The sequence below is a fragment of the Saccopteryx bilineata genome, chromosome 1, assembly GCF_036850765.1.
Source record: "Saccopteryx bilineata isolate mSacBil1 chromosome 1, mSacBil1_pri_phased_curated, whole genome shotgun sequence".
In the NCBI taxonomy this organism is placed as follows: Eukaryota; Metazoa; Chordata; class Mammalia; order Chiroptera; family Emballonuridae; genus Saccopteryx; species Saccopteryx bilineata.
The window spans coordinates 103662348-103950705 of NC_089490.1; the positions used below are offsets into that span (position 1 = coordinate 103662348).

Below are 288358 nucleotides of genomic sequence, written 5' to 3' on the forward strand. Positions count from 1 at the left end.
TTTGTTACAAAGGCATGACCCACTGGTTACAAGAATCTCAGCTAATTCAGGCTAAGTTAATTTTGAGAAATATGTATAGGATTTCACTTTAGTCGAATAGAAATAAATTAATTTGTCTCACATTCAATCACTCATTCAGTTGTCTCTTTAACACTAAGTCCCATTTCTGTGGTAGGTAATGGTTTAGATTCTGGGGAAAACCTTTACCCCAACTTCCCAGAGTTTACAGTCTAGTAGTGAATAAGATAAAAGCATACTTATTCAAAACCTCACTTTCACAGGCTGATAAACCTCCAGTCTTTACCAGTTAACAAGCTGTAGAAAGTAAGCTCGTTCTTTGTGTTCGTACCCAGTTTACTCATGGATCTGTCAAGAATCACCCAAAGCTTCAGACACATCCACAGCACTGGACGGTGTCTTCTAGAAGTGGGGTTGTCCAGTGCTTCCCTCTAAAGGTGCACTTTACATTTCCTATGATTTTGTTTAAGAAATGAACTTAGAGAAAGCAAATCAAGTCAGTTTTGTAGCTTGCAAGGGAGTATTGCATAAATTCTCTGGTTAAAAAAAAAAAGGGCCCTGGCCGGTTGGCTCAACGGTAGAGCGTCGGCCTAGCGTGCGGAGGACCCGGGGTTCGATTCCCGGCCAGGGCACATAGGAGAAGCGCCCATTTGCTTCTTCACCCCTCCGCCGCGCCTTCCTCTCTGTCTTTCTCTTCCCCTCCTGCAGCCAAGGCTCCATTGGAGCAAAGATGGCCCGGGCGCTGGGGATGGCTCTGTGGCCTCTGCCCCAGGCGCTAGAGTGGCTCTGGTCGCAACATGGCAACGCCCAGGATGGGCAGAGCATTGCCCCCTGGTGGGCAGAGCGGTGCCCCTGGTGGGCGTGCCGGGTGGATCCCGGTCGGGCGCATGCGGAAGTCTGTCTGACTGTCTCTCCCTGTTTCCAGCTTCAGAAAAATGCAAAAAAAAAAAAAAAAAAAAAAGGACACGATGGAGGATAGAGTACCAATCTGTACATCAAACTTGATCTCTTTGGCTTTTCAAAAGATACTGGGATTTAGATTAACATGACTGGTGGTGAACTGAATGTTTGTGTCTCCACCCTCAGTGTCCCTTACCCTCACCAAGTTCATATGTTTAAGGCCTAACCCCCAATGGGATAGTATTGGAGACGGGGTCTTGGGAGATAATTAGGGTTAAAACGAGTCATGAGGGTGGGGCTTTATGGTGGCATTACTGCCGTCATAGGGAGAGACACCAGAGCTCTCTCTCTCTCTCTCCCATGTGAAGACACAGCGAGAAGGTGGCCATCTACAAGACCGGAAGTGGACCCTCACAAGTAACGGAATAAGTTGTTACTTTGATATTGGACTTCCAGTTTTCAGAACTATGAGAATAAATTTCTGTTGTTTAAGCCACCCGGTTTATGGTATTTTTTGTTGTGGCAGCCTGAGCTAAGCCACGACCTGAGAAAGATGTCAGGGATTTGTATAAAACCATGGAAATTTGTATAAAAACTTCTCTCTTATTATTCCCAAGGAGGGCTCTTCAGCCCCGGGCTGGCTCGCATTGTTGCCTGCACACAGTTTGATCTTTCTTGCTTTTGGTATGCATTCCAACTTGTGCTAGTTTCTTTACCCACAATGCCCTCCCCAAATCTGCCACTCCTGGTTCAGAGGCTCATTTCTAAGAAAACTTTTGTGATCAGTCCCTAGTCCATTTCCAAAAAAAAAAACAACCCCAAAATAAAAACAACCTTTCATTTTAAAGTTTGTTTCACTATACACTTGTTTACATCTTTCTCTATTGTGTCCTTTAGTTCGCTTAAGGATGTAGGTCATATCTCCTCAACTAGACCTTGAGCAGCTTTAAGACAAGCTCAGGGTAAGATTTTTCAAGTCTTTTGTGTCCTCCATCAGCCCTTTTAGAGTGCTGTACAAATAAGATGGGAATAAAACTTACTGAATGAAAATTGAACTTGATGCTGAGAGCCAACAAATGTTCTAAGGCAAATTAATCAAGTAATGCAAGGAAGTGCAATGCAGCTCTGGCTCCAGGGCCTGCGGGCCGGGGTGGGAGACAGCCGTTCCAGATAAGTGAATTTAATAGATGACTGAGGAGTTATTCTTTTAAACACAAAGAGTTTTAATTTTCTTGGATGGAAACATTTCCAATATATGATATTAATCACCTCTGCCTTTTAAAATAGTGCAGTGTAAACCTCACCCAGCTTGACCAGGGGTTGTCACTAAAAACAGCCTTGTGCTATCACACTGAGAAGCCCCCGGGCCCAGAGAGGTATGCAGAACTGTTTGTCCCTATTCTAAATGGCAGCAGATTGCTGTGTTTCCACTGTTGTTTTGTTTTTTTCGCTTTTCTGAGTCCTCCTTCGCTCCTGGACTGTCAGTTGCATGGTTGCCTGTATTACCAACTATACCATTTCTCCCCATTCCTAATTTTCTGCTTCTCATCTGAAATGAGTTTGGAAGTCAAATGCCCAAGGTCACTGTGGTGGTTGCCATGATTATTACTGTTAGACATGTGTGTAAACTGAGAGCAAAGGGCTCTGCGTGAGGGCTTGCCAGGGTCTCCATGGCTAAAGTGTGTAAGAGACAAACACCTATATGTTGTTGTGAGCTCCCAGGATCAGCGGCTCTAAAGAGTTTTTAATTTACTTACTATTCCTACTCTATGGGTCTGAAAATTAGAATTTTTGGAAATACTTTTTTTCAAATAAGTTAGGGATTCAGTCACATGTTGTACAAGAAATCACTCACTGAGTGCTGACAAAGCCACATGCTAGGTGCTGTAGGTTGGCCCTCGGAAACGGAGGCTCTCTGTCTGGCTTGCTCACTGTGTTCTGTATCACAGCAGCACATAAGTAAGTGCTCAATAAACACATGTGGAATTAGTGAGATGAACCTTATCATCTGAGCAGAGGTAAGGTATTGACACACATATACACCAAAACAAGCTTACAATGTAAATTGTAGTAAGGGTCATAACAGAAATACAAATAAAGTATGTACAAAGACCAAAAGGTTATTTCTGCTAGAAAATCCAGACGGAGTCCATGGAACTTGTCGTCATTTTGACTGAGACTTGAAGGATGGGGTTACAATTCAACCAGCAAGAAGGGAAGTAAGAAGGGAGAAGAACGCAGCAAAGAACAGATGCTACAATGGGCAGGGTGTATTTGGAAGACAGTTAGTTCATTTTGGCTGGAGTACATGTAGCAGAGTAGGAGGACATCACATTATAGCATTATACTGGGGTCAGAGCCTTCAGTGTCAGGCTAAAGAATTTGGACCTTGTTTAATAGGTGATGAGGAGGAACTGAAGGTTTTTGAGCTGGGAAGGGACATACTTAGAGCTGCATTTTAGAAATCCTGGTAGATGTTAGAATTTAGGAGGTGAAGGGAAACAGGATGGAGGTGATTCCAAGGGTATGGGTGAGAGGCAACACGGGCCTGAACTAGGATGTTGGCAGTGGGGGTAGCAGACAGGGAATGATTGTCAGAGGTGCTGCATAGGTAGAATAAACAGATATGGCAATTTACTTGTTGCCAGGAGTGACAGAGGTCACAGTGTGTATAACTCCAAGTAATTACCTTTCTAGAGCTCAATCAGTCAAAAAGAACAGGTTTAAAGAGATGGTAATGTGGCCATGGCTGGGTTGCGCACTGGATAGAGTGTCATTCCAGTGCACTGAGGTCATGGGTTAGATTCCTGGTCAGGGCACATATGAGAAGCAATCAATGAGTGCACAACTAAATAAACAACTAAGTGGAACGGCTTCTCTTTCTCTCTCCCTTCCCCCCTGTTTTTCTCCCTCCCTCCCTCCTTCCCTCCCTCCTTCCCTCCCTCTCTCCTTCCCCCTTTTCTTTCTTTCTTTCTTTCTTTCTTTCTTTCTTTCTTTCTTTCTTTCTTTCTTTCTTTCTTTCTCTCTCTCTTTCTCTCTCTCTCTTCTTCCTCCCTCCCTCCTTCCCTCCTCCCTCGCTTCCTCCCTCCTTTCCTCCTCCCTCGCTTCCTCCCTCCTTTCCTCCCTCCCTCCCTCCCTCCTTTCCTTCCTTCCTTCCTTCCTTCCTTCCTTCCTTCCTTCCTTCCTTCCTTCCTTCCTTCCTTCCTTCCTTCCTTCCTTTTCCTCCTCTCTCTCTCAAATCAATAGGAAAAGAAAAAGAGACAGCAATGCATTTGACTTGGGATATGCTGAGATGTGAGTGTGCATTATTGATAGCTCTGCTATAAAAAAGCATGAATGGGAACTTGCCCTGAGAAACACTAAAAGGGACAAACAAGTACAAAATGAGTGCGTATGTGGACTCAGCTCACAGAAAGCAGTCAAAGGGCTCACATCTCATTTTTAGTCCCTTCTTGACATGACTATATCAAATAGTGTTCAGTCTTCTTTTCAAGTAGCTTTCAAGGGCAGCTTAAAGAAAACCACCGGCTTCTACTTGTTTCCCCTGAGAGAGTACTCTGAAGAAGACTGGGATATCAAGCTATGTGAAGGCCGAGCATTACTGGAATTACACATGGTTCTCTCTAAAACAGGACAGCGAGTGAGCAAGAAAATGGACAAACTGAGAAAACACCCCTCAGACAAAAGATAGATCTCAGCAACATCTCCCATCAGAAACAAAGGTTTTTTCACATTAGCAGGCAGCTCCTCCATAAAATACATAGGGGAGCCAGGATATTAACTTGGATTTTATAGAATGGATGAGCAGGATTTTGACATGTAAACAAGAGAAAAAGGTACATTCTAGGAAAAGGAAACTGTACATAAACCCGGCATGGAAGAATGACATGGCAAGAAACCACTTGGCTGGAGCGCGTGTGGAGAGAGTATGGGGACGAGACCATAGAATTAAGGAACTAGACAGAGATGTAATTTGGCGGATGGTTGGGGCCAGGTGGGATGGGCCTTACGTGCAACAGGAAAGGTTTGTGCTTGATGAGCAGTGGGAGCCATCTCAGGGGTCCACTGGGAAAGTAGGACAATCAGGTCTGTTGGAGCAGAGGCTCTGGTGGCTATGGAGGATGGCTTGAGAACTGTGGAATGGAGGCAGAGACGAGAATACTGAGGAAGTGCTGCTGAAAGCAAACGAGGCCATGAACTAAGGGAGCGCTCAGCCTGTGGCAGGTGCTGAGTGTGTGCTGGCTGGCAGGCCGTTAGGGTTGACATTGTTTTTGGCTCATCAGAATTGCTTGAACTTCCTCTTGGATTCAAAATAGCTTTAGCAGTAGGTTGCCGGGCCAGAGGCCCTGAAATGCAAAGGGTTCTAGAAAATTAGTACTACAGCCAGAGTTCCAGATTCATCATTGCCTGGGAGTGCAATGTTAATACAGCAGACACAGGGAAGCAAAATGCCACCGGGGTCTGGCGGGCCTGCTTCCTTAGAGCATGCCGAGCGCCCTGGGCGTAATCATTCTGGAAAGGGACAAGTAAGATCCTGCGGAGCCGATGGAGCTCCTAAGAGGTCCAAGCGAGAACTGTAAGAATTCTTTATTGAAGAGACTATATTTATTTATTTTTTAATATAGTGACTATGTACTACTCTATAGGACTGCTCTGTCCACCGTGGTAGACACTAACCACATTTGGCTACTGAGCATTTGAAATGTGACCAGTCCAAATTCAGATTTGCCAAGAGTATAAAATACAGGGTTGCAAATAAAAAATAAAAAAGGAAAGAAAGAAAGAAAAGAAAAAAAATACAAGATTGCAAAACCCTAGCCCAGGCTAGATGGCTCAGGAGACAAAGTATCGACCCCTGAGCCAGAGATGGTGGGTTTGACCCCTGGTCAGAACACATATGAAAAGCAATCAGTGAGTACTCAACTAAATGAAACAACAAAGTGAAAAAAAAGTTGATGCTTCTCTCTTTTTCTCTCCCTTCCCCCACCCTCATATCAACAGAAAAATTAAAAGAAAAAAAGATTTCAAAGCCTTAATGAGAAAAAGAATGTAAAATATTTCATTAAATGTTTGTATTGGCTATATATTAAAATAATAATATTTTAGACTTAGATTAAATGTATTTTTTTAAGAGAGAGAGGGATAGAAATGAGAAGCATCCAACTCATAGTTGCATTACTTTAGTTGTTCACTGATTGCTTCTCATTCGTGCCTTGACCAGCGGCTCTGGTTGAGCCAGCAATCTTTGGGCTCAAGCCAGTGACCACGGGATCATATTGGTGATCCCATACACAAGCCATTAACCCACCTCTTAAGGTGGTGACCCTGAGCTCAAGCTGGATGATCCCATGCTCAAGCCAGATAAGCCTGTGCTCATGCTAGCAACCTTGGGGTTTTGAACCTGGGACCTCAGTGTCCCAGGTCAAGGCTCTATCCACTGCGTCACCACTGATCATGCTAAATTAAATGTATTATTAAAATAAATTTATTTTTAAAATTTGGCTACTAGAAAATTTAAAATAATTTATGTAGCTTATGTCATCATTCTATTGGACAGAACTACTATGAAAAAGGTCAGTGTTATTTTCTATTACAAAAATAAAATAGTTTTCCCTTCTCTGATTTTTTGTACCTTTTCCTTGTAGGGAAGCTACCAACATGTGCACTAAGAACAAATTCAAAATGTAACAAATAGGTTAATGCATTCTTGTCTACTGTTCAGAATTGTTTATCTGCCTTTCACTGTTTCCATGGAGATTAGTGCAACTGCAGGCTTATTCTTTACAGTTCACACATTACAGAAATTATTAAATATAACTTTTTTTTTTTTTTTTGTATTTTTCTGAAGCTGGAAATGGGGAGAGACAGTCAGACAGACTCCCGCATGCGCCCGACCGGGATCCACCTGGCATGCCCACCAGGGGCGACGCTCTGCCCACCAGAGGGCGATGCTCTGCCCCTCCGGGGCGTCGCTCTGCCGCGACCAGAGCCACTCTAGTGCCTGGGGCAGAGGCCAAGGAGCCATCCCCAGCACCCGGGCCATCCTTGCTCCAATGGAGCCTTGGCTGCGGGAGGGGAAGAGAGAGACAGAGAGGAAGGAGGGGGTGGGGGTGGAGAAGCAAATGGGCGCTTCTCCTATGTGCCCTGGCCGGGAATCGAACCCGGGTCCCCCGCGCGCCAGGCCGACGCTCTACCGCTGAGCCAACCGGCCAGGGCTAAATATAACATTTTAAATGGTTTATTATTTGGGGTCATTAAAAAACAAAGATGAGAGGCCAAAAGGTCTCATGTTAACCTTTTTATCAAGGCAAAAGGTAGTCTGATACGTTTAAATAGACTCAGCCTTTCTAAAGAAGAGGTTATTGCAAAATACTCCTTGCCCGCAAAATGTTTGGAGCCAATACCTCTATGAAGAGTACTTGAATACGCACTTTGCATTCACACTGGTGAACAGCAAGTAACTGTTCAAAAAGGATGTTCCTGGATTCACTGCAGGGCATCCTTGTTTTCTTGTGGAAATTGTAACATTTTATCCTAATACTGACCTATAGCCTAATTTGCCCTAATTTTGCAGAGTCTTCCTGCTCCACACCAACAACCCCCACGATTCCACAAATTTGGTGTGTGATACCCTTTAACAAAATGAGAAAGGAACCCAAGGATCCCCCCAAATGGAACTGATTGTAAGATAAAAATAAACTGAAGGAAGGCTCTAAGACAGGGGTCCCCAAACTTTTCACACAGGGGGCCAGTTCACTGTCCCTCAGACCGTTGGAGGGCCGGACTATAAAAAAAACTATGAACAAATCCCTATGCACACTGCACATATCTTATTTTAAAGTAAAAAACAAAACAGAAACAAATACAATATTTAAAATAAAGAACAAGTAAATTTAAATCAACAAACTGATCAGTATTTCAATGGGAACTATGTTCCTCTTACTGACCACCAATGAAATAGGTGCCCCTTCCAGAAGTGTGGCGGGGGCCAGATAAATGGCCTCAGGGGGCCGCATGTGGCCCGCAGGCCGTAGTTTGGGACCCCTGCTCTAAGACATCATTTATTTTACTGGTTTGTAAGGTTCTTTGCATTTGAAATAAGTAGGTTTGCTTTAATTGAAAGAAATCTCTTAAAAAAATTTTTATTTGTTGATTTTAGAGAGAGAAACATTAATTTGTTCTTCCACTTATTTAAACATTTCATTGGTTGATTCTTTTTTTTTAAATTAATTAATTTATTTTTACAGTGACAGAGAGAGAGACAGATAGGGACAGACAGACAGGAACGGAGAGAGATGAGAAGCATCAATCATAAGTTTTTCGTTGCAACACCTTAGTTGCTCATTGATTGCTCTTACACATGCCTTGACCGCGGGCCTTCAGCAGACCAAGTAACCCCTTGCTTGAGGTGAGCCTTGTTCAAACCAGATGAGCCCGCGCTCAAGCTGGCGACCACGGGCCTTGAACCTGGGTTCACCACATCCCAGTCCGACACTCCATCCACTGCGCCACCACCTGGTCAGGCCATTGGTTGATTCTTGTATGTGCCCTGACTGGGGATCGAACCCGCAAACTTGACATATTGGCACAAAGTTCCAACTGAGTTACCCTGCCAGGAAAACAGCAGCCTCTAGAAAAAGGAAAAAGAAAAAGAAAAAAAAAGCAAAACCTTAGCCACTGTCTTTGAAGTGCAAGTGAGCAAAAAATTTTTTTTCCAAAAGTTAAGTGATGACTATGAAATCCAAAGGAGAGAATTACAACCTGAGGCATGCCTGTCACATGGAGCGTCTGCTGTGCTTCAAAGCAGTTGGCAGCAGTTTAACTATGTATATAGACAGTCTGATAGTACTCAGCAGACAGTGAACCTTTTGGATAGAACAAGCAGTTCTTAAATACCTGTCACCAGCGTTATATAGCAGAGCAAGATGGAACTGAAAGATTCTCACGTCAAGCCCTTTAATATCCGTACAACAAAAATGACTTCATCCATGCAATTAGTGAACAAGCTGTTCCCACTTGTCTAATAGCTCCAGGAGGAGAAACTTTATTTTGACTTTCATTTGTCCCAATTTTCCTGCGTACTGAATGTTGCAACCTTCTGCCAACCAAAATCTCTTGGCCTAACAATTATATACAGCCCACACTGAAAAACTCTTTCCTGAAATTATTAGGACAAATAAAAGGAGGGAGAAATAAATCAAACTCAGCCCTCTGTTACATCCCCTTCTGCACCTCAGAAGGTCTGTGGTCAAAATGTGTCAGCGCTTCTTCATCCATAAAGTCAAACTAAATTTCTGTTTCATAAATTAACTTTACCAAGTTGTGTTTTGAGACAACTATCATTGCTTTATTTTCCTGTTTGGGCCGTGTATTCCATAGTTTAAGGCAATATTTTACTTACAGGAAAGAATCTCTCAAAGGTCTCTTTCTTCCCCGTTCAGTTTCAATTGTTTGAAGGGAGAAGGAGGAAGAAAGTCATGCATTTCTACAGTTGTATGGGTACCATGAGGTTCTCAGTGTATGTGGGAAACACACTGTGACTAGAGCATGTCATCTAGAAAATTTTCAAGTATTAACATATTAATATCATGCCTGAGAAAAATCAGAAAATGAATTTTGTGTCTTCATTTTGACTCAAGGGTGAGCCCAAATAGGCAGACCCATTGATCTTCTTCATCAACATCTGAAAAAAAATGCAGTATCCCCAAACCTTTTCAAACACACCATTACCCCAGGCCTTATCTGTCTTGTTAGTAATAAGACTTAGGCATCTGGGGACTGTCAGTAAAGTTGCTTAAGTGATGCAACTTCGTCTAGGACTTACGGATCCAGACTCATTACTCCAAAGTGAAAAAAACAGATGTAGAATTAGAGCAGCGAGTGGGGAAAGGCTCCCTTTGAATGCAGTAGCAATAAGCCATTTAATGCTGTGGCCTAGCAGGGGGCACTCTGACCCTACACCATATTTCATTTTAATGTGAGGAGAATGTGTTACCGAAACAAATCATTTTTACTTCAAAAGGCGTTTTCATTTAATTCCACTTCCGATTTGCAAAACATGAGAAAAAGGGTTTTCTGCCCTTTTTTTTTTAGTGCTAATACATGTAGTTCCACACTTATCACATCATTCCATTTTTCAAAAGGCAAATGTGCCAATATTGACAAAAGAACACCAGCTGTAGGGATGATGGGAGAAACCCAAATGCCCACTATGGCGAATGCACTTACAAGCTTTGAAATGTATTCACTTCATCCTTCTAAAAGAGGATTTCACTTAGGAGATGATTTCACTCACGACGGTTTTTAGCACGTAGCCTGGTAGCCTAGAAGTGACAAAATTAATTCTAATACTAGCAATTTCTTATTCTTTCTAGGTTTCAGGTCATAAATTGTAGAGCTAGACCAGGGCCAGGATGAATGATTTTGGCTGATGAGGTATATGAAGCATTTCCTCTGAGGAAACTTTAATTTGGGTCATAGGATTAGATCACTGTTTGATGGGTACACACTGAGCGGGAGATTCCGCTCATGAAGTTATCAGTAGACTAAGTCAATGAGAGACACCTTCAGTTCATGTAGGTTTTAAGATTTTTTTTCCTCCTAAATGTTTTAGAAATGATATGGATAAAAACCATGCAAAAGGAAACCCAAAAAATAAATAGTGAGCTACAGGGACAACACCCAGCAGCCTAACTTATGCATAATTGGAATTCCAGAAGATGAGGAGATGCAAGTTGAGACAGAAAAAAATATTTAAAGAAACAATGGCTGAAATTTTTATTTATTCAACAAAATACTTAAAAAGTATCTGCTGTGCACTGGAGCTGGGAATATGATGGTAAGAAGTACAGATGCCCTCCCAGAGCAGGAAAGTCAAATAGCTACTATGTAAAAAGCAATGGTGCTACCTGCATTTGTTGATGGTAGCTGCTCCTTCCCACTGGAACCAATCTTTGATGTTGGCTTCCATGAAACCATCCTTTTTAGGTTCTACTCTCCTCCTCATTCTGACCATGTTTTAGTACCCTTTGTATTAGCCTGCTTTTCCTCCACCTGTCCCAGTAGTAGTGTGTCTCCCCCCTGCCCCCACTCCCCAGGTTACTTCCTTGGCTTTCTTCCCAAGCTATATCTTAAGTTTCCTTCATGAGCTCATCTATGTCCATGGTTTCATCTATCGACTATGGGCTAGTACTTCCAAATTCATATCTTTAGCCCAGATTTCCCCCCTAAATTCCAGACGTGCACTATCTACTGAACAGATTCACTTGGGCGTCCAAAGTGCTCCAAAGTAAACAAGTTTTTTTTTGGACAAAGACAGAGAGAGAGTCAGAGAGACGGATAGGTAGGGACAGACAGACAGGAAGGGAGAGAGATGAGAAGCATCAATTCTTCGTTGCGGCACCTTAGTTATTCATCGATTGCTTTCTCATATGTGCCTTGACAGTGGGGGGGGGGGAGCTACAGCAGAGCGAATGACCCCTTGCTCAAGCCAGCAACCTTGGGCTCAAGCTGGCGAGCTTTACCCAAACCAGATAACCCGCACTCAAGCTGATGACCTCGGGATTTTGAACCTGGGTCCTTCATGTCCCAATCTGATGCTCTATCCACTGCGCCACCGCCTGGTCAGGCAGTAAACAAGTCTTTTTTTTTTTTTTTTTTTAATAGAGACTGAGAGAGAATCAGAGAGAGGGATAAATAGGGACAGACAGACAGGAATGGAGAGAGATGAGAAGCATCAATTATTAGTTTTTCGTTGCGACACTTTAGCTGTTCACTGATTGCTTTCTCATATGTGCCTTGACCGTGGGCCTTCAGCAGACTGAATAACCCCTTGCTTGAGCCAGCGACCTTGGGTCCAAGCTGGTGAGCCTTGCTCAAACCAGATGAGCCTGCACTCAAGCTGGCAACCTCAGGGTCTCAAACCTGGGTCCTCAGTCCGATGCTCTATCCACTGCGCCACTGCCTGGTCAGGCAGTAAACAAGTCTTTAATGGTACCCTAATCCTGTTATTTACCCTAATCCTGTTCTCTTCAGCACTCTTTAATTTAGTAAATGGTACCCAGTCATCATAGCCTTAAACTTTGGCATCATCCTTGACTTCTCTCTCTTTCTAACCTCTCCCCTTCTAAGTTGGTCACCAAATCTTGCTGATTTGCTCCTAGGCATTTCTCAGGTGGGTCTCTTCTCTATCCTTACAGCCCATTTATTTCTTTCAATCAGGTCCATGCAGCAAAAAGTGATCTTTCTGAAGTAGAATCCAATTGCTACTTTCATATTTGCCTTTTCCATAGACTTCCAGATAAAACTCAAGCTCCCCACCATGCTCCATAATGCCCCAACCTGACAGCCTCAACTCTCATCTTAAATTACTCCATTCTCAAGATGCCCTCTAGCGTCTCATAGATCATGGTATTTGCACATGCTATGCCTCCTGGATCTTGCCCCTCCTTCCTAATGACTCTGTGACATTCTTTAACAATCAGATCAGAAAGTGCCATATCTAAAAAGCTTCCCTGATATTCACCTTCTCTAAGCTGAGTTTAGATGCCCCTCCTCAGTACATTTATAAAATATTTCATATATATTATTTTGAAACACTCATCTTGATTTTTAAAAAGTGTTTGTCTTTCCCATTACTGGATTGGGAATATCTCCCTACTCTCCCTGATATTTATCCTCCTTCCTTGCTTAATTTTTCTTCAAGCACTTATCACTATTTGGCACACAATATATTTTACTTATTTGTCTCTCTCCCCCATTAAGAATGTAAGCTATATGAAGGTGGGGACTTTTGTCTGTTTTGTTCATTGCAATATTCTTGACACCTAGAACAGTACCTGACACATAAACAAATCAATCTTTGTCCTGAGCACTTATAGCAATATCTAGCACAGGGGTCCCCAAACTATGGCCCAAGGGCCACATGCGGCCCCCTGAGGCCACTTATTGGGCCCCCACCACACTTATGGAAAGGGCAACTCTTTCATTGGTGGTCAGTGAGAGGAGCATAGTTCCCATTGAAATACTGGTCAGTTTGTTGATTTAAATTTACTTGTTCTTTATTTTAAATATTGTATTCGTTCCCATTTTGTTTTTTTACTTTAAAATAAGATATGTGCAGTGTGCATAGTGATTTGTTCATAGTTTTTTTTTTTTAGTCCGGCCCTCCAATGGTCTGATGGACAGTGAACTGGCCCCCTGTGTAAAAAGTTTGGGGACCCCTGATCTAGCACATGGTATTTTTGGTTGTTCAACTCTACTGCAACGTTGTTCACTCATCTGTCTCCCCTTCTAAGGAAGATCTTAATTCCCTAATTAGGTTCTGACATGATTTTTAATAGCTTAAAAAATAAATGGTGGTAAAAATATATGATATATAAAACCTAACACTTTAACTATTTTATAGTGTACAGTTCAGTGGCATTATGTACACTCACATTGTTGTGCAAGCACCACCAATATCCTTCTCCAGAACTTTTTCATTTTCCTCAACTGAAACTGTCTGTACTCATTAAACCTTAAGCCCCCATTCCCCTCTTCCCAGCCAGTGGTAACTACCATTCTACTTTCTATATCTATGAATTTGACTACTCGAGATACATCATACAAGTAGAATCATACAATATTTGTCTCTTTGTGTCTGGCTTATTTATCACAGTCTCTTCAAGGCTCATCCATGTTGTAGCATTATCAAAATTTTCTCACCTTTTGAGGCTAATATCTCATTGTATGTATGTAATACATTTTGTTTATCCATTCATTCATGGATGGCATTTAAGTTGTTTCTACCTTTGGACTATTATGAATCATGCTGTTTGAGCCTACTGTTATTTCTTTGGGTACTGTATTTCCCCATGTATAAGATGCACCTTAATTTTGGGGCCCTAAATTTGAAAAAAAAAAGTATTACATAAAGTTACTGAACTCAAATTTTATTCATCATAAAATTCATACAAGTCCTCATCATTGTCAAAACTCTCATCCATTAGCTTGACCTCTTCTGTGTCTGATGACGATTCACTGTCTTCATATATTGCCTCGTCCTCAGTTTCATCTATGGCATTTGAAATGCCACACTTTTTAAATGACTTGACAATGATCTCAATCTTGATATTATCCCAGGATCTTTTCACCCAGGTACAAACTTCTCTTATAGTTGGTTTCTTCACTCTTACTGCTGGTGTCAAATTGTCCCCAGAAGACTTCATCCATTGGTTCCATTCATCTCTCATGGCAACTTTGAAGGGTTTGTTAATGCTGACATCAAGTGGTTGGGGCTGGGATGTCAAGCCTCCAGGTATGACGGCAAGTTCTGATTTTTGCCCTGTAGCAATCTTGTGTTTTTTTGTTGTGTGCCCTGACTGATCAAGCACCAATAGGACAGGTTTGCGTAAGGGCCCACCTGGTCTCATTCTCCAAACTGTCTCAAACTAAATCTTCATTCCATCCTGATCTATCCAACCCTTGCCATGAATGTGGACAATCACTCCTTGAGGAATGTTTTCTTTTGGCATTGTTTTGCATTTGAAAATCAGCATAGGAGGCAGCTTGGTTTTGTCATCATACCAAGCTAGAACAACTGTATAATGGCTCTTTTCATATCCACTTGTTTTCACAATTACAGTTTTCACCCCCTTCTTATCAACAGTTCTGTTACTTGGGATATCAAATTGAGGGGGGACTTTGTCCATATTTGCAGTTTATCCAAACTCAAACTGATGTGTCTTCTGACATTGAATGACAAAATGATGAAATTTAAGGACCTTCTTCTCATAGCTTTCAGGCATCTTTTGGGCAAGTCTGGTCCATTCTGTTTCATGAACCTGAAGCAACAATTGTGTTCTCCTTTGAAATCAGTAACTTTTTTTTCATCAGCAATTTTTCTTACCTCATGCTGAACCATCTTTATGGACACAGGAATTCCAATTGCCCTTTGCTCTTCAATCCATATCTTCAATTTTCTCTCTAAATCAGGCCATTTTGCTGACTTGCCTCTCATGGCCTTCTTCTGCCGTGGTGTTTTCAGTAGGGTTTCTTCTTCCTGTAGCCAGTCTCAGATTGATTTCTCAGTTGGAGGAGAAATCAAACTTACATTCAGCAGCATGACTTTCACTCACTTTTGCAAACTGGATCACTTTTAACTTGAATTCAGCAGGGTACAAAAAAATCTTTTCTGAGCCATTTCTGGCAAAATGTAACCTACTGTAATACTGGTAACAAGTGCAAAACAATGAGCACAAAGACAACAAGCACAAAAAAATCAGGAAATGCAAGTAAAATAATCTACAACACTGAGCACAAAAACAAGCATGAAAAAGTGAGAAATGCAAGTTAAAAAAAAAAAAACTACAGCCACTGTATAAGATGCACCCAGTTTTTAGACCCCAAATTTTTTGAAAAAGGGTGTGTCTTATGCATGGGGAAATATGGCATATATACCAGAACTGGAACTACTAGATCATAGGGTAATTCTGTGCTTCTTTTTAGGAACTGCTGTACTGTTTCCCATAGCTGCCACATAATTTTACATTCCCATCAGTAAGTACAAGGGTTCCAAGTTCTCCAATCCTCATCAACACTTGAACATTGCTTTTCTTTGTTTCATAAAAGCCATCCTAATTGGTATGAGGTAGTACATGACCATAATTTTGATTTCTACTTCCCTAATGATTAGTGATGTTGGGTATATTTTCATGTGCTTATTGGCCATTTGTATATCTTCTTTGGAGAAATACCCATTCAAGTCCAGTGCCCAATTTTATTTTTATTGAATTTATTGGGGTGACATTGGTTAATAAAATTATATGGGGTTCAGGTGTACAATTCTATAATACATCAACTATATATTGTATTCTGTGTTCAACACCCCAAGTCAAATCTCCTTGCATCACCACTGTGCCCTTTTTTTTTTTTCTGTATTTTTCTGAAGCTGGAAACGGGGAGAGACAGTCAGACAGACTCCCGTATGCGCCCGACCGGGATCCACCCGACACGCCCACCAGGGGCGACGCTCTGCCCCTCGGGGCATCGCTCTGCCTCGACCAGAGCCACTCTAGCGCCTGGGGCAGAGGCCCAGGAGCCATCCCCAGCGCCCGGGCCATCTTTGCTCCAATGGAGCCTTGGCTGTGGGAGGGGAAGAGAGAGACATGAGAGGAAAGGGGGAAGGTGGAGAAGCAAATGGGCGCTTCTCCTATGTGCCCTGGCCGGGAATCGAACCCGGGTACCCGGCACGCCAGGCCGAGGCTCTACCGCTGAGCCAACCGGCCAGGGCTGTGCCCATTTTTTAATCAGGTTAGTTGTTTTATTGAGTTCTAGGATCAACAGTTTGATTATATATTTATACTTGATGCTTGGTTTGGCTGGATATAAAAACTTAGCTCACATTTTCTTTCTTTGGGTATATTAAATATGTTATGCTATTGTCTTTCAGCATGAACTATCACTATCAAAAAGTTTAATGACAATAAAATGTTATTTCATTTAGAAGTGACAGGTTTTTGTCTCTTTTCTTTTGACTAGATGTCCAAAGGATTTTTTTTTCCCAATAGGCTTAATAAAATGTCTTGTTAGTAGCTGTTCTGGATTTACTTTTTAGATATACAGTCATCCCTCACCATATCGTGGTTCACTTTTCGTGGTCTCACTGTATTGCGGATTTTAAAATTGTATATATCTAATTTTGTATCATGAATTTTTCACTTTATCTCAGGATTTTGCAATATATGAGTATTTTTATATATTTATTATTTTAATTATTTTTGTGGTAAAATAAGCATGGGAAAGGTTAATAACAGTGTGGGAAAGGTTTATAAGAGTGTAGGGAGGGTTTATAAAGCCTTAAATATATATAAGTAATAAAATAAACATAAGGTCGCTGCTTCACGGATTTTCGCCTATCACGGGGAGGAAGTCCTGGAACCTAACTCCTATGATAGTCGAGGGACCACTGTGTACTGTGCCTTCTCAATATATAGGTTCTTATTTATTTCTTGAGGGACCACTGTGTACTGTGCCTTCTCAATATATAGGTTTTTATTTTTTTCTTTTTATTAAGTGAGAGGTGGGGAGGAAGAGACAGATTCCTGCATGCTACCCAACTGAGATCCACTCGGCAGGCCCTTACCAGATGATGCTCTGCCTGGCTGGGCCACATTTCCGTTGCTTGGCAACTGAGCTATTTTAGCACCTGAGGCTAAGGCCGTGGAGCCATCCTCAGCACCCAGGGCCAACTTTGCTCAAACCATTTGAGCCATGGCTGTGGGAGAGGAAGAGAGAAACGGGGATGGGCATGGGGAAGCAGATGGTTGTTTTTCCTGTGTGCCCTGACTGGGAATCAAACCAGGGACGTCCACTCGCCACACTCTACCACTGAGCCAACTAGCCAGAGCCAATATATAGTTTTAACATGCAATCTTTTTATTTTTGGCAAGTTTTTTTGAATTACTTTCTGTATTTTGTTACATTGTATGGTTTGTTTTTCCTTACAGACTCCTATTATGTGTATAGAATCTTCAGTTTTATTTATACATATAAACTTTTCCTCAAATCCTCCACATTTTTCCAAGTGCTTGGTATAGACAGCCTTCCAAATTTTAGCCATTCTAATAGGTGTGTACTAGTATCTGGTTGTGGTTTTAATTTGTATTTTTTAAATAACTAATGATGCTGTAATCTTTTTGTATGTTTGTCACCTGCATACCTTTTTGAAGTATTTGATCAAATCTTTTGCTCATCTTTTTAAGTTATGTTTTTTATTATTGTTTTGAGAGTTCTTTATATATTTCTGAGTTAAGTCCTTTATCAGATGTATAATTTGCACACATTTTCTCCCAATGGTGTGTCTATTAATTCTCTTAATGCTATCATTTGAAGATAAGTTTTTAATGTTGTGTTCTATTTTATTAATTTGATTTTTATGGATCATGTTCTGGTATTGCATTTAAGAAATCTTTGCCTAATCTAAGGTCATAAAAATTTTTTCCTATGTTCTTTTTCTAGAATTTTTGTAGTCTTAGGTTTTACATTTTTAGGTTTATGGAACATTTTAAGTTAATTTTGTATAATGTTCAAGGTATGGATTAAGGTTCATTTTTTAATATATGAATATCTGATTGTTTTATCACAATTTGTTGAAATATTGCCCTTTTCCCACTAACCTGCCTTTCCCTTTTTGTTGAAAATTAACACCAATTATATCTTGGTTTAATACTCTCCATTCTGTTCCATTGATATATTTGTCTATTTTTACCCTAATATCATACTTTAATTACTGTAGTTTACAATAACTCTTGAAATCAAGTAGTTGTAGTCCTTCAACTTTGTTCTTTTTCAAAGTTGTTTTGGCTATTCTAGCTAGTCTTCTTGAATTTTCATATGAATTTTAGAATCAGATGGTCATCTAGAAAAAGAAAGTCTTTCAGAATGTTTATTGGATTGCGTTTAATCTATATAAAAATTTGACAAGACTTGAGAAGGATAACTAATGGTAAGTTTCAGCTGAGAGAGAAAATAAGGCCCTTGATTTGGGAAGAAATAGCTCATTTATGAAAAGAATTTTAGAAATTGGCTAACAAGTTGGTGACTTTAGTGGCCATCCTTTTAACCTTATCAACAAAAAAGGTAAAAGTGGATGTTTTTGAAAAGTCATCTAGGCACCTTTGCAGTAATTGTTCAAGAACTGTAGTTTAAGTTCTTCATGAATCCTGGAAATCAAGCTTGTTTTTGTGAAGAACTTGATCAGAAACAAAAGTTTTACTAAACATTATGATGTCTGGGCACTCTTCAAGAGCACATGGACACAATTTATTCTCTAACAGGAGCCATGTTCTGGTTCAGATATAAAAGTTTCACAGAAAAACTCTGTGGGGTATGTGTAAAAGAAAACATTTAAAAATTGTATTATAATTGCAACAGACTATAAAGATATAGATTTAGTCATTGTTTATCCTTTGGACATTCTTGGAAGATTTTTAAAACTAAAAATTTTAATAAAAAAGTTCTGGAAATTTTGAGGGTGGATTACCATCCAACTTGTCTTTATATCCAAGATGAAAATTATACATTTTAAACGAAAGTAAGTTCAGGTCAATGTGGTATTTTAGAAGCAGCACTGTCTGTAGCCGATGATTATGGTGGTGCCCTAGACAGTGGTCGGCAAACTCATTAGTCAACAGAGCCAAATATCAACAGTACAACGATCGAAATTTCTTTTGAGAGCCAAATTTTTTAAACTTAAATGTACCTAAGGGTAGGTACATCCCTTACCGAGGTAGCGCCTGCACGTGGTATTTTGTGGAAGAGCCACACTCAAAGGGCCAAAGAGCGCATGTGGCTCGCGAGCCGTGCTTTGCCAACCAGGGCCCTAGGACATACCCTCTGGGCCCACCTTGGGTTGCAGCCATGGCTGTTGTAGGTTTGCACTCAATCTCAGACTCACCTTTTGGTGATGGCAACCTATCTCAAGTAAGTGCCCCATTTCCCTTTGTGGCAAAGGGTCCTTTCCAAGGCTGTGGTAGCCCTGTAGGCCCATGTGGAAGTACACTGCAGAAATGTAGAGGATGCTTGACCTGTGGTGGCGCAGTGGATAAAGCGTCAACCTGGAAATGCTGAGGTCGCCGGTTCGAAACCCTGGACTTGCCTGGTCAAAGCACATATGGGAGTTGGTGCTTACAGCTCCTCCCCCCTTCTCTCTGTCTCTCTCCTCTCTCTCTCTCTCCCTCTCCTCTCTAAAATGAATAAATAAAAAATTTAGTGGTGGCGCAGTGGATAAAGCATCGACCTGGAAATGCTGAGGTTGCTGGTTCGAAATCCTGGGCTTGCCTGGTCAGGGCACATATGGGAGTTGATGCTTCCAGCTCCTCCCCCCCTTCTCTCTCTCTGTCTCTCCCTCTCCTCTCTAAAATGAATAAATAATAATAATAAAAAAAAGAAATGTAGAGGAGTAGTGTCTGTAACAATGGGTCCAGGGCTAGTGGACAGATGATCCAGTCCCCAGCCCTTCTGGGAAGCATGAGTTCATTTCTGGTGTGGTGCTGGCTCTGGAACGGAGTCCCAAGCTCCCTAATGGTAATCTTGATCATATACCCTTCCTTACAGTGTATTTTCTCCCCTATCTTATTTTTCCTGTTCTCTCACTCCTGCTTCCTGGGATTAATTCACATATAAACTACTTGCTCCCAAGCATTTATCTCAAGGTTTGTTTCAGAAGGAATATAAACAAAGGACTTTGGTAGGAGAATGTCCCCTTAGGATGGGGTCTTAGAACTGGATCACTTGCCTTATTGCTAGGGTAGGCAGAATGCTGGTAATCCTGGTGTGTATTACAGTTCCTCAGAATCTCTCCTGTGGTGGACTGGGATGAGAGGCAGTGGGTTATCCAGAAGCTACATCACTGGCACGGTTTGGGGTTAAAGAACTGTGGAACTGGCTAGTTCACATCAGTTAATTGCCTTGAAAAAATAAAGTAAAAGGCTCAGATCAGCCAACCATCATCTTAGGGCACACTGAAAATGGAAAGGCTGCCGTGGCAATGTTTAGAGAGACCATTACCTCCTCAGCCGTAGGACAGCTATGGTGAAAATCAGTCCCAGGGTTTACCCGTAATGGTGGCAGGGCAGCAAAGACGTAATATGCAGCCTCCATAACACTTTTTTTCGTTGTCATTATTCCCTGAACAGCACAGTATAAAAACTATTTACACAGCATTGACATTGTATTAGGAATTATAAGTAATCTAGATATTATTTAAAGTATACGGAGAGATGTGTATAGGTTATTTGCAAATATTACATCATTATATAAGGAACTTGAGCATCCATAGATTTTGGTCTCCATGGGGGTTCCTGGAACCAATCCCCCACAGATACCAAGGGTCAACTGTATTTTAGAAAATTTCTAGCCTGTGTGAAAATAATTATTCATGAAGAAGTATTTGCAAAGTAAGGTGAGGACATTTTAAACCTGTGCAAATTAAATGTATTTTTTCTGTTCAGGCAATTAAAGAACTGATGACAATGACACTTGCTCACTCTGAACTACACTGAAATTCAATTTAATTTCTATCTGATAATAACTATAAGAATACCTAACTTTGATAGTATATGATATAATGGCCAAGTGGTGAAAAGCTCTATAAGCTAATAAACACTACCAATAAGTTCCATATTCATATTATGTGTGATTTATAAGCTTTAAATTGTCACAGGAAATTTCAATCCAGTATCATTTTCTGCCAGAAATTTCAACAATTTGATACAAATGCACATATTTTTCATGTTAAAATATTCACAAAAACAGAATAATTTACTTAGCCAAATTCACATTTATTTTTTGCATTGAGTCTACTTTCGATCAGTAACCTCACATTGACTTTATATTAAATGCTCATTGCATCCCTTCAATATTCCATCCTCGTATTTGTAGCACTAAGTGAACATTTTAGGCTATTTTACTTTTCAGTTCAGGGCCCTGTATTTTGGTACTGCCAGGTTATAAATGCTTTATTTTTATTATTATGTTAACACAGAGGAAGCTTGGTGGTGGATATTTGGCTTTATGACGTAATCATTAAGAGTTCAAGTTCAGGCTCTCTTTCTGATAGAATGTAAATGTACACTGACACATGTATATGTAATCATCATCAAAACTAAACTTAGTCACTAAAAGAAGATTCACTATCTGAACTTTCTTCTGTATTTTTTTCACCGCCATCAGGCACTGGAGCATCTGGCCTCCTGAAAGAGAAGAAAAATATTTTTAATGGTTTTTCCAGTTGAAAAAAGGCACTTACTAACTGTAACTTAGGTTCATTTTAGAATATTGCTGCTAATAAATCTGCCAAGTCTGCATCCTGAACTGAGAGCGCCCTCCCTCCCCACCGCAGTGGCATGGGGATTACGTGCTATTCCTGTACAGGCTGTGGCACTGTCTTCTCTTGCCAGTCCTCACAGAGTATGCTACTTGAGCACTTTATGATTCTCGTTACCATGGAGATCTCACTACAGACAGAGATGTGATCTGGGAGCTGGCATGACAAGCGCTACACCCATGTAGCCTCCTAGTGTCCTGTGGGACAGAGAAAGAGAGGCCAGCAATGGAAAGAAAAGGAAAATCTCCATGTTCAGGAAATCTGCAGGGAGAAATCCTTAAAATAAAAGACAGCTCAAGAATGACTATTAAGAAACACTGGGCCTGACCAGGTGGTGGCACAGTAGATAGAGCAACAGACTGGGATGCAGAGGACCCAGGTTCGAAACCCTGAGGTTGCCAGCTTGAGCACGGGCTCATTTGGTTTGAGCAAGGCTCACCAGCTTGGACCCAAGGTCACTGGCTTGAGCAAGGGGTCACTCGGTCTGCTGTAGCCCCATGGTCAAGGCACATATGAGAAAGCAATCAATGAACAACTAAGGTGCCGCAACAGAGTTGACGCTTCTGATCTCTCTCCCTTCCTGCCGGTCTGTCCCTATCTGTCCTTCTCCCTGTCTCTCTGTCACAAAAAAAGAAATAAAGAAAAAGAAAGAAAGAAAGAAAGAGAAAGAAAAAGAAAGAAAGAAAGAAAACACTGGTAAATATGGAAATTTTGTGGAAGCAAAGGCTCTTATTTGTCAAATGTTTTCACTTATCTCTTTTATCTTCAGAGAATAAAAATAAAAAGTATTAGCTGATAAAATTAGTGTCTCAAAGATTCCCTAGGCATAAGGAGATATGAGAATGGTTAAACTCTAATTTTGCATGGCTGTGTTAAAATAAACCAATATAAAACTTTAATACTGTCATTAAAACAGTCAACTACAGTGTGTTTGTCAGTAAATCATTCATCAATAAGGCAGCACTATCACTCAGCCTCTATTCACTTTTACCAAGATAGTAAATTAAGTGAGTACATTATACTTCTGGGGAAACTGAGAGGAAAAGGAAGAATATAGCTGCTCGGTCTTAATAATTAAAAATTACCAGACTTATTTCTCTCTCAAGTTCCTTGATACTGATTAAAGATTGAGAACACCACCAACAAATAAAACTCTTCTTTGCCAGATGTGTAACCACTAGTACTAAAATAAGAAAAGGTATAGTTTGTTGTTTACTTTTAGTTATAAAAAATTACATATGAGTTTTGGCATATATGTGTGTGTGTGTGTTTCTGTGTATTTTTTATTTTTTTATTTTTCTGAAGTGAGAAGCGGGGAGGCAGAGAGACAGACTCCCACATGCACTCAACCAAGATCCACTCAGCATGCCCACTAAGGGGCGGATGCTCTGCCCATCTGGGGCACTGCTCCGTTCCAATCGGAGCCATTCTAGCACCAGAGGTGGAGGCCATGGAGCCATCCTCAAAGCCCGGGCCAACTTTGCTCCAGTGGAACCTTGGCTGTGGGAAGGGAAGAGAGAGAGAGAAAGAGAGAAAGGAGAGGGAGTAGGGTAGAGAAGCAGATGGGTGCTTCTCCTGTGTGCCCTAGCCGGGAATTAAACCCAGGACATCCACATGCCAGGCCAACACTCTACCACTGAGCCAAGCGCCATGGCCTTGGCTTATATTTTTAATACAATATTGGACACACTACAAAAGAGAAAAAAATGCTGGCATTGCTTCCTAGTTGTCACATATAAACCCATTCACTCTGCTGCATGATTTTAGATTATGTCTATGAGGAGGTCACATGCACTCAATCCAGTACAACTTTAAAGCTGGTGTTTCACCTGCCTAACATACAAACATAGGACCACAGTCTTCATCACTAATTGTAGCAAGAACTCTAGAAGTAGTGAGCATTATACCAGGTACATTTTCCACAGTAAATTTCCTCTTCGCTATATAATTGATTTCTTATTGTCTTCACTTTGTTAAAAAAAATAAAAAGTAGAGCTCAGTGGTAGAGCATTGGCACAGCATGTGGAAGTCTCAGGTTTTGTTTTGTTTTTGTTTTGGGGGGTTTTTGGTTTTTTATTTTTTAGAGGAAATGAATATCTTTTTTTTTTTTTTTCTGTATTTTTCTGAAGCCGGAAATGGGGAGAGACAGTCAGACAGACTCCCGCATGCGCCCGACCGGGATCCACCTGGCACACCCACCAGGGGGCGATGCTCTGCCCCTCCGGGGCGTCGCTCTGTTGCGACCAGAGCCACTCTAGAGCCTGGGGCAGAGGCCGAGGAGCCATCCCCAGCGCCCGGGCGATCTTTGCTCCAGTGGAGCCTCGGCTGTGGGAGGGGAAGAGAGAGACAGAGAGGAAGGAGAGGGGGAGGGGTGGAGAAGCAGATGGGTGCTTCTCCTGTGTGCCCTGGCCGGGAATCGAACCCGGGACTTCTGCACGCCAGCCCGATGCTCTACCACTGAGCCAACCGGCCAGGGCCTGAACATCTTTATTTAACAATATTTGTACTTGAAAAACCAAAAGACTTAGTTTTTCTTTTAATTACAAAAAGTAAAAAAAAGAATAAGGCTGTCAGGAAGAAAATAGATATATAAAATTCAATTGCCATATTTTAAAATAATATCTGATTAAGAAATATGCTAAAAATATTTCATTTATAATAACAAAAACAATGAAATGTTCTGAGATAACTTTAACAATAAATGTGCAAGAGTTGTATGAATAAACTATGAAATGTTATCAGTCACAAAATGAAAAATAGCAGCAAGCCCAAATATGTAAAAATGTAAAAAGGCTTTCCATGTTTTTGGATAAAAATGTATCAGTACTATTCTCCCAATGTAAATCTCTAAATGTAGCTTGATCTCAATAAAAATATCAATATAATCATCCCTTGCCATATCACAGTTCACTTTTCACAGTCTCACTGTATTGTGGATTTTTATTTATTTATTTTTTAAATTAATTTATTTAGGAAATCTCGGGTTTGATTCTCAGTCAGGGCACAGAGGAAAAGTGACCATCTGCTTCTCTATCCCTCCCCCTCTCTCTATCTCTGTCTTCTCTCTCTTTCTTCCCCTCCTGCAGCCATAGTTTGAATAGTTTGAACAAAGTTGGCCCCAGGCGCTGAGGATGGCTCCATAGCCTTGCCTCAGGTGCTAAAATAGCTCAGTTGCCAATCAATGGAGCAGGTGCCCACACAGTCAGAGCACTGCTTGGTAGAGGGCTTGCCAGGTGGATACCAGTCAGGGTGCATGTGGGAGTCTGTCTCTAACTCCCTACCTCTCACTTAAAAAAATAAAATAAAAAATAAAAGAAAACGTTGCCAGAGGGAATTATTTGAATATTATATCAAACCCTGGCAGGCTGGCTCAGTGGTAGAGTATCAGCCAGTCATGTGGATGTCCCCAGTTTGATTCCTGGTCAGGGCACACAGGAGAAGCACACATCTTCTCTCTACCTCCCCCCCCCCCCAGCTTTTCTCTTTCTCTCTTCCCCTTCTGCAGCATGGCTTGACTGGAGTGAGTTAGCCCCGGGTACTGAGGATGGCTCCATGGCCTCCATGTCAGGTGCTAAGAGTTCATTTGCTGAGCAACAGAGCAATGTCCCAGATGAGCAGAGCACTGACCCCTAGTGGGCTTGCCAGGTAGTTACTGGTCAGGGTGCATGTGAGAGTCTGTCTCCCCTCCTCTCACTGAATTAAAAAAAATACCATATAGAAATTATATTAGTATCTATGGGAACTCAAACAAATAAAACAATATACACAACTCCCCTAAAATAAATGCTACTTAAGGGTAAAAGCAGCTGAAGCCTAGAAGAGAGTGAAACTATAAAATTAATGAATTTATGTATGAAACCACTTTTTGATAGATCTAATGTTGCATAGCATGGTGGTTATGAACAAAGACTGGAGACATACTGATGGGGTTCAAATCCCAGCCTTGCTACTTACTAGGTGGGCAACTTTGGGGAAGAGGTTTAACTACTATGTACCTAACTAACTGACTTGTCCTAATGATTAAAATAATTACTAAATGCAGGCCCTGGCTGGTTGGCTCAGCGGTAGAGTGTTGGCCCAGCATGTGGAAGTCCCAGGTTCGATTCCCGGCCAGGACACACAGGAGAAGCACCCATCTGCTTCTCCACCCTTTCCCCTCTCCTTCCTCTCTGTCTCTCTCTTCCCCTCCTGCAGCTGAGGCTCCACTGGAGCAAAGTTAGCCCTGGTGCTGAGGATGGCTCCATAGCTTCTGCCTTAAACACTAGAATGGCTCTGATTGCAGTGGAGCAATGCCCCAGAGGGGCCGAGCATCGCCCCTTGGTGGGAATGTTGGGTGGATGTCAGTAGGGCGCAAGAGGGAGTCTGTCTGCCTCCCCTTGCTTCTCACTTGGGAAAAATACAAAATAAAATTACTAAATGTAAATTAGATTAAATAATATCTGGTGTATAATAAGTATATTAAATATTATTTTTTATTATTCTTATATAATTATTATTATTCTCATCATTGTCATGTACTTATCTTTGCCAAGAACTGTGTTAGGTGCTGGTGAAGCAGAGATAAGTAACAAACAGTTCCTGCCCTGAAAAAGGTGATATTTTAGTTGGGGAGATAGCAAACAAATTACTGTAACATAGTGAGATACACACAAATACAGCTGTATAAGCTACACGTGGGAAAAGAAAGAGTAGTTCACTCTACTAGGGCTGGCCTGCAAAGACTCCAGAGCGATCAAGACACTTGTGAGGGGGTTTGTGAGGTGAGTAGGAGTTTGGCGGAAACAAAAAATGTGGGAATAAGTGGGGATGAGGTTCAAAATAAAGAAAATGGGAATGGTCTGATGCTGCATCTAGAACCTGTAAGTCATTTATTTGGTAGGCAGAGTGTAAGGCAGATTGCAGTGCCAAAGTAGATGAGATTGGATCATTTGGCAGGAATAATAGGTGAAAGAAGAGGAAAAATTATGTAAAATACAAGTTTTCACTTAAATCGCACAACTAAGTTTGGGATTCTTACACAGTCACTTATTTTACATTAACATTGTTACGTAACCATCACCACCATCTTCAAAATGTGCACATCTTGCAACACTGAAACTCTATACACATTAAATAATAACTCCCCATCCCCTTTTCCCTCCAGCCTTGAGCAACCATTAGTCTACTTTGTCTTTATACTTGACTATTTTTTAAAAAAGATTTTATTTGTTGATTTTACAGGAGGGGGAGTATGATTAGTATTAACCCATAGTTGCTTCGCTCTAGCTTTCACTGGTTGCTTGTCATATGTGCCTTGACTGGGCAAGCACAGGGTTTTGAATCGGCGACCTCAGCATTCCAGGTCGATACTTTATTCCAGGGGTTGGGAACCTATGGCTCGCAAGCCAGATGTGGCTCTTTTGATGGCTGCATCTGACTCGCAGACAAATCTTTAATAAAAAAATAACGTTAAAAATATAAAACATTCTCATGTATTACAATCCATTCATTTCCTACCGCTCATGTTCATGGTTGCGGGTGGCTGGAGCCAATCACAGTTGTCCTCCGGGATAACACCAAATTTTTATTGGATAATGCATAATGTACACAGGTCATTTTATGGCTCTCACGAAATTACATTTTAAAATATGTGGCATTCATGGCTCTCTTGGCCAAAAAGCTTCCCTACCCCTGCTCTATATCCTACAGCAATAAAGATACTAATTATTACATAATAATAAAAGCCTTAGTTCTGGGAAATAAATGTAAATACAGAAAAGGATATATAAGAAATGTTTTTCCTTTTTCTTTCCCCTGGCATGAAAATCTAGGCATTGGTTGAAAGAATTTATAAGGTTATGATTTATCTAGTCTATATTTCTGAATACAAAACTAAAACAGCTTAGCCTCAAAATTTTCCCTTTTCTTTCTTTTTCACCTCTTTTGAGTATGATGGTGACAAAGGTACTCTTTCACACATCTTTTTATTTCAGTGGCATTGGTAACTAATTTTTACAAGCTTAATGGGACTAATTTTTGGTTATATAGAATTATGGTTATTTTCAAAACTTTGGATTTTTAAAAATAATAGTCACTTAGAAGTAGCAAACAAATATTGTTTTATTGGAAATTATCAGACATTTTCTTCAGTTTCACAGACTTCCCAAAATTCAGTGATAGTTTATTTTCTAGGAAAATAAGCAGGTTCTCTTCTCTTTTAGCGTGTAAACTGTTTGTTTACAATGATGTACTTTTAGCTACTGAAATGATATACATAATCCAATAATAATGTCCTTTCTTATAAGAACTGATTTTTTTTTTTAATGACAGAGACAGAGAGGGGGACAGACAGACAGGAAGAGATAGAGATGAGAAGCATCAATTCTTCACTGTGGCATCTTTGTTGCTCATTGATTGCTTTCTCAAATGTGCCTTGATCGGGGGCTACAGCAGAGCCAGTAACCTTGGGCTCAAGCCAGCGACCTTGGGCTTCAAGCCAGTGACCTTTGGGCTCAAGCCAGTGACCATGAGGTCATGTTTATGATCCCATGCTCAAGCCAGCGCCCCTGCACTCAAGCTGGTGAGCCCACACTCAATCCGGATAAGCCTGTGCTCAAGCCAGCCACCTTGGGGTTTTGAATCTGGGTCCTCTGCCATCAGAATTTATTTCTATATTAACCTCAGCTTTGCTCTTTGCTCAGTACAGACAGATCTAGACTATTCCTTCTACTAGTTATATGAGCCTGTCTTACTATCAAAGGCTAATAAAAAAAAAGTGTATTTATATTTTAATAGAAAAAATAAAACAGAACAATCTTTTACTGAAAGTTCTTGGCTGAGGCTTAATATGTACCTAAGATTCCAAATAAAAAGTACAGTCCTCACTTGGGTGGCACATTTTCTTCTTCTTCACCAACTGAGACCTTTCTTCCAAAGTGACGCTCCTTAACTTTAAGTAAACATGATTCCCAACGTGTCAGAATTCCTCTTTAATAAGGCAGTTCATTCTACTTAACATATCTAGCTACATGGAGTTGGAGCTGATTTGCTAGTAGTAGTGGTGACAGGTTATAGTGAGTCACCCCCACTCCAACCAGTTCCCCTTGTGACCAATGGACCAATGAGGTAATGGGTCAGAATTCCAGCTCCAGGCTGTGGTTGAGGAGCTTTCGTGTAAGACAACGTTAATGTTTTAACTGTTACTGGAATTCTACCCTAAAACTTGGCACCACTTTGCAACCAAATGTTTCTTAACATTTATAGACAATGACATGCCCTCAAACTTGCTAAGTGAGATCTATCAAAGAAGCATTGGGGGTACTGGGAGTTCTGCCCTGGGTAGTCATCCATGGACTTCTCAGGGTGCTGATACCTAAATGGAATCTTGAAGAACAAGAAATTAGCCAGGCCAGTAAGATGGGATGGAAGCTCCTTGAAGAAAGAAAACATTCAAAGACACTAAAAAGGGAAGAAGAAAATGATACATTCAGAGAAGTGCAGTAGTTTGCGACAGCTGCATGACAGGTGTGTCTGGAAGAGTGGCGAGAAATGAAGTGTGAGAGAGAATCTGGGTCTTATGATAAAAGCATTTACGTGCAGTTCTATTATATGCAATTCTAATATGACTCCATGTTGAAGGCAGTGGAGAATACAGCAAGATTTGAAGCAAGAATGAAGTATGAAGAGAAACACTCTGGCTCTAGGGACAGATTAAGAGAGAAGAAGGAAACCAATCAGGAGCTATTACAACAATTCAGGTGAGAAATGATGAGGGTTTGAACTAGACAGAAATGAGCATGGAGGCATGTGGTCAGATGTAAGGGATATTACAAATGAAATAATCATAGTAACTGACATAGTAAGGGCAGGGAAGAGGGTACAATCAAGGACGACTTTCAGGTTGCTAGTGTACGTAGCTGGTTAAGTAAAGGATTATGAAGCAGGTTTATTCTGGGCAAGGGATGAAATGAAGCCAACACGAGATAAAGTGATTGGATATCCAGCATATGCCGATACTTATAGGGGTGTTAGTTTTCTATCTATTACATTTTCTCTGGAGAAAAAACTCTGCATTTTAAAGGTCATTTTAGCTTTCTGTTATTATAGAAGTCTACTGTGAATTTCCAGAAGCAAAAAGAAAAAAAAGGCCATAGTCAATGTTAAATATATTTATAACATATATTACAGTGAGTACCAAAATGCATTGGACCCATATGTTCAATCCACATTAAAATATATGTCACAAACCATCTGCTTTTAAAGTCTGTGTCAGAAAGAAGTTTCAGAACAAATGTCAAATATCCCAGAGATGCTTTCATTTAAATTACCAATCTATGCCATTGTACTTCAACTGTTTGATACTTGGATATATACTAAATGTAGATACAAGTTGGAGAGCTGTTCTTGCAGACTTTAAAAAAATTCTTAAATTTCATATTTTGGAAGATAAACATCACAAGAAGATTTTTATGGTGTTTCACCTCCAACATGAACACATTTTCTTGAAGGGCTGAGAGCCAAGAAAAATTCTGAAGTCGTATAGGGCTAGTAGAGTCCGAATGCCTGGATACCATAACTAAACCCATGAGGGTAAACTAAACCCCATGCTGGAAAGGCTCTTTACAAGTATCCAGATATTTACAAAATAGAATTTTTCTGACTAATCCATTAAAATATATATTTATCCAGGATGAGCTATGTAGCCAGATTTACTTGGATGGAGTAAATTATTGTCAACTTTCTGAGCCACAAAATGTTAAGCATTTATCAAAACATATTTTATAAAACTCATAAAAACTGATATCTAGCTCCATAATAATGATTAAAGTGGACTTAGAGTGATTTTACCCTATTCCTTTCTCAATCTAACTCAACTTAGATCTTGGTAGAGTAAATTTCTTATATACTAAGGTCAGTTTGTTGATTTAAATTTACTTGTTCTTTATTTTAAATATTGTATTTGTTCCTGTTTTGTTTTTTTACTTTAAAATAAGATATGTGCAGTGTGCATAGGGATTTGTTCATAGTTTTTTTTATACTCCGGCCCTCCAATGGTCTGAGGGACAGTGAACTGGCCCCCTGTGTAAAAAGTTTGGGGACCCCTGTACTAAGGTATTAATTGAAAATGTGGTAGGTAACACTTGAAAAAAGAAAAGAAAAGAAAAAGTAGCATGGAGAGAAACCCTATAAAAAACATATAAAAGTGGTTCCCTCCACTGTATAAGAAAAATGCAGAGTTTGAAATCCTTTAATTATAAACTGATAAATTCAACATATTGGCAGTAATATCATTAAATTAGAAGAATTACTTACTCAAGAAGATCTGGGTCTAGTCCTTCTGACATCATTTTGTTTCTTATTGCCATTACTGGAACACCCTAAGCAAAGGACACAATATAATAATTCAATTATTAATGCCTCCTTCATAAAAACAGGAAAATAGACCAAAGAAAAAGAATTGAGAGCCCAGAAATAAAATCCAAGCACATAGTCAACTAATATTTGACAAGGGAACCATTAATACTCAATAGAGAAAAGATAGTTTCTTCAATCAATGATGCTTGAAGAATTTGAATATTTGCATGTAAAAGAATGAAACTAGTTTTGTTTTTTTTTTTTGTATTTTTCTGAAGCTGGAAACGGGGAGAGACAGTCAGACAGATTCCCGCATGCGCCCGACCGGGATCCACCCGGCACACCCACCAGGGGCGCCGCTCTGCCCACCAGGGGGCGATGCTCTGCCCCTCCGGGGCGTCGCTCTGCCGCGACCAGAGCCACTCTAGCGCCTGGGGCAGAGGCCAAGGAGCCATCCCCAGCGCCCGGGCCATCTTTGCTCCAATGGAGCCTTGGCTGCGGGAGGGGAAGAGAGAGAGAGGAAGGAGGGCGGGGGGGGGGGGGGGTGGAGAAGCAAATGGGCACTTCTCCTATGTGCCCTGGCCGGGAATCAAACCCGGGTCCCCCGCACGCCAGGCCGACGCTCTACCGCTGAGCCAGCCGGCCAGGGCACAAAAATTAACTTGAAATGAATTAAGACTGAAATCTAAGACCTGAAACCATGAAACTCCTAGAAGGAAACATAGGAAAAAAGTTCCTTGACATGTATCTTGGTAATAATTTTATGGAAATCACACCTAAAGCACAAGCAATAAAATAAAAAACAAGTGGGACATTAAACTTAAAAGGTTCTCCACAGCGAAACAAGCCATCAACAAGTGAAAAGACAACCCATAGAATGGAAAAAATATTTGCAAACCATATATCTGATAAAGAGTTAATATTCAAAATATTAATATATAAGGAATGCCTAAAATTCAATAGCAAGAAAAATAATCCAATTTGAAAATGGGCAAATGATCTGAACATTTTCCCAAAGATATACAAATGTTTAGCAGTTGCATGAAAAAATGCTCAACTTTACTGGTCATTAGAGAAATAGAAACCACAATGAGGTTTTATCTTGCACCTTTTAAAATGGCTGTCCTCAAAAAGACAAGAGATAACAAATGCTGGAGTAGATGAGGAGAAAAGGGAAGCCTTGTACACTGTTGGTAACACTGTAAATTGGTATAGCTATTATAGAAAACAGCATGGAGGTCCCTTAAAAAATTAAAAATAGAACTACCATATGATCCAGTAACTAAATTGAACAGATATCTGTACCCTCGTGTTGACAGCAGCATTATTTATAAGAGCCTAGACATGAAAACAATTTAAATGGCCCTTGATGGATGAATGGATAAAGAAGTTCTGAGCTATAAATATATATTTATAAATATAGATGGACATTTATAGATATTTATCTCTATACAGATATACAGTGTGTCCGTAAAGTCATGGTGCACTTTTGACTGGTCACAGGAAGGCAACAAAAGACAACAAAAGACGATAGAAATGTGAAATCTGCACCAAATAAAAGGAAAACTCTCCCAGTTTCATACCTATTCATTGCAGTTTGATGTGGGCTCACGCACAGATTTTTTAGGGCTCCTTAGGTAGCTATCCTGTATAGCCTCTACAGATTTGTCACTGACTGATGGCCTACCAGAACGGGGTTTCTCCACCAAACTGCCGGTTTCCTTCAACTGCTTATCCCACCAAGTAATGTTATTCCTATGTGGTGGCGCTTCTTTATAAACACGCCGATATTCAAGTTGCACTTTGGTCACAGATTCGAATTTAGCGAGCCACAGAACACACTGAACTTTCCTCTGTACCGTCCTCATCTTGAATGGCATGGCAGTGGGCTGCTCCGCTGTATACACAGTGTTATGTCATCATCTGCGCATGCGCACATGCTGCCACATCATCCTACAGAAACTGGGAGGGTTTTCCTTTTATTTGGTGCAGATTTCACATTTCTATCGTCTTTTGTTGCTTTCCTGTGACCGGTCAAAAGTGTACCATGACTTTACAAACACACTGTATTTTATTTAGCCATAAAAAATGAGAAAGCCCTACTGTTTGTGACAATATAGAAAGATTTTTAAAGTATTATGCTAACAGAAATAAGTCAGATAGAGTAAGACAATACTGTATAATCTAACATATACAGAATTTATTTATTTATATTTTATTTTTTTACAGAGACAGAGAGAGAGTCAGAGAGAGAGATAGACAGATAGGAACGGAGAGAGATGAGAAGCATCGATCATCAGTTTTTCATTGCGCATCGCAACACCTTAATTGTTCATTGATTGCTTTCTCATGTGCCTTGACCGTGGGCCTTCAGCAGACCAAGTAACCCCTTGCTCGAGCCAGCGACCTTGGGTCCAAGCTGGTGAGCTTTTGCTCAAGCCAGATGAGCCCGCGCTCAAGCTGGTGACCTCGGGGTCTCGAACCTGGGTCCTCCACATCCCAGTCCGATGCTCTATCCATTGCGCCACCGTCCGGTCAGGCTATATATAGAATTTAAACAAAGCAAATCATACTAAACTCACAGAAAAAGATCATATTTGTGCTTCTCAGAGATGGAGAGGGTATGTTGGAGAAAAATGATCAAAAGGTACAAACTTCCAGGTCAAAATATATAAATAAGTACTAGAGATGTAACATGCAGCATGAGTTAACACTGCTTTTGATATATAGGGTAAGTATTAAGAGAGTAGATCCTAAGTGTTCTTACCACGAGGAGAAATATTTTTGTTTTCTTTTTATTGAATCTATATGAGATGATGAATATTAACCAAATCTATTGTGGTAATCATTTTATAATATGTGTGAATCAAACCATCATGCTGCACACTTTAAACTTATACAGTGTTACATTTCAATTAGTTCTCAAGAAAACTGAAAAAAATTTAAAAATAGAAGCTAAAAAATGTCTCCTTCATATATCTCCACATACCATCTAAAACAAGAACTTTTAGAGGGCTCATTAATTAAAATAGCTCATATTTTGCTTTTATATTACTATGTGCATAGCACCTGAATAATCTAACAAAGTACACATTTTAACTGACCTAACAGATTCAGTGTTATTCAACCTTCATAAGCCAAAATTAAGTATTTGTGCTTATCTGTGACTAATTTTGCTGTACAGAGAAGCCGGCTATCATATTCTTACTCTTCTTAAAGCACCAAAAGAAAAAAAAACATAGATAACTTAAGTGACACTTAAAACTATGAATAAATTTCTTCTCAAATAAAGGTTTCAGAGCTTTGTACTCTTAAGAATAGCTGTGCTAATGTTCCCTTCATAAGGAAATGGTCCAATTCCATTTAGACACATTATGCATAAAAGTCAAACAGAATTTAATAACTCTGCTGCAACTATATTATATAGCTTCCCTACACTAATACCAACACCAATGATAATTAGTGAAGTGTAGAGAATGATAATTCTAGAGGTGTATAATCATACAACATTGAAAATATGTGAATTTCAAAGTTTAGGATAAGAACATCAAAACAGAAGGAAAGGCTATGTCAGAAATACAAATTTACTTGAAAAGGGAACTAACTTGATAAATAAACATTTATTGAAGACTTGACTTGCATACTCTTTCTTCCCTTTGCGATTGCATGGCTCTCTCAAGTCACTAGCTGGTTGTGACATTCAGGTTTGAATCTAAGGCACAGAGGAGGCCCCTTAAGAGCTCAGATGCTCCGTCCAATTTCTCAAAGGCAACCCAGCTAAGTTTCCCCTGCATTCCTCTGCAGTTGCCCTTGCTCTCGGTGATCTTACAGGGTGGTGAGGAGTAAATTTATGGTGGTTAGCAGTAGAATTTTGATATCAAAATCCCACATACCTCAATGTTTAACTTCACTATGGCAGCACAGTGCTTTATGCTAAGAAAATAAAGAAACAATCAGCCCCTGCCCTCAGGGAGTAGTCTAATACAGGGGTTAAACAGATGATCACAATACAATCATGGCATTTATAACAGAGGCTTGTATAACGGGCAATGTTAGACCCAGCAAAGGATTTGCTGTGGTGCCTTGAAGATCGGATAGGAGTTTATTTAAAATGAAAATCACAAAGACTTAGAAATAAGCACAGATCTTTACAGTCTATCATACATAAGCTTGTCTCAAACCTGTTTTTAAGAACAAATATATACTTGTCCAGATATCTCCCTCCTTCAAAATGCTGATTTTATTTTACATTTCACGCAATAAAATCTGTGTTTAAGTCAAAGCAATCATATACTATATACGAGTCAAATGAATTATAAATACAATAATGAAATCTTCAAAGTTAAGGACCATATACCTGTCACAAAAATGTTACAGATCTTGCAAATTAAGGTTAGATTATTGTTAGCTATAATCCTCATTTTACAAATATGAAAATATGTTAAACATTTAATTCTTTACTTTTTAAAAAATGTCCAGAAAAGATGCCTTCTATAACCATAATGTCTTATTGTGGCTGTGGAGGAGGAAAATCCCAAGTTCTCCATGGCTTGCTAGGTTACAGGGGCACGGGAGCCAAGGCTTGCTTTCAGATTGACAGCTGTCATTTGTTGGCCCATTGATACATTTATCTTCATAACTGCTATGTTCAATTTTATAAATTAGTAAAATTTAATCTACTAAGACTTGGATAACAATGGACATCTAAATGCATCATATATATTAGATGTATAAAAATAAACAGCACCATCACAAAACGCTCTTCAAAACCATACTCCTGGAAGTAATACTGTCCCATGGGGACAATCTTTAAGGTATTCTGAAAAATGACAAAGATGGTAGAATATAAAACCCTGGACTTCTCGTTAGCTTATGAAGTTTAAGGACAAATGAAAGATGGGAAGAAAAGCGGTTGCCTGGGGGCATTCCATGTTAACAGAATAAAGCAAGCACAAGATTAAAACTTGCACCACTACTAAAATATATTACCTGGAACTAAGAATTGAGAGAAAGATTTTTAAATAAAATGTACTTAATAATAAAATTTATATAATAGTAGAGGAAAAGATGACTACTTGAATGACAAGGTTGGGAATTTTATTTGATAATTAGATGCCATTTAACTATTTAGTATAACAGGGAAAGCCAGACGTTTGAAACAGTTCATTAAAAAAAAACTTATGTGCTAAGCAGAAATGGGAAAAAGAGCAGTTCACATCATACTCCTTTACAAAGACCTCCCAGTTTCTTTCTTTTTTTTTTTTTTCTGAAGCTGGAAACGGGGAGAGACAGTCAGACGGACTCCCGCATGCGTCCTACCGGGATCCACCCGGCACGCCCACCAGGGGCCACGCTCTGCCCAGCTCTGCCCACCACGGGGCAATGCTCTGCCCCTCCGGGGCGTCGCGCTGCCGCGACCAGAGCCACTCTAGCGCCTGGGGCAGAGGCCAAGGAGCCATCCCCAGCGCCGGGGCCATCTTTGCTCCAATGGAGCCTTGGCTGCGGGAGGGGAAGAGAGAGACAGAGAGGAAAGGGGGGGGGGGGGTGGAGAAGCAAATGGGCGCTTCTCCTATGTGCCCTGGCCGGGAATCGAACCCGTGTCCGCCGCACGCCAGGCCGACGCTCTACTGCTGAGCCAACCGGCCAGGGCCCCATTTTCTTTTAATAATTGTTTGATGTAATATGGTCTTTCTACAAACTCAACTATATGATTTATTTATTATTCTTTAGCATAATCCACAGGATATCATTGGAAAGGTTATACAAAGTTCAAGAAAACAGGAGGGAGAAGAAATGAGTTTGAAGAAAAAACATTTCCTAAAACACAGAAAAGAAAGCCCTGGCTGGATAGCTCAGTTGGTTAGAATGTTGTACTGACGCACAGAGGTTGCTGGTTCAATCCCCAGTCAGAGCACATACAGGAGCAGCTCGATGTTTCTGTCTCTGTCTCTCTTTGTCCCTCCTTCTAAACATTAAAATTAAAAAATATATACAGCAAAAAAAGAGTGTGTAAGGGAATAGTGGTAAGTGGGAAGGGAACAAGAGGGAACAGGGAAGTTGGTGGAATTAACTAAGCTCTCTATTTTAACATTAGTTTCAAGGGATTGGTTATATAGTATAAGAATAATAGAAGTCTAAATCTGTAAGCTCCACATTTTACCCTTAGTCTCCCAAAGCTGATTCCAGCAAAAGAATATTACCAAAATTTACTGAATCTTCAGTCATTTCTGTATATGAATATAGAATAGATAAAAGAAAATACATATAATTTATAATATCTTACCCTATTAGAGACTTTACCATTATCATCAGTTTAATATAAATATCATAAAGTTTGATACAAAAATAATTTGGCCTGTTACAAAAGATGTATTTCAAAGGGATTTTCTGCTGTTTCCAGTGATATTGCTTAGAAAACTTGTTTTGCTATATTCATCCTTAGAGGTTAAGGAATAGTCTGGTTTGTTAAACATCAAAAAGAAGTGTCTAATTTCTGATCTCCAAGAGACAAGGCTACTGGTGGTCTAAAGAGAACACAAGAGACCTCAAAACTAAAGTCTACTGAACTGCGGATTATTTCTGGCAAGTGGTAATGGCAGTTTGTCCAACATAAGTAACAAAGAGGAGGGAGGGCAGCCATAAGTCTGACGTTCCCAAACATCACGTCTGTGTTTGTGTCACTGGAGAACGTGTGTAAAGAAGCCATAGTAATGAAATTATTATGGCAACACTAATAGTTAAATACTAGTTTCTCATATCACAAAAACTGTTTGGAGGTTATAGGACTGCCAATATTTACATTTATTTGTTACTGTGCTAATGAAATCCAAGCTACTAAATTACTTTATAAACCACATTGAAATTTTCCTAAAGTTTTAGATTAGAAGGGGAAAACCCTCTTAAGTCAATCTAATAGAGATGATTTTCCTTTTTTAAAATAACAAAATAATGCTCCTTATATTTGTTTTTCTTAGTTTATGAGCTTGAATCACAACTCAGTTATGAAAGATGGAAAATATGAAGTTTATGAATGTTTTCCCTACTAGGTCAACAATAAAGAAAAGATCTATTAAGTTATAGGTGAATAGTACTTTTTTATTTTCAAGAAGAAGGAGGAGTAGAAATTGAAAAGATGCTACGGGTTGGAAAAAGGCAGGCAATCCTCCAACTAGGCACCTTTTACTCAAATTTTAACTTAATAAAATTAACTCAGCATTTCTTTGCCTTTTGCTTTATAATAATGCTCTCTTTAAAATATCTATACTGCATTTTGTGAAATATATTAGTAGGGTGCTATATTTAGGATAAAATTTTCAGATGAAATAGTAGATATAAAAGAATGTTTATTGAACAAACCATAACACAAAAGCAAGTGTATACTTAATAATCTTTTCTTCTTCTAGAAGTTGTCTGTGAACAGATACAGAGTGAATTGAAATAAATCTCTTAATTACTGTAGAATGAATAACTATCTAAAAAAATAAAGCTTTATATTTTGTTCATTCATTGTTTCTCGTGTGTGCCATGGGTGAGGGGCTCCAGCTGAGTCAGTGACCCCTTGCTCAAGCAAGCGACCCTGGGCTCAAAGTCAGTGACTTTGGCCTTCAAGCCAGCGACCATGAGATCATTTTGATGATTCCATGCTCAAGCTGGCAAGCCTGTGCTCAAGCAGGATGAGCCCATGCTCAAGTTGGCGACCTTGGGGTTTTGAACCTGGGACCTCAGCATCCCAGGTCAATGCTATATAAACTGTGCTACCACCGGTCAGGCAAGAAGTTTTATTTCTAATATTCTAATATTTATAATGACTACAGATTTAGAAAAATAATACTCTAAAATTATCTCAGATACTGTAGCTTCAAAGAGTCATTACTTTGAACCTAAATATGTGGACAAAAAGCAGCTCTCAAATCTTGACTGGTACTATTGTTCAGTGGTTTCTGTGGAGCTAACAATAAATAATTCCTTTTTCAATGATTATTTCAACAGATCAGTTTCATAGGGAGAAATTATTCTTCACTAACTGTGCATCAGATATCTTTAAAGATGAAGTAACAAATCACATGATAAAATGAATACAAATTATACCAGCCATGACCAGGGATATCAGAGGTAGATAAGGCAGTTACTGTTACTTTAGTCATAAAATAAATACAATTAGCAGTTCCATCTGTGCCTTTTAGGCATGGAAACTAAGAAGGTTGACCTAAATGCCTATCAGAAAAACCTTTAGCTTGACCTGTGGTGATGCAGTTTATAAAGAGACAATCTGGAATGGTAAGATTGCTGGTTCGAGGCCCTGGGCTTGCCCTGTGAAGGCACATATGACAATCAATGAACAACTAAAGTGAAGCAACTATGGATTGATACTTCTTGACCCTTCCCTCTGTAAAAATCAATAAATAAAATCTTAAACAAAAAAGAAAAGAAAACCTTTAAAAATCATTTAAAAAAGTTAGGGATTTATTGTTATGAGACTCAAAATACAGCTGCATCAATTTCCCCATGTGATTGATTTTTTCCCTGGATATTCTTGTAACATGATAAAGAGTATATGTTAATGACCAAAAAAGTGCATTGTGTGGTCTTTGCATTTTGCAGCTACTCAAGTTTTTTTAAAAAATTCAGACTAATTAGGTCCTATGGAAGACCCATATTCCTCCGTATAATATGAAAACAATATTTAAAATTTAAAGACCTGCTTTGATAGTCTAATTAATGCCATAACTCCACTATAAGTACTTCAGCTACATTATAGCTTTGTTAAGCCTCATTTCACTGAAATATTTGTGGTTGGAAACATGTATTGGCTCTGGCCAGCTGGCTCAGTGGACAGAGCATCGACCCGGCGTATGCATGTCCTGGGTTCAATTCCTGGTCAGGGCACACAAGAGAAACAACCATCTGCTTCTCTCCCTCTTCCCCTCCTGAGCCAGTGGCTTGACTGGTTCAAGTGTCCGCCCTGGGTGCTAGAAATAGCTCAGCTGGTCCAAATGTGTCAGCCTCAAGAGCTAAAAATCACTTGATTGATTTGAGCATCAGCCCTAGACAGGGGTTGTTGGGAGGATCCCAGTCAGGGAGCATGAGGGAGTCTGTCTCACTATCTCCCCTCCTCTCACTTAAAAAAGTAAAATGAAAAACAGAACATGTATTAATTAGAATTTTCTCATTTAATTATACATTTACTTTTTTAGGAATAACTTTAAAAGAATTTTAATAGCAAAACATTTTGGAATGCACTACTTGACTTGAAAATGAAATAAATTCAGATGGTCTCTTTTAAGTTTGAGAAACTCATTACTAATATGTACCTATTCAAGAAGATTTAAAGAACTATCTCCAAATATGGCAATAAAAGATAAGAACAATGGAATTCTCAGTAATTAATTATAAAGGTAATTCTACTGATTGAAACCAAAGAATATTCACTTTTGAACTAATATTTCAATAGTGACAATGTGTTTGAATTGGTGCATTGTGAATTAGTCATTCAATGTCCTTAGAGATGCAGAGGTACCTATTTAAAGAGAGATGACTAGAATCTAGCATTCTGTGTGGCTGAGGAACCACATAAAGAGGCCTGAATCTGATATTAATGCGTCATCAGTGCGTGGTCTAACCAAATAACTGAATAAAAGTCAATTGTGAACTTGGACTAGAAAAAGAACTAGAAAAGTTGGGATGTTGTATTATTATATTATGAAAACTCTAGTGAGTTGTACTTAGGTTTGGAGGTATTTATTTAAATTGTAGTATTAAGATAAAAACAAAAGCTGTAAACATCTTTAGGCAGAGCAATATAGAATTTTCATTCATTTTTTCCCAATAAAATATTTTAAAATCTATTTTATTTCCTTTCAAAACATACAATCAACCTACTAGCATTTTCTTCAAATTATAAAATAATCCTTACCAAAATATTAATTTACAAATGAAGCTGTTATATCTTAAATTGTTGGGATCTATTCAAAGTACATTATCTTCCATAACAGGAGTGTCCACCCCATCATGAACTTTTACCTGAGATGCTTGCCCAGAAATGGTACTAAAAATGTCCTCCTCAAGCTGACAGTCTCTAACACCTCTAAGATACGTCATTCCCACCTGAAATGAGTCCACGTCCTTATTATAGCTCATTTGCTCCTCTACTCTTTATTTTCTTTCATTAATTAACCTCAATCTTAGACAAATTTATATTTAAGATGAGATTCACTTTATTAAGAATAAATGTAAGTAACTATGTAGTTAATTTACATTTCTATTATTTCCTCCTCACCAATCTGGAAAACTTTTATGTGAAGTACCTTATTTCTGGCAGAGGTGGTCAGTAGAAAAGAAAGAAGAGCACTGCGAAATCAAGAGTTGGGTTACTAAAACATTGTAATTTGATCAGAGTAAAGTAATTATACTACACATTACAGAAAACCATAAAAACTGTCACTGTTAGTGTGTATTTTCAAAAGCTTCCTTATGAACCCTAACAGAAGGTTCCTTTTGTCACAATTTCTAAAGTTAAGAGCTAAGAAGTCATTTAAAGGAGTGGAATGAAAAGCACAATCCAAAGATTATTTTGCATTCTCATTAATGTTTTTACTTACTCTCCTCTTTTAAAATTTAAATTCACTTTCAATTATCTGATATATTATTAAAAACAAAGAATTCAAGTGTACAGGAGCCAAAGATCCTTCTATGATTCTAATGAAGACTGACATTTGTGTATACCAACTTGTTGGTATGTGACAATTCTTTTTCTTTTTTATTGAATTTATTGGGGTGACTGGTTAATAAAATTATATAGGTTTCAGGTGTACAGTTCTGTAATACATCATCTGCATATTGTACTTTGTGTTCACACCCCAGATGAAGTCTCCTTCCATCACCCTTTACCCCTCCCATATCCTCTTTACTTCCCCACACCCCAGTTCCGCTGGTAATCCCCATTCTGTTGTCCGTTTCTTTACTTAGTCTCTTCATCTTTTCCACCCAGTCTCATGCCCCCTCCCTCTGACAGATGTAAGTTTGTTATCTATGAATGTGTTTCTATTTTGTTAGTTTGTTAGATTTCACATACAGGTAAAATCATATGGTATTCGTCTTTCTCTGCCTGACTTACTCATTTAGAATTATATATGCTCTTGGTCCATCCATGCTTTTGCTAAAAGTAAGGTTTCCTTCTTTTTACAGCTGAATATTATTCCATTGTGTAAATGTGGCATAGCTTTTTATTCACTCCTCTACTGATGGACACCTGGACTGCTTCTAAATCTTGGCTATGGTAAATAACACTGCATTCAACATAGGGGGGCATTTATTTTTTGCAATTAGTGTTTCAGATGTTTTGGCTATATTCCCAGGAGAGAAATCGCTGGGTCATAAGGCAGTTTCAGCTTTAATTTCTTTTCTTTTTTTTCCTGAAGTTGGAAACGGGGAGGCAGTCAGACAGACTCCCGCATGCGCCCGACCAGGATCCACCCGGCACGCCCACCAGGGGGCGATGCTCTGCCCATCTGGGGTGTTGCTCTGTTGCAACCAGAGCCATTCTAGCGCCTGAGGCAGAGTCCACAAAGCCATCCTCAGCAACTGGGCCAACTTTGCTCCAAATGGAGCCTTGGCTGCGGGGGGGGGGAAGAGAGAGACAGAGAGGAAGGAGAGGGGGAAGGGTGGAGCAGATGGGCACTTTTCCTGTGTGCCCTGGCCGGGAATCGAACCTGGGACTCCTGCACGCCAGGCCGACGCTCTACCACTGAGCCAACCGGCCAGGGCAATGTCCAAGATCTTACTGCCTATTTTTTCATCTAAGATTTTTTTTTTTGTATTTTTCTGAAGTTGGAAACGGGGAGGCAGTCAGACAGACTCCCGCATGCGCCCGACCGGGATCCACTCGGCATGCCCACCAGGGGGTGATGCTCTGCCCATCTGGGGCGTCGCTCTGCCGCAATCAGAGCCATTCTAGCGCCTGAAGCAGAGGCCACAGAGCCATCCTCAGCGCCTGGGCAAACTTTGTTCCAATGGAGCCTTGGCTGCGGGAGAGGAAGAGAGAGATAAAGAGGAAGGAGAGGGGGAGGGGTGGAGAAGCAGATGGGCGCTTATCCTGTGTGTCCTGGCCGGGAATCGAACCCGGGACTCCTGCATGCCAGGCTGACGCTCTACCACTGAGCTAACCGGCCAGGGTCATCTAAGATTTTTATGATTTCAAGTTTGTCTTTAATCCACTTTGACTTTATTCTGATGTATGAAGGTAGTCTAGTTTCATTTTTTTGTGTGTGTATCTGTCCAATATTCCCAATACCATTTATTGAAAAGACTTTCTTTACCCCATTGTATGTTCTTGCCTCCTTTGTCAAATATTAGTTGACTATATGGTGTGGATTTATTTCTGGGCTCTCTATTCTGTTCCATTGATCTAGGTGTCTGTTTTTATGCCAGTACCATGCTGTTTTGATTACTATTGCCTTGTAGTATAGTTTGATTATCAGGTAATGGGATTCCTCCCACTTTGTGTTTTTTGTTTTGTTTTGTTTTGTTTTACAGAGACAGAGTCAGAGAGAGGGACAGACAGGCAGGAACGGAAAGATGAGAAGCATCAATCATTAGTTTTTCGTTGCACATTGCGACACCTTAGTTGTTCATTGATTGCTTTCTTACATGTGCCTTGACTGTGGGCCTTCAGCAGACCGAGTAACCCCTTGCTCGAGCCAGAGACCTTGGTTCCAAGCTGGTGAGCTTTGCTCAAACTAGATGATTCTGCGCTCAAACTGGCAACCTCGGGGTCTCGAATCTGGGTCATCCACGCATCCCAGTCTGATGCTCTATCCACTGTGCCACCGCCTGGTCAGGCCAACTTTGTTCTTCTTTCTCTAGGTTACTATGGCTATTTGTGGTCCCATTTTGGAATTATTTGTTCAAGTTCTGTGAAATACACCATTGGTATCTTGATAAGAATTGTTGTGAATGTATAGGTTGCTTTGGGTAGTAAAAACATTTTAATGATGTTAATTCTTCTTATCCATGAACCCAGTATATGCTTCCATTTGTATGTATCTTCTTCAGTTTCTTTCTTCAGGGTCTTATAATTTTCTGAGTCCAAGTCCTAGGTATTTTATTTTTTTGAAGCAATTGTGAATAGGATTGTTTTTGTTTTGTTTGGTTTGGTTTCCCTTTCTGGTAGATCATTAGTGGTGTATAATAATGCAACTGATTTCTGGATATTTATTTTGTAACCTGCTATTTTACTGAATTCATTTCTAGTAGTTTTTTTTATGGAATCATTAGGGTTCTCTATATACAGTATCATGGGTATATGACAATTGTTCAACTATAACTGAGAATTCCAAACCGTCCTGAATGAGATTCACAGTTCAAAATATATTTTTTCCAGAAACTATGAGCACCATAAAAAAAATTGTTAAGATTAAATAACTAGTTCCTGGAACCAAATTATTCACAAATAATTATTCACATGAACACTTTCATGGTAACTGAATGCCACCTGATGATAACTATAATTAAAATTATGTGATACCAGTATGAAATATTCTGATCTGTATTGTCATGGCAACAGAGGTAGGAATAGGTAAGACTCAAGGCAGGCACATACAATATTACCCAGTGGATACTGACAACCATCTAACTTAGTAGTACCTGCTGACTACATGTTTTTCCTTCGGTGTTCTAACTTCATCACACACCAGAAAAGAAATTTAAAACCTGAACTTAGTAATAGCATTCTTTACTGCTCTCTAATGAACATATGGTGTATTAGAAAACTAAAGTAGACATTGGATCATTTACAACAAAATGGTGGGATCTTGATAACATTATACGGAGTGAAATAAGTAAATCAGAAAAAACCAAGAACTAAATGATTCCATACATTGGTGGGACATAAAAACGAGACTAAGAGACATGGACGAAAGTGTGGTGGTTACCAGGGGTGGGGGGAGGGAGGACGCGGGAGGGAAGAAGGGAGAGGGGAAGGGGGATGGGGAGGGGCACAAAGAAAACTAGATAAAGGGTGACGGAGGACAATCTGACTCTGGGCGATAGGTATGCAACATAACTGAATGACAAGATAACCTGGACATGTTTTCTTTGAATATATGTACCCTGATTTATTGATGTCACCCCATTAACATTAATAAAAATTTATTTAAAAAAAAAGAAAAATAAAGTAGCAAGGAATAAACAAAAGGGCAAATATATCACTTAAAATAAATACACTGGTTCTGAGCTCCCTAACTTTCAAGACAATATGGGAAGGGTTCAAAGGCAGCTAGAAACTGAAAAATCACAGCCTATAAAACTGGTATAATTCTTCATACATGGTCCACTCAGAAAGTAGCTCATTGATTTGAGAAGACGAGTAAATAATTTTGGTAAGTTTTGCCACAAATACTAGGAAAATACCTGTTTCTAGATTCTCCCTCAGGCCATGGCAGAGCATAGGTGACACCTCAGGGTCTCCCAACTGGTGGCAACTGTCAAAGTTTCTTAGGAGAAATCTCTGTCTACCCCTTCTTGCATTCAATATAAGACAGAATGTCGAGGAGGGAGGATAACTGTGGTCACTTCAGCTCCATTTATCTCAATTCAAAGTTACTACTCATATAGTGTATCATGCTGCTTAAGCTTTCCTTCTTTCTTTTAGCTGTGATCAAATGGACCTGGCTGACCACTTAGTTAATGGGAAGAAAAAAGTATTTTCCCTTTTCAATTTTCAAAGTTGGCTAAATTATGCAATTAATTAAACAGGCAAATGTTCATTTGCATCTTTTCTTTATCTACATTCATATGTGTGAGAAATCATTTTACACACTGATTTTATCTTCAACGTGAAACATCATAAAAATTTGTCCCCCCTCCCCAACCTGTATGTACCTAAAAAATACTGACCTTGATACTGATTAGTAAATTTATGGTATTATAAAGCACAGAAACCACATATTAATATTATAATACCTACAGAGTTAAAAGCAATACAAAAAAGAAGTAACCACATAATTGTTAAACTGAATCCATACCAGTGTTTTCTATCACTATAACTATACTGCTCACAAAAATTAGGGGATCAGGGAATGTGCAGATACTCCAGTACTTTCAGCTTTTTTTTTTTTTTAACTTTTTTTTCCTTTCTTTTTTTTACAGAGAGAGAGAGAGATCAGAGAGAGGTATAGACAGGGACAGACAGACAGGAATGGAGAGATGAGAAGCATCAATCATTAGTTTTTCATTGCGCTTTGCAACACCTTAATTGTTCATTGATTGCTTTCTCATATGTGCCTTGACTGCGGGCCTTCAGCAGACTGAGTAACCCCTGGCTTGAGCCAGCGACACTGGGCTCAAGCTGGTGAGCTTTTGCTCAAACCAGATGAGCCCGCGCTCAAGCTGGCGACCTCTGGGTCTCGAACCTGGGTCTTCCGTATCCCAGTCCGACGCTCTATCCACTGTGCCACTGCCTGGTCAAGCTCTTTCAGCTTTTTGTATAGTGCATTTTCACCAATGAAATAAGTTTGTTTTGCATCTCATTTGCATAATCGAACAACTTTCTTTGACTTGTCAATTGCTTTTCTGATGTTCTTAATAAAAAAAAATCAAATTTTTTTATTGCTTCATAATCATTTTGACATATCCCCTATTTTCTGTGACCAGTATATATATGAATATATATATATATATTTGACTACACTGTTGATCAGTGATGAGGAATTTACTCTGGAGCTCTCTAAACAATGGAAAGTCACACTGAGGTCATATCCCAAACAAGGTTTCTTACCCTTTCATTGCTCTTACAAAAACTATATCTTACCTAAAGTGCACTCTACTTCATGTTTGACTAGTTTTACAAGGTCCAAGGTACTTAACTTCTTGGTGAACATCTTTAATAATCAGCTGGAGATTCTTCATCCTTAGGTAATGGAAGTAACAATTCCCCAGGCCAACATCCACTGCTGGCAACAGATGCATCAGAACCACCAGAACCAAGGAGATTATTCAATTTACATTATAAGCCAGCCAAAGAAAATAGAGCTTGAAAAAAGCCTAAGTGTCTGAAGAGACTGCTTTGGCAAATTTGGTTTAAAAAAATACAAGTCATTAGCTTCTTAATGTGGAAGTCGGACTTTCCCAATGCACAATTTATTACTGGCAAAAGGATTCTGCCAGTAAAAGGGGGAGACTGTTGGAAAAGTGATCTATGTACACAATTCCAGTTAAGTTATAAAAGCAATATGTACTTCAGTAAAGCTTAGGCTGCACTATTATGACAACAAACATTAAATCAGAATCAATTATCTGCCACATTTGGAACACAACAGTATTACTCACTGAAAAATCTTGTGTAAAACTTGCTTAAAAAGGAAAAAGAATCAGAAAAAGCCAGCAGGTGTTCCAGGAACATTCATTAATAATGAGATCCAAATCTGAGGATCAATTAAATAGATCATAAATCTAGAGAGAACTTCAGATTTCATTTTAAGTATGAAGAAACTGAAGCCTTAAAAGGTGACATGACCTGAACATGGTCACACAGGACTGTATGACAGGGCTAAGAAACTATATCATGTTGCATCTCAGAAGTACAGAGTAAAGGTCTGGGTGTACTCTTAGGCATTCAGATGTCTTACAAAAACAAGTCCTTTCTGGAACTGTAATCATTCTTACATGTCACTGAGGGTAGTAATCCAGTAGTGACAGAAAAAGGTATGGGGACCAGAAAGCGAGGTACTGTTTATTTCTCCATGAACCAGTACTTGTGACATTTGAAAAATTCTGCTCGCTTATGTTAAAAGGTATTTCTATTAATCAAGCAGTTTTAACTACCTAGGCTCTAAAATTAAATTGCAGGTTCTGTGACAAGTGAGGCAAAGCCAATATGAGAGCAGGACATTCCAGGAGACAGCTAGGCCCAGGAAAAGGCAGACTTTGTGGCCGCTTAGGAAAACGGCAATGACATTACAGGTCATTGATACTCAGGAGGCCTGAAAGTTTTCAAACTCTGTATTTGTAATTTGTAGGATTTTGTATGTCTTCCTGTCTGAAGTAAGTGATCACTACATGGGTGGTCAGCAAACTTATTTTACAGAAGGCTTGAGAACCATTTGTCTGCTCTCTGTCTTACTAGAGAGAATAAAATGATTCTCAATTATAATTCAGGAAGGAAGCAAGTGAAGAGATCATGCTATCTTTCCTTTTGTTAAAATAAACAATCCCCTATCCAGAACGTAAGCTTCTAAAATTCAGCTTTGGTAATATGTCATGTATACAATGGGTGATAAACTACTCAACACCATACAACTCATTTGATAAGTTATGCTGATATTGGTCTTTGTCTACATTAATAACCAAATTTTGAGCAGTGGGTACACTAGAGAAACCTTAGTTGCCTTCTAAGGTCAAGAAAAATTGAGTATTTTAATAAAAATCTATCATCTTTTTTGGGAAAGTGAAACACTTTTCAGTATTAATAAGGCTATTTGTAATGAAGTTACCCTTTAGAATTAACTGGGATCAGGTTCCTCCTTATAGGAAGCATTCACATGTGTTTTTCTTTCCCTTTGAACCCTGTTTGTTCTCAGTCACACTCAAGGAATTGAACCACCTTAGCAGAATGAACAACTTATTTGGAGACTAACACAGAAAACAGGAAGGCATTTCACCATCCTGAAGTATAGGAATACAAAGCTATCTAGATTCTTCCCATGTCAATGGCACAAATGAAAGAATTCAATGATACACATTGTAATGGGTCTCTACTGACTCTTCTCTGAGGTATTCCCTAAAGCAGGGTGATAATGTATGTCATCTGTTCTTGTAGTCAGTCACAGTTCTGTGAAGATATGAAGATATGAATATAGAAAACACTCATACTAGTTGTGCAGATGCTGCTAAAGACCAGTATTTTTGGTGATGACTTATAACACTAGACCAATTATACTCCTGGAAAAATGCTAGGTGGTTCAGAACCAAAAGACTATGCATAGCAAAATCCACAAGATGATCAAGGGGATTTAAACTAAAATCAAAGGGTAAAAAAATCCTCGGAGCAAAAATCTGAATAGACATTTTTCCAAGGATGATATACCAGATGTCAACAGGCATATGAAAAGATGTTCAATATCATTTATTATTAGGGAAATGCAAATCTAAACCACAATGAGATATCACCTCACACCTGTTAGAATTGCTATTACCAAAAAGATAAGAAATAAGTGTAGGGAGGATGTTGAGAAAGGGGACCCTCAAACACCGTTGGTGGGATTGTAAACTGGTACAGCCACTATAGAAAACAGCATGGAGATTCCTTGAAAATTAAGACTAGAACTACCATTCCTTTCTGGGTATTTATTCAAAAGAATATAAAAACACAAACTTGAAAAAATATATATGTATTCCTATGTTCATTACTCCTATGCAGCATTACTTATAATAGCCAATATTTGGAAACAAGCTAAGTGTCTGATGGATGAATGGAAAAGATGTGGTATATATAAACAATGAAATACTATTCAGTCACAAAGAAGAAAATATTGCCATTTGTGATAACATGGAAAGATCTTAAGGGTATAATGCTAAGTGAAATAAGTTGGATAGAAAAGGACAAAAATCATATGATTTCATTTATATGTGGGTAAGGGGTGTGAGGGCAGGAAAATGCATGGATGGTAATGATGGACACTAGACTTTAGGGGTGAGCACAAAATAGAGTATAGATACTGAATTATAATGTACACTTGAAATTTATATATGTTATCTCAATAAAAATTAATCTTAAAAATCCTCAATTAATGATAAGAGAAAAAAAGTCAGTGGAAAAACTAGCAGGTAATTATTAAAAGGAGAGATAAAAAGAAATAGAGCCTGACCAGGCAGTGGCACAGTGAATAGAGCATCGGACTGGGACACAGAGGACCCAGGTTCAAAACTCCGAGGTCGCCAGCTTGAGCGCAGGCTCATCTGGTTTGAGCAAAGGCTCACCACCTTGAGTCCAAGGTCGCTGGCTTGAGCAAGGGGTCACTCACTCTGCTGTAGCCCCCAGGTTAAAGCACATATGAGAAAGCAATCAATGAACAACTAAGGTGCCACAACAAAGAATTGATGCCTCTCATCTCTCTCCCTTCTTGTCTGTCACAAAAAAAAAAAGAAAATTAGTCCAATAGTCTAAAATGAGAGAGAGAAAGAGAGAGACAGTATTTGCATAGAACAAACAGCAAATTTCAAAATAAGTAAACCTCAGGAATCATTAACACTTAATGCGATGAAATTAACAAATGGGAATTAGCATTTGAAAGACACATCTTACAATGTTTTATAATGGAATGTGAAAGATACCTATAAATCAATACATATTCAGATACGTGTATGGAAATTCTTGAACATGGAACAAAGAAACTGCTAAAAGAGGCCAAAAAAAGTCAGTAATTGTATTATCAGATGGAGCATTCTTTTTGGCCACCTGATCAGATGCAGGATTTAGATGACATTTTCTGAAACATGTTGTAAATAAACACAAAAACAAAATACAGACATGATGTAATGACACCTTCATTTTGCCCAAATCATAGCATTTGATAAATCCATATATGCTAAAAATGTTATCCTTTAACAGATAAAGGAAGCATTAGGGGAACAGATTTAACTATTTCATACTTACATTTGAACAAAGACACAGAACTGAATGGTGATGCAGTGATAGGAACCCTGGTAGTGATCATGCCCAGGAAAGACTATCAAGGACATTGTCAAACATGTAGCCTACCTTTGTGGTTGGACATTTTGAGTCACTCATGATATACTTGGGAAACATGATACATGGTGGATTTATAGATGGCTCAACCAGAGTAACAACTGGCTGATTCATTTCAACCATGAGGTATTCATTTCAACTACTTGGTCTATTCTTGGTTTGGTCCTACAAAACATTCTGGATCAATAACTTGAAGAAATGGGAGCTCTTCTATACATTTCCAGGTGACACAAAGCTAGGAGGGAGAGTTAATATGAAGGATAATATAGTCCAGTCAGTAAATATTGAGTGAGCACCTTTCTGAGCATGGTGTCAAAGTGAATAAAAAGATGAATCAAAACACAGTTCTTCCTCTCATGGTTTTCTTTTCAATAGAGACAAAATATGTGTAAAAAAATCACTGAACAAAGTATAGAGTAATAAGTTTCATAAAAATATCAAAAATTTGGTTAGATAGGTCAATGATGGAAGATATTACTTAAGTTTTGCATGTTGGTGGGTTCAGAATCTGGGAGGATTTAGTGCAAGTGTTCACAGGAAAATGTCAGATGAGTAGAATCTTGGCATGTAGTAATTAGGAGAAAGGGAATGAATCTAGATTCAGAGGTGGAAAAGCATGGAACTCATATCGGGAAGGACTTGTGGTTTGGTATGAGGAATGGAATTCAGGACAGGGAGCAGGAGAAAACAAAAGTTGGGTAATAGATTCTGGGATCCAGGCTGGCACAATAAACTAAAACCAATAAAATTAAATTTAACTTGGATGAGCTTGCAGTTTTAAGATGGCAGTATAAAGATGTTGTTCCCCTTTTCTTCTTGAAAATCATCCCCAAACAGTCAAGCCTAAACTCCAATTTTAATGACAAAGAGGCATATAGGAACCACAATAATGTGGAGGTCAAAAGCAGATAAAAGAAATTGGGCCCTAACTGGTTGGCTCAGTGGTAGAGCATCAGCCTGGTGTGCAGGAGTCCTGGGTTCGATTCCTGGCCAGGGCACACAGGAGAAGCGCCCATCTGCTTCTCCACCCCTCCCCCTCTCCTTCCTCTCTGTCTCTCTCTCCCCCTCCACAGCTGAGGCTCCATTGGAGCAAAGTTTGCCCAGGTACTGAGGATGGCTCCGTGGCCTCTGCCTCAGGCATTGGAATGGCTCTGGTTGCGGCAGAGCGGCACCCCAGATGGGCAGAGCATCGCCCCCTGGTGGGCAGGCCGGGTAGATCCTGGTGGGGCGCATGCGGGAGTCTGTCTGACTGCCTCCCCGTTTCCAACTTCAGGAAAAAAAAAAAAAAGAAAGAAAAAAAAAAAAGAAAAGAAATTGATTGATGACTTAGCAGACAGGCAAGTCCATGTGCCTGAAGAGGGAGATACCACAAAGAAGTGGCACTTCCAGAGCCCTGGAGTTAGAAATACAGACCGAAGGAAGAGGGGAGGTGAAGGACTGAAATCAGAAAAATTGGGCTAAAAACAGGAAAAGCCAGAGGCAGAAAAAACTAAACCCTTGTTCATACTCAGTGACACCAAGCAAAATGAATGAGCTGAAGTAAAGTATTTCTACAGAATTTTTAAAACTAAAATAATCATTTATTCTTTCTTAAATGTTTCTAAATAAGACTTCTTTTAATGATGTTATAATATAGGTTGAAATATTTTTAAACAGTTCTTAACCAGAAGGGCTTTTTTTTTTCTTTCCAGAAATACATATGCTGTAGCTCAAAATCCCAACTTCAGCGATTTTAATTTAGTGAGTAGGGACCAGGAACTTGTATTTTGACAAAACTTATCAATTTAAAAACCACTGAGGCAGTGTAAGAAAGAAATATGTCACCAAAGCCTATCAAAAGGTAAACAGCATAGAGAAAAATACAGACATTTTCATTCACTGGGAAATATGGCATGTCAAGTATTGTTCTAGGAACTGGGAATAGTACAGTATAATCCCCTATGGAGTGTCTATTCCAGTAGAGGGAAATGCACAAACACAGTATATCTGATATGTAGTAGTTTACATATTACTGGAAGGTTATAAGAAGAAAAATAGAGAAGGTAAGGGGTAAGAGGTGTGATGCCAGAGGGAAGGTAATGTACCAGTAAAGGTTTGAGGAAGGGGAGGAGTACAGCATGAAGCGAATAGCTGATGCAGACCTTGAGAGAGGAGACTGTACACATATTTATTCAAGGGACATCAAGAAGGACAGTAGAGGTGGAACACAGTGAGCAAACATAGGACATCAAAAAAAGTAACAGGGAAAGCTAAATTATATAGGATCTCATGGGCCTATGAAGGACTTTGGCTTTTACTCCTAGTAAGATTATAAACCATGTGAATAGATAAATGAATATTTAAAGAGTAATTTAAATATATGTGCATATACATATATATCAGTGGTCCCCAACCCCTGGGCCGCAGACTGGTACAGGTCCGTGGGCCATTTGGTACCAGTCCACAGAGAAAGAATAAATAACTTACATTATTTCCATTTTATTTATATTTAAGTCTGAACGATGTTTTATTTTTTAAAAATGACCTGATTCCCTCTGTTACATCCGTCTAAGACTCACTCTTGACGCTTGTCTTGGTCATGTGATACATTTATCCGTCCCACCCTAAAGGCCAGTCTGTGAAAATATTTTCTGACATTAAACTGGTCCATGGCCCAAAAAAGGTTGGGGACCACTGATATATATGATATATATAATTCTGAAAAGCAATGAAGTTGGTCTAAAATTAATAACAAAAATAATTTCAAGTGGTTTTGGAAACCTTAGCTGGCTAAATAAATCTAGACAATACCTAATATAGTACCTTAAGGTAAGTGTTTAATAAATATTTGTAGCATAAATGAACCTGGATTTATACAGAAAAGGAAAGAGTTTTTTTTTTAAGTTCTTAGAAAATCAGAGGTAAAGCTTCAAGAGTATAACAGTTAATCCTAAGATATAGTCTGTCTTTCTTTTTAAGATTTTATTTATTGATTTAAGAGATAGGAGAAAGAGGGAGAGAAAGAGGAGATTGAGAGGAGCAGGAAGCCTGAAATCATAGTTGCTTCTTGCATGTGCCTTGCCCGGACAAGCCCAGGGTTTTGAACTGGCGACCTCAGCATTTCAGGTCAACACTTTATCCACTGCGCCACCACAAGTCAGGCAAGATATAATCTTTTATCAAAGAAGTCAGGACAATCTCAGAGAAATCATCTGGTTTATTTTTCTGTTTCATACTTTAGTTAGGTAAGAAGAGGCTAAATGAAAAGGCTTCCAGAGTCACTCTGAAACCTTTCCTTTGTTTGTTTGAAAGAGTCAAACACAGTTTTGAACAGTCCATATTTTAAGCTTAGCTTAAGCTTTCTTTCCTAAGTTCTAGCTTTTGAAACTTATTTATCATTATTGATATCAAACCACCCTACTTTATTCTCTTAATAACAGAGCTTCATACATTTCCATCCTAAAGTCTGGCTTAGTTTTTTCTAGGGACTACATTGAGCCCAGGGTTCTGAGTGTCAACAATTAGAAGGCTGAAAATGACCAACCCACAGATTCTGACAGCTGGGGAAAGCAAAAGAACATTCTCCTTCCCACTGTCACCGCTGTAGCTTCTAAATGAGACACTCTGCTCATTCTGGTTGTCAGATACTATTTGTTTTGGTGATAAAGAATGCCATGGACAGCAAAATAAAACTGCTCTTTTTTAGTATTAGTACTTCCTTTGCCTGATAATGAAATGGTACAAAAACATTACATTTTTAATGAACAGAAAAAATGATGGACAGCTAGCTCCTTCATCCACTGCGATAGAACTTTCTACAGAAATGAAATGAGCTTTTGCTGTTATAGATAATTGCAGCTATTTCTGGTGTCATATACCATGTAATAATTTCCTAGAAAAAATATAAATTCTAAAATCATATGATAAATTAAAATCATTACCTTACATGGTCAAGAGATTCATGCTCTTTTCTATAAACCAAACCATTAACAGATAAGAGTCAAATAATAATATACAAAAAAATTATTTGTGCTAGCATATAGGAATTAAGTAAGCTAAAGCCTTATGAGTAGTCCACTTTCATTCCTTTATTAATATATCCAAGATTGGCAATGATAACACTGCGTAAAGCAAAAATATTTATATAAATATACATTAAACTGTTAGTCTGAAGAATAAGATCAATTTTAATTAGAAAAAGTTGACTTTTGGTTACTTTTTTTTCAGGGAATTAATTGAACATAAGAGAGAAGTAAGTGAGAGAGTAGAAAACTTGGTCACTCGGTTTAGCAGTTGTTTAGATTGAAAAATAACAATGAAACCTCCAGGGTTAAAAATTTCAAATGAGGCTGCTAGACAGAGAAGACAGACCAAATTAGCTTACCACTTGAACCATTTTGAGATATCTGGCATATCTTGGATCCTTGGCTACAGTTAAGATATTTTCTGCTGTTACTTCACTTTCCTGTGGTCCAGAGTCTCGTAAATTGTTCTGCTGTAGAGAGTATTGCGTGTAAATCTTTAGACAATTCATAAAAGGGGTCCATCATGTTACTTAAGAGGGATGTTTCTTTTTATAATTCTAAAGCAATCAATATCAGAAAAAAATTATCTTTCTAAATTAACTACCAATAATATAATTATTAGATATATGTTTCGATATATTTACAAGTGTTTAAATATGATTTCAGAGGAAGCTGCACTTATTAACATTACAGTGTTTCTTAAAAATGCAAATATATTAAAAAAATAATAAATACAAAATAAAAAATGTAAATATATTTATGGAATTAAAAAATATTAGAATTCTGCTTTACTTGTCTCTAGGGTTCAGATGAAAAAGAAGAGTTATAGGTATACATATTATTTCAATAAACTTCTAATAAAGCTAATAAAACTATTTGATTTGTCTTATCTATTGTTGTCTCCATTTCCATGTCTGTAATGGACAATAAATCGATTTTCTAGCTACCTATTACCTAAACAATCGCATTCCTCATATACTAAATAATCTTTTTCTAAGTGGATATGGTTATTCTAATATCTCAGAAAGCCATGCCTAGAGAATCTGTAGAAGAAAAACCTCCTTTTCAGACAAAATTATCTGGTTTTATATATTTCAGCTACTGATGGAGCTATTAACAATAGTATTATTCTCCACAGAGTGGTTAAGGTTAAAGACTCAATACTACTTACAGTGAAGAATACTGGGGAGTGGCCTTTTAGATAAAAAGCTTTTATCATACAGTCAGTGCTCAAAATAACTGAAACTTGTTCATACCGAAACTGAGCCCTCACTTAAGTGTAAAGCTAGGACTGTCTCTACACAGCTCCTGGTTTTTCTATTAACCTGAAAGTTTAGAGTTAGTTCACTTTTGGAAATTTTCACTCATTCTCTGTATATTAGCATTAAAAGAAATTTCCTTAACAGGATAAAATCATCTTTATGTCTATGTATCTATGCTGAAATGCAGGCAAATTGAGAAACATCTTTAAGTATTCACAGTTTTTAAAGTATGAATGTGAATTATATATTAAGTTCTTCTTCTTACAAATCTGTCAAAAACTCTAAAGCAAATAAAACATCCAAAACCCCTTCAAGTTTCTACTGTTTTATATATAACACCATTTAGTTCACAAAAAGGAGTGTGTATGTATGTGTATATATATTCATAAATAAAATAAATAAAAGAAGTCCAAAACATTTCATTAAATAAAAAATTCAAACAAGACCCAAGTATGTTTTTAAAAAACATGAATAGTTAGCTCATACAATAGTACAACAGACTAAATGATAATTACATACAGGCACTCAGCATTTCAAAACAGCCGTTAACTTTTGCCTAATAATCAAAACTTCAACAAGGTTTAATTAAGTCAGGTCTTACACCTTCACTATTTGAATAACCCAATAAATTCTCTATCATATCTCTCAACTGTCCTTCATTTCATTCTCAGTCTGCACAATTGGATGTTCTATAAGCATGAAATCTGAACCATGAAATTAAAGTTGCAGAAAAATCAGTATGCAAACCTTGGATCTTTTGACTCATGTATAGAGATCACAATGATTGGATAATTAAGAAAAAGTGCATAATTTTCCTTTATCTGATACGTGAGTTGCCTGTAATGCCAATAAGAATTCTATATTAAGCAACACTTAAGTCCATTTGAAAATATACCAATTAATAACAATGGAGTAGAAATAAGTTGATTTGAATATTAAGAACATGACAATTATTTCATTAAACTAGTCAATACATAATTTTTTCAAATTTTTAAACTCAGGAAGCCAACAGAACTTCATAAATCTTCCAAATAAATTAATATAAAATTTTAAAATAAAAATGCCAACATATCAGGTTATGCTGAATTTTAGAAAATGTAGCTGTGATTATTCATAATCAGTGTTTTGATACCTTAAATAGGCAGAACAAATACAACTGCATAAGCTTTAAAAGACATATTAGAGATGGCAGTCAGAATAACACCTGGAAAAATGAATATTCAGTTATAAAGATCTTACTTAAACATTTATAGAAACATACGAGAGCAAGTATCTACTCTATTAGGTAGAGTAAAAACTCTTAATATTTTTTACATGTCTTTATTTTTTACAAGTCTATAAAAAGGGTGGTCCACATTTAATTGAAAGGTCCTTGCAAAGTTAAACTCTTCGACAACATCTGGACTTCCTCTTGTATATTATATATTCCAGTGGCCATCATAATGGAATTTCTTATATTACAATGGATGCTAAATTTTCTTGTATCTAATTGTTAAGTATATTATCATCTTATTTATTCCAGAAATCTACACTATATCTAAATATATGGCTCTTCCTACAGTGCCTCATACCATATGGGCTCAATATGTTTAATGAATTCAACACAGGTGTTGGAGGCAGTCTGGTATAGCAGGTAAGAGCCATGACTTTTGTCACCAGATTGCCTGAGCTAAAATTCCAGCTTTTACCACTTCCTGCTTGATGCTTAGCAAGTTAGTTATCCTCTGTGTACCTTATTTGCACATCTGTAAAGTAGAAATAATCACAGAGTATTTACTTTGCAGGGTTGTTTTAAAGATTGAGTTAATTTATGGAAAGCACTTAGAAGTGTGCCTGGCTCACAGTAAGCACCCTTTACATGTTAGTCACTGTCATCATGGTCAACACAATAATGATCTAAAAAATACCCTGTGAAAAGCACCTCCAGGTAAACTGCAGAATTCCATATGGCTAAGAAGTATACTTGTTCAGTAGTAGTGGAGACCACCATTTTAGTGATGATTTTATTTTGAATTTAAAACCTCAATGAGATGCACTAGAAATTATTCTCAATTTTTATTTCTTGAAATAAAAAGTAATATAAAATTTAAACTTATACAGAGAATAAGTGGACATTAAGGCATAAGAACCAAATGTAAAGCATGACCCTTACTAGGTTGCAGATTTAATCAAATCAAATCCCAAAACAAACTTTTTAGACAACTGGTATTTCTTAGATCAGTAGCCCTCAAATTTCAATAACCTACCAATCACCTAGGGATCCTGTTAAATTGTAGATTCTGATTCCGTAAGTCTGAGATGAAGCCTGAGATTTCTAACAGGCCCACAGAGGATGGCCATGCTGTTGGTCCATGGAGCATACTCCGAGTAGCATAAGGTTAGATAATACCAGGGAATTACTGTCAATTACGGTGGAGGAGAAAGGCACTGTATTATACAAGAAAATGTTAGAACTTTCCAGGAATGCTCCAGGAATTATACAGAGTGAAATGACATGGTGCCTGGGATTCACTACAGCAAGTGATAAAAAAGAGACGAAGGCAATGGCTTCAAAATCTTAACTCATAAGTCTGGGCAATGGGCATTTGGATAGTCATTGTACTATTCTATTTTTGTGTATGTTTGAAAGTTTTTATAATAAAACATTTAAAAAGTACATTTCTTTTAAGAACTTAGAAAAAATTTCTATAGTGAACATGAATAATTATATTCAAGAGTTTTCCTAGTCCTGTATAGATCAAGTTGCTTTTTTATAGGCAAAGAAAATATTAACTTTAGGAAGCCCTTCAAAATAACAAAACAAAACAGCTAATTTTTTTTTTCGAACTTCATTTTCTATCTTAAGGCTTTTAAATGTTAGTATTCAAAGTTTTATATTTTTATTTTACTTCTTCCATCAAATCTGCTGCTTAGGTATATTTGGTTCAACCAGACGATGTGCTCATGTTTCTTGGAACTTAAATAATTACCTGTGATTGTTCTGAAGTGGTTTCAGAATGTGGTTCATTTGTGATACCAGTGACACTCACAGGAGACACTTCAACCGTGACATCATCGAGGCCTGGGATAGATGACAACTGAGAAATGAAAATTAATGTTGATATATGAGGCTAATATTAGGTGCTTAAACACAGTAAATTTCCAGGTTTATTATTTGTTTTTTAAGAGAGAGAGATAGGAAGAGAGAGAGATGAGAAGCATCAACTTGTAGTTGTGGCACTTTAGTTGTTCACTGATTGCTTTTCATACATGCCTTGACTGGAGCTGGGGCAAGGGGTGGGGGGCTCAACTTGGCAAGCCTGCACTCAGCTGGATGAGCTCAAGCTCAAGCCAGTGACCTTGTGGTTTCAAACCTGGGTCCTCAGTGTCCCAGGTTGACACTCTTTATCTACTGTGCCACCACCAGTCAGGCTCTAGGTGTGTGTTTTAAATAGCTCTTTTTTGTTTTTATACCTAAAGAAACAAGTTTATAAAATCTCAATTGGTGTTTAAAATTCCCCATTCAGCAGCCTGACCTGTGGTGGCGCAGTGGATAAAGCGTCAACCTAGAAATGCTGAGGTCGCCGGTTCGAAACCCTGGGCTTGCCTGGTCAAGGCACATATGGGAGTTGATGCTTCCAGCTCCTCCCCACCTTCTCTCTCTGTCTCTCTCTCCTCTCTGTCTCCCTCTCTGTCTCTCTCTCTCCCTTTCTCTCTCCTCTCTAAAATGAATAAATAAAATTAAAAAAAATTAAAAAAAAAATTCCCCATTCCATAAACTATTTTAAAAGGAAAAGGCATTCACAAACAAAATATTTTTGAACAATTTCTTACAAGTCTAATTTATCTTATAACCATTCTTTTCCAGGAACTACTCTGAAAATATAAGAAATCCTAGTGTAAGGAATGAGAGCATGGGCTTTGGAGTCAAAGTGCCTTGTATAAATAAACTATGTGACCTTGTATAAATCTCTGTAGGCCTCAATTTTCTCACCTTACTGGGGATAAAAAAAACTTTCCTCATAAAGATGTAAAAAGATTATTAACTAAACATTGTTTGTAAAAAAAAAAAATGCTTTGTTGCACATTTTAAGTTTCAATTATTTGAGAAATGACAAAACTCATCTTTACATTTTAATGCCTAACAACTCACTCTCTTTTTCTTTAAACAATTATTGCAGAACATTACTAATATGTGTTATTTTCATGCATAAAAGATGGCATGCTGTCACTAGTTAAGCATTTCACATTGAAAGTGCAAGGTCCGCGCAAACCATCTCTTCTGATTTCATCTTGATGTCAATGATATATATTTGTCAGATATTTGGCTAATTTCGGAGATTAACTCTATGATTATAGAAATAATTAAAGTCAACTTGTCCATATAGTAACTTAACTTGTGACCTTGGACTTTTAACTCAAGAATTTCCCAAACATTAAAACAAGACACATAATCATAACAAAGAATGAAAAAAAAGTGGTAATAAGATCTGAAGCAACGATATTCATTGAGAACTGGTGACTGATGAGAGTATTTAGCACAGTGGCTATGGCCCAAATAGTTTCAAATGGGTATGGCTGCTAGAATGTCTTGAATATGTTCAAGGCCAAGTATTCTAAATTTTCCAAATTAGAGAATGTTCTGAGAGAAATATATGGCTGAAGTCTACAAGAAGATGTAGAAAGTACAAACTAGACATTCTGATCATTATGGTAAAGATTTTAACCATTTTATTTCTCCAGATTAATTCTGATAAAGGACAAAGTCACAAAAATATACTAGTGTCTCCATTACTTTATAAAAAGAAGAAAACCCCCTGCCTGACCAGGTGGTAGCGCAGTGGATAGAGCATCAGACTGCGATGCGGAGGACCCAGGTTCGAGACCCCGAGGTTGCCAGCTTGAGCGCTGGCTCATCTGGCTTGAGCCAAAAAAAAGCTCACCAGCTTGGACCCAAGGTCGCTGGCTCGAGCACGGGGTCACTCGGTCTGCAGTAGCCCCCTGGTCAAGGCACATATGAGAAAGCAATCAATGAACAACTAAGGAGCCACAACAAAGAATTGATGTTTCTCATCTCTCTCCCTTCCTGTCTGTCTGTTCCTATCTGTCCCTTTCTCTGACTCTTTCTCTCTGCCACACACACAAAAAAAGAAAACCCTCACAAAATCTGCAAGCTTTCAAATCAAAACACCCTTCTATTTTGCTAGTTATTGTTTGTAATTTCTGACATCAAAATGGGTATTCTACATTAGTACTTAATCTACTGAAAATAGAAAATAGGTGATATTTTCTCCAAATTTTGCTCTGGAGACATCTCAGGTTCTATAATTTTTACTGTTATCAAATGATTACTATTAAGATAACTGAAAAACTTCTATCAAATGAAGGAAACTATAAATAGCTCAATTTGTTAACATGTTACAGTACGCTCTTGACTAGTATAATGAAAGAAATCTCAATCCATGTGTACATTTAAACAAACTCAGGTTCAAAATGAGTAGTTTTTCTTTTATTAATTATACTGAATTTTAAAAAAATACAAATAAAAGTACTATATGGCCTTGGGATACAGGAGCTAAATTAAATTCATTTCCAAATACAATTAAAGTTAAGTAAAACTGAGAAAGTTGATAAGTGTACATCAGAGTTTATAGTATAAATTATACGGAAATACAAACCTTTGCATCTAAAATATTGAGAGTTGTTTCAATTTGTTGGATACGTAGAGAAAGGTTTGCCAGCTTCTGGAAAAAAAAGATTATAAACAAAAGAATGAAGGCTGAGGATGACAAAGGGCAGATTTGAAAATAAAAACTATGGTTTAAGTATTTGTTATTTTGTAATACACTACTCTCTTATTTACATGAGTAGGAATAGGAATTCAAGTGTTCTATTATTTTCATGAGTTTCGCAGTTGTTTTATAAAACTGTATTCACAGATATGAAATTACCTTTTCAGCCTCATCCAACTCATTATCAAAGTCATAATCAATATTGGAATCAGATTGTAAACTCCTCTCAGGACAGAGTATTCGTTCACTGATATACCCCAGTGCCCAGAATAGTACTTGATACTTAAAAGGAGCCTAATAATTATTTGTTGATGAATGAAGAAATTCTTTATAGAAAACAAGAATAAAAATTAACACAAGACAGCCTGGAATAATATTTGCCTTTATAAATTATTTAAACACTAAATACAATTAGTCCTAAATTCAAACATTTTAAGTTTGAAAAGTAAAAGGAGATGAAATTGAAAGGTGACCAGTTCATGTTGGAAAGAATTAAAACAAAGAAAAAAAAGCAGAGTTCTAAATAAGCAAAAGGAATCAATCCACCATCAAGACCCCAGATAAACTAGAACCGAAGGGCTTACCATGCTCTAGTTGCTCTGTACAATTAAATTATCTATCTATCTATCTATATATCTATCTATCTATCTATCATCTATTGCCACACAATAGTAACATCATAAAATATGATCCATAAGATCATTTATTTAAAGCTCCCTAATCCTAAACATTTAGTGACACGGTTGGCTAATTCACTAGTTGACAGATAATGCAGCATTTTGACTGCTTTCTGGGATATTATCAAGATCTTAACTCACAGGCAGATGTTAACACCCCTCACAAAATAGTCATTTTGCCCACATTTAGAAAGAGAAAAAATATGAAAGCCACCACAGAGTACTTAGTGTTTCTTCACTAGACACTTATTTTTTAGATGAGCATCTTGATATCTACAAAGATATAATTTAGAACGAAAACATCAGAATCTAGTTATAATGGCATTCAAAGCTAAGTTTAGCTTTGATTTCTGAGATTTGTTCATAGAAAGCTTTTATATAAATGTAATACAGGTTTATAAAACCTACAGATAGTCTTCTCCAAATTATAGATTCTTTCCTGAAAAACATGAAAATTAAATTTTGGCCAATCTAACCAATCTTTTCATTCACTAGAGAAGTTTCCTAATTGCAGAAATCCTACAGCAAATTAATCTGTAAGCTGAATAATAATTTCTAACTTAATTTTTTAATTTTTTTAAAAAGTGATGAGACAGAAAGACACAGAAAGGGAGAGAGATGAGAAGCATCAGTAGTTGCAGCATTTTAAATTATTCACTGATTGCTTCTCATATATGCCTTGACTGAGGGGCTCCCTTATTCAAGCCAGTGACCATGAGATCATGCTGATGATCCCACACTCAAGCCGGTGACCCCATGCTCAAGCTGGTGCACCTGTGCTCAAACCAAATGAGCCTGCACTCAAGCCGGTAACCTTGGGGTTTCGAACTTGGGATCGCATCGTCCCAGGTCAATGCTCTCCACGGTGCCACCACCAGTCAGGCTATTTCTAACTTACTTTAAAATGCATACATTGGTTTGATGAAAGTAAATGAACACAAAAAAGAAACAAAAAGATGAATTAAAAATTAACTTTTAATATATTTATTATATGTATTTTAAGCAATAATCATCACTGTAAACATGAGCATTTACTTTAAATATCATTTGAAATCTCACACCAAATGTATGAAGTAGAAACTATTATTCTTACAATTTTCAAGCTTAGAAAACTAAGTCTTCAAAACAAGTAAAATATTCTGAACTCAAATACTGCAACTCCAGACACTATTTTTTTTTTTTTTTTTTTTTTTTTTTTTTTTTACAGAGGCAGAGATAGACAGGGACAGACAGACAGGAACAGAGAGAGATGAGAAGCATCAATCATCAGTTTCTCGTTGCGCATTGCGACTTCTTAGTTGTTCATTGATTGCTTTCTCACATGTGCCTTGACCGTGGGCCTTCAGCAGACCGAGTAACCCTTTGCTGGAGCCAGCGACCTTGGGTCCAAGCTGGCGAGCTCTTTGCTCAAGCCAGATGAGCCCGCGCGCGACCTCGGAGTCTCGAACCTGGGTATTTCCGCATCCCAGTCCGACGCTCTATCCACTGCGCCACCGCCCGGTCAGGCCAGACACTATTTTTGAAAGACTTTTACACTCTTAAAACATGACTCTGTGGTTGATGGTATGTCAATGTGGATTGTTTGTAACATCAATTTTACCAAACGTACCCTGGAGGGAGGGGGGAGAGAATGTGGATATTAGAAAAGATTGTGTTATGGGTGTCCCGGGTTGGATTCCTGGCCAGGGCACACAGGAAAAGTGCCCATCTGCTTCTCCACCCCTCCCCCTCTCCTTCCTCTCTGTCTCTCTCTTCTCCTCCGGCAGCCAAGGCTCCAATGGAGCAAAGCTGGCCAGGGCGCTGAGGATGGCTCCATGGCCTCCGCCTCAGGTTCCAGAATCACTATGGTTGCAAAAGAGAATTGCCCCCAAGGTGGGCAGAGCATTGCCCCCTGGTAGGCTTGCTAGGTGGATCCCAGTTGGGCAGGAGTTTGTCTCTCTGCCTTCCTGCTTCTCACTTCAGAAAAAAAAAAAAAAAAAAAAAAAAAAAAAAAAAAAAAAGGAAAGATTGTGTGCGTGGAGGCTGGGGGTCAGGGAGTACAGAGGAACTTAGTGCTTTCTGCTTAGTGTTGATGAACCTAAAACTTCTTTAAAAAACAAAGCTTAATTTAAAAAAGATGGAAATTCCCATGTATTTCATAGATACAATTTTTGTTAGTCAAAGCTAATAGATGATCAATTGTTTTCTTTTTTTTTTGGATCAATTGTTTTCTTACTAAGATGAAGATACTACTCTGCTATATACTGGAAATCAAATTTTTCCAATCAAATTTCCTAAAACAGATGCTGTTTATCTGGAATTATTTAAAAAATTGGTATTACATTTTTTTTCAGAGTTACATCATAAAACTAAATTGTTCTGCAATTAGTACTCAGTGATTCATACCGGATACACTAAGGATCAAAATACAAGACTTAGTAAATAGGAAATAAGAACGAAAATATTTATTTGGAAAAATTACTTGTTGATAAAGAAGATTAAAGAGGCTTGGACAAAAATGTTAAAGAGTCGGCCCTCCATATCTGCAGTTTCTGTATCCTAAGATTCAACCAACCACAAATCAAAAACATTAAGGGAAGAACAGTTATACCATTATTGACATTTACCAAGTAGTTAGTATTATAATGGTTGTGTCTATACTAAATATGTACTGACTTTTTTCTTGCCATTATTCCCTAAACAATAAAGTATAACAACTAGTTACATAACATTTACATTGTGTTAGGTATTTTAAGTAATCTAGAGTTTAAAGCATACAGGAGGATATGTGTAGGTTACGTGCAAATACAATACCACTTTATACATGGGACTTGAGCATCCCCAGATGATATCTCTGTAGGTCCTGAAACCAACCACACATAGATACTGAGGGATGACTGTACTCTCTAGAGCAGCTGTTCTCAACCTGTGGGTCGCGATCCCCGCAGGGGTCGAACGACCAAAACACAGGGGTCACCTAAAGCCATCGGAAAGATCTGAAACCAACCAAATATGGATACTGAGGGATAACTGTACTCTCTAGAGCAGCGGTTCTTTAGGCGACCCCTGTGTTTTGGTTGTTCAATCCCCACCGGGGTTGCGACCCACAGGTTGAGAACCACTGCTCTAGAGCAATAATACTCAATTTTTTTGGATGCATTTGTGTGGTATATCAATCTTTGGCTTTTGCACTCATTTTACCTACTCTCATCTACTTTATCAAAACCCCATCAAAGTGAAATGACCTTTTATTTAAAAATAAAACAAGATTAGGCCCTGGCCAGTTGGCTCAGTGGTAGAGCGTCGACCTGGCGTACAGAAGTCCCGGGTTCGATTCCCGGCCAGGGCACACAGGAGAAGCGCCCATCTGCTTCTCCACCCCTCCCCCTCTCCTTCCTTTCTGTCTCTCTCTTCCCCTCCCGCAGCGAGGCTCCATTGGAGCAAAGATGGCCTGGGCGCTGGGGATGGCTCCTTGGCCTCTGCCCCAGGCGCTAGAGTGGCTCTGGTCGTGACAGAGCGACGCCCCGGAGGGGCAGAGCATTGCCCCCTGATGGGCAGAGCGTCGTCCCCTGGTGGGCATGCCGGGTGGATCCCGGTCGGGTACATGCGGGAATCTGTCTGACTGTCTCTCCCCGTTTCCAGCTTCAGAAAAATACAAAAAATAAATAAATAAATAAATAAAAATAAAACAAGATTAAATTGACCAGGCAGTGGCACAGTGGACAGACCATCAGCCTGGGATGCTGAGGACCCAGGGTCGAAACCTGAGGTTGCCAGCTTGAGCTCGGGCTCGCCAGCTTGAGTGTGAGGTTGCCGGCCTGAGTGTGAGATCCTAGACATGATCCCATGGTCGCTAGCTTGAGACCCAAAGTCACTAGCTTGAAGCCCAAGGTTGTTGGCTTGAGTCCAAGGTCGCTTGCTCAAGCAAGGGGTCACTCAGCCCTCTGGTTAAGGCATATATGAGAAAGTAATCAATGAACAACTAAGATGTCACAGTGAAGAATTGGTGCTTCTCATCTCTCTCCCTTCCAGCCTGTCTGTCCCTGTCTGTCCCTCCCTCTCTCTGTTACTAAAAAATAATAATAATAAAACAAGATTACATAAATGATTTATTCATGCAAGACATGAAGACACTGATCTGTCGATATATTTTAACATAATAATATACCTAAACATCCTCGCTATCTAACCTAATAAAACCATAATTGTGAACTACAGTAGTCCCTCCTTATCTGCAGTTATAGTTACTCATGATCAATCATGGTCTGAATATATTCAACATAAAATTCCAGAAACAAACAACTCATAAATTTTGAGTAACGTGGTGAAACCTAGTGCCATCCTTCCCAGGATGTGAACTGTTCCTCTGCCCAGGGTACCCATGCTGGGTATGCTACTTGCCCACTAGTCGATTAGTGGCTGTCTTGCTTCTAACATTGATTATCACACTATCTTAGAGCTTGGGTTCAAGTCATCCTTATTTTATTTAAAATGGCTCCTAAGGCCTGACCTGTGGTGGCACAGTGGATAAAGCGTCAACCTGGAAATGCTGAGGTCGCCGGTTCAAAACCCTGGGCTTGCCTGGTCAAGGCACATATGGGAGTTGATGCTTCCTGCTTCTCCCCCTTCTCTCTCTCTCTCTCCTCTCTCTCCTTTCTAAAATGAATAAAAAATAAAAAAACAAAAAAAATAAATAAATAAAATGGCTCCTAAGTGTAAGAGTAGTGATGTTGGCAATTTGTATATACCAAAGAGAAGCTGTAAGCTGCTTCCTTTAAGTGCAAAAGTATGTATGAATGGAGAAAAAAACAGTAGGGTTTGGTATCATCCATGGTTTCAGGTATCCACTGAGGTCTTAGAAGCTATCTCCTGTGGATAAAGTGCGATCACTACAAAAACAAATCTGAAAAAAGTATAACTGAATTAAAAAAACCTGCAATTTCTCATAAAAAATGTTCAATATTACTAATTAGGGAAATGCAAATCAAAACCACAATAAGATATCACCTCATACCTGTGAGAATGGCTATCATCAAAAAGAAGAAAATAACAAGGGCTAGAGAGGAGAAGGAGAAAAGGGAAACATCATTCACTGCTGGTGGAAATCTAAATTGGTACAACTATGAAAATTACTTAAAAAATTAAGAATAGGCCTGACAAGGCACAGTGGATAGAGAGTCAGACTGGGACGTAAAGACCCAGGTTCGAGACCCAGGTTGAGCACTGGCTCATCTGGTTTGAGCAAAGCTCACCAGCTTGGACCCAAGGTCGCTGGTTCGAGCAAGGGGTCACTCGGTCTGCTGTAGCCCCCCAGTCAAGGCACCTATGAGAAAGCAATCAATGAACAACTAAGGTACCACAACAAAGAATTGATGCTTCTTATCTCTCTCCCTTCCTGTCTGTCCCTATCTGTCCCTCTGTCTGACTCTGTCACAAAAAATAAAAAAGTTAAGACTAGAACTACCATATGATCCAGAAATTCTACTTCTGGGTATTTATCCAAAGACTATGAAAGCACTAATTTGAAAATATATGTATACTAATTCAAAAAGATATATGTACCCTATGTTAACTGCAGCATAATTTATAATAGTCAAGATATGGAAACAACCTAATAGTCTATCAGTAGATGAATGGATAAAGAAGATGTGATGTATATACACAATGGAATACCACTGTGCCATAAAAACGAAGAAATATTGCCATATGCAACATGGATGAACCTTGAGGGGATTATGCCATGTGAAATAAGTCAGACAGAGAAAAACAAATACTGTATGATTTCACTCATATGTGGAATAAGAAAAAACTAATTAAAAGAAAACTAATAAAAAACAAAGTCAGACATCGGACTAGCGGTTACCACAGGGGGTAGGGGGTGAAGGGGAGGCAAAATTGGTAATGAGGGTCAGTTGCATCGTAAGGAAACTAGAATTTTGGTGGTGAGCACGATGACTGACTATAATGTTGTTCACCTGAAAGAAGTTTGTAATTGTTGTAAGCTAATAAAAAGTTTAATTAAAAAAATCTGGATTTCTTTGGTGAGTCATAGGTCCCAATATTACCATGATTTTTTGTTGACTAAATTTAAAGTTAAAAAAAAATGTAAAATTTAAGTTAAAGGTAAAAAAATAGTTTTTATCCTCCATTGAAGTTTATGTACCCAAAGTTTAAAACTATTATGTAAATGATTTTCTCAGAATCTGACGAGGAATTTCTCAGAATTCCCCCTGGTGAGGGAAGATCTTTGTTGTGATAAACGAACCATCTTCTCCTAAGTTGGTTCTGAGTCTAAAATACTAAATGATGTCTGGATTGCACAATTTAGTGCTTTAACAAAGTACATATTACATCACAATTTTGAGATTTTAAAGTATGTAATTGGTTCCTTTTGTAATCCTATGCATTTTATTTTATATATTTTATATATTTAAAAACATTAATTTTGTTTCACTAGATTGCCAAAGGGTCCATGGCACAATTAAGAACTTCTGGTTTTCAAAAAAAAAAAAAAAAAAGAACCTCTGGTTTTTAGCATAATAAAGTTTTTTGAGTCTGTTGCCATATAATTATTTCTGTAACATATATAAATATATACTTTTCCAAAAGCCATCGTCACTTGAGGAAGTCACTGGCTTCATTTACGGGCTGCTGAAGCTCATTTCTAAAATGTGTATGCCTTCTGCATTTTCCTTCTACAACCTCAGACCACTACAAAACAGGTTTCTCCACCATGACTCTCCTGACATTTTGGTTTTGATAATTCTTTGTTGTAAGGAGCAGTCCTGTGCACTGTAGGATGGTTAACTGGATCTCTGACCACTACCCACTAAATGCCATTAGCACTTCTCACCTGTGGCAACTAAAAATATTTCTAGACATAGCCAACGTCTCCCGGTTGAGAACCACTGCTCTCAAGTCTAGATGACTACGGATATAGATAGGTAACATGATCAGTGACAGTAACCGTTCCCATCTCTGAAAGCTAGCAGAGAGGAAATGGAAGGTAATAGGCTCTCCCATATATGTAACGTTCCTCTTACCTTTATAAGAATTTAAAACAAACTGAAATACCTTGTTTTGCCATAACGGGTATTTACAAGTTACCTGAAGTTTGTCAGTTGAGCTGAAAACTTCTTGATTTATCGCTCACCTTTTTCTAAGGCAGTGCATTTTATTAAAGTGAAAAAGATGAAAAAATATGGCATGAATAGTTAATAGATAATAAAAAAGCAACATGATTTATCACAACAAAGATCTTCCTTAGCCAGGGAGAAAATTCTGAGAAATTCTGGATCAGATTCTGAATAGTTAAACATGGAAACAAAAATAAAACACTGTGTTTTGTTGTTGTTGTTTTTTTCAGGTTTGTGAATTATTTAGTTCCCTAAAAGAGAATCAGTATTTTAAAATAATGGATCTCTTGGTATATCACACTGGACTTTTTGTGTCCTAGAAGCCAGAGAGGAAAGCAATCGCTTGTTTTATTAAACTTCATCTGCCACATAAGCCCCAAAATTGTAAAAGTTGTAAAGGCAATTGTGAATGTGTAGTAGAAAATAGGGTTTTAAGCAAAACATTACAGGTATTAGGTTGAAGATTAAGTCAAATGGTGGGTTTAAAAGATATGCACTGTAAAGTTTTTTAGATCACGTGAAAATTATAAGCATTTTTGCCTATACTTGACTTTAGGGGGAAAAAAGCGTTTTAGAATATTTAAGAAATGACTGAAAACCCAGTATTGTAGGCACGTTACAAGTCTGAGTCAAAATAACACATCTGACTGCCCTGTGTATAGAGTACCTTTGATTTTAAAATTCACTATCAGGTTAAATTTCTGCTGCATTTTATCTGCAATAGGCAGAGAACTTGCACTGTGCGCCTCTCCTCCATTTAATTTGCAGTCTCAATTAGATTTTTCTGATTAGGGCCAGAAGAGAAATGCTTACTGGGGACTTGTGAAGAAGGAAGAAGAGATGACCCTAAGTAACTCTGTAACTTGGGTCTGATTCAACTACTTTCCTTTCTGTCTTCTTCTTTCCTACCCTGGTTCCAGACATTAGCGCTACAAAGTAGCCTCGTATCCAGTTTAAAAAGTCAAGTTCTTTGCTTTTCTCTTTATTAGAGAACTCTAAAACCCAGTATTAGTGATAAAGAGAGCCCCCAAAATTTACTTGAAATTTAATTCTAGGTTGAGTTTAGTAGTGACTAAAGTTGTTATAATTTCAGTTTAGTTCAAACCAGATTATATGAGAAACAAAACAAACAAAAAAAGAGAACAAGTCTCTCCCCTCACCCCACCCCGGTCCACTTCCAGTTAAAAAAATAACAGCTGAAGTTCATATTTTCGTCAAGGGAAATATAGTCAATTGGTTCCTGTTTAAGAATGTATCTAAACAAGGACACTGACCTAGTAGGTGCTATTAACAATTTACAACACATTTTGAAAAATCACATTAACCTTAATGTGGGAGAAAGTGGTACTTTATGTTTAAATACACATATTACATCTATTAGAAAGATATTACATTAAATGGACATGGCAAAGCAAAAAATACAAATCTAAAAAATTTTTTTGAAATAGCTAAAAGAAGACATCACAATCTCTCATTTGAAAATGATGTAAACATGCCTCTTACTTAGATCAGAAGTGCAATATAACAGGATAGTGACACATTTTTACTTTTCCCAGTTAAGAGATCAGTTAGAATCCTAGCTCTGCTGCTTTCTAGCTGTGTGTGGACAAATCAGAGCAATGACTACAGCGATAAATGCTATGTACTCAAATATATCTTGAATGAGTGAGTGGATGACTAAGCAAATGATTTAAAGATCTCTACATCTTGGTTTCTGTATTTCTTTTTTTTCTTCTTTTTTTAAAATGGAATTTATTGAGGTGACATTTGTTAGCAAAATTATATATATAGGTTTCATGTGTACAATTCTATAATACATCATCTGTACACTGTATTGTGTGTTCACCACCCAAAGTGAAGTCTCCTTCCATCACCATTTCCCCCCCCACACCGGTTTCTGTATTTCTAAAAGAGAGAAAACTGGACCTTTCTCAAAGGCTGGCCTGTGATGATCAAATATACAAGTAAAGTGCTTAGAACGATGCCTAGCACAGAATTAGCACACAATAAATAGTAACTGTTGTCATCACACCAAACAGCCCACAACTATATCTAAACTGCTGAAATATGGAATATAAAAATCATGAGTTAGTCAACCAAGATTATCATCCATAAAGGAGAAAAAGGAAATAAACATAAATTTCATGAGTTTTTGGTCTAGTTTTTGTGTCTCCAGTTTAAGGAAGAACTAGGAATTAATACAAACAGTTGAGGGGAAGTTGAGAGAGGAACAGAAGGGAGAGAAGAATGAATCATAAGCTTTGGTAATTAAGCAATCAGTAAACAAGAGATGATAACTGTAAATAGCACTCACTTCGCAGGCAGTGAAAACTGTCAGGCACTACAAGGGTGAAGGGCTGTCTCTGGCCCAGTTCAGCTCAATCAAGCTGCTTTCATAGGTGTGTGTGTTTGCTGGTTGTTGTTGTTTGGTTTATTTTTTAACTGGTGTTGAGAAGGATAGGGGTGGACTATTTGCTTCTGTTACCAGTCCTGGAATAGTCTCTCTCCAGGTACTTCTCCACCCTACCCTGATATAAAAAATGAAGGACTATATCCTTTGCTTACTGATTTTTAGTCAGTCAATGCAATATCCCATTTAGAGAGGCAGGAGAGCAGGATAAAACTTAGGGAAGCAAGTACCCACTCTCTGGATCTAACATATTACATTAAGGCCCTTACTCTATCAATTATTATTTCAATTCCTTTGTCTTAGAGAGAAGACAGAAGAGATTTTAATAACTAGAAAAAAACAGCAGCTGAAAGCTACAATGAAAATAGTTTTCCATGCAATTTTTGTTAATAACACATCTAACAAAAACTCTACTTGCTAAGTCTGTATCTTGTATTAAATACAAAACAGAATAAACTGAATACTATTTAGTTAATTGGCTCACCTGTGAATTATGTAATTTTACCCCTTTCTCCTTTCTTAAACCCAGTTTCAACCCATGTTTCTACCCATTCTCTTTTGTTGCCTTTACTTTTTAAAGAAAGGGATCTCTGGGTTTGGCATCTAATCCTTAATTGGATACTTAGTCCTCGCTACACCAATCATTTATTTTCAGACTGTATTTTTATTTCCATAATATTGGATGCCCAAGTTATGTTTCTAGGCTACCTTCTTAACCATTTGGGGCAGGGGGCCCAACGAAGGTAAAATAATATTAATATAAACTGAAACAGTGTGTACCTAAAAATGTAAACCTTTAAGAAAAAGAACCAATTAGAAAATAAAAAATGCTTTCAACTCTGATATTCTGACATTCTTTTTGTTCTCTTTAATCACAGTAAGCCTTACTGAACTATTTCAAAAAGGCCTCTGGAAATTTAGCACAGGTGGGATGCAGACCTGATGGAACAGAACCCAAAAGGATTTAAATAAAGTCTGTTAACATAATGACTGAGTGACGTGTTGGTATGGGAATAAACTGTAATTCTTGTTTTACTCATTTGCTGCTTTCAACTATGCCAAGTGGTGTGTAGGCTGCTCATTAAAACCAGTATCACAGGACCTACCTCCTCACAAACTGTAGAAAAGCGGTTGAGGAACTGTACAGTGTGCACCACAAACTGGTTTAGAAATGCCACCGTTCTTTTCTGTTGAATAGCTGGCACCTGTGTTATGTAAAAAAATACATAATTTGGACAGGAGGAATGTACTCTGTGCACTCCCTGATATTAACAAGGGCGGAAGTTATGCTGTGTGATCTGAGTCCCTGGAAGTATTCTGGGTAGCTCTCGTTTTCCTACACGGGGGGTGTGGAGGCGGGGGCCCAGGGGGCTGTGGCCGAGGCTGACAGAGGCTGCAGAAAAGTTCCACAGTGGGCTCTGGATTCTCAAGTACGAACTTACCAGTAAAGACAACACACATAAATACACAAAACACTTGGGGGCCGAAGAAAAGAGGTAGGGTTAGAGGTCGCAAGCGGCCCCTGTCTCCAGGGAGTCACCCTTGAGTAGGCAGCCTCATGACAAGGGAAGCGAAGGTTGCGAGAGGCACATTAATCCCTTCAACAGCTCGGGAGGTACCCCTTTTTAAGGTGAATTATGGGACGCTCCCACAGAGGCCGGCAGAAGAGAAGCCGGGTTCATGGACAGGGTGAGGCATGGGGACATGGGGTCTCCAAGGGGATTGGGCGTCCCTTCACCATCCGCCTCCCAGGTCACCGGAAGTCCAATTCCTTCTTTTACAAACCTTGGTCAGGTCTATGCCTGACCCCATGAGAGGAAGCCCGTCCTCATCCATCTCCTCAGCGGGCGGGAGACCCAAGGATCACCCACAAACCCCTCCCCGAGTGTCCGGCTCCACCCTGTAATAGCGTTCGAACGTCTCCGCAAGTCCCCGCCTCCCAAGCCCTTCCCGCAGGAAGGAAACGCCTCCGCTCGCCAATCATTCAGCGGTTCTCGGAGAGTCCGCCCCCTTGCATGGAATTCTGGGATTGGTAGTTCTAGGTCTGGATTGTAACATCAGAGGAGGGGTACCGAGGTGAGAGACGCTGAGATTCTGGCCGTAAAATCTTAAAGGCAAAAAGGAAAAGTAAAAAAATTGCGTCCGTTTGAGGTCATGCTTGCTTAGTCCTGTCTATCTGTCATTTGTTAATCAAATGTACATATAATAATTTATAATATATATTTTAATATATTTTTTATAATATGTATGTTATAAAAAAATACTTTTTCTACTACTAAATACCATACCATATATTCTGCGAGGCCCTGTGTGGAATACAAATATTGAATCACATACATTAAGCTTTCTGTACTTTATGTCCTGAAGGAGAAAATAAGACTTGTTTCCAAAAGGATTTTAACACGTGAAATAAAATGTCAAATGCTACTAGGAAGGCAGAAAGCGATGGAAAGGATAACCAGTTAGAGAGATCATGAAAAAGGTGCAACATATAACAGGAAAGAAACATCTGGGATTTGAAGAACTTGGCTCATATTTTGTGCAGTTTACCAGCTATGTGACTTAGGAAAAGTCACCAAACCAAAAAACTTACCATCTGTTTACCTTCTACTGACTACCAAGCAAGATGTTAAATACTGAAGAAGAAAATAGTCTCCGCCTTCGAGAAGCTTGTAGTCTAGGGCAGACATTAGAGTCTAGAAGTGCTATATCCAGGCAGTCATGCAAACAATAATTAGAAAGTTGTGCGTGAGCACACAAATGGGAGTGCACAGCCACACAGATGCAAAGCGCATTGGTACTGTGGATAGGTCCTCCTAAATCCGATAAGAAAACCAGCGAAGGTAGCTTTTCAGCAGGTACTTGGGTGGAATTAGCCAGCCAGACTATTTCAGTGGACCTTTGTACAAAGGCATAGGGGATTATGGTAGGGAAAATGGATAATTTTTAGGTTCTGTTGAAGCAAAAAATCCCAGAAATAGAGAATGGTAGCAAAAGAGGCAGGAAAAGTAGATAGAATACTTCATTTAAGGCTCTTTTATGAGAGATTTGATACTATAGTCCATGCTTCTCTAAAGAGTGAGAAATTATTTAGGAGTGAGTGGTGCTTCTTACAATGCACACTTCAGGAATTAACCCTAGATAAACAATCAGGACCTCTGGGAGTGAGTCTGGAAATCTACATTTTAACCAATCTCCCCTTCCCATCCCCAATTATTCTGAACCAAAATGTTAGAAAATTACTTCCATAGGTGATGGGAACCATTAAAAAATTCTGAGTGGAAGAGTGGCATGATTCACATTTGTAAAAAGGCTATATAATGCTTAGCACATATATGTATAATAAATGTTGGAAACAGAAACCTTGGGCCCTGGTGGGTTAGCTCAGTGAGTTAAGGGTGTTGTCTGGAAATAACAAGGTTGCGAGTTCGATCACTAGTCAGGGCACACATGAGAAACAACCAATGAGTGAACAACTGCATGGAACAACAAATGAATGGTTCCCTTCCCCCTCCCCTCTCTCTCCATTCCTCTCTCTCTAAAAGTCAACCAATAAATAAAAAATTAAGTCCTGGCCAGAAAGCTCGGTTGGTTGGAGCATTGTCATGAAGCACACAGGTTGCCAGTTCCATCCCCAATCAAGGCACATACAGAAACAGCTCGGTGTTCCTGTCTTTCCCACTCTCTCTTAAAAAAAAAATAATAAAATAATAAAAATAGAAAAGTTAGGAGTAGAATTTTTACAGGTAGAAATAAGAGGTAGAAGTGAGGAAGGGTAACCTAGGAATCCATTTAAATATGTATCTCTTCATGTCTATAATTATATGTATATAATTATGTCTATATAATCACTTCATATCTATAATTGAAAATTTCATTGTTATTTTTCAACATCTATTGAGCACCTTCCATGTTCTAAATATTGTACTAGTGCCACAACTATAAAAAAGATAAACATTGTGACAGTTCTAGGCAACTGTATTTTATGTTTTGTTTTTAAACCTGGATCAAATCCATTTGAGGAGGAATTTTTCCATTGGGTTGTAAATTCCTTGGGACAAGGATTATCTTTTTCTTATGATTCCTCAGCTACTACCAACCACCCTGACTTTCAATGGATAATCATTAATAATTTTTACACACAGTTTTGAGGGTTTGCTATGACCTCAGATGATGCCAGGCATTGAAGAGCTGTCCATCCATAGACATTTCCTACTATGTGCCAAGCACTGGTATATGAATCTGGGACACAGCAGTAAACAGAACAATAAAAAAATTCTGCCCTCATAAAGGTAAACAGATAATAAATAAGTAAGCAAATATGTAGGAAGTTGCTCATAGTCCAGGAAGGAAGATAGAAAAATGAAAAGAGATTATAGCTAAGAGATTAAGAGATAAGGGCTAGGCTAAAGTATGCCCAAAATAGGAGTACTTTGCTCAGATTGATGAAATTAGGAGTGGCTTCCTGAAAGAACTCATGTCTTAGCTGAATTTTGAAGACATAAAAGTTAGCAAGATAAAGAAGAATGGGGAGGATCCCTTCACAAAGAGGAACAGCATGTACAAAGGCACTGAAATTTGCACTCCAGAGATCTACTTGCTCCAGATGAGAGCACACCTCCTCCTTCCCTGGCCTATATACTTTTAGTAGGAGTGAAGGCCATCACTTACTCTGTGAACTTTGCCTGCTTCTGCCAGCATCTCACCTCCTCATCTACCACCACTCTGTGCCTTTAAACCTTCACAATAAGTCCCAGACTTCCAAGTCATCTCTCATTCTTCAGACATTTCTATGACTTTCTACATCACCTTTTCTGACCATTCCCCAACTCTTAGACCCTTCCTCTAGGGCAGGGGTCTCCAAACTTTTTACAGGGCCAGTTCACTGTCCCTCAGACCATTGGAGGGCCGCCACATACAGTGCTCCTCTCACCACCAATGAAAGAGGTGCCCCTTCCGGAAGTGCAGAGTGGGGGGGGGGATAAACGGCCTCAGGGGGGCGCATGTGCCCCGCGGGCTGTAGTTTGGGGACACCTGCTGGGTTTCAGAATTAAGTAATTAGAAAAATCCTCATTTCTCAACCTCTGATAATTTCCCTCTTGCAACTCAAATTTGACTGTCCTTGAGGACATAGTGTGTCCTGTTCATTCTGTGGTTCTTTTCTCACCCACAACCCCACATTATTAGGCCAGGAAGAAGGGTAGGTGTTTTCTTTGCTTCTCCTTGCTTCCAGATCATTCCTTTTCCCCATAAAAATGCCTTACAGCTCTGAGTTTATGCTATCAGATGTAAAATGATAGCTTGTAGCAGTCATCTACAGACTTCTGGGTTACTAATACTCATTCCTTGAAGTTCTTAGTTTTGGGCTCACTGCCATTGTTTCTAACACTACTATTATAGTTCCAGAGCTTTGAGTATCTACAGAGGTCATCTTTCTGGTATCCTGATCTCTCAAGATTCCATCAACTGTCCTCCAGTGCTCTTGTTCTCTACCCTCGTACTTCAACCATTCTCCCTTGCATCTTCAATCTTAGCAATCTTGTGGGAGGGATCTAGGCTTAAGTGATTTATTTATATTAATGAGATCCTTATAGACCCGAATCTGTCCCACCAGCTTATACTGTTGGCAATATATTATATCTTATTTCTTCTTGATTCTGCAAAGTCTTCCAGAGTATCTGTCATAGGCTTGCTCTTCCACCTACTGAACTAGACCAGACCCTTCTCCCTGAGTAGCTGTCTGCTCACCTGCGTCCCTCTAGACGTAGACATCTCCATTGCATTTAGCTCATTAAGGTCTACTTGCATCCACTGCTTTCCAACAAACCCATGGAAGGGCATGTTTACTTTATTAAGTTATTTCTTGTTATTACCACAGATGTGAGAGGATTTCTTGCATCTCTCTATAATCAGTAGCAGAAATTTTTCATCCTCTCCTCAGAGAGCTTTCTCTAACTCATCAAGACTAGATTAACTGTCCCTCCAAATACATGCTTCCTTAGCATTCTCTGTTTCACTCTATCTTAGCACAATTATACTTGCCTATTTGAATGCCTACTAGACTATCGATTTAGGGCTGAGATCCTGCCTTGTTCACTATTAAGGTGCTAACCCAATGTCTGACCTACAGTAAACACTTAATAAGTACTTGTTAAATAATATTGAAGCCTAATTATCTTTGTGCTTCCACATCTTACTTGATCTTCCATGAACCCTTGATTCAGGTGAGACCTACCATTCTGGATAAACTCAATCATCTTTCCTGAGCAGAATCCCCAACTAACCAGCCTAGCCTTCCTCCCCAGAGCTAGAAGAGGTTCCAGCCAGAGAAACACAAAACAAAACCAGTCAGTCATTTCATGGTTATGAATGACAAATATATAGTATAGAATTATAAAATATGAATTTGCTCTCAGTTGGCTAATTGACAAAATTTTTTTTCCAAAGTGTTTTTTTAAAGACAAATATAATGCAGAAAATGTGCTCTCTAATTAACAGGAAGAAGAATGGCAGTTTTCCTCTTCCTCTTGGGACCTTTGATCATCAGTCATCCATAGCTCCTGACAGCAGTGCCATTCACAATTTAATAATTGAGTTTCCAGGACTAGTAAAATCAATCTATAACTATAAGTCTTGACCAGCCACCAGAAATCTCTGAAGTATGTACTCCTTCTTCTAGGCTTTCTTTCCTTGGAAATAATAAAAATCAGAGCAGAAATAAATGAAATAGAGAACAGAAAAACTATAGAAAAAAATCAATAAAACAAAAAGTTGGTTCTTTGAAAAGATCAACAAACTTGACAAACCCTCGGCAAGACTCACTAAGGAAAAAGAGAAAGGACTCATATAAACAAAACCCAAAATAAAAGAGGAGAAACCACCACAGATATCATAGATATACAAAGAGTTATCGTAGAATACTATGAAAAACTATATGTCATCAAATTTAACAATCTAGAAGAAATGGATAAATTCCTAGAACAATACAGTCTTCCTAGACTGAGTCATGAAGAAGTAGATAGCCTAAACAGACTCATAAGCAGGGAGGAAATAAAAACAACTATCAAAAACCTCCCCAAAAATAAAAGTACAGGCCCAGATGGCTATACTAATGAATTCTATCAGACATTCAAAGAAGACGTGGTTCCTATTCTACTCAAAGTCTTCCAAAAAATTGAAGAAGAAGCAATACTTCCAAACACATTTTATGAGGCCAACATAACCCTCATACTGAAACCTGGGAAGGACAACACAAAAAAGAAAACTACAGACCAATATTTCTAATGAATACAGATGCTAAAATCCTAAACAAATACTAGTAAATTGAATACAACAACACATTAAAATAATAATTCATCATGACCGAATGGGATTCATCCTGGAATCACAAGGATGGTTCAACATATGTAAAACAGTTAATGTAATGCACCATATCAACAAAACAAAGAACAAAAACCAGATGATCCTATTAATAGATGCAGAAAAGGCATTTGATAAAATACAACATCATTTCATGTTTAAAACATTCAACAAAATGGGTACAGAAAGAAAATATCTCAACATAATAAAGGCTATTTATGACAAACCATCAGCTAATATCATATTAAATGCCAAAATACTGAAGACTTTTCCTCTAAAATCAGGAACAAGACAAGGTTGCCCACTCTCTCCACTCTTATTCAACGTAGTGCTAGAAGTTCTAGCTAGAGCAATCAAACGAAAGAAATAAAAGGCATTCATATTGGGAAAGAAGAAGTAAAGGTTTCACTTTTTGCAGATGATATGATCCTGTATATCGAAAACCCCAAAGACTCCACAAAAAGACTATTAGAAACAATAAACCAATACAGTAAGGTCACAGGATACAAAATTAATATACAGAAGTCTATTGCCTTCCTATATGCCAACAATGAAACATCAGAAAACAAACTAAAAAAAAAATCCCTTCTATGGTTGCAACAACAACAACAACAAAAAATACCTAGGAATAAGCATAACAAAGAATGTAAAGGACCTATATAATAAAAACTACAAAGCATTATTAAGGGAAATCAAAAAAGATACAATGAAATGGAAAAATATTCCTTGTTCTTGGATAGGAAGAATAAATATAGTCAAAATGACCATATTACCCAAAGCGATATACAAATTTAATGCAATTCCCATCAAAATTCCAATGTCATTTTTTAAAGAAATGGAACAAAAAAATCATCGGGTTTATATGGAACTATAAAAAACCCCAAATAGCCAAAGTGATCCTAAGGAAAAAGAACGAAGCTGGGGGCATTGCAATACCTGACTTCAAATTATATTATAGAGCCACAATAATCATAACAGCGTGGTATTGCCCGACCAGGTGGTGACGCAGTGGTTAGAGCATAGGACTGGGATGCAGAGGACCCAGGTTTGAGACCCCAAGGTCGCCAGCTTGAGCTCGGGCTCATCTGGTTTGAGCAAAGCTCACCAGCTTGGTCCTAAAGTCCCGGCTCGAGCAAGGGGTTACTCGGTCTGCTGTAGCCCCACAGTCAAGGCACATATGAGAAAGCAATCAATGAACAACTAAGGTGTTGCAACAAAAAAGTAATGATTCATGCTTCTCATCTCTCTTTGTTCCTGTCTGTCTTTCCCTATCTATCCGTCTCTCTGACATTCTCTCTCTGTCTCTGTAAAAAAAAAACCCCAAAATCAAAAACAGTGTGGTATTGGCAGAAAAATAGATACCCAGACCAATGGAACAGAATAGAAAGCCCAGAAATAAAACCACATATACATGGTCAAATAATCTTTGAAAAGGAGCCCAAAACACACAATGGAGAAAAGAAAGCCTCTTCAATAAATGGTGCTGGGAAAACTGGAGAGCCACATGCAAAAGAATGAAACTCGACTATAGTTTGTCCCCTTGTACTAAAATTAATTCAAAATGGATCAAAGACCTAAATATAAGAACTGAAACAATAAATTACATAGAAGAAAACATAGGTACTTAACTCATGGACCTTGGTTACAAAGAGCACTTTATGAATTTGACTCCAAAGGCAGGGGAAGTGAAGGCAAAGATAAATGAATGGGACTACATCAGACTAAGAAGCTTTTGCACCGACAACAAAACAAACAGACAGTTCACTACATGGGAGATGATAGTTTCAAACAACAGCTCAGATAAGGGCCTAATATCCAAAATATACAAAGAACTCACAAAACTCAACAACAAACAAGCAAACAATCCAAGAAAAAAATGGGAAGAGGACATGAACAGACACTTCTCCCAGGAAGAAATACATATGGCCAACAGATATATGAAACTAGAAAGCCCGGCGGTCATATGAAATGACCGCTGTTCTAGATATTATAAATTTTAATTAAAATGATTTGTGGAAAGGTGTCTGCTAATTCAAACTGAATTACCCAGGGCAGGCGGCGAGGACGCCCCTTTGCTTAGTGCCCCACGGGGTTTCCCCCTTCTGCTTGCTTAATTGCTTAGAGTGCAATGAAGGAAACCACTGGTGGTACATTTCTTAAGAGCCACTGCTAGCTCAATAAATAAAGGTGATTTAAATAATAAAATGTTAATTCATATGTCAAAGATCTCTTTGTACACAACATTTCTTGTGTAGATCTTTCCATCATTTTTAAGCTCTCCTTGCAGAGGACCATCAATTATTTTTAATTTTACGTCCGTTCTTTCACAAACTCTTGAACAGGCAACATAAAGTTGACCGTGTCCAAATGCAGGCTCAGGTAAAAAAAATGCCAATACGATTAAGCGTTTGGCCCTGAGACTTATTGATGGTCATAGCAAAGGCAAGTTTTACAGGAAATTGTCTACGTCTCAATTGAAAGACGCATTTGCTCTGCGACTGAAGCAAGCCTTGTCTTTCTCTGCTCAGTGGTTTCTTTTTGTCAAGAAAGCCATTTTTGTGCAGCTTTAGCTCCTTTTCTCTCCTCTTCAGTGCTGTATTTTCTAGGAGGCATTCTTAAAAGAAATTACGTTAAGACATAGTTTTTATGTAAAACAGATGATTGCCAATGTAAACAAATGCTCACCTTCCCCCTGACACGCTCAATTTGCATTCAGCCTTAAATTGTTTCAAAAGCAGATGATTGCCAATGCAAACAAATGTTCACCTTTCCCCTGACCCGCTCAATTTGCGTTCAGCCGTGGCAACTTCACCCTATTGGCTAGTACAGTAACACAAGCAACCAATAAGCTATCGGCGACAGACCCTTAAGCCACATATAATAAAGAAGATGCTCATTTTCACTAGCTATTAGAGAAATGTAAATCAAAACCATAATTGGATTCCACATCACACCTGTTAGATTAGCTATTATCAACAAGACAGGTACTAACAAGAGTTGGAGAGGCTATGGAGAAAAAGGAACCCTCGTCCACTGTTGGTGGGAATGTAAAGTAGTACAACCATTATGGAAGAAAGTATGGTGGTTCCTCAAAAAACTAAAAATAGAACTACCATATGACCCAGCAATCCTTCTACTGGGAATATACCCCTATAACTCAAAAACACTGGTATGTAAAGACACATGCAGCCCCATGTTCATTCAGCATTGTTCACAGTGGCCAAGACATGGAAACAACCAAAAAACCCTTCGATAGAGGATTGGATAAAGAAGAAGTGGTACATATATACTATGGAATACTACTCAGCCATAAGAAATGATGACATAGCATCATTTACAACAACATGGATAGACCTTGATAACATTATACTGAATATAATAAGTAAATCAGAAAAACTAAGTACTGTATGATTCCATGCATAGGTGGGACACAAAATTGAGACTCATGGACATGGACAAGAGTGCGGTGGTTACTAGGGTGAGGGGAAGGGAGGAGAGGGAGGGGGTGAGGGGGAGGGGAGGGGTATAAAGGAAACCAAGTAAGAGGTGACGGAGGACAATTTGACTTTGGGTGATGGGTATACAACATAATCAAATGTCAAAATGATCTGGAGATGTTTTCTCTGAATCTATGTATTATAATTGATCAATGTTACCCTGTTAAAATTAATTGTCTAAATAAAATCTAAAAAAAAAATCTTAGGTGGAATAAATAATTGGGTTCCCATTTTTCTTTTGTGCTTCTTCCTGCTCTGCTTCAGGATGGAAGTTAGAGGGGTATGGCATTCATAATAATGAGAAAATACAATTAAATGTCCGTTATCCGGGCCCCATGCTTTAGGAGTGATATGAATCCTCTTGGGATTAGGTCAAGTGAAGGACTCCTACCCTGTTTATTTCAATTGGGTAAGAATTCATTGTTTCAGGATTCTTTTTAATTGTTCTTGCTTTTGGAATTTCACTCAGAAATTTGGGTTGTAGACTTATATCCTCTCATCTGGAAACTGGATTCCATTCTTAGGAAGCTGACTACTTTAAGAGAAGAGATCCAAAGATATTTCAAGTTTGGGAGTCTCCAATAAAACAACAGGTAGCCTAATGAGAGGGGTTCGGAAAAGACCTCAGTGGCATTTATACTCATGGGTTTCAATATATGCAGGTGACTAAGTGACAACACAGAGAGGCTAATGCCATTAAAATAATTCAGTTCTACATTTCCCAAGATAAGGGGCCATGCCATGACAAAAGTAGATTTTGGTTTGGAGGCAGACAGAAGCAGAAACCAGGCAGCCTAGGCCAGAGTCTTTATTGGGATATTTTGTAGCAAAGGCAAGGCAGGGCAGGGCAGTTGAAGATTGGCTAGTGTGAATGATTCTGGATAGCTTTGGGGCATAGGACTGTCCCCAGCTGTCTGTACCTGGCTCTGGGTTGACTTAGGGCAGAGGAAGTATTGGCTTGGTGTATGAAAAGTTATGTAAGGTGGATGGGGGTATAGGTACCAAGTTCTTGTTAGGCCACTTCACTAACCAAATGAAAGCTGAAGAGGATTTTAATTTTTGTGAAAAAAGGCGAAAAGGGAAAATAGTGTTCAGTGTTTGTTTTGCTTGGGGCCATTATAGAGGCACTGTGCACCCCCAGCATCCAAATGGTACTACCACACTCTTTCCCCAGAAGGAAGTACACTCAGCATCTCAGCATCAACCTGCCATTGCTTTGTTCGGTCTGTGTGCATCTGGGCTTTATCTCAAGTATTTTGTGCATCCATTAGCAAGGTATGTCCTCCTAAGGTCAAAGAACTGCTAAGAGAGCTCATAATGGTGTCACATTTGGCATGAAACCGGACCTAATTAAGCATTTTGATCATCTTGAACAAAATAAAAACATGTGTGTGCATTGAATTTGGGGTCTGAGACTGCTCATAAAATTTTCCATATAAATTAATGGTAATTTCTTCTTTGTTTCATACCATTTCAGCCTAGAAAGTTTTCATAGGAATGTTCTACCTTCAGATAGAGTTCAAGGAAACCTGTAATGGATTATGGATTGGTTGATCTGCACATAAAAATGTGTTTCTAAGTAAGCTGTTTATTATCTCTAGGAATTAGCTAGATCTGAGAGAGGCAATCTCTCCAAGGGTCTGTAAAGGCCACAAATGCCAGAGCTTCAAGAATGCAGAAAATAAAAAAATATATATAGTTAATATAATGGTCCCCATATTGAATGGATGCTTAAAAGAGAAATATAAAATCTAGGAAAACATGTTAACACTCACCTGCATATGTGGACTTTCAGGTAATGGGTTCAGTAAAGCGCCTCTCTCCTGAGTCTAGGGTCTCATTCAATTTCTCAATAAGTGATCACAAGGCAAGCAGTCGCTTCCTGGCTCTGCAAGAGACGACAGGGCATTTGGGGGGATCTAATCATTCCTCACCCAGACTCTCCATTGAACTGGTTTTAGTAACCTATGAAAATACTCCACCCTCCCTTCTGAGGAACTGATGCCCCAAGAACTTCAAGTGTCTTAACTTTTCTGCCTGAGAAAATGATATTTCTCTTCTTATAATCTTTTTTTTTTTTTTTTTTTTTTTTTTTTTTTTACAGGGACAGAGAAAGAGTCAGAGAGAGGGATAGATAGGGACAGACAGACAGGAACAAAGAGAGATCAGAAGCAGAAGCACCAATCATCAGTTTTTTGTTGTGACACCTTAGTTGTTCATTGATTGCTTTCACATATGTGCCTTGACCACGGGCCTTCAGCAGATCGAGTAACCCCTTGCTCGAGCCAGAGACCTTGGGTCCAAGCTGGTGAGCTTTTGCTCAAACCAGATGAGCCTGCGCTCAAGCTGGCAACCTCGGGGTCTCAAACCTGGGTCCTTCCGCATCCCAGTCCGACGCTCTATCCACTGCGCCACCGCCTGGTCAGGCTCTTCTTATAATCTTTATATTGCTCCTTGCTTTTATCACTCATATGATACCTACAAAATGCTACTTTTATCCTTTTGTGACCATGTGGTATTGCCAACCTCTCCTTGTAATTTATTTGTGGTCAGAGGCCAGTTTTCATTTCTTTAACTTCCTTTACAACATTATACAGCCATGCACATGATAATTAATAGCTGCTTACTCTTAAGAATTTATTATAAAAGTGAAACATTTATCATGGAAAACAGAGTAAAGCAAAAAGTACAGGAAGAAAGAATGCCACTCATAGTCTCTCTTCTTAGAAGTGACCATTACCATTTTTACAGAGGCAAGTTATTTTATCTTGAGTTCCTGAAGTCGGCGTCCTTTGCCCTTGGAGGGGTATAAATGAGGTAGATCTCAGTCATGAGTCTTTGCTTAGCTTTGTACACTCTGCAACACTCTGTCCTCTTCACAGAATAACCCTCTCCATTTATTTTTTAAAAAAACATTTGCAGCAAATGATGCCACTATCAGCTGCTTCTAATTAACAGCTTCTTCTGGCTGTTTCAGTCCATGACTCAGCACCTGGATTACTTCAAGTGGTCAGGTTTTTTTGAATCACAACCACATAAAATGACTTAACACTATTCTGGAAGTTCAACATCAACATTTGGTCTTGTATCCTTGTTTCTAGAGTCCAAAATGATCATCTTAGAACCTTTGCTATTACTCTTTAAAAAAATGGGCCAGGAGGAGTGAGCCAGTCAGTCTAGGAAAGCAGTTCACAATATTTTCCAGTATGAGAAGCCCTTAGTAGAAAAAAAAATTTGAGGTTCCCTAGATGATTGTGGTTGGATATTTAATATTCATTGAACGAACACATATACATTGTTGAGTATTTAAAAGGGCAATATTAAATGAAAATGGTGAGCTATATTGGGAATTGCATTTTCAAATCCCAAAATTTAAATTCGAAGATAGTATTTTGTGCTTTTATTTTCCAAGCTAAATTTTATTAGTTTTCCTACAATACACCCTGCCTTAGGAAGTCCTGCCTCTTATATATCATGTAGGCAGGAATAGTTAAAAGTATTCTGGCTTTTCAACTCCAGAGCCAAACCTGGGGTCACATAATAGATATCAAGATGACAGGCACACCTTGATGCATCTGGGAACTCTTTAACCCTCTCAAAATTTCTGAATGAGATCTTCAAAGTCTATTCTCTCTGAGTTGGAGGGAAGGGTTCTTTGGCAGATTCATTCTTCCTACTTGTTAGTGGTGTTTGGGGGTAGGAAGAGGCAGATGGCAAGACACGTGCGGTCAACGTCTGCTAGGATTATGAGTGGGCTAATTTGATTTTGGAGATGTCTATGTTATCTTAGGACTCCAGGAAGTCATGGCTTCAAAGGAAAAAGGATTTTGATAGTGGTTAAAATGTATATAATATTGAGAAACCTTTGCAGTAATTCCCCAATTCTCACAGTTATTAGCCATCAGTGGGTGAGAAGCAATGACCCATGGTTTTGTAAAGATTATATACACATGTAAACACATGTTAGTTATTGTGGCCAATGAGTGGAATGATGGTCAAAAACAATGGAAGAATTACACAATGGCTCCATGGGTTTGATGGTTAAAGTATTTGTGGGGTAAGACCTCTGATGCAGCTGTGCATATGACCAGGTCCTGTACTTGCTCCAAGTCAAGCGCCAGGGAAATCTTAATAGAGCTTCACAGATTTCAGTGAGGGACACATGCACAGATGTTCTCCTTGGTACAAGCATTTTAGACAGATGCATCATTAGCTGTTCACAACACAGCTTGAGGCTCCAGGGTCCAACTCTCAGGAGAACCAGCCCTACAGAACATTTGGCAAAGTATTTAAAATTCCAGAGTCTAAATCTTAATGAAAAAATGTATTTTTTTTGTAGGCTGGAAACCAAAGTGAGCTATTATACAATAATTACAATAAAATATATGAGTTATTTTAGCTACAATAAATAAACACCTAATTTTCATTAGTATTAGTTGGAGAAGAAACTAGCAATTAGCCAAGAAAATATTACATTAAGAGGTGGAAAGTTCTTTAAAAAATATTTCATATTGGCCTGGTTTAAACTTAATGTTAACTAAGAAAGTCATTTCTTACAGTTATAATCTAAGTAAAAATGAACCAAAATGAATTTGTTTAGACACTCTATCCTCTTTATCATTGTGGTGTAATTTATCACCAGCAGCTCTGGCTTACTTTAGGGGTGAGTTGTCTGGGGTTCATTTCCTTTACACACTGTCTCAAAAATAGAGATTTCCTAAAAACAGTATTAGAAATTCTTACTTGAAATGGTTGCAGAGATTAACCTTAATTTTGGCTGGAGTCTAATCTTGTCTGGATTTGGCTCAATGATAGGACAATAGCTGTGTTTATTAAAAAGAAAAAAAGATCAAAGTTTTGTGTTTAACCACCGTTAGACGCAAAGTTACCAGCAGCATTTATTGCCTTTTATTACAGAAGGACACAGGTACTCAACTCAATACAGCACTGAAAATGCGGTTGGCAGGAATGCGCATTTCACTTATCTTTAAATCTGTTGGGTTACTCAAGTTGCTTGCTAAGGCTGAGAAACCTGGTGGCCTCCCCTTTAACTTACCATTGTTCATATGACTTTTATAAGTTTATGTAAGTGTTACAGGCCCATAGGCAAAGTATTCTGTTAAAAAGTGGTTGAGAAGGCAAATAGCTATATAACAGACATAAGTTAAACAGAAATAAGCTGATCCAAGGAAATTTCTAGGCAAACGTAACTTGATCCTACATAAGGGGCACGATTGTTTTCACTAAGGTAGTTCAAAGAACAGCCAAAAGGGGCAAAAAGCAGATTTGATGCTTTTGTATTTCCCATGAAGTCTGTGTCCATGCATGCAAAAGAAACTTGGGTTATTGAGTTTGAGTAATGGATATGTCATCCAATGTGTATTCATTTTTCCTTTTGTGAAATGAGATCCTCAAAGCCGATATCCTATTTTGTTGTGTTACAGTGATTTGTTAAAGTCATGCTAATAACAACAAAAAAGGACCCATGTTAAAAAAAAAGGGCCCATGTTTTAAAGGGCATATTTCTTTAAACGTATAATTAGAAACGCATGTTAGCTGTTTTGAAAACCTTTTCCAATGTCTGTTAAAATGAATGTTTTTGAATCAGCAAGGTGTTAGATTAGAGAAACAGAGTGTTCTCGGCTGTCCCAGTCCTGAGCACACTGACAGCCTGGTAACGACATCCTGGAACAGAGTGCTGCTTCTGAGGACTGACCACTCTCATGAGGGATATGTGGAAATGGACCATCCTAATGGTAGTTTTTACTTTGATTTTATTTGGGTTCAGAACTAGGGCAGTTACTGGTATGACATAAGATGAGTTAAATTGAGTTTAACCTTTTAAGCTACAGAAAAACATGGGGAATGATCTGGGGCAAATACCTTTTCTCTCCTCAGAAATTAGTCTAGGGCACAATACTGTCTCATAACTTCCCAATCAGCATTTCTGGGATAATGTCAGATTTTGGACAATTACAAAATACCAGACACAAATGTGCAAACCAGATTTCAATTTCTTCTCCACTGACATGAGATTTAAAACAGCCACAGGAACATTTCTAAGTCAGTGTCAATATGTAGTCGCAAATTATCAAAGAAAAGAAACAAATTGGAGTGCATGGGTGTGCAATTTTGTGTTTTGGCATCGGAGGGACAATGAAGTATTCACAACATACAAGCCAAATCATAAAAATAAAATGGGACTTATAATCCCATCATTTTGAAAGAGTAGAATATAGTTCTGACATCTTGCAGATTTGTGATATCCTGACTTTTGCTTCAACAGTCCTAAATAATACAAGTTTTAGAACATAAGTACAATTCTTTTTCTTTTCACAATGTCTCTAAGTGAAGGAATCTTGAGGAAAACTCAATTTCAACAAAAGAAAAACTATCTTAGACATATTTATAAACATGGAAATACTAAAACTAACTGGGACACACACACACACACAATGAGATATCATGTTATTATCAAGAATTAAATGTGATGACCAATAACTATTCCTAATCAAACATTTCTTCCTGCCTTAGTCTAATTCAGTGGTTCTCAACCTGTGGGTCACGACCCCGGCGGGGTCACCTAAAGCCATCAGAAAATACATAATGCATATCAGGTATTTACATTCCGAATCATAACTGTAGCAAAATTACAGTTATGAAGTAGCCACCAAAATTATTTTTTAGTTTGAGGTCACCGCAACATGAGGAACTGTATTGCGGGGTCACGGCATTAGAAAGGTTGAGAACCACTGGTCTAATTTAAACATAGTTAACTAAGAACAAAGGTTACCAAGGAAAAAGAGTATTATTACACCATTTAAAGAAATTGTACTCACTAAAGTTTATTTTTTAAACTTTTATTTATTGATTGATTTTAGAGACAGAGCAAGGGGGGAGAAGGGGAGAGAGAAACATTAATTTGTTGTTTCACTTATTTATGCATTCATCGGTTGACTCTTGTATGTCCCCTGACAAAGAATGGAATCTGCAACCTTGGTGTTATTGGAATAATGCTCTAACCAACTGAGTTATTGGCCAGGGTTCACACTAAAGTTTAACAAAGGAGAAACTGAAAAATGGTTGTATAGCCTATATGTAATATCTAAAAACAAACAAAATTTACAGTTCTCTGTTCTTACTAGGATAAAATGTATACCACTTCTGAAACTAAGAGGTAAAGACATCCCTCTCATTTCTTGAGAATGTCTTATCTCAGAATCACCATGTTGATTTATAAACGGAACTGCCTGCCTCTCTTTGGCATATTTATACAACCAACATGAGTTATCTTTCCCCTAACAGAGAGTAGTCCTGGGTAAGTTCACCAGACCAGTGCTATATTCCGGTAAGGCCTCATTCCAGAGAATCCATATCCTAGATAATAAGCCCAGCATACTTATCTCTCCAAGCTCTATTCCTAAAAACAACCCACTCCATTCCTAAGTAAACTTTTCTAAGTATAAACAATTTTTAAATACACTGGCCTAATTTGTTATTTCAGGATGTATCCCTTGTTTTTGGAATATATACTGAAACGACAAATTCTTTAAAATTCTTTGGTCTACCCTAATGCTTTTTGGGCTCTCTGTCTCATAGCACAGACTGCTAACAGGAACCTTATCAAAATTCTCTGCTCTTTGCTTTTTAAGTTCAAAACCTGCTTATGGAGGAATAAAGAAAACTATTTTTATTATTTGGTAGTAATATTTTCAGTATTAAATAATTGTCATGGAAATTGCTGTGCTTTGTAATTTTTCAGCTGTATTTTAATTATATAACAGTTTATTCCAAACATCTACATGATTAGAAAACTTAACTGAAAATTTTAAAATAGTTGCAACATTTCCCTATCTTTTAAACATAATTTTCTTGGTTCCATAAGATACTTATTATAAGACATCATAGGACCCTGGCTATATAGCTTTGTTGGTTAGTGCCTCTGCTAGTTAGAGCACAGAGGTTTCTGGTTTGATCACTAGTTAGGGCACATACGGGAACAGCTCGATGTTCCTCTCTCTCTCTCTCTCTCTCTCTCTCTCTCTCTCCTCATTCTTCTCTTGATGAAATCAGTAAATAAAAATTAAAAACCACAAAAAAGACATTATATAACTAGAGAACTTAAGTACAGATATTTATTGGTATTATTAATGAAAATAAATTTCCAATTGCTCAAAAATGAGAACTATACATTTCTGAAATAAATCTCTATAAATCCCTAACAGTGTGGCAGATACTTTTAGATATTTTTACTCACCTTGACTGAATCCCCCAGTGATGCAATGAGATGCTGGTTCCTATTGCTATCTTATAGGCTGAAAGGCAGCTTCAGAGAGGGCATTAACTCACAGGTATGCAGAGTTTGTAGGAATTTACTTAGTGCCAACCCTGACTGACAAGCAGAACCCTGGGCTTAACTCTTCTGATTACCTCATGATGTGTCACAAAAACACGGTCACCGCCTCACATAATACTGATTTCAGTGAGCTCTGAGACGGTGAATACAGTTCTTTTACCACTAGATGGCATTTTGAAAATATTTAAATTTCTTGATAAAAATGGCGAAAATTCATAGAAGGCAAAGGCTGTTAAAAGTTATTAAATGATAAGTCGTTCTTCAAATTAAGCTTTATCCTATAAACTAGATGTTCTAAGAATGCAGAGATGTATGGTTAAAAGGAATTTGCATATAGTAAACAGTTGAGTGACATAATCGCTCACATTTTTAAGAAATTACAAATATTTTTATATTAATAATTTTTAATAATTTCTAAAAAGTTCTAAGATCCCTACACATAACGGATTGCTAAAAAATAATGGATATGCACACATGTATACATTCTACAACTCCCAGAGAAACACTGAGTAACACTTTTTTCCCTTTTGTAAATATTTGTCCCTAAGAATTAGCAAAACAGCATATATTTAAAGTATAGAGAATACAGTGGTTTTTAACTGCTAGTCTGCGGATGGATCCGCCAGAAATTTCATGCTGGCCGGCAAAAGAATTAATTAACCACCCTGATGTTGTATGAAGATTATAGACCCAATGATCTAGGTTGAATTCACTTTTGCTCAGAGTGATTTTGCCTTAGCGGTCTCTGAAATAATTCTGTTCTCACTGGTCCCCAAGCATAAAGAGGTTGAAAACCACTGGGATAGGATATACTTTGGTTAATCCTGTGATAAAATAAAAACATCATGTTTCTCTAGACATTTCTTTTCTGGAGCTGCTGAGTCAATTATAGTCTTAAGAGATGATTAAAATACACACACACACACACACACACACACACACAACCACTGAACAGAGGAGAAAACCAACTTTTCAAACCATCGATATTTTATTTAATAAAAATGACTGGGACATTTCTAGAGCTTATAGTATATTTGATATAAAAATAAGGAATTCTCTAAAATATGTACTACAAATACAAAGCTTATGGACTGAAGCTAGAAAGAAAATTTATTTTACATTTCAGTTACCCAAAACAACAGCTTATGGTCTCCTCCAACTACACATAGAGGGAGAGTTCTATGCCAGGAAAGGCCAGATCCAATGGCTACAGAACCAACGAGGATGGGCTATAAAATAAATGAAAATTAAAGAAGCTCAATAAATCATCAAAGTTAGTAAACAAAAACTACCCTTCAAAAATAAAAAATACATCAACACACTGTCTTTATTTATAACAGAATTAAACAATATGCTTCTGCGGAGGTGACATAGCATTATTTGTTTGTAGCTGGTTGGAATGAAGGCTACAAATAATCTGTGAGTAACAGGTGCAGCCTAAGTGAACCAAGCATGTGAAATTATTAATTTAAGTGAAGAAAAAAATAGAAGAAATAAACTGCTTTTTATATAAATATTGACAAAAAGTTTACTACTACTGGTGATTTAAATATCAAAAACAGCCTTCTCTTTCCAATTTAAGCAGATAACAGATATTCATAAATATCTTTAGTTACACATTACAAATTTGGGGGCTGTAAGTAGAAAAGTAAAAAAACACAAATTTAAAAACAATTGCCATGAAACATCTCCACATTACCTGTGGGTGTCCTAAATGATGAATTTGAAACTGGCTTGCCATTTTTCCAGGATAACCAGTGGTTGCAAACAAGTGTTCACTAATTGTGGACCATCTAAGAAAAAAAAAGGGTAAAAATAAGTACAGTATCTTACAGATTACTATAAGTTTTTCTGAAACAGGTTATTTATTTATTTATTTATTTGCACTTTATAACCTTAAATTTGTTAATATGGCTTTAAAATTAGAGTGGGAATTCCAGGAAAGTTAACTACATATTCTCATTCTGTGAATATTTATTACGTGTTTATTGTGTGCCGCTTTGTTAAGTTCCAAAGTTACACAAGGTTAGCAGTTGTATTTTCACAACCAAAGGGCTGACAGTGCAGTAGAAAAGGCAAACAAGACATCACACAGATATAAAGTATTTCACAGTATAACACACTAAAAAAACTGAATTTTCTTATTGACATTTGTTCTAATAGTGATAAACTCATGAGTTTAAATTCCTCGGGATAACTACAACACTTAGAATATGTAGGTATTTAAATATTTAAGTTTCAAGGCATCCTAGACATTGGAATACAATAAATCAATGAATTCTACAAGTGCTATTAGAGCTCTGGTGCATGTCCAGCACTCTAATAAGTAGAGGAGATATGAGAAGAAAAAAAGAATTCCTTGACAAGGAAAAAAGAATGTGTGGCAGACCTTATTGCTTGTCCAATAGCCATTCTGCCCCCTTTCCATGCTAACTGAATCCCAAATATATTCTGCAGAGCATGTCCAGCCCCAAAGGATGAGACACAACTGGTTTAAGGCAATGACAGCAATTCCCAATGTAGAGGGAGTACTCTTCCTCCCCCCCTTGCTTTGGACAATGTGGGATGGATGATGATACGATGCCTGGTACTCTGGTAGCCATCTTGTGATGGTGAAGCAACAAGTCCAAAGCCTTGCCATTGAGGATGGCAGAGAAAAAGGTTTGAACTCTTGATGACACTGATGAGCTATTAGACCAATTCTGAGACAGCCTCCTTCAGACTGTTTGCTAAGTACCACAGTTCATGAATTTTTAAGTGTTTATTTGTTCACATCTCTGAAATCAGGATGCATCTTACAATTGATGGCATTCTTCCATTTAGTTGAGTATATTTGTTTTTCTTAGGAGCACAGAAAGTGGCATCCCCAAGTTCTACAATTTTATTGGGAGTATCTGAGATTTGATATAAGATAGCATATAATCAATGTAATACTAGTCTCTGTTATAAGTTCTCCTATTACTTGAAGCTGAAAGTACCCTGAAGACTAGATTATCCAATGGAATATTATGCACAAATAAATGAAGAAAAACCAAGGTAGACAAGTCCACATTAATTTAAGTGAAAAAAAGAGCAAGTTGCAGATAAATATCTAACATATTCTCATTTAGCACAAAAATGAAGTTTCTATGTATAAATATTGGGTCCACCTACATTTTATATCTTGAATCAGTACAAACAACAAGGAAGCATATGCTCCAGACTGTGGGGTGTTATTTGTATAGTGGCAACATGTTTTGTGTGTTTTATAATATTTTTTAAAAAACCACTGAAAAACAAATCACTCCCTTGACTAAACCAAAAGATAAAAGCAAAAACTTAGGAAAACAACATAGCCATTTATAAAGCTATGATAGAAAAAAAGACAACCACCAAACACACAAACAAACACATACACAAACAAACAAAACCCCAGAACAAAGGAGAGGACTGGTGAAGTGTTCCAGGTGGTGGCACAGCAAGAACAAAGTAACCAGACTCAAGAATTAAATCATAACGCCAACAAGAATGGTACAGTACCTAAATGTGCAGGCTCGGTCCATGTGGACAGGTCTCTTAACTTGAGGGTAACTAAAAGATAATATTTTGGATTTTAGGAATTATGTGCTAGTCTCAAGGAGAACTTAAATTAAGGTTTAAAATGTATTTTCTTTTTAAAGAATACAATGTCCAATATACTTAAACTGTGACAAAATTTCAAATAAGCATTGGATTAAAACAGATGAAATATGATAATGATATAAGAACGACACAGAATTATTATAAAACCCGATCACTCAACAGGGTCAGTGTTTTTCTTCTTCTTTTTCATGTAAGTAAACAATGCTCAGATCACAGGTTTCGTCCTCTGCATTGCTCTTTCTGGGTTATATTCAAAGTAAACCTGCAGAGCACAGGATGCCCATCTGTATTATCTAAGAACCTAAAGCTCGGGCCCTTCTACAGGAGAGACTTACATTTTGGTTGACAGTGAGGGCCAGCTATACAAAAACGGCTCAATGGATCCTTTAAAAATAGTGACTAATTTTCTGGTAAGCAATAAAGGTACTAAAAAATACCTGGATCGAGTAATATCCCAAATTAACCAATCATTCCCTGCAACAGCTCCAATTTTGAAGGTGTTTTTTAAGCACCAGTGTGCTGACATTAGTGGCATCTGTTCTGATTCAAGAGACAAAATAGCCTGTTGGGCCAGAAGATCATAAAATCGAATTGTTCCATTCTTTTCTGCAACCATCAGCTGTAAGACAGAAAAATAAAGAAAATTCAACTACCCTAATTCACCAAATTTGAGAAGTAGGCAGAGGATTCAATTTATACAGTAAAATTCAAGTATTTGCAGATATTATAAATGAAAGACGAAGTGCAAAGGAAGTAAGAAAGACTATGTAAAACTCTTTACCAAATATATATTTTAAGAAACCTTACAGAAAATTGGCAAAAGAAAGACTCAAGAAAATTTGGTTCAGTTTTAAGTGATATATGGTCACCAGAAATAAATCAGTCTAAGGATTCATTTTGGGAAAAGTCCTTAAGTTATATTGTCCAGAAAGAATAGATAAGTGTGTATCTAGCAAGAGAGATATTGATGTGTTACATATTCTATTTTTTTTTTTTGTGTGTGTGTGACAGAGACAGAGGGAGACAGAGAGAGCAACAGATAGGGACAGCCAAACAGGAAGGGAGAGAGATGAGAAGCATCAATTCTTTGTTGCAGCACCTTAGTTGTTCATTGATTGCTTTCTCATATGTGCCTTGACCTTGGAGGGGGTCTATAGCAGAACGAGTGACCTGTTGCTCAAGCCAGCAACCTGGGGCTCAAGCTAGCAACCATGGGGTCATGTCTATGATCCCACGCTCAAGCCAGCAACACCGCATTCACGCTGGTGAGCTCGCACTCAAGCCCACACTCAAGCCGGCGACCTCGGGGTTTTGAACCTGGGTCCTCTGCGTCCCAGTCTGATGCTCTATCCACTGTGCCACTGCCTGGTCAGGCTGTGTTACATATTCTCATGCAACGTAAGTTTGTATCCAGATAGAAGGCAGCATGGCATGCTTAAGGAGCATAGACTTACTTGGGGAGTAAGGCTATACCTTCCACTTAAAAGCTGACTTGACCAAGTTATAAGGCTTTGATTGGTGGAACACTAGACAGCACTCACTATGCTTGGGGGCCATTTTGCATAGTGAAGTTACTAACAAAAAGCACAAAGATGTGGCACTAAATAGACCATGTAGGACACTCATTTACAGCATGAGAGCAAAAATGGGGAGAGCAGCACTTTATTTGAATTTGTCTGGAAACATGCACATTAGCTGACTCAAATTTTTTTGCTCCTGTGCATGTGTCTGTGACGTGGAAGTGCCATGAGTACTGATTCTGAAGTTACATATAAGTTTCACTGAGTGGAAAAATTTATAAATATGGAATCCATGAATGTTATAGATCAACTCTATACACACATGTATATGCAAAATACTATGCTAATTTGACAGACGACAAAGGTAAAAGAAATAATCATAGATCTTAAAACCTTCCATCTAGAGAAAAGAATTGTGAAAAAAAATTGGACCATAAGTGAAGGCAAAATACCCTGGGATACAAAAGGAGGAATTATTTACAATATGGTTCATCTTTGGTATTATGGGATTATTAATAAAAAAGGTAGAATTTAAAACTACTCAAGAATCAGCAGAATGTTTAAATACTAATACTAATGACAATAACATGAGCTCAATGACAAAGACACAACAAAAACAAGCACAGCACCGAGCTTTACATGCCTTGCCTAATTTAATTCTCAACTGCTTGCAAGGAAATCGTTATCATTAATCCTGTTTTTCAGAAGAGAGACAGGTTCAGAATGATTCAAATAACTTGTTGAGGCTGCACTGCTAGCCTATGGCAGAGCCTCATTTGAACTCAGGCCTTGAACCTAGGTCTGTCTAACTACAGAGCACACGTGTTCCTAACTACAAGCTAGGTTGGTCAGTGGTCTGCTGTACTATACATATTTGAGGGTGGGGAATGACTGGAAAAGGGAGGAGACCAAGGAAGACTAACCAGGACCTAGTAAAAATATTTGAGATTTTGAATCTGACTCAAAATCTTGAGGATTTCAGGGATAACTTAGACTGTGGAAGGGCCAAGTCTACCCAGGCCCAGTCCCAAACTAGGAAGGGCAGGCAATAAAGCATGGTGGGTTAAGTGTGCAACCTCTCTAGCCAAACTGTCTGGGTGGCTAGTAGGTTCCAGCTCTGCCCTTTGGAGCTACATGATTTTGAGTAAATAACCATGTTGTGCCTCAGGTCCTCATTAGTACAAATAGGGCTAATAACAATACTTACTTCATAGACTCTTGGAGAACAGTTATGAGTTCACATATGTGAAGTACTTAGAACTGTTTTGGCACACAGTTGGCACTAAAAAAACATGAGCTATTATTATAGGTTGAAGTCAGATTGAAAACAGTTGTACTAAAAATTTTCTTTATTTACTATCTCTAAAACTGAGCTCAATTGTGATATTTTTGTTGTTATTGTTAAAAGAGCAGATAGATTTAAAAAGTTAAATTTGGGAACTGGTGGATCTAAAAATCTTACAGAGGAATTTTTCCTTTAGGACTTCTCAGAACCATAAACAGTGATAAGCACTGAATTTTCATGGGGGGAATATCTAAAGTAGCACAGAACAAGACTGAGGTCAAACCTGTGGCTGTGACTTTGGGCAAATTATTTAAAAACCTTCTCATATTTCAGTTTTCTTATCTATAAAATAGAAGAATATTACCAAATTCAGAGTGCCTTGTGAGAATTACATGACAGAACACATGTGCAGTACTCAGCATAGCTCCTGGCACTGAGAAAGCATTTAGTAATTGTTGATCGTCACACCTCATTTCATTTAGTGGCTCCCTAACCCCTTTTCTCTTTGGGTCAGAGACCGAAATATCTTCAATCCCAATTCTCTAATCTCATGACATCCTAAATTCTTGGTTCTGTTATAACTTCCTGCTGAAGTCCTAGCTCCAACTGTGGTTTATTGGAATTAAAAGCTTAGTTTCTGGAGATCTTTCAACTTTTGTGTCTTTTTACTATTAAACGCTAGCATTTGCTTTGTGCTTTCCAGATTATATGACTCTGTTATATCCCATATGATTTTCATAAGAATTCTGAGATAGATAATCATGGACCCATCCCTCTCTCTCTCTCTTCTCTTGCTGCCTCCTTTTCATCAAGACCAAGCACAACAGGACAAAAACTCCAGGCTTGAGTTGATATGGCGGACCACTAGATTGCATTAGCAGTGATGATAATGTCAAAATGACAAGTAGCTAAAATGGATTGCATGATTATTATGTGACAGGTTCTCTTTTAAGGATTTTAGAAATGTTCACTCATTTCATCTTCATAAGCTTCCATTTTCTGAGCAAGAAAGTGAAAGCAGTGACTGAGAGAGCTAGTAACTTGCCAGAGATCACGCAGCTAGTCAGTGGTGAACTGGGATCTGACTCCAGGCAGTTAACTCAAGTTCATAGTCTTTCTATTTATTCATTTTTTTTAGCAAGGGGGAGAGAGACAAGAGAGAGGGAGACAAAGAGAAAGAGAGAGAGAGAAGGGAGAGAAAGGGGAAGAGCAGGAAGCATCAACTCCCATATGTGCCTTGACCAGGCAAGCCTAGGGTTTTGAACTGGTAACCTCAGCATTCCTGGTTGACGCTTTATCCACAGGTCAGTCTCGGGTTCATCCTCTTAATCACTTCTGTGTCATCTTTCTGTATTTCAGGTTTTTGAGTTTAGTAGTGACATGATGAAACTGGTATTTTAAGCTTAGTTTAACTAAAGTAGGCAAGAAGAATCAAACAGAGGAGGACCAAAGACTTTAGAAACAAGCTAAGGAGCTAAGGGTTACTCTTGAGACCAGAAAGGTGAAGAATGCACCTTTATTATGGAGAGAAATGTATTCTAGTGACAGTGAAGGAAAAATTAAAGGACCTAAAAATGTTTGTGTTAAAGGGAAGGAAAGATATCAAAGGTCACTTGAGGATTTTGAGTTTACATGATTTGGGGCAGGGGATTCCAAACATTCTGAAGTCATGGAAACAGTAAGAAAAAAAAAGAGATAAGCTAGGGTGGAATTTTAATGATATACCAGTATATATATGAGGAAAAAACACTAACTTAAAGCATATAGATGAAATGGATGTAATAACCACAAATTAGGCATTAAAATATGTTTTCAGATAGAAGTTGTAATAAATTCTCTCATTTCTCATCTAGGTCAGTTTTTAAAAAGTAGCCCATTTTATTTATACATGGGAATATGAACATTTTGGTAGAATCACTAATTATGCTTCATGGAGACTCACTTCTGCAAGGGAGAAATCTAGGTATAAAATTTAGAACATGAATTCATAAATTATATATGGAAACAATCTTTACATATGTAAAATGAGTCAATTAGAAAATTTCACTCATGTACATACAGAGTATAATTCTAGTTCTGAAAGATACAATACGTCTGAAATAAGTGTTCATGAAATCCCAGGACACAAGAAACACATTAAATAGTCTGGGGCATCTCAGCTCAGAATTACCTCTTCTCTGAAGGCTGTGAACAGATATGATTAATCTTTCTTTATGCCATCATGCTGCTTCCTAGATTTTATGATTCCAATCCTTAAAATCTGTGTTGCTGTATGTACATATATTTCTTCTTTGTAAGTCAGTGTATAACTTAAGGATAAGACTTTATTCATTCCTTTAGCCTCTATTACAATAAAGGGTAGGTGAGAACCACCCCTTGCAACAATTAACAAATACATGGTGAAAGAAGGGTTGGCAGAGGAGAATGAAAAAGAGAAGATACAGGGAAAGATGCTCAAGAGGACCAGAGTAATGCACCTTTAAAGACTAAGTGAACGGGTTTCAAGACAGAAGTGCGTAACAGTGTAAAAAGCTGCTATGAGATTAAGAATGGAAAAGCCCACTGGATTTGTTAGAAATACCATTGATGACTTCTAAGAGAGTAGTGGAGACTGAGTGAGATTATAGGGCTAGACCAAGAACTTGGAAATGAGAAACAGAAATCAAAGGTTCAAAATATAGAAAGAAAGGTGTGAAGAAGATAGACAAATTAAATGGGGAAATGAAAGATTGTAATGGTTAAGAGTAAGAACTATGGAGCAGGCTGCTTGGATTCAAATGCCAATTCTTCCAGGTAGGAGCTGTGTGACTTTGCCAAGTAACTTAATTTCTCTAAGCTTTGGTTTCCTTATCTGCAATATGAGGCTCTCATTAGGGTGCCTATATCTTAAGGCTGCCATGAGGACTAAATGAGCTGCTAACATACATGAAATGCTGACAATGGGCCAAACATATGTAAGTATATGTTTGCTATGATCATTCAAGCTTGCCTTTTTGTGCAAGTATGAGGAAAGAAAAGATTTATTGGAAATGTATGAATACTTTAGAGCAGGGGTCGGGAAACTTTTTGGCTGAGAGAGCCATGAATGCCACATATTTTAAAATGCAATTCCGTGAGAGCTATACAATGACCCATGTATATTACACATTATCCAATAAAAATTTGATGTTGTCCCGGAGGACAGCTGTGATTGGCTCCAGCCACCCGCAACCATGAACATGAGCAGTAGGAAATGAATGGATTGTAATACATGAGAATGTTTTATATTTTTAATGTTTTTTTTTTTTTTATTAAAGATTTGTCTGTGAGCCAGATGCAGCCATCAAAAGGGCCACATCTGGCTCACGAGCCTTAGGTTCCCGACCCCTGCTTTAGAGCAATGAATGCAGAATGCTTAAGGAACTGACATCAGCTTGAAACAACTGAAGGATTAACTTTAAGAAGATGAACGTGGTAATGTCTTAGATATTACAGAAAGATAAAATAGAGCAGTGGTTTTCAACCTTTTTACACCTGGAGATGGGTGAAAATAGAATTATTTGGGGGAATGCTAAGGCAGAAATCTATCTGAGCATAAGCAAATTTGACTAAGATCAATGGATCTGTAATCTTCATACAACACCTGAGTGGTTAACTCTTTCGCAGACCAGCATGAAATTTCTCGTGGACTGGTCCATGCTCCGGTAGTTGAAAGATACTGAATAAAGCGATGCCCAAGAAAAGATAATAGCAAAAGAGAGAACTCTTGTTGAATGGCTCCTATCTTCTCAATGAAAGGAGTTAAGGTAAGAAAGCTGTACTTTATATAGGAATTGAATATCATTACAGTTACTGTATGTCAAATTTCCCGTATGCCTCTGATGCTTTCTGTTATACATTGCTTACAAGCATGGATTTAAATTTAAAATTTTTTTAAACAAATATTGCTACTAGATAGTCTGGGCATCACTTTTTAGACTGCAATTTATCAGAAAAAAGTGCACTCTGAATAAATGCCACTTACAGGTGATGCCTGTGAAATAAAAACTTAATTATACAAAGCTTTTAAGGCAGATTTGTAAAGTAAATATATTTATGACAATTAGAATCTCTGGGATGAAAAAAAATCATTGATTTTTCTCCTCCTTGTGTGCGTGTAGTACACATGTACATATCTTTTCAGCTTGATAAAAGAAAGCTAAGTTATAAATAACAACCTTAAAAGTTTCCTCAGGATGCCAGCACACACTCATTCCAGGGGAATTAAGTACAAAATGAGATGTCTGCATTCCCTCCAAGTTCCAAATCCTAAGAAAAGAAAAGAAGTATAATTTTAAATATTTTTGATATATCACTACAAAAAAAAAATTTCCATGAGTTTATTCAAAGCTATTAACTAAAGATTATACAGGAGACATTTGTACTTAAAATATATCTTTTAAAGACAATTATAACATAATTATAATTATTTTAGAAATGGTGAAAGTAGTATATAAAGAATTTAACTTCTACCCTACTTTATCTTGGGAAACCAGTCATATACATTTTTTCTTTAATAAATACGGTAACAGCTATAACTAAATTATTCATATCCTCCTTATTTTGTGGGCAGAAGCATTCCTACATCTGTAGTCATTTCAATTAACAATTTCTACCAACCATGCCCACCCCCAAGCACATGCCCCACTCCCCTGGGGCTCCCATTTTCAAACTAACATATAAAGAAGCTAGTACGAGGTGATGTGAATTTAGCATAATAAGTAATTTTGTAATTGTTGCTTATTCCTTCTGCCTCTGGGCTTCCATTTCAGGGACTAATTCCTATCATATGTTTTTTGATTTGGCTTACTTCCCCAATTCTTCCTCAAGGTAGTCTGATAGACAGCTACCACATTAAAGTGAACTGAAGGAAAATATATCTGGTTTCTCCCATACTCCTCTATAACTAATGTGGCTTTCTATCTCAATTTCTTTCCCATCCTGAGTGGAGATCAAGAGTCAGAAATCTCTCTTTGTTGTATGAAGGGTTATCCCCTAATCAGATGGGTAATTTTCCAGCTCATTCCTCACACTTAGCCCCTACTATATCTCAATGGTTCTGAGTGTGGCACAGTTAGCATGGCAGGAGACAAAGTTAGTGGGTGTTTGGCAAAGTGTCCACAGAATTCTGGTCCTTAAGAACTGAATTCATTTATTAGAATGTCTTGGACTTTTTTTTCTAGGTTTTATAGTTCATACCTCATTAGGAATGGTAATAATTTTTATCTTTTATTTTTTTATTTTTTAACTTTTTAAAAAATTAATTTTAATAAGGTGACATTGATCAATCAGGGTACATAGGTTCAGAGAAAACATCTCCAGGTTATTTTGACATTTGATTGTTTTGCATACCCATCACCCAAAGTCATATAGTCTTCTATCACCTTCTATCTGGTTTTCTTTGTGCCCCTCCTCTCCCTTCACCCCTTTCCTCCACCCCTCCCCCCTGTAACCACTACATTCTTGTCCATGTCCCTCAGTCTCATTTTTATGTCCCACCTATGTATGGAATCATATAGTGCTTAGTTTTTTTCTGATTTACTTATTTCACTCAGTATAATGTTATCAAGGTCCATCCATTTTGTAAATGATCTGATGTCATCATTTCTTATGGCTGAGTAGTATTCCATAGTATATATGTACCACTTCTTCTTTATCCAATCCTCTATTAAAGGGCTTTTTGGTTGTTTCCATGTCTTAGCCACTGTGAACAATGCTGCAATGAACATGGGGCAGCATGTGTCTTTACGTACCAGTGTTTTTGAGTTTTGGGGGTATATACCCAGTAGAGGGATTGCTGGGTCATATTGTAGTTCTGTTTTCAATTTTTTGAGGAACCACCATACTTTCTTCCATAATGGTTGTACTACTTTACATTCCCACCAACAGTGGATGAGCGTTCCTTTTTCTTCACAGCCTCTCCAACACTTGTTATTACCTGTCTTGTTGATAATAGCTAATCTAACAGGTGTGAGGTAGTATCTCATTGTAGTTTTGATATGCATTTCTCTAATAGCTAATGAAGATGAGCATCTTTTCATATATCTTTGGCCATTTGTATTTCTTCCTGGGAGAAGTGTCTGTTCATGTCCTCTTCCCATTTTTTTATTGGATTGTTTGCTTGTTTGTTGTTGAGTTTTATGAGTTCTTTGTATTTTTTGGATATTAGGTATCAGCTGTGCTGTTGATTGAAACTATCATCTCCCATTTAGTTGGCTGTCTGTTTATTTTGTTGTCAGTTTCTCTTGCTGAGCAAAAGCTTCTTAGTCTGATGTAGTCCCATTCATTTATTTTTGCCTTCACTTCCCTTGCCTTTGGAGTCAAATTCATAAAGTGCTCTTTGTAACCAAGGTCCATGAGTTTAGTACCTATGTTTTCTTCTATGTAATTTATTGTTTCAGGTCTTATACTTAGGTCTTTGACCCATTTTGAATTAATTTTGGTAAAAGGGGACAAACTGTAGTCAAGTTTCATTCTTTTGCATATGGCTTTCCAGTTTTCCCAGCACTATTTGTTGAAGAGGCTTTCTTTTCTCCATTGTGTGTTGTTGGCCCTTTTATCAAAAATTATTTGACCATATACATGTGGTTTTATTTCTGGGCTTTCTATTCTGTTCCATTCGTCTGAGTGTCTATTTTCCTGCCAATACCATGCTGTATTGATTATCATGGCTCTATAATATAATTTGAAGTCAGGTATTATAATGTCCTCAGTTTCGTTCTTTTTTCCTTAGGATTACTCTGGCTATTCAGGGTTTTTTATAGTTTCATATAAACCTAATGATTTTTTGAGGAACAATAACAATTTTAACAAACTTAAAGAATTTATCTTTAGCCTGACCAGGTGGTGGCACAGTGGATAGTGTCGGACTGGTATGCAGACGACCCAGGTTCAAATCTGCGAGGTCACCGGCTTGAGCAGGGCTCATCCAGCTTGAGCACTGGTTCACCAGCTTGAGCGTGGGGTTGCTGGCTTTAGCGTGGGATCAGACATGACCTCATGATTGCTGACTTGAGCCCAAAGGTCTTTGGCTTAAAGCTCAAGGTTGCTGACTTGAGCAAGGGGTCACTCACTCTGCTGAAGCCCCCGTCAAGGCACATATGAGAAAGCAATCAATGAACAACTAAGGTGACGCAATGAAGAACTGATGCTTCTCTCTCCCTTCCTGTTTGTTTGTCCCTATCTGTCCCTCTTCTGTCTCTGTAAAAAAAACAAAAAAAAAAGAATTTATCTTTAAAGTCTAGGCAAAAACTTATTTCAATGAAAGTAGACATATTTATTGAACAATGCTACTATTCTGTATCAATCAGCATTAATCTAAATATTTTTTCTTCCTTGAAGAAGTTATAGGGTCTTCAATCATGAAATATTATAGTGACATATAAACTAATGTAAATGTCTTTCAAAATGATTATTTGTTTAGATAATTTAGAAGCATATTCTTTTCTCTTGCCAAATCAACACTTTTCATCTGTATGTACTATAAAACAAAGAGAATTACACTTTATTTGAAGAGGTAAATTAAACTTACAAGAGTTTATGCAATTGTGTTTCATTCCCCACAATGAAGATTATTAATTATGGCAACTTACTATTTCTTTCTTCTCCATTGTCTTATGTATAATAAAGGGCTGGGCTAGCATGTATTTTACCACAGTTGAAATAGGAATTTGTCTTGCAAATTCAGTGAGTCCTGTTAGGGAATTCCCTGTTAGGGAATGATTTAAAGGCTCCATTCTTTCAATTTTAATTCTAATATGTATTTGATTTTTGTTTGCAATTATATAAATTAAATACATACTGGAATATTTTCATGGTTTCTTTCCTTTTCAAATGAAAGAAACTGAAGATGTAGAAAAATATGGATAAAGATATTCTATAAAAACAGGTCAATTAAGAAAGTGTAGCCCTGGCCGGTTGGCTCAGCGGTAGAGCATCGGCCTAGCGTGCGGAGGACCCGGGTTCGATTCCCGGCCAGGGCACATAGGAGAAGCGCCCATTTGCTTCTCCACCCCTCCGCCGCGCTTTCCTCTCTGTCTCTCTCTTCCCCTCCCGCAGCCAAGGCTCCATTGGAGCAAAGATGGCCCGGGCGCTGGGGATGGCTCTGTGGCCTCTGCCTCAGGCGCTAGAGTGGCTCTGGTCGCAACATGGTGACACCCAGGATGGGCAGAGCATCACCCCCTGGTGGGCAGAGCGTAACCCCTGGTGGGCGTGCCGGGTGGATCCGGGTCGGGCGCATGCGGGAGTCTGTCTGACTGTCTCTCCCCGTTTCCAGCTTCAAAAAAATACGTAAAAAAAAAAAAAAAAAAAAGAAAGTGTATTCCTGTCCAATGAACCAATTTAAAAAAATGATTTTATTGTAATGACACTAGTTAACATAATAATATAGGTTTCAGGTGCCCAATTCAACAACACATCTGTACACTGTACTGTGTGTTCATCCCTCATGGTCAAGTCTTTGTCCATTAGTATTTATCCCCCTACAGCCTCCTCTCCTCCCTATCCTCACCCTGGCTGAAACAATTTTTTTCCATTGTATTTTATTCTGAACAGAACCTGACACTTTTAAAATAAAAACTGACTTAAAAATGAGGAGTGTGATCAAGATTATTTATAGATTGAATAAAAATAGTTTATGATTTATAATTATATGCCTATTAAATAATTCTCATTGGTTGCATAATCCAAGTACCAACTATGCAAAATATAACAAACTGGGCTGAAATAAGTTATCATAACTAAATTCACTACAGATGGTACACTTTAAGTGTTAAGTCATATTTCCTTTTTAGATTCCATATTTCAGCTCTTCTCAAATCTTCATTTTTGTGTCTTTTCTACATGGCTCATCTAGTTAATATTAGTTCCACCAGATAAAGTCACATTTATAGAATATTTTTTTATATAATAAGAATACACAAATCTTAAACATAAAGCTCAAAGAAAACACACTAAAAGAAAACAGTATCCAGCCCTGGCCAGTTGGCTCAGCGGTAGAGCGTCGGCCTAGCGTGTGGAGGACCCGGGTTCGATTCCTGGCCAGGGCACACAGGAGAAACGCCCATTTGCTTCTCCACCCCTCCGCCGCGCTTTCCTCTCTGTCTCTCTTTTCCCCTCCCGCAGCCAAGCTCCGTTGGAGCAAAGATGGCCCGGGCACTGGGGATGGCTCTGTGGCCTCTGCCTCAGGCGCTAGAGTGGCTCTGATCGCAACATGGTGACGCCCAGGAAGGGTAGAGCATCGCCCCCTGGTGGCAGAGCGTAGCCCCTGGTGGGCGTGCCGGGTGGATTCCGGTCGGGCGCATGTGGGAGTCTGTCTGACTGTCTCTCCCTGTTTCCAGCTTCAAAAAAAAAAAAAGAAAAAAAAAAAAGAAAAAGAAAACAGTATCCAATTTAAGAAAGACTATTTCCAGTCTGGCCTGTGGTGGCACAGTAGATAAACCTTTGGCCTGGAATGCCGAAGTTGCTGGTTCGAAACCCTGGGCTTGCCTGGTCAAGGCATATTCAACAAGCAAGCAGTGAACAACTAACATGAAGCAACTATAGGTTGATACTTCTCATTCCATGCTCCCCTCTCTCCTGTCTCTGTAAAATCAACAAATAAAGTATTAAAAAAAAAAAGTCTATTTCAGCACTCCAAAAGTCATCTTGTGCTTCCTTCTTGTCATACTTCTTTGCCCTCTCGTAAAAGGTACCCAACTATCCTGACTTCTAACACTATTAATTTTGCCTGTTTTGAATATCAAAAATGGCAAAATTTTGATTTTCATCCACCTGACCTGTGGTGGCACAGTGGATAAAGCGTTGACCTGGAACGCTGAGGTCGCTGATTCAAAACCCTGGGCTTGCCTGGTCAGGGCACATATGGGAGTTGATGCTTCTTGCTCCTCCCCACTAATCTCTCTCTCTCTAAAAATGAATATATAAAATCTAAAAGAAGAAAAAAAAACTTTAAAAAAATGGGATCATATGGTATATATATTTGCTTGGTCTGGCATCTTTCACTCATCATTAGATTCTGTAAAATTTATCAACATTGGTGCAAGTTGTTGTATTTTGTTAATTCTCATTGTTCTATGTAGTATTCCATTAAGTAAACTGCAACGTATTCACTGATACTAGTGCTGATAAACATTTAAGTTGTTTCAAATTTTTGGTCATTACCAAAACAAAGCCTCTATAAACTTCTTGCACGTCTTTTAGTGACCACAGATACCAACACACCTACTTCCCCTACACTTACACACAAACACACACACACAGACCCCCACCCATCTGCTGATTATGTATGTACTCAGGCATGGAATTGCTGGATAGTAGCTTACAAATACATTCAACTTTAGCAGGTATTGTTAATAGGTTTCCAAATTGGCTATACCTCCTTTTTCTTTTTTTTCCTTTTTTTCTCTTGTATTTCTTTTAAATTACCAACTGAAAAACTCTAAACTTCCTCTAACACATTTTCTGACAAAAAACAATCTTAAAAAATAAAATATCTGAATGGCAAAAGGTACAGCTTTTTAACTGGTCTTATTTGTAAGGTAGATTTCTCAGATCATCTGTTTTTTCTTGTATTTTTTGTCATTTTCATGTATCCATAAATAAATAAATTTGCATCAGTTTTAAATGTAGTGAACACAATTTATACAGTAGAATATCTCTTAACTGACCTTCTGAAACTCTTCCTTTGTTCCTCTGTAGTTGATGACAACTAACTAAAGGTATGTACTGTATCTAAATTTAAAAACAATTCTTAAATTAGGCATGTGAGACAGTTAAAAAAGATTAAGCAATAAATATTATAAAAATCTAGATATATTTAAACTAGGACTACTTAGCGAGTGTTTTCATTGTAGACACTGCATTATATTACAGGTGTAGGTCATGCAAAAAAGAGGTCCCCAACACTAATCAATGGACATGTAACAAGAAAAAAGAAAGCCTTGGGCTCATGTAAAAAGGTTGGCAAATGGCAAGTTGACAAGTTTTCATATGTATAATATGTTGTGTATGAAAATAAGGTAGGTAGACATTTAAATGATCTCATGAGTTTACTACTTTTTGCTTATCTAAAGAACTATGGTTTAGACCACGAAAGGTAAGAGAGTTTCCACTGAAATGAGAAAAAAAGTCTATAAATTTGGATATTCATTTTTATATTTCTAAATTTATTGTTATCTATTAGTTTATAATAAATAAAATTATCTAAAAGTTAATTATAACCACAGAAATATAATTTTCAGAAAAGTGATAAATCATAGAAAATCTGTTAGGGTTAATAGCCTAGTTAATATACATAAGGAAACATATAGAAAGACCATTTATAAAAGTAGAAAAACATAACTATAAATTTAAAACAAGCTTGATCAAAAATCAGGATCTATATGAAAGATATATGTCTTAAATGTTTGCAAAGAAAATTTCAAAGTAAAAGCTTTTGAGGTAAAGTCAATCTGCTGACATATTAAGAAGCCACTACTATAGACTGAATCAAAGGCCATCCCTCTTCAAGTAAGTAAAACAAAAGTATTTATCCAATTTGACTATAATTATAACAAATATCTCCAACCACTCCCAATTTTGTAGTCCTAAGTAGAACTCTTAGATATAGCTGTATGTATGGATGTAGAGCTATAGAGATCTAAGATAATGAATTCTAATTACTTGACTTTTGGTAGTTCATTGTTAAAATTATTTGGTAGTTTATTGTTAAATTATTTCAGGCTGAGTGCTTTTCAGCAGAACATTAAGTATTCCTACCATATATTATTTAAATGTAGTTGTTCCATTTAGTTAACAAAAAGATCCCATAAACTGGTTGTTGGCATATTGAGGATATCCTAGGTATTCTCAAGGGCCTTTTAAAGTGAAAATTAGTAGAGGAAGATACTGTTCCCTCTGAGCATTCAAAAGGAAACTTCCTGGGTAATACTCTGTTCTTTCATTTGTTTGTTCTCTATTTTTAATTGGCAGCTCACTGTGTGTTATGGAGTTCACTATATAAAGAAATTTCTGCTACCAAATGTTTTTGACAAAACAGACAAAGAAGGAATGGATGACATTAAATGATACATCTGTATCCATTTGGCCTTCTGTAACTGGTAAAGCAAAAAATATAAACCACAATTTAAAAGACATGGCTGGATCATATGAATCACTGTATTAATTAAATATGACAGCAAGAACTAAAGTAATACGGAGATGTAGTTAATAAGGATGAGAAGGCACTTTACAATGTTAGTGGGTGTAGGAAAGGGACCTCCAGCATTTATAGACAACAAACATTTTCCACTAAATTTGTGATAGCAAAATGAAGATTGTCCCCTCTTATTTCCAAATAATCTGTAAATTATTTATCATGTTATGGATGATTCAAAAAAGGAACAGACATGTTGCATTTCTTTATTAAGTGTTAAAAATCTGGCTTTAAGTGCAAAAGGAGTTCAGAGGTTGGGGACCACATAATTGAAAACATCAGTCTAGAGATTAGATGGATATGGCAGGTTAGAGTGGTGAATAAATCAACTTTATCAGCCTGTGGCTTAGACTACGAAGAACTTTGGTAGCTAGGCAAAAAGTCTTATTAGTGGAGGCAACAAAATGGCATAATAGTATAAAATCAGTTTTGTAAAGAGTGCCTTAAGTATGTCAGTGTTTGAAATATATTGAGTTAAGATTAGACTAATTCTGCTTTTCAAAAATACTCCAAACTACTAACCAAATAATATTAATGTACCAGTGGTATTCATAATAAAAGAAATAGATTTCCCCTGGCCGGTTGGCTCAGTGGTAGAGCGTCGGCCTGGAGTGCAGAAGTCCCGGGTTCGATTTCCGGCCAGGGCACACAGGAGAGGCGCCCACCTGCTTCTCCACCCCTCCCCCTCTCCTTCCTCTCTGTCTCCCTCTTCCCCTCCCGCAGCTGAGGCTCCATTGGAGCAAAGATGGCCTGGGCGCTGGGGATGGCTCTGTGGCCTCTGCCTCAGGCGCTAGAGTGGCTCTGGTCGCAACATAGCCACGCCCAGGATGGGCAGAGCATTGCCCCCTGGTGGGCAGAGCGTTGCCCCCTGGTGGGCGTGCCGGGTGGATCCCGGTGGGGCGCATGCGGGAGTCTGTCTCTCCCCGTTTCCAACTTCAGAAAATTTCAAAAAAAAAAAAAGATTTCCAGAAATTTTACTGATTTGAGATTAAGAAGAATTATAAGGGTAACAATGAGAGATAATTGCATGTTTATATTACTTTTCAATAATTTAAAATAATGAGTCAAAAATACAATCAATAATCAGAGGCTGTGTGTGTTTTGGAGGGGAAAGGAAGAACCCGTCCTTTTCTGTTTTAAACACATCAGTAAACCAATTATGCCATAGAAAATATAATATCCTACAGTATATCTTCATGCAGTCTTGGAGAGCTTAAAAAACTCTTACAGCTTACATGTTGCTTCATTTGTTTTCTTGAAATTATAAACAAATTCAGCAGCAACTACAAGTTTATTATCACAGATGTGAAAAGCTACCTGAGGCCACCCCAGAGAATTAACAACATCTTGTTTAACTTAAATAAACAGATTAAAAAAAATTTTTTTTAATAACTAACTTTTCTTTTATTTATTTATTTATTTATTTATTTTACAGAGACAGAGAGAGAGTCAGAGAGAGGGATAGATAGGGGCAGACAGACATCAATGGAGTGAGATGAGAAGCATCAATCATCAGTTTTCCCTTGCGACACCTTAGTTGTTCATTGATTGCTTTCTCATGTGCCTTGACCATGGGCCTTCAGCAGACTGAGTAACCCCTTGCTCGAGCCAGCGACCTTGGGTCCAAGCTGGTGAGCTTTGCTCAAACCAGATGAACCCGTGCTCAAGCTGGTGACCTCGGGGTCTTGAACCTGGGTCCTATGCATCCCAGTCCGACGCTCTATCTACTGCACCACCGCCTGGTCAGGCAGCATTTCATTATTTCTAAGAAAAAATTTGATATACTTTACAACTTAAAATTTGATCTTATGTTGTAAATGAGGGACAGTATGCTTAGTTCTGTAAGTGGACTTTGAAAATAAACCTAAAACATGTTTTTGGATAGTCTTTACCAGGGGTCCCCAAACTACGGCCTGCGGGCTGCATGTGAGCCCCTGAGGCCATTTATCCGGCCCCCGCCGCACTTCCGGAAGGGGCACCTCTTTCATTGGTGGTCAGTGAGAGGAGCACAGGATGCGGATGCAAAGCGCGGCATCGCTCATGTACAGTACTACTTCCAGTGACAGGGGACGCACGCGTCAGGGCTCTGGAAGCACGTCATATCACTTGTCATGGCTAGCAGTGACAAATATGTAACCAGACATTGACCATCTCATTAGCCAAAAGCAGGCCCATAGTTCCCACTGAAATACTGGTCAGTTTGTTGATTTAAATTTACTTGTTCTTTATTTTAAATATTGTATTTATTCCCATTTTGTTTTTTTTTTTACTTTAAAATAAGATATGTGCAGTGTGCATAGGGATTTGTTCATAGTTTTTTTTTTTATAGTCCACCCCTCCAACGGTCTGAGGGACAGTGAACTGGCCCTGTGTGAAAAGTTAGGGGACCCCTGGTCTATACAATTCCCTTACTGCACCAACAGGAGGGCCCCATAAAGCAGGTTTAACTTACTGCAATCACTGATATGTCCTTTTAAATTGTATACAGTACTGGTTTTCCATTTCATCTCTCTGGGCACATGAGAGGGAACAGAGAGTTGAATGCTAGGAAGTGGTGTCACCAGTATACCGTCATACAAAATTTCAGAAAATTCTTTTACTACTTCATTACTTTTACTCTAGTATAATCTTTCATTAACATAAATTTCAATTCACTGAATTAAAATGTCTGCAATGGTGATCAGCAGGTCTTAGTATAAATTTTGGATAGTTCTAATAAAGACAAAAGTCTTATGTTCCATTTGCAAGAGTTGAACTATTACCAAACTCAACACAAACTATTTTATCTCATTCTTAAAGTTCTTGTTAGAACTATACAATAATTAAAATGTTAAAAAAAATTAGAGGGAATTTTAGAGACAAGCAGAGATTCTTATTTCTGGAATTATTTAACCATAACACCATAATGAATAGTATAAATTCTTCTGATTTTACTTTGCACCTAGAATTTTGTATTTCGGCAGTTTATTTGTTGGGGCCACTTCATTGGCCTAACTTCAGAAGGCTCCCAGTCCTCTTCTTTTTGTTTCCCACAAAGATTGTTCTTAAATAGATCACACATTTTATGATCCCACTGGGGTGAGCATAGGGAAGGAACACTCTACCTTAACTATGGATGTTGAAGACTCTCAAATATATATGAACAGAGGTAATGTGGAAAGAAATCAGCTAGCAGGGGATACACAGAAGACATCTGATAAACATTCTTTTTCCTCTTATAAAATTTTTCAAAAAACATTACTATTAGCTTAGTGAATATCTTAGGTAATTGAGTATTCCCTTGTCTAGTGATTTGGTTATATTCCTAAAAAATGATCTTACTCCCTTTCTATATCCCACTCCTTCTCCTGTTCTTTTTAAAAATGATGACAGCTAGAACATGACAACTCCTAATATCCCATGTTTTATAGTCAAAGTGAATGGCACATTACTTGCCTCTATTATTTTTGTCTTAAACAAAGAATTCCTTAGTTTCTGTAAGCCAATTTTCCTTCACCATAAATTTTATGTAATATTTTAAAGGATTATTGGTGGGGAGGAGGAGGAAAGGGATTTACTTCTGACATCCTTTGTAGTTACACTGAGTACTGGTTCTTCTGTTTCTTTTGTATCCCCCAAAGTACTAAATGTTGGCTATACTAAGCATGTTTAATAATCACTTGTTGATCTCACTTGCTCTTACAGAATGGTACTGTTTTTAATATACAAGAACATCTGTTATTTGGCACTGACTGGAAATAAGATGTTCTGTATTAGTGAGTTTTTAAAATAATAAGTTTAACCCATTAAATACTTAAAACACCATTTTTACTTTTGTAGATAGGGGATAATAAATCTGCCTAAATAAATATTCATTTATTTACTTTTCAAATATAAATTATAACAATTTTAACTTTCTTTTGATGATGCTGGGTCATAATTATACACACTAGCATTTACATTTTCTTGTGTGTATGCATATATACAGATATTTATATAGATATGTGTACATGTATGTATGCATATGTATTTGCATATGGTAGACATAAGGGACCATAAAGGAAATGGTGTAGAACATGAGGCTGAATGGCGAGCAATCCCACTTTATGACTTACTTGGAATTTCTTTCTTAAACACATCTACCAGATGCTTTGTGTGATAACAGCATCTTTCTTCTAAAGACATGGTAACAGCTACAGAGCTTCAAATATTCCTTCACCCACTCCTGGAGTACCTCCCACAAGAGCCCTCTTCTAGGTGCTGTGATGACTCTAGGTCAGTGTTTTTCAACCAGTGTGCCATGGCACACTAGTGTGCCGTGAGACGTGGTCAGGTGTGCCATGGGGAAATTAAACATGGGTCCTCAAACTACAGCCCGCATGCTGGATACAGCCCGCGGAGGCTATTTATCGGCCCGCCACCAGCCACCTCCATCCGAATATAAACATTCGCCTCACAATCCCTCCAGCTATCAGCAACAGGAAGAGTGAAGCACAGGGAACGCTCACTGACCAATCACCTTCTAGGATTCATCCCGACCATTAGCGATGAACCAATAGTAGTCTGCCTCTCATCCACACCCAGGAAAGTCCCCGCTCAGGCTGCCACGCACTTGTCATTGTGTGTGTGGCTGCAGTGAGTAGTTGAAGCTGCTACTCCTCCCCATGGTCCCGATTTCTAATCCTGGTCAGGACTGGAGGTAAATGTTGCCACCACTAGATGAAGCCTCAGCCTCAGCTGGTTATGTCTATCCTGATAGTATGTATAGATATTTGACCTTTTTCTTTTTAAAAGAGGCCCCCGCAGAGGGTGATATACAATGCATCACAATGCATCACCACAATGTTATCTAACTTTAAAGCTAAAGTTTGCTGATCTTCCTTTGGACAGTTTTTGGTTATCTGTTGCCAAGGAGTTCCCCATTCTGGCCAGCAAAGCTATTTTGACATTGCTCCCGTTTTCAACCACATATCTATGTGAGCTGAGCTTCTCAAGCTTGACTGCGATAAAAACTAAAAACAGAGAGAGATTGAGAACTATTGAGGAAGAGCTTCGTGTGTGTCTTTCTACCATTCCTGCCAGGATATCCCTTTTGTGTTCATCAAAACAGGCCCAGGTTTCACACTGAGTATAAATACATTTAGAAACTATATTATTAACTATATGTATAATATGTACTGTGTTCAAGTGTCATTTTGTGTCATTTTGGTAGGTGGTGTGCCCCAGGATTTTGTAAATGTAAAAAATGTACCGCGGCTCAAAAAAGGTTGAAAATCACTGTTCTAGGTAGTAAAGCCATGACTGATTCTGCAAAGTACCTTAGCAGTGAAAAGGCAAAAACAATCTACTCTAGGATAATTTTCCTCATCCTCGAGAAAAGTCTGTTTCTCTTTACTCTTCTTCTCCATCTAAAAACTGAGTTAATGAAGTAGGAAGAAGGAAGGCTGCATTTCAAGAATTGGTACTAGAGTGTTTTAGCACTAGGTAAACTAGGTATCTTTTAAAAATCATAAATTCTTCACAAATAGAAGATAACACTTCTGCAAACATGACTCTAAGGACAATTCCATAACTCTTATTAAGCCCTACATGATGCCTGATTTTTATCAGAACACACATGAAATACAAACATCTGCTTTTTCAATAACAAAAAAAGACTAAAACTTCTTAAAGAACCTACATGTAGGAACAGTATAGTATAGTGCTTTAGAACTAGATTGCCTGGGATCCTCCACCTGTAAAAACGAAATAACAAGATAACCCATGATATAAGGTTTTTGATGATTAAATTAATTCATATAAAACATTTAGAGTAGTGCCTGGTCACATATTATTTAAATCAATGATTTGCAACAGGTGGTGGTTCCAACAGGTAGAAGCTATTTTTGATTGTTCTAATAATTGGGGTGCTACAGGCATTTAGTGGATCAGAAACAGGGGTGGTAGAAGTTCTACATGACTTTTGGATGTCCCAGAGAAATTTATTATAGAAATACCTGAAAAGGTGGGCACAATTCAAGAGAGGAGGTATGTTTTTTGCAGTCTTTGTTATATTCCATCTTATGGTATAACAGTGAATTATTTTGATAGTATACATATAAAAACTGGCTGATTTGTTAGAGTATTATCCTTCCTTATTTTCTCTACTTGACATCATATGATTTGTTTTGTCATGTTATCTCTATTTTAATTAACATGATTTCTGTCTTTCATTTACCACATTTAGTCTTTTTCTGTTACTACGGACAGGAGTTTTTATCCTAAGAAGTTTCACTCGGGGCTATGACACTGCAGAACTCCAGATGGCACTATTTACACTGTACTGTATGCAAGCCACAGCCCTGGAGCTGTGCGACTGGGCAGCTTTGCTTCTCCCTTACATTTCTCTGTTACCTCATTTTTCTGACATCCAAATGTATTTACTGTACAACAGGACAAAGACTGCCTCACTATGTCTTCTTACAAAGTCATACTTGAGTACGTATATGCACTGTTTTGTTTTCTTTTTATAGAAATGTTTAATACAATCAAGGCACTATTATTTTTATATTTTGATAGGTTATATTTTGTATGAGTTTCACTTAAGATTATATGGTAGGTATTAAATATTTGTTAAAAACGGGGCATTGGGACTGATAAAGAACCACTGACTTAAATGAAAACTCAATTTTTTTTTGAAAACTCAATTTTTAAAGAACTTGCACAGATTACAAAATACTAAAACTAGATGAAATCTTATATAAAATTTAATTTGTCATTTTCCATAATTACATTTCACATGATGAGTAGCCCTTGGTTCAGAGTTTTAATAGCTATATACAGAATGTAAGAAAGACCTAGAATATTCTTAGATACAAATACCATCTGCTCAGGATAAAGTTATAAACTGTCACTGAGGCAGTGAGTAACTCAAGAGTGTAGGTGACCCAGACTGCTTGTTCCTCTACTTAACAGCTGTGTAACTTTCTAAAGGTACCTAGACTCTCTATTCCTTGTATCTTTACCTGTAAAATAAGGATGAAAATAGTACCTATCTCAGAGTTGTAGAAATTAAATAAATTTCCATAGATAGAGGCACTAAGAGTGGTGAGAATACAGTAAAGCACTCAATAAAATATTTAGTAATATTTCCTTATTAATATTGCAATTTATAATATAGAAAATAAATACCGTTGAGAAGCCTGACATGGTTCTGAAACCATTATTCACAGATGAAAAATAAATCAGTGATTATGGAGTCCCTAGCATAGTGACTGACACATGGTAGACACTTGATATTTGCTGACTGAATGGACTAATCTATATAGTAATGTATTTTGTATACATTTACTTATTCTAACAAAAGATAAGTGACAAGTTTTAATGGATAGACTGACATAGTAGTGCAAATGAGAATTATCTTCATTCTGTCTGATTCAGAATTTGGTAATTTTCAATAAAATATATAAACTTTATGAAACTGTTCAGTGGGTACACTGTTTTAAAATCGTGTTCCTTAGGCCATAAATCTAGCTGATTATAATATTATGTGTCTCTTGAAAATGCCAAAGTCAAACATCAAAAAAAAATATGCACAGATCAAAATACTGTATTTAAATGTTCATTTAAAATATTGGTACTGATTCAGAGAGAAATACTCTTTCTGCTCTTTATAGAACAAAATGTTAAGAATCTACATTACAAACCGCTCATATATTACAAATATGTGATAATGTAATATTGCTTTGCACAGGTTGTAACATTTTACATAATATAGCTTAGTGTTCAAGAAATTTTATTAACTTATTTTACTCATTTATCTTATTATTTAAATCATTTTAAAGTATATCATTTCGGGAACTTAGTACAGTCCCAACGCTATGCAATCATCACCACTATCTAGATCCAGAACATTTTTACTATCCCAAAAGAAAACACCATACCCACTAAGCAGACACACCTTCCTCTCTTCCCCTGCTACTGGCACCACTGTCTGTTTTCTCTCTATGAATTTGCTTATTCTGCATACTTTATATAAATGGAAACATAGAGTATTCAGTCTAGCCTCTTACACTTAACATAATGTTTTTAAGTTTTATCCATGTTGTAATATATAGCTGTACTTTCTAATCCTTTTTATAGCTGAATAATATCTAAATGATATACCATACTTTGTTTATCCATTTATTCATTGATGGACATTTGGGTTGTTCTACCTTTTGGCTATCGTGAGTAGTACTGCTGGAACATTCCTTCACAAGTTTGTGTTTGAACACCTGTTTTTAATTCTTCTGGGTATATATCTGTACCTAGGAGTGGAACTGCTGGGTCACTTGCTTAACGAGGAACTGCCAAACTGTTAACCACAGTGGCTGCACCATTTACAATTCCAATTTTTTCACATTCTTGCCTACACTTGCTATTTTCTGCTTAAAACAATATATATTTATCTATTTAGTTAGGTATCCAAGTGAGTGTGGAGTGGCTTTCCTTGTGCTTTTGATTTGTATTTCCCTAATGATATTCACCGTTTCTTCATGTACTTGTTTGCTTTTTAATGTTTCCTTTTGAGAACTGTCCATTCAAGTCCTTTGCCAACTTTTAAATTGGGTTGTAGGTCTTTTTTTTTTTTTTTTTTTTTGTATTTTTTCGAAGTGAGAAGTGGGAGGTAGACAGACTTCCCACTTGTGCCGGACTAAGATCCACCCAGCATGCCCACCAGGGGGCGATGCTGTGCCTATCTGCGGCATTGCTCTGCTGCAACCAGAGTCATTCTAGTGCATGAGGTGGAGGCAATAGAGCTGTCCTCCGCGCCTGGGGCCAACTTTGCTCCAGTGAAGCCTTGGCTGTGGGAGAAGAGAAAGGAGAAGGGGAAGGGTGGAGAAGCAGATGGGCGCTTCTCCTGTGTGCCCTGACCGGGAATCGAACCGGGGACTTCCACATGCTGGGCCCAAGCTCTACTGCTGAGCCAACTGGCCAGGGCCGGGTTGTTTGTCTTTTTATTTTGAATTATAAGTTACTTATATATTTTAGATATGACACACTTAACAGAGATATACCCTTAAGTTTTAAATTTTGATAAAGCCTAATTTATCTCTGTTGTTGTTGCTGTTATATGTGCTTTTGGTGTCTTATCTAAGAAGCCATTGCTAAATCCAAGGTCAGGAAGATATGCCCCAGTTTTCTTCTAAGAGTTTCTAGCTAGATGCTAAAGATTTTTCATCTAGATTAGCAAAGGATATTGGTCTGCAATTTTCTTTTCTTGTGATGTCTCTGTCTGTCTTAGTATCAGCATAATGCTGGCCTCATAGAATCAGTTAGAAAGTATTCTCTTGAACACTTCTATTTTCTGGAAGCATTTTAGAGATTAGTGTTGATTCTTCTTTAAATGTTTAATAGAAATCACCAGTGAAGCATCTTGTCCCGGGTTTTCTTTGTTAGGATGTTTCTAATTACTAAGTCAATCCTTTATTATAAGCCTATTCACATTTTCTATTTTTTCTTAGTTTTGGTAGTTTTGTGTGTCTGGGAATTTGTGCCTTTCATCTAAGTTATCTTTTTTTTTAAATTATTTATTTATTTTAGAGAGGAAAGAGAGAGAGAGAGAGAGAGAGAGAGAGAGAGAGAGAAGGGGGAGGAGCAGGAAGCATCAACTCCCGTATGTGCCTTGACTGGGCAAGCCCAGGGTTTCGAACAGGCAAACTCAGTGTTTCTGTTTCTAGGTCGACGCTTTACCCACTGCGCCACCACGGGTCAGGCTCATCTAGGTTATCTACTTGGTTGGTATATAACTGTTCACAGTATTCTCTTATTAGCCTTTTTATTTCTGTAAGGTCAGTAGTAATGTCCGCACTTTTATTTTTTGTTTGTATAGCTAAAGGTTTATCAATTTTGTTATATCTTTTCAAAAAACCAATTTTTAATGTCATCATTATTTTCTCTTTATTTTCATTGTATCTGTTCATTTTCCTTCTTTGTGCTAGATTTGGGTTTCCTCTGTTCTTTTTCTAGCTCCTCAAGGTGTAAACTCAGGTTACTGATTTGAGTTTTTGTCTTTTTCAATGTAAGTGTTTATAGCTGTAACTCCCTTTGTGCACTGCTTTCGTAATATCTGATATTTTGTATATTGTGTTTTCATTTTCAGTCATCCAAAAGACTTCCTAATTTTTCTTGTGGTTTCTTCCTTGACCCACTGGCTGCTGACGAGTATGATGTTTAATTTCCATTTTTCCTTCAGTTACTGATTTTTAGTTCATTTCATTGTGTTTAAAGAAGATGCTTTCTGTAATTTTGATCTTTTAAAATTTCTTTAGATTTATTTTGAGGCCTAACATATATTTATTCTGTAAAATGCTCCATGTGCACTGAGAAGAATATGTACTCTGCTGAGTGTTTTCTATATGTCTACTATATATAGTTGGTTCATAATGTTGTCCAAACTTTCTTTCTGACCTTCATTCTAGTTATTCTACTTAGCAGGTCTTTTTAAAGCTTGGTATCACTTGCACATAAAACTACTCCCAACTTGACACAGGCTTTGACTATGATTGGACAAGGGTTTCAGCACCAACACGCAGACTGAGACTATAAAGGCATTACTTTAGTACAGTGATAGGAATGATTCCTGGGATGCAAATGGCTTTGTGCTCTGCACCAGTGACATAGTTGCCATTTGGCTGGTGTCTTTACTTATAACTTGGCAATACTATACTTTGAGTTAATGATGATAGTCACACTGAAACATTTTTCTATTGTAGAAGAAGTCTTCTTTCCTTTGTTATTGTGAATATATGATGCTTACTTCTTTTCTTTACTTCAAACTTCTTGACTTACTTGTATCTTCTGTTTCTTTTAATAATCCTATCTATATTGTTTACCTTTTGGCTCAAGACATTTGACTTTAATGGCCAATCAAAACTATTCTGTACATCTAGCTGGTGAACTACGTTGATGAGTTCTAAATTTAGCTCCCTAGCTATTGCTACAATGATGTTATCAACCCCTAAATTTAGTGGCTCACAAAAATAGGCATAAATTTCTTGCTCATGGGTCTGTGGGAAGCTTTATTTCATAATACCAGATGGGGCCATATCTGCTCCATGTGTTTCTCATTCTGGGGCCAGTAGTCAACTAGGACATGCTCATCTTACAGCAAGGACAGAGGATAGTAGGTTAAGACAAACAAAGTAAAACATTTAAAGTGTCTGCTTGTGTCAGAACTGCTAATGTTACATTGGCTGAAACAAGTCACATGACTAAGTTCAACAGAGTAGGACAATCTCTTCCTTCCCGGGTGGGGGAGGGGAGCAAGTATTTTCTGAACAGTAACACCGTCAACCACAGTCTAGCAAAATAAGACAATTAGGGGAAACATAGTGAGTTTCTCAAAAATTTAAATTTCAGCTTAACTTCACTTTGAAGTTAAGCCCTTTTGTTCTTTTTAAAGTAATACTGTTCTTTCTCTCATAAAATTATGGTAATAGAAGGCAGTAGGACTTTTAAGATTCTTATTACCTAACAAAATAAAAAGTTGGAGACCCTCTGTCAGTCCTCAAACTTTTAGGACAATTTTATTAGCCTACAAAAATCCTTAAGTCTACTATAAAAAAAAAGAATAATCATCACAGACCACTGAATGTAACTCCAGGTCTCTGGCTCTTATTCACTACTCAGAGGGTATTCCTTGGCTCCCAAAGACACTCATTTCCCTCTTCTCAGGTTTCATTATTCCAAATGCATTCGATTAGGAAAGTCCATGTTTTAGAGAACTAAAATGTCATTCTTTATTTCTAGTGATCTAATCTGACTTTTATCTTAAAAACAGTCCCATTTAAAAAAAAATCCCATTTACTCTTCAGTTCTATATATAATCTTGGTTATGTAATACTTGGGGCCCTAAAATCTTAATGTCATATAAATCATTCATGTCCCAATGAAAATTTTAACAGGCAGTACATAAAGAATAATGGCTTCTGACTGTAATTTTAAAAAGATGAGCTATTACAAAGATTAAAATTTAAAATGTGGATAGTGGCTTTACTTCCAATATGAAAGGACACAAATTTAATAGTTTTATATGTATACAAGTGTTCATAAATACTAATGATTTTGTCATAACCTTATCAAACATTAAAACTATGCAAAATAGCAGTGGTTTTTTTTCTTTTTCTCATAGTACTGTTTAAAGAAACGAAGCAACTGGCACTGCTATAATGACTGATGCACTCATTTCCCTCCTGACTCCACCGCTTATTTCACCTCCTACTCTGGCTCTTCATCTTGTTTTCACTTGTGATATTCTCCAGCTTAAGGCACCTCCAAAATGTTATAGCTACCACATCTGTTCTGAACTGGGGGAGGGATAGACAAATGTGATACTGAAATGTATTCTATATACAGAAAACGTTATATAGGAACTTTCAAATTTGTAAAAGCACTCAATTTCTCATGAGTCTTGCTTTAGCAAATGAGATTCACAATTCATTATAAAACACTAACTTACCGGACAGGATCTGTGAAATAATTTCACAATATGGAAACTGCCTTTTATTATCCTACTGATCTTGCCCAGTATTGGAGAATTTGGCCCAATATATATTTAGATCTCATATATGTGCAAATATAAAGTAAGAGGCACCCATGAATCAGCAAGGGAACTTTCTAAAAGTAGGATGAGAACTTAACCCACCAGTTTTGAAACTCACATTTGTGTCATATTTGAAATTTACATAAAGTATCAGTTTGTGGAGTATCTATAGAAGTTACATTTTCTCTAATTTTTAAAATTTAATTCTTGTTAAAATAAAATAAAATTTAAAAATATGCTTCTATCATAAGCAACATACCTACAAGTATGATCATCACTCACACTTGCAATTCCTTGGCCTTCTTTGGGATCAAACACCAAACCATTAATGAAATCGGAATGGCCTTCTAAAACCTGATATAAGGGGAAAAATGAATAAGAACACAGGGGAAAAAAATCAACGATATTCCTATCTAATATTTTTACTTCACTGCCTTAAAAGCTTTTACTACATGCTCCTCTTTTCCATAAATATTTCTTAAGCAACTGGCTATTTTTAAAGTATGATTTATACACCCACTTTTCTGGAAGGTTTATTTTGGAAAGAAGCTGATTATTAAACACATTGCTATTAGCCTGATCTTTCTTTTTCTAGTATGCATTTCTTACAAAAACACGCATACTTTTTTTTTTACTGTACCTGTCCTCATATCACCTCCTTTCTCCCTTATTACATAAAGCTTAGATAAAAATTAAAGCCAGAACTTTCTAGGGGCACTGGGATAGAGTTCCCCTCAACTATTTACCTCATACCTACTGCTCCGCATACTTGCTGCTGCCTAATAAGCACATAGTATGAACCTGACCTTCTATAGTCTTTACTTACTTGTTCAATGTGACTGCCAGCACTGGACATAGCTAGTATTATAAGCCCATAATCAGAACAACCCACAAATCCGCTTCTGGCCACAGAAGGAACAAAGGGGAAAGTGCAAGGGAGAGGACTATGTGAGCAGGTAAGGTTCAATTAGTTTAAATCCTAATTGAAATCCTAACAGGCCTGTCAAGTAACAGATGTTTAAATATTTTAATGAATATTGTTCTTGCTACGTCCATTCATTCCCAAAACTCACATTTGATCTCCACTCTAAGATTTATAGAGTGTTTCTATTTGGAACTGCTACTATTTAGAAGTATATCATTAGAAAAAAAATTTTTGATTTAAACATTCCTGTGTAACTTTAACAAATTCAGATCCTCCAAATCATTCTTCAAAACTTATGCCATAGTCTACAAGACCAACTAAATTAATATGAATTATTCAATATCTATCAACACTAGCACATTCACTTTTGATGGGTCACAATTTTAGGTGCCATTTGTACACTTGGATATCACTGGTTCAGCCTTACACTAACTAGTATATATAGTAGTATACTGTACAATTGTAAACAGTCCATTGTATATAGCTCAGGGCATATTTTTTTACTATTTTCAAAATGATTGAAAAGGTTTATAGTTTATTTTTGTTTTATAAAATTATTCAGGTTTTTGATTTACTAAAGTCTAAAAAATACAATGTAATATCAACACAAACTGAGTGCTATTTAATTTCTTCCAGCTTTATCAAGATATAGTTGACATATAACACTGTATAAGTTTAAGGTGTACTAGATAATTTGATACACATATAGATTATAAAATGAATATCTCCATACTGTAATACCTCCATCACCTCACAAAATTTATTTTGTGGTGAAGACATTTAAGATCTCCTTTAACAGCTTTCAAGGATATAATAAAGCATTGTTAACTATACTCACCATGCTATATATTAGTCTCCAGAACTTACACATTTTGATTTGCAGTTTGTACCCTTTGACCAACATATCCCCATTTCCCCGACCTATCCCCCCAGCCTGATAACTACCATTCTACTCTCTGTTTCTATGAGTTTAGCTTTTTAAAATTCCACATATTGGTGAGATCCTACAGTACCATTGACCCTTGAACAATGTGGAGGTTAGGGGTTCTAATCTCTTGCAGAGTCAAAAATCTGAGGACAACTTTTAACTCCCCCAAAGTTTAACTACCCTCACTATCTGCTGGGGATTGGTTCCAGGACCCCCCACAGATACAAAAATCTGAGAATGCTCAGGTCCTCTATCTAAAATGGTGTAGGCCCTGACCTGTTGGCTCAGTGGTAGAGCGTCGGCCCAGTGTGTGGAAGTCCTGGGTTTGATTCCTGGCCAGGGCACACAGGAGTAGCGCCCATCTGCTTCTCCACTTTTCCCTCTCTCCTTTCTCTCACTCTCTTTCTTTATCCCCCTCCCACAGCCAAGAATCCACTGGAGCAAAGTTGGCCTGAACACTGAGGATGGCTCCACAGCCTCCGCCTCAGGCGCTAGAATGGCTTCGGTTGTAATGGAGCAACGCCCCAATGGGCAGAGCATTGCCCCCTGGTGGGCTTGCTGGGTGGATCCCAGGATCCCAGTTGGGCGCATGTGGGAATCTCTCTGCCTCCCCACTTCTCACTTCAGAAAAAATACAAAAAAATAAAATAATAAAATAAAATGAATAAAATGGTGCAGATAAATGTATACAGTTGGCCCTCCACATCAGTGCATTCCCAGTGGTGGATCAAAAATAGCTCAGGTATTTGTTGAAAAAAATTCTTGTATAAGTGGACCAGTGTAGTTCAAGCCTGTATTTTCAAGGGTCAACTGTATTTATCTTTCTCTGACTTATTTTACAGAACTATTTCTAATACCAATAGAAAACACACATATAGGGCTTACTATGTACAAAGCATTGTTCTAAGTGTTTTATACAAATTAGTCCATAATTCTATGAGGCAGATTCCATGATTATCCCTATTTTAAAGATAGGGAAATGAACACAAAGAGATTGGGAAGGTAACCAAAGTCACAGTTATTAAAGTGGTAGAGTTGGGCTTCAAGCCCAGGTGGTTAGGCTCCTGTGTCTGTGCTTTAAATCAATTTGGAGTCCTCCCTTGCACCAAACTGTACTGGTCATTTGTTTGTTTCAAATTTTTCTTTTCTTTTTTTTATTTTTTGATTTTAGAGAGAGAGAGCGTGAGAGAGTGGAAGAATGAGAGAAATATCAACTTGTTGATCCATTTATTTATGCATTCATTAGTTGTTTCTTGTATGTGCCCTAACTGGAGATTGAACCCGCAACCTTTGGGACGATACTCTAACCAACTGAGCTACGCGGCCAGGGCCGTTTTCTTGAAGTTTGGCTTGTATTCTACATGTATTCATGTCTTTTATATTGCTACTATACCAGTTGTGAATTTGTAATTCTCCCTTATTTGCTGTGCCAACCTAATATTTTAATTTAAACTCATCTTAAATTAGGTTAAAACCAATTTAAAAAAGCAAAATATGTTTTAAAATAAACTATAAAATTAGAAATTATACTTGTCAAGCATACCTTGTATTCATTTTTATCTTGCAGATCCGAAGTAAACAATCTAATTTTCCTATCAGCAGCTGAAGTACAAAATCTGAAAGCAAAAGAAACAAAAACCCTCACTTTTAGTGTCTGTATATAAGTTCTCTACTCATCCCTTCCAGATCCCCCCTCCAGGCACCAAACCTATTTTAATAATTCATAATCATGCCTTCTTTTAAAAAAAAGGGGTATGCTGTGACTCTATCCTAAAATATGTTATAAAGCCACTACTGAAAGTAGAAGATAATACATTTTTTTAAAATACAAATTTGGTATATTCTGGATTTGTCTTTTCATTAATGAAAATGTACAATTTTATTATAAATCACCATACATATTTAACTTTTTAAGTATAAAAAGATGTGGTTTAAAAGTATCTAAATTTTAGCTAGGTCAATATTAAATATTAAAACTATCATTACATATCAACCTTAGTCTTTGGCTTCTTCAGTTACTCATAAACCTTATTTTTCTATTCCTCTATATAAATTAAATCAGATGAAAGATGATTAATATTTTATACCTATAAAAGAGGGTATATTTATATCTACTAAGAGCTGGAGTTATATTTGTACTGACCCTAAACTTTAGTAAGATATTTTTTAGTAGTTCATCGATTTATAGCACATTAAAAGACAAAATCTAAGCAATAACTATCTTTAACTAGTTTGCCTCTAATCCTATTTTTTTTTTCTTGTGGTAGACACAGAGAGAGTCAGAGAGAGGGACAGATAGTGACAGACAGACAGAAAGAGAGAGATGAGAAACATCAATTCTTCATTGCGGCTCCTTAGTTGTTCATTGATTGATTTCTCATATGTGCCTTGACCATAGGGCTTCAGCATACGGAGTGACCCCTTGCTCGAGCCAGCAACCTTGGGCTTTTTATGCCAGTGACCTTTGGGATTGTGTGGATGATTCCACACTCAGAGCGAGTGATCTCAGGGTTTCAATCTGGTGACCTCAGTGTTTTGGGATGACACTTTATCCATGGTGCCACCACCAGTCAGGCTGATCCTGAAATTTTTAGAGTCTCAGCATGTCAGATTATGGCTGAAGAAAGAATAAAAATTATATTTATATATTGAAAAACAAAGTTTATTTCTGCTTTTTTTAGGTGAATAAGTATCAAATAGATCCAAATTTATTTAGTTTTGACTATATTAAAGTTAACCACTTTCTTTGGCAACTAATAAATTTATTTAATAACATTTAAATTAAATAAAAGCAAAGCTTCTGATTTATAGACCTGAATGTGTTGGTTGATCTCTGTGACCATACTTCTTTTCAGTAATTGGGGAGGGGAACATGGAGGATTCCATATATATACAGATGTATCTCTCTCTATATATAATATATGTCTAGCTATATGTGCCAAAAAGAAGATATATTTCATACATATAAATAAAAGATAAAAAAAAGTATAAAACAAAACATCTACCTAATTGTCTTCCTTTGAATGATCCATTATTATTTTGGGTATTCATTTATTTCCCCCCTCAGAAAAAACTCAGGAACAAATTTGCTATAACATTACTAATGTGAGGGACTTTCTTAAAGCAGATTTTCTCAGTTATGTTATAAAGAAATCACTGAAAAATCTGTTCATAATCTCATCTCTAAAACAGTAAAGGCTACTTTAAAAAGTTTTTAAAAGAAATATCTTAAGCAAAAGTTTGTAAAGAAGGTATTACTATAAAATGAGATCAACTTCAGTAAAAACATAGTGAACAAAGGAGTTGTAAGAGTCAGAGTATCTTTACTGAAAAGTAATCAGTGAAACCAACCACAAAACTTTATGGCCAACCTTGTGTTGTTCTACCTTCCTCTAAATCTTTACTGCTTATTTTAAACATGATAAGGGCATTTAAGCCTTTTTTTTTTGTTTTTTGTTTTTTTCTGAAGCTGGAAACAGGAAGGCAGTCAGACAGACTTCTGCATGCACCCGACCGTGATCTACCTGGCATGCCCACCAGGGAGCGATGCTCTGCCCATCTGAGGCGTTGCTCCATTGCAACTGGAGCCATTCTAGCACCTGAGGCAGAGGCCATGGAGCCATCCTCAGTACCTGGGCCAACTTTGCTCCAGTGGATCCTTGGCTGTGGAAGGGGAAGAGAGAGAAAAAGAAAGGAGAGGGGGAAGGGTGGAGAAGCAGATGGGCCCCTCTCCTGTGTGTCCTGGCTGGCAATAGAATCTGGGACTTCCATAGGCTGGGCCGATGATCTACTGCTGAGCCAACCAGCCAGGGCCTTAAGCCATTCTTTAATTAAACCAGAAAACCTCGAGAACTGAAAGAAGGTATATAGATGACCTTTTGTCATGTGGGTATTGAAAAAGAGGAGAGAGAGAGAGAATAGAATAGAATTTAAGGCAACTAAATGCTAAAGATAAAATATATTAACAGTTTCTTTCTAACTGTAAGATAAAAGATAATGATGGTAAGGTAAGAGAGATACAAAGTTATACCTCAGTCATCTTGATAGAATACTATTCAGACATGAAAAAATACTATTTACTGTGAAATACTATGAAAAAAATGTGTAGTAAAATAAGAAGTATAAATACTTATATATGCAGCCTGACCAAGCAGTGGCGCAGTGGATAGAGTGTTGGACTGGGACGCAGAGGACCTAGGTCAAAAACCCCGAGGTCACCCACATGAGAGTGGGCTCATCTGGTTTGAGCAAGCTCACCAGCTCGAACCCAAGGTTGCTGGCTTGAGCAAGGGGTCACTTGGTCTGCTGAAGCCCCACGGTCAAGGCACATATGAGAAAGCAATCAATGAACAACTAAGATGCCACAACAAAGAGCTGATGCTTCTCTTCTCTCTCCCTTCCTGTCTGTACCTATCTGTCCCTTTCTCTGTCTCTCTCTCTGTCTCTGTCATACACACACAAAAAAACTTACATATGCAGTTTGATCAAAACTGTATAAAATTATGAAAAAAATAGAAAGGGTATTAGGTGCATAGGTGGCATTTAAAAATATTTGTGTTTTCTAAACTTGATATAGTAAGCGTCTATTACTTTTTTTTTATTTTTTTCATCTTTTTTTTTTATTTTTTTTAAATAAATTTTTATTAATGGTAATGGGATGACATTAATAAATCAGGGTACATATATTCAAAGAAAACATGTCTAGGTTATTTTGTCATCAAATTATGTTGCAAACCCCTCGCCCAAAGTCAGATTGTCCTCCGTCACCCTCTATCTAGTTCTCTGTGCCCCTCCCCCTCCCCCTAACTCTCTCCCTCCCTCCCTCCCATGTCCTCCCTCCCCCCCCCACCCTTGGTAACCACCACACTCTTGTCCATGTCTCTTAGTCTCATTTTTATGTTCCACCAATGTATGGAATCATGTAGTTCTTGTTTTTTTCTGATTTGCTTATTTCACTCCTTATAATGTTATCAAGATCCCACCATTTTGCTGTAAATGATCTGATGTCATCATTTCTTATGGCTGAGTAGTATTCCATAGTGTATATGTGCCACATCTTCTTTATCCAGTCTTCTATTGAAGGGCTTTTTGGTTGTTTCCATGTCTTGGCCACTGTGAACAGTGCTGCAATGAACATGGGGCTACATGTGTCTTCACGTATCAATGTTTCTGAGGTTTTGGGGTATATACCCAGTAGAGGGATTGCTGGGTCATAAGGTAGTTCTATTTGCAGTTTTTTGAGGAACCACCATACTTTCCTCCATAATGGTTGTACTACTTTACAGTCCCACCAACAGTGAATGAGGGTTCCTTTTTCTCCACAGCCTCTCCAACATTTGCTATTACCCGTCTTGTTGATAATAGCTAATCTAACAGGAGTGAGGTGGTATCTCATTGTAGTTTTGATTTGCATTTCTCTAATAACTAATGAAGCTGAGCATCTTTTCATATATCTGTTGGCCATTTGTATCTCTTCCTGGGAGAAGTGTCTGTTCATGTCCTCTTCCCATTTTTTTATTGGATTGTTTGTTTGTTTGTTGTTGAGTTTTATGAGTTCTTTGTAAATTTTGGATATTAGGCCCTTATCTGAGCTGTCGTTTGAAAATATCAGTTCCCATATAGTTGGCTGTCTGTTTATTTTGATATCAGTTTCTCTTGCTGAGCAAAAACTTTTAATTCTGATGTAGTCCCATTCATTTATCTTTGCCTTCACTTCTCTTGCCATTGGAGTCAAGTTCATAAAATGTTCTTTAAAACCCAGGTCCATGATTTTAGTACCTATGTCTTCTTCTATGTACTTTATTGTTTCAGGTCTTATATTTAGGTCTTTGATCCATTTTGAATTAATTTTAGTACACGGGGACAGGCTGTAGTCGAGTTTCATTCTTTTGCATGTGGCTTTCCAGTTTTCCCAACACCATTTGTTGAAGAGGCTTTCTTTTCTCCATTGTGTGTTGTTGGCCCCTTTATCAAAGATTATTTGACCGTATATATGTGGTTTTATTTCTGGGCTTTCTATTCTGTTCCATTGGTCTGAGTGTCTATTTTTTTGCCAATACCATGCTGTTTTGATTATCGTGGCCCTATAATATAGTTTAAAGCGTCTATTACTTTTAAAATAAAAATATATAATTTATTTGAAAAGAACAAAACTGTCATGTCAACTTGGTCTAAAACTATTGTTTTTAAAATAAATGGAGGATTAATGTTTTGGTTTTATAATTTATATTGGTACAGTTCCAAAAAAGGATTTGAGACAGCTAATCAAAAAGCTATGACATAAAAGATGACACAATACAGCAAATCCATTAAAAAGAGGACAGGAAAACAGGTGCCAAGAAAACCACGGGAAGATGATGGTTTCTATAGCTTTCAAAATCTGCTTGAGAATGCAAAAAGACTGCTGACTGACCTTTCTTGAGCTCCAGAGTCTCTGACACTTCCTTTTAATATAAAAGGAAATGAGCCTGACCTGTGGTGGCGCAGTGGATAAAGCGTTGACCTGGAAATGCTGAGGTCGCCGGTTCAAAACCCTGGGTTTGCCTGGTCAAGGCACATATGGGAGTTGATGCTTCCAGCAAATCCCCACGTTCTCTGTCTCTCTCTCTCCCTTTCTCTCTCCTCTAAAATGAATAAATAAAAAAGAGAAAAAAAAAAAGGAAATGGGCCCTGGCCGGTTGGCTCAGCGGTAGGGCATTGGCATTGGCCTGGCATGCGGGGGACCCGGGTTCGATTCCCGGCCAGGGCACATGGGAGAAGCACCCATTTGCTTCTCCACCCCCCCCCCTTCCTCTCTGTCTCTCTCTTCCCCTCCCGCAGCCAGGGCTCCATTGGAGCAAGGATGGCCTGGGCGCTGGGGATGGCTCCTTGGCCTCTGCCCCAGGCGCTGGAGTGGCTCTGGTCGCGGCGGAGTGGCGCCCCCTGGTGGGCAGAGCGATACCCCTGGTGGGCGTGCCGGGTGTATCCCGGTCGGGCGCATGCGGGAGTCTGTCTGGCTGTCTCTCCCTGTTTCCAGCTTCAGAAAAATACAAAAAAAGAAGGAAAAAAAAAAAAAAGGAAATGAACAGCACCCTGGATATTAATAATGACATATGTATTTTGGTAAGAGCTGTTGTATAGGTTATTCAAAATTCAGGTAGCTGATACCTGTAAAAGCTTCTGGAAAAAATCACAGAATAGCTTCACAATCCTGTTGTAGGTGAAGATTCCTTAGTAGGAATCTTAGGTAGAAAATAGAATGCACATGAAGACTATCATTACTAGTCATCAGGAAATGCCATGTGGCACCAACAAGAATGGCTAAAATTAAAGATTGTCAAGAATACATGCCAGAGAGTAGGTAGAGCAGGTTGGACATCTTTACAGTATTGGTGGGAATACAAAATGGTAGATGGTACTTTCTTAAAATATTAAATACACATCTACCCTATGATTCAGTAATTCCACTCCTAAGAGAAATGAAACCACCTATCCACTAAAAGCTGTATACAGAGATGCCCATAGCAGCTTTAGTAATAATAGCTAAAAATTGCAAACTGTCTGATGTCCATTTATAGGAAAATGAACATACATTGCAGGATATTTATACAATGTAATGGAATACGCCTCAAAAATAAAAAGAAATAGACCACTGGTATGCACATCAAGGGTGAATCTTAAAAACATTACCCAAGATACAGAAAATATATTCTGTATGACTCTATTTACATGAAATTCTAGAATAGGCAAAACTAATTTCTGGTAACAGAAACTTGATCAAAGGTTGCTCTGGCAGGGGATGGGTGCAAGAATTGACTGGGAAGGAGGACAAGAATCTTCTGCGGTGACAGAAATGCCAAGTATTACCAGTGGGTTATACAGGGGTATGTAATTTGTCAACACTGATGAAATTGTACTCTTTAAGAGTGAGAATTTCACTGTATGTAAATTATCCCTTAATTAAAAAAATTAGGTTAGTTCAGTCAGAGTAACTTGTGATTGGCTAAATACTATTTATTAAGAGAAGGCATATCTTTTAGATGTTGTATTTATGGAAGCAAAGTTTTGTAACAAACCTTAAATAATTTGACATAATTGACCCTTGTGAAAGAGGTCTTAGCAGGTAGTGTTATGTTTTTTTAAAAAAGATTTTTATTTATTCATTTTAGAAAGAGAGAAGGAGAGAGAAAGAGAGAGAGAGAGAGAGAGAGAGAGAAAGAACGGGGGGGGGGGAGAACAGGAAGCATCAACTCCTATATGTGCCTTGACCAGGCAAGTCTGGGGTTTCAAACTGGCGACCTCAGTGTTTCAGGTTGATGTTCTCTATTCACTATGCCACCACAGGTCAGTCCGGTTTTTCTCATAAAGTAATCTTTCTTTTCAAAAGTTTTTCACAACTAAAGCCCAAAGATTAGATTAGTTTTATGTACTGTCAAACATAAAAAATGTGACCTTGGCCTATGTATAGGGTAGTAAGGTTGATTAATGACTTAATCAAATTTAGTTCTTTTAACAGTTATACTTTCAATAAGTGGTGAAACTCAGTGAAGAATCTGTGAAGACTTAAAATGATTTGGATGTCAGGTAGACAGCTTTGTCAGAGGCCCAGACATGTGCTCAAGGCACCACTGCCATGGCTGAATATTTAAACCAAAAATTCAGACAATAAGCCTAAATTATGAAATAACAGCAAATGTTAAAATACCTACTACTTAGAGTTGGAGAAATGAAAAGAGAGGGAAAAAGTCCTTAATGACCAAAGGCATCACATCATTTAACACAAATGATATTAATAAATACTGCACTTAATAAGTTTAAACTTACTTGACTACTGGAGGCAATGAATCAAGTCTAGTCTCTGGGCTCCAAGCTATGCCATCGACCCTGACTCCATGGTGAATTGTTTGCAGTGTTTTAAACTGAAGTCCTTCAATATCTGCTTCTTCCTCCTAAGCATACACAGTAAATGTTTTAAGGCATGAGAACAGACAATATAATACTCTGTATTTCATTACAATAGAATTTACCTGGAGGCCATGTTCAGTAAGTCCTCAATGTCACTGATAGGTTCTTGAAAATGGTAACTTTAAGAAAAATGACGTATAAGAAAACTAATTTACTGGAGGCTAACTGATATAAGTTCTTATGACATATTTTTGGTCATAAAAACATTATCAAACTTCTAAACAAAGACCCAGAAAACTTCTAATATTGAACATTAAAATGTGAGCTATGTAAAAAAGATTAACAAATAAGATAATGAATTTCCAATCTCATTCCAGTTTAGGGTTGTGGGTGGCTAGAGCCTCTCCTAATAGCACAGTACAATGTAGGAACCCACCCTAGACAAGATGCCCTTCCATCACAGGGACACTCAACACCCTCCACATTCGCTTAGAACAGGACACCATAGATACAGCAATTCACCTCACTTGCACAGCATTGGGAGGTGGGAGGAAAATGGAGTGCCCAGAAAAACCCCACAGACTTGGGGATAATATTCAAACTATACACAGAATTGATTTTTCCCCTCTCATCAACTTATAATAAAATGACATTGAACTAAAAAGACATTATTCAAGAATCTGCTGTATCTCCTTTTGAAAAGTTCAAGAGCAAATGGGGTATGGGATTTAACTGGTTCATTGAATAACTGTATTAAAAACAAAAATCCAAGAGTTAGCATCAATAAAATCTCACTAAAGGATCTCCTAAAGCAGCCTCACAAACTATGGGTCATAGGCCAAATCTGGTCTATGGCCTGGTTTTGTATGGCCCATGAGCTGAGAATCACTTTTATGTTTTCAAGGAGTTGTAAAAAACAAAGACTAATCTGTAAGAGAGTCTTTAAGTTGCTGGCAGAGCCTAAAATATTTATTATCTGGCGCTTCACAAAATAAGTTTACTAGAAAACTCTTTTCTGTAATAAAGATGTGCTTTTGAGTGAAGAAAAATGACCTCAGAAGGAAGGCCTTAGACATAAGGAACAGTGAGTAAAACAATCAAAAGCAAACAGGTGGGTAAATGTGAGCCACATAAAACAACATCAAATTTGTGGGTTAAAATACAAAGAAAAATGATAGAGAACTAAAATACGACAACAGTGGAAGTCTGGAGGGGGAGATAATAGTTCATGTGACAAAGGTCCCTATTTAGTTTGTGAAGAAGTTCAAGATATTAATTCTGACTTTGTTTAATTAAGTATGCAAGTTAAGTGTTTCTGGTAAACATTTAAAGAAGAAAAACAGGATGTAAAACTTTCAAACTATCAGGGAGGGAAAAAATAAAAGGGGGAGTAGCAGAACAGGCAGCAGACAAAAAATATGTATATTACAGCATTTTCAGTAGTAAAAAAATTAAAAATAACCCAAAATATCCAATAGAGGAATAACTGTAGTATATTTATATTATAAAACACCATATAACAGTGAAAATAAATTAAATTGAACAAGGAGAAAACTAACAAATATAATGCCAATAGCAACAAACTGGAGAACATAATACAGAATAATTTCACTGATATACAGTTTAAGACATGAAAAGCAATATATTGATTCACAACACCTACACATATGGTAACTCTATAAAGCAATCATCAAAACGAAATCTCAGACATGGTAACTTCTGAGGGAGATGAGAGCCGGTCAGTGAAGTACTCAGGGAGCTTCCAAAGAACTGCCAATGTCCCATTTCTTAAGCTAGGTATACAGGGATCTATTTTATTATTATTCTCTGTATCTTATATCGATAGCATATATTTAAAATGCATTTTATAAGCTTAGAATACTGTGATTTTAAAAATAAACCATGGTTATGTTATTTAAATCAATACCCTAACTGGATTTAGAAACTAAAGTAAAATTTTTTATGGCAAGTTTGCCCAAGGAATCTTTGTATTAAGTGACTATAGTTATCTTTTATAAAAATTTATACTATTATAAAATATAATGTAAAATCTAGAGCAGGTGAGACTTGGTATTTAATGGAATTCATGTGTCTCCACAGAATGGAATGATCTGAAGGCTTGTTCTAAAAATTCTCCAGAATCTAAATGCAAAGTTTTATAATGTGTATTTTCACTGAATCCTAGTGAATGTGTTGATTTTTCCAGACTAGCCTTTGAGATCTGAATAAAGTCATTTCACAAATATATTACACTTCTCTTTATCTAATTCAGACATGCCTTGAAAATAAATTTCAGGTGAACTTACAGTTAATAGCAAAAAGTCTTTCTAGAAATGAAAAAAGAATAAAAATGTATTTATCAAGGAAAGAAAAACACTGTCAAATTTTACTACTTCATAATTTGTGTGTGTAATAATTTATCATAGCTGACTTCATAGTCTGGGTTACCTTTTCTTTTCTACAATTGACAGATCAATCTTCCAAAAATAAAGTTTTTACCATTAAAACACTTTATTTTGCTACTATAACAATCGTGTTGACAATTAGGTTCACTAATTTGCTATCCAAAGTGTATATGAAGATATTGTGTGGTCTTAGGGGTAAAGAAATCTCAGGGACTGTACAGCCTGAGCTTTATGCATTACCAGTAAAACCTTTTTTTCCTGGCAGCAATGTCTGCCATTGAGCCAACTAAAAAACCAGTGGGTGGGTGGGTGTGTGTGTGTGTTACAGGCAGAGACAAATGCTATTTTGGGTGTAGCCAGTATTGTATAGGTAGGAAATTAAGATACTTTGGAAAACTTGCTATAATACAAATCACTATACAGGCCTCCAGCATATTGGAGGTTGGGGCTAAGCCACGTTGAGGAAAGGGCTATTTTAAGGATTTGAAATGGGCAGGCAACCCCACCACACCCAGTTAAGGCCAAATAAAGAATTTTAGTTAGATGAAATTGCCAGGTTTACCTAGTCTACTTCTTTCACTGAATGCTTGAATCTCTAGTACAACATCTGAAAAAGGAGTTTGTACCCTTCTCTGAACACATTCAGTGAGAGGGAACTAGCTGCTTTTTGGGAGAGCCTATTTCATTAAGGTAGATCTAATTATTAGAAGAGTTCTCCTTAATAGTAAACCAACATCTCTTTCCATGTAAATTCTACTCATGACTCCAAATTCTGCTCTCTGGAACCACAAAGAGTAATTCTAATTCAGTGATGGCAAATGCCTAGCCATAGCTGATTCCTCCTAGGGGAATACTTGAAGAAGGAGTTTTGGCATTAGTCTTAAAGAATTATAAGCAACAACTCCACTCAAATAGAACTGATAAATAACACGAAATACATTTACTATTCTTAGTCTAATCCCTCTTTTATGTGACAGTTGTAAACATACCACTCTGAAATGTGGCTTCAAGTACATCACCTCATTTGAATCAGAATACTCTGCTGAGAAAGGAAGTAAACATTAAACACTACTTTCAATTTATAGAGAGTATTCTCTATAATGTAGAGCTGTGCTATCCAATATGGTAGCTACAAGCCACATGGGGCTTTTAAGCACTTGATATATGGCTAGTTAAGCTGAGACATGTACATTTTATTATGTGCAAAATCCACAGCAGATTTCAAATACTTCATATAAAAGAATATAAAATATCTCATTAATAATTTTTATATTGGTTATACATAAAATATTTTGGATATGCTAGGTAAAAATATTAATTTCATCTGCTTTTCACTTTCCATAACGTGGTTACTACAACAGTTAAATTTATTTTTGTGGCTCACATTATATTTCTATTGGAGAGCACTGAACTAGCTCCCTCTGGCAGTTTAATCATTGCATGGATTCATGGGGAACATCTAGGTGATTAAAAACTGGAAGTCACAATGATCGCTTTTAGCTCTATCAATCTATCATTTTAAGACTTTATATTCATCTTTATTAAACTTTAGCTATTCAAGTTGGCTCATTAATTCAATCTATTATACAATATTTGGATTCAGAGTACAGTCTGACATATACTATGTGTGCAAAAGGTATTTGTTAAATAAAGTCTGCCATCCAAAACATTACGTATCCTTCTCAGTTCATGTTCTATATAAATCGAATGTGCTTGTTTAAATCAAGTGTTTTCATCCAAGTCCCAGTAGAGGCCTTAATTCATTATTGATGACCTCTGAATAGACTCAGAAACTTTCATTCTCCCTCTCCCCTCTACATAATGGACTTCTATAGAAGTTTTCTTACTGTACTGCTTTACACTTAAAATCTCCTTGAGGACAGGGCCCTTGATTTTTTAACATGTTATCACCAGTTCCTGCACCAGATCTGCACTTTATGAATATTTGACAAATACATGACACCAATCAATACTATCATTCAGCTTAAATTTCCATCTTATTCAAAATAACACTATGAGATTCTGAGAAAATGTTTTGAAGTTCAAATTCACTTTATTGACAGTGTTTTTCTACCAATCTTAGAATGATTGATTGCCTTTCAGAGAGGGATGTGGAAATCTTTCAATTTGATTTACCTTTACTTAGTTTTTCTCTCAAGGCAAGAGGAAGGCATAAAACTGGGTGCTACAGAACTTAAAGGTACTAACATGACAGAATGAGAGCAATGTTTAATAGTGTTTAATTAGAGATAATCATGTGACTTTTTACAATCCTAACCTGGTAGTCCAGCTGAAGTCAGTCTGAGGGTCACATTAAACCTAAAAGCTAGAAATTCCTATGCCAACCCTAAGAGAAAAATGTGGAATAATATTAGAGCTCTTGTATCTGCGCAGAAATCAACAAATTGAAGGTATTTTAGTCATACCTTCCCCTTGGGATAAATATGCATACAATCTAATTTTATATAACTTTATACATTTATTGCTCTGTAAAGTGCTAACTTAAATTACATTTATGATGTCAAAACATTGTGAGACACTAAACTTCCTCCTGAGTAAAAGAGGAAATATTATTTATAATGTTTATAATAAAGTTATTTTAAAGTTTTGAAAATGAATCGCTGTCAAATTTCTTTATTGCTTAACTTTGAGAAATACTGCTGTATGAATAATACTCTGGTAAATGCAAGATTAACAAGAGATTCTGATAGCTGAACCCTCACTGTTCAAAGACTCCCTTACACGTAGAACTAGCTTTCCTGTGAGAAAACATGATGTGCTCACCATAAAGCAATCTGAAATTTGGTGATTAAATATGAGGCTGTGCCTGAATGTCACCCCTGACAAAATCAATGACAACTAAAACATAAATATGTATTAAATGTGCCAGATGCCTTCCAGGAACTTCACATGTACTAACTCACTGAACTCTCACAAAACCTTATCATTAGTTTCCTCCTTTTTATTTTTATTTATTTATTTATTTTTTTTTAGTTTCCTCCTTTTTATAGAGAGGTTAAGTACCTGCTCAAGGACATATAGCTATTAAGAGGTAAAGCTAGGCAGGAATAAAAATGTAGGCATTTTGGCTGGGGTTCATTGTCTTAATGACTATGCTAAACTGCCTGTTTGATTAATATGATCCTATATGTTATATAGTCTATAGATGCATGCTTTAGATGTATTAAAAGTACAAGACCATATTAATAGGAAAGCAGAAACTCATGATAGCTATAACACCTTCTGGAGGATCATTTTTAGGCACTCAACATTAGTTTGTTTCCTATCTCAAAGTGGAATGCAGAAAAATTGCATTAAATAATTAATCTCATTTAATTGTTTCCCCTATACATACTAACGGTCAGTTAGACATAACCTTCAATTACAAACTTATTCCATTTCTAATTGTAAGGCAAAAAAGAAGCCTTGAATTCTTTTACAGTTAATGTTGGGCCAAATCTCAGGCATAAATTACTGAAACTGTCTCTCTGTAGATCTTCATATCACTTAAAAAAATTCTAACTGAATATACTTTCAAAGTTTAGCAAACGTTTACGCAAGTTTTCATAAACTTTCTTGTCAGTGAAATATATCTTCACTATTATTCACTGCAATTTTGTACACTAACCTGAAATGTACACATGCCAATGACCACGTAATTATTGCCACCATATGCAATTAGATTTCCTGAATCCCCACTGTCAAAAGGATTAAATTCTACCACATGCACATAATCTTCACAGTCCACAGTGTAGGCAGCGTTTCTTGTGGCATCTTGCTTCATTTTGTACGTCAAAGCTTGAGTAGTCGTAGAAATTAAATAGTCTTCTACTGGACAAGGTCAGGAAACTGTGAATTATAGCATAGATAGAATTAGAAAGGGTCAAAATGTTACTCACTTTCAGCAAATGATCAAAATAAGAATGCAGTGTTGCAAAGGTCATAGACTACTCAAAAAAATTAAAAGTTCTTATTTAAATACTTTCTGAATACCTGCAGAGTAAATCACGATAATTTTGTTTAGATTATCTAAAAGATATAGCAAGTACTTTTAGAGGAAAGCAATTTAATAAATATATTTACAAAAAATTAATGAATGACTTGACTTTGGGTGATGAGTTCACAACATAATCAACAAATGGTATAGAAACCTATGTACTCTTATTGATAAATGGCACCCCTTTAAATTTAATTTTCTAAATAAAGATTTAAAAATTAAGGATAGTATTTACATAGTTCTGCCATATTAAACATTTTACTGACATTATCACATCAAATATTTGCGTAAACCAAAGAGGGAGATATTACCCATGGCTTCTGTTTTACTGGTGAAGAAATCAAGACTTTTAGGATGTTAATTAGCTTGCTAAAATCATATGATGAGCCAGAATTTGGAAACATTACTATGTGTTGGACTCCAGTGCTTGAGAAGGAGCTCCCGATGGAGCTCACAATCCAGGAATAGTTATAGTTGTCTTAAAAGTGCTATAACATAAGCAGATAAAAAATAGAGAATATGGAAGGAGTGCCAAAATGTGACATAAAAATAATATTCATAAGACTAGGCACCAACTTCAACTACCCTGGCATGGCCTGGTGTGCACTCTGGAAGTAGCATTCCCAGATAAGACTTAAGGATTCTGGAGGGCTTTAAATTTTTTTTTTTTTAGTTGGACGCAGGAGTTGTCTTGAAAACAGTTGGGCTCGGTAAGGAACACATCAAATACACCACGACAAGGATTTACTGAGAAATCAAATGAGTTCCACTTCAGTGAGCCAATAAACTAGTAATCTTATAAGTGGGCATCCGAGACTGGGCATTATCTTAAGGTGACCAGCAGTTGGGATGCCCTCAGAGTGCAAAAGATTCGGTATTAGGATACTCGGTCCCCTCTACTGCTCGTTAAGGTAGTGCCCAGACTCCACATCGGAGTTTCACAGTGCACAGCGGGCTGGACTGGCCCCCTGTAAAACTGGAAGGGTACAGGAAGGAGGGAATAGAAGAAATTCCTGTTAGGGGCCCAACGCCTCTCCCTGTCCCAGGCAGGTCTCGCGAAGTACCGCTCCCACCTCCCCGAGCCCGAGATCGGAGGGGGGAGCCGGGTGAAGAGCCGCCCAACGAGTACGGGGCGATCGGTAGCAAGTCGACGCGGTCCCCTGGGCTCCGTGATACGCACCGAAGGGCGCCGAGAATAGGCCAGAGGGGAACAAATCTCCACTGGGGGTTGATGCAGCTCGCGGGATTCTGCTTCCGGTTCAGGGGGCGGGAGCGGCGATTGGCTCTCCTGCTCTCCCGCGAGATTTAAAAAGTAACCCGCGACTACTCAAACATCTGCGTTTGAGCTGGACCTCATTTCTGTTGGTCAGTACTTCCCGGCTCTCCCCCAGACAGGTGAGTCTCGCCTCTTTCTCACCCATCCACCACACGGTAAGTAATGATTCAGTACTCGGGTTTTTCGGTGACAGAAAAGCGAATATGACCGTTTAAGGTATTTGTGTTTGGATGTGTTGAACAGAGTTCACAGTATCTAGTAATGGGTGGAGCTGGAAGGCTGAGGCGCACTGAGGACTACTTAGATTCATTAGGTAGGCGAGAAACTGGAGTTCTAGTCGCAAAAGCTACACTCTGTCCTTATTATATCCTTCTAAGAGACATTTTGAACCTGTAATCTGATAGTGACAGCAGCAACGACTGCCATTTCTTTATTGAGCACCTACTAAATACCCGACACTGGGTGGATTATTTAGTTGTCTCCCCAACGTCTCATAATTTTATGGAGTAGGCGATATCTTCTCCGTTTAGCAGATGAATAAATATATGTTCATCAGAGATTTTAAATACTGAAAGACACAGCTAACACATGGGAAAGTCTGGATGTGGACCTTGGTCAGTCTGACTCAAAAGTGTTGTTCTTGTAATCAGTTCACCTTTCTTCCCCAATGACAGTTTCCTGTCTCACAACTTTTGCTCTGTGCTGCTTGGAATCTCCGTTTTGTTTTTGTTTTTAAACAAGTGTTTATCATCACTGTCTCCTTCTCCCACTGTTATTTTATAGTGTTGCCTGACATTCAGATAGCTTGTATATTCATTGTCTCATTGACTCTTCATAACTGCTGGAAGGTATTATTTGTTTTCCATTTGATGATACACCTTCCTAGGCAGTCAGGTGTGAAGCCAGTTAGCTACTGGAGGAGTTGAGACTAGACCAAGGTTGCAATCCTGCAGCACTGCCTGTTTTTTGGCAGCTAGTTCCCAAGGAAAGAACGGATTTTACATGTTTAAATGGTTAAAAGAAAAAAAAAGAAGGATGATATTTTGTGATGTGTGAAAATTATATGAAATTCAGATTTCAGTTTTTATTACATTTTGTTGAAATTATTTGTTCATGTATTGTTTGTGGCTATTTTCACACTGCAAGGTCAAGTTGAGTAGTTGTGACAGAGACTGTATGGCTTGCACTTCTCAAATATTTACTATTTGCCTCTGAATGAGACTTGGCTCTTACATGTTCTAGGCACTGTTGATATTGATGCCATTTACTTTTTACAAGGAAAATTTTTCACTCTTTTTCATTTTTCAGTGCATGGAGTTGAGGCAGGGAGAGGTGAGTGACATAATTGTCAAGATCTCACAGTTAGTGGTAAAGCCAGGATTCAGAAAAGTCTAATTCCAGATTTGTCTTCATTCCTAGTAATCTGAATTTAGTACCTTTATTTAGTTACTTATTTAGAGAGAGAAAAGAAACAGCCAGAAAGGGAAAGACATGAGAAGTATCAACTCATAGTTATGTTACTTTAGTTGTTCATTGATTGCTTCTCATATGTGCCTTGACCAGGGTACTCAGGCCGAGCCAGTGATCCCTTGCTCAAGCCAACAACCTTGGGCTCAAGCCAGCGACCTTGGGCTTCAAGCCAGCGACCGTGAGATCATGTCTGATCCCACACTCAAGCTGGCACCGCTTGCTCAAGCTGGCAACCCCTCGCTCAAACTGGCAAGCTTGGGCTCAAGTTGAATGAGCTCGCACTTAAGTGACGACCTCAGGGGCTTTGTTCCTGGGTCTTCAGCGTCCCAGGTCGATGCTCTATCCACTGCACCACCACTGGTCAGGTTGCACTCAGTACCTTTAAATAACACTAGTTAGTAATTTACAACTAAAGATTTATTTCAGGCAAAATGATTATATCACCAAAATGTTACTTTTTCACTTTCTTTTTTTATTTCTTATAAGAGATGATGGTATTTTTAAGGGGAGTATAGTTATTAGGCATTTGCTAGTATTTGTATTTATGTAGATACTTTAATTTACAGTCTGAATAAAAATTTACATACCTGTAAATTACAGTTGCATCACTAATTGTGTCTGTAAGTTATTACTTTGTAAATAGCATATGCCCATTTTCTCAATCATAGAAAACCAAGATATATAGCCACATCATTCATGTGGCTGCAGTTAATCTGGCAGGTAGAGTAGGGCTTGATAGTCTTAAGTAGCCTGACTGGACTGTCTTTGAGTTAATGTTGGTTGTCAGTTGAAGCACTTTGGTTCTCCTTCAAAAGGCTTCTCCAGCAGGCTAGTTTAGACTTCTTTATATGGCAATCTGAGAGTAGCAAGCCAGTAAGAGCTAAAGCTTCAAGGTTTTATGTCAAATGGCCCTGATGACCACCTTCTAGTTTGGTGATTTGCTAAGAGAACTCACAGGACTCAGCATATAGTTGTACTCACGGCTATAACTTATAACAGCAAAAAGATGCTAAGTAAAATAAGCAGAGATAGGAAGTGCGTGAGGCAAAGTCCAGGGAGACCAAGCACAAGCTTCCAAAAGTGCTCTTAGTGGAGTCACACAGACTTGCTTAATTCTTCCAGCAACAAGTGTGGCAACGTATATGAAATGTCTCTCAGGGAAGTTCTCTACTGACTCACTACTGGGGGCTGAACATGTAGGCATCCTGTTTTTGTTCTGAGACTCCAAATTCAGTAGGAACCCATGTGTTCAGCATAAACTATATTGTTTGTATAAACAGTTTAGGTATAGGGAGCCACTCTTACTGGAAATCCTCCTGAAATTTAAGTTCCCAGATTCCAGCAAAGGGCCAACTTTGTAAGCAGGCCTTTTGAAGGATAGCAATCAGGCCTGCTGTATTCACTTTTCTGTACTGGCCTTTTGAGGTTTAGGTACAGAACTCCCACGATGCCATTCTTCCTACATTCTATTGGTCAAATCAAGTCACAAGGCTGACCCAGATTCAAATGGGTGGAAAATAGACCATCTCTTTTGGGACAGTGTAATGATGAAAGGAAATTGGCTTCTCTCCTGCCCCCCACTCAACCATCTATCTCAAAACAAATATTTTTAAAACAGTTTTAATTGGCTTCATGTCTGTAAGTTTGCAGAATTGGCGTATCTGTTTTGTATGAATTTTCAGATTGAAGGTTGGATCTTGTTATTTCAAAAGATTTGGCTTAAGAAAACTAAAGGAGAGGAAAATATGATTGGGTAGAAATTGGTTTATACTGTTTTCCTAAATTTAATTAAAAGCAATCTTAGTAAATATGAAATGACCTCGTGTTCATTACTTTTCTCTAATTCTTGCTTGCTTACACATGTTAAATATTAATTTCCAGTTAAAATAAGACTTTTTTTTAACATTGCATTCTGTCCTACTTTAAGAGGATGTCTGTGCTTCATCAGAAGTCTGTCTTGGATATGATTAAAGAGTTCAGAAGAAATTGGCACGCTCTCTGTGACTCTGAGAGGACTACTGTGTGTGGTGCTGACTCCATGCTCTTGGCATTGCAGCTTTCCATAGCAGAGAACAACAAACAGGTTCGTAGACTATATTTAGGTTAACATTTTTTAAAAAGTGAATTTTGGTTGCTGCCTATTTGAATAAACTTCATTACATTATCCAGTTTGCAATAGATGCCCTTCTATGATAATATCAATATACTATTTTCTCAAATGCTTCTGCATATCTGTGTGAGAAATAACTATTGGATTTGAAATGATTTGTTTCAAAATTAAGGTCTTTATATGTATAATTTAACATAGGACATGCACATTTGATATTTAACTTGAAGTCTTAAGGTAAACATGCAACTTTTATGATTATTATGGTTAATTATCTTTTATAAGACTTCCTTCTCGAAAAAGATCTGGAAAGTACACGTAGAAAATGTTTACTTAATATAATCAAGGTATTTTATGACTAATTTAAGACTCTGTAGTATAGATTAATTGTACCTAAGCCAGGCTGTGAATCAGAATCATTTGGGAAGGCTTTTGAAATAAATTAGTTTCTGTGCCCCAATCTTGGAAATTCTGATTCTCTTAATCTGCACTGAGATCCTGGAAATTGTTTTTTTTTTAATCTCCCTGAAGTGATTCTTCAATAGTTTGGTTTAGGCCAAATTACTGTTTAAAATGAGCTCACGTTAGAGGGCTAGAGCCATTCAGATGAGAGATGGATGACTATAGGCTGCAGTGGTAGAATTCTAGATAGTATTCTTAAAGGAATGGAAGTCTTTGGATGGGAAGGGGTAAAGAAGGTATGAAGGAAGGGGAAAATTTAGAAGAAGCATCCAGGGGGAATCAAAGTCACAATGATTTGAAGATGATAAGGAGGCTGTCTTGACTAGAGAAGAAGATTTATGAAGGGAGTTCTTCCAATTTGAAATAGGATGGTCAAAGAAGGCCTCATCTAGAAGTTTCCATTGAGCAAAGATTTGAATGAGTGGAAGGAAGAGTTGGTCGTGGAGATTTAGGTGGGAAGGAACTACCCGGCAAAGGGGAAGCAGATACAGGGGCCCTGAGGTGGGACTATGCCTGGCATGTTCAAGGAACAGCAAGAAAGCCAATTACAGCTGTTTATATAAATGTTAATTTCTCCCCTTTCCCTCTATTCCACAAATTTTTTCTCTCTCCTTCCTTATTTATTTATTTAGTTATTTTTGAGCTTCTACTGGGTGCCACCAGGCATTGTGATATTAGGATAGCCCCTTTGGAACAGTTTCCTCAGAAAAGAGTCTTCTCATCCTGCTTGAATGGTGTCCTGTTGAGCTGCCAGTGTGCTGGGAACCTAAAGGGAGTGTCAGCATTAGAATATGAACAGACCTGTCATTCATGTGATTTTCATTTGGGTGCTCTTCTCAGCTGCTCTCTTCAGTCCAGAGACTGTTTTGCCCTCACCAGGAAAGAAACCTCGGATTTTCTGCCAACATAGGTGACTGTTGTGCCCTATTTCAGCAGAAATGAGCTATTAGGCAAAAATCGAATTGAAATTACTCAGAGAGGTAATCATAATACTGAAGCTACTTCAAAAATCTCTTCATAGACAAGTGTCTTCCGTCTGATGGGTAGATTTTTTTCTTTCTGGTGGCTATATTAAGATGATTGGCCTTTAGGGACTTGGGCTTTACATGGCAGGGTGGGCAGTGAGGGTCTGCTATCCAGTTTCCCCTTTATGTACTCAGCTTTGTCTTCTAAACTTTGTGCTCAGAGTTCATAAAAACCAGGTGGTCTTGGGTGCCAGGGAGTGGTAGAGAGCAGGGAAACACAGGCCCTCCATTTGCTTACCCTTTATATTGGCCCTTTCTTTTGTTGTTGACCTTTTGTAATTTCTCTTCTCTTATGGACAATTCAGTAATGCATAAAAAATGTGTTCCTGTTTTCTCCTGTACTTTTAGGTATTTTATACCAGGAGAGCTTTCTCTGCAAATACTGATACATATGTAATGTATTTATTATAAATTATAACAGATGGTGTACATTCTTTCTGCATCTTGTTTTTATTATCCAGCCCTGTTTTTAAGACCTCTTCAGGTACTGATAGAAATGGTGATCTAATTCATTCATCTTATTAGTCATCCTTTGTATGACTGATACATTTTTTTCACATTTGAAACTTTGGGTTGTTTGAAGTTTTTGGTATTACAGGCATTACAGCACTGAAATGAGATGTCTGCACTGAGCAAGAAGCTCTCTCGCCCCCAAGCCCAGCAGGTCATATGATAGATACGTCTATAATTTGATTCAATAGTACCATACTGCTCTTCAACTTGCTGCTAGAATTTACATTTATGTCAACAGTGCAGGAAAGTACCATTTCCTTCTCTTTCTCTCCATTTTAGATGTTGTCAAACTTAATTAGAAAAGAGAAAAAAATGGTACTTCATTTTAAATTGTCAGATAACTAACTAAAGCATTTGAACATCTTTTAAAATGTTTATTTGACCATTTATATGTCTGCTTCCTAAACTGTCTGTTTACTTATTTTGCCATTGAATTGCTTATGTTTCTTTCTTATTCTGTGAAGGAGTTCTACATGTATTTTAGATACTCTTTGTTTTATACTTGTTGATGTCTTTCAGTGTGCTCCTTGTAACCCACTTCCAGTGGGTGTACTTGCCTTATGTGTTTTCATCAGTATGCCAGACTGATTTGTAATAATTGCCTCAATTTCTCTCTCTTTATTTCCCCGTGCTTGGTCACCAAGGTTCAACCTTCAGCTAGCCCCTTCCATTTATACAGTATCCTCAGAATTGAGGATATTGAGTTTTGCTTTGGTATGATATGATCAAGTACTCATTGGACATTTTACCTTTATGTCTCATTACTGTCTCCACATCTGGTTTTAAAAGTAGACCACATTGTTTGCTCCCTCCACTTACTATCCTGTTTATCCTCTTAGTCTCAGTGGTATGTATCATTGTTCACTCTATCACTGACGCCAGACACCTAAGGGTCATTATAGTCTCTTTCCTTTGATCCCCACTGCAATACATTTCTAAGTCTTTCCAGTCTTATTGCTTGAGCATTAAAATAAAATCTGTCCTTTTTTTAATAATCTGAAGAAATGGTATTAAGGTAGATAATAGATTCTGAGGATATTGTATAAATGGAAGGGGCTAGCTGAAGGTTGAACCTTGGTGACCAAGCATGGGGAAATAAAGAGAGAGAAATTGAGGCAATTATTACAAATCACTATTGTTTAGTAATTGAGGGCTATTCTGTAATCAGAGCATGTTAAGATCACCTCTTATTTTTGTCCACTTGTATATAAATAATGAAAAAGTAAATATATCAACAAGCTAAGTAGGATGTAGCTTGAAAACATTTTAGTTCTCTTTGTATAAATTTTGATATATATAAAATATTCAATCTAAGTCAGTTTTTCTTCAGGACTTATCTGTGTAGCATTTCTACTTGTTAATTCACTTTAGTCAGTGTGAAAGTTCAGATTCTGGGTGGGAAAGAAAGAGTGGTGAATTGCATCTGAGCTTTTCACAGTTTGTGTAGATATATACACCTGCAGTGGAGAGGGTGGGCTGCTATTCACGTTTACTCTAACTTTATGTGCAGACTTAGCTTAGGCAATCTCAACTGTGCTCAGACTTCCCAGTTGCTCAGCATATGAAGCAACATCCTGATATGCCTGCAGGTGCATTCGTAAAGTAATAAGAGGGTGGACTTGGTTGTGTCTATCCTTCACCTATATTTTTTATGCTGTGTTTGCAGTCTAGGTTTTTAATTCTCTTAAGTTTGAGAACATGAGTCCCTAAAGTATAGTCCTTATGACTGAATTTGACTATGGTAAAACTTTTGAGTACCTAGTAAAATTGTTAGTCTGTCTATTGGCATGTTTCTTTTCTTAACTGATTCAGTGGGGAAACAGAAAAGGTATATTAAAATAATCTTTGAGCCTGACCAGGTGGTGGCTCAGTGGATAGAGCGTCGGACTGGGATGCAGAGGACCCAGTTTTGAGACCCTGAGGTTGCCAGCTTGAGCACGGGCTCATCTGGTTTGAGCAAAGCTCACCAGCTTGGACCCAAGGTCACTGGCTCGAGCAAGGGGTCACTTGGTCTGCTGTAGCCCCACGGTCAAGGCACATATGAGAAAGCAATCAATGAACAACTACCGTGTCGCAACGAAAAACTAATGATTGATGCTTCTCATCTCTCTCTGTTCCTGTCTGTCTGTCCCTATCTATCCCTCTCTCTGTCTCTGTAAAAAAAAAAAAAAAAAAAATCTTTGAGTTTTAGGTTTTCTGCATGTTTTCAGAGAAGACAGATTTTTTAGCTTAAATCATTTTACACTTCTCTAGCAGTTTTATACACTAAAGATTTAACCTGTTGTAGATTCATTCACTATTGACTTCATTATATGGCAAATATATGTGACTTCATTAAGTTGCAAATAATATTTTAGCCTTTCTTTCCTTTGGAATTGGCTTCAGAGCTTGACTCAGTCTTGCAATTGCATTATAAAGGCTTTTTTCACCTTAAAAAGCCTTCAGAACATTGCAAATGTTCCTTTGGATGAAACAGACAAAGATGTTTAATTTTATAGCTTTGTAGAAAGCAACCACTCACTGTTAGCCTGTGGTTGACTCAATTTTAAAATCGGTTTCAACAAGAAGAAACTGATTTTAAAATTGAATTACACTTATATACGTTTCCTCCCCCAGCAAACAATTATTTTACATTGAATTAGAAGGGAAAGGCAACTGACATTTTTGATTACCTACAATTTATAAGGTGTTTGTTTGTTTATTTAATTGAATTAATTGGAGTGACACTGATTAACAAAATTATGCAGTTTCAGGTGTACAATTTAAAACACATACTCTGTACACTGCATTGTATGCTCACTACTCTAAGTCAGGTCTCCTTCCATCATCATTTATCCCCCCTTACCCTCTTCCACCTCCCCATCCATGGCTCCCATAAGTCACCATACTGTTTTCTATGTCCATTAATTTTTCCTTTTTTTTCCTTTCATCTTTTTTGCATAATCTGTCCACTTGTCCACCGCACTTACCCAGCTCCCACTCCTGACAGCTGTCTGCCTGCTCTCTGAGTCTGTCTCTTTTTTGTTTATTAGTTCAGTTTGTTCATTAGATTCCACATCTGAGTGAAATCATATGGTACTTGTCTTTCTTTGACTGGCTTATTTCATTTAGCATGATGGTGTCTAGGTCCATTCATGCTGTTGCAAAAGGTAAGTTTTCCTTCTTTATTACAGCTGCGTAGTATTCCACTGTGTAAATACACTATAGCTTTTTTATCCATTCCTCTACTAATGGTAACTTGGGCTGTTTCCAAACCTTAAGGTGTTATTTAATCTTCACAATCTCATTTTATAACCAAGGAAACTAACTCAGAAGGATTTCACACAGCCAATTAATACCGTTAAGTAGATCTTCTCTTTTCTCTTTTAATAATAAAAATTCTAGTTAGTTAAAAATGTAAAGTTTATTTAAAATGTTGAGTAATAACAAAAATAACTTGGATAAAATATACAAAGTATGAGTGCTCTGAAAAAGTGTAACTCTTGCTTTTTCTCATTTTATTCTTGTGAAATATAATCTTTCGTATGTTCATCAAAGAATTAAAGCTTTGAACATTTTGAACTTCTTTCGAATATTAGCCAGCTGGCATGTTTTCCTAGCAAAACATTTTCTGATTTGACCACAGACTCTCTCTCAATCAGTTGTTCCAGGTTTGAATAATAGAATATGCTGTCATGGTAGGCACCTGATCATGAAAACTGATATCTGGAGTGCATTTTTATTTGGATTTAAAATGTTTTTACAGTTCCAGTATAAACACAGTTAATCTAGTCAGAGCCTTTTCTCACAAGATCAAGAACTTGCATAGTTTTACTTTAACCAGTTATAGTCAACAGAATGAGAATAATTTTACATTTACATTAAGCAAAATCTTAATTCATTTTTCCATGAAGGTTGTTACACTAAAATGGTTTAAAATTTTTTGAGGCCCTGGCTGGTTGGCTCAGCTGTCAAGCGTCAGCCAGGCATGTATAAGTCCAGGGTTTGATTCCCGATCAGGGCACACAGAAGAAGCAACCATCTGCTTCTCCACTCCTCCCTGTTCTCTCTCTCTCTCTGTCTCTGTCTTTCTCTTTCTCTTTCTCTCTCTTTCTTTCTCTTCCCCTCTTGCAGCCATGGTTTGAGCAATTTGGGTCCGGGTGCTGAGGATGGCTCCATGGCCTTGCCTTAGGTGCTGAAATAGCTCTGTTCAGAGCAACGGAGCAGCAGCCCCAGATGGGCAGAACATTGCCTCCTAGTGGGTTTGCTGGGTGCATCCCGGTCAGGGTACATGTGGGGGTCTGTCTCTCTGGCTCCCTGCCTCCCTTCCTCTCACTTAATAAAAGAAAAAAATAAAAGAATTTTTGAGATAAAACAATTTAGTTTTGAAACTCGAAATAACTGGATTTATTTAACTTAAATAGCATTTGGAGATTTTATAGTATGTAACCTTTGTGAGATTGGGAAGTAAAGTATGCAATTTTTTATTTAATGCTGAGATATTACGAATTGTCTTGTGTTGGGTTATGGATCTAAGGTTTGAGAATTAATGATTTTTTTTGGGTTCATTGACAATAGTTTTATGAAATATGATTAATTCTCATAACTGATGTAACAGGTTCCTACTCTAAGGACAATAAGGATAATTCCTACTCTAAGGACAATAATGCCTTAAAATAATAAGCTCTCTACTCATCCATATGAAATGAGTAGAGAGCTTATTATTTTAAGGCATTTTATATACTTTGTCTTAAATTTGGATAGTAGTAACTAGAAACTACAGCTAATCTTTATAAAAGATATAAAGGTATAGATGGGAAAGAGTCAGATATATAGAAATAGTACTACATTATATAGTTCTATTTGATTTCGTTCTGTTATTCTTCATTGGCTAAATATTATGTTACAATTTAGTTCCAATGAGTTAAAATATCCACCAGTCATTAAATGCAATTAATGGAAAGATCTAGGTGTTAGCAGAAACTACTAGAATATTAATGGAGCTTAACTGTAGAAGAGAGCAACATGGATACTTTTACAAAACCACATAGGGAAATTTAAAAATATTTGTTATTCATGAAGCATTAGAAAGGAGCAGTTAGGATTTTTTTACTGAATTGGGGTTGACATTTTGTGGAGGACACTTATTAATATCTGGGATATAAACTGAAGGCAGAATATAATCATTATAAAAAAAGCCTTCAAAATGTCCACTAAAATAATCTACCATGTAGATGTTGAAGAAGAGAAAAAAGAGAACAGCTTTTAAAAAGAAACCTGCATGTGACTTTTTAGCACTTGCTTGCATACAGTTTAGTGTGTCCCTGAGCAGGGAAGAAAAAAAATCTTCTTTGACCCAAGGTTTTAGAACTGATATTTTGCTTTACCTGGAAGAGTAATGAAATGAAACATAATTTTTTAAAATTTAGTTTTTATGATCAAATTTTAAGACTAACACTTGGAATAAATAGTGTTTATGGTATGTGGGAATTCACTATGACTTGTGACGATTTTTAAATAAGAGATTAAAAATACATTAGCTAAAAGAACTAATAGAAGCTAAATATTAACAGAATCAAATGTTTCCCCAATCAGTAGTACTTAATTAAGTACAGTCAATCTATTCCCCCAATTTAGGTAGAAGAAATTTAGTGAAGTTCAGGTAACAGACAATGTTTGTATACATATTTGCCAATTTTGTCACATGTGAACTTGCCATAGTTGTTCTTATTTTATAAAATCATCAAAATACCTTTTTATATATGGTTTAAAAATTATTTTATAGCTCAACTTGGATGTTCTCTTCCAGTTTGCAAGAATTTAATATAATTTGGTTTATACTTCACATCTCAATTGTAAGTTCATCAATATTCTGATACTCAACTTTATCTTTTTATTTTTAACATTATATCTTTCAGCACGGTGGAGAATTTACAGTGTGTCTCAGCGATGTCTTATTGACCTGGAAACACTTACTACATGATAAATTGAACTTACCGGTTGAAAATATGGAAGTGGTTGACCATTATGAGGACATTAGGAGGACTTACGATAATTTCTTAAAGAATAGTAATATGTTAGATCTGATTGATGTGTATAAAAAATGTAGTGTTTTGATTTCTAATTGTGGAAATAAAGCCAACATATCCCCCGTAAGTACTTTTTTAAAACAATTCTATCTTAAATTAAAATTTGACTAGATTTATTTTTAACTCTGGTATTAACATTTATAGTAACTTGATAATGCTTTTGCTTTTTGGATCATGTTAAGATTGGAAAATTTAGCTACCAGAAAGCTAGTTATTACTTGAAAGAAATGTTTTGGTGGTAAATTTTGATGAACTTGTGTTATTATTTGATTGGAATGTAAAAATAGCCTCATTTGGCATGTGTTGTATAAATTATTTCTATGACTCTATGGATTAATAATATTATTTTACTGAGATAGTGATATCATTTTGTGAGGATTAGATAACGGAACTATTCCCTTTTTAGCACACACATAATTGTCTTTTTTTTTATGGAGTATAAATTTTAAAATTATTGGAGTAGCAACTCTTGATATTTGGTTTAGTCTACATTAGAATTAGTAAACTGTTTTAGAATATATTTGGATATATTTGGTTTGTTTTAAAGGGTTGAAAATATTTTTTTTTTATTTTACCATTTACTGAGTGTGAATCAAGTAGTAATTAAATAGTGGCAATTACTAAATTACCTGTAGTTAGAAGAGAATGTTTACTGTATTTTCAAAGATATTACTATTTTTCTAAATACTTGTCTGATACTTGGGAATAATATTTCGGCTGCTTACAATAGAAATCTCCACAATAACAATGGTTTAAGAAAATGGAAGTTTATATCACCTTTTTTATAAAAGATGTCTAAAGGCAAACATCCAGTACTGATATAACTCTATGTTATTCTAAGTTATAACTTAAGTTATTCTATTATTCTGTTCTTCCATCTTAATTCTTGACCTCTACCCTCAAAATTATTTGTGGTGTATAATTGCTTACAGCTCCAGGGATCATATCAGCAGTTCTTGCAGCAGGAAGTACTAAGGCAGCACAATACTTTTCATTTTAAAGAGACATAGCTGTTTTTCTTCCATCTCGTTGCCCACAGCTTACTCCCATGACCACATAAAGGTGCTAGGGAGGATGGAACATATAGTCTTTATTCTAGGTATTCACATGCCAGAATAAAAATAAAAGCACCATTACTAAGGAGGAAGGAGAGGATAGATATTGTTGGTCAGTTTGCTATCTTTGTCTCATTGAGCTATGATGGAAGCCTTTGCCCTGTTTTTTTTTTTTTTTTTAATAATTTTATTTTTAATGGGGTGACATCAATAAATCAGGATACATATATTCAAAGATAACAACTCTAGGTTATCTTGTCGTTCACTTATGTTGCATACCATCACCCAAAGTCAGATTGTCCTCTGTCACCTTCTATCTAGTTTTCTTTGTACCCCTCCCCCTCCCCCTTTCCCTCTCCTTCTCCCCCCTTCCCCCGTAACCACCACACTCTTATCAATGTCTCTTAGTTTCACTTTTATGTCCCACCTACGTATGGAATAATGCAGTTCCTGTTTTTTTCTGATTTACTTATTTCACTTCGTATAATGTTATCAAGATCCCACCATTTTGCTGTAAATGATCCGATGTCATCATTTCTTATGGCTGAGTAGTATTCCATAGTGTATATGTGCCACATTTTCTTTATCCAGTCATCTATTGACGGGCTTTTTGGTTGTTTCCATGTCCTGGCCACTGTGAACAATGCTGCAGTGAACATGGGGCTGCATGTGTCTTTACGTATCAATGTTTCTGAGTTTTTGGGGTATATACCCAGTAGAGGGATTGCTGGGTCATAAGGTAATTCTATTTTCAGTTTTTTGAGGAACCACCATACTTTCTTCCATAATGGTTGTACTACTTTACATTCCCACCAACAGTGTATGAGGGTTCCTTTTTCTCCACAGCCTCTCCAACATTTGTTATTACCTGTCTTGTTAATAATAGCTAATCTAACAGGTGTGAGGTGGTATCTCATTGCAGTTTTGATTTGCATTTCTCTAATAACTAACGAAGATGAGCATCTTTTCATATATCTGTTGGCCATTTGTATTTCTTCCTGGGAGAAGTGTCTGTTCATGTCCTCTTCCCATTTTTTTATTGGATTGTTTGTTTGTTTGTTGTTGAGTTTTATGAGTTCTTTGTATATTTTGGATATTAGGCCCTTATCTGAGCTGTTGTTTGAAAATATCATTTCCCATTTAGTTGGCTGTCTATTTTTATATCAGTTTCTCTTGCTGAGCAAAAACTTCTTAGTCTGATGTAGTCCCATTCATTAATTTTTGCCTTCACTTCTCTTGCCATTGGAGTCAAGTTCATAAAATGCTCTTTAAAACCCAGATCCATGAGTTTAGTACCTATGTCTTCTTCTATGTACTTTATTGTTTCAGATCTTATATTTAGGTCTTTGATCCATTTTGAATTAATTTTAGTACACGGGGACAGACTGTAGTCCAATTTCATTCTTTTGCATGTGGCTTTACCATTGTTAAGGGAAATCGAAAAAGATATAATGAGATGGAAGAATATACCTTGTTCTTGGTTAGGAAGAATAAATATAATCAAGATGGCCATATTACCCAAAGCAATATACAAATTTAATGCAATTCCCATCAAAATTCCAATGACTTTTTTTAAAGAAATGGAGCAAAAAATCATCAGATTTATATGGAACTATAAAAAACCCCGAATAGCCAAAGCAATCCTAAAGAAAAAGAATGAAGCTGGGAGCATTACAATACCTGACTTCAAACTATATTATAGGGCCACCACAATCAAAACAGCATGATATTGGCAGAAAAATAGACACTCAGACCAATGGAACAGAATAGAAAGCCCAGAAATAAAACCACATATATATAGTCAAATAATTTTTGATAAAGGGACCAAGAACACACAATGGAGAAAAGAAAGCCTCTTTAATTAATGGTGCTGGGAAAACTGGAAAGCCTTTGCCCTGTTTTAACTTTTTCAGAACACACATGCATTCGTTAATACACATACACACCTACAGTATAGTAAGGAACTTGTGAGTGTAGTTTTTTTTTATTCCTCCCTTGCTATATTTTATTTGCTTGCTTGCAAAGATGGTTTTTGACTACTTTTCACTTAGTTAGAGAGGCTAATTGAAAGTAAGTGTTGGATTGTAGGACCAACAAAGAAAATCTAATAGGTCAGTGAGATATAATCTGCCTGAGGTCTTTGGGCAAATGGTGTTCCTCTTATTCTTTGCCCCTGTTTAAGTCCTCAAGTAAGTTTCCTCATTTAAGTGAGCCAACTTATAGTATAAGATATATCAGGGTCTGCATTGAACAAAGTTCTGTGTCCCAAACATCAGCATGCCTTCTCTGTAGAACATCGGGAAGGCAGTGGAACCTGCTAGCATGATAGTATACAAAGCAGAAAATTTTCTGTACTTAAACCCAGGAAGACAGACAACTTGATCTCTGATACTTATGTTTGTTCTAGGAAAATTTCCAGTGAGAAAAAAAAATGAGCAGAAAAATAATATCCCCAGACTGAGTCCTCAAAAATGCACAAACTATAATCCAAATTTATGCTAAAAGTTTCTTTAAATATATGTATCAGAAAATTCCAAATAATTCTGAACTATAGAATGCTGCAGTTTTATAGTCCTGATAAGGCTTTATTTGTTTTTTTATTTATTTCAGTCTCAGTAAGGCAGGAGTTATAAGGAATTAAGGTAAACTTAAAATAGGGAAGCTCTGGGAACATGATAATTTGAACAATGCCCCGTTATTTCCTTACTTTATAATTCCTGTCTCGAGGACATAGCTGCAGGGCCCATGGGCATCTGGGAGCATAGAAGGCCTGGGCAGAGCTTGCTTTCTCATGGCCCAAGCAGTCGTCTGGAAGACAACATCAAGGCCTGGACAGAAATGGTAGATCATAAGAAGAGTTTAGCAGTCATCAGAGATCTGGGGACCTTCTGGAAGGTCAACAAATGTCTTCAGTGAAAGTGCCAGGATTCCCTGACTTTGAAGAAGCTGACAAGTAGCTGAGTGGATGGGCTTACTGTTGGTGGGGCTTGAGAGGCCACAAGAAGACTTTCCCTTGGCCTAAGCAGGTGACTATCAGCCTGTTTATTTCTCCGCTGCCGCTCGGTGAGGAGAGACCATTTACTTGCATACTTGTAGAACTGTAATACACTTAAAGTACCTCAACAGTCAGAACTGAGCCCCAAAGAGCCAATGAAAAAAAAGCAACAGCCATGTGCCCTGGTCAGATGGCTGGGTTGTTGAGAGCATTGATCAGGGTGCAGAGGTTGCTGGTTCGATTCCTGGTCAGGGGATATATATAACAAATCATTGTTCCTCTCTCTTTCTCTCTCTCCCTTTCTCTCTCACTAAATCAATAAATAAAAATTAAAAATAAAACAGCCACTTAAGGAGTTTCAGCAGCTAGGGAAAGATGAGTCAGCTGAGGACACGCATGCCCAGCAATACAGAGCTTCTAGAGGGGAATGACAACAAGTAATATGCAAGGAAATCAAGGCCACACCTAAACGCAAGATTTTCTACACGTTAAAAAAGAAAGAAAGAAGAGAAAAATTTTCTAATGCAACAGATAAGTTCAGACCAAAATTAGTATCCTGAAAGTCAAGTTTAATAAATATTTAAAGCACAGAGAAAAATATATAATGGAATCATGCTTAACTTATAAAAAAGTTAAGAAACTTGGAGTTTACATCGAGAGGATTTAACATTGAGTTCCAGAAGGAGAGAAAAGAACAGATGCAGAAGAAGCCATGATTAAATAAATAACATATTTATTATGATTACTTTTGTTATAAATATTTCCCTGAGTCTGCTGATTCAGAGTGCTTACAAAGTTTCAGACTGTACTGCTGAGAAAAGCCATATACCTATGCATAATCTGGTAAAATTTCTGAACTCAAGGATAATGGTAAATATAGGTAAAGCCCAACTGCTCATCAGTAGATGATTAGATAAAAATAGATTATAAAAATGGTGATACATTAACACAATGTAATACTATTCAGCCATAAAAAAGAAGGGAATTTTACCTTCTGTGACGGTATAGATGGACCTGAGATTATTGTGCTAAGTGAAATAAGCCAGAGAAAGACAAGTACTATATTACTATTTCACTTGTGTAATCTTTTTTTTTTTTTTTTTCTGAAGTTGGAAACGGGGAGGCAGCAAGACAGACTCCTGCATGCGCCGACCGGGATCCACCCGGTATGCCCACCAGGGGGCGATGCTCCGCCCATCTGGGCCACCGCCCAGTTGTATCCAGAGCCATTCTAGCGCCTGAGGCAGAGGCCATGGAGCCATCCCCAGCGCCCGGGCCATCTTTGCTCCAATGGAGCCTTGGCTGCGGGAGGGGTAGAGAGAGACAGAGAGGAAGGAGAGGAGGGGGGGTGGAGAAGCAGATGGGCGCTTCTCCTGTGTGCCCTGGCCGGGAATCGAACCCGGGATTCCTGCATGCCAGGCCGACGCTCTACCACTGAGCCAACCGGCCAGGGCCTTTTTTTTTCTTTTTTACAGGGACAAAGAGTCAGAGAGTGGGATAGATAGGGACAGACAGACAGGAATGGAGAGAGATGAGAAGCATCAATCATCAGTTTTTTTTTTCGTTGCGACACCTTAGCTGTTCATTGATTGCTCTTTCATATGTGCCTTCACTGCGGCCCTTCAGCAGACTGAGTAACCCCTTGCTTGAGCCAGTGACCTTGGGTCCAAGCTGGTGAGCTTTGCTCAAGCCAAATGAGCCTGCACTCAAGCTGGCGACCTCGGGGTCCTGAACCTGGGTCCTCCGCATCCCAGTCTGACGCTCCATCCACTATTCCAAGGCCTGGTCAGGCCACTGTGTAATCTAACAAAATAAACTAACAAAATAGAAACAGACTTCTAGATATAAAGAACATACTGACAACTCTCAGGGGATGGGGGAGGGGGGCTGGGTGAAAAAGATTAAGGGATTAAGCAAAGAAAAATACTTATAGACACAGACAACAGTGTGGGGGTTGCAAGAATGAAAGGGGGTGGGGAGGTGGAGGAGGGTAGAGGGGGATAGAGGGAGGGTAGATGGTGATGGAGGAGACTTGACTTGGGGTGGTGAACACAATGCAATATACAGATAATATAGAAAACTGATACCTATATAGTTTTATTAATCAATGTCAATAAAATTTTTTTGGAAAAAGATAAGTATATGTTTTCTGGCAGAAAGAACAAGTTATTGAATAAAGAGCAAAAAATTAAATGGCCTATCCTGAAAGAAGAGGACAGTGGCCTAAGAATTTTACCCTCAATCAATATATCATTGATTAGTCAAACTAAAGAAGGGATTTGTGAGGATGTGCAAAAATTTAAAGAATGTTTTTTTAATACCTCTTGTAAAGAATTTACTTTTCCAATGATGATCATAATAACTAAACAGATGAACTGGAACAGATAGCTATCTAAGGGAAGATGGTAGTTGAACCATAAAACTTGCAGTATCTGTGTGTGTGTGTGGTTAAAATGATAGGGATAGACTGGGCATGTGTGCTGAAGTGGAAGGCTTACACTAAGGGAAGTTCTGATATTAGTTTAGAATTAAAACTGCTAAATATTATAGTTGGGGGCAAGTAGCAGGCATTATCACTTTAAAACTGATAGAGAAATATGGGTCTGATCTGAGTATGGAGAAAGAGAAGGTAATCATTAATGGAATGGAAAAATATGGTACATTTTCTAAGTTAATAGAATAGAAATAGAATGAGTAGCAACTTAACAAATCAGTAAAGGTAAAGAGCAATGAATTAATAGCATATCACAACAAATATATTGTGATTTTTATACTTATCTCAGAAAGCTTTATGCTATATTATTGAGTCCTTGTCAAATTTTCAAGTCTGGGAAACTGTTTACACTCTTAAAAGATAATTATTTAGAACTACAAGGAGATTTTGTTTATGTAGGTTATAGCTATTGGTATTTTTCATATTAAAAATTAAAATTGAGACATGTTTATAGTATCAGTTATTAAAAATCTTGATAATAAGCCTATTAAATGTTATCATAAATAACATTTTATGAAGAATAACTATTTTATAAAAATAGGAGGTAGGAATATTGTTTTACGTTTTTACAAATATCTCTAATGTCACATCTGATAGAAATAGCTGGATTCTTATATCTGCTTCTGTTTGATATGGCATTTTGACTCATATATATATAAAGAAAATTTGGGTTAACATTGATACATAGTTGAAAAGGTAGGATTTTCTGAATCTCCTGTATAGCTCTTGGGGACCTAGTTTGGACCACATTTCAAAATGCACTGAACTGATCTAGAATATGTACTTTACATGTAATTAAATATGAAACCAAAGGTAACATTCTCCTATTAAAAAAATAACATTGTGTTTAAAGAAAAATGAATATTTGGTTTCAACATCTTTTCAAATATCAGACCCACAACTGTGAGGACTACCTCTATTCAAAAATTTGCTAAATTATAATTTTTTAATCCTATATTTTGAGATTGAAAAATTGTATATATTATAAATAACAAAATCCTAGGCTATGTAGTTTTTTTTTTACAACAAACTTTGAGTACTAGTTCATATCAATAGAATTGTGGCAAATGCTATTACTTTATAAGAGGTATATATTGGTGAGTTATATTTATAACTTAGTAATATGAGAGAGGAAAAGTGATTTGCAATCTCATTGGGCTTTGTTAATTCCATTGTACCTTTGCTACAGGTTTACTAATTGGGAATGGTGTGTGTGTATATGTGTATACATATGAATAATCTTCAATTCCTTAGAATAAATGAAATACCATGGAGATATTGAGTAGTATGGCATGGTGAAAGCAAACATCTCTTCATACATTTTTTTTATGAAAACTATTTTTTGTTTTTTAAGTGCAAGGAGGGGAGACAGAGACAGACTCCTGCAGAGCCCCGACTAGGATCCACCTGGCAACCCCTGTTTGGGCCAATTCTCTGCCCATCTGGGGCTGTGCTCACAACAGCTATTTTTAGTGCCTGAGGTAGAGGCTCCACAGAACCATCCTTAGCACCCAGCCAATGCTCTCGAACCAAGCCATCCATTGCTGTGGGAGGAGAAGAGAGAGAGAGAGAGGAGGAGGAGTGGGTAGAGAAGCAGATTGTGCTTTTCCTGTGTGCCCTGACCGGGAATCAAACCTGGGACATCCACATGCCAGGCCAGTGCTCTATCACTGAACTACTGGTCAGGGCCCATGAAAACTATTTTGTTTAAATAATGTGTTGCTTAGGACACTAGACTTATGTATATTCCAAAATGAATCATTTATTGTGGGCTTTAGGCAAGACTTTTCTTTCTCTTTAATTACTTTCTTCCATAAGAAATAAAAGGCTAAGATTACATTTCCGAGGTCATCTTTTTAACTCACAACTTGTAAAACTCACTGAATCCAGATACTACTGAAAATTATTATTTGTGTATGTGTGTGTGAGAGAGAGAGAGACAAAGACAGAGAGAGGGACAGATAGGGACAGACAGACAAGAAGGGAGAGAGATGAGAAGCATCAATTCTTCGTTGGGGCTCCTTCCTTGTTCATTGATTGCTTTCTCATATGTGCCTTGACCATGGGCCTTCAGCAGACCAAGTAACCCCTTGCTCAAGCCAGTGACCTTGGGCTCAAGCCAGTGACCTTGGGCTTTAAGCCAGCGACCTTGGGCTTTAAGCCAGGACCCTGCACTCAAGCTGGATGAGCCCGTGATCAAGGTGACCTTGGGGTTTCCAACCTGGGTCCTCTGCGTCCCAGTCTGACGCTCTGTCTACTGCGCCACTTCCTGGTCAGGCACCACTGAAAATTAATTGAAGCAATTTGTTAAGTTTAATTCCATGTTTACATGTTGTTGACTTAACAACAAAGGTCAGGTAATCCACTATATACCAGAACATTAGTGACACTGAGTAGAGCTAGGTATGACATATTTTACAGCTGGCATAGCGTTTTATTAGTAATATCCTGTATTTCCTACAGTATCAACTATGGGATTTTCTCTCTGGCAGACGGTCTGCAGTAGATGATGAAACTGATCTTTATGTACCAACATCGCCAGTAAGTAAAGACAACCAGGACAATGAAAAGGTAATGATAAAGTGTGAGTAAAGTAAAGTGGGATATGATGTCTTTCAAATCACTATAAATTTGATTGTCCATAGAGTTACTATTTATTTAATTAAGGTTTTTAATTTGTTTAAATAAAACTGTTTGCAAAGTGTAATACATGGGAGACTGGAGAGAGCGGTTAGTTATTTTGTGGATTTGGGCCAAGGTAACAGACACTGCAAAAAGAGGTATCAGAAGTGGTTGAAGGTCCAGATTGCCAGAGTTCTTTGAATCTTTGTGTAGTGTCCCTTGGTCACTGTGGGGGATTGGTTCCAGGACCCCCCTCAGATAGCAAAATTCATGGATGATTAAGTCCCTTATATAAAATAACATGCATTGTATTTACAAATAACCTATACACATCCTCCTTTATACTTGAAAATATCTCTGGATTACTTATAATCCCTAATACAGTATAAATAGTTGTTATATTGTATTGTTTAGGGAACAATGACAAGAAAAAAATTTGTATGTGTTTCTTATAGATGCAATCATCATAGGCCTAACTACATAGTACACATCAGCAGCAATGTAACTTTTTTAAAATTTCAAATATTGTCGATTTGCGGTTGGTTGCATCCATAGATACGGACAGAGTCCATGGATACAGAGAGCTGACTGTATTTGGTAAACTTCGCAGTTTCTATTTATATGATTGCTTCTTGGAAAGCTATGTATAATTGGAAATTTTGTTCTGTGTCCTTTGTGGTAGAATAACTGATGCACCATGAGTTCTGGTAACAGGGTTTGTTGTGCAAACACACCCTGGAGCAGTAGTGCCAAGTACAGGTTTGGTCTACTATCATTTACCTTCAGCTGGTAAAGTGAAGTGCCAAATTAAATATAGTAACGCTTCACTGACCATGAGAGCCATGTTTATGAAAGTTTCTATGGTTGATACAATCACCATTAACAAGATGAAAATTTAAGAGTATTGGAAATAGCAGTAAAATATCATTCAACATATCTAAAACTATGGTATATGAAAGGTTTAGAATATGCCTACTTTCAAATCCATCTGCTTCAGTAAGTTAACACATGAATCACTGTCTTCACTTTTCAGGAAACATGGCAAAACATTCTCATAAGTCTAATACTAGACGGATAACATGTTTAAAAATATATTTTATCACTGCCCTCAAATAGATACCTGTATACCTGTTTCCTAGACTTAATAATTCACTTTATATCTGCATCTAATATTTTTCTGTCCTGCATGAAAGTTGCTGATAGAACACCTAATCCCTAAGTTTCTTCAGCATATCATTTCCTGAAAATATGGCCATAACCACAATATCATTACCCCTTGTATCATTTGCTGTCTCCCTTATTCTCATTTATCTATTTGTCCCCAAAATGGCTTTTACTTTAGACTCAGTCTACAAGAATTCTCCTCAGTTTTATTTTTACTTCTTATTTATCTGATTAACTTCTACTGATTATTTAACTTGTTTCTCTATTTCCATTAAACTGGGAGTTACATCTAAAAGCTTGCTTAGATTGAGGTTGAAACATTTCTTAACAAATTCTCCAGTAACTCATGCTGAGTATTTCATTTTGTATCATAGCAGGAGACACAAACTCACTTTGTCTTGAATTACCCAGTCACTAGTATAAAGAGGTGGTTTTTCCTTTGCTCTTAGCAAATATCTGTGGGGTGATACTTTGACACTGTGTTATTAACTGTCCCCAACGGTCTTTCATTGAATGGTTTTAAGCATGCATTGATCATGCTGGTCTAAATCAATTATTTCATTAGAATTTGCAGAACGACCAGTTTCTATTACTGTCATGTCTTTACATTAATTAGCTGCCATTTCTCAATAAAGAAGAGGTTTACCTTATTAACTGGGATGAAGTCCAGTTTCCTAAAAATGGCAGGGTCGCTACTTAATTCTTTCTCTTTAATTATCAGTTTAGCAGTTGATGTAATAATTATGCATAACATAGGAGGCAAACTAGATATTTTTTTTTCTATGTATCTTTCTCCTATTTTATGTGTCTATATATTGCTAGGCCTCATGGACTTTTATTTATTTAGAGTTTTAAAATGAATTACAGCCATTAATCTTTGATGCTAAAATAGAGGCTGCTTTTCAAGCTGCTTGCTGTATCTTTTTCATAGACCCTATTATACTTGTGAGCCCTTTCCCCCTTTTTAGTACCAGAAAGTATCCAAAGGGCACTTTTGAATGTTTCCTGCTGAGATTCAAGATTCCTTTTATATATTTATTTTTATTTCTTTAAGATTTGTGATTCCTTTTAGTAATTTGTAACTATTATCTCTTGTTTGAAATGGGCTTTTCCTTAGATTCTGCTTGTTTTTTTCTCCTGCCCTAAATCTTGACAAAACACTTACTAAATTACCTGGCCTTTTATCAGTAGTACTTAGGAGTACATATTCATACATCAAGAGAGTATGAATTCATTTACAAATCTGTTCTTTTTGATCTATCTTACAAGCTGTACAGGGAGGAAACAATAATTGTTATTGTGCCTTTTAATGAAGAGAAATGAACTAATTTGTACATGTAAAATGACCTCAGTTTTTAGAGTATTGGCTTACGGATACAAAACATTATCTTAAAGGTATACCTGTGAGAAAATGTTATAGTTTATAGAAACCAATGGGTCCTTGTTATAAGCATATAGTTTTCTCATTTAAAAAGCAAAGATTAGGTTAATCCTGTTTTTTGTCTTTTGTCTTTGTCTTTTGGGTTGTATTTTCCAGGAGAATTTTATCTACTAGTTAGCTGATGAATTAGATTTTATGAGGTCTATTAAAGTAGCAGCCATCCTCTAAGCCATTTTTCTGTTCCTTACAGACTTCTAATTTTTTTTTTACAAAGTATTTTTGGAAGGCAGTGTATTTCTTTTAAAATTCCAGAGTAACTTTTTGGACTGTAGTCTTGCATAGATTTATTTTTATCACCATTGTACTTACTAATGCCACACAGGAGTCCTCAAGTAGATGAATGGAATGAATTTGAGAAAGTGTTTTTGTTTCCTTCTTTTATCTTATTTTCTTTTTCTTATGCGACTAAACTATTGCTTAGGAAATTCTGAAGTACTGAAGGGAAAAATACAATAAAAGCCCCCAAAGAAATCATCAGTTAAATCAGTGTATTACTTCTAGTCCAATTTTCTTTTTGTCATTATATGTAATTACTTATGTGTTGGCAAAGAAAGTAAAATATACCTGTATAAATTGTTAATCTTATCTATTTAGAAAAACTGACTTTAAATTGAGATTGAATATCTGCATTTCAGTAATGATTAAGGGATAGGAAAAGAAACTCGAAATCTTCAGAAAGCTTAAAATTGTTTAACTTTTAAAGAAACATTGCAAATATTTTGTGGTATGGATAGAATCAGTTTATTAAACAAATACATAGAACAGCATCTTTATTTTTGGCATCTTGGTAAACGCTTCAATCTTGTGGATTTTTTCAATTTAGGCTCTTTCTTCTGGACATTACAACTGTTTTTATGTGGAGTGCTTTTCCAGAGAGCCTCTTTAAAACCCACTTGCAAATACAAGAGCAGGGAAACCATAACTGCTATGTTATCTGACCATAATGATAGGGACAGATTCCTAATTACAGCCAGGAGTTAAAAGAAACACTCTTAACTGTGAGGACTACAAGATGTTTTCCCTTGATACTTGCCTAGCATCTGAAGGTCCCAATTTGCTAGCCTTAAAAATCAAGGTGGAGATGTGGGAATTTTAGACCAGGTTTTTCACCCAGTAAGAATCAGATATTTACATACTGGTAAATCCTTATTATTTTGGGACAGTAAAACTAAAAGCACGGTGAAACTATTGTAGTTTTGTGAAATTAAATGAAGGAAAAGTAAAAAAGTTTCTGATTTCAGTGTGAATGTCATTGTTTCTCTGCCTTGATTTTTGGCAAATTGTGTTGCTCTTTCTAATGTCAAAAGGATAAAGAAGAGAGATGACATAGACATACTATTGCACTCTGACAGTAAAATGGAAATTTTTGTATTATGGAGTCACATGAAGCATTGTGATTTACTGTGCAAGTAAAGATAAAAAGATATTTGAAATATAAGCTGAAAACTATGTTATATCTTTGTTTATAAAACTTTAGGACAGATCTTAAAGAGATTATAATTTAATTGTATGTTAGAGTCTTTTCTTTTTAAGGCAATGTAATAAAAACATCTGACCACTTATTTCCCCATAATAGTTTTTATCTATAGTTTCAATTCTGAAATATTTTAAAGGGCCAAATACATGTATTAATTTGCTTTCATTTATTATTGAACAAAAACTGGTTAAGAACCTATTAACAAAAATAGATTGATGGCCCTGGCCGGTTGGCTCAGTGGTAGAGCGTCGGCCGGGCGTGCGGAGGTCCCGGGTTCGATTCCCGGCCGGGGCACACAGGAGGGGCGCCCATCTGCTTCTCCGCCCCTCCCCCTCTCCTCCCTCTCTATCTCTCTCTTCCCTTCCCGCGGCGAGGCTCCATTGGAGCAGAGATGGCCCGGGCACTGGGGATGGCTCCTTGGCCTCTGCCCCAGGCGCTAGAGTGGCTCTGGTCGCGACAGAGCGACCCCAGGGAGGGGCAGAGCATCGCCCCCTGGTGGACAGAGCGTCGCCCCCTGGTGGGCGTGCCGGGTGGATCCCGGTTGGGCGCATGTGGGAGTCTGTTTGACTGTCTTATCCCCGTTTCCAGCTTCAGAAAAATACAAAAAAAAAAAAAAAAATAGATTGATTTCCTAATATAATGCCAGTCATTCTTTTATGCCCTAAGTATACATCATTTGCTCTCATGGAACTCATTAAGTAGTAGAAATATTAAGAAAATAAAGTATCAGAAAGTATTAAAATCTATGCAGAGAATTACATAATTGACTGATAGGCATAGTTATAATGGGGTGATAAGGAATATGTAAATGGCTATTTTATATTGGGAAATTAGGGAGCCTCTCTTCAAAGGTAATAAATTCTAGTATCTTTAATATTTAAGAAAAAAAGATCTTTGGAGTTAATATTTAGACTTTTTTTTTAAGGGCTGTTTTGCCCCTTTCTCTCTCTCTCTCTCTCTCTCTCTCTCTCTCTCTTTAATTTTTAAAAACTGATTTTAGAGATGGAGGAAGGGAGAGAAAGAGAGAGAAGCATTGATTTGTGTTCCACCTATTGATGCACTCATTGGTTGATTCTTGTTTGTGCCCAGACCAGGGATTAAACCCGCATCCTCAGCATGTCGGAAGGATACTGTAACCAACTGAGCTGTCTGGCTAGGTCTAGACTTCTTTTAATGAATTATATCTTAAGTCCATATTTAAGATAACCTTATCCTGTCCAATGAGGTTTTTCAAGTTGACCCTGTCTCCCATGTTTCAAGAATTTTCACATGAAATTTAAGTAATTCAAAAAGGTGTTATTTTTAAAAGTGCTTTTAAGATGTATATGAACTTGAGCTGCCCTTAATAATTACCTAAGAGACTTCAAAATTATTTGTAATTTTTAAATTGCTCCCTCTTTAACTCTCTTTATGCCTTGTTTAATCATTTGACTGTGAAGGACAAGTATAGGATATATGAAAGAAATGATGCCCATATTAATGCTCTCAAATATTATGTATCTTGTACTTGAATGGCCAATAGATCTCTTTTGGCCAGTTAACATCACATCAACTATTTGCTTCTATATGCTTAGCATTTGGTTGAATCTTTTCATTTTAATACTTAGTTGCTTAGTTGCAACTTATTATCAAAGTCAGTATCTTAATAATTCTCTAAAAGTTCTTTAACCATAAATTTTATCCTTTATATCTAGTCTTGTAAGGGACATAGGACCAAATAGTACCAGTTAACCCGTGCTCTAGGCTTCAGGGGGCTTCATTATTGGCTGTTATTTAGTGGCAGGTGTATGTGGGGAATTGAGATCAGGCCTCATCAGAAATGTAGACTTTGGACTGTGTCTTTTATATCATTTTCTTGTTTTATTATTATTATCATTATTATTATTATTTTGTATTTTTCCAAAGCCAGAAACAGGGAGGCAGTCAGACAGACTCCCGCATGCGCCCGACTGGGATCCACCTGGCATGCCCACCAGGGAGCGATGCTCTGCCCATCCGGGGTGTCACTCTGTTGCGACCAGAGCCACTCTAGCGCCTGAGGCAGAGGCCACAGAGCCATCCTCAGCACCCGGGCCAACTCTGCTCCAGTGGAGCCTTGGCTGTGGGAGGGGAAGAGAGAGACAGAGAGGAAGGAGAGGGCGAGGGGCAGAGAAGCAGATGGGCACCTCTCCTGTGTGCCCTGGCCGGGAATCGAACCCGGGACTCCTGCACGCCAGGCTGATGCTCCACCACTGAGCCAACCGGCCAGGGCCTATATCATTTTCTAAGAGCCATTTTCCGATAATTATGATAGCTGGTATTTACTTATAGCTTTGCATTGCAGCACTTTGGTTTTATGAGCAAAGATATGTTAATTGTCCAACCCAAATGTTTGGTTTATTTGGCATTTCTTTTCCCCAAAGATCTGAGTGAGATATTGTCATTGAAAGATTAGGAGTATTTTTACTACATATAAAAAAAATTATGAATTAGAACAAGTTCAATAAATAAAATAATATTTTATTGTGCAGGTGAAGTTACTAGCAAAAAAAATTATCTACTCATATCTAAACCTGTTAGTGAATTCAAAGAATGACCTGGCTCTGGCTCATATTCTCAATATTCCTGATAGAGGACTTGGAAGAGAAGCCTTCACCGATCTGAAACATGCTGCTCGAGAGAAACAGATGTCTATCTTTCTGGTATGGATACGTCACATTTTCAAGGAGTTTTTAAATAAAGACTCTGAACAGTAGATCCATGTACCTTAATGTAGAATTCTTTTAACTATGATGACATAACTTTTAAAGTGCTATTTTGTCTTACCTCTATATTTGAAAATCTATAATATATATATAATATATATATTTTTTCATATCCTTCGAATTTGACAAGGGAGAATTTCTCTAAAGGAGTATTTTCCTACATGTATTCTGTAGAGTGGTAGCCCAAAGGCAAAAGACCTATTACATGCTTCTTGAATAAATGTTCCAAGAGCAAAAGTTTGGAAATAGTATTATATATCTCTGTTGGGTATACATAAATTCATGCTTATATATCAAAATCTTTGAGAAGTCTTGCCTTAAAAAATCTACTTAGGTTAACCTTGTTATTTACTCTGTTGTTTCCTAAGTATTTTATGATGGGACTTTTCCACTTAGTATTGAAATTTCACAGAATTTGTCTTTCTAAGGATACACTCTTGAAAATACTGCTTTAGAATATTTCTTCTTAGGTGGAGATGCTTTTCTATATAGCCATTTTATATGTTTTTTTTTCTTTTTTAAATTTATTGGGATGACATTGGTTAATAGGATAATAGAGGTTTAAAGTGTACATTTCTATGATACACGATCTGTATGTTACATTGTGTGCCCACCACCTGAAGTATCTTCCGTCATCATATATTTGGCCTGTTTTATCCTTGACTTTCCCCTACCCTCTTCCCTCTGGTAACCACAATACTGTTGTCTGTGTCTACACATGATCAACTAATCCTAGGATGTGAAACTAGGTAAGACTTAGTGATTATCTAGTCTAAATCTTTATTTTACATATAAAGAAGCTATGGCTTGGAAGAGTTGAATTAATGGCCCAAGCTTAAATAAATCAACACAATTGACACTGAAAACTCCTTTGTTCCATGTAACAATTCCAGTAGCCAGTAGTCCATCTATATCAGAATATATTCATAAACAATTCTTTGTAGTCAATGCTATATACTCTTATGAACATGCCTGTAGTTTATTTCCTAACCTTTGCTGTTATGAATTTTGCATGGCACCTGTTTCTTTGATTATTTGCTTCTGAATTGAAGTGTGGTATGAGTCACAAAAGTGCTTCACTTGTATAACTAGAATTATATAAAGGAACCTAGCTTCGTGAAGTAAATTGTATTTTTAACTTACTTAAACCATTAAACATAACTAAATCATTTGTTTTAACTTATAGATGGCCACATCATTTATTAGAACAATAGAGCTTGGAGGGAAAGGATATGCACCATCACCATCTGATCCTTTAAGGACACATGTAAAAGGATTGTCTATGTTTATCAATTTCATTGACAAATTAGATGAGATTCTTGGAGAAATATCAAATCCAAGGTAATGACTTTTCATAAATTACAAATGTGTGTTATTTTTCTATCTTTAAAAATTCACAAAGCCCTGGTCAGGTAGCTCAGTTGGTTAAAATATTATCCTGATATGCCAAGGTTGTGGATTTAATCTTCAGTCAGGGCATGAAAAAGGGTTGATACAAGAATCAACCGATGAATGAATAAATAAGTGGAACAACATATTGATGTTGTGCGCTCTCTCTCTCTCTCTCTCTCTCTCTTTCTTTCTCTCTGTCTCTTCTCATTTTTTCTGTCTCTCTTAAGAAGCAAACAAACAAAAAACTTCACAGAATCTGAGGTAGGCATATAAAAGCTATTGAAATAACCAACCATCAGACCAAACAATAGGGAGAAGAAAATATATCTAGATGAATCAATATAATTATGTGACCTTTCTCCCTAAATTCCTGCTTCTCAATGATTTTAGAATTTTGCCAAAGTCAAAAGATGTGTTCATGCCTGACCTGTGGTGGCACAGTGGATAGAACATTGACCTGGAATGCTGAGGTTGCTGGTTCAAAACCCAGACTTGCTTGGTCAAAGCACACACAAGAGACAATCAAAACTAAAGTGAAACAACTACAAACTGATGCCTCTTGCTCCCTCTCTCCCCACCACTGCTCTCTAAAATCAATTTAAAAAAATCTTTAAAAAAAAAGGCATGTTTAAATTAAAATTGTTTAGAGAAGAGGGTTTACCATTTGTCTTTATCTGGAAGGAACAGATTTTTTAGGACTAAAAATGACTTAATAGATCATTTCTTTCAACTTTTAACTTAGCAATAAAGAAATACCTTATAGAGAATGAATAAGTAAATTTATAAATTCTATGAATTTCCTAGTCTATTTTCTGCTATTTTGTTTTGCATTTTCTTTGCATAAATCTTTGATTCACCTGAAATTTGTGTTTATGTGGTATCAGAGGTAAGAGGTTGTTTTTATAATCTGACAGATTTGTTTATAGTATATAGGATGATGAGTCATTTTTAGATTAATTTTGGGGGCAGAGGTGAGTTATATATGCTAGCAATTTTAGTACATTACTGTCAATTTGTTTGGTATGCCATTGCATAGTACTAATAGAAATAGTTGGTATTTATTGAATGCTTATTATATGTCAGACATTGTACTAAGCTCTTTACAGGGATTATCATTTGATTATTACAATGATTTAACGTGATGGATAGGTACCTAATTTAGAGAGGAAGAAACTGAAACACTAGGATTAAGTAATTTATACTGATCATCATGGTTATTAAGTAGCATAGCTGGGATCTGAGCTCAGCCAGTTCTGACCCTGGAGCCATTGCCTTAATCACTGGGCCTGTTTCAGAGTGGTGGCGGTAAAGCTTCATCATTTCCTTATGAATTTTCATTACCTCTGCCTTGCTTTCTGGATCTTATGACGGTTCATTGGTAAACACCTTATTTTGCTTGAATAGCTTTCTGAGAAAAAGTAAATGGGAGATGAATATCTTTCTCCTATAAAAATTTGTTTTAATTCAATTACAGTTTACATTCAATATTTTATACTAGTTTCAGGTGTACAGCATAGTGGTTAATTAAACAGCCATAAACTTTACAGTGTTTTCCCTATATTTCAAGCACCCACCTGGCACTGTCATAGTTATTATAATATCATTGACTATATTCTTTGTGCTGTACATTTTTGTGACTGTTTTGTAACTACCAATGTGTACTTCTTAATCCCTTTACCTGTTCACCCAATCCCCCAACCCTCCTTCCCTCTGTTCTCTATATCTCTGAGTCTATTTTAATTTTGTTTGTTAATTTATGACAAATATATTTATTCTGTTCTCACACTTGATTGTAGGTGAACTTCCATGTTTCATTCTGAGATTATTTCATTTTTTAAATTATTTTTATCTGCTTGGGTGATCTTTGTTTTATCTAAGCTGTTTTTCTTTTTGTTTTGCCTTCTTTCATGTTAGAGGAGTTCCTAAAATGTGTGGTGATTCTGTACTGTCCTTTCGTATTTAAGAACAAGGTTCTGTAAAGTTGATTAGCCTGTTCTGTACAGTAGACTTGGTAGCCAGTTGGCTCTTTTGTTTGGGATTCTCCCAAAGTCAGTAGCTGTTAGTCTTTTCTTTGGGACTTTCTCAAAAATTTCTACAGAGGAGACATCATTTAATCTCTTTCTGAAAGCTATAAGTCTGGCCAGTAATATTCTGGTGTTTGCGATAGGTTGATGTTGAGTCTCCCACTTCAACATGTGTAGACCTTGACTCACTCCCTCTGTTTCCAGTTCCTTGTGCCTCCAGGTCTGGACCCTGCCTGGCTTAATTTCTGCAGAGTGAGCCTGCTTATCACGCTGAGCTGAGATGTGCGCTAGCCTAATTTTTCAGAAAGGAGAGAAGATATAGAGGTCTAAGTGTTCATCATGTAGACTTTGAACCAACTTTCTTGTTTGTAACTCCACCCTTACAATAGTCTTCAGTATTGCCTTTAGTTTCTGAGAATTTCTGAGGTTGCTTCTTATTAGTGTCTCTTTTAGCCGTTACTTAATTTTTAGCGCTCTCTGTTCTAGATTGTCAGTTACCACTTGTCCATCTGGTTTTCAGTTTTCCATACTTTCATGATATGTCTCTGTTATCATTGACCGTTGTCTCCTCTCCCATTCTCTTTTTCTGTGTGGAGTTAAAAATTTTCTTGGCCTTTTTCTCATTTTGGTAGAGTTTTGAGAGGGACAACTTATAAATGCATATATTCAATCCAATATAATTTATTTTAATTACATTTCCTTTGGAGGAATTTCTGGTTGGCTTAAATTATCAACAAGGTAGAAGTATATCTGTAATGTAATTTGTGAAAAAGGATAGAAGTACATTTTAGAGGCATCTAGGGCAAGATATAGACTTAAGTTCTTCATTTAAATTTTTAAATTTCTTGAGTAAATTAAAAGCCAGTTATTTTGAATATTCTTTCTGGTCATAATGCGTAATTACTTTATGCTCTAGGGAAGACACTGAAAGAGTGCATGTCTGAATAATGGGTACGTTTGATAGACCACCTGAGCAATCTTTATTTTCTTCTTTATGGTGGTCTTTTTTATATATATATTTATGTATATATATAATATTATATATATATGGTCTTTAATATATATATTAAGTATATTGTCATTTGATAATTTTATTTTTTTATTTTTTAAATTTAATTTAATTTTTTTTTATTTATTTATTTTTTACAGAGAGAGAGAGAGAGAGAGAAAGAATCAGAGAGAGGGATAGATAGGGACAGACAGACAGGAATGGAGAGAGATGAGAAGCATCAATCATTAGTTTTTCGTTGCGACACCTTAGTTGTTCATTGATTGCTTTCTCATATGTGCCTTGACTGTGGGCCTTCAGCAGACCGAGTAACCCCTTGCTCGAGCCAGCGACCTTGGGTACAAGCTGGTGAGCTTTTGCTCAAACCAGATGAGCCCGTGCTCAAGTTGGTGACCTCGGGGTCTCGCACCTGGGACTTCCGCATCCCAGTCTGATGCTCTATCCACTGCACCACCGCCTGGTCAGGCTCATTTGATAATTTTAAAAAGTAAAGTATTAAAAACTAAAAACATATGCACTACTTTTGTAATAACAGAAGGCTGAACAGAGGAAAGGCTAATTGACCTAGTTTTTGGGAGCCAGGGATCATTACAGTTGAGCTTAATCTCTAAGGATGAACTTTCAAGGGTCAGCCAGATGTGGATCATGGGGATGAAGTGAAGCCCAGATGGGAAGAAGGCATATTTCCTACAGTGGGCACAATATGGGTAATCTGTTGGTACATTGTTTCATCAATTATTCATTTTGTCTTATAGTTTCAACTTTCTTCTTTACTCATACTTCAGCCCCAATCTGTAAAGATTTTAAGGAAAAACAGGAAACCATCATCTCAAACCATTATCTTTTTTAGTTCTTTCTCCTTTTATAGCTCAAGTTCTTGAAAAAAAATACTGTTTTTTTATTCCACTTCCCAATGTCTATGTATTATCCATTTCTCACTGAGCTGTAAACTCTAGGAGGACATTATTGGTTTTCTTCACTATTATTCTCTAACCCTAGCTTCATTTCTGGCAGCTTAGACCCTCAATACTTATTAACTTGTCTTTATTTAGCTATTTCATACTTTTCTACTTTACTGAAGCTAATCTGCAAAGATCACTTTTGATCTTCAAGTTGTAGTCTTTTGGTCTCTTTTGAGTCCTCAAATTTGGATCATTTTCTCTTTTCCCCATAACTTCTCAGGTTCCATTCTCTTATTTGCTACCTTACCTCTATGGCTGTAGCTGTATATAATGCAAATTCTAAGCGTATATTTCAGTGAAATTTAAACCTCTTTTCTGAATTTCAAAAATATATCTTTAATTCCCTATATAAATAGGCCATTAACTGATAGACACCTCACACTTAACATGTCTGAAATTGTCTTCTTTCTTTGGAAACCTGTTTATCCCCCTGGCTTAATGAAGCCTCTTTCCCTCTAGTCACCCAAGCAGAAATCTGGACCATGTCTTAAACTCATCTTTCTTCTTCCTCTATCTCTTCAGTCACTAAGATCCATCAATTCTTCTTAACATTTTTGATATTCTCTATTCCTATAGTTACTGTCTTATTTCCATTCTTTACACTGCCTGTTTTTAGATTCTCACTCTTTGTTCCCTGGATTTTTTCACTTATTTCTGAGTTGTTCATTCTGCCTCCAATCTTGAGTTGCCCTTCCTATTGTCCCATTGCTGCCAGGGATCCTTCTGAAACAGCAAATGTTACTTCCCTGATTAAGACACTTTAAAGATCCCATTAAGGCAGGGGTCTCAAACTCAACTCAGCATGTGGGCCGCAGAGCAAGATCACAGCCATTCGGCGAGCCGCACTAGGTCTACAAAAGGCAACTGTTACGCAACACTTTTCTCACTGCAGTTGAAAACAAAAAAAAATCAGTACAACAAGCACAATCGTACATGCAGTTTACTCAGTGTCACAAAACGACCAGAAACTGTAGTTCGCATCACAACTGCTGTTAACTAAGCTAATATCTAGCTAGGATGCTAGAGAAATGAAAAATACAAGTAGGCCCCTAGGCTTACTTAATTTTATCCAAAATATTTTGAATTTCGTGGATTAGTCTACAGGCCGCACAAAATTGTTCGGCGGGCCGCAAGTTTGAGACCCCTGCATTAAGGTAAAAGATAATACTAGTAACTTCAGTATGATATACTAATTTTTTGTACTCTAAGCCTGTAACTCACTCTTTCATTGTTAAAACTGAAATAAAAATATATTTAACTCTTATAACTGAGGGTAAGTTTGTACTACTTGTGTTATAATAGGGTGGTGGTGATAGGGAAAACCACAGTAATCTTTGAGTCCAAAGAGGATTAGAAATAGGCCAACAGGGGAGAAATCGAGGAGTCCATTGTCACACCTCCCCACTGCTAGGTTTTCATTTGGCCATTTTAGCTAGGGTTTGGCTGCTTTTCTGCCCTTTGCCAGTGGGTGCCACCAGAAAATGCATCCTATACTTTCACCTGAAAAAAAGAGGTTTCAGGTTGCATAGTTCTCTGTTGTTCAGATGTTTAAAATTCTGTATTTTGAGTTTATTACAAAACAACTCTTTAATGACACACCTGAATTATATATGCATTGGACTAAATATTATGCATTTATAGAATATTATATCTGATTGAAATGATCAAGTCCAGAATTCTAATGTTACATTTTTTTCATTTAAAAATATTTTAGAAGCATTTTGATATGTTTTATGTAGCGCCTTTAATTATATTTAATTAGTAGAGATATAATTTATTTTAACAAATAGTTATCAAATTTATGAAGATGGTGAGGAAAAGCCAGTTACTCTATCTGATAAAGATAGCTGGTAATTAGGCCCTGGCCGGTTGGCTCAGCGGTAGAGCGTGGGCCTGGTGTGCGGGGGACCCGGGTTCGATTCCTGGCCAGGGCAGTAGGAGAAGCGCCCATTTGCTTCTCCACCCCCCCCCCTCCTTCCTCTCTGTCTCTCTCTTCCCCTCCCGCAGTGAGGCTCCATTGGAGCAAAGATGGCCCGGGCGCTGGGGATGGCTCCTTGGCCTCTGCCCCAGGCGCCAGAGTGGCTCTGGTCGCGGCAGAGCGACGCCCCAGAGGGGCAGAGCATCGCCCCCTGGTGGGCAGAGCGTCGCCCCTGGTGGGCGTGCTGAGTGGATCCCGGTCGGGCGCATGCGGGAGTCTGTCTGACTGTCTCTCCCCGTTTCCAGCTTCAGAAAAATACACACACAAAAAAAAAGGAAAAAAAAGAAAAGAAGATAGCTGGTAATTACATTAAATTATTACTAATCATTTGTTTTTATTATTGCTTAATTGTTCTCTTTCAGTCACTATGGTTTGATACAAGCTTGGAGGTTTATTTGTGGTTTTTTTCACTAGCCCCATTTTTCTCTTTCTGCTATAGGGCTCGAATGTGATACATTTAGTAGTCAGGAGCTGCAGTTTACCTTTGTCACCTAAATTCTTCTATGATTGTTTATCCAGCATCATCATGAAGTATCTTCTGGGAAGCCTTCTCGAATACCTCCTTTTTCTCTTTTTTCCACACTCAAACTGTCTCTATACCATTAGTATCTAAATGTGCCATATAATCAATGGTGACCTTTTGAAGAGAAAAGTTTTCATTTTATATTTCTAGTGCCTAGCACGAATGTCCTCATGTTATTTGAGTTAAAACTTCAGGAGTTTCCAGGCTTTAGACGTGGGTGTTTGAATTAAACCACTGTGTTGCTGAGCAGATATTTGAAGAGTTAGTGGTTGGCTAGTACACAGTGAATGTATAGCAACAGACTAGTCATAACACTAGTGCTTGGAGTATTTTGCCAGGGGTCCATATATCGACCTTGACAAGTATATTAAATACAAGTCATACATTCTTTTCTAAATAAAATACAATCAGTGAATTATATTATTATTATTTGTGTGTGTGTGTGTGTGTGTGTGACAGAGACAGAGTCAGAGAGAGGGACAGATAGAGACAGACAGACAGGAAGGGAGGAGATGAGAAGCATCAATTCTTTGTTGCTGCACCTTAGTTGTTCATTGATTCCTTTCTCATATGTGCCTTGACCAGGGGGCTGCAGTAGACCGAGTGACCCCTTGCTCAAGCCAGTGACCTTAGCCTCAAGCTGACGAGCCTTGCTCAAACCAGATGAGCTGGCGCTCAAACTGGCAACCTCAGGGTCTCAAACCTGGGTCCTCCGTGTCCCAGTCTGACGCTCTATCCACTGTGCCACTGCCTTGTCTGGCTATATATTTTCAAAATTTAGTATATTCTGTGGAAAGAATGAGAAAGGGGGACAAAGATGATTTTACCTAGTATTATTTAAACCTTTGTTTTTTGTTGTTGTTTTTGGTTCTTATAATTGACCAAGGCACTCTTTCATATTTTATTATCCTTTTGAATCTTTTCCAAAACTTTTTCATTAGAGATTAATTCCCAGAAAAAGCACATAATGTTAATTATGTTTTTATTTTGGCTATATTTCATCTAATTACTTTCTGTGCTTTTAATAGAAAACTGAGAAAAAACTAGCTGAAAAAGAAAGTGCCTGTATACATAAAATAAATCTTAGAGTCTATGATTACAGATGTATAGCAGACTAGGTGGGCTGATTGACCCTTCCTTTGACAATAATTAATCATGCTGGATAACATTTTTTAAATGCATCAATAAGCAGGCAAATGCAATGAACGTACAGATAGAAACTAAGGAAATGAAGAAATCCAGAAAGGGAAGTCAAGAAAGGAAGCCAGCTTTTATTTTGAGAATATTTGCTGAACTTGGTGGTTTGAAGAGTCTGTTCTTATACCTGCCAAAGTCTGAGGGGACAGAGGACAAAGCCCTAGGACTGCCCAAGGTGAGGAGTCTGTTAGGAATACCCACCCTACATGGCTACTCCCTTAGTGCAAAATGAATTAAGAACAAGGATTTTAATCTAATGAAGAGTTTCTATGAAAACCTACTTAATGCTAAAATATTCTAGCATCCTATTTACGGTTTTGAACAACACAAGATTTCTTAATCTCATTCTTTTCAACATCGTATTAGATGTCCATCCAATTCATTGTAGTAAGGCAAGAAAAAGAAATAGGAGATATAACAACTGAAAAGGAAGAAGTACAACCCTAATTGGTGATGATATGATTATATATTTAGAAAACTCCAAGAATCAAAAGAAAAATTATTGAAATTAATGATAGTTAATTTCATGAGAGTTACTAGTCACAAGGTCAGTAAACAAAAAGCAGTTGTATTTCTTCAACACCACCAAATGGAAAATATTAGAAAGTAACATCAAAAATATAAAGTACGTGGAGTAAATCTAATAAAAGCCATACTACTTCTTTTTCCTTGGAAGGTTCAGACACATTTAGAAAGTCAACCAGAGCTTTGTGTCCTAATTGATGTGCTACGAGAGATTTTTGTCTTTAGGAAAACCCCATTCATCCTGCTGGCTTACCACTCACAGCTTCCATTTCTCCACTCCAGCTCGTTTGTTTCTTTTCCTAGGGAAAGATTGGGTGATACTCGGAGATTTTCCCCTATTTTTGCCAAGCTCAGTAATATGTTCCCAAAGAGTATCTAGTATCCAGTGGACACCCCCTAAGTGCTTTTGTATTGCAAATAAAAATAACAATATGGATCATAGTAAAATATATATCTTTTATCTTAAGACTTAAGAATTTTTGTGTGTGATAGTGGTCAGTTTAGCAAGCATAACAGTCATCCCTTGTGTGTCCTAAGTGGAAACTGGTAATATGAAGATTATTAAAATACGGTTCCTTTGTCAAGGAGCTTATGTTTTCTGGAAATGTTTCTCAAGCTTGTCTAGTCATAAGAATCACCTGTGGTACTTGTAAAACCACACACTGTTCAATGTCCTTCTCTGGAGATTGTGATTCATTAGGGTGGGAACTGGAGCTCATCTTTTAAACTAATGTTGAATATGATTGATGATCAGGCAGATTTGGGAGACACTGTCTAAGGCACTACTATACATTAAATCTCTCCGCATTTTTTTTCTAACTTTCCTTCTCTATTTGGACTAGCTATCTAAATGTGAAAAAATGTATTTCCAGTGACTTTTGGGGAACCTGACTTGTTCCCCAAAACATAAAGTCAGGGAATGAAGCAGTGAAGATGAACACCTTAATTCATAATTTCTTTTCTGGCAGTATAAAATTCACAGAGAGGTTGAAAAGCATACCCAGAGTAGGAAGTGGGGGGTTGCGATTTTGCTCAGGCTGGCTGACTCCATGCTCAGACCACATCCTCTTCTCATTTGGCACAGTGCACCCTTTGCACCAGGATGGAGATCTCCTAACTTCAAAAAAGCCCTCTTCTAATGTTGAACACCTATAATTTCTTTCTTGTAATGGACCAAAATCCTTCCCTCTCTCTATTTCTCACATTGGTTTTAGGTCTGTTTTCTAGAGCAGAAATTGCAACTCAAATTCATTCAGGTTCAGGCTTAGTATAAATAAACAAATCAGTTCAGGTTTTTTAAAACACTTATCTGTTGGCCATAGTTATTCCAGTTTCTGCTTTGCTTTAGGTCAGTATTAACTAGCTTACTTTCCTCTTCCATATAATAACTCATCTCATATTATAGTGCAGTATCTTGTGTTTCAGGTCTGTCTCCTTCCTTACCACCTCTTTCCTAGTCTAGAACAGTGTATATTCTTGGACAAGCTATCTATCCATTTTGAGACCCAATTTTCTCACTTGTTATTTAAGGGTAATAATATTGACTAAATAGGTTTTAAGATTAAAAAATGATAGTAGGATTCTAGGTATTCAATAAGAGGTAGCTTTTGTTACCTTAGTTGTATCTAAAGGTATATATTTTAAGTGTATTGTGTATATGTAACTGCATCTGAATCTGTATTGTATATAACTAAATTATTTCCCTTTAGGTTTCAAATCAGTAACTTACCTTGTTGAAATAACTTGCTTTTAGAAAAATGTTTAAATTTTGCTTCTCATTTTATTTCTTTTCTTAAATGTGTTACTGTTTGATTTTCAAAATCAAAGCTATATTCTTTGATGAGTGTTGATTAACTCTGAGAATTATATTTTCAAGTTTGTGAGTATATTGTCTTTTCTAATACTATTATGAAGGTGATCTGATTTCTATTTTCAGCATGGCAGGGGGTCGGCTACTCTCAGTGATAAAATTGCAGCTGATTAAAGGCCAGAACAGCAGGGATCCTTTCTGTAAAGCAGTGGAGGAAGTTGCTCAGGATTTGGATTTGAGGATTAAAAGTATTATCAGTTCTCAACGAGGAGACGTAGCTGCTAGCACCACTGACATCAGTCCTGCACGGGTAATGAACTTTTTTATTATTTATTATCCTTCTATACAAAACATTTTCTTTTCTCTTTGTTGTGGAAATGGTTTGCTGTTGCCACTTAAGTCAGAAGAGTGTGTTTCCTGTGTTGTGTTGTTGAAAATTTAAGTTTCTCAAAAGGATTATGTAGGATTATATTTGACTTGGATAAATCTTAACATCTTTGGACCAAATTGTATTTGTTAAAGTAGGGCATTGGATAATCTTCAGCATCTCTAGGAGCATGAGAAATTTATAATTCTTGATGGATACTAAGGTGTTTTGTCATGTTATTCAGTAATTATTCTTTTCTTTTTTTTGACAGAGACAGAGAGACAGATGGGGACAGACAGACAGGAAGGGAGAGAGATGAGAAGCATCAATTCTTCGTTGTGGCACCTTAGTTGTTCATTGATTGCTTTCTCATATGTGCCTTGACCGGGGGGGCTACAGCAGAGCGAGTAACCCCTTGCTCAAGCCAATGCCCTTGGGCTCAAGCCAGTAACCATGGGGTCATGTCTGTGATCCCACACTCAAGCCAGCGATCCCATACTCAAGCTGATGAGCCTGTGCTCTAGCTGGATGAGCCCGTACTTAAGCCTGCAACTTTGGGCTTTTGAACCTGGGTCCTCTGCATCCCAATCCGATACTCTACCCACTGAGCTACTACCTGGTAGAGCTCAATAATTATTCTTATGAAACTTATTATTTCATTTACTGAGATAAAAATAAGAACTTGATGTTTTTCGTCTGACCTCAGTACTAAGCACTCTGTAGAAGAGCAATGGAAATGGTTTCTATTTAGCAGTTTATTTTTCTTTTATAGAATATTTTCATTTCATGATGTTTTTTTTCTACCTCCATTGCCAGCCTGGTATGAACATAGAGGATTTCTCCCACACTTAGAAATTGTTTAACTATATATCCCAGAACATTCACCTTTTTTTTGTTTTTTATTTTACATAGATTTTTGAACATTGTGTAGCATTACAACTATAGTGTTAATAGGGAAAAAATGACTACCATGTGTTTAGCTCTAGCACATAATTTTGGAGTATGTGTTAAAATTTGTTGCAGTTTAATTATTCAAACAAAAAAGGCCCCTTTTCATTTGGTGCTATTTGTGACATCCAGTGTATGAAGAAAGACTTGCTTATTTTTTATTGCTTATTTATTCTTGGGGACTATATTTAGATTATTTTAAGATAACAATACATGTTTTAGGATTAATTTGAGATTCTGGGTTGCTCCCCATATATCTATCCCATTGTTGTGTTAACACTTCCTGTGACTAGCTTGGCTCAAATGACAACCAGGTTGTTACTATCAGTGTAAATCCGGGATTGTCACAACTCAGATAATTAAGAGCATCAGTCTCTCCCCTTTTCAGTCACAAGATATAAAAATGGGAACGTGGCTCTTAATTGTATGTTTAACCAAATCAGAAAACTTTGAAAAATCCAGTTTAATAATCCTCAGTGAATTTAGTATTAATCAATATGGATTTATCTGGTGCTAAAGAAAAATACATATATTAAGGATTGGATTGTCATAGTGAACTGGTTAAAATTCCAGTGTAGGTATGCATTATAGTTCACTGGTAGCACGAGCCTGAGTCAGCCAGGTAGAGAAGGGAGGCCAAGAATATGTTGGTGAAAGTTGAGGAATGTCCCAGAAAGGGCAACTTTGATATCTAGGCACAGTTTTTAGTAACCCTATTGGTGGACACTATAATTACCCCTGTTTTACCAGTGATTTAACTGAAGCACATTGAGGTTAAGCAACGTCCCCAGACTTAGCACATACAACTAGTAAGTTGGTATCAAAATCAGGCAGAACTGCCTTCAGAGTTTATGCTTATATGTATCTATGTATATTTTATTATGATATATTTTTGCTTATTCTTCTATCTAGTCATTAAATTTTTCTAGCTCTCCTCTTTTAATCTGCCTTTTCTTTATCTCCACTAGCTATGATCTTCTTCAGTTCTGGGCTGAACTATTCTAGTCTCTTAGTTTGTCATTCTATCTTCAGATTTAATAACATTCTTACCCAGGAATGTATTTTATACATTGCCATCATTTTTCTAAAATCTAAGTGCCATTGCTTTATTTCCTTCCATAATAAACCAAGTGGTGTTTGTTTGTTTGTTTGTTTGTTTGTTTGTTTCAGTGAGAGAGATTGAGAGACAGACAGAAAAGGAGATGAGGAGCATCAACTCATAGTTGCGTCACTTTATTCATTGATTGCTTCTCATACGTGCCTTGATCAGATGGTTCCAGCCAAGCCAGCGACCACTTGCTCAAGCCAGCGACCTTTGGTTTTAAGCCAGCGACTATGGGATCATGTTGATGATCCCACACTTAAGCTGGTGACTGGAGTGACTGTGCTCAAACCTGTGACCTTGAGGTTTCGAACCTGGGATCTCAGTGTCCCAAGTTGATGCTCTATCCACTGCATACCACCGATTAGGCTAAACCAACAGATTTTTAACTTTGTAATAGACTTATAACCTCTTTGCCCTATACACAAAGCTTTCCCAGGCTCATCTCACTTAACTCCCTGTCTGTTACCCTGTTCTTTAGCCATATCATACTACCTGGTCCCTGAAAGTAGCTTGTTCTCTCCTACCCCTTTGTGTCTCCTCCTTCATGAAGCCATCCTTGAGTTCAAGGTGAATTGATCACTACCTTTTGTGTGATCACATATTCATTATATTAGAAATAGCACTGAGCAGTGTATAATATAGTTATTGCTTACTCATTTTATCAAGGAAACTGTGTTTCTGTGGCAGTGGTTTTTATCTTGGTAGTCTTAGCTTCAAACACAGCACTTGAGACTTAGTATATGCTTATCCATGATTACTGAATGAATGAATGTCAATTAGTTTTTCCATTTTTGTGTTTGAGTAGATCTTTACAGCCCTCTGTGGGGTTGGTATTTAGATCGCCAACCCCATCTCTCTTTGGTGTAAGATAAAAAATACTCAGAGAAGTTAAGTCATGAGGCTGAGGTCGCATAACTTGGTAGTAGCTATGTTTTCTGACTTAAAGCCTAATGTTATTTTGACTGGAACCTAATTTTTTTCTCTTTTATAATACTGTTTTTTGTATTTTATGCTTCTGAAAGTTGATAAGGTTGATTTTAGTATGGCTGGAGGGAGAAATCTATTCATGCCTTAAAGCCATTTCTCATGGCTGATCTTTCCTTAAGCAGCAGAAGAGGAAGGAGAAGAGTGGCACTTGGTATGGAAAAGAGGGGCTGATTGACCCCGCTGAGGTGATTATCACTTTCCTTAAAATTATTTTTTGTTCTAGCCAAAATCTTATGCCATAAACCATGGCACTGCATACTGTGGCAGAGATACTGTGAAAATTTTACTAGTTCTTTTGGATGAAGAAGCAGCCAGTGCTCCTACCAAAAACAAAGCAGAGCTTTTATATGACGATGAAAACACCATTCATCATAATGGAACTTCAATCCTTACACTTTTTAGGTAAGTAATAGGAAGTTATATGTACGTGAATGTTAACTCTAGTCTATAAAGGGAGGTTTTGAAAAAGTACTTCATTGATTATAAAACAAATACATGCTATGGTAGGAAACTTGAAGACATAGAAAAGTATGAAGAGGCCCAGGCTGGTTGGCTCAGTGGTAGACCGTCAGCCTGGCGTGCAGGAGTCCCGGGTTCGATTCCCGGCCAGGGTACACAGGAGAAGCACCCATCTGCTTCTCCACCACCCCCTCCTTCCTCTCTGTCTCTCTCTTCCCCTCCCGCAGCCAAGGCTCCATTGGTGCAAAAAGATGGCCGGGGTGCTGGGGATGGCTCCTTGGCCTCTGCCCCAGGCGCTAGAGTGGCTCTGGTCGTGACAGAGCGACGCCCTGGATGGACAGAGCATCGCCCCCTGGTGGGCGTGCTGGGTGGATCCCGGTCGGGCGCATGCGGGAGTCTGTCTGACTGCCTCCCCGTTTCCAGCTTCAGAAAAATAAAAAATAAAAAAAAATTAAATTAAAAAAAAAAATAAAAGTATGAAGAGAGAAAGCAAAAGTTAGTGAAAAGGAGATTGAACACTTGTGTGTGAGAGAGTTTTATATAAAAAGGTAGTATTTTATGAGAGTATGAGAGGTGTTTTTTGATTTTGGTTTTGTGTTTTTGTTCTTATTTTTTTGCTATGGAAATATTTAATTGCTTTGCTACGTGTGCCAAGAACCTTGCTCAGTGTTTTCAATTATATTATCTCAGCCCTCATAGTAACCTCTTGTAATAGTATCCTCACTTTTTAAGTGAGAATTAGAGGATTGAGAGCAATAGTAAGTAGTAAGAGATAATAGTAAGAGAGCTAATTTAGCAAGCAGCAAAGGTGTGTTTCTCTAAAGCCCGAGGTCTCTCCTCCAAGGACTGTGCTATTCTGCCCAAGAAAAGGAGAGAGCATAACACCAAACTCCCACTGAAACTGATACTTACCGGGCTTCTTCACAATACAAAGAAAAATACTAAATTAGTGTTGGTATTCCATGCAAGACATTGATACTGTCCAGTTTTACCAAGTTAGGTCAAAATTGAGTAGTTTGACGGTATTTTTAATTAATGATTGTTCAGTTATAGAAACATTAAAAATTTTAAAACAACCTTTTTGAATTGTGTCTAGTACATTGTGGAGAATTCTTACAATGTCATCCTACTGTTTGATCCTTTCCGTTTTCTGCTTGAGCTTCTTTTTAGAAATCTAATTTTAGTCTAGAATTGTTCGAATCCATTCGTGCATGATTGCTTCATGCAGGATTTCCTGTGCCTTGCTGTCTTTTCTCTTTCAAGAGTAACCTTAATGATCTGTAATTCAGTTTTGTCCTGTAATGCCTTTAAATCTTGTCTTCTTCACCAGCTTCTGATAATTATTCTTTATATCAGGGCATAATATAATTCTTTCATATTCTACTGTAAAAATGCCCAAATATTTTCCTAACAGTGAAAATATATTTTATCAGTGACTTACTTACACCGTTTTAGAATCCCATAGATGAGACAAGAAAATGAATCTTTGTTTTTTCCTCCTTTTACCTTCTGTTTAACAAAGCTTGCTTTTTTTATGTAAAAATATAAATGGTTTAAATATTCTCTCATTTAACTATCATTTTCTTAGAGAAAGTTGTTTTGTGTTAATAGACAATTTTAAAACAAAAATTAATCTCACATCCATGTTCGAGAGTTATTTTTCTGTATTCAGTCATTTGCACAAAAACATTTTAATTATTTACAGTTGCCTTGGTACTTCCAGTTGTCATTGTGCAGACAGGGACCTGTCCATAGTAAAGTAAATTTTTAATGGTCTTCATTGAAATGATAAAATTAAGGACAATGTGGTGTATGAATATATGTCAATATAAGGTTATACACAAGGGTTTCTTAGAATAGACTATCCTTTATTCTTACATAATGGTCTTTTGAGTTGAAGGTGTCATGACTGGCTCTGTGAAGCCAAAAAGGAATTTTGAGGAATTCAGATTGTGCCTTGTTTAACACTTCTATTTATAAACTATGCTTTCTCTTTTGAATTTCTCTGCTATGGCACTTGTCCTTTTTTAAATTTAATTTTAGTTAGGTGGATGTCTTATTTTCCTTACTTTGACTTCATGATGCGTGAATTAAGGGATACTGAATGAATGGATGAACTTTCTAGTCTTCACAATGTTATGCATATAGTAGAAGCTCTACTATCTAGTGAGTGGATTAATCAAGCAAATTACTAATATTTAGAACTGTTAGAATACGGATACTGGTATTTTTATGTCATACGGTAAACAACTAGATTCAGTTGTCTTTTATTTCATAATTGCTTTTGGGTCGGGGAAGGGTGAAAACCAGATTTAAGAAAGCTACTTTGGTTTATAAATTTTTGCTTTATTTGGACATAGATCGCCCATACAAGTGAATAATTCATTGGTGAAACCACTAAGAGAACGCATTCGTAACTCAATGGAAGAGAAAAAAACTAAGGTATAATTTAACGAATTATCATGAAAGTGATAGAAATTGTTTTATTTTTAGAAGAATTATATAAAGCTGACCTGGATATTTACTATATGCATTGTGCTTGGAACAATAGGAATTAAACTGGGAAATGAGTTACGACAGTTGACATACAGAAACTCTTTTATATCAATACAATCTTGGCTAATCTATCCTTGGTTTATTCATTCCACTGGATCTGAAAAAGGAAGGAATAGCACCTGCTATGATAAGTGTTCAAGAAATATCTGCTCAGTGAATGAAGGGGAAAATAAGGAACATGTTTTCTCATTTACATTTCTGTATCTTATACTGAATCTTGAGAGAATGCATAATACCAGTTTTGGTCTCGTCTAAAGACATAATGGCAGCATATAATTAATTGTAGATCTGGACAAGAAGAACATTTCACATTGTTCATTGACTAGAGCTGCTCTTTACATTTTCATTTGGTTTAAATTAAGTTTTTCTGTTCTCACTTGAAACATTTCCTATCATAAGTAGTCAATAATGTGTTTTTCAATCGTTTAAAATTATTTTGATCTTATTTGTCAAAATGAAATTTGGTCTTGGCCCTGGCTGGTTGGCTCAGTGGTAGAGCGTAGGCCTGGCTTGTGGAAGTCCCGGGTTTGATTCCCAGCCACGGCACACAGGAGAAGCGCCCATCTGCTTCTCCACCCCTCCCCCTCTCCTTCCTCTCTGTCTCTCTCTTCCCCTCCCACAGCCGAGGCTCCATTGGAGCAAAGATGGCCCAGGCGCTAGAATGGCTCTGGTCGCAGTGGGATGATGCCCCGGATGGGCAGAGCGTCGCCCCCTGGTGGGCGTGCCGGGTAGATCCTGGTCGGGCTCATGCGGGAGTCTGTCTGATTGCCTCCTCGTTTCCAGCTTCAGAAAAATGCAGGACTGCCCTGGCCGGTAGGCTCAGCGGTCCTCGGCCTAGCGTGCGGAGGACCCAGGTTCGATTTCCGGCCAGGGCACACAGGAGACGCGCCCATTTGCTTCTCCACCCCTCTGCCGTGCTTTCCTCTCTCTCTCTCTTCCCCTCCCGCAGCCAAGGCTCCATCAGAGCAAAGATGGCCCGGGCGCTGGGGATGGCTCTGTGGCCTCTGCCTCAGGCGCTAGAGTGGCTCTGGTCGCAACATGGCGACGCCCAGGATGGGCAGAGCATCGCCCCCTGGTGGGCAGAGCGCCGCCCCATGGTGGGCGTGCCGGGTGGATCCCGGTCGGGCGCATGCGGGAGTCTGTCTGTCTTTCCCTGTTTCCAGCTTCAGAAAAATGGAAAAAAAAAAAAAAAAAAAAAAAAGAAAGAAAGAAAAATGCAGGAAAAAAAAAATTTCGTCTTAACTCATTCATTTATTTAACATACATTTATTGAATATGGTGAGGAATTCATTCATTTAACAAAATTTTCTGTGGTGAGGAATTCATTCATTTAACAAAATTTTCATGTAAAATTTACAGTTTTTCTAAAATTATCAAATAATTATTCATCTTGTTACAACTTTGAGACCTCTAATTTGTATGTTCTTTATGTTCCCATTTGGAAAGTTAGTTCCAATTAGCAAAGCTTTTAGTTATCATCTATTTCATCTATATATCCCAAATCCATTTAGTTTATATGTATTAATAAGTCTTATCTTTCTATTGGTTATTAGTAGTTGCTAATAATGAATACCTGTGGAATACATTATTGAGTTTTATACAATTTTTCTATGAATAAAATTTATCAATTTTGTTATATTAACTGTAAGAACTTATAGTTAAAGCATGAGATTTAAAAAAAAATCTATTCTTTAGATTTGGTTAGAAATAGAAATGTAACATATAAATTCTTAAGTTTTTTTTTCCTGCTGTAGATACTGACAGACTTTAATATTTTTATTTAAAGATCATTGGTCCTGGCCAGTGGCTCAGTGGATAGAGTGTTGGCCTAGTGTATGGACGTCCCAGGTTTGATCCCCAATAGAGCACACAAGAGCAGTGACCATCTGCTTCTTTCCCCCTCCCTCTCCTGCTTCTCTCCCTCTTACCCTCCTGCAGCCAGTGACTCAATTTGTTTGAGCATGAGCTCCAGGCACTGAGGATAGTTTTGTTGGTCTGAATACATTAGCCCTCAGATGCTAAAAATAGCTCAATTGATTTGAGCATCGGCCCCAGATAGGTGTTGCTGGGTGGATCCCAGTTGAGATGTATGTGGGAGTCTATCCCATTATCTTCCCTCCTCTCACTTAAGAAATAAAATGAAATAAAATAAAATAAAACAAAACAAAAAAGTAACTGAGATATTTTGTTAGAACTAAGAATATTAAAATGAAAATATCTATCTGAAGAGTGAGAAGGGTATTTTTTTAGATATGGTAAGAGTCAACTAATTACTATACAGTGTATAATACCCATAAATTTAATGTATAGAGAAATTTACAAAGTTTTGGAAAGTTGAAGAGAGATTGTCTAATCCAGTCTCATTTGTAGATGAGGAGACCATAATCCTGAGAAAGCACCTTACCCAACAATATCTCATGACTACCAGGAAATATTTTAAGCCAGTTTGCAAAGCCATGGTTAAATACTGAGATTATAATTACATTACTTTTATTATTTAATAGTGGAGCTGGCTTAGTGTACATAGCTCTGAATCTAAATGACACTAGGGAAACCAAGGAATTGGTATTTATAGTTATATTTTGCGGTACAGTATTCTTTCTAAAAGAGTGTGAGAATAATTGTTTTAGCCAGGTATACAGCCAAACTATAGATTTAATATTATTTTTTAATAATTTTAATATTGTTGCCAATATTTTTAAGATGTTATAATTTTAAGTGTTGCTAATATTTACTACTAAGTAACTATGGAAAAGTAATTTAACAGCTTGTTATCTTATTATTATCCTGTTACTTTTCTCTTGTGGCATACAGTTTATTTTTTTCTTAAGTCATGGAAAGAATATATGATCTACACTTAAAATACTGTCTTGGAAAGAGCACTGCAATGGTAGACAATATGAGGAATGTAGAATGTGGATGTAGATGATACTTGATTGTGAAATATCCATGTCATTATTATATGGGGCAAATTAACTACTTTTAGATTTTTGTTTCCTCATTTATAAATAGAAATAGATACTCTTCTGAACACAAAATTCTATGAAACCATTATGGAAAGTATTTATTAACATAATTGTTTTAAGTCCTCAAGTTTTATGTCCTACTGTAGCTTATTAGGAATCCTGTCTATTATGGTCCAGTAAATTTTCCTGCAAAGGAAATCAGAAGGTTCTTCTAGAATCTTCATAGTTTGGATAGGAACCTGTAGAGAATGTTTTCTCCTTATTTTTACCCCCAATTTCCAAGCAATTTATACAAATACCCTTATACGCTCTTATTAAAAAATTATCAAGGATACTTACCTCCTTATATCTCTGTAATAAATGTGTTTCATTCTTTCTAGCTTGGTTTTGCAATATTTTGCATTTGCACATCAGGCACAACTGAGAGGTAATATATACAGGTCTGTCTTCCATTACTCTATATTATATGTATGTCAGAATAATCATCAGGGTTAACTGACTTAACTTAATTGAGCTGATTAGAAATAAATACTGGATCTTTAAAAGATGGAATAATCAGGACAGTGAAAATTTGGACTTTAGGTAGTGTGAAAAATTGACTGCTACCACTGGTACTTTTGTAAGCTGCCAGCCAGTCCTGTGCTCCTGGTGTTAGCAAATTCTTAATTGAGTACCCAAATTTAACCTTTTGGCATTAGAGAACTCTGAGTATATCCAAATGAAAATGGTGGACTTAGTTCAACTCACAGAATTTTCCTCCCCTTAAAATGAGTAAAAATACAGTAAAAACTAGCAAAAATATTCACCAAGAGCAAACAACAAAGAATAATGTAATTCGGAATAATAAGTATCAAAATCTATGGCCAAGAAAAGAAACTGAAGATTTCAGAGTAAAGAGGGACAGCATGACTTAGTGACTTAACCTAACTCCAGTACACAAATATTGTACTACCAAGTTGACAAAATCCTGAGAATGCTCACTAATATTTCCAAAACTGAGGAGCCAACTAATGTGTGTTTCTTTTGTTGTTCTTTCTTTTCTTGTCAGAGAAACAGTAGAAAGGGCAAGTGGATAGTAATGTGGATAAAACGTAGAAAATGAACCCTGGAACTCATACATCTACTCTAGGGTGACACAGTGAGTGTGGGAAGTTATCTGAATGACCCCTTCAATTTTAATGAAAAACAGTCCCTTGAGTAAGGGGAGCAAACTGTGTAATAAGCTCTCAGAGGAGAGTGCAGTACCCAGAATTTTTTTTCAAACTATGTATCTTCTCAGCTGAACCCTTCTTTCTGCTTCTGTCATTCCTCAGGATACAGGAAAATGATGAATGACAAAGTATACAACCTTTAAAATATAACTGAAGAGAAAATAAAATGCTCTCAAATAAGGAGGGAACAGAATAAAAAAGTCACTCACAGACTTGGAGGGACAGTATTTCTAACTAGGATATAGTAGGTCATAGCAGAATGCCATTTCTGCTACAATAACAAAGTAAAAGACAGGAAAAAATGGGGACAATATATTTTAAAGACATTAGGAAATCTATATAACTAAAACAGTTTAAATAGATTAAAAATCTGGGGAGGGTAAGTTTCTTTGAGGTGAGCCAGCTATTATCAGTTGTTTCTCCCCTGGGATTATTTGCCAGTTTGCGTGTGACCTAAGGATTAGTGTTGGCCCATGTAAAGGAACTCAAGAGGAAAAGAGGAACCAACAAAGATTTTGGGTGTCTTGAAAGGTTGGCAACAATGTGGAAACTTCAGGAGCCCTGAATGCACAGTTATTTTTACTTAACACACATATGCTGAATTTTTGAAGCTGAGAGTAAGGCTAAGGAGCCCCAATCCACTATTTTAAACATCAGCTGTGGTCTTGAGGTAGCTAGGATAAAACACTCTACTTGAGGACTGGCACCTCCCTGACACATAGCTGTCTCCTTCCAAGATGTGTGCCACATTTGGACATGAAGTGAGATGGAACACCAAAGAGTACAATATATATATTGTACAATATATATATATATAAAAGCCTCTGAAGGACAGACTGAATCCTCCAAACTTTCAGGTCACAGGTCATAGAGATACACAAGGTTCTCCATTGAAAGCCTGGGAAGGACATTCCCGAGGACGAAGGAAGAGCCAGAAAACAAACAGGAGTTATGACTACTGCAACCCAGCTCTAACCCCACTCAGTCCTGACTGCATTGAGGTTGTCAGCCCTTTCTGTGTCTGCCTAGAAGATACAAGGGAAAGAAACCCTTTGTGATAGGAGATGGTTCTTCTAGAGCCTATACACTTCCTTTTTGCACAATAACCTGCATGGAATAAAATATACTGGATATGAAAAGGGGAAGGAAGATTTGTCCTTCAGTCAAGAGAAAAAAACTAACAAATATCCAGATACTAGAATTAGCAGACAAGGAATTTAAAAATTTTCAACATGTAAAAAAATGGACAAAATGGATGGAAAATTGGGGAATTTCAAAAGAGTTAAAATCTATAAAGCAGAACCAAATTGTTATTTCAGAACCATAAAAACATTATCTAAAATTAAGAATTCATTAGATGAGTTTATAGTAGATCAGACAGCGTTAGGTAGTGTAAGCGGACCTAAAGATAGGTCATTAGAGAGAATACAGAATGAAAAAACAAAAGAGACAGGGCACAGAGAAAAAGTCTATCAGTTGCCTATTTGGAGCCCCAGAACAAGAGGAGAAAAAGGATGGAAACAATATTTGAATATACAGTGATTGTAATTTTTCCCAAAGCTTAATTGGTTTCACATCAAGTAATAGAAGACATGGGGAATACATGTAAGGTTTCCATTACTAGTACAGAGTTGCATATGGGTTCTGATATTATGGGCCCAACAAGCAAAAATGTCTCAAAGTCCCTTGAGAATCTGTTTATAGCACATGAAAGTGCCACAGGACATAGATTGTCAAGCTTTGTTCTAGAACAGAGCTTTTCATTTTCTGTGGAGATGTTCTATATTTAAGCTGATACTAGAGGTGGTAGCCATATTTGCCTACTGAGCACTTGAAACATGGCTACTGCAACTAAGGAACTGGATTTTTAATTTTATTTAATTTAAATTAATTACATGTGGCTAGCATGTTAAACAATTGCAGTTCTAATTGATTAGGGATACCCATGAATGCAATAACTAAAAATCCATTATAAGTAGAGAAAATGGTGTTTTGAACATGAGGAATTAGAGTAAATAGAATTTAAACAAGCAGAGAGAATGAAAGAGAGCATTTCAGGCTGAGCAAACAACCTGATGAAAGTATTAGATTGCCTTACAGGTATAAAGTGACTGTGTATTGGGTAGTCATGCATAATAAGTGAATAAGTAATGTGGGACAAGATTAAGGAAATGTGGCTATTGTGGTTTTAAGGAACAGTTATTTTTTGTAGGGCTAATTGTAAGGATATGTGCATGAGAACCAGAGGAAGGCGGAATATTTAAGAACTTGAAAGGAATGGTTGATATAATGGAGCTTAAGGACTTCAGCTGCATGGTTCTCTGTGCTTAAATGTGATTTAGCTTTTCTCTGCGTGTATACTTCTGTCTAGTTTCTAAATCAAATGGTTTCATTACTTTATTGAATAGAGTTCACTCTGTACATATTTTTGTATCTCAAAGCTTTTGTCCTGAGGGTTTTTTAGCTATTCTTTGTCAGTCTACTTCTCTAATTTCTCTATCATGTGGTTTCTTTGCTCTGTTTAGAAGAGTAGAATAGCTTTTGTGCATCTTTTTGTACCTCTATGCTTTTGCTTACTCATGTTTGTTTCCTCATACCTTCTGCTTGCATACACCTGTTATAGTCTGTTATAATTTTACTCAGTTCATTTAACAAGTATGTATTAAATGCTTCCTGTATACCAGGCTCTGTCCTAGGCACTGGAGAAACATTACTAAACAAATCAGACCAAAGCCCCCTTATGTACAAGTCTTCTTCAAATACTTTGGGGGCTGGGTGAAAGAATCCAGAAGGAAGTCCCTGACCACTTTTACACCCTTCAACCCTGGTTCTGTTTTGTACTGTTAGGGACACTTCACCAAGAGGTGTCACACCCAATTTCCATTGCCCTTGCCATAAACAGTCAGCCCTTCAGTCTAGAGGAAGAGGCCAGTGCCAGCCCAGGGCCTAGCACAGTTTGAACAGAGAATTCTGGGGTCCCAGATACTTGCGAAAGTACCTAAAAGGGGAGTCATGGCCTCTTAGTGGGCAACTCTGAGATCGCTTGGACTCCTTTCCCTGTGGGGAGGGGAGGGCCACAAGCAGGCCAGAGTAGGCCACCAGTTAATTGCCAAACTAAGAGTTTTGTTCATTGAGCTTATATTTAAGTTGGGAGAGGCAGACAATAAACAAGACAAGCAAGTGAATTATATGGTATGTTAGAAGGTTATCAGGGCTGTGTTTTTTGTTTGTTTGTTTTGTGATCGAGACAGAGAGAGAAAGAGTCAGAGAGAGGGACAGATAGGAAGACAGGAAGGGAGATGAGAAGCATCAATTCTTCATTGCAGCCCCTTAGTTGTTCACTGATTGCCTTCTCATATGTGCCTTGACCAGGGGGCTACAGCAGAGCGAATGACCCCTTGCTCAAGCCAGCGGCCTTGGGCTCAAGCTGGTGAGCCTTGCTCAAACCAGATGAGCCTGCACTCAAGCTGGCAACCTCAGGGTTTCAAACCTGAGTCCTCCTCTACATCCGATGCTCTATCCACTGCACCACCACCTGGTCAAGTGGGTTATTAGTGCTATGGAGTGTTAAGGGGAACAAAGGAAAACATGAACAATTGGGACTACTGTACATCAAACTAAAAAGCTTTTGCACAGCAAAGGAAACATCAACAAAATGAAAAGGGAACCTACTAAATGGGAGAATGTATTTGCCAATGATACATCTGATAAGGGGTTAATTTCCAAAATAATAGAACTTTTTTTTTCCTTAATAATACTCTGAGAGTGTCTGCAACTTTTCAATATTTTGACTCACTCGTTTTAACTGGAGTCAGGCTTTCCTATGTGCAGTACTATTTTCCTCAAACTGGGAACCTACTAATAATTTCAATTTAAAAAGAACTTGTGGCAAAAAGACTTTTCCAATTCTTGGCAAGTTTGAAGTTCATTGCAATTTTGCTGTGGATAGAAATCTTTCCAAAGAGGGGAAATCACTCTACAAAGGAAAACTTTCAATCCTTTTCTCTCATGTGACTTGAACATAAAATGATTTTAACAGCCATGTATGAATCTGGACATTATTCTTAGTTGTTTAGTACTTCAAAAGCACTTTCAAGAGGGAATTGTTTTGCTTATTTGTGATTCCAAATCAAATACACAGAGAGATTTGGAAGATTTGCAACAGGAAGTAATCTCAATTCTATGTAGCCACTAATCTTGTGCAGAAAAATTCAACTTGTATGAACAAAGGAAAAGCATTCTCTTTTAAGTTATAAATACAAGCCAATGTAGCTTGTATTGTTTTAATAACTAAAATGAAGATGCTGATTGTAAGCTTATTTTTTTTGAGCCGCATTCCTAGAATCATATTAGAGTTGGCCTGCCCTGAGAAATCTAAGTGAACAGATTTCTCATTCTGTAGAAATACTGTCTTCATATATGTTAATGCAATTAATAATGGTATAGTATTGACACAGATCTCTAGAGTTTATATAGCCCTTTCATATTTTAACTGCATTTAATCCTGACAATTTTATGAGATAAATACTGTTCTCTTTTATATGTGGATAAGTGAGAAGTTTAGAAGTTTACTCAACATCATCTAGTTAATAAGTGATAGAGCCAGAATTATAAGCCAGGTGTTTTGACTGCAAATCTGGTGCCTTTCCCATCACATCATTGCTATCATTGCTTTTTGGGTAGTGTTCTTAGCTGGACATTATATTGTTGGCTCCAGTCAAGGTCATGATCAATTAAAATCTCTAGATCTTTTTCATATGTTGTTTTTAAGTTAGGCTCTTCTCATCCTGTACATCTGTAATTGATTTTTTGAACTTAAATACAGGACTTTGTTTATCCTCATTCATTTTCATCTTATTATTTTCTACTTATGGTTCTTGCCATCTGAGATCTTTTCAATCTTGATTTTGTTATCCAATTTATTTATTATTCCTTCCAGCTGTGTGTCAACAGCATATTTTATAAGTAGAATGTCTGTGTGATTATAGAAGTTATCCTAGGACTCTCTGTAATATACTATGTGCCTTTCACATAAAGTTGGAACTTAATAAGTAGTAATTAATAAAAAAAAGGCTTTTGTATAGGGTAGGGAAAGGAAAACCTATATATATCATTTGTAAACAGAAAAAATATCCTCAATATAACTCAGTTATTTCTTTTGGACACAAGTATTTTAAGATTTCCATAGAACAATTGTGGTCTCTCTTATGTTTTGATATGTATATCAATAATATTTTTCATGGTAAAAATAAAGAGGTTAACTATTTTTTTCCCCACACTTGAATCTATTCTCAGGATTTTAAGAATCTTTTGCCTTGTAACTCTAGTTTTCTGAAATTGCCATAATGTCGCTAAAGTCTCGAAAATTTCTCAGTGGGGTCCTGAGGAGAGGAAATTCAGTTATGATAAGGAAGGCTATGGCACTTGTTTTTAACTGTATTTAAACAGCAGAGAAAGGTTTTTATACTTGGATGTATATTAAAAATTAATAAAAATAACACTGCTTTCTAAAGAAATTTTTGTTCATGTTAAACATGAGATTGAGAGGAACCATTGATTATCTGTACTAAATAATTATTGTGTTTTTATTTAGAGTACTTTATGGGTGGTACTGATGAAGACTTTGTGGTAGGAGGCTAAAGTCTCCCAAGCCACCCATCCCTCTCTAGGTGCTATGGGAGTAACCCTAGGCAGCCACTTCACACTCGTTTACCTTCATGGGCTTACCATACCCTGTAGTTCTCTATAAGCAGTAAGTTTATGATTCTCTAGAAGCAATAACTCTGGTGAAATGAAAGAAAAATTGAGTAAAAAGATAATGTCAAGAGTTAGTACTGGTTTTGCAGATGAAAATAAGTTTTTAGATAATGTTACTATAATAATGATATGATGTAGTATAATATAAAGTTTATTTTATTAACAAAATTTATTTAATAGCTTTGTTAATTGCTTTAATTCTATACGTATGGAAGTCATAAAGTCTAGAAAGGGCTAGTTAAAACCTTCAGTTATATTTTAGGACATCTCATGATGGAAACTATGTATATAATAGTAGTTGTGTCCATGTGGATTCATGAAGATAGGGGATTACAGATATATATATTATCAAGCTTACTCTATTTAATTTAATCAGAAATAGTTTTGATGTTTTAAATTTTTACATTCTTTTTTCAATTTTATGTATTTTTGTGCTTAAATGGAAGATAAATTCCAATGGTTTAAATCTTAATGAAATATTATTAGTGATCTGGGAACTGAAGGCTCTCATAAATGTCATTAGTTAGAAAGACCTAAAATTTGTTATTCTGAGAAAACTTGAGTTTATGAAGCACCTGGACTGGAGACTAGTTTGCTTTCTTCTAAACCATAGTCAATGGGTTTCACTGCCAGTGTCTTTGCAAACATCTGAGTGGGTTAACTTAATTATCTCTTTTAATATATAACATAATATGTAATTACTGAATATATATTATAAACTTGTGCTATTTTAGGCTTTATGAACTATATAAATAAATGTTCTGTAAGTGATCTTCAGCATAATGTAGCTATACTCTAAAATGTTAAAGTCCTCTTTAATTATTTGCTTGAAATTTAAACTTCATCTGTTTCTAAAAATGATTTGGGATGATTTTGGGTTTGGAGAAATCTCCTTTTAACTGAGTTGACTTACACATCAGATGTTGAAATTTGCTTTATCCGTGTAGATTACTTTGTTCTGCAGTTAATATCTATCCCTAAAACAAACACTGGTTTTATGTTTGCAGAATATATTTCCAAAACTTACTTTCTTGGCATTCTTTTCAGTGGTTAAGAATTAAATTTAGCTTTCTAATTTTCTCCTATTTATGACGTTTGAAGATAAATGCAAGTGTGTATTTCAAATATTCAACCATTAAATCATGGTCAGATTTTCTTAGAGTGATATATTTGAATCATCTTTCTTATTTTCTTAAATATTCAAGTTTTTAATAAAAAAATAATGCCTCAGTTACCATTTTTTTTCCTTCAGTTTATTTCTTTGTTAGTCTTCTATTTTGGGGTTTTTTTTTTGCCTTTTCTTAATTCTCTTTTCTATCTGAGCATTTTTCTCTTTATCAATTTCTTAAGTTCTTGAATTACATATGCTGTTTTTTTTTAAAGAGTTATACTCTGTAGTTCTTAGGATGAAGAACTTTTATTTTTCTAGGATTATGTATGACACATATTATTATTAAACTTATAAAACTTTCTTTCCAAAACAGCTGAGATACAGCAATGTGTAAGAAGGCTTCTGAACAGTCTAAAAATTCGTTTTTCTAAACTTACAAAAAATATGAAAGGAATACATAGAACTGGTATTACTAAAATGCATAAAAATGCTAGTTGTAACAATGAATGAATTTGCAAACTACGAAACATCAAGGGTTAAAAGTTCTTAATGAATAATGGAATTTGTAAGGGGAATTTTTATGATACCAGAGTATATTTCACAGAGTGTATTTCTATATAGATGAAAAAATTAAATAAAAATAAAGAATAAATTGCATATTTTCCTCTTTCTTCCCATTACCAGACGAAGCAAGTCTTAATTAGATCCCAGTTTTCTTGTACTTATAAAGATGACTGCCTGATAAGCAGGAATACATGGAGCAATGTTCATTCAGCATCAAAACCATTGTGTGTTCTTCACATGGAAAATGAGCTTTCTGGTAAGTAACCTTATTTGAGCAATTAAATAACAGTTTAATTTCAGTATGCTAATTGTTTTTAACTTAAGTAAAACTAGATTTTTTTTTTTTTTTGCAAAGTATAAAATGTGAAATGTAAAGGTGTGTATTCATAAAGGCTTGGGTTTATTTACTGTGTCTTTAATGATACTCTGGTATCATAAATTTATGGATAGGGATAGGACACAGTTTGATTTACCTAAATGTATTTAAGAACCAACTTGTAACATTTAAGGACTAAGTGCCATGCATCCAAACAAAGCAAATATTTGTTGTTTTTAGGAATGAAAAGTGATACAGTAAAATGAAAAGTAATCTGATAATAATATAGTCATTATTTGGTTGCAAATCATACATTTTTAAATATTTTTAAGCATTTTTAATGTTTATTGTAAAATTCTCATGTGTAATAATACTAAGTATTATATAATCCCTTCCCTCTTTCATCTTGCATAACAGAAGGTGTAAATTCATCTGTTGGAAGACCAACAGTTGGAACAAGTTCTGGAAATGTTCATCTGGACAGAAGTAAAAATGAAAAAGTAGAAAGAAAATCAAGTAGTCGGACAGGAAATAAAAGCTCAAAAAGGAAACAGGTGGATTTAGATGATGAAAACATTCTCTGTGATAACGGAAATGAACCACCCCGACATAAAAATGTTAAGATACCTAAGTCATCAAACGATTTGCGGAATAAATTGGATGGCAAACTAGCCAGAGTAGCAAAAAGCAACAAGTGTGCCGCCAAGGACAAATTGATTACTGGCCAGACAAAGTTAACTCAGTTTTTTAGACTATGAGTTTGTCTTTTATGTGCTTTAGATTTGAGTATGTATAAAAACCATTCACCAAAGGCGTTTATAGTTTTTAAGAGATCAAGGTGTAAATTATGATGCTTTATTGTTTTGGTTTTGAGCATATGGAAGGTTAGTATGTCAAGCATTGTTTAAAAAAGACTACTAAGTCATAGTTATGCAGAATATTCACAAAGTTTAATGCAGAAATAAGCATGTCATTCAGGTTACTGATGTCTCTTAATACTACTTTCTTTTAAAGCAGACATTTAAAATAATATAAATCATAGTAACGTTAAGGGCTTTTTCCCCCACGAGCAAGTAAATGATTTTGTTTTCTTCTGAAAAGATGATGTGGACCAATAGGTATCAGACTTGCCAACAGGGTCGATATACTCTTCCCAGCATACACCTGAGCACTGAAAAGGAAAGACAAAGTTTAAATTGTTTAAAGGACTGTTATTATCACACAAAATTTATCACAAATGAAAACAATGGATCTAGTATAGCTAATTCTGAGTAAATCAACATAACTCATTAAATGCCTTTTAATTCCACATATATGACAGGGATCACTTAATATCAAGTGTAATTAAACCATGGTCTTACTTAATTTTATTATGATTGGATCCAAATTTATTTGAACTCAGAGTTCTATTTTATGGTACTAAGATACAGGAATTGAATTTTAAAGGACTACTCACTGTCAAAATCTCTCCTTCCTATAGGAAATTTAGCTGAGTTTTCTTCATCCCCAATTTCTCTCTTTTCTTGTGTTGATTCCGTATTCTGAACTCCATTCTCAGCTGGAAAAGCTACAGATCCTTTTAGTGCGAGATAAGGTTTTATAGCCAGATTTAGTGGCAGACCATGATTTAAGAAATTATGTTTGGAGCCTGCATTCTGCAAAGAAAAGGTTGATTTGGTTTTAGCTGTCTTATTGCAAATGGTAATATAATACAATTGCATAATATTCTTATTGACTAATTCAAAGATGCACTGTTTCAACTTTTAAAAAATATCCTCCATTTTTGGAAAAATAACTTTTAGATATAAGATGTTCTGGTATGTATGAAATTTCATCAATTGTCCTAATGTATATTGTGTCTGTTTATATATACTTCTGTTTATAAAATAAAAAAGTATCAATTTTACTTTCAAAAGATTCATAAAAACCACTCAAATATCCATTGAAATAAAGGACAGGTCATATTGCCACTTACCTTTGAATTTTTGTTTTCCTCATCATTCATGAAGCTGCTCTCATCATTTTTATATTGTTCCAGGGAAGGAGCAACGACCGACTTTTCTGCAGTATCTTCCTTCTGAAAGGCTTTCCCTAGCCTAAGTGTATTAAATACCACGTCATCTTCTAAATTTCTTATGGACTTTGATGATGAAAGTAAAATGCCTTGAGAAAGCAAAGAAAAAGTTAGTATTATTATGTAGGAGGAGAGACTCATTTTTGCCATTCTTAGTTTGATGTTTGCATAGAGGCAAACAAGGATGTGTGAAATGAAGATTTCTCCACCTGCTTTGTCAATGATTCCTACCTTTATATATTTTCTAGCTTGAATAGAAAGCACTTCAAAGACAGGCTTTCATCACTTTAAGAAATGACTCATCAGGTAGAACTAACCTTTTGTGTAGCTGCTAATACCTACATTGTTTTGGTTTTAGTGGCATATTGTTTATTTGGAGTGTGAATTTTCTCAGAATCTAATTAAGATACCTTAAGATCTTGGTAGAATGCTTTCTGTTGAGCAGATTATAGTCTCTTGAAATGGGTGGCTATTAAGGAAGACCACAGGACATCAGGCTTTCCATATTCTTACTGTTTGCTTCTGTGTATTTTCTGATTAAGATATTAAAACCAAAGTTATTTCACTCAATGATGATAAGGATAAAAGTTGTATTTACTTTTAATCCTGATTAAATTGAAATAATCTTCAAAACATTTCTTTCATAAATGCTTTTTTTTCTTATAAATTGAATTTAGTGGGGTGACATTGGTGTAAGTGCTTGAAATAGACTGATTGTTAAAGTGTCAGTGTGAAAAAAGTCATTCGTGCTATACCTTTCAGGTGTGCTTTATCTCTGCATTTACAGAAGTATATTACTGGTATTTATTAATGAATTTAGAAATCAATGAATAAGTTTATAAAGGGAATATTTATGTGGTCCTTAAATATTAATTGTGGATGATGACTATCTTGTATGATTTTTACTTAAACATTTTGAAGTTAATTTCTAGTTTTCATCACACTAAGTAAGAGAATACAATGTTTTATATGTCTTCTGATACATATGTGTAAGAGTTTTTTCTAAGTATTGAATTGCTAGGTCATGGAGCATGTGCATGTTCAGCTGATGTTTACTGATGCCAAAATAATTACAGAATAGTAGCAACCAATTTAAGCTTCCTCCAGCAGGCTATGAGAGTTGCTATGGCTCCATGTCCTAGCCAACACTTGGATATCTTATTGTTTTTTGAATTTGTATTTCTGTAATTACCAAAGAGGTTGAGTGTCTTTTTATATGTTTATGAGCCATTTGTGTTTCCTCTTATGTAAAATGTCTTTTAAGAAAATACTTGTTCATTTTCTGGTGTGTGGTTTGTCTTTTTCTTGATTCATGTGACTTCTTTATATATATACATATATCCTGGATATTAATTATGTGTTAATTATATGTACCCTGATATAATTAACATATTTCTTTATATTCTAAAAGTTTAAATGATTTTACTTTCACATTTAAATTCTTAATTTATCTGGAATTTTGTGTATGACACAATGTTACGAATTTCTTTACGGTTCGGACTCACGAGGCAAAAGACACACCAGATTCAGATAACTGGGCAGAGGGCTGAAGTTCTTAGGCAGATTCAGCCCCGAGAAACTGCGCCACTGCATATTTATTGAGTTCCAAAAGACATAGCTCAGCAGATAAAACTAGAAAGCTACACAAGCCTTTATTCCCATTCGTTTCATCCCCAACCCTGCATGTCTGTTGTTTCTTTCATGAACAAGGACACAAGAAGAGTCAGAGTCTCAGGGCTTATCAGTCATAAAGGACATCTGGTTCTTGGAGGCATTCCTTCAAGAATCCTGCGTACTTGCATTCAAGTAACCCAGGCCAGTCTCCTATTATGGCTAATATACTCCAAGATCTCTTGTCTCCAAATAACCCTTGTTCTGCAGTTAACTGCCATTTATATTGGTGCAGGGTCATCTCCTACAACACAAGAATACAGTTTTATTTTTCTAAAAGTCTTTACACATTCTTGAATAATTCATCCTGTCTCCTCTAATCTGCAGTACCACTTCTGCAGTGTATCAAGTTTGTGTATATATGATATATATGGGTCTCTTTTTAAACTCTTTAATCCATTGCTAAATCTATAGTTGTAATAATTATAATTGTAACAACCTTCAATATATGACAAGTTTTTTAGCCTCCTACTCACCCATTAGTTTTTCTTCTACAGCAATTCCTTGGCTACTGTCCATTTCTTTTTCATATACAGCTTAATATCAGTTCTTTAAGTTCTGTGAGAAACTTTGATGGGATTATGAAGGGAGTGGCTTTGGTTCCATAGATTGATTTCAGAGGGGAATTGACACCCTTAAGACAATTTTTTTTATCCATGAACATGGTACTTTTCTGTATTTGTTTAAAACTTCTTTAATCTTTCAATAAAATTTTATTGTTTTCTTCATAAAACCTTATTATATACATATTTTTTTTGTTGAAAGAATTATAATTCTTGATAATTGTAATTAAAATTCTTATTTTCAGTTATTGTAAATGGTGTCTTTAAAAACTTTTACCTTTTCTAACATTATTGCTGGTTTGTACACGTGTAATTGGCTTTTGTGTAGTGCTCTTATAAAAAACTTTCTAAACTCTTTAATTCCAAATAGTTTATAAATGTATTAATTCTTTGAGGTTTTCCATGAAGACAATTGATATAAATAATAAAGTAATGGAATTCTATTTCCTCCTTGCAAGTCTTTCTATATATTTGTGTGTGGTTTTATCTGTGTCTGTCAGTGTGCACCTAAAAACTAACCAAAACCTCCAGTAAGTGTAAATGGAGATAAAGACAGCTTTTCAGATTTACTGATTTTACAGAGAATGCTTTTAATGTTTCACCATTGAGCATGATGTTGGCTCTAGGTTTTTTATGGGCATTCTTTATAACTTACAGGATGTTCTCTTCTATTTCTGGCTTATTATTAGTTTTGCTTGTGAATTGTTGTTGAATGTTACTGAATACTTTTTCTACATCTATTGAGATGATCATGCCATTTTTCTCCTTTACTCTTTAGTAAATGAAATGAACAGAGTTTTCTCATGTTAAACCAACCATGTGTTTATGACACAGACCTTTTAAAAATGTTACTGGATTCAATTTGGTATTATGTGATTTAGTACATTTTGTATTTATTATGAGTGAGGTTGATCTGTAATTTCCCTTTCTTATATTGCCTTTGTCTGGTTTGGCATTAAGCTTATACTAGCTTCATAAAATGAACTGGGGAGCAAGGTTTATTTCTTTTCTCTCCTGTAAAAGTATTTGGGCTTGTTGTTGTCTTGGTGAGATTTTTATTTTAATGGTTGATTTACTTTCTTCAGTAGTTGTAGAAATGTTTATATTCTGGGGTTTTTTTTTTTTTTGTTGTTGTTGTTTTAGTTTGTTTAAAGAAATTAAATTATTATAGACTTTGTCTATTTCATTTGTTTTCAAATTTGCCAGTATAACATTATTAATAACGTTGTCTTTTAGCCCTGGACAGGTAGCTCAGTTGGTTAGAGCATCATCCCAAAACTCAAAGATTGCCAGTTCGATATCTGGTCAGGGCACAGACAGGAATAGCTCAGTGTTCTGGTCTCTCCATTCCTCTCTTACTGAATTAAAAAAAATAATGTTGTCGTCTAAATATTTTAGGCCTTTGTCTAATGACTGCTTCTGTACTCCATCCAACTTTGCTACTTCAGATTTTTATCCTTTCCCTTTTTATATTTTAGTTGGTATAGATCAGGGGTCCCCAAACTTTTTACACAGGGGCCAGTTCATTGTCCCTCAGACTGTTGGAGTGCCGGACTATAAAAAAAACTATGAACAAATCCCTATGCACACTGCACATATCTTATTTTAAAGTAAAAAACCAAAATGGGAACAAATACAATATTTAAAATAAAGAACAAGTAAATTTAAATCAACAAACTGACCAGTATTTCAATGGGAACTATGGGCTTGCTTTTGGCTAATAAGATGGTCAATGTCCGGTTCAATATTTGTCACTGCTAGCTGTAACAAGTGATATGACGTGCTTCCGGAGCCCTGACTCATGCGTCCTGCATCACCGGAAGTAGTTCTGTATGTGAGTGACGCCACACTTTGTGCTCCTCTCACTGACCACCAGTGAAAGAGGTGCCCCTTCCGGAAGTCTGGCGGGGGCCGTATAAATGGCCTCAGGGGGCCACATGCAGTCTGCGGGGCTGTAGTTTGGGGACCCCTGGTAGAGATTATCCTTATTTATATTGTAATGTTGTTAGAGATTTTAGTTGTAGTTTTCTGTTGTTTTGTTCTTTGTATCTAGTAGAATAACTCCTTGAGTATTTCCTGCAGTGGTGGTTTTCTGGTGATAAATTTCTTTAGCTTCTGTATAAAAAGCTTTTATTTCTCCTTCATATTTGAAGGATATCGTTGATGGATACAGTATTCTTGGCTGGTAATTCCTCTCTTTCAGTATTTTGAATGTTTGGGTCCACTCTCTTCTGGCTTGCAGAGTTTCTGCTGGGAAGTCTGATGGGTCTTCCTTTATATGTTATGTTCTTCTTTCCCTAGCTGCTTTGAGGGTTCTTTGTCATTGGTTTTTGACAGTTTTATTACAGTGTGCCTTGGAGAAGGCCTGTTTGGGTTGAGGTAGCTCAGCATTCTATTTGCTTCTTGGGTTCAAGGATCTAACTCTTTCCATAGCCTTGGGAAGATCTCAATTACTTTTTTGAATAGGCTCTCCATTCCCTTCTCACTGTCTTATTCCTCTGAAATATCCATTATTCTTATATTGCTCTTTCCAGTGGAGTCAGACAATTCTCTTAGAGCTCTCTCATGTTTAAAATTTTTTTTTTTTTTAAATTTTTGAGTTTCTCTCTTCTTCCCTCTGTATCATCTCTAGTTTGCCTGTCTTCACTATCACTAATTCTCTCTTTATCTGGCCTATTCTGTTAGCTAAACAAGCTAGCTCATTTTTCAATTTATGTATTGAGTTATTCATCTGTGTTTTAAAGTTTCAGTCTCCTTTGTGGGGTACTTGTTTTGTTTTTTGAGGTCATTAAGTTGACTATCAATGTTTTCTTACATCTCACTGAGTATTTTTAGAACTTCAATTATGAGTTCACTATTGTTTATATCCAAGGTTTTCACGTGATTGAGATTGCTTTCTGGAGATTTTTTTAATTTTCTTTCTGAACTGCATCTCTTTCTTGGGTAGACATGGTATTTGTTTTTTTTCTGCTTGAGGGCATTTGAGAGTGGTATTGTTAAGAAATCTAGCAGAAAACAACAATGAAAATAAAGTAAAAAATAAAATACAGAAAGCTCAGAAAAGAGAACAAAACCCCCAAAATAATAATCAAAACAAAAAAAAAATCTAAAGAAAAAATTAGAGGAAAAGAAAAATCTACTTCCTCAAACACCCAAGCAAACAGAAGACTTCCAAGATGGTTTTCTATTTTTTTTTTTCCCTGTAGGTGGTACTGGATTACAAGTTTTAGCTCTGTGAAATTCACAAGCTGGCCTTAGCTGGAAGCTGCTGTTGCCATGATGAGTGGGGCATTCTGTGAGGTTTATATTGAATAGCTTTAAAATGGTAATCTCAGGCCTTTAGTGCACTTCCCTGTGTCTCAACACACCAAGGGACCAGACACAGCACCTCTGTTCCTCAGGGGAGTGACTGTAGAATTAGCTGTAGGGTATGTCTCTGCCATTCACTGTATACTGCCAGGTGAGGGAGGTGGGATCTCAGAGGCTTAGTGGGGGTTGCACTTTGTATTTTTGCATCTCAGTGCAGGCTGCCAGCAGACCATGGCAATGACTGGCAATGACCCCAGGCTTTGCTGCTTTTGTTCAGCATCTTTCCAACCCCCCTGCCCCTCCCCCACAATCTCTCCACTCCTCCTGGCAGAAGAAGACCCAGTCACTCTGGGTTTCCTCTCTGTAGCCCCAGCAGACAAACACTCAGTCCAGGTTTCTCCGCTTTGGAGCCAACTGTGAGTATGTCTTATCTTCTGCCTCTCTTCTTAACCCTTCCCACCTTTAGTCCATTTGGTGCATGGATCTTTCAGGCAAGCCTGTGAGCCCAACTGGTGTTCCTTTGCTATTGAATCTGTTGAAATTTCAGTGGGAGATACCAATCTTACGCCACCATTACTGTGACATTATCCCAATATTTTAAGCCTTATTCCATCTGTAGTTGTATTCATACTTATTTGTGACTTCCTTATCTGTCTCTCTGTGTCACCCTCTGTCTTTTGATTAGGCTTGCCTAGTGATTTATCAGTTTTGTTAGCCTTTCAACAACTGACTTTTGACTTTATTGCTTTGCGTTATATAATTTTTCCCTTTTTTCTTTTCTCTTTCTTTTTTTCTTCTTTCCCTTTTCTTTATTCTATTCTCTTTCTTTCATTCTCTTTCTCTCTCCTTCCTTCCTTCCTTCCTTCCTTCCTTCCTTCCTTCCTTCCTTCCTTCCTTCCTTCCTTTTCCTTCCTTCCTTCCTTCTTTCCTTCTTTCTTTCTTTTTCTTTCTTTCTCTTTCTTTTCTTTCTTTCTTTCTTTCTTTCTTTCTTTCTTTCTTTCTTTCTTTCTTTCTTTTTCTTTCCCTTCCCTTTCTCTCTCTTTTCTTTCTCTTCTTTCTCTCTCTTTTCTTTCTCTCTCTTTTCTTTCTCTCTCTTTTCTTTCTCTCTCTTTTCTTTCTCTCTCTTTTCTTTCTTTCTTTCTTTCTTTCTTTCTTTCTTTCTTTCTTTCTTTCTTTCTTCTTTCTAGAAAGAGGGAGGCAGACAGACAAAGACAGGCAGATAGGAAGGGAGAGAGATGAGAAGCGTCCATTTTTCATTGCAGCACTTTAGTTCATTAATTGCTTTCTCATATGTGCCTTGATCAGGGGACTACAGCAGAGTGAGTAACCCCTTTCTCAAGGCAGTGACCTTGGACTCAAGCCAGTGATCTTCGGCTTCAAGCCAGCGACCTTTGGGCTCAAGCCAGTGACCATGGGGTCATGTCTATTTTCTCAAGCTAAAGCCAGTGACCTTGGGTTTAAAACTTGGGTCCTCTGCATCCCAGGCTGATGCTCTATCCACTGTGCCACCACCTGGTCAAGGTTCACTATATAATTTTTCTATTTCACTAATTTCTGTTTTTTATTCTTTACTTTTTTTGTGGTTAATCTTGCTATTTTTCTAGCTATTTAAATTGGAGAGATAACTCATTAATATTTCAAGTTTAAAAAACTTCACTAAAGCTACATGTTTCCTTTTATGTATCATTTTTGCTAGGTCTCACAATTTTGGTAGGATAAAATAGTCAATGTTTACTTCTAAGATATAATTTTTATTATTTCTTTTTTGACCCATCAATTACTTAGATATTTTTAACATTCCAAATATATGAGAATTAAAATTTTGTGACAGAGGGTACTGAGTTCCAAGCATATTGGGTTGTTAGAAATCTTTGTCTATAGACTATTTGAAATCTGTATTAGATTGAAGAATATATAATTGATGATTTTCAATTGTTTTTAATGTACAACTAATAATTTCACATGGTTTATCATATAGAAACTTGCCTCATGGCCTATAATATCTTAACTTTGCATAAAAAGTTCTATTTAGCTTTCCAAAGAATATGTATGCATTATTGTTGAGAGTAGAGCTCCACATGTGTCCATATGGTGAAATATGCTAATATGTTGTTTACATCTTATATGTCATTAATTTCTTGTCTTGTGAACTATCAGTTACTGAGAGATATTTGCAAATCTTTCACTACAATCATGGCTTAGAATCTAATTATTTTTGTATTTCACAATTTTTGCTTTATTTATTTTGAGCTTATTTTATTAGATATTCACCTCAGAAATTATTTCAACTTTCTCATAAACCAAAGCATGTATCATGACCCTCTCCAGCTTTAATAATGTGTCTATTACTATCACTTTTTCTTTATGTTTTAGATTTGTCTGTTATAAATAGTATATAACTAAATTTGGAATTTTTAGTCTCAATTTTTATCTTTTACTTAAAGAGTTTAGTCCATTTATATTTATTGTTTACTGAATCACCGAGATTCAGTGCTACTATCTTAGTTTCTGAATTTTATTTGTTCTAATATGTTTCCTCCTCCCTCTCTTTCTTGTCTTTTGGTTTATGTTTAATTTATTTTTCATTCTTTTAGAAGGTGTCCTAAACATTTTAATATTATCTTCAGTTATTTACATTTAAAATTAGTCTTTTTGTCCTCCTCTCAAATAATGTAAAGTTCTTAGAATTCTTAATTCTATTCACCACAATTTCTAATTTATATGTGATTATTTTCTAAGATTTAAGTTTTTATCTTGATATTTTAATAAAACAAATTAGAGGTTATTTTGTTTTATACAGTTACCTTTTTTTAGATTGACATGTATGTTTACTATTTCTTCTTATTTTTTACATCTGAGATTTTTATTTAATAGCCATTAATCTTCTTTTGAAGTATACTCAGTTAAATACTAACTTAGTGAAGGTTGTTAGTAATGAACTAAGGTTTATTTTACTTCAATAAATGTATTTTTCTATTCTTGAAAAATAATTTTAATGTCTATACAGTTATTTGATTGACAATTACTTTCTATTTAAGGCTTTATAATTTCAATTTCCCTGATTTTTCTTGTCACTGCTGAGAGTTCAACTGTAATTACTAGTGATTCCTCCTAAGGTATCTCTGTATTCTTTCTAGCTGCTTTAAAAATCCTCTCTTTGCCTTTGTTTCTGCTTTGATTTTCACATGATGTGTCTGGATTTTTTTTTAATTTGAGTTGCTTAGATTTTTGAATCTGAGAGTTGGTGTTTCTCATGAAATCTTGAAAATTATTTCTTTGAACATTGTTTCTTTGAACATTGCCTCTTCTCTGTTCTATTTCTCCTAGAATTCCCAATAGACATATACTAGGCCTGCCTACTCTATTCTCCATGTCTTACAACCTTTCTTTCTTATTTTCTCTTTCTCTCTGTGTGCTGCATTTTAAATCATTTTTTTCAGAATTATTTTCCAGTTCACTAATGCACTTCTACTTGTATCTAATCTGCTGTTTAATATCTTTATTGATATTAAATTTTATTTAATTTTTAATTTTATTTCTTACTTTTTTTTTTTTTTTTGTATTTTTCTGAAGCTAGAAACGGGGAGAGACAGTCAGACAGACTCCCGCATGCACCCGACCGGGATCCACCCGGCACGCCCACCAGGGGGCGATGCTCTGCCCCTCTGGGGCGTCGCTCTGTTGTGACCAGAGCCACTCTAGCACCTGGGGCAGAGGCCAAGGAGCCATCCCCAGCGCCCGGGCCATCTTTGCTCCAATGGAGCCTCGGCTGCGGGAGGGGAAAAGAGAGGCAGAGAGGAAGGAGAGGGGGAGGGGTGGAGAAGCAGATGGGCACCTCTCCTGTGTGCCCTGGCCGGGAATCGAACCCGGGACCCCTGCACGCCAGGCCGACGCTCTACCACTGAGCCAACCAGCCAGGGCCATTTTCTTTTATTTTTAAAAGATCTAGTTGATTCCTTTTCAGATCTGCCTGGTCAGTTACAGTTTTCTACTATTTTTTTTTTATGAAACACATTTTTAATCTCTTATTCTAGTGTCTTAAGTCTATAAAATATTTTTTTCTTTTTAAACATTTATTTTACATTTGTATCTAATTATTCCTGTATCTGCTGATTTTGCCTATCTAATCTAGCTGTTTGTTATTTCTGCTGATCATAGCTCATGGTGTCTTCATCATGTGCTCATTGAATTCTTATTTTGTGTCTTTATTTGGTCAACTGTACCCAAAGGAATTCTCAAAATTTCTGTTTCCTTCTGTCAGCCACTTGGAGCACGACTACTCCAGGGCCATTTTAAGCTAAAATTTGTGCTTGAGGCTTTTCAGGCCACAGTCAGTGCAAATACCAAACTAACTGAGAATGCGTTTGTCATTAGAAAGTCTTAGGACAACGTACATCTTTTTCTTCCCACTCTCCCCCTTCTTCCCATAACCATGCCAACACAGGCACATTTCTTTCAATTAGCTGGATTTTTTTTTCTAGTTTACTTCTTTATGGGGGTTCCCAGCTTTATGTGAGCATTTCTGACCTGATCTCTCATCTTACGTTGGTCCTAAGCTTTACCTTTTGTTCCAGCACATATGGGTCATTAAAACCAGTCCCTAGGTCACCAGGAATTCATAGACTTTCAGAGGCATGTTGGTTCTAATCTTTATTAACCCTGTGAAATAGCCTATTTTCTCTCTTTTGGCCTCCTGTGGTTTTCTTTCTTTTACTACCAGTTCAGCCATACTCTCTATAAAAGATGTTTCCATCTAGCAATTTAAAGTCCTTTTCACTGAGAGGTGTTGTCTGCACAGCTAGTTGGCCATGCTGCTGGAAGTGGACGTCTCAATTTATTTTTGAGTGAAAAATTCTCTCTGTAAGGGAATTTGAGTTCATTTGCACAAAATGTATAGGTCTTGCATATTAAATAATGTCCTTTTTAACTCATAGGGCTATATTTTAAGTTCTGAGGTGGTAGTTTAATATTCTGATTTCTTTATATTTTTTCAGAGATGGGCATAATTAGCTGTTGATTCTTTTGGGGATTATTGAAATCTTATTAGGCATATGTTTTCGAGAATGTATTTATAAGATTTCAAAATTCTCTGACTTCTTTGTTCTTGAGGCCTTTTAAAATTTTTAATCTCTTTAATGTTATTAGTTGTGCCCTAATTTGTTTCCCAGGGTTTGAACCTGCTTTGGAGGTGACTAGTTACTCTGGAAAAGTCCTTATCAATGGTGACCTCTTTTTTTTTTTTAAGCTGCTGTTCTGAAAGTATAATAAATATCAATAATTATATATTTTGTTTTAAATTTCTACTGAATGGATTGGTTTGGCTGATCTTCACCCAAAATTTTGATCAAGTCCAAATTATTTTGAGAGTTTAGAAAAGTTAGTTAATGTTGTATTTTGCTTGAATTGTCATAGACTCTGAACATTATGAGGTTTTCCCATAATCGTTTAATTATGGAGATAGTTTCCAGTTTTTCTTAATGATAACTTTTTGAAAAATGTTAGTTACTCTGATGTGTAATGAGGCATAGATTTGTGTTTTATTGATGCTGAAAATTAGGTGTCCCCAAGTAGTGAAAAGAAACGTTGAAGAAGAAAAACTATTGCCAGATGGGCTCGGATGGCTCCGAAAACCTTGGAAAGGCAAAAGGTTTATATGAAACATGATCTTCATTTTCTGAAGACCTACTAACACCACAAATTTATGAGTAACTTAATTGAAATGATCTTTCCTCCAAGACATCTTTGCCATATGATACCATGTAAATGCAGTACAAATCAAGTAGGATTGCTCATTGTTTTACTGAGAACCCTGAATTTTTTGATGGCTAATTTTATGAGTCTAAAGCCAAGATTGCTCACTTATACTATCAAAAGATATAAGAAAATTTAGAATTTTTCTCCAAATTTGCACAGTGAATAACCCTTATATCTCCTCCTAGATTCTACCTTTCATATTGTTCTATACTTGTTTTTATTATCTATTCATCTTTCTATCTCTCCCTCAATCATCATATTCTTTTTTAAAAAGTGTATTTTCTGATTTTAGTGATAGAGGAAGGGGGCGAGGGAGAGAGAGATAGAAACATCAATCTATTCCTGTGTGTGCCCTAACCGGAGATCAATTCCACAACCTTTGCATATCAAAACAATGCTTTAACCAACTGAACTATCTGACCAGGGCAATCAATCATTATATTCTTTTAACATATTTCAAGATATATTACATATATCAGTACACTTTCCACTAAATACTTCAACATGCATATAAGTAACCAGAAATTAATATTTGTTTATATATTTTTTCTCTTGAGGTGAAATTTACAAAAAAAAAACCCAAATGTAAAAATCATTAGTGTACATGTGCTGAGTTTTGACAAATGTTTACACCTATATAACCTAGATTCCTTTCAAGACCCCAGAAAGTTGTTTTTTATCTCTTCGTAGTTAATTGCCATCACTCCCCCACATCTAGTCCTCACCGCAACCCTCTGAGGTCAACATTGTTTTGAATTTTTTCCCCCTGTGAATTAGTTTTGTCTGTTCTGGAATCATGCAGTCTGTGGTCTTTTGTGTAAGGCTTATTTCACTCAGCAGGTTTGATAGTCATCTGAGATGTGTGAATCAGTAGTTTTTTTTTTTTTTTTTTTTTTTTTTTTTACCATTTCATGCAGATATCATAATTGGTGTATCCATTCTCCTATTGATGGACTCTGGAGTTGTAGCCAGATTTTTGATATTTTTAATAAGGCTGCTATGAACATTTTTATACATGTCTTTTTGTGGATCCGTGTTTTTGTTTCTCTTGAGTAAGTACTTAGGAATGGAATTGCTGGGTCATAGAGTAGATTTAGCTTGAATTTTATATGAAATTGCCAGGTTACTGTTGAGAGTGACCATACCATTTTGTAATTCAACCAAGACTCTATTAGAGATCCGGTTGCTCCACATTCTTCTCACCAAAATTTGATGTCAGGACTTCGTAACTCTAGCCATCTTAGTAAATGAGTAGTATGATAACTCATGAGGTTGAACACTTTTTCATGTGCTTATTAGCTATTCATATATCTTCTTCTGTGAAGTGTCTGTTTAAATCTTTTGCTCTCTTTGGGAGAGAGTTGCTTCTTTTTATTATTAAATTGTACCGTTCTTTATATATCTTGAATACCAGTTCTTTGCCATTTGTGGGTGTGTATGTGTGTACAGTGGTCCTTCATCTATCATGGTGGTTGAGTTCCAGAACCCCCTGTGATAGGCGGAAATATGTAAAGTAGCGACCTTATATTTATTTTATTATTTATACATATTTTAAGGCTTTATTTTGATTTAATGTTCTTTTAATATGTTATAATTATTTTTTATACCTTTTTCAAAATTTTAGGCTAGAAAATGCTTATTTTACCACAAAAATAATTAAAACAACAAATATATAAAAATACCTATATATTGCAAAATCCCACAAGATACCGAAAAATCTGTGATACAAAATTAGATATATACAATTTAAAAATTCGTGATACAGCCCTGGCCGGTTGGCTCAGTGGTAGAGCGTCGGCCTAGCGTGCAGAGGACCTGGGTTCGATTCCGGCCAGGGCACACAGGAGAAGCGCCCATTTGCTTCTCCACCCCTCCGCCGCGCTTTCCTCTCTGTCTCTCTCTTCCCCTTCCGCAGCCAAGGCTCCATTGGAGCAAAGATGGCCCGGGTGCTGGGGATGGCTCTGTAGCCTCTGCCCCAGGCGCTAGAGTGGCTCTGGTCGCAACATGGCGACGCCCAGGATGGGCAGAGCATCACCCCCTGGTGGGCAGAGCGTCGCCCCTGGTGGGCGTGCCGGGTGGATCCCAGTCGGGCGCATGCGGGAGTCTGTCTGACTGTCTCTCCCTGTTTCCAGCTTCAGAAAAATGAAAAAAAAAAAAAAGGGGGGGAAAAAAAATTCGTGATACAATGAGATCATGGAAAGTGAACCACGACGTGACAAGGGACGACAGTATCATCTCTCAGCCTATCTCCTCATAACTTCATTTTATTTATTAGTGTTTTAATAAAGTTTTTAATTTTGGTAAAGTCTAATTTATCAGTGTTTTCCTTGGTCATTATTCCTTTCTGTGTCATTAGAAACCTTTGCTTACCTCTGAGACATGAAAATATTCCTGTGGACGCTTCCTCTAAAAGCGTTCTGGTTTTAGCTTTTACATTTATGGTTTTAGCTTTTACGTTTAAACTATGATCCACTTCAAATTAGTTTTTGGGTATGGTGTGACTGAGGTTGTGGTTAAGTTTCTTTTTTCATATGGATATTCAGTTGTTTAGGCACTACTTGTTGAAAAGATTTTCCTGGAGTGACGTCACGGAAATGGCGCCGTGAGCAGCACGTCCGACAGATCTCCCCTAAATCACAACAAATTTATCAACTAGAAACAGAAAAATTTATCCTCGGAGCATTCCGGAGTTCCACACAAACTGAAAGCGAAAGGACTGTTATCACTTGAATCTGAGAGACGAGGGTGTAGAGGAAGCTACCGCAGGGACGTTCATTCAAGCCGCGAGGGAGTGCGCCTGTGGTGAGTCAGCCCACACTTGGGAGCCGCGAGCAGCCGCGGGCGCACGGTCCGGTTGCAGAGCGAGCACCGCCCACACTCCGCAGCGCGAGCAGCCGCTGGCGCGCGCCTGGTCCGGTTGCAGAACGAGCACTGCCCACACTCGGGAGTGGCAAGCAGCCGCCGGTGTGCGCCCAGTCCGGTTGCAAAGCGAGCACCGCTAATGTTCCCAGCGGCCCACGCACTGCGAGTGAGAGTCCCCAGCCACTGGGGCCCGGAGCACCCCATTCGCGCACGTGCCCTGGGCATTCCACGCGCCCAGGGTGCCCTACTGGCCCGCACACCCAGGGTGCCCCATTATCCTGCGCCCGGTGCGCCCCAGCCGCCAGCAGCGGGGCGAGCGGGAGAGGCGCTAGGGCGGTATTCCCTACTTGGGAGATTCTCTCTGTGGGCGGGGCACCTCACCCAGCCATTCAAGCTAACAATCAAGCGTTGGGGGAGGGGCGCGCGCAGGCAGCCTAAAATACCTTCGGGAGCACAGCTGCGACCCAATCACTGAAATTAACTTAACCCATGAAATCTGCGCACCCTCGGTTCTAATTGATAAGATCTCTCTCAGTTCAGCGACCCAAGACAAGAGGCGTGATATTTTTTAGTGCCTCTCGCTAAAGGGGCGGGGGTAACTTCTGATTGATAGAGCCTCCATATTCAGGGATAAACGCTAACAAGAAGGACTTGGCAGATAATAAGATCTATACTACACTAGTTGCAAGCAGAGACTAGTGCCTCTTCCCAGCCAAAACAGGCTACAAAGTGTGGAAAGCCTGGGTTGAGAGGTCCACTGAATGCTAGGCGCTGAACAGTCACCTTGACAATGATTGACTCCCACCCCCGCCTGATTACACTGGAGGCCCTGACTGCCAGAGCCTTTCCCAAAGCCTTGCACTGAGTGGGGATAGAGTGGGGATTTCCTAGCTCTTTGAGCCTCTTACTCCCCAGGCAGAAGCAGTTGCAGCCTTATAGCTGGATCAACAGGCTGCTAATTCAGGAAGGGGGGACTAGGAGAGAGAATCCAGGAAAGCAAACTCTCTCATCGTTGGACCCTGCAAACGCCAACAAGCCTTGACTACCAGCAAGACTAAAGCCAATTATATGACATTGCCATACAATCCCATCAACTGCAAATCCCTACCTAAGTGGGACACAGGGGCAGAGCCTGGGGTACAGAGTCACCAACCAGGAAGAGGGAGAAAAAAGAAAAAGGAAGAAGTTAACCCCTCAAAATCAAGAAAAATCCACAGACTTTACAACTTGTTCCACTAATTTTTGTTGTTGTTGTTGTTTGTTTCTTCTATCTTATTGCCTTTATTTCCTCCACCTCGGTCCTTCTATTCTCTGCCCATCTTATGCTTCCCTTTTCTTGAACTACACTACCCATGAGTGTTACATTTTATTTCTCTTCTTCATCCTCACCCTCCTTTAAGGTTATACTCCAAAACACTTAACTCTCACTCTCTCCTCTTTTGTTTTTTTTTGTTATGCTTTATTTTGTTTTTTTCTCTTCCTTTTTTATTTCTTCCTTCGTTTTTCTCTTTTTCTTATTTTTTCCTTTCTATTCGTTTTTTCTTTTCTCGTTTTACTTTCCTCCCATATAATCCTCAATCATGAACAAATTAGTTAATTTGGGACTCAAGGCTTTTTTTGGCTTTATTTTTCTTTTTTGCTTTTGTTTTTGTTTTTTTCTTGTTTGTTTATTTTTGTGGCATTTTGGGTCCTCCCAACCCAAGGTCTCCATTGTATTTAGTCTTCGCTCCACTTAATACAACAGATTTTTACTTATTATTTTAATTTTTTCTTCTTTATTATTCTTTTTTTGTCCTTTTATCTGGTTCCCTCTTATCCCTCTCATTATATCCCTTAGTTGACCATCACAAGCAAATCATCTTATGCTTGTCTAAGATTTTCTTCCTTTTTTTTTTTTTTTTTGCATTTAGTAGGTCCCTACTCCCTTTTTTTGCCCCTTGAACTCTTCACCCCAAATCAGGCCCTCCATTATAGGCACGATATTTCCCTGAGGAGGGGAGAGGAGGGAAAGAGAAGAAAGAAAAAAGGGGGAAATAATAAATTATTACTGTTTTTTTTGGGTGGGGTGTTTTACCTTTTTTTTTTTTTTTTACTTTTTACTCTTTATTAATTCTAATTAGTACTATCAACAAGACCACCCTCAGATGCCAATAAGAAAGAGGAAATAGAATATTATGGATACAAAAGAAAGAGAGGTAACACAAATAGATGTGGAAAAATCTATGGAGAAAAGACTTAACATATTGGAAGCCTTGGAGCTAAATGACAGAGAATTTAAAATAGAAATCGTAAAAATACTCAGAGATATACAAAAAAACACAGAAAGGCAATATAGGGAGATCAGAAAACAGCTCAATGAACACAAAGAATATATTACCAAGGAAATTGAAACTATAAAAACAAATCAAACAGAAATAAAAAACTCAATTCACGAGCTGAAAAACGAGGTAACAAGCTTAGCTAACAGAACAGCCCAGATAGAAGATAGGATTAGTGAAATAGAAGACAAACAACTTGAGGCACAACAGAGAGAAGAAGAAAGAGACTCAAAAATAATAAAAAACGAGAAAGCCCTACAGGAATTGTCTGACTCCATCAGAAAGAATAACATAAGAATAATAGGTATATCAGAGGGAGAAGAGAAAGAAAATGGAATGGAGAACATACTCAAATAAATAATAGACGAGAACTTCCCAAGCCTGTGGAAAGAACTAAAGCCTCAAATTCAAGAAGCAAACAGAACACCGAGTTTTCTTAACCCCAACAAACCCACTCCAAGGCACATCATAATAAAGATGACACAAACCAATGACAAAAAAAAAATCCTCAAGGCAGCCAGGGAAAAGAAGAGTACAACATATAAAGGAAGGCCTATTAGATTATCATCAGATTTCTCAGCAGAAACTCTACAAGCTAGAAGAGAGTGGACCCCAATATTTAAAGCCCTGAAAGAGAGGAACTTTCAGCCAAGAATACTATACCCATCAAAGCTATCCTTCAAGTATGAAGGAGATATAAAAACATTCACAAATACAGAAAAGATGAGAGAATTTATCAACAGAAAGCCCCCACTCCAGGAAATACTAAAGGGGGTTTTCCAACCAGATTCAAAGAACAAAAGAAAACAACACCACAAGTAACAGCTCCACCAAGAACACAATAAAACCAAACTTAAACTGTGACAACAAAGGAAAAAAAGGGGGGAGAGGATGGAGATTAACAGTAGCAAAGGACGATGAAGTGCAGAAATACTCATAAGATAGGGTACTACAATGAATATGGTAGGTACCCTTTTCATTACTTAATGGTAACCACCCTTGAAAAAACCACCACAAAAACACTTGACTTAAAAAAGGTAGCAACAGAGGAAAGAAGTATGGAACACAAACAAACAAAAACAAATGATAGAAAAACAAAAGAGAAGAATCAAACTAGATACAAAACTAACAGAAAGCAATTTATAAAATGGCAGTAGGGAACCCACAAGGGTCAATAATTACACTAAATGTAAATGGATTAAACTTACCAATAAAAAGACACAGAGTAGCAGAATGGATTAAAAAAGAAAATCCAACTATATGCTGCCTACAAGAAACACATCTAAGCAACAAGGATAAAAACAAATTCAAAGTGAAAGGCTGGAAAACAATACTCCAAGCAAACAACACCCAAAAAAAAGCAGGCGTAGCAATACTCATATCTAATAATGCTGACTACAAGACAGAAAAAGTACTCAGAGACAAAAATGGTCATTTCATAATGATTAAGGGGAAGTTGAATCAAGAAGACATAACAATCCTTAATATATATGCACCAAGCCAAGGAGCACCAAAATATATAAGACAGCTACTTATTGACCTTAAAACAAAAACTAACAAAAATACAATCATACTTGGAGACCTCAATACACCGCTGATGGCTCTAGATCGGTCATCCAAACAGAGAATCAATAAAGATATAGTGGCCTTAAACGAAATACTAGAACACCTGGATATGATAGACATCTACAGGACACTTCATCCCAAAGCGACAGAGTATACATTTTTCTCTAGTGTACACGGAACATTCTCAAGAATTGGCCATATGTTGGGCCACAAAGACAATATCAGCAAATTTAGAAAAATTGAAATTGTACCAAGCATATTTTCTGATCATAAAGCCTTGAAACTAGAATTCAACTGCAAAAAAGAGGGGGAAAAACCCACAAAAATGTGGAAACTAAACAACATACTTCTAAAAAATGAATGGGTCAAAGAAGAAATAAGCGCAGAGATCAAAAGATATATACAGACAAATGAAAATGAAAATACGACATATCAGAATCTCTGGGATGCAGCAAATGCAGTAATAAGAGGAAAGTTCATATCACTTCAGGCCTATATGAACAAACAAGAGAGAGCCGAAGTAAATCACTTAACTTCACACCTTAAGGAACTAGAAAAAGAAGAACAAAGACAACCCAAAACCAACCGAAGAAAGGAGATAATAAAAATCAGAGCAGAAATAAATGAATTAGAGAACAGAAAAACTATAGAAAAAATCAATAAAACAAGGAGCTGGTTCTTTGAAAAGATCAACAAAATTGACAAACCCTTGGCAAGACTCACCAAGGAAAAAAGGCACAGGACTCAAATAAATAAAATCCAGAATGAAAGAGGAGAGATCACCACAGACATCATAGATATACAAAGAATTATTGTAGAATACTATGAAAAATTATATGCCACCAAATACAACAATCTAGAAGAAATGGATAAATTCATAGAACAATACAACCTTCCTAGACTGAGTCATGAAGAAGCAGAAAGCCTAAACAGACCAATCAGCAGGGAGGAAATAGAAAAAACTATTAAAAACCTCCCCAAAAATAAAAGTCCAGGCCCAGACGGTTATACTAGTGAATTCTATCAAACCTTCAAAGAAGACTTGGTTCCTATTCTACAGAGAGTCTTCCAAAAAATTGAAGAAGAAGCAATACTTCCAAACACATTTTATGAGGCCAACATAACCCTCATACCAAAACCTGGCAAGGATGGCACAAAGAAAGAAAACTACAGACCAATATCTCTAATGAATACAGATGCTAAAATACTAAACAAAATACTGGCAAACCGAATACAACAACATATTAAAAAAATAATACATCATGATCAAGTGGGATTCATCCCAGAATCTCAAGGATGGTTCAACATACGCAAAACGGTTAACGTAATACACCATATCAACAAAACAAAGAACAAAAACCACATGATCTTATCAATAGATGCAGAAAAGGCTTTTGATAAAATACAACACAATTTTATGTTTAAGACTCTCAACAAAATGGGTATAGAAGGAAAATATCTCAACATGATAAAGGCCATATATGATAAACCATCAGCCAACATCCTATTAAACGGCATAAAACTGAGGACTTTCTACCTTAAATCAGGAACAAGACAGGATTGTCCACTCTCTCCACTCTTATTTAACGTGGTGCTAGAAGTTCTGGCCAGAGCAATCAGACAAGACAAAGAAATAAAAGGCATCCATATCGGAAAAGAAGAAGTAAAGCTATCACTTTTTGCTGATGATATGATCCTATACATCGAAAACCCGAAGGACTCCACAAAAAGATTATTAGAAACAATAAACCAATACAGTAAGGTCGCAGGATACAAAATTAACATACAAAAGTCCATAGCCTTTCTATATGCCAACAATGAAATATTAGAAAACGAACTCAAAAAAAATAATCCCCTTCACGATTGCAACAAAAAAAATAAAATACCTAGGAATAAACATAACAAAGAATGTAAAGGACCTATATAATGAAAATTACAAAGCATTGTTAAGGGAAATCGAAAAAATACAATGAGATGGAAAAATATTCCTTGTTCTTGGATAGGAAGAATAAATATAATCAAAATGTCCATATTACCCAAAGCAATATACAAATTTAATGCAATTCCCATCAAAATCCCTGTGAGATTTTTTAAAGAAATGGAACAAAAAATCATCAGATTTATATGGAACTATAAAAAACCCCGAATAGCCAAAACAATCCTAAGGAAAAAGAATGAAGCTGGGGGCATTACAATACCTGACTTGAAACTATATTATAGGGCCACGATAATCAAAACAGCATGGTATTGGCAAAAAAATAGACACTCAGACCAATGGAACAGAATAGAAAGCCCAGAAATAAAACCACATATATATGGTCAAATAATCTTTGATAAAGGGGCCAACAACACACAATGGAGAAAAGAAAGCCTCTTCAACAAATGGTGTTGGGAAAACTGGAAAGCCACATGCAAAAGAATGAAACTCGACTACAGCCTGTCCCCGTGTACTAAAATTAATTCAAAATGGATCAAAGACCTAAATATAAGACCTGAAACAATAAAGTACATAGAAGACATAGGTACTAAAATCATGGACCTGGGTTTTAAAGAACATTTTATGAACTTGACTCCAATGGCAAGAGAAGTGAAGGCAAAGATAAATGAATGGGACTACATCAGAATAAAAAGTTTTTGCTCAGCAAGAGAAACTGATATAAAAATAAACAGACAGCCAACTAAATGGGAAATGATATTTTCAAACAACAGCTCAGATAAGGGCCTAATATCCAAAATTTACAAAGAACTCATAAAACTCAACAACAAACAAACAAACAATCCAATAAAAAAATGGGAAGAGGACATGAACAGACACTTCTCCCAGGAAGAGATACAAATGGCCAACAGATATATGAAAAGATGCTCAGCTTCATTAGTTATTAGAGAAATGCAAATCAAAACTACAATGAGATACCACCTCACCCCTGTTCGATTAGCTATTATCAACAAGACGGGTAATAGCAAATGTTGGAGAGGCTGTGGAGAAAAAGGAACCCTCATTCACTGTTGGTGGGACTGTAAAGTAGTACAACCATTATGGAGGAAAGTATGGTGGTTCCTCAAAAAACTGCAAATAGAACTACCTTATGACCTAGCAATCCCTCTACTGGGTATATACCCCAAAACCTCAGAAACATTGATACGTGAAGACACATGTAGCCCCATGTTCATTGCAGCACTGTTCACAGTGGCCAAGATATGGAAACAACCAAAAAGCCCTTCAATAGAAGACTGGATAAAGAAGATGTGGCACATATACACTATGGAATACTACTCAGCCATAAGAAATGATGACATCAGATCATTTACAGCAAAATGGTGGGATCTTGATAACATTATAAGGAGTGAAATAAGTAAATCAGAAAAAAACAAGAACTACATGATTCCATACATTGGTGGAACATAAAAATGAGACTAAGAGACATGGACAAGAGTGTGGTGGTTACCAGGGGTGGGGGGAGGGAGGACATGGGAGGGAGGGAGGACATGGGAGAAAGGGAGGGAGGGAGAGAGTTAGGGGGAGGGGAAGGGGCACAGAGAACTAAATAGAGGGTGGCGGAGGACAATCTGACTTTGGGCGAGGGGTACGCAACATAATTTAATGACAAAATAACCTAGACATGTTTTCTTTGAATATATGTACCCTGATTTATTAATGTCATCCCATTACCATTAATAAAACTTTATTTAAAAAAAAGAAAAATAAATAAAAGTAAAGATTTTCCTTCCCTAAGTGTTGCTTTGGTGCCTTTTCAAAAATTAAGTGACCTACTTCGAGCCTTCTGATTTGTTCATTGATCTAGTAGTTGATTATTATCTCAGTGCTGCATTATCTTGATTTCTGTGGTTTTATAATAATATTGAGGTCAAGAGTGTAAGTGGCTCAACTTAGTTCATTTTCAAGATGGCTTTAGATATTCCATCTCAACAAATATCATATTTGAAATCATAGAGTGTAGTTTCTTATCACACTAGAATTAAACTAGAGATTAATAACAGAAAAATAGGCACAAGGCTATGTACACATACTTTTAAGGCGTGGTTGAAGAAAGCAATCACAATAGAAGATATTTTTTTTTAAAAGTTTTAGATCTTTTTTCTTTATTATTAATTTTAATGGGGTGACATTGATTAATTAGTGGCTGAGGCCACTATTGATCAGCTGACTTCCATTCAAACACCAGACATTAGAAGTAGTCCAGCTGAGGTCAGCAGAGCTGCCTCTGGACTCCCTGCTGACCCCAGAAGCACAAGCTATAAATACAAAGGTTTGTTTTTTTTTTGTTTGTTTTTTTGGTGTGTTTGTTACACAGCATTATTGTAGTGGTAGATAATTGCTGTGGAGCCAGTGTCTGGGTTTGGATTGCTGTTTTGTCTCTGACTGTATGCATGTGGTCATGTCACTTAACTGTTTTTATTTCCTCTCCCACAAAATGCACATAGCAATAGTAGCTACTTCAAAAGGTTGTTGTAAGAATGGATATGCAAGCCCCCAGTAGCTCCTAGGACATAGCAAATGTTCAATAATATCATTACACTTGTAAAGTGACACTGAGCATGCTTGTATGGAAGGCTTTATCTAAGCACATTTCATGCCTTAGTTGATTTCATCCTCGCAGCAACCCTATGTAGAGACTAAGCTACTTATTCAAGGTCATACATCTAACAGGTGGTGTTGGTGGGTGTCAAACTCTAACTTTCTGTCTCAGGAGTCTGTGCTCTTAACATTCATATACAGCCTCTCTGTATGTTGTTGCTATTGTTTTAAAATAATTGCTGTGAGATTTCTGTTGGCATCTACTAAAACACTAGAGGTTTCTGGGTAACATGTGTATCACACAGTAGAAACCAAGAATCTTTACAGTCTTGATTTAGTTTGACCTCCTTTTGATAATAGTTTATTAGTCAGGACCTTTTTGTGAAACCTTTTCCTGGGACAGAGTATGGAGACATCCATCCCTTTAGAGATTTAAGTGTGTAGCATCAGTTAGCTGGTCTCTTGTTTCTCATCTTGCTCAATGTGGGACATACTTGACATATGTCTGTTGGAAGCACCTACTTATTGACTGCTGTTGTGGCAGGTAGAGATCAGGTTTTGAAAAGTTGTATATGTTATATAATTAAATACTGAATTTAAAAAACGTCCTCTATAAGATTGAGAAGTACTTGTTTCTAGTGGTTAGAATGTAAGCTGGGAGCAGGGGATTTGGTCCATTTTGTTCCTACCCCACCCCACCCCTCCCCTTGACTCAACACTCTCTTTTCAATATAACATCCAGAGTAGGCCCTTGAAAATGAAAGTCAGATCATTTCACGTGTTGATTCAGAATGCTCCCAAGGTTTCCCATTATTCTTAGAATCACATTTGAGGCCCTTACGGTGGTCTCCAATGCTCTCCTGACTTTCTGATCTCTTCTGCTCTCCTAAATTTTCTCTCTCGGCTCCAGGTACATTTTGGCCTATTTGCTGTTCCATGAACTTGCTGTTTCCTTGCCTGAAACTCTCTTTCCTCAGGTACCTGCCAGCTTGCCCTCTTATGTCTGAATCCTGTCTCAAATACCATCTTTTTCAGTTTTCCCCTAGCCAACCCTTTCCCTATCCAGGCGTCCCCAAACTACGGCCCGCGGGCCGCAATGCAGCCCCCTGAGGCCATTTATCCAGCCCCCACCGCACTTCTGGAAGGGGCACCTCTTTCATTGGTGGTCAGTGAGAGGACCACTGTATGTGGCAGCCCTCCAATGGTCTGAGGGACAGTGAACTGGCCCCCTGTGTAAAAAGTTTGGAGACCCCTGCTCCTTGTTTTCTTTTTTCTTCATAGAACTTAGGACCACCTGACATACTATCTAGTTTACTTATTTTTTGTTGTCTGGCTGTCTCTATCTACCAAAACATAGACTCCATGAGGATGGGTTTTATCCATCTGTTCATTGCTGTATCCCTAGTGCTTTATGTGGTGTTTTGTGCTCAGTAAGCACTCAGTGAATGTCTTTTGGATAGCTGAATGGATGTTCTGCACTATGCCAGTCCAGTTAGCCGTCTAGCACTGTTTGGACGGGGGTAGGGCCTGCCTGTCTAGCACTGTTAGGGAGATATTCTGTCTATGGGTTTATTTGTATTCTAAATGTTTGATTTTATAATCTTAACTTTTAGTCCTGTGTCCTTGAAAAGCTGTTAGTTCTTTATATAGTTAGAAATGGCTAAAGTCTCAAAAAAGAAAGAAAGAAATGGCTAAACTCTCTTCTATATATATTTTTTTAAACTACAACTTGGTAAAGTGGAATTCCCAAGCAAACAACTTATTAACCATCTTTTGGATTTCTTTTAGTTGTGTATATTTTTTTGGGCGTTGGAAGTGGGGGAAAGGAACACTTTAATGGAAAATTTTAAGTTAGGATTCCCCATTCCCTACTTAGAACTCCAAGAAATTCTTAACTGAAATTTTAATGAAAACCAAATGAAGCTATGTAACATAAGATGAGGACAAGGTAATATAGTGTACTTGCGCTGGCTGCTATTTAAGTGCTCAGTTGCCACATATAGCAAATGGCTATCATGTTGGACAGCACAGTTATAGAACATTTTCATCATTGCAGAGACTTCTGTTGGATACCATTGCCCCAGACAGTGGGAACTATGAAGATTAATATAGATGATAAGATATCATTATTTTATGTTTTGTCACCCCAGTAGGGATATGTAAGTACTGTGTCAAGGAACTCTGTTGTACCTTCATTCAGTCAACAAATGATCATTGTGCATCTAATAATATATGTCAGGCACAGTGCTAGGCAGTGGGATTCAGTAGAGGACCGGGCCCTATATAAAGCTTATATTCTAATGGAAGAGATAGACCTTAAATAGACAATCATACAAATAATTATAATCTGCATAGTGCTGGGTTTACAGTAGCTGTTTAGATGACTCTTGATTAACTCATGAGCACTGTCCTATTAGATCCTGACAAATTGGAGGCACAAATAGCAACATAGTAAGTTATAGTTCAGGTTGACAGACAGCATCAAAAGTTCCATTGCAGTCAATAAATTTAGTAATATTCAGGCTGTTTTCTGTATTTTTCTTATTTCAGATAAAGATCCAAGATTATGTCAGTTGCCCTGTGGTTTAAAGCCACAGTTATTCTGGGAGTACACAGTTGCCATTATTGAACAGTAGCTGATCCAGAAGAATTTCAGCCAAGGTCTTGCCAGTGATGGAAAGAAATGATGTGTCCCAGCAGATGCCAAAAGGTATACTTTTTCTTGTTGATGGCAGTCATTACGTCTTTGAAGCTCCTCATATACTGTGACATATACATATATAAATCTTTCCTCGGAAGCAGAGATTGTGCTCTCTAATTCATACAAACACTACTTACCTCTGTATAATTTGCAGTTCTCTAGCTGCCTACCTAAGTGCTTTTGATGTTGCTGATGTTATCAATGACATTCTGTAGAAAGTTCTAGAAGATAAGCCATAAAGATGAACACTTAGCCATCATTTAGTATTTTAATTCCATTTTTCCCTTCAAATCAAGTCTTGCTTATGCTGTTAAGTCCTAGCAACTCTGTTTTTTTTGTTGTTTTTTTTTAGTATGGGGTGGAGGTATAAAGTGTAGTTTCTATTTCTAAGAATTACTCTTTTTTTGTTGATTTTTACAACTTCACTTAGTATTCTGTAAAGTGATATATCCATGTGTGCTTTTTATTGTTGGACACTGACACTGTTGATGCACATAATAGTCAAAGGAATTATTTTATTAGTTAATAATTTGATGAGTAACAGAGATTCAGAATAGAGACACTTAAATTGGAGGATTTTGACTTCCTATGCAAAGAGGATTTTGTGAACAATCAGATCAGAGCCAGTGTGGTGGCTCTACAATGTCACCAGAAACTAGGTTCTTTCATTTTTTTCTTGGCCATACTTAATACTGGATTTCATTCCCCAGGTCACCATGGTAGTTGCTGCAACTCCAGTCATCACTTCTGTGTTCTTGGCTGGAAGGAGGTGGAGGGGGGAAAGGCAAAATGGCACGTGTCAGTTGAAAGCCCCACAGGTAGGTCTATTTACTCTCACAGGATTGCTCTTAATAAAGGGGAATCGAGGAAGCAATTTTTAGTTAGATCCAGTTGGCACTCCAAATAATATTGAAATTCTGTTAATACGGAAAATTAGGAGTGTCGTTGGTGTACTGGAAGCTCACAGTCTTGCCCACTGCCTAGCTATATTATTATTGGTAAATAGTGGGCAAATGGGAAAACTACCGTTTTCAGAGTGTAAAATTGCTGCCGAGCCAGCTTTCATAAATGCGACTTCAATGTTGCTATATGGAAAGCTAAGAAAATACACTTTCTACTTTTATAAAGGTTAATATAGTGAATTTTTTTTTCTGTCTTTGCTGGCTTTCTTGCTATCCAGTATGACAAAATGTTCTAGGTTCATGTTCATTTCTTTCCCTAGACTCGAAATATTTCTTCAAGAAATCTTTTTTTTTTTTTTTTTTTTTTAATTTTTTTTTTTTCATTTTTCTGAAGCTGGAAACAGGGAGAGACAGTCAGACAGACTCCCGCATGCGCCCGACCGGGATCCACCCGGCACGCCCACCAGGGGCGACGCTCTGCCCACCAGGGGGCGATGCTCTGCCCATCCTGGGCGTCGCCATGTTGCGACCAGAGCCACTCTAGCGCCTGAGGCAGAGGCCACAGAGCCATCCCCAGCGCCCGGGCCATCTTTGCTCCAATGGAGCCTTGGCTGCGGGAGGGGAAGAGAGAGACAGAGAGGAAAGCGCGGCGGAGGGGTGGAGAAGCAAATGTGCGCTTCTCCTGTGTGCCCTGGCCGGGAATCGAACCTGGGTCCTCCGCACGCTAGGCCGACGCTCTACCGCTGAGCCAACCGGCCAGGGCTCTTCAAGAAATCTTGAAGTGATAATTTGAGTTTCAGTGCCAATATGTGTAGCAGAAATGTCATCACTACTGGGCTGGTCATTTTTTCTAAGCCTCTTCAGTTGGTTAGAGCAAATAAAAACAACATATTAAATAATATATCTGATTAATTTATACTGATGATTTCAGTTCAAATTCAACTACAGGGATCTTTAACTTAAGCTCTTCCATGTTATAGTTGTATCTCCCTTTTCCTTCCCACTGAAAATTCTAACACACAGAGATTTTGAAAATAAAAAACACAGAGGATATTAGAATCTCATAATTACTCATTTATTCTACCTTAAATTACATATAAAACAATCTTAAAATCTTAGTCTACTGCTAGTACTTTCACTACTAATATAATTACTGAGGAGAGTTTTTTTTTTTTTTTTTTTTTTTTTTTTTTTTTTATTTATTTTTAATGGGGTGACATCAGTAAATCAAGATACATATATTCAAAGGTAATATGTCCAGGTTATCTTAAAGTTCAATTATGTTGCATACCCATCACCCAAAGTCAGATTGTCCTGTCACCCTCTATCTAGTTCTCTTTGTGCCCCTCCCCCTCCCCCTTCCCTCTCCCTCTCCCCCCTCCCCCCGTAACCACCACACTCTTGTCAATGTCTCTTGGTCTCAGTTTTATGTCCCATCTACGTATGGAAAAATGCAGTTCCTGGTTTTTTCTGATTTACTTATTTCACTCCGTATAATGTTGTCAAGATCCCACCATTTTGCTATAAATGATCCGATGTCATCATTTCTTATGGCTGAGTAGTATTCCATAGTGTATATGTGCCACATCTTCTTTATCCAGTCATCTATTGATGGGCTTTTTGGTTGTTTCCATGTCCTGGCCACTGTGAACAATGCTGCAATGAACATGGGGCTGCATGTGTCTTTACAAGTCAATGTTTCTGAGTTTTTGGGGTATATACCCAGTAGAGGGATTGCTGGGTCATAAGGTAGTTCTATTTTCAGTTTTTTGAGGAACCACCATACTTTCCTCCATAATGGTTGTACTACTTTACATTCCCACCAACAATGTATGAGGGTTCCTTTTTCTCCACAACCTCTCCAACATTTGCTATTACCTGTCTTGTTAATAATAGCTAGTCTAACAGGTGTGAGGTGATATCTCATTGCAGTTTTGATTTGCATTTCTCTAATAACTAAAGAAGATGAGCATCTTTTCATATATCTGTTGGCCATTTGTATTTCTTCCTGGGAGAAGTGTCTGTTCATATCCTCTTCCCATTTTTTTATTGGATTGTTTGTTTGTTTGTCGTTGAGTTTTATGAGTTCTTTGTATATTTTGGATATTAGGCCCTTATCTGAGCAGGTGTTTAAAAATATCATTTCCCAATTAGTTGGCTGTCTGTTTATCTTGTTATCAATTTCTCTTGCTGAACAAAAACTTCTTAGTCTGATGTAGTCCCATTCATTAATTTTTGCTTTCACTTCTCTTGCCTGTGGTGTCAAATTCATAAAATGCTCTTTAAAGCCCAGGTCCATGAGTTTGGTACCTATGTCTTCTTCTATGTACTTTATTGTTTCAGGTCTTATGTTTAGATCTTTGATCCATTTTGAGTTAATTTTAGTACAGGGGGACAAACTGTAGTCCAGCTTCATTCTTTTGCATGTGGCTTTCCAGTTTTCCCAGCACCATTTGTTGAAGAGGCTTTCTTTTCTCCATTGAGTGTTGTTGGCCCCTTTATCAAAAATTATTTGACTATATATATGTGGTTTTATTTCTGGACTTTCTATTCTGTTCCATTGGTCTGAGTGTCTATTTTTCTGCCAATACCATGTTGTTTTGATTGTCGTGGCCCTATAATAGAGTTTGAAGTCAGGTATTGTAATGCCCCCAGCTTCATTCCTTTTCTTTAGGATTGCTTTGGCTATTCGGGGCTTTTTATAGTTCCATATAAATCTGATTATTTTTTGCTCCATTTCTTTAAAAAATGTCATTGGAATTTTGATGGGAATTGCATTAAATTTGTATATAGCTTTGGGTAATATGGCCATCTTGATTATATTTATTCTACCTAACCAAGAACAAGGAATATTCTTCCATCTCATAATGTCTTTTTCGATTTCCCTTAACAATGGTTTATAGTTTTCATTGTATAAGTCCTTTACATTCTTTGTTATGTTTATTCCTAGGTATTTTATTTTTTTTGTTGCAATCGTGAAGGGGATTATTCTTTTGAGTTCATTCTCAGCTGTTTCATTGTTGGCATATAGAAAGGCTATTGACTTCTGTATGTTAATTTTGTATCCTGCGACCTTACTGTATTGGCTTATTTTTTCTAGAAGTCTTTTTGTGGATTCTTTGGGGTTTTCGATGTATAGGATCATATCATCAGCAAAAAGTGATACCTTTACTTCTTCTTTTCCGATATGGATGCCTTTTATTTCTTTGTCTTGTCTGATTGCTGTGGCAAGAACCTCTAGTACCACATTAAATAAGAGTGGAGAGAGTGGACAACCCTGTCTTGTTCCTGATTTAAGGGGGAAAGCCTTCAGTTTTGTGCCATTTAGTATGATGTTAGCTGATGGTTTATCATATATGGCCTTTATCATGTTGAGATATTTTCCTTCTATACCCATTTTGTTGAGAGTCTTAAACATAAAATTGTGTTGTATTTTATCAAAAGCCTTTTCTGCATCTATTGATAATATCATGTGGTTCTTGTTCTTTGTTTTGTTGATATGGTGTATTACGTTAACCGTTTTACGTATGTTGAACCATCCTTGAGATTCTGGGATGAATCCCACTTGATCATGATGTATTATTTTTTTAATATGTTGTTGTATTCGATTTGCTAGTATTTTGTTTAGTATTTTAGCATCTGTATTCATTAGAGATATTGGTCTGTAGTTTTCTTTTTTTGTGCCATCCTTGCCTGGTTTTGGTATAAGGGTTATGTTGGCCTCATAAAATGTGTTTGGAAGTATTGCTTCTTCTTCAATTTTTTGGAAGACTCTCTGTAGAATAGGAACCAAGTCTTCTTTGAAGGTTTGATAAAATTCGCTGGTATAGCCGTCTGGGCCTGGACTTTTATTTTTGGGGAGGTTTTTAATGGTTTTTTCTATTTCTTCTCTACTAATATGTCTGTTTAGGCTTTCTGCTTCTTCTTGACTCAGTCTAGGAAGGTTGTATTGTTCTAGGAATTTATCCATTTCTTCTAGGTTGTTGAATTTAGTGGCATAAAGTTTTTCATAGTATTCTACAATAATTCTTTGTATATCTACGATGTCCGTGGTGATTTCTCCTCTTTCATTTTGGATTTTGTTTATATGAGTTCTTTCTCTTTTTTCCTTGGTAAGTCTTGCCAAGGGTTTGTCAATTTTGTTGATTTTTTCAAAGAACCAGCTCCTTGTTTTATTAATTTTTTCTATAGTTTTTCTGTTCTCTATTTCATTTATTTCTGCTCTGATTTTTATTATCTCCTTTCTTCGCCTGGTTTTGGGTTGTCTTTGTTCTTCATTTTCTAGTTCCTTAAGGTGTGAAGTTAAGTGGTTCACTTGGGCTCTCTCTTGTTTGTTCATATATGCCTGAAGTGATATGAACTTCCCTCTTATCACTGCTTTTGCTGCATCCCATAGATTCTGATATGTCGTATTGTCATTTTCATTTGTCTGTATATATCTTTTGATCTCTGCACTTATTTCTTCTTTGACCCATTCATTCTTTAAAAGTATGTTGTTTAGTTTCCACATTTTTGTGGGATTTTTTCCCTCTTTTTTGCTGTTGAATTCTAGTTTCAAGGCTTTATGATCAGAAAATATGCTTGGTACAACTTCAATTTTTCTGAATTTGCTGATGTTGTTTTTGTGGCCCAGCATATGGTCAATTCTTGAGAATGATCCATGTACACTGGAGAAAAATGTATACTCAGTCACTTTGGGATGAAATGTCCTGTAGATGTCTATCATATCCAGGTGCTCTAGTGTTTTGTTTAAGGCCACTATGTCTTTGTTGATTCTCTGTTTGGATGACCGATCTAGAGCCGTCAGCGGTGTATTGAGGTCTCCAAGTATGATTGTATTTTTGTCAGTTTTTGTTTTAAGGTCAATAAGTAGCTGTCTTATATATTTTGGTGCTCCTTGGTTTGGTGCATATATATTAAGAATTGTTATGTCTTCTTGATTCAGTGTCCCCTTAGCCATTATGAAATGGCCATTTTTGTCTCTGAGTACTTTTCCTGTCTTGTAGTCAGCATTATCCGATATGAGTATTGCTACACCTGCTTTTTTTTGGATGTTATTTGCTTGGAGTATTGTTTTCCAGCCTTTCACTTTGAATTTGTTTTTATCCTTGTTACTTAGATGAGTTTCTTGTAGGCAGCATACAGTTGGATTTTCTTTTTTGATCCATTTGGCTACTCTGTGCCTTTTTATTGGTGAGTTTAATCCGTTTACATTTAGTGTAATTATTGACACTTGTGAATTCCTCATTGCCATTTTATAGATTGCTTTCTGTTAGTTTTGTGCCTTGTTTGATTCTTCTGTTTCGTTTTTCTATCTTTTGTTTTTATTTGGTTGTGTTCCATACAACTTTCCTCTATTGCTATCTTTTTTAAATCATGTGCTTCTGTGGTGGTTTTTTCAATGGTGGTTACCATTAAGTAATGAAAAGGGTTCCTACCCTGTTCATTGTAGTGCACTATTTTGTGAGTACTTTTGCCCTCCATCGCCCTTTGCTACTGTTAATCTTCATCCTCTTCCCCCCTTTCTTATTGTTGTCACAGTTTAAAGTTGGTTTTGTTATGTTCTTCTTGGAGCTTTTACTTGTGGCTTTGTTGTTGTTGTTTTTTTATTCTTTGTATCTGATTGGAGAACCCCCTTTAGTATTTCCTGGAGTGGGGGTTTTCTGGTGATAAATTCTCTCATCTTTTCTGTATCTGTGAATGTTTTTATTTCTCCTTCATATTTGAAGGTTAGCTTTGATGGGTATAGTATTCGTGGCTGAAAGTTCCTCTCTTTCAAGACTTTAAATATTGGGGTCCACTCTCTTCTAGCTTGTAGAGTTTCTGTTGAGAAATCTGATGATAATCTAATGGGTCTTCCTTTATATGTTGTATTCTTCTTTTCCCTGGCTGCCTTGAGAATTTTTTCTTTGCAGTTGGTTTGTGCCATTTTTATTATGATGTGCCTTGAAGTAGGTTTGTTGTGGTTAAGAAAACTTGGAGTTCTGTTTGCTTCTAGAATTTGAGGTTTTAGTTCTTTCCAGAGGCTTGGGAAGTTCTCATCTATTATTTGTTTGAGTATGTTCTCCATTCCATTTTCTCTCTCTTCTCCCTCTGATATACCTATTATTCTTATGTTATTCTTTTTGATGGAGTCAGATAATTCCTGTAGGGCTATTTCATTTTTTTAAATTTTTGAATCTCTTTCTTCTTCTCTTTGTTGAGCCTCAAGTTGCTTGTCTTCTATTTCGCTGATCCTCTCTTCTATCTGGCCTGTTCTATTAGCTAAGCTTGTTACCTCATTTTTCAGCTCATGAATTGAGTTTTTCATCTCTGTTTGATTTGTTTTTATAGTTTCAATTTCCTTGGAGATATACTCTTTGTGTTCATCGAGTTGTTTTCTGAGCTCCCTAAATTGCCTTTCTGTGTTTTCTTGTATATCTCTGAGTATTTTTAGAATTTCTATTTTAAATTCTCTGTCGTTTAACTCCAAGGTTTCCAATATCTTAAATTTTTTCTCCATAGATTTTTCCTCATCTCTCTGTGTTACCTCTCTATCTTTTGTATCCATGATATTCGATTTTCTCTTCTTTAATGGCATCTGAGGGTGATTTTCTTGATAGTATTAATGAGATTTTATAAGGAATAAAAGGATAAAAAAATAAAAATAAAAATAAAAAATTGCACGTTTTTTTTAAAAAATTAATCATTAAATAAAGAAAAATAAAATAAGATAAAAATTTGAGGGGAAAAAAGGGAATAATTCCTTCCCCTCCTTTTTTCCTCTCCTCTCCTCTCCCCTCTTTTTTGAGAAAATCTTGTGATGAACTGTGAATTATATTGTACTAAATAGAACAAACAATACCTGTAGTGGAGGGCCTGAATTGGGGAGAAGTAATATAGGGGTAAAGGAAAAAAAAAAAAAAGAAAAAAAATACAAGAAAAAAATATTTATATATAAAAAAGGGGGGAGCAGTATAGACCCACAAAAAGCAAATTAGGAAAAAATTTGGGTCAAGAATAAAATGTTTTGCTTTTAGGTGTTGGCTGACTCAGAGATATGATGAGAGGAATAAGAGGGAAACAGGAAAAAAGGGTGGAAAATTAAAAAATTACTATTGTATTTAGTGGAACAAGAACTAGATAAAATGGAGAGCCAGGGATGGGAGCACTGCTAATGTGTTAAAAAGGTGAAGTAAAAACCCTCCAAAATGCCACAAACTTAAGTTTGAGTCCCAGATAAGATAATTTGTTCGTTATTGAAGTTTGAATGAGAGAAGACGTAAAGGAGAGAGGAAGAGACTAATATAGAGGGAGAAAAGAGAGAGAGAGAGAGAGAAAAGATGGAACCACTTAAAGAAGAAAAGAGAAAAAGGAGGAGAGAGAAAGAGAGAGTTAGGGGTTTTGGATTGCAACCTTCAAAGAGAGAAAGGAGGAGGAAAGAAAAGATAATGTGAGATGTAACACTTATGGGTAGTGTAGTTCAAAGAGAGGCGAGAGTAAGACTGAGAGAGAATTAAATGACCAAATTGGAGTAGAAAAAAAAATCAAGAATGAAGAAAAGAGACACAGACGAACAAATATAATAAGATGGGATAGGTTATAAAATCTGCAGATTATTCTTGATTTTGAGAGGTTGTCGTCTTGCTTTTTCTTTTCTGTCTTTCTGGTCGGTGACTTTGTACCCCGGGTTCTGCCCCTGTGGCACGCTCTGGAAGAGGTTTGCAGTTGATAATTCTCTATGGCAATGTCATGTATTGGGCTTCAGTCTCGTTGGCAGCCAAGGTTCATTAGTGTTTATAGGCTCCAACAGAGAGGATCTCTCACTGTGAGAGTGTTCCTGGAGCCTCTCTCCTAGTCTTTCCTTCCACAATTAGAAGCCTGATAATCCAGTTATGGGGTTGCTGCTGCCTCTGCCTGGATAGTAAGAGTCTCAAAGAGCTGGCAACTCCCCACTCTGTTCCCACTCAGCACAGGGCTCTGAGTAAGGCTCAGTCAGTCAGACCTGCCAGCATAATCAGGCGTGGCTTCCTCTCACTCAAAGATCTCTGGCTCTGCCCCTCTGTGGGATAACTCGAGTGCCCACTCCTGAGGCGTTCGGAGGAATCTCTAGCCAGACAGGTCACACTTCGAGTGAAATCCCTACCCACACGGAAAAGATCGAGCTTTGGAATTGGCTTTCGCTCTATCCTCGTGCGGCTTTCCCAAGGGGCTAGGGCTGCCTGAGATTCCGCTCCTGGCCCGCTCACAGACCTGCTCCTCTGTGGGAAAAACACGGGCGCCCACCTCTGAGGAGTTCGGAGGAATCTCCTGTTCACTCTTCCTGCGTGCGCACTGACCAGATTTTGAGGCTCAGGCGTCCGGGACGCCTCTCACTCCAAGAAAGCCCTCTGCCCACACGGAAAAGTTACTGGGTTGGAATTGGCTTTCGCTCTGTCCCCGTGCGGCTTTCCCAGGGCGCTGGGGCTTCCGCTCCTGGCCCGCTCACGGGCCTCTGATTCTGCTCCTCTGAGGGAAAACACGAGCACCCACCCCTGAGGAGTTCGGAGGAATCTCCTGCCCACTTTGCGTGCGTGCGCACTGACCAGATTATGAGGTTCACACGGGACGCCTCTCGCTCCGCGAAAGCCCTCCTCCCGCACAGAAAAGTTCCGCCGTTGGAGTTGGCTCCAGCTCCCTCCCCGTGCCCGGTCCCCTCAGGGCGCTGGGGCTCCTAGGAGATGCTGCTTTTTGCCCACACAGAGGCCTCTGACTTTGCTTCTCTGTGGGTTAGCATGGGCGGCGCCCACCCCTGAAGTGTTCGTAGGAATCTTTTGCCCACTAACCACGCCAACCAGGAGATGCGGAAAATGGCTGCCCCACTTGTCTTTCTTTGTCTGGGTTTGGCGCGCGCGTGTTAGCTTGAATTGCCCAGGTTTTTCCACGGCTTGGATCTCCGTGCCACCGCCTGATTTGGCTGTACCGCAGCCTGGAACTATTCACTCCCTACGCCCGCCTTAGTTTCTATATTCTCAATTCTCAGTGAAAGCCATCCTGTTTGGATTAGAGAGGAAGGCGGAGCATTTCTTACTCCTTATTTCCCCCGAAGTTTGACCATATATTTAGCCAATCTTTCGCTTGATCCTACCTTCGGGTGTGTTGTGAAGCATCTGAAGACTCCAAGGATAGGTTTTTCTGTTTCTGGTTGAAGTATTTGTTGAGTTTATGGGGAGATTTTCGGTATCGCTTCCTACCGCGCCATCACTGTGACGTCCGAGGAGAGTTTAAAGAAGGAGTTATTTTTTGCATATACCCACTTCATTCTTTGGCGTCGTACAATAGTTGATCACTATCTGAGCATATAACCATTACATACCATCTTCTGTCCTTTTAAAACACATTTGATATTAGTTTTCTTTTTTTTCTTTTCTTTCTTTTTTTTTTTGCATTTTTCTGAAGCTGGAAACAGGGAGAGACAGTCAGACAGACTCCCGCATGCGCCCGACCGGGATCCACCCGGCACGCCCACCATGGGGCGGCGCTCTGCCCACCAGGGGGCGATGCTCTGCCCATCCTGGGTGTCACCATGTTGCGACCAGAGCCACTCCAGCGCCTGGGGCAGAGGCCACAGAGCCATCCCCAGCGCCCGGGCCATCTTCGCTCCAATGGAGTCCTGGCTGCGGGAGGGGAAGAGAGAGACAGAGAGGAAGGCGCGGCGGAGGGATGGAGAAGCAAATGGGCGCTTCTCCTATGTGCCCTGGCCGGGAATCGAACCCAGGTCCTCCGCACGCTTTGATATTAGTTTTCTAAGTAGCTATTATATATTACTCATTACTAGACTTTTATTGATGCCTCTCTAGTCATTTTGGTACTAAGAAGCTAATTTCCTGATAGATTCCTTGTTAAAGACTCCTGGGAACAATACTCCCTGAGTTTTTGCTTGTTATTATGCAGTTGTACTCTTTTTTTTATTTTTATTGAAGATAAGTTTTGCTCGGTATAAAATTCTTAGCTCACAGTTCATTTTATTGAGTAGTTTATTTAATCTCCAGAGCTGTTCATGAAAGAATTTCTTGAAAATTATGAATAACATGAAAAAAGGTCATAAACCAACACCAACATTATAATTAACATTGTAACATTTGCACTATTATCAGGAACAAGACTTGATGCCTGTTATTCTTACAGTTGTTCATATTGTTCTGGAAAGTCAGAAAATGCATTAATAACAAGAAAAGAAAATGTACTCTGGTATTTACCAGAATGGAGGAGACAAAATTGCCATTAGTCACATGTGATAATGAGTATCTAGCTAGAAAGAGTATGGAAGTCAATACGAAAGAATTGAAAACAAATATGTCAGTATGATAGTGCCAGTTCAATATACAAAATCATCAGCCCTTCTCTATATTATGTAGGAAAGGGTTAACTCAGCAGGTCTGGGTTGCTCAAACTCTGCATATTCCCAGGAAGGCCCATTTTTAGGATTGGCCTTTGACTGACTCCTGGGAACTGAGCTCTTGGAATGTTTTATCTAATAAAAATGTTTTTCCATGCCTGAGCCCTTGAGCCATGTTACATCAATTTGTCCAGGTAGTTTATACCATTAATTTTCAACCTTTTTCATCTCATGACACGCATAAATTTATTACTAAAAATTCTGCAACACAGCAAAAAGTATAATTTTTGCCAATCTGAAAATGAAATAGGTATAATTTTGATTCATTCACACCATACGGCTATTGTTGTGTTGGCTGTTGTTGCTTTTTATTTGACAGTCTAAGGGAAAAGAGGTCAGTGCCCTTGACTACATAGTCAGATATTGCATGTTTAAAAATATTTTGTGACACAGTGGTGTGCCCGCAGTGGCACAGCGGTTGAAAATCTTTGGTTTATGCTACCAATATGATTTAGGTGGAACACCTGCTTTCTTTCTGGAGTTTGGAGTTTGAGTAACTTAGGTGTGTTATGCAAGTGCTGTATGCCTACATGAATGACCCAATAAAAATACCCTGGACACTCAAGCTTGGTGTCAAGTTTTCTGGTGGTTAATACTTTGCATATGTTGTCATGCATTGTTAGTGAAGAAATTATGTCCCACATTACTACACTGGGAGGGGACATCTGAAAACTTGAGCTTGGTTTCTTCTGGGCTATACCCCATATGCTTTTTACTTTTGCTACTTCTTCTCTTGGTTTATTCTTTATCTGTAATAAACCATGACCATGAGTATAACAACGACTGAGTCCTTTGAGTCATAGTGAATCATCGAGATTTAGGGTGATCTTGTGGACCCCTGGCACTTCTTTATACTTATTTATTCTATAAATGAGATCCCATTTGTCAGAGTGATAAAATAGAATACCTAGAATATATATTGTACCAACAGAATACTTAAAAAAAATTTTTTTAAAGACTCAAATGACTAATAGACTTTAAAAAGATTTAAAAGACAAAATGTTACTGAGAAATCTAAGAAAAGACAAACAGAGGGAGGGAGCATATAAAAATATCAATTCTTGGCCCTGGCCGGTTGGCTCAGTAGTAGAGTGTTGGCCTGGCGTGCAAGGGGTCCCGGGTTCGATTCTCGGCCAGGGCACACAGGAGAAGCGCCCATCTGCTTCTCCACCCCTCCCCCTCCCCTTCCTCTCTGTCTCTCTCTTCCCCTCCCGCAGCGAGGCTCCATTGGAGCAAAGATGGCCCGAGCGCTGGGGATGGCTCCTTGGCTTCTGCCCCAGGCGCTAGAGTGGCTCTGGTCGCAACAGAGCGACGCCCCGGAGGGGCAGAGCATCGCCCCCTGGTGGGCAGAGCGTCGCCCCCTGGTGGGCGTGCTGGGTGGATCCCGGTCTGGCGCATGCGGGAGTCTGTTTGACTGTCTCTCCCCGTTTCCAGCTTCGGAAAAATACAAAAAACAAAAAAAAAAAAAAATATATATATATATATATATATATATATATATATATATATATATATATATAAATTCTCCCCAGATTATTAAAAATCTTATCATAGTTGTAAGTAAAACCATAGTTAAAGAAGCAAGCAAGCAAGCAAACAAACAAAAAACTTGATCATCTGAGAAAATAGCCCATGTATTTTGAGGAAAAGAGTTCTGAGTAGCGCTTTACCTTCAGATAATTATTTTATTCTTTTTCAATCTTTAACAATTAAAATAGTATAGTCCACACAGAACTAGTAATAGGTAGATGAGTGAATTTAATGAAAAGCTCAGAAAATTTCCCAAATATTTATTAGAATTTAGTATAAACTAAAGACTGTTCAAATCAGCGAGAAAAGGTCATTTTATTTATTGATGGTACAAGGAAATTGGGCTAATTATTTGGAAAAATATAAAGTTAGAATTCTTAGTTCTTAATGAAAAATAAAGCCCAGATATCAATAAATATTTAAATTCTGAAAAACTGAACTATAAAAGGACTTGAAGAAAACAAGAAAATGGTTAGATAATCTAGTAGAAAAGGACCTACATAGAATCCCAAAGGCGTACTGTTAGAGAATATATTTATACCTTGTTAGTATTCAATCCAATTTGTGTGTGACAGAGCAATAGCAAACTTACAAAAAACAAACCATCCCACTAAAGAAATACAAGTTAAACTCCAGTAAGTTTCTAGAGTTTTCCTATTAGATTGGCCATGATGTAGACTAATGATAAAAGCTAGGATTGGTGAGGATGTGGGTAAATAAGGACTTTTATATGCTGCTAGGGTAAATATATTGATATATCAATATAACATTTCTAAGAGGTAATCTATACCAAAATCTGTGTCTTTTACCAAGTAAATTCAAATCTAGAAATCCTTTCTAAGGGAATAATCATAAAATAGTCCCAGAGATATATACAAAATGTGTTTTGAAAGATTAGAAACTGTTTAAGTGACCATAAATACGTAATTGGCTAACAAGTTGTGGTACAGACATGCTATGTGGGCACTAGGAATGATGATAAATGTATACATTTGTGTACATGGAAAGATATTTATAATATATTTTTTTAATGAAAAAAGTTATAAAACCATTTTAGGATACATTTTAAAAACACTAAGGATATATATTTATTTCTATGTATGTGTTTGTGTCTAAGGATTATACACTAAAATGTCGACGGTTATCTCTGGGTGATAGGATACTAGGTAGTTAAAACACGTGGATTATTTTTCTTTGTAATTGTCTGTAGTCTGGCTTTTCTCTATTAAACCTGTTATGGTAAAATAATGAGCTAGGAACAAAGCAGTTCATTCTCATTTACTGAGAACTTTTTATTATATCAGGATTCATAGGGGGGAAATGCTTTAAAAATGATTTATAACTCACATAGTTTATTTTACCCCTAGCATCCTGTTACTGACTCTCACTGATTCCACAGCTGCAGATTGAGACTACCTCCTGCACCACTACAGATTTTGCTCTACTTCCTTGATTTTCAGCATTCCTGTTTTGTCTGTGACTAGCAGTTTCCTTTTTGCCATAACCCAAGCATGCCCTACACCTCCTGGTTTTCCTGTGGTCCATGTTGTTTGAGCACGTTCCCCTTGAGAGAGTTGTTGTGATACTTATGACTGTTCAAGGTAATATTTACAAAGATTGAAATAAAAGTATTTTTTATCTTCAAATATTGGTGGTGGGAGGGAGATTAAGACTCTGAATCCAATGAACCAGACTATCCTTACCTAATCTCTTTAGGTAAATGTTCAGGTTAAGCTTGGTTATGGGGGTTCCCTTTGGAAAAGTGAGGAGGTACCAATACCTCCAAGATAAGGATGTGTCAGCAAAGCTTGTGCTGAATTACATTCAGAATTTGGCTTGCTTGAAGATGACTCCTTTTATATTTCCTAAAAGGGAGGCTTTAACCGGGTCAACATGGTGTTTGTTTACTAAGCAAAAAAGGTTATGCCAGGCAGCTTGAGATAGGTTTGACTTTGTATGTAGCCACATTGGAATTTTGTATGAACCACTTACTCATTCCAGTGATGAAAAATAAGACTTTGCTAGTGATGCTGTGGTTATATTTGCCCCCCTTTCACCTTAGATTTTGATGGTCAGTCTTCCTTGAAACTCCGTTTTTCCATGGACCATCAACTTGGAACTCCGAAGCTCTTTATGTTGGAGTTGGTCTCTGAGCTGACATCCATCCAAGCCAGGAATCAACTAGATTGCAGTACACTTGTTGAGAATGACACAGTTCTGGACTGTATGTCTGAGCCATAGCTTACAATGTCTTCACTGCACCATGTGGCTCTGCTATGAACTGTTCCTCTCCTTTCTTGCATGACTTTTTTTTCTCATACAATTCCATTCTGTTTTCATGGATCTGTAGAATTCAATGAGTTTTCCAAGCCCCAAACTCTCTCTCATCCAGTTCCTTTTCCAAGATGGCATTGAGGATGTCTCCGTGTTTGTTTAATACTACCTACTTGTCATTGTTATGACCGGTAATAGCTATTTCAATTCTGAACTAAAATTTCTGCCCTTTTTTCTCCATTATGCTCTGGTTTTTAGGAACACAGCACTTCAGTTTTGCCTCTGAATGTTTTAACTGATAGGAGTTAAGAGAATAGACTGGAAGAGAAGACTTTAGAGAATTTTAGAAAATAGTTTCAGAGTTGACCATCTTACTCTATTCCTGTCTAGGCCTATCTTCTCTCCATGCAGTTACTTACAACATTTGGAGGACCACTTCTAACACTGGCACCAAAGAGGTCAGTTTTTCCACTCTCTCTCCCAGAAAAGATCAGGAAGTGCAATAAGGTTCATGAAAATTTAAGCTTGAATTTAGAAAACTCAAAACAACCCAAAGCCTCAAACATTCACTTTGGTTTGAATCATGGACAAAGGTTTGCTATGCATCTGGTGGAGTCATTCCAGTTGAAAGGCTGTAGTAACTTCATTTCAGGCCTAGTGACGGGGAAATTATGAAACCATAACTTGGATCTTATTTGAACAAAACCAAGAAACAAAAACACTTACTGGGGAATCTGCATGGGAAAAGGGGCCTACCTAACCCCAATTGCTGCTATTTTACTGTGGCAGCTCCTCTTACTGTAGGAATTATGAAACCATTCTTTCCAATTCCTTTGTAGAGAGCTGACTTTTGAAAGTGATTGAGTTGCCTGCATCCAATTTATAAGCCTCCTGATGTGCACAACAGGGAAAGATCTTTCATAGGTGATTAAATCCAACAGGGTTAAGGCCTGTCATAGTGATCTCCCTTGTGGTCAGCTTTCATTTCAAAAGTCATCCCAGGAGAACAAATGTAGTTCTTTACCTAGTTGACTTCTGAAACAAATTTCCTACTTCAAAGAGAGGCCAATAATTTAGACCTTATCCTTCTTGGATACCATTTATTTGTTCCAGGGATAAGAATTCAATTTAATGACTATTTCTTGAGTGGCTTCATTATTATCTGGCACAGGAGACTATATTCCAGGCAGGCAGGGGTATACTACATAGAAAAAAATTTTTTTTCCTCAAAGATCTTATGGACCAGTCTATAATCAACCATGATATCTTAAAACAAAAACAAGCACAAAAAGGATTCATTCTGAAATAATTTAGAAAGCTTTAGTTAGTATCAAAACAGGCCCCATAGAATATCTCACCTCGTTTACAGCTGTGTACATATCAAGGGCTACAGAGCAAAATGAGGTCAAGCCTCAGGCTCTGCAGATGTGGAAGGCAGCCCGGAGGGGCGAAGACTTCAGAGGCCTGCTGAAGTTCTAAAGCACATGGTCTCAAAGGATTTGATGGGGCCTTAGAGCACTCAGAGATACTGAGAATTTAATACAGTATGCATTTGCTTATGTAGGTAGAGACTTTGGTTGTTCCCTTAATGGAAGTGACTGAACTGACAAGGTTCCAGTTAGCAAATAGCATAAACACTCCCCATAGTGTCCATAGCCTTATCCAACTGGTTGGTTCTCTTAATTGAGAATGCGTTTTAGCTAGTGAGGTGAGTTGGATTATATCAAGCATTCGCCATCCTTTTAAGTGATCGTTTCTGCTACTACATGGACTCATGTTACTGTGAAATTTCAACTAACTCACATGAAATCTGGTATGAGTCATAAGCCCATGAACTGTGGTTATTGATATGTTATAACTTGACATTTTTCTTTTTTGCATTCCTGTTAAAATATTGTTTTAAATATGCTTTAATGACATCACTATCTAACTCCTTTATGTTTGTACTTTGCAACTGTGGGAAGCAAGTCAGTTTTTATAGAATATGAATACAGTTAACTTTCTAAAATTTGGAGATTTTCTACAAGTGTTTTCTGAATGAACCTGATGCCACAATGGTTACAGTTAACAGTAGAACTGTAGGAATATCACAGGCTTTAGTAAATTGGAATTTTTAATTTTGATTCTGAATATTTATTAAAGCTACTAATGGGCAATCAATAAATAACCGTGTAGAGCCTTATACTTAAAAGAGTGAGCCAGTGGTTGTGGAAATGAAATAAACCTGAGTGTTAAATGCCTACTAAGCTACCGGGACAATCAGTTCCGAACAAGGAAATAATCATTTCCAGATAGAGATGGTCAAAGGCTTCATGGAGGATATGAGATGTGTGTTGGCCTCTGAAGGGTGTATAGATTTGGAGAAGGGTAAGCAAGCTGTTTCAGATGTGAAGGGTCAATGCATCGGTGACCGAAGAATGGATGAAGTGTACAGGGGATAGAAAGGTAATGTGGAAGCCTGGTGAACTTTAGAGCTTGAGAGGTAAGATGTAACCAGATTTTGGAAGACCAAGCCAAGGAGTCTAAGCTTTATCCTGTAGGTATAAGGAGCTGTTCTAAGTTTTTGAGATAGTGAAGTCATGGTTTAAGAAGATAATACTGATAGTAACTGGTCGGATGGATGAAAAAGAGAGTGGTTGAAGGCAGAACAATTGATTTGAAAACTTTCTCACTTGCCTAAAAATATGATAAAAGTCTAGTGTACAGTAGTGGCTACAATACTGGAAAGAAAAAGCATTACATAGAGAAAGAAAAATTAATATAACTTTGAAATTATTAGATGTGGGAAATGAGGGACAACTTAAGTTAACATCTTTTGGATGATGTCTGATTTGGGGTCTGGGTGTGAAGAAAAGTGGTTACATAGCATTATCATAATTGAGAAAACTGGACACTCAATTAGAAGGGGTTGGGGAGGAAATAGTTTTATGACTTGCTTTTGAGGTGATGGCATGTAATTTAAGAAGCAGTTGGAAATGTAGTACTCAATTTTATAAGAAAAGGAAAAAGAGGGAGGAAGGGAGAGAAAAAGTCAGGATCATCTGGATTTTGGAATCATCTTATAGAAGTAAGAGTTGAAGGGCTGAAGTCAAGAAAGACAATAAGCTCACCAAAGGGCTTAGGAATGGAAGAACAAATATCTGAGAAATGCGCTATAAGATGCACTTACAATTAGGTGATGAAAGCTGCAGTGAAGACGATAAAGGAGACAGAAAAGGAAGCAGATTAGAGAATCAGAATTTGGTGGAATGATAGCTGTCAGAAAAGTAGAGCATTGTAAGAATGGTAGTGATTGGCAATATCTCCTGCTTCAGAGAGGCTATGGAGAACAGGAAATGGAAAAGTCACTGACTTTGAGAACTAGAACTCTTTAGAGCCAATTACAAGTAATTTTCATAAAGCAGCAAGAGAAGAGTCAAATTATATGAGCAGCAAGGAAGGAGTGGTAGTATTAGAGGTAGGAGGCATATAAAAATTTTTAAAAATAATTTGACTCAGGAAGAAAGGAGAAAAAAGAATGTTAGCAAGGTTAGTCTCAGGCTCTTTCCTCTTCCCACTCCATGCACTTTCCCAAGACAGATTCAGTCTCTCTCACATAAAACTGCCATTTATATGTCAATACTTCTTAGAATTATATCTCAAATCTAGGCCTTATTTCCTAACTCTTACTATCAATAACTCTATTTGGGTATGAAATAGGCACTTCAATGTCAGCATCTAAAACTAAACTCATGATCTACCTTACTTCCACCAACTACAAAAACAAACCAAATATAAAGAAATGTGAGTAGACAACAACCAGATCTTCCATTTCTCCTTTTCAGTAAATGACATGACATGCTACCCTATTGCTCAGGCAAGAACACTTGGGTCATTTTTGATACTTCTCTTCTCTCATCCATCTAAATCTTGTGGACATACTTTTCTCTATATCCACTGTCCACCCTAGTTGAAGCCATTGTCACCTCTGATGTCACTACCTGGACTATCTCAATAACTGTCCAAGTGGTCCCTCTGCATCTGCTCTTGATTGCCGTAGCAGCCAGGGCGATCCTTTAATCTGCAAACCTGATTACTGCTGCCCTCCTCTTTAACACCTTCCAATGGCCTTCTGTTGCCTTTAAGCACACAACTTTGTTAGAATGGAGCAACATACTCTGAATGGAGGAATTGGGGAAAGCTTTGCTAAGAAATTGACAGTGTGAACTGGCCATATATTTGCAGGTAAAGAATAACATTAGGCTGGAGTAAGGGGTGATGGTGGCAGAGGATAGTTCCAGTTTGCGGAATATCATGTGCCAGGTAGGAAATCAGGTTTTCAAAAAAGGGTGACAAAGTGCCTGACGAGGCAGTGGCACAGTGGATAGAGCATTAGCCTGGGATACAGAGGACCCAGGTTTGAAACCCTGAGATTGCCAGCTTGAGCACAGGCTCATTCGACTTGAGCAAGGGATCATAGATATGACCCCATAGTTGTTGACTTGAGCCCAAAGGTCACTGACTTGAAGCCCAAGGTTGCTACCTTGAGCAAGGGGTCACTCACTCTGTTAGAGCCCCCCAGCCAAGGCACATATGAGAAAGCAATCAATGAATAACTAAGGTGCTGCAGTGAAGAATTTATGCTTTTCATCCCTCTCCCTTCCTGCCTGTCTGTTCCTGTCTGTCCCTCTCTATCTGTCTCTCTCTCTTTAAAAAAAAAAAAAAAGGTGACAAAGTTCAAAATGGGTAGTCTTAGATGTCAGGGAGTGAAGGGTAGTCATTGAAGCCAGGTTGAGAAAGTCCCTTTGTATTTGAATTTTATAGAGGTTTTAAAGCAAGGTGTGTTATAAAGAGCCAGGCTTTTTGTTGGATATGCTTATGGCAGAGGGAAAGTAGACTGGAATGCTTGAGAGTTAAAGAGCAGGAATTATAGTTTAGAGACTTTTTGTGATGACCCAAGAAAGGTGACAGCCTGGATGAAGTTCATGGTGCTGGAGAGAAGAAAAAGTCAAGACATCTTATAGGGAAGTGGCACAAATGTCACAATATTTCACGGTATGTCTTCTAAAGCACTGTCATCATGAGTAGGTTTATATACAGAGCCTACAATTTGCAGACCCTGGGTTGGTATGTTATTCTGTGATAGCAAACTCTGCAACATGCATTATTTTGTCCTAGAAATAAATTTTACAATCACTTTGTGTCTTGGTCAAATGTGGGTTAAAAAACTCAGCCCAATAAAAATATTTTAGAGAATTTAGACACTTGGCCTGATGTTTAGTAGCATAGTGGATAAAGCATTGACCTGTAATGCTAAGGTCACCAGTTCAAAAAAACCCTGGGTTTGCCCAGTCAAAGCATAGATACAAGAAGCAACTCCTGTGTGTTGATGCTTCCTGCTTCTCCCTGCACCCCTTCTCCTTCTCTCGCTTTCTCCTGTCTCTAAAAAAAAAAAAATCAATAAATATTTTTTAAAAATAGTCTAAAATAAAGAGGATTTAAATACCTGGGTTCTTCATGTTTCTGATTCTGTTAAGTTTTCTGAACTTGGTCAAGTCATATAGCACTAATCTGAGGCTTGAATTCCTCATTTGTAAAATGGGGGTGTTGACTAGAATGATTAGAGATCTCTAAAGTCCCGTCTGGTTCCTGATCCCCATGTCAACTTCTATGGTATTTCTCTAATTTAGATGATTGACTTGAGTAGTACCAGCAGGGAGCAGATTGCTTCACAGTTTCTTGAGGACAAAGCTATCTTCTTGGAGGACTGATGGCCTACAGGCTATTGTAAGTAGCATTCCTAGACCCACCTATCTTGGAGAATGCATTTTATATACAATCCCTTTAGAGGACTTTTGCAATCTTGGGTATCTAGAAAAACAATCTTTTTTTGTGTATGTATGAGAGAGACAGAGAGAAGGACAGACAGACAGGAAGGGAGAGAGATGAGAAGCATCAATTCTTTGTTGTGACTCTTTAGTCTCCTTAGTTATTCATTGATTGCTTTCACATATGTGCCTTGACCAGAGGGCTACAGCAGAGCGAGTGACCCCTTGCTCAAGCCAGTGACCTTGGGATGCAAAGCCAATGACCTTTGGGCTCAAGCCAGCCACCATGGGGTCATGGCTATGATCTCACACTCAAGCCAGCAACCTCGCGCTCAAGCTGGTGAGCCTGCGCTCAAGCTGGCGACCTCAGGGTTTCAAACCTGGGTCCTCTGCATCTCAGTCTGATGCTCTATTCACTGTGCCACTGCCTAGTCAGGCTAGAAAAAAAAATCTTTGAGTTACTGAAAGCTGTTTGGGACAAGTTACTCCCAGTTCTACATGGCATGGTACCTTCTCTACCAGGAGAAGCTTAAAAGCAGATTCATTATCAAGTCTTTCTAGACTTTTGATTTCAAAAACTTGTGTAGATAAATTTGTTTTTGTTTTTTGAAATACAATCAATTTGTAGAATGTTGGAGACATATAATGTAATTTAAGAAATTTTAAGCTTCTACAAGGTATGAAACATGCAGAGAAGAAGAATGGCTTAAGGAATGTGCCAAGATGAGTAAGGTATAGTTTCTGTCTTCAAGGAAGTATATGGCTCAATAGGAGAGCGTGGAATGTAAACAAATAACCCATCTGAGTACATGAGAAGTGCGGTATAGCAGAGGGAGGTGCTGACTGTAGGAGGAGTACAATTCTGGCTTCTGGTTCTGTAATGTAATAACTGTCTTCTGGTATATGCTGTTCCTAAGTTCTGCCTGAACAGGGGGAAATTAGTGTCACTTGAGTCTTGATATAAAGTAATTAATCAATTTGTCTTTGGCAAATGTGTCTCATTAATCTCATTAATTAAATTTAAATCAAAACATTGTTCATGCAAGAGATACAAAAAGAACTGGTTCACTGAAAAATGGTTGATTGGTTATAAATAGACATCGTCTAGCTTTTTGGCAAAATTGAGATGAAAACTTTTATAAAGTTATGAAATTGTGGTAACATATTGTCAACTGTTACACTGGTAGTCTAGTCATTAGACGACAAGCATATCAACATTGTCAGTATATTACTTAGCAGACAGGCATGCCGGCATAAACAAGTTATCAAGCTGCAGACTAAACTGAAGACTTCTAAAAGAATGATGTTTTACAGCACATTCTGTGGGCATTACATTTGTTATGTATAGCATATCTGACTTCTGGATGATTGTCATTTTTAGATTTCCTGTGTTGAATTTAACATAAAGGTAACAAGATTAGATTTCTAAATATAGGGCAGTTATGTCATTCAGAGTACTTGCTAAAATATTCTTGTTCTATAATGTCACTCATTTGAAAGATAACTGTTTTCTGGTGGTGAGAAGGTGTTTTTTCCTGTTTTGTCTTTGTGCATTTTTTCCAACTGAACACATCAAATGACAGAAAATTAAAATACTGAGGATAAATAATCATAGGTGCTTTGAATAAACTTTCAGGTTGAAAGAGTGTAAGAAAACTAATAAGCTAGGAAAGTTATTTTTTGGTGGAAGTGGGGTGAGTTATAGATTTCAGCTAATTATAAAAACCTTTGAAACATTTAAGTATTTAATGTAGAGATAAATCTGTCTAAACTGTGATAAAAGTTATCCTAGATTTGTGTCACTATGTTTTGAGTAGGAGCAATCCTACAAATAACTTTCAAGATGTGTAACTTGATTGAGGGCATTGAAAAGTCTAAGCCACCCATGAGGTATGTTTCCATTGGCTCTAAGCCCAAATACCTGGCCTGGCCCCCTGTGACTCTTTGTATGTTAAAGCATGTGTTTAAAGAGCTATTGTTAAAATGAAGTATAGTATCTGGCAGGAGTAAAACATTACTGTATTCACTAACATTCAAGGGCTTAATTTGTGCCTGGCTTTGAGCATGCACTGTTGGTTATCTTAGTTAATACTGAGAATAGTCTTCATACTATTGTATTTAATCACTCTTAAGATACATCTTCCTCCACCCCCCCCACCCCCCGCCATTTTAACACTCTGAAATTGGGATGTATCTTACAATCAATGGTGTCTTACAAGCATAATTTAGAACATTTTTTTCTTTCCTAAGGGCATGTAAAATCCTGCTGAAACTATAAAAAGCATCACGGATTCGATGGAATACAAGATTAGCCACTATCCCATTTATTCAATCCTACCTAATAGGAAACTGAGACATGAAGTTAAGTAAGCTGTTCGAATTGTCTAACACAATCCAAGACCAATACTGAATAACCAGCACACTGTGCTGCCTGCTGGTAATACAGCAAAACTGATGTATCTGAGTAGCCGTCCTCAGACAGTGGCATACTTTGGAAAGTGGAGCTGGGAAGAAAGGACCATAGTGGACTGATGAGTGGAGGGGCGCAGTAGAAGACCTTTAGCTAGAGTATCACCAGCGAACGAACCCTGAAAAGACAGAAAGGCTATGGAAACATTGGGAAGCCCTGAAGGTGAAGGCCGCTCACTTTACTATTTTGTCAAGGGGTAGACCTGCATATACAAAAACTTCTAATTGGGATGCAGAAAGAAAATTCTTATGCAGTGGGGAGAATTATTATCTAGATCAACGGTTCTCAACCTGTTGGTCACGACCCCGGTGGGGTGGCCTAAAGCCATTGGAAAATACATAATGCATATCAGGTATTTACATTCTGAATCATAAATGTAGCAAAATTACAGTTATGAAGTAGCCACCAAAAGTATTTTTTGGTTTGGGGTCACCGCAACATGAGGAACTGTATTGCGGGGTCACAGCATTAGAAAGGTTGAGAACCACTAATCTAGATTATCTATCTATCTATCATCTATCTATCTATCTATCTATCTATCTATCTATCTATCTATCTATCTATCTATCATCTATCTATCCCTAAATATCTAAATCTGGACATGTTGAAAGAGATTTGTATCATGCTTTTTAAAATGTAAACATTACATTATTAACAAATATTTTATCCTACATTAGATTTTAAAACTTTGAGTGCTATACTTTATTTTTTTTATTTGCTTATTTTATATTTTCTAGTGCCTAGCACAAATTCATGTAAGTGGAAGGTCAACCATGTAGTGAATAAATGACTAATCACTTTCTCTCTCTATTGCAAATGCTCCACTGAATCTTGGAAGCATATTTGAGTTAAGAAGAAGGAAGCTTTAAGTGGGGATGCGGGGAACCTCTTCAAGAGTTTTATCAACTGCAGAAATAACAGAGTATTGAAGTTTCTATTCCTGCTTGTCAAGCAATGAGTTGGGCAAATTACAGTCAGTCAGGCTCTGACTGCTGCTCTGCCTCCAACAGCACCAAGAGCCAAGGAAAAGAAAGCCAATGGAAACACTGTCATTATTCCCTGTCAGCCCCAGTGACCATTTGCATGAACATGACACAGACCAACACGTACACACACACACACACACACACACACACACACACACACACACACACATTTTTGTATTTTCTTTTGCCTATGTGTCTAGTCAGCTCAAATGGGTCGACTCGCATTTTGGCTCCTATAGCCAAACCAGACTGTTTGGCTCAGCATTACCTGCATGCTTTCTGGCCTGCTTGCGTCTAGTGAAGTGGTTTGAGTTTCTGAGAACAAATAATTAGGCTCCAGGAGAAGGCCAGGGTTATACAAAACCCATTCGTTTCTGCCTTTGTGGGTTCTGTGACCCCGTGCAAAGAAAAACAAAGTTAGATAAGGACAGTGCTCAGCTACATGGGCTTTGTGAGACTTTCTTTTGGTGGTATAAGAGCTTTCATTTAATTATTGTTCTAGATTGGATAGCTTGGGAATTAACATTTTTAAATTCCATCTTCTTTTATTCACCCACATTGGCTGTCTTGGAATCAGAAGTAGTGTTGATGTGAAACAGAAAGCTGACATTGTCTTTTTTATTTATTCCCATCCTTTGGGCTTCCGAGGAATGAAGCTTTAAACTAGGCATAAGAACATCATCATCAGCTCAAAGAGGCTGTGGATAATATATTTTCACATTTTATTAAACTTAATCCACCATTTTCTACATCTGTTATGGTATTTTTTTTTAATTCCATAAAAACACCAGAGCCTTATATTACTGGGGAGATCGCTCACTTACAATATTGATTAACTGAAGCACTGACCCTATAAGGTGAGTTTTGGGGATGAGGAGGTGAGAATTGGGCCAAATATAAGCCCTTTTCCCCTGCAGTTCATGGGGATAGCATTTAAACCAATTTTTAAATGGTTTTAAAATGTAGCAGAGCATAAATCTCACATTGTTAATACTTTTTCTCTATTTGAGGAATAGCATCCAGAAATTCTTTTCTATTAATCATATTTAGGCCCTTTCCACAATTATAAATAATCTTACTATAATTACTTATTAATGTATACCCACTCCAATTACTTTCAGTGAACTGCTCTCATGTCCAAGTGTCAGGAGGCAACCACTACTATTATTTTTATAGAAATTGCAAACATTGAATTTCATAACAAAAGCACAGCCTTCCTAGTGTGCGGAGGACCCGGGTTCGATTCCCGGCCAGGGCACACAGGAGAAGCGCCCATTTGCTTCTCCACCTCTCCGCCGCGCTTTCCTCTCTGTCTCTCCCTTCCCCTCCCGCAGCCAAGGCTCCATTGGAGCAAAGATGGCCCGGGCGCTGGGGATGGCTCTGTGGCCTCTGCCTCAGGCGCTAGAGTGGCTCTGGTCGCAACATGGCGACGCCCAGCCCAGGATGGGCAGAGCATCGCCCCCTGGTGGGCAGAGCGTTGCCCCTGGTGGGCGTGCCGGGTGGATCCCAGTTGGGCGTATGCGGGAGTCTGTCTGACTGTCTCTCCCTGTTTCCAGCTTCAGAAAAATGGAAAAAAAAAACAAAAACACAGCCTTGTCTCTTAAGCTTGAGGGAGATTGGAAAGAAGGTGGGAAGCACCTTTTTCACACTCAAGCTCAGAGCTCACATCTGTAGGAAATAAAACAGAACAAATCTATACAAATCATAGAGCTTTTCATTTCCTAAGGGGATACAGGGAAGGGAGTGCTGATCACCTCAATGAGCTTTTTGTTTTTGATCTCATTTATCAGATGGTATTTAAGGATTTAGGGATTTCAGTATCACCTATAACTTATTGATGGATTTTGACCAGTGAGGTAGAAGAAGAGAGATGATAATAGGAGTAACTACTCATATTATTGACTTGGTAGATGAGATCTCAGGAGAGTAAAAACAATCCAAGGATTATGTAAAAGTTAACCAGATATTTACTCTCTTACCCCCAATAAGCTTTTTTTTTGTAGGCTAATTATAATTCCTTAATTAAAGGCAAAGGAAATTGGTTTTACAATATTTAGGCTTCAGAGAGAAGAACTGGGGAGATGTGCTTATATTTCATATCCTTTTTAAGCGACATGTGAAAGCTCCACCACCTTTTGAGGTTCTGTTTATCCTACGAATGTGAATCTCTCCTTATTCTTTTCATTTTGAAGATATTAATTCCATTTTAATTTAACACATTCTGGAGGTTGGCACTGAACCTCCAGACAAAGAAGGTAACAAAACGTCAGATTAAAAATGTTTGGAAGTAGACCCTGGACATATCCCTTCATGATTTAGTAAGTGTTGATTTTTTTAATTTCCATGTGCTTGTTCTGCCTTTTTTTTTTTTTTTAATACCAGAGAGTTTTGCTTGGGTCCTTCAATGACTGACTTGGCCTGATTCCTATGACACAACATAGTAATCAATCTGGGATTTGTACTTTTCATTGGAACACTGAAAATTTACAGTTCAGCAAATGTCAGCAGGGTGATTCCATTGGAGCTGCAGCAACCTAGGTCATCAGCCCCATAAAGACAGCTAGATTTTCCACTAGAAATAGACACATGATGAGTTTGGGACCCTGTCAACAGGGTCATTCTTATAATTATGGAAAGCTTCTGGAAAAAGTTTGATTGCCTAACCTTCTTTTGACTTCTGCACAGCTTGACTGACGAAGTTGTAGACCTTGAAGCTGATGGTGTGACAAAGAAGAGAGGCAGGATGACAGAAGAAGCAAGCCCCTGTGGTGATGCTGAAGTCTCCAGGGATAGTAGCACTATTGGTGTGAGCTAAAAGACAAGCCCAGCTTTCTTCACATGGAGCCAGGAGATGAGATGGTGTGTTGCAGAGGGAGCTGCAGAGCGGGTTCCCAGGCAACCCTCTTCCATTTTTCTTTACTTCACCACTGGGCATGGAGGCTTGGGCCGCAGAGGACGAAGAGGAATTAGATGGAATTGAGGGACCTCCAATCTCTCTACCATGAGCATTTTCACAAAGGCAGGAAAGAGAGGGAGAAAATAGAATAATCATGCTGTTGGCTCTCCCATGTCCTTCCATTCCTTCTGCTTTGTGTTTAGACCAGGGGTCCCCAAACTACGGCCTGCGGGCCACATGCGGCCCTCTGAGGCCATTTATCTGGTCCCCACTGCAGTTCCGGAAGGGGCACCTCTTTCATTGGTGGTCAGTGAGAGGAGCACAGGATGCATCTGTGCTCCTGGAGTACTGTATGTGGCGGTGCCGCAAAGCGCAGCGTTGCTCACGTACAGTACTACTTCCGGTGACGTGGGATGCACACATCATGGCTCCGGAAGCGCGTCATGTCACTTGTTACGGCTAGCAGTGACAGATATGGAACCGGACATTGACCATCTCATTAGCCAAAAGCAGGCCCATAGTTCCCATTAAAATACTGGTCAGTTTGTTGATTTAAATTTACTTGTTCTTTATTTTAAATATTGTATTTTTCTTGTTTTGTTTTTTTTACTTTAAAATAAGATATGTGCTGTGTGCATAGGGATTTGTTCATAGGTTTTTTTATAGTCCGGCCCTCCAACGGTCTGAGGGACAGTGAACTGACCCCCTGTGTAAAAAGTTTGGGGACCCCTGGTTTAGACTCTGACTACTAGTAATGTTTTAATACATGGCCTTCCAGACGTTCTCTATTATTTTATATGCTAACTGGAACTTTTTTTGTTTGATATTTCACTTTAAAAAAATCCCTTCTGCCTTCGCATTTTTTCCCCGCTGAAAGTGTTCTCCAATTGTTTTCTTTTGTCTCTCTGCCCCTGCCCTAATCCCATTCCCCTAAGGTAGCCTCTAGTAATGTTTTGATATAGAGCCTTCCAGACTTCCTCAATTATTTTCTATGCTAACTGGAATCATGGGCTGTTTTCACTGGAAGGGATCTCAGAGATCATCTTTCCATCTCTCTCCACCCCCTCCTGTTGTCCCCCCACTACGGGCTTCCAGAAGATACAGAGACAGGCTAACTGCCCCACCTGAAATGCTACTTCAGCCAGTAATTAACAAAACAGGACTAGAACCCCGGTCTTTTCACTCACAGTTAAATGACCTTTCTGCTGTATCTCACAATTTTATTTTTTTTAGTCTGTTTCACGCTCTAAAGAAGTGGTGTCTGTAGGAAGGATTTAGGTGATTTATGGTTAGAGTTAGTTTCTGAAGTGTCCATTCAGTTCCAGATGGACAAGAAACAAGCAAACAAACAAACAAACACATTTCTAACTAAATAACAGTGGCTATAATTCATTTACTCTATTTCTTCTTTGGTTTCAGTAACTATGGCCCACAGGCCCAGGGTTTTCCTGTACTAAGATTGTCATTCGCTACATCAGTCATACGGTCAGCTTTTACTTTACTTTTCTCTTACTGGTCACTTGCTTTAAGCATAGCCATGGCTCTTCCTACTTTCTCTGCAAGTGCTTCTAGAAAGATGAAACTTAAACCAGCCAGGCCACACGAGCTTCTGATTTTCTAGGTATCTTCTAAATGTTCCCCATAAAAACTAGGACTCTCCCCTGGTGCAGGGCATCATGTTTTTAGCTTATGTACCCTCAACTGAAATGTCATTAGTCAATCCTGAGGTCAGGTAATCCTGACCTTAAACTCCTAGTCTTGCCTTTTTCTTTAAATTTATAAGCAGACTCCACTTCAGGCTTTCAAAGTTCAACTTGAGCACACACATACATCCCACTTTATAGAAAGAAAATGCACACTTTCATAAACATAACGTTAATAAAAAAAAAAAAACACCTTGGGGTCTCATCCTACCTTCAGTTCTCTTCTACCTCAACCACTCTCAGAACATCGTGCTCACATGACCCACCTGGAAACCCTGGGACCACTCTTCCTCACATCCAGCCCACACCTTTGGTCTTTGTTCAAAGTCCATCATAGCATCTTAGTTATAAAAACATGCTTACCTAACTATCATCAGATCTCTGACACAGACAGAATTTATAGTGATTTTTGGATATGGCCTTTTTTTTTTTTTTTTACTTTTTTGCCAAGGATTTAAATTGAACAAATTCAAGTTTTGAAGGAAGAACATGTCAGGGAGTAGATGCCAAAGAGGCCTGCTCTGCAAACCCATTGTGTAATTAACAGAGTACAAGTGAACCCATCTGAATCTGATGGTGTTGGTGGTCTGGGGACCTCGATCTTTCGCATGAGCACCCCCCCCCCCGCCGTTGTTACTTCTCTCTGTGTGTGCTTGTGCCTGTGTTGTGGGGATGGGAAACCAGCACCATTTTGTTAGATGTGATTTCCAATAATGCTTTCGTATTTACCTTTCCTATCCACTTTGAGGATGGAATATGTTTTACAACTGGGACTGCTGCTATTACCCACTCCGTAGCATTGCCTTCAGTTTGGGCACACGCCTCTGAAACCTTAATCACTAACAGATGCCGCTCGGAAGAATTCCCCTCTCTGGCTACTCAGTCTGAGCAATGAGCTGCCTAACTTGGATCCTACATAGGCTTCTTGAAAAACTCCACAGGCTGCCTCACTAGCACACTGGTAACACGCAGAAGATTGATATTTTCCAGGCCCAAGCAGGACTTTGAAATAATACCCAGCAGTTGTAGAGAGCTATTTATTTTCCCCTCCTCCCACAAGTGTTTTCACATACATGATCTCATTTTAACCTCCAAATAATCCTTGGAGTCAAGTCGAGAAAGCACTACTTTCCCCTAAGAACTTGAAATCCAGAGATGTTCAGTAACTTGCTCAAGGTCACACAATGAGCCTTGACCCCTAGTCTGGTGGGGTCTCCCCCCTCCCACCAAAATGACACTAATATTTACTATGTCCCATGTCAACATTGTCCAGAGTCTTTTCAGGTGCTGTAGGAATGCAAACTATCATCCTTACATAGCTTGGATTTTAATTAAATTTGTAAGAACTTTCAGTGTGTGTTTGTTTTCTTCTAGTCTCTAAGTTATAAGTCTAAGGCAGTGGTGATGTGTGCATAAACATTACTTGGGCAGGTTATTCAGTAAATCAAAGGTATAGCTCCAAATTCAGCAGTTAGAAAAACCCACCCATGTAATTCTGAATCAGATAATCTGTGTAAGCACTGTTCTAAAAGCAGAATTAATTATTAAATCATCTCCAAAAATTTACCTGGGTTCTAATCCAAATTTGACGGCTTGGGTCAGCATTCCCCTTATGGGAGCAACAGTATTTGTCTGGAAAAATGAAGGTAGAGGGCGAAGCCTCCCAGGTCTGGGTTTTCTGCAGAGGGGGAAAATAAGAAGAGATGGGAGTTTCTGGGAAGACATGAGGTGAGTGCTGAGTATGTTTTAGGGCCAGCAAAGGATTCCTCAGTGGTGAGATGTCCAGAAAGGACCCTGGAGAAGAATGGTTGATGTGGAGTTTTAAGATATTTGCTCTGTGGTCCAAGCTATAATCTTTTCCTGTGGTCCCTATATAGTCAGTACAATTTATATTTTGTGTGAATGGAGGTTTTTCTATGGGAATTAATGAAGAGCTGAATTTTACTTCTGGATTGACATAATGCAGAACTGAGCTGATGTGATCATCAGAACAGAGGTCTCAAACTTGCAGAAATCTTGGGTAGAACATCAGATTTCTGTAGACTGAAATTAAAAACTTAAACCCATTTTAACGTAGCAACCCGTAGGAGAGATGTGACCTCTCAGTGAATGTATGACTGTAAGCAGGAAGACATTATAGAAAACATTATTTCTGAAATACTCTCATGGCTTTCGAAGTACGAGGTAGGACTAAGAAAGGTGCTCATCAAGAAAGTGAATGTGAACGAGGATGTTTCCTGATAGAACAGGTGAAAGATGAAGACCTTGGTGGTACAGGTCAGGTGTGGCCGAGTTTGCAGAATAACTTCGAGTGCTTTTGTTTCCTTTCCTACGCAGTACATAATGGTAGTTCACATAGACTGTTGATGCTTTTCATCTAGCCACCAGAGCAAAAAAATTGGAAATTTTGTACATCTAGAAAAATTTACCTCAATATTTTGAGAAGCAGTTCTTGGTTAGAAGGAGTGGAGAGAAGATGAGGAGGTACAAGACAGAGGGAAAACCCAGGCATTGCTTTTCTTTCTTTTAAATCTATTTATTGCTTTTTTTAGAGAGACAGGAGAGGGAAAGAGAGAGAGACAAAAGCATTGACCTGTTCCTGCATGTGCCCTGACTGGGAATCGAACAGGCAACCATTGCATATCAGGATGATGCTCCAACTGAGCCATCTGGCCAAGGCAGCATTGCTTTTCTTTTTTTTTTATAGATAAATTTTTATTTTAATGGGGTGACATCAATAAATCAGGGTACATACATTCAAAGAAAACATTTCCAGGTTATCTTGTCATTTAGTTCTGTTGCATACCCATCACCCAAAGAGAGATCGTCCTCCACCACCCTCCATCCAGTTCTCTCTGTACCCCTCCCCCTCCCCTTTCCCTCCTTCCCTCCCCCCACCCCCCGTAACCACTACACTCCTGTCCATGCCTCTTAGTCTCGCTTTTATGTCCCACCAATGTATGGAATCCTGCAGTTCCTGTTTTTTTTCTGATTCGCTTATTTCACCCCGCACAATGCTACCAAGACTCCACCATTCCGCTGTAAGTGATCCGATGTCATCATTTCTCCTAGCTGAATAGTAGGGCAGCATTGCTTTTCAATTCAGCAAAGAGCAGGCATTTTGCATGAATGAAAGGAGCAAAATTGTCCTCTCTGCATAGAAGTATGAACCCATATATGCAGCGTTAAGGATGGAGCCATGTCCAACCTGTGGTATGAATCTTCGAGAGTCCCAATCTTCTTCACTATTTAGGGGCTGGGGTGACGACAGAATTCAGTGAGAATGCTTATGTTGAGTGGTTTCAGTCTTCTCAGTAAAGAAAGGGAATTAGCAACATCTGCTGAAAAATAAGAGTTGGGATTATAGAAGTTTGTGGGATTTACAACAGAGGTCTGGACGAGTTCTGGGAGTGTGAAGGTAGGGAGGCAATGATAAATGAATGGCGAGACTGCCTATGCATGGTGAGGGCCAAAGAAACCCTACACAGTCTTACATAAATTTCTCAAAGTCCACTGCCACCTCCTTAGTATCAGCAAAATTCAGTTCCCTTTGAGAGCACTGCTTAAGTGGGCTTCTCATTTTTCCCTTCCCTCAGCATTACAGAGCCAGGAGGAATAAGCAGAGGAAAGTCCAATACTTTCTTGGCTTTCCTTTCATCATTTATTCTTGCCATCAGCAAATATTTGTTGAGCCACTTACTGGTCTGGGTACTCTGTTTTATTGTTTCAATATCCTGCCTCTCGTACAGATCAGTCCTTAGCCAGTGTGTTCTGTCCTACCTCTTCCACCTCTTTAAGGGCCTCACTCTATCACATGCCTCTTTTTTATTCTTGATTGAACTCTCAGTCTTGCCTGGCTCTTTCACCTTTGCTTACTCAGTTGTTCAGCTTGTCTCTAAAAAATCATCCTTAGACCTCACACCTTATTGTTCTTTATAAATACCTTCATATATTTTTCTATTATATGCTTTCCCTGATCCTATTCCCTTCTTTTCTGCACTAAAACTTACAGGATAGTCTTTGGAGCCTTTTGTTTCCCTGGGATTGATGTCCAAAGTCTTGACTGTTTCTAAATCTTGGCTATTGTAAATAACGTTGCAATCAACATAGGGGTGCATAAATTCCTTTTTGTTTGTTTGTTTTTAGTGAGAGATAGAGACAGAGAGAGGGACAGGCAGACAGGAAGGGAGAGAGATAAGCATCAACTCATTGTTGCAACAATTAGTTGTTCATTGATTGTTTTCTCATATGTGCCTTGACTGGGGTGGGGCTCCAGCTGAGCCAATAACCCCTTGCTCAAGCCAGCAACCTTGGACTCAAGCCAGTGATGTTGAGGCTCAAGCCGTGACCATGGGGTCATGTCTATGATTTCACACTCAAGCTGGTGTCCCCATGCTCAAGCTAGTGAGTCCACACTAAAGTTGGTGACCTCGGGGTTTTGAACCTGGGTCCTCAGTATCCCAGGTTGATGCTCTATCTGCTGCACCACCAGATAATTGAAGGGACTGGTCAGGTGCATAAATTCTTTTGAATTAGTGTTTTGAGTGTCTTGGGATATATTTCCAGAAGTGGGATTACTAGGTCAAAAGACAGTTCCATTTTTTAATTTTTGAGGGTACTCTATACTATTCTCCACAGTGGCTGCACCAGTCTGCATTCCCACTAACAGTGCATGAGGGTTCCCTTTTCTTTACATCCTCGCCATCACTTGTTATTTGTTCTGACAAGTGTGAGGTTATATCATATTGTGGTTTTAATTTGCATCTAATTTTATGTGCATCTTTAATCCTTATAAATGTTGCAAATGGATAAAATTGCACCAATTTACCTGCCTACTAAGAATGTCTGAGAGCTATTGTTTCTCTACACCTGCGTGATGACAGTGTTAGCAAACTTTCTCGTTGACAATCTTAAAGGTTAAAAATCACTCCTAATTGCAGTTCAAATTTGTATTTTTTAAAATTATGAGCATAGTTTAAGATATTTTCATGTTTATTTAATCTGGAAATTTCTGTATTTACCTGGGATGTTTAGACAATTTATATTGAATGTAATATTGAAATGATTGCACTTTAATCTACCACTCTGCTTTTTGTATTCTATGTCCTGTCTATTCTCTCTTCATATTTTTCTCTTTTCTTGCATTCTTTGGATTATTTTTTAATTCCATTATACCCATTATTGGCTTATTAGCCAAAATGCTTTGATTTATTTCCTTAATGGTTGCTCCAGGATTTGAAACTTATAACAAGGCTACTTTCAAATAACATACCACTTGCCTGACCTGTGGTGGCGCAGTGGATAAAGCGTCAACCTGGAAACACTGAGGTTGCCGGTTCGAAACCCTGGGCTTGCCTGGTCAAGGCACATATGGGAGTTGATGCTTCCTGCTCCTCCCCCTTCTCTCTCTCTCTCTCTCTCCTCTCTATAATGAATAAATAAAATCTAAAAAAAAAAACAACAAAAACAAACAAACAAACAAAAAAAACATACCACTTCACCTATAATGAAAGAAAGAACACTATCTTTTTAGTCACCTCTACTCTTTTATGTTGTTATCATAAATTTTACTTCTACATGTTATAAATTCAACAATACATTATTTTTGCTGTAAATAGATACTTATCTTTTAAAGAAATTTTAAAGATGAGATAAGGTTTTATATTTATCTGTTTTGTTACCGTTTATATACTTTTCATTTTTTGCATAGATCCAACTTTCCATCTGGTATTATTTTTCTTCTGTCTGAAAAACTTGAACATTCTTTTAATACAGATATCCTGATGATAAATTCTCTCAACATTTCTGTGTCTTTAAATAAAATGTATTTACTTTATCCTTATTTTGAAGGATCTTTTTACTGGATATGAATTCTAGATTGACAGATTTCTTTTTTTTTTCTTTTAGTAGCTTGAAGATGTTGCTTATCTTTTCTACTTTGAATAGTTTATAATGAAAACATTCAGTCATTTCTTTGTTTCTCAATTCATCATGTATTTGTTTCTGGCTGCTTTTAAGATTTTTTTCATCATTTTTTTTAGCAATTTATTTATGATACACTCAGATTGCCTATCTTTGAAATTGTCTCTAGAACTTTACAATTTCTTTTTAGTGTTTAAGAATTTATTGGGGTGACATTGGTTAATAAAATTATGTAGGTTTCAGGTGCATTGTGTGCTCACCACCCCAAGTCAAGTCTCTTTCCATCACCATTTATCCTGCCTTTTACCCTCTTCTACCTTCCCCCAACTTACTTACTTACTTCCTTCCTTCCTTCCTTCCTTCCTTCCTTCCTTCCTTCCTTCCTTCCTTCCTTCCTTCCTTCCTTTTTTCCTTCCTTCCTTCCTTTTTTCCTTCCTTCCTTCCTTTTTTCCTTCCTTCCTTCCTTCCTTTTTTCCTTCCTTCCTTCCTTCCTTCCTTCCTTCCTTCCTTCCTTCCTTCCTTCCTTCCTTCCTTCCTTCCTTCCTTCCTTCCTTCCATAATGAGAAAAGAAATTATACAAGGTCTACAATTTATTTTCTCAGTATGTGTGCATTTTGCTTTAAACCTACAAATGTAGTAGCCATTTTTTTTAAATGAAATAAGATTGTTATATAACATTATATAAGTTTCAGGTATATAACATTGTAATTCAACATCTGTATAACACTATAAAGTGATCATCATGAAAAGTCTAGTTATCATACAATAGCTATTTTAACAGTCTTGTTTGCTAGTTTCATCATCTCTGTCATTTCTGACTCTGTGTTTTTTTAAAAATACTTTTTCTTTTGTTTATGAGTCACATTTTATTTTTCTGCTTTGTAGCATGTCCAGTAATTTTGTATTAAATACTGGTCATTTGTGTGGTTTACATTGTTGAGTCTCTTTATTTTATTGTGTTCCATTAATGATTGTTTGGCTTTGTTTCAGGAGGTAATTAGTTCATTTTCAGAGCCATTTTAAAACCTGGAGGCCCTTTTGAGAACTGGTATAGTGCATCTGGAATAGCAACTCTGGCTCTCCAGTACTACAATTGTTTTTTTTCCTCTTGGTTTTTACCTATTTGCTTCTGTGTCCTTTTATACTTTGTAGTTTTTGACTGCATGACAAAAATTGCATAAGTATAAACGTTAGAGATAATTGAAGGGACTGAATACTGTCCCTTCCTTCAGAGATTTGCAGTTGCTTCTGACAGGCAGTTCACTTCAATCTAGTCTGGAGTGATTGGGTTCAAAGCTGGATTCCGGTGAATGTGAAGACTAATCCACTTTCAATTTGGCCTTAAGATGTAATCTTTAAGGGAATCTAATTAAATTCTTGCTATCTTTACTAGAGTTCTTCCTTGATGGACCTTGAGGTACAATTTTTGTCTTTAACATGAATAAACTGCCTAAAGTTTTGCTCTACTTTTTAAGATCTGTTATGGGCTGAATTGTATCCCTTCCAAATTCATATACTGAAGTCCTAACTTCCAGCACTTAGTATGTGCATGTATTTGGAAAGAAGGCCTTTAAAGAGGTAATTAAATTAAAATGAGGTTATTAAGGTGGGTCCTAATCCAATAAGATGGGTGTCCTTATAAGAAGAGTTTAGGACACAGACATACACAGAGGAAAGACCACGTGAAAACAGGCAGAAGAAGGCCATCTACAAGCCTAAGAGAGAGGCCTTGAGTTTGAACTTCTAGCTTCCAGAATTGTGAGAAATGATATTTCTGTTTAACCCATCCTGTCTGAGTTCCTTTATTATCGCAGCCCTAGCAAACTGATACAGGATCCTAATTGCAAATATCTGCTTGGCTTTTTATGTTCCCAGCTTACTATGAATTGGCAAATGCCTCAAGGTTAATTTCATAGTTGTACGCTGAGTTTATTTTAATACATTTCCATTCCTTCTGAAGATCTTTGATTCTCAAGTCTTAGCTGTCTTGCTGAATTCCTGATTTTTCTCTCTAGCCCGATGAGGCTGCTGTACTGCTGAGTCTCTCAGCCTCATAGCCCCCCTTCTTGGCTCAGCTCTCAGATGCTAGGCTCAGGACTGCTTGCAGATTAGCAAGTGCATTCAGAGGTAGAGTGGAGCAGAATATAGGGCTAATCTCAGTATACTTCTTGGCTCTTGGAGAGCTTTACCTCCCAAGTTTGGCTATCTTGATAGTTTTCAATGCTTTTTTTTTTTTTTTTTTTTTTTACGAAGACAGAGAGAGTCAGAGAGAGGGATAGACAGGGACAGACAGACAGTAATGGAGAGATGAGAAGCATCAATCATTAGTTTTTTGTTGCAACACCTTAGTTGTTCATTGATTGCTTTCTCATATGTGCCTTGACCGTGGGCCTTCAGCAGACCGAGTGACCCCTTGCTTGAGCCAGTGACCTTGGGTCCAAGCTGGTGAGCTTTGCTCAAACCAGATGAGCCCACACTCAAGCTGGTGACCTCTGGGTCTCCAACCTGGGTCCTCCACATCCCAGTCCGACGCTCTATCCACTGCACCACCGCCTAGTCAGGCAGTTTCTAATGCTTTAAAACATGTTTTTATTTTATCCAGTTTTTTTTTCTTTTTGGTAGAAAAGTTTTGTTTGCTACAAGTTTGTCTATCAAAAATGTAAGTGGAATTATTTTTCTATTAATTTTGAACCTAGACCAGGGGTCAGGAAACTTTTGGTGTTGTCCCACAGGACAGCTGTGATTGGCTCCAGCTACCCACAACCATGAGCATGAGCGGTAGGAAATGAATGGATTGTAATACCTGAGAATGTTTTATAATTTTAACGTTATTTTTTTATTAAAGATTTGTCTGCAAGCCAGATGCAGCCATCAAAAGAGCCACATCTGGCTCGTGAGCCATAGGTTCCCAACCCCTGACCTAGACTATAGTAGTTTTTTTATTGAATCTTGGTGTCCCTTCAAAATTCATGTATTGAAACCCAATTTTTAATGTAATGGCATTTGAAGGTGGGGTTTTGGGAAGTAGTTATATCATGAGGGTGAGGTCTCAGTACTGGGATTACTATCCTAATAAAAGAGATGCCAGGGAGCTTCCTCACCTCTTCTGCCCTATAAAAACGCATGAGAAGACTGCCATCTATGAACTTGGAAGTGGGCTCTCAGCAGAGGCCAAATCTACCAGCACCTTCATCTTGGTCTATCCAACCTTCACAACCATGAAAAATAAAATTTCTGTTGTTCACAAGGCCTCCACTGTATGATTCTGTTGTGTCAGTCAGAGCTAAGTTAGTATCATATCTCTGTTTTCTAGCATTGAATATTGTTGTGAATTATGATGTTAATCTCACTTATGTCAGTTGGATTAGGCATGAGAAAGATTGTGATACTATATCAAAGTACAAGTTACAATGATTTAAATAAGATTAAACTTTCTCTGTCATATATCAGCCTGGTCTGTCTGTGTTATCAAAACAGCTGCTGCCTAATGTCACCAGGGAGCAAATTTTCTTTCTTGTTGTTCCATCTTGCCCCAGGACATTGTGCTCACCCTACAACTGAAGATGGGACGCTCACACATCTATATTTCAGCCTGTGAAAAAGACGCAAAATTCAGAGATACAGATAGATGACTTTGCACTCTTCACTTTAGTGCCTGTCCAGTTGTCAGGAGCATACTCATGTGACCACCTTAACCAACTACAGAGAAAGCTAGGAAATGCAGTGTCTAGCTGGGTGGTTATACAAACAGAAATAGAGAATATTTAGAGGAAACAAGTAGGAGTCTGCCTGAGTCTTGTAGGATACCTAATTATTTTGTCTGAGTGCCTCAAGCTTCTTTTCCCCCTCGTATTTGAAGTCCAGTACTATCAGCACACATTTTAGTGTTGATTATATTGCATTTAACTTGCTATTTCAAGTTATAAATTTTAGTCTTTTAGTTCTCAAAATTATGCTTTTAAATTATTTTTCTCCTCTCTTTGTTTTGTATTGATTCTTCTTTCCTTTCTTTCTTTTTTTCTTGTCTTTTTTTTTCTTTCTGTCTGTAATTCACATCTTATTGTTTAGCTTGTATTCCTTGGTGTGAATTCAGTGATGGTTCTTTGTGCTGGTTCATGTGGCTTTAATTTCTTAGATGGATTTTTAATTTTTTTTCTTCTGTTTAGTTCTTAAAGTCTGCCAGCTCATGTTTCATCTCCTTCAGTCCCCTGCTTTGAACTCTTTGATTCATGAGGTGCCTTGTATTCATGACTATATATTGGGTTATGATTTTTATCTGAGCAGTGGCCATATTTTTCTGGTGTGGGTTTATCACCTGATCCTTGTTTATCCCACATTCTTCTTCCTTTTCCTGAAAAGTAACTTTGCATAGATACTTGGCTGATTTTCTTTTGCTTATTACATTTGTGAATGAGGTGAATCCTTCCAGTTATTTGTGAGAGGTTCCTTCAGGGGAGAGACTAGAGCAGTATTCCTGGCAAGGCAGTAACTTAGTTTGGTTCACAGCAGTTTCTTTATGGTTTAGTAGTGAGTGAGTGAGTGTGTGTGTGTGTGTGTGTGTGTGTGTGTTAACTTTCATTTTATTTTGCCCTACATCACAGAAATCATCAGTTTTTGGACTGTTCATAATAAGGGTGAAAGATTTGTTTCCTTACCTTTCCTCTATGACACGTTGCTCTGTCAAAAATGTGTGTTTCCTTGCACAATCTCATCACACTTTCTTGCCTATTTAATGGGGTCCAGGGAAATGCCCTCTAGAGATCCAGGCATCCTGTTCCTATTCTGGCCCAGACTTGTGGCTTTGCCTCCGTTTTGCCCATGTACATTAGATAACTGTGCTCTGCCTGATTAATTTGAGATCTGCAGCCACAGATGTCTCTTTAGGCGTTTCCCGTTTCCCCGTATGACCTTCCCTGTATCTGGCAGCTGTTCCTCAAGGATTATAGCTCAGGGTTACAGATGTCTCCTAGCTTTATCAAAGATCTCTCTCTCTCTCTCTCTCTTTTCATTATTATTTTGATTTGGTTTATTAGAGAAATCTAGATAGACCCATCTTTTGTTGGACATTTCATAGTTGGGTACTGTGAATGTCCATTTAGAGAAATCCATTCTTATTTTGTTAGGATTAATTCCCTTAAGTGGTGTATTTATAAAATTTTTATGAATCTAATCTATTTTTCCCAAAGATACACAAGTCTATACTCTTCCACTAGTATGGGAGCATTTCTATTTTTCTATACCCTTACTAATACATATGTAGAGTTTTATTTATTTGCTATTCTACCATGGTATACTTAAGTTGCTCTTTTAATTATTAGGTGGCAAATAGTTATATCCTCTTTTGAGAATTTTCCATTATTGTCTGTTAGTAATTTTTGTTTTCTTTTGTCAGATTTCTATAGATTAATATGAGCTTTTTCTTAAAAAAATATACTGCATATATTTTTCTCAGTTTTTTGCACATTTTATTTTTAATTTTAATGTAACCTTCTATTAAATAAAAAATACCTTACAGCAAGCTTAATATTTTCCCATGTACATTAGGTATAATTTTCTTTACTGTACCAAGATTATATATTCATATATGTATTTCATGAGTGCTATAGATCCTATTTTTCTCTTTAAATTCTAGTAAGTCTGAGATTTATTTTGAATATAGTATAAATTATTAACCTAGTTTGTTTTCCCAATAATTGTTAGTAACATGCTCCATCACCATTTACAAACTAATTTTTTTCCATTGATTTAAGATGCTACTATTAACACATTGATTGTATGATTGTCCAGAAATAGTTCTAAACTCCAACTTTTATTTCACTGTGTGCTTGTTTTTATGGCAGTACTACAATATGTTAATCACCATCTTACATACTAATATACTGTATTTTCTAATAAGACAAAGTCATATCATTACTATAATTTCCAAAATCTCTTACTTAGTTTCATGTATTATTTTTCCAGATGAACTTTAGAATCATTTGTTGAATTTCCAAAAATAAATCCTCAAACCCACTGGGACTGCACTGAGTTTATTTATTTATTTGGAAAGAATTGACATCTTGATAATATTAAGTCTCCTTAGCTAGTAACATGATATAGTTTTCCATTTAGACAAATTTTCTTTTATGCCTTTCAGTAACAATATTGTGGTTTTCTTCACAGAGATTCTGCATATTTTTCATTTTAACTCTTAGGTGATATATATTGTTTTGCTTTCTTAGGAATATAATTTATTTTCTAATTCATTATTACTGGAATGTAGGAACATATTGAGCTTTATTTATTTTGTAATTACTACTCTACTAATTTTTCTTATATATCCTAGTTACTTTTCAGATTAGTCTTTGAGTTTTATTCCTAGATAATGCTGCCATCTGCAAATAATATTAGTTTTTCTTCCTCTTTAATATTTGTACTTTTTAATTTGCTATCTTACATCGTTGCATTGACAAATTAAAAAATTTTGTTTTTAATTTATTCATTTTAGAGAGGAGAAAGAGAGAGAGAAACAGAGAGAGAGGAGAGAGAGAGACAGGGGGGAGGAGCTGGAAGCATCAACTCCCATATGTGCCTTGACCAGGCAAGCCCAGGGTTTTGACCCAGCGACCTCAGCATTTCCAGGTCAACGCTTTATCCACTGCGCCACCACAGGTCAGGCCACATTGACAAATTTTTCCAGAACAATATTAATTATTGTAGACCTAGCAGGCACACTTTACTTGTTCTTTATTATAATAGGAATGTGTCTAATTTTGTTGTTAAAGTCACATTTTTATAGATCATGTAGTTAGGTCTATTTAAAAAAATATTTTTTTTCCCAACAATCACTGTCATTTAATTGATGGGTGGATTTCTTACCATTAAGGTAATATTGCTGGCAGCATTTGGATCTGCCTTTATTTATTTGTTTTTTTTGCTTGTCACCTCTGGTTTTGTTCCTTTGTTTCCTTTTCCTGTCTTCTTTTATTAGTAATCTATTTTAACTTATTGGCTTGTTCTTTATATCTTTCTGTACAGTTTTAGTGCTTGCAGTAGAGATTTTGATATACATAACTAAATCAATATCTTTCCAATTAACGCAAAATGAAGAAGCAAAATTTGGAACCCAATAGTGGATTTTAGGCAAAAGAGTGAACAGACTGACAGCTGTCAGAAGGGATGGGGGTCAGGGGGTCTGGGTGAAACAGGTGAAGGGATTAAGCAAAGAAAAAACCCAACAGACATGGACAACAGTGTGAGGACTACAGGAGGGAAGGAGAATGGGGAGAGACATAGGATGTAGATGGGGGAGTGATAGTGATGGAGAGAGACTGGACTTGGTGTGGTGAACACACAATGCAATATAATGATGATGCATTGTAGAATTGTGCACCTGAAACTTGCATAATTTTATTAACCAATGTCACCCCAATAAAGTCAATAAAATTAAAACAAAGAAAAAAGAGTAAAATTAATCTAACTATATTTTAACAAGATGATCTTGTTGCTTTGTGTAGAATAGATTCTAGGAGTATGAAGACTAAAGTAGAAAAACTATTGCAAATATAGGAAAAGATGTAAGGGGAAATATATAAGAAGTTTCCTTATATATAATCCTTCTATTATTATTTTGCTGATAGTTTTTATTGAGAAAAAGTATTAATAATGTCAAATGCATTTCTGCTTCTATCAGAGTAATTATTGAGGTAATAATTTTATTATTCTGTTAATGTGGTGAGTTGTACGGATTTATGTTTTAATGCTAAATCAACTTTGCATTCCTGGGATAAACCACTCTTGGTCATGAAATATTATTTTTGTTATGACATTGGTTAATTTAAAAGTTGTTAATGGAGCACAGGGTTTTGGAAGCATTAACAAAAGACCACAGGAGATACTGAAATAAGAAAGTTTATTTCTCACAGGTCCTAGAGGAAGAACACAGCATACCTCAGGGGGCCACTCAGGGAGATCAAGGCAGGGTGCAGGTAGAGAATGAGGCAGGACCTGGGGCACATGCTATTAAAAGCATGTGCTTTGGGGTTCCTAGGCTAAGGCTGAATTGGTCAGTTTAAACCAAAAAGAGTGGAATTTTGATAAGCTTCATGAGAGTCTTAACCTAAAGGGTACACAGAAGAAGGCCCTGGGAGGGGGAGGAGACTGTTGGTCACAAGAGCTATTGAGGGAGTTATGTGAGGAAGTTGTGACTCTGTTGTGAGCTGTTATCTAGGCCATGAGCATTCATGAGGGGCTGGTGTTGGTGGAAGGATGCTGTTGGCTGCTTGGTCAAACAAAATGGATGCAGAGGCAGTAATAGCATGGAGTAGCTTAGGTAAACTCTCACAATCCTTTTTATTTGTTTTCAGAACCTGCTATTTTAATATTTGGTTAAGAAATTTTGCGACTATTTTCATGAAGTATATGGGTTTGTACTTTTCTTGTTTTGCAAGGTTCTTGTATAGTTTTGGTATTAAGGTTATGCTGGTCTCATACAATGAATTGAGAAGTATTTCCTCCTCTTTTATGCTCTGAAAGATTTTATGCTAGACTGGTATGATTCTTTCTTAAAGGATTGCTAGAATTCTCCATCTGGGCCTGGAGTTTATGTGAAGGATTTTAGTTATCAATTTAATATTTTTTACAGAAAAATGAGAATTCTTTTTTTAAATCTATTTATGTCAATTTTTATAATTTATATCTTTCAAGGAATTTTTCCGTTTTCTCTAAATTGCTGAGTTAATTGGCATATAGCTGTTAATATTTCCTCATTAACCTTTAAATATTTCTGTGTGATGTGCCTGCTTTTATTCCAGATATTCTCTCTTTTTTCCCCTCTTCTTTTTACCAATCTTTGCAAGATATTATCAAATTTATTAAGATTTTCAATGAACTAGCTTCTGGCTTTATTGATTTTTTTCTATTGTTTTCTATTTCATTGATTTCTGCTATTATATTTATAAAGTGCCTACATTTTCTCAATTTGAATTTAATTTACTCTTCCTTTATTAGAGTTTTAAGGGCTAAGCTTAGGTAATTAATTTTCAACCTTTAAAAAATAAGCTAGTAAAATTATAATTTTCTTCAATTATTACTTTAGATGTGTCCTATAATTATCTATGTTTAATTCTCATTATCACTTATTTCAAAATATTTTCAAATTTTCCTTGTGATTTCTTTTTTTTTTTTTAATAATTTTATTTTTTTAATGGGGTGACATCAATAAATCAGGATACATATATTCAAAGATAACAAGTCCAGGTTATCTTGTCATTCAATTATGTTGCATACCCACCACCCAAAGTCAGATTGTCCTCTGTCACCTTCTATCTTGTTTTCTTTGTACCCCTCCCCACCCCCTATCCCTCTCCCATTCCCCCCTCCCCCCCATAACCACCACATTCTTATCAATGTCTCTTAGTTTCACTATTATGTCCCACCTACGTATGGAATAATAAAGTTCCTGGTTTTTTCTGATTTACTTATTTCGCTTCGTATCATGTTATCAAGATCTCACCATTTTGCTGTAAATGTTCCGATGTCATCATTTCTTATGGCTGAGTAGTATTCCATAGTGTATATGTGCCACATCTTCTTTATCCAGTCATCTATTGATGGGCTTTTTGGTTGTTTCCATGTCCTGGCCACTGTGAACAATGCTGCAGTGAACATGGGGCTGCATGTGTCTTTACGTATCAATGTTTCTGAGTTTTTGGGGATATATACCCAGTAGAGGGATTGCTGGGTCATAAGGTAGTTCTATTTTCAGTTTTTTGAGGAACCACCATACTTTCTTCCATAATGGTTGTACTACTTTACATTCCCACCAACAGTGTATGAGGGTTCCTTTTTCTCCACAGCCTCTCCAACATTTGCTATTACCTGTCTTGTTAATAACAGCTAATCGAACAGGTGTGAGGTGGTATCTCATTGCCGTTTTGATTTGCATTTCTCTAATAGCTAAAGAAGATGAGCATCTTTTCATATATCTGTTGGCCATTTGTATTTCTTCCTGTGAGAAGTGTCTATTCATATCCTCTTCCCATTTTTTTATTGGATTGTTTGTTTGTTTGTTGTTGAGTTTTATGAGTTCTTTGTATATTTTGGATATTAGGCCCTTATCTGAGCTGTTGTTTGAAAATATCATTTCCCATTTAGTTGGCTTTCTGTTTATTTTGTTATCAGTTTCTCTTGCTGAGCAAAAACTTCTTAGTCTGATGTAGTCCCATTTATTAATTTTTACCTTCACTTCTCTTGCCTGTGGAGTCAAATTCATAAAATGCTCTTTAAAACCCAGATCCATGAGTTGAGTACCTATGCCTTCTTCTATGTACTTAATTGTTTCAGGTCTTATGTTTAGATCTTTGATCCATTTTGAGTTAATTTTTGCACAGGGGGAGAGACTGTAGTCCAGTTTCATTCTTTTGCATGTGGCTTTCCAGTTTTCCCAGCACCATTTATTGAAGAGGCTTTCTTTTCTCCATTGTGTGTTGTTGGCCCCTTTATCAAAAATTATTTGACTATATATATGTGGTTTTATTTCTGGACTTTCTATTCTGTTCCATTGGTCTGAGTGTCTATTTTTCTGCCAATACCATGCTGTTTTGATTGTCGTGGCCCTATAATAAAGTTTGAAGTCAGGTATTGTAATGCCCCCAGCTTCATTCTTTTTCTTTAGGATTGCTTTGGCTATTCGGGGTTTTTTATAGTTCCATATAAATCTGATGCTTTTTTGCTCTATTTCTTTAAAAAACGTCATTGGAAGTTTGATGGGAATTGCATTAAATTTGTATATTGCTTTGGGTAATATAGCCATCTTGATTATATTTATTCTTCCTAGCCAAGAACAAGGTATATTCTTCCATCTCATTATATCTTTTTCGATTTCCCTTAACAATGGTTTATAGTTTTCATTATATAAGTCCTTTACATTCTTTGTTATGTTTATTCCTAAGTATTTTATTTTTTTTTGTTGCAATCGTGAAGGGGATTATTCTTTTGAGTTCCTTCTCAGTTGTTTCATTGTTGGCATAGAGAAAGGCTATTGACTTCTGTATGTTAATTTTGTATCCTGCGACCTTACTGTATTGGCTTATTGTTTCTAGTAGTCTTTTTGTGGATTCTTTGGGGTTTTCGATGTATAGGATCATATCATCTGCAAAAAGTGATACCTTTACTTCTTCTTTTCCGATATGGATGCCTTTTATTTCTTTGTCTTGTCTGATTGCTGTGGCTAGAACCTCTAGTACCACATTAAATAAGAGTGGAGAGAATGGACAACCCTGTCTTGTTCCTGATTTAAGGGGGAAAGCCTTCAGTTTAGTGCCATTTAATATGATGTTAGCTGATGGTTTATCATATATGGCCTTTATCATGTTGAGATATTTTCCTTCTATACCTATTTTGTTGAGAGTCTTAAACATAAAATTGTGTTGTATTTAATCGAAAGCCTTTTCTGCGTCTATTGATAAGATCATGTGGTTTTTGTTCTTTGTTTTGTTGATATGGTGTATTACGTTAACCGTTTTACGTATGTTGAACCATCCTTGAGATTCTGGGATGAATCCCACTTGATCATGATGTATTATTTTTTTAATATGTTGTTGTATTCGATTTGCTAGTATTTTGTTTAGTATTTTAGCATCTGTATTCATTAGAGATATTGGTCTGTAGTTTTCTTTTTTTGTGCCATCCTTGCCTGGTTTTGGTATGAGGGTTATGTTGGCCTCATAAAATGTGTTTGGAAGTATTGCTTCTTCTTCAATTTTTTGGAAGACTTTGAGTGATTTCTTTTTTGATACTGAATTCTTTAGTATTTGTTACTTAATTTTTAGATATTTAGGGATTTTTTTTAGATTTCTTTTTGTTACTAATTTTTAATTCAGTTTTTTTAAAAAAAATTTCAATTGTTCTGAATTCATTCAGACTTGTGTATGCCCAACATATGATTATTCTTCATGTATCATTATTTATAAGTAGAATGTATCATTACTACTGACAAAACTACTACTGTAGTTTTTTTGAATGTAGTATTCTATAAATGTCAAATTGATGGTTGTGATTGTCATTTATGGTTATGTAACAAATGTCTCCCAAACTTAGTGGCTTCAAACAACAATATTTGGCTCAATATTCTGATATTTCAGCAAAGGTTAGTGTAAATAGTTTATCTGTGCTCTACTCATCAGCATCAGATGATCATCTCAAAGGCAGGTTCCCCTCAGTGTCAGCTAGCTGGGGGTGGGCAAGAGGCTGAAACCAGGAATCAGCTAAAGCTACATAGGCATCTTTGTCTCTTGTAGGGCGAACTCATTAGGGGGCTGCTGGAGCATGGTGGTTCAGGGAAGCTGTTGGCTTAGAGCTCCTGAGTTGCACATCATGAGAGAAGGAGAAAGCCAAGTAGAGGTTGTATAGCCTCATTTGAATTAACCTTAGAAGTCGTGCAGCTCACATCTCCCGTGTTCTGTTTGCAGTGGCAGTCACAGAATCCTGTCTGTCCTGTCAAGAAGAGAGGCAATAGACTCCACCTCTTGATGGGGGTGTAACAAGGTTCTATAAGAGCATGTGGAACGTCAGTATTGCTAATGACATTTTTGAAAAGTAAAATTTGTCAGAGTATTCAATTTTTTTCTAATATTATCAACTCTTTTTTTATTCTATTGATTAGTGAGAGTACTGTTACCATCTTAAACTATAAGTGTGGATTTGTATTATCTCTTTTGCTCTGCTAGTTTTTGCTTTATTTGTTTTGAAACTTTGCTATTGTTTGCATGCAAATTATGGATTGTTATGTCTTCCTGGTGAATTGTACTCCATATATTATAAAGCCCACAAAAAACTTAATATATTTGCTTTAAATAATTTTTATTTTTTATATTTATTACAGAGACAGAGAGAGAGAGAGTCAGAGAGAGGGATAGATAGGGACAGACAGACAGGAACGGAGAGAGATGAGAAGCATCATCAGTTTTTCGTTGCGACCCCTTAGTTGTTCATTGATTGCATTCTCATATGTTGCATTGTTCATTGATTGCATTGCCCGCCTTGACCGCGGGCCTTCAGCAGACCGAGTAACCCCTTGCTCGAGCCAGCGACCTTGGGTCCAAGCTGGTGAGCTTTTGCTTAAACCTGATGAGCCCGTGCTCAATCTGGTGACCTCGGGGTCTCAAACCTCGGTCCTTCCGCATCCCAGTCCAATGCTCTATCCTTTGCGCCACCGCCGGGTCAGGCTAAATAATTTTTTTAAGGAAATTGAGAACTGAGAAAGAAAGCCATTACTATTAGCTCATATATTTAGTGATATTCTTTATTCCTTATCCTTTATTCTATAATCATGGTTATGACTTCGTTAAATTAATATTTCTTAAGTGGTAAACAGGGTGCTGAATGGTGAACTGTGGTTCAACAAAAGTCCACAAAAGTTTTTGAAGCAAATTTATCACTCGCTGGTCCTGGAGGAAGTCATGGCACGCAACGAGAGACCACACAGGGCCTCTAAAATGGAAGAGATCTAAATCTGTCTGATATTTTCCTCAAGCTCGAGGTGGAGGTCTGTTATTTATGAATTCCCTCAGGTATTATCTGAAATTATTTTTATTCTGCCTTCAATTTGAGAATCTTTTTTCCCCCAGGATATAGAATTATAGGTTGATGATGTTTTCCTTTCAGTGCTTGAAAGATGTCATTTCATTGTTATCTGACTTGCCTTGACCCTGATGAGAGGTAATATGTACATCTTCTTGCTCTGGTCCCTTTATAAGATTTTCTCTTACTCTTTGGTTTTCAGAAATTTGACATTGATGTGCTTATGTGTGTTTTTTTTTTCTTGCACTTATCTGGCTAGAATTAGTTGAACTTCTTGGAAAATTGTGGCTCTTGTTTCTTTAATTTCCCCCCCAATATCCCTTTTCTATCCTTCTAGAATTCTAATTATATATTTGTTAGATAATTCGATATTGTTCCACAGGCCAATGAGACTGTATTCATTTTTTCACACTGATTTTCTCCTTTATGTGTTTTGGTTTACAGTTTCTTCTGTCCAGTGTCCAAAACTTATCTTTCCTCCTGTTCAGCCTGTGCAGTAAAATTTTCACTTTAGATAATTTTTCTGTCTAGAATATTAATTTTTTTCTAATTTTGATTTACCTTTTTAAATCTGATATATATCACTCAATAAAACCCTCTTTCTTCATAAATACTTGCATATATTTGTAATAGTTATTTTAAAGTCCTTGTCAGTTAATTCTTATGTTGGTACCATCTCTGGGCTTCTACTGACTTTTTACTTCTGGTTTTGGATGTTCATAAGTTTTTCTAGCTTCTTTATAAGTATATTAACTTTTAAATTTTTATTCTAGATGCAATGTTGTTGAAAATATGAGGAGAGTATGTCTGAGATTATGTCTTTTATTAAACTGATCATTGGATTTTTTCAAACACTGGATTTACAATGACCTTGACACCAGCAGTTCCATTGTAGTGGTGGGGATAAGAAGAACCTGGTTTGAGTGGATTCCTATCAGAATGGGGGAAGGACGAAAGACAAAGTATGGAGAACTTATAAAATTAGGAATATAAAGATTACATGGAAAGGAATGTAAATACAGAGAGTAAGGAATATAAGACAGCAATTATTTTTCAACTTAACTGTTTGATAGAAGTTTACTTGGAAACCACTGTATCTGAGCTACTTTGGATGGAAGGGTAATTCCAGGCATATTCTGGAAAAGGTTCAACAACTGGCTGATTTGTAGCCTTGATTTATAACCTTTGCCAATTTCTATGATGTAAAGGCTCCCATCATGGGAGACTTCAAGCTACCAATGATGTCACTTAACACAGATTTGGGCAGAGACGCACAGGATCCACTCTCAAGAGCTCAGCATATCAATGGGTATCTGGTCATCTTTTCTGATTTATTCCATGATTATTGGTTGGTTAAAATTTTTATTTTACTTATTCTTGAATTAAGTTTAACAATGTTTATTTTCTTGAAAAATTATTTATTTCATTTAAGTTATCTTAGATTATTACTGACAATGGGAAAAATATAATGAAGACTGTGAATTATTTAAGAATCACAAATATACAATAATCTTTATACACTCTTCTTTTCTGTGAAAATAATTATAACATAGCACTATACAAAAGATATTCTTCCTGAAAGCAGAAATATGATCGTCCACTTCATCACTTTTCTGTCAGAAATTATATGATATTCAAAAAAGTGTGGGTGTGGAACTATCTTTTAATGTACTTATGCAAGATGTACAAACAAGATGAAATAGGACCTTTTAAAGGCTGCTTGAGCAGAAGAAAGACTAAATTGAAAATGTTGTAAAAAACGACTTCTGGTTTACTTTCTAAAAGAGTTCTTTAAGTTTATCTTCTACCCCCTCCTACTGACTTTTTCATTTATCTTATTATATTTTTAATTTCTAAGTATTTTTTTCTACCTTATGTTTTTCATGGATATAGTATCTCACCTTATGTAGGATACTCATTATATTTTTGAGGGTTTCCTCTGTTTTTGGTATTGGCTCTTTTCCTCCAAGTGTCTCCTCTACCTTTTGTTTTTGTTTTTCCCTTTAGTATTATATTTTTTTCCTCAAATATTTGGTGATCCTGGAGTTCCATTACGTTTAAGAGCTGAGAGACTCTGCATATGTGTGTTTGTGTGAGGATTTTAAATGGTGTACTTCATGGTTGGATGACAGCAATGGGTCATTTTATGGAGATAATTCTTGATATACAGAGGTAGGCAAAAGTGGTTTTGCAGTTGTGAGTATGCAAAACACAGAGTTTAGTCTCTTATTGTTTATCTATATTCAACTGTAAGCCTACTTTTGCCCACCTCTGTATTATATATATTACACAGAATATATAATATATGTACATATATATATATAATTTTTATTTATTTTTTCCCATTGGGCCAATTTTTCCAGAGCAAAGTTCTTTAATCCCCTGCCTGAGAGTGTAAAGCCTGGCCTCCAGTATTCTGGGAACCAAGTTAAGAAGTGTGTGGTGGGGGGGAGGACTCCCAAATATCATTTCAGTATGTTTTTTCCATTAATTCCCCCTCCCCTTTTTTTCCTTTCAGTAAGACATCTTACTCCAATTTTCAATGAGTCTGGTGTCTTAGGTCCAGGCTCTACTTAGTTCAGTATGTAAGCAAAGAAAGCCTTCATCCTTCTGCCAAAGTTGGGGAAGAGTTATCGCCCAGCTGGTGGTCCAGGAATACTACTACTTCTTATTCAGACTTTTTAGTCACTTTACTCATAATTAGCTCCACCCACACACTCGCTTTTTGGGATACCTGAGGGTTCCAGATACTGAGGCTCTCTTGGATTCTACAGCCCAAATCAATTTAGTTCTGGACATCCTTCATGGCCAATTTGGTTTCAGCTTTCTCTAGTCTGCTAGTTAGTTCTACTCCTCCATCTGTTTTCTTCTTTCTAAATTTGTATTGTTTTCATCTCCTCTGCTATTCTCTTTATACCTTGGAGCTCCTCTCTTAAAACAAACTCCTTTCATGCCATTTTAATGGGGTTTCCAGAAAAGTGAGTCAAGATGAAGCATTAAGTTCTGTTCCTCTGTTTAACTACAGATTGACTAGTTTACGTTTGATTCTTTTGATTCTTCTCTCTTTCTCTCTCTGAATGATTTCAGATCCTTTCAACATGTCTTTTTTTTTTTTTTCAGTCCAGATAATGTTCCCCCTATTATGTCATCCATGTTCTGTGTTTTTTGAGCCTCTTTCCTTAAGATCTCTTTCAGGGATTACTTTCTCCGGGAACTGAACCTGCTTTCCTCCAGCTCAGCCAGCCTCTCCAGCCTCTATATTTCCATCGCACTGTGAATAATGCTCTGCTGTCACACTTGTCACAGTGCTTTGCCATGTCAATTTTATCCTGGACTCTTTCCCCAACTGTGAATTCCTTGAGGCACACGTTATGCCGTCAGTATAAGCCAGTGAGCTGAGCAAGCGAAATGCAGTGTGTTCTAGAGAATCAGTTTTCTGGTAAGGTGAAGAAATATGAAGAAGAAATGAACAAAAAATCCATGAAAATGGGAAAATTTGTCAGAGTCCATGAGGGACTTTCTAAATCACAATCTAAGGTTTATTGAGAGAGAGTGGAGGGAGAGGCATGAGAGGAGGGCTCAGGGACATTTATCAGAGGTCATTGAGGGGAAGGTGTTTTACTGAGTAAAAAGAACATGTGCATTGTGTTGTGAGGAAAAGCCAATAAATGATGTTAGGTGGGAAAACAGTCCTGTGAACACAAGACCAATGAATTATTCTTTTAGCTATTTCATTCTAAATTGAGCCTCAAAATTCATCTGGCTATTTATTGTCTCTTTTAAAATGAGGGTCATGCTTTAGCATGAGACTCGGTGGTTTAGACAGCATTTAATGAAGCTGTCTGGTAGCATGACAGAGGATGAATGGATGGGGATTTTTTGTATTTCTTTATTGATGAAATAATATAATGTCTGCATTTCTATACAATATGGTGGGTGGTGGTAAGGGAAGGAAATTAAATGGCACAATCTCTAGGTTTTCTGCCTTTGCTCATAGTGCTTGCAATGAAATTTAAAAAGAAAAATCTTATTAGCAATTACGTACCAGATTTAAAAGTTTAGTGTTTATACTTGAATTATATGGGAGGATAGTTATATATAAAATTTCAATAAAAATTTCTTTGTCCTAAATCAGATGAATTGACTATTATCTAAAAGCCTAACTTTCCCTGAGAAAAGTACATTTTGCCTTGAGTGTAATTTTTACCTTGATCTCTTGACCTTTATAGTGCATGAGTCCTTTTGGCCATTTGGTGAAGCTTATAGAACCCTTATCAGAATAGTGTTTTTAAGTCAATAAAATAAAAGACAATTATGCACTGCATAACAGTGTTTAGATAGATTAGGGACTGCACATTATGACAATGGACCCATAAGATTATAATGGAGCTGAATGATTCCTATCTCCTCGTCACATTGTTGCCATCATAAAATAGGAGCACAATGCATTACTGATGTGTCCGTGGTGATGCTGATGGAAACAAACTCAATGCACTGGCAGTTGTATAAAAGTATAGCACATACAAATATGCCTAGTGCCTAATACTTGGTAATGACAATAATGATTGTTACTGGTTTATGGATTTACTGTACTGTACTTTTTGTCATTATTTTAGAGTGTCGTATTACTGCTTATAAAACGTTCACTGTAAAACAGTGCAGTATGCTGTTAACGCCAGCAGCAACCCTCTACAGCTTGTGTTTACTGCATCTCTTGCTTGCGTCATTTCTTTCTTGTGTTTGATTTAATCTCACATTGTTTTGTTTCATCATTACCTGTAAGCCTACAAAATCCACTGCTGATGCTTCCATAAGAGATCCTGTCTGGTGGTTGACCTGGAAACAAAATTAAATGTGACTAAGGCTTATAAAGATGGAAAATCAGTGATGGTCATTGCTTGCCTTCCACGAGAGCTACGGTCATGAAGTATACGAACAAAGTGATGAAAGTTGTTAAAGGATCTGTCTCATTTGATGCCAATAAAACTAAAAAAATTTGAGAAAGGCCTATATCAGAAGGGGAGAAACTTTATTTATTTATTTATTTATTTATTTTTATAATTTTATTTTTTTAATGGGGTGACATCAATAAATCAGGATACATATATTCAAAGATAACAAGTCCAGGTTATCTTGTCATTCAATTATGTTGCATACCCACCACCCAAAGTCAGATTGTCCTCTGTCACCTTCTATCTTGTTTTCTTTGTGCCCCTCCCCACCCCCTATCCCTCTCCCATTCCCCCCTCCCCCCCGTAACCACCACACTCTTATCAATGTCTCTTAGTTTCACTATTATGTCCCACCTACGTATGGAATAATACAGTTCCTGTTTTTTTCTGATTTACTTATTTCGCTTCGTATCATGTTATCAAGATCCCACCATTTTGCTGTAAATGTTCCGATGTCATCATTTCTTATGGCTGAGTAGTATTCCATAGTGTATATGTGCCACATCTTCTTTATCCAGTCATCTATTGATGGGCTTTTTGGTTGTTTCCATGTCCTGGCCACTGTGAACAATGCTGCAATAAACATGGGGCTGCATGTGTCTTTACGTATCAATGTTTCTGAGTTTTGGGGATATATACCCAGTAGAGGGATTGCTGGGTCATAAGGTAGTTCTATTTTCAGTTTTTTGAGGAACCACCATACTTTCTTCCATAATGGTTGTACTACTTTACATTCCCACCAACAGTGTATGAGGGTTCCTTTTTCTCCACAGCCTCTCCAACATTTGCTATTACCTGACTTGCTAATAACAGCTAATCGAACAGGTGTGAGGTGGTATCTCATTGCCGTTTTGATTTGCATTTCTCTAATAGCTAAAGAAGATGAGCATCTTTTCATATATCTGTTGGCCATTTGTATTTCTTCCTGTGAGAAGTGTCTATTCATATCCTCTTCCCATTTTTTTATTGGATTGTTTGTTTGTTTGTTGTTGAGTTTTATGAGTTCTTTGTATATTTTGGATATTAGGCCCTTATCTGAGCTGTTGTTTGAAAATATCATTTCCCATTTAGTTGGCTTTCTGTTTATTTTGTTATCAGTTTCCCTTGCTGAGCAAAAACTTCTTAGTCTGATGTAGTCCCATTCATTAATTTTTGCCTTCACTTCTCTTGCCATTGGAGTCAAATTCATAAAATGCTCTTTAAAACCCAGGTCCATGAGTTGAGTACCTATGTCTTCTTCTATGTACTTAATTGTTTCAGGTCTTATGTTTAGATCTTTGATCCATTTTGAGTTAATTTTTGTACAGGGGGAGAGACTGTAGTCCAGTTTCATTCTTTTGCATGTGGCTTTCCAGTTTTCCCAGCACCATTTATTGAAGAGGCTTTCTTTTCTCCATTGTGTGTTGTTGGCCCCTTTATCAAAAATTATTTGACTATATATATGTGGTTTTATTTCTGGACTTTCTATTCTGTTCCATTGGTCTGAGTGTCTATTTTTCTGCCAATACCATGCTGTTTTGATTGTCGTGGTTCTATAATAGAGTTCGAAGTCAGGTATTGTTATGCTCCCAGCTTCATTCTTTTTCTTTAGGATTGCTTTGGCTATTCGGGGTTTTTTATAGTTCCATATAAATCTGATGATTTTTTGCTCTATTTCTTTAAAAAATGTCATTGGAATTTTGATGGGAATTGCATTAAATTTGTATATTGCTTTGGGTAATATAGCCATCTTGATTATATTTATTCTTCCTAGCCAAGAACAAGGTATATTCTTCCATCTCATTATATCTTTTTCGATTTCCCTTAACAATGGTTTATAGTTTTCATTATATAAGTCCTTTACATTCTTTGTTATGTTTATTCCTAAGTATTTTATTTTTGTTGTTGCAATCGTGAAGGGGATTATTCTTTTGAGTTCCTTCTCAGTTGTTTCATTGTTGGCATATAGAAAGGCTATTGACTTCTGTATGTTAATTTTGTATCCTGCGACCTTACTGTATTGGCTTATTGTTTCTAGTAGTCTTTTTGTGGATTCTTTGGGGTTTTCGATGTATAGGATCATATCATCTGCAAAAAGTGATACCTTTACTTCTTCTTTTCCGATATGGATGCCTTTTATTTCTTTGTCTTGTCTGATTGCTCTGGCTAGAACCTCTAGTACCACATTAAATAAGAGTGGAGAGAGTGGACAACCCTGTCTTGTTCCTGATTTAAGGGGGAAAGCCTTCAGTTTAGTGCCATTTAATATGATGTTAGCTGATGGTTTATCATATATGGCCTTTATCATGTTGAGATATTTTCCTTCTATACCCATTTTGTTGAGAGTCTTAAACATAAAATTGTGTTGTATTTTATCGAAAGCCTTTTCTGCATCTATTGATAAGATCATGTGGTTTTTGTTCTTTGTTTTGTTGATATGGTGTATTACATTAACCGTTTTACGTATGTTGAACCATCAGAAGGGGAGAAACTTTAATGACCTGGATTTAAAGACCAGACACAGAAGCATATCCCTCTCAGCACCATGACAATCATGGTTGAAGCAAAAAGTTAGTTTGCAATGTTGAAATAAAATGCTGGATCTGACTACTATATGGAATTTACTGTTAGCGCTGGGTGGTTTAAAACAATTCACGAATAGTTATTTATTATTAGATAGTGAGAAAGTGAGTGGTGAGTCTGCGAGTGCTGATGTGAAGGTAGCTGAAGGAATTTTGGAAACTCTATAAGCTGATTATGGAGGGAAATTACTGCCAGAGCAAAGGTTTCATATGGATGAAACCTCCCTATTCTGGAAACAGAAGCCTGAAAGGACTTTTATCTACAAGGAGGCCAGGTCACTGCCAAGGTTTTGAGGTTTTTTAAGGACAAGATAACAGTCTTGCTTAGGGGCAGTGTTATAGACTATAAATTGAATCCTGTTGTGATGTGGCACAGTGAGAAGGGCCTTCAAGCCTTTCAGTAAGAACACACTGCCAGTCTACTGCAGGAGCAACAGGAAGTCATGGGTGACCCAGCTCCTCTTTGAAGACGCCCTCCTGAATTGCCAGAGAAATGAAGAATTATTTTGGAGGAATAATATACCTTCCAATAATATACCTTTGCTCATTATTGATAATACTCTTGAACCTCCTCCTTTTTTTTGGAGCTCTTCATCCCAGTACCAAAGTGGTGTTTCTCCCTCCAAGCACCACCTCTTTGATCCAACCAGTGGACCAATGAGTTATAACAGCTTTTAAAGCCTACTGCTTGAGAGGGCTTTTACTCAAGCTATTGCTTCCACTGAGGAAGACACTAAGAAGACACTGATGTAATTCTGGGTGGGTTACAACATCCATGACTGCATTAAGAACCTTCCTTGATTCTCTGAATGTATCCTCATTGTTAAGCTATGCTGTTTGTTGAATTACAAAGAAAACATTATATTTATAATATTTATATATAGTTATCAAAATACTAAATTTATAGCACAGTCACATATGCACGTCTTTATTAATACATTAAATTATAAAACAAGTTAAAGTTAATTTTACTCATGAAAGACAGTATTAATGGGAGGGTTTTCCTATAGCTTAGCTTAAATCAGAACATTAGTTTGAAGTGGTCTCTGGCTCAACTCTTTCAACAATTGACCAATAATTGTAGATAGGGAATACTGGAAAGCAACATGAATCTGGGTCCTCCCATGTGAGAACGTGCGACTTGAATGTTAGACTGTGAAGATATGGTGGCCGAATGACCATGAAGTGCAGAGCTGTTCAATAGTTGGTTATTCATGTTGCATATTAAGCACCTACAGGCAGGACTTCTAGCAACAGGTCAACTACTACTATCATAATGTTGGAATCTGATAAAGGTAAAGGATATTTTTAGATATCTGTAGCAATGATAATGGGATGTAAAAATATTTGTGATTTCTATTGGTGACAAAGTTACACATGCTGCTCATATTGCTGATTTGTTGCTTATATTTATAATGGAGTTAAATGTCTAGTTAAGATGTAGTATAAAAGAAAAGATGTAACTTTTCCCTCACCCGTGATAACAAACCTCTCAAATTCTCTCCTTGGACCCCAGGTTAAGCATGTTTGTCGCAGGTTCTTTATTCTAGTCTCACTCATGACCTTCTACCATATTATTCGTCATGGATTTTAGACGGTAACATTGGAGCTGATTTTGATTATCTCTCTGCCGTAGTGCTTTAGCTTAATTGGTTTTGAATTTTGAAGAAGGTGTTTTTGACAATGCCGTTAGATTCTAGATGGTGAAATCTGAGAAGAGTGTGTCCTGGGCCAGAAATCGTGTGTAGTCTGGTTGTTTTCAGATCTAAAAAATGACCTGCTGTAAGAACAAACTTGCCCTGCTTTTCCTCAAGACTTGAGAAAGGTTGAGCCCTTTTTCATTTCCATGTTGAAACTTTCTTTGTTCTCCACAGAGAAAGAGCTGAATCAGAGCCACGTGGTGTGAAGTCTGACCCCCAGAGGTATAGTTAGCCCCGCAGAGCTGTCCTGCAAAATGTGCTCTGACTTTATGGATTTAATCAAAGCAACTAGTCTGGATTTGTTTAGTTCCTTTTTGTGTGTGTTAATGGTGGTAGAGTGTGGGGGGAAGAAAAGACTCTTTATTTCTGCTGTAGGCTTTAGATCCAGTCGGAAAGCTATAGTGAACCCTAATCCTGTAATCGATGTTGAGTTTTCTAAACACATCAATTTAAGATATATACATATTTGAACTATACATAGTAACAACCATTTTAATAGAAAGTAGCTGTAAGTGTTAGAGTTCATGTTTCTTACAAATATTATGGTTTTGAAGACATTCTTATAATTTAAAATTGTAAAATTAAAGACATCACTAGGAATTTGAACACATTGTACCTAATTTTCTATGTGTACCATTTTCTGAGGTTTAGAAAATTAGTGAAGACTCTTAGTTGGTGTTTCCTGACTGAGAACAAGGAATAGGGGCTTAAGGGTTGTGTCTTGGCTTTCATTTCCATTATACAGTCCTCATAATCAGTGAAAAACAGGAAAGCCTGCTTTTAAGAGGAATCCATTGTAAATAGTGACAGAAATTTAAAAATAAATAGTGGAAAAATGTTTAATTTGAACATTAGTTTGATAAACAAAATCACATGGTTTATTTTATTTTATATTACATTTAACTATGCATTGATTTAAAACAAGGAAGGAATCAAGTATTTTTTGGTATATGTTTCCTGACAATTGATATGATAGTAAGATATGCCATTTTTCTCTTTGTGTGTTTGATTTTTCTTAGTGTTTGATTTTTCATGTAGAGTCATTCTTTTATTTTTTTGCAAAAAATTTTAAGGGCTTCACCACTTTTCCTAACAGCCTATTTCATACTTTTATATTCAAACCATCCTTTCTGAAATGCCTATCTTGTCTTTTTCATTTTGTAAGACCTAAATTTTCCTTTTTAATCTGTTTGCTTTAAGTTGTCAAGTGAGGAGATTGAATATTCACGAGGGTAGATGTTAGTGTGTTACCCAGGATGGGAAGTTGAGTGGTTACTAATTTCATAGGTGTTTATCTAGTAGTTCATTAGTGAAAATGTTCAGGTTATAACTATTAGTCCCTTATTTATCCTCCTCACTGGGGAAGGGGATTCATTTCCCAACTTTCCTTTAAAATATTTATGAAGACAATAGAAGAAATACAAAAGTATAGTAGCACTAACCTCTAGCCATATTAACTAAAGATCTGACCTATCCCAGAAGAAATTCCCAATAATCAAATTGTGGAAAGGTCTTTGAGGAAGCTTGCAGGCTGAGCTGGTAAATAGTAGGATATTTCTACTCACTTCTTCTGTGTCATTGACCTTGGAGATAGGGAGCTTTCATTGACCAGGGAGTAAAAGTGAGTAAGAGAGTGTCCTCTGCATTCTGTGTTCTATACTGCTCACAAAAATTAGGGGATATTTTATCATTTCATATTCATTTTGAAATATCCCCTAATTTTTTTGGGCACTATATATGTTTTTTTTTTTAAACCACCCAGGGCATTATTATCTCCAACTCCCTGTCATTTCTTTCTATCAAATAGTGTTTTCTAATTCCAATTGGAGGTGAACATTTTCTGTAATCCACTATATCAGGGGCAATGGACAACCAGTGGTCTTTTTGTGAATAGATATGTGAAGACAGTAATAATAACTATCCGTAAGGACACTACTGTTATTACTAATAAACGTAGTGGCTAACATTGAGCCCTTACTGTAAAGCAGGCACTTACTTAGGCACTTATCATATTTTTACAACAATGAACTGAGACATAGAGAGGTTGGGTAACTTGCACATGGTCACATAGCTAATAAGTATGGAAGGTCAGAATTTGAACCTAGGTATCTGAGTCCAGGGCCCATAGTATAACCACTATGCTTTGTTGTCTCCCTTTGGGAAGAAGGAGCAGAACCTGGAATGGTCATGAGAACAGAATACTTTAAGACAGAGGTGTTACCCATTTAGATTTATGGATTGATAAAAATACTAAAGGCAATGGGGCTTTCAAAGCCTATTGTCACCTAAAAAAACATGCACATTATAAAAAGTATGTGCCTTGGAGCCAGGTGGTTTTGGTTCATATTCCCATTCTATCGCTTTAAATGTCTCCTATTTTGTTTGGTGGTGGTGGTGGTGGGTAATATTCAATATTCAACTACTAACTTGTGTCCTTTTTTTCTTCTTAAAATCTCGGCTATCGAGAAGAGAGTTGGTTTTGAGACTCTTCCCGCAGGTAAGTGATATAAATGCTACAATTAATTGTTTGTATGTCCATACCTCTTGGTGATTATTTGAATATATCTGAATGATAATTCTAGAAGTAGAATATAGGAATGACAATAATGTATGTTTATTTGCCCAGTGGCTTCATGGGGTTTATACCAACTGAAATTCCTACCTCAATATAGGTGTACCTGTTTCCTTGTATTTATCAAACTTAATTTTTTTCCCATCTTCTAGATGAGAATTAGTATCTCATTGCAGTTTTGCCTTCATTTAAAAATGAGCTAGTATTTTCTTCTGTACTCTTTTCTCAGTTATCTGTTCATGACCTTTGTTCACTTTTTGAATTGATTTTTATGTGTTCTTTATACACTCTATGAAATTAGCCCTTTGAAATTTTAATGTTTTCTTCCAGTTTATTGTTTGTGCGTTGGCTTTATTTATTTAGACAATTTAGACTTTTTATTCATACATATTTGAATTCAACCATTTTTTTTTCTTTTGTGGTTTGAGTCAGACCTTCGCCACTCAAGAGATCTTCTTTTTAAACCACATGCTTTCCGTTAGTACTTTTTTCTGCTTTTTATTTTTATGTTTAAATCTTTCCCGATTGGGGAATTCACTGTTGTAAAGGGAAAAGCAAGATGTTAATTGCCATGCCTATGATTAAGTTCCTGATGAGTCATGTACCATGGATTAAGATTCTGCTTTCTACCTTCAAAATAATCTGTTGGAATCACTTGTTTAATTTACTTGCAAAAATAAGTTCAGCAAGAACAAAAGTCTTCAATTTACTTTTTCATCCTCCAAAAAAAAAAAAAAAAAAGCCACCCAGTCTGGTTCAGTTAATTGTAACAGGACTGGAGGCGGCATAGGTCAGGGGGAGTGTTTAACTATTGTGAACTTGGTGAGCAAATGAGAACTATAAAACAAGCATGGTTTGCAGTTTTATGTGAACAAAGACAATTCTCTAGGGCTGGCATTTCTAAAACATGCAGTTTCCTATAACAAGAATTTATGTTCTCAACATTTTGTATGCTAACAGTCCTTGAAATTATTAAAACAAACCTTTGAATATTGTAGGAAAACTGTCTTATTCTGTAAACTTAGGCAAAAATTCAACTTTGAGATAACATGATACAGAATAAGTATAGGTTTAATATAATTTTTATGGAAACAGCTATATAAATATTCTCTAAACTCCTTCATTGTCTAGCTAAAACAAAGGGTAATGGCTAGCCCCATGCTTTGCATTTTTAAAAGCACTTGTGTTAACAACTCAAAGTTTCTCATTAAATAGCATTAAAACACACTGCTAGCATTACAACAGTTATTTTAACCAAGACTGAGTCAAAGACCTTGGGCACAGAAAAATGTACTTTAACTGATGGGAATAATGAACTTAGACTATATGATGTTGCAAAAACCCAGCGCTTAGTTTTAAAATTAGCAATTGATGAGAACCCTGTTGCAAAAATACTTTCTGTTGTCATGCTTACTAATTTTAATTCTTCTTAATCTTCTAAAAAGTTTAATTTTTAATTACACGATAAAATATTAGTACATTCACTTTTGCATTTACAACAAAATGGATGGATCTTGATAACATTATACAGAGTGAAATAAGTAAATCAGAAAAAACTAAGAACTGCATGATTCCATACATAGGTGGGACGTAAAAACGAGACTAGGAGTCATGGACAAGAGTGTGGTGGTTAAGAGGTGGGGGGGGGGGAGAGAGAGGGAGAGGGTGAGGGTGAGGGTGAGGGGCACAAAGAAAACCAGATAGAAGGTGATGGAGGACAATCTGACTTTGGGTGATAGGTATGCAACATAATTGAATGACAAGATAACCTAGAGATATTTTCTTTGAACATATGTACCCTGATTTATTGATGTCATCCCATTAAAATTAATAAAAATTTATAATAATAAAAAAAAACTTCTTTAAGAGCACTAGCTAAGGCCATGCCCTGAACATATGATGGGCAACATCTATGCAGAGGCAAATAAAATCATTTATAGATCCCTAAAACCCCCCCCCAAATACAATGAATACAATAGATTGACTAAAATATTTTGCCTCTACTTAACTGTTTTCCTCTCCTGCAAAATCCCACTTCAGACTATTAATGAGTTTGATGCTTATGCTTTCAGATTTATTTACTTCTTTACTCAACAATATACTTTTCAGTTCTATTCACACTAAGACATTTAGATCTTGTCAATTTCTTTTAAATGTTGCATAGTGTTCCATCAGATATGTGCATACACAATCACATTCCTCTACTGTAGTTTTATTTGAATTTTTCATTATTATGAATAACATTGCAGTTATTATGCTTGTCTTCTTATGTAACAATGATTATTTTTTTCTGAAGAAGAGTCCTAAAATTGGTATTTTGGGGTTATAGGATATGTACAATTTGAGTTTTAATAGATATTGTCAAATTATTCTCCAAAGTGGCTGTAGTAATTCATGTTTCCACCAGCAGTATATAAGAATACTGATTTCCCCGCCATCTTTT

The 288358-nt window shown here is 37.2% G+C and overlaps 4 protein-coding genes across 5 annotated transcripts; 1 reads left to right on the forward strand and 3 right to left on the reverse strand.

Moving 5' to 3' along the window:
* Positions 1–21218: 21218 nt before the first annotated feature.
* WASHC3 (WASH complex subunit 3) lies at positions 21219–74028 on the reverse strand. 2 transcript variants are annotated; one of them, XM_066253132.1, is made up of 7 exons: positions 73883–74028; positions 73204–73302; positions 61782–61847; positions 59094–59201; positions 55222–55329; positions 31076–31140; positions 21219–21650 (listed from the first exon to the last, which is right to left on the reverse strand). In XM_066253132.1, the coding sequence occupies exons 1-7, from the start codon at positions 73931–73933 to the stop codon at positions 21569–21571; spliced, it is 579 nt and encodes a 192-aa protein (XP_066109229.1). In that variant the 5' UTR covers positions 73934–74028; the 3' UTR covers positions 21219–21568. The 2 variants fall into 2 exon arrangements, with proteins under 2 accessions (XP_066109229.1, XP_066109228.1); XM_066253131.1 differs by having other exon boundaries at positions 55222–55332.
* An 18265-nt stretch (positions 74029–92293) lies between these two features.
* On the reverse strand, positions 92294–140873 carry NUP37 (nucleoporin 37). The gene is made up of 10 exons (XM_066253133.1): positions 140809–140873; positions 139260–139480; positions 133146–133270; positions 125887–125959; positions 122750–122844; positions 101932–102022; positions 95368–95549; positions 94829–94879; positions 93009–93102; positions 92294–92538 (listed from the first exon to the last, which is right to left on the reverse strand). The coding sequence occupies exons 2-10, from the start codon at positions 139413–139415 to the stop codon at positions 92425–92427; spliced, it is 981 nt and encodes a 326-aa protein (XP_066109230.1). The 5' UTR covers positions 139416–139480; positions 140809–140873; the 3' UTR covers positions 92294–92424.
* Positions 140874–141005: 132 nt separating this feature from the next.
* PARPBP (PARP1 binding protein) lies at positions 141006–199744 on the forward strand. The gene is made up of 12 exons (XM_066253134.1): positions 141006–141023; positions 144302–144457; positions 152379–152612; positions 157709–157765; positions 161557–161664; positions 168308–168478; positions 169728–169882; positions 180088–180271; positions 183592–183770; positions 186188–186269; positions 198113–198248; positions 198726–199744. The coding sequence occupies exons 2-12, from the start codon at positions 144305–144307 to the stop codon at positions 199064–199066; spliced, it is 1800 nt and encodes a 599-aa protein (XP_066109231.1). The 5' UTR covers positions 141006–141023; positions 144302–144304; the 3' UTR covers positions 199067–199744.
* A 6-nt stretch (positions 199745–199750) lies between these two features.
* Positions 199751–200860, reverse strand: PMCH (pro-melanin concentrating hormone). The gene is made up of 2 exons (XM_066262964.1): positions 200284–200860; positions 199751–199963 (listed from the first exon to the last, which is right to left on the reverse strand). Exons 1-2 carry the CDS (start codon positions 200530–200532, stop codon positions 199757–199759), a joined length of 456 nt encoding a protein of 151 aa, XP_066119061.1. The 5' UTR covers positions 200533–200860; the 3' UTR covers positions 199751–199756.
* Positions 200861–288358: the final 87498 nt, after the last annotated feature.

What these genes read in the sequence shown, in the direction of transcription:
- WASHC3 (XM_066253131.1), bottom strand. Translation starts at nt 73,933, where the DNA reads ATGGATGAGGACGGGCTTCCTCTCATGGGGTCAGGCATAGACCTGACC. An exon ending in TCAATATTTTAGATGCAAAG is followed by an intron (nt 59,202 to 61,781) that starts GTTTGTATTTCC and finishes TTCATTTCTCAG; the next exon opens with TTGTCATCTATCCCAGGCCT. An exon ending in CCACTTCAGAACAATCACAG is followed by an intron (nt 55,333 to 59,093) that starts GTAATTATTTAA and finishes TACTCTCTACAG; the next exon opens with CAGAACAATTTACGAGACTC.
- NUP37 (XM_066253133.1), bottom strand. Translation starts at nt 139,415, where the DNA reads ATGAAGCAAGATGCCACAAGAAACGCTGCCTACACTGTGGACTGTGAA. An exon ending in TCATTGCCTCCAGTAGTCAA is followed by an intron (nt 125,960 to 133,145) that starts GTAAGTTTAAAC and finishes TTTTGCTTTCAG; the next exon opens with ATTTTGTACTTCAGCTGCTG. An exon ending in GACCGAGCCTGCACATTTAG is followed by an intron (nt 93,103 to 94,828) that starts GTACTGTACCAT and finishes TTTTTTTCTTAG; the next exon opens with ATGGTCCACAATTAGTGAAC.
- PARPBP (XM_066253134.1), top strand. Translation starts at nt 144,305, where the DNA reads ATGTCTGTGCTTCATCAGAAGTCTGTCTTGGATATGATTAAAGAGTTC. An exon ending in TCAATCCTTACACTTTTTAG is followed by an intron (nt 183,771 to 186,187) that starts GTAAGTAATAGG and finishes ATTTGGACATAG; the next exon opens with ATCGCCCATACAAGTGAATA. An exon ending in TGGAAGAGAAAAAAACTAAG is followed by an intron (nt 186,270 to 198,112) that starts GTATAATTTAAC and finishes TCCCATTACCAG; the next exon opens with ACGAAGCAAGTCTTAATTAG.
- PMCH (XM_066262964.1), bottom strand. Translation starts at nt 200,532, where the DNA reads ATGGCAAAAATGAGTCTCTCCTCCTACATAATAATACTAACTTTTTCT. An exon ending in AGGAAAACAAAAATTCAAAG is followed by an intron (nt 199,964 to 200,283) that starts GTAAGTGGCAAT and finishes TTTTCTTTGCAG; the next exon opens with AATGCAGGCTCCAAACATAA.